At 45.8% G+C, this 288,358-nt stretch overlaps 1 protein-coding gene across 1 annotated transcript; it reads left to right on the forward strand.

The window, feature by feature from the left end:
- Window positions 1–55,290: 55,290 nt before the first annotated feature.
- Window positions 55,291–187,562, forward strand: WAPL (WAPL cohesin release factor). The gene is made up of 20 exons (XM_040438857.1): window positions 55,291–55,567; window positions 76,049–76,584; window positions 101,008–102,084; window positions 107,043–107,152; window positions 107,462–107,557; window positions 108,874–109,026; window positions 112,032–112,168; window positions 117,779–117,890; window positions 118,070–118,294; window positions 120,317–120,428; window positions 121,468–121,565; window positions 129,899–129,975; window positions 130,073–130,248; window positions 130,435–130,550; window positions 144,259–144,417; window positions 146,369–146,576; window positions 147,235–147,323; window positions 155,111–155,206; window positions 176,903–176,968; window positions 187,462–187,562. Exons 2-19 carry the CDS (start codon window positions 76,071–76,073, stop codon window positions 176,966–176,968), a joined length of 3,621 nt encoding a protein of 1,206 aa, XP_040294791.1. The 5' UTR covers window positions 55,291–55,567; window positions 76,049–76,070; the 3' UTR covers window positions 187,462–187,562.
- The last annotated feature ends 100,796 nt before the right edge of the window (window positions 187,563–288,358 follow it).

The raw sequence follows: 288,358 nt of genomic DNA on the forward strand, positions 1-288,358 counted from the left end.
CCCAAAAGATAATAAGATAATGTACAAGAGGCATTTTTGTGGAAAAAAATAATAATTCTTAGCTTTTATTTACATTTGAGCAAAAAATACAAGATGTTCCGCACTGTGGAAAATCTCAGAGGATGTGGTCGGAAGCCAAAAGTGACACCTGTGCTGGCCAGGAGGATAGTTAGAGAGGTGAAAAAGAATCCAAGGATCACCACAAAGGCAATCCTGGTGAATCTGGGCTCTGCTGGTGGCAATGTCTCAAGGCAGACAATCCAATGGACACTGCACACTGCTGGGTTCCACGGATGCAGACCAAGGAGGACGCCACTTCTCCAGATAAGGCACACAAAAGCTCGCTTGGCCTTTGCAAAAGCTCATCTGGACAAAGAAGAAGACTTCTGGTCTTCTGTGTTATGGTCAGATGAAACAAAAATTGAATTGTTTGGTCACAATGATGTTTCCTTCATTTGGCGTAAAAAAGGAGAAGCCTTCAACCCAAAGGGATCTGGATAGATTGGATGCTTGGGCAGATAAGTGGCAGATGAGGTTTAACACTGACAAATCTAAAGTTATGCACATGGGAAGGAATAATGCAAGTCACCCGTACATACTAAATGGTAAAACACTCGGTAACACTGACATGGAAAAGGATCTAGGAATTTTAATAAACAGCAAACTAAGCTGCAAAAACCAGTGTCAGGCAGCTGCTGCCAAGGCCAATAAGATAATGGGTTGCATCAGAAGGAGCATAGATGCCCGTCATAAGAACATAGTCCTACCACTTTACAAATCGCTAGTCAGACCACACATGGAGTACTGTGTACATTTGTGGGCTCCTGTAAATAAGGCAGACATAGCAGAGCTGGAGAGGGTCCAGAGGAGGGCAACTAAAGTAATAACTGGAATAGGGCAACTACAGTACCCTGAAAGATTATCAAAATTAGGGTTATTCACTTTAGAAAAAAGACAAGGTTTTTTTTTTTGCCTTCCTCTGGATCAACATGCAGGATAACAGGCCGAACTGGATGGACAAATGTTTTTTTTCGGCCTTATGTACTATGTTACTATGGACCACGGAACCTAATCACAGTAAACGGCACCATGAAAAAAGAGCAATACATAAGGATTCTCAACGACAACATCAGGCAGTCTGTAGAGAAACTTGGCCTTGGGCACCAGTGGACATTTCAGCATGACAATGACCCAAAACACACAGCAAAAGTGGTGAAGAAACGGTTAGCAGACAACAACATTAACGTTTTCGAGTGGCCCAGCCAGAGTCCAGACTTGAATCCAATTGAGAATCTGTGGATGGAGCTAAAGATCAGGGTGATGGCAAGAAGACCCTCCAACCTGAAAGATAACAGTTGAAGGCAATTGAAGGCAATTGTCTATGCTGTGAAGATACGAGATGTGCAGCACCTGAAACTACGGATACTGGAAGCCTGTGCTAGCATTTCTCCTGCGGTGTTGCTATCAGTGTGTGAAGAGTGGGAGAAGAGGGTTGCATTGACAATCCAACACAATGGGCAGCACATTGAAAACATTTTATAAGTGCTCAGAAACTTTTAAATAACTCATGAAAGAATAAAGTTACGTTAAAACCAAGCACACCATTGTTTTTCTTGTGAAATTCCCAATAAGTTTGATGTGTCACATGACCCTCTTCCTATTGAAAAAACTAAAGTTTGATTCAAAATGGCCGACTTCAAAATGGCCGCCATGGTCACCACCCATTTTGAAAAGTTTCCCTCCTCACATATACTAATGTGCCACAAACAGGAAGTTAATATCACCAACCATTCCCATTTTATTAAGGTGTATCCATATAAATGGCCCACCCTGTATAATGGCCCCCTCTGTATTATTAGTTTATATAATGCCACCCTCTTTCTATATATAATGCCCCCCTTTGTGGTATTATAATATATATTGTCTCCCCTGTATTATTAGTATATATAATATCCCCTTGTATTATTAGAATATATGATGGCCCCTCTGTATTTTTAGAATATATAATGGCCCCCTCTGTATTATTAGTTTATATAATGCCCCCCACTTTCTATATATAATGCCCCTTTTTGTATTATTATAATATATAATGCCCCCCTGTATTATTAGTATATACTGTATATATATATATATATAATGGCCCTTCTGTATTTTCAGTATATATAATGGCCCCCTTTGTATTAGTGTATGTATTTTTTCTCTATACTATTTGTAATGCTCCCCCACCTCCATAATGCCCCCAGTACTGCCTGCCTTAGAGTACATACATTAAAAAAAATACAAAAAACACTCACCTTTCTTTTGCTCTCAGACGCTGCTTGTGGCCTGACTTTGGGCGTTCTGATGCAGGCTTTCATGAACACATCAATTACATTTCCATGTAAACTGATCTACCATAGGTAACACGTATGTAGTGTCTTTTAGATGCCCTGGACATTTACTAACTAAAGGTTGTAAGAGTGAATCTAACCAGGAACATAGGTTTTTTTTTAAGGATCCAACACCTTCCACTGTCTTGCTCTTTATTATTCACTGAATGCTGGTGGTAAATACAATTTGGCAGAACAATCTGTTATTACTGGGATTTCCCATCAAAACTAATTAAGCACAGTACAAATTCTAGCCAAATGAGCTCCTAGTGTGAAGGTTTAATACTACGAGAACATGCTTTTATAACTAGTGGAAACTATTGAATAGGAAAAAAGACACATGCTATCAGGGCTAGTATGCAATGCAGATTTTCTTTGCATATTTACAGTATATGTTAAATACGGTGCAGTGAGTGACAGGAAGACACCTAGAGAGGGGCAATGGGAAGGTATTTTTTTAACTTTATTTTGTAAGACAAAGGCTACTTTCCCACTAGCGCTAAACTGTTTCTGCAGGCCGTTTCAGTAGAGTCTTAAGAATTCTATTATTTTCCGATAAGACCATGTTATAACGGAAAATAATAAAATTACCCAAACACCGAACCCCAACTTCAGTGAAAAAGTCCGGATTCGGGTCTGGGTACATGAACTCGCAAAGAGGAGGGCAAATAAAGTAATAACTGGAATGGGGCAACTACAGTACCCTGAAAGATTATCAAAATTAGGGTTATTCACTTTAGAAAAAAGACGAGGTTTTTTTTTTTGCCTTCCTCTGGATCAACATGCAGGATAACAGGCCGAACTGGATGGACAAATGTCTTTTTTCGGCCTTATGTACTATGTTACTATGGACCACGGAACCTAATCACAGTAAACGGCACCATGAAAAAAGAGCAATACATAAGGATTCTCAACGACAACATCAGGCAGTCTGTAGAGAAACTTGGCCTTGGGCACCAGTGGACATTTCAGCATGACAATGACCCAAAACACACAGCAAAAGTGGTGAAGAAATGGTTAGCAGACAACAACATTAACGTTTTCGAGTGGCCCAGCCAGAGTCCAGACTTGAATCCAATTGAGAATCTGTGGATGGAGCTAAAGATCAGGGTGATGGCAAGAAGACCCTCCAACCTGAAAGATTTGGAGCTCATTGCTAAAGATGAATGGGCAAAAATACCTGTGGAGACATGCAAAAAGCTGGTCTGCAATTATAGGAAGCGTTTGATTGCTGTAATAGCCAATAAAGGCTTTTCTATTGATTATTAACTTAGCAGTGACCTCACAGTACCCTGCTGACTAAACAATGACCTCCATATTAGTTGCCACTTTAGTAGTGGCCCCTGCCCCCTTAACAGTGACCTCCACAGTGCCCACCCCTTTAACAGTGACCTCAACAGTGGCCTTTCCCCTTGACAGTAACATCCACAGTGAATGCCCCTTTAACAGTGATCTTCACAGAAGCTGCCCCTTTTATAGTGGCCCTTGCCCCCTTAACAGTGACCTCCACAGCAGCTGCCTCTTTAATAGTGGCCACTGCTCCCTTAACAGTGACCTCCACAGTGCCCGCCTCTTTAACAGTGACCTTCACAGCTGCTGCCTCTTTAATAGTGGACACTGCTCCCTTAACAGTGACCTCAACATCGCCCACTAGCTTTCAAATTTTGGGGTGGCACACTGGGGGCCAGGACAAAAGTAGGGGGGGCAGCTATAACAACGATACATTTACACAAGTATGCTTAGAAATGCTGCAATACTTTACCCAATACCTAAAACTGCAACAGGGAAGAAAAGTCCTGCTGTCTGTGGTTTAAAAAAAATATATAAAATCACTCAGATTTCAACATGTCCTAGTTGCCTGTGGATGACACTTTTATAGGGAGGGGGATCTGTGGATAACACTGCTATGAGGGGATCTGTGGATGACACATTTATAGAGAGGGGATCTGTGGATGACATTGCTATGGGGGGGATCTGTGGATGACACATACCGTATATAGCATCTTATGCTATATGTGTCATCCACAGATCCACCCCATAGCAGTGTCATCCCCATTTCCCCCTCCATAACAGTGTCATCCACAGATCCCCCTCCCTATAACAGTGTCATCCACAGATCCCCCTCCCTATAACAGTGTCATCCACAGATCCTCCTCCCTATAACAGTGTCATCCACAGATCCCCCTCCCTATAACAGTGTAATCCACAGATCTCCCTCCCTATAACAGTGTCATCCACAGATCCCCCTCCCTATAACAGTGTCATCCACAGATCACCCTCCCTATAACAGTGTCATCCACAGACCCCCCTCCCTATAAGAGTGTTATCCACAGACCCCCCTCCCTATAACAGTGTCATCCACAGATCCCCCTCCCTATAACAGTGTCATCCACAGACCCCCCTCCCTATAACAGTGTTATCCACAGACCCCCCTCCCTATAACAGTGTCATCCACAGATCCCCCTCCCTATAACAGTGTCATCCACAGATCCCCCTCCCTATAACAGTGTCATCCACAGACCCCCCTCCCTATAACAGTTGAAGGCAATTGAAGGCAATTGTCTATGCTGTGAAGATACGAGATGTGCAGCACCTGAAACTACGGATACTGGAAGCCTGTGCTAGCATTTCTCCTGCGGTGTTGCTATCAGTGTGTGAAGAGTGGGAGAAGAGGGTTGCATTGACAATCCAACACAATGGGCAGCACATTGAAAACATTTTATAAGTGCTCAGAAACTTTTAAATAACTCATGAAAGAATAAAGTTACGTTAAAACCAAGCACACCATTGTTTTTCTTGTGAAATTCCCAATAAGTTTGATGTGTCACATGACCCTCTTCCTATTGAAAGAACTAAAGTTTGATTCAAAATGGCCGACTTCAAAATGGCCGCCATGGTCACCACCCATTTTGAAAAGTTTCCCCCCTCACATATACTAGTGTGCCACAAACAGGAAGTTAATATCACCAACCATTCCCATTTTATTAAGGTGTATCCATATAAATGGCCCACCCTGTATAATGGCCCCCTCTGTATTATTAGTTTATATAATGCCACCCTCTTTCTATATATAATGCCCCCCTTTGTGGTATTATAATATATATTGTCTCCCCTGTATTATTAGTATATATAATATCCCCTTGTATTATTAGAATATATGATGGCCCCTCTGTATTATTAGAATATATAATGGCCCCCTCTGTATTATTAGTTTATATAATGCCCCCCACTTTCTATATATAATTCCCCTTTTTGTATTATTATAATATATAATGCCCCCCTGTATTATTAGTATATACTGTATATATATATATATAATGGCCCTTCTGTATTTTCAGTATATATAATGGCCCCCTTTGTATTAGTGTATGTATTTTTTCTCTATACTATTTGTAATGCTCCCCCACCTCCATAATGCCCCCAGTACTGCCTGCCTTAGAGTACATACATAAAAAAAAATACAAAAAACACTCACCTTTCTTTTGCTCTCAGACGCAGCTTGTGGCCTGACTTTGGGCGTTCTGATGCAGGCTTTCATGAACACATCAATTACATTTCCATGTAAACTGATCTACCATAGGTAACACGTATGTGGTGTCTTTTAGATGCCCTGGACATTTACTAACTAAAGGTTGTAAGAGTGAATCTAACCAGGAACATAGGTTTTTTTTTAAGGATCCAACACCTTCCACTGTCTTGCTCTTTATTATTCACTGAATGCTGGTGGTAAATACAATTTGGCAGAACAATCTGTTATCACTGGGATTTCCCATCAAAACTAATTAAGCACAGTACAAATTCTAGCCAAATGAGCTCCTAGTGTGAAGGTTTAATACTACGAGAACATGCTTTTATAACTAGTGGAAACTATTGAATAGGAAAAAAGACACATGCTATCAGGGCTAGTATGCAATGCAGATTTTCTTTGCATATTTACAGTATATGTTAAATACGGTGCAGTGAGTGACAGGAAGACACCTAGAGAGGGGCAATGGGAAGGTATTTTTTTAACTTTATTTTGTAAGACAAAGGCTACTTTCCCACTAGCGCTAAACTGTTTCTGCAGGCCGTTTCAGTAGAGTCTTAAGAATTCTATTATTTTCCGATAAGACCATGTTATAACGGAAAATAATAAAATTACCCAAACACCGAACCCCAACTTCAGTGAAAAAGTCCGGATTCGGGTCTGGGTACATGAACTCACAAAGTTCAGTACAAACCCGAACTTTAAAGTCGGGTTCGCTAATCCCTTTCATCCCAAATTTGGACCATTATCTAGAGGAATACACAGTAGTAGAGCACATAAGGAGTCCAGATCAATATTTTTTAATTTCCTACTGCCTACTAATGTATCTCAACTTCAACTGAATAGCTAGGAGCCGTCCCACTGAAGTGAATGGGACAGCAAAGCTGTAATTACACCTGCTTACCATTGCTGTTGTGACAGCGAGCAGACAAATAGTGAAGAGAAGGCAGCACTCGTATGAGCACCTCTTTCTTTTCAAACAGCTGATTGACAGGTTGGCCCCCTGCCGATCCTGAGGATAGATCATCAATATAAAAAAAGCGGACAACACCTTTGAGGGGTTAAACCTGTTAAGAACCAGGCCTATTTTGGGAATAACAACCTGACAAAGGTTATGTTTTTTTTCATCTTGGCGTTCCAGATTATAAAGCTAAAAGTATACATTGTGTGGGGATTTGCTCTGGCAGACAGGTTAGCGGACGCAGTATAGAGGCAAGAAACCAGGTTGTAAATCAAACTTAGGTGTTTTATTCACACTCAGCAAAAACAAAACAGTCTTGGTGCTTGTTCACACACAGCAAAACAAAACAATGTTCACCTGGAATCCTAGGTGTTAGTTCACACCTGGCTGAATGCTCAGCCACAGAATAGTTCACTGGCAGGCTTTCAGGCGGCCTGCACGCCTGTTTGCAGGTTTCAGCCTAGAGGACTCCACAGCTTCACTGTCAGATGGAGGAAAATCCACATCACCTGATAGTGCTGACTGCTTTTATAAGACTGCCAAGACCCAGCCTGGAACGTGGGGAGTAGCCACCCACCCAGCACTTTGGCTACTCCCAGTAAGAGCCGTCCTGGATCAACTTTACAGCCATACTAAACAGCTGAATTGTCAGACTGCAATTTGCAATAATGACACTTCACGAAAAGAAAAATGGCTCTTACCTGGCCTCGGTGACACGTACCGACCATCAATGATGGCCCTTGTTCCTTCCTTCAGTTGTTATAGACATGGAAATAACTAAATACTGTATGTGGGGGTAAACCTCTGCGGCCTTATCCGGATTTTCCTTGGCCGGTGACAACACATTGATCGGTCACATGACCTAGGCACAGCTCAGCCCTATAGAAGTGAATGGGGTTGAACTGCGATACCAAGCACAGCCTCAATACAATGTACGGAGCTGTGCTTGGTGAGTTGTGAGAAAGCCACTGTGCTACTGCGAGCACCACCTTCTCAAACATCTGATTGGCAAGGGTCCCGAGTGACAGATCCCCACCGATCAGATACTAGAGAAGAGGTGATCAATATTAAAATCTCAGAAAACCTTTTAAAGGGGACCAGTCAGATCTACATTTTTAGTAAATATAATAAATTTAATTTATAATTTATTCCTCTTATAAATAGATTGTTTACCTACGGTACATTAATATTCATTAAGTACATACATGCATACATACCATAGAAAATACACAGATTCCTAAGAAAACAATTTCCCCCCATAAGCACAATTTCATCTCTGTCACAAGTAACTATAAAAGTAGCCCAGAGGTAATTCTATTTGATTTTCACTAACTATAAAAGTATACTCAGCACCTCTGTATATGTGCATAGTAAGAATATATATTTGGCATACAAAGTATTACAAAAAGAATAAATATTTATTTTCAGACTTTTATTGTATTCTGAATTTTCCAGATGGCTTAAACGCAGCCAAGGAATGTGTCCTACAACGGCTCCTTCTGTTCAAGAATTGTTATTCTTTACAAACACTTGTTTTTCTGGCCCAAGTCCAGTTCTTCTCATTAGTCCTTCCAAGTTCTGTGGGATTTCTCATGCTGATGTATTTAACTAGGAGCAATTTATATTTCACGCTTTCTATTTGGTATGCTGATCAGGTGGGTTTTGCATTGTTAGCGCAAGAGGTTAAAGACTGTGAGGGAATACAAAGTTATCATGTTAACCCTTGTTAGATCTAAGAATGCCTCAAAATTATACACTCCACATCCCGAAAAGCATTATTTGTGCAGGTCATCTATGAAAATATTCTATTTTCCCCCGCAGGCCTAATTCATATTTCAATAAGGGCATGCTAACTAAAAGGTCATATTATAGATTACATAAGTTTACTCTTGTCACTCAGCTTTCCTAGACCTCTGAATGTAAGCTTGCCTAAAATGGAGCTGTCACCTCGTCTATTTTTAGTGAATTTTAGTTTTTTCCATGAAACAATGTTGGAACATATTTTTACAACTCCACCGTGTGCCATTCCTCTTTTATTCCCCCTGAAAATGTAGCAATTGACAACTGGGTATTACCACTGGGTAGTTAACATTTCTAGTTGTCAATTTAATTATACAATCCCTATTCCATAAGTTCATATCAACTTTGCAGTATTTTTAAAAATATATAGTTAGCATTGGACTAAGAGCAATACATGTGGTTCAAGTTCTGCCATTTCTGTAGGTTACTTAGTTCTGACAAAATCATTGAAAAAAGAATGTTGTCAATGATGACTTTACCAGGAATGACATGGCTGTAGATATAGGAATACTAAGGAAACAAGCATTAAAAACAAATACATTTAGAATTAAGTTTTGGCATATGATTCAGAGATATTTTTTGTAGAACCCCTTTAATTCACTGGTTGGACCAAGTAAACATTCAAAATGAAACCGGTCTATCTCAGTGTATATTAGATTACATCTGATTCCAAAGATCCTCCATTATTCCAGCTAATACAGCTAACACTTAAATGCAATGTCATTCCTTAGACTCTGCTAGTTCCAGGAAAAAATGAAGCAGGATGTCCACTGGATGTCACTCCATCCTGCCAGTAATGAAGACTGTGTGAGATGCGGATCTTGGATTTAGCAAATCGAAGGTAGATCCTTCAGGGGGAGAGCATTAAAAGGGTTTTCCAACATTTATAGCTGATGACCTGTCCTCACGATTGGTCATCAGTACCTGACTGGTGACCCCCACCGATCAGCAGTTTGAAAAGGCACCGGCGCTACTGTGTGCACTGCTGTCTTCTCCATGCTTACCAAGCACAGTCTGTACATTGTACAGCCGCTGTGCTTGGTATCGCAGCTCAGCCCCATTCACTTCAATGGGGCTGAGCTGCTCCTAGGCCACGTGACTGATGAACGTGATGTCAACTGTCCTAGGAAAAGCTGTGAGAAGGCTGCACACTCACAGGAGCGCCAGTGCCTTCTCAAGCAACTGATCAGCGGGGTGTCGGACCCCTACCGATCAGATACTGAAAAAGTTTCGGAAAACCCCTTTAACTAAACATGCTCAACAAAGAACACAAGAAGAGGTCATCTGAAGCAGACTATTACTTTTACGGTTATTAGGGATAAAACACAAACTAGATATTATATTTATTGATATATTTTGGATGAAGCTAATCTCTCTGCTAATGACGTGTGAATCTATGTGAATTCTAGTATGGAAGCAAGGGCGGAATGGCCATAGACCGTACAGGGAAATTTTCCAGTGGGCTGATGCCCAGGGTGGCCGCCCAAGCTCTCCTCACAGCTGGCAGTCTGGTATATACTGTAGCTACAGTTTTTGATGCTCTCAGCATTAAATAGTGCTAGGAGCATCTGGTACTCATGCACATGGCTGGCAGACGCAGGTCCCTCCTGAATTCAATTGTATTGCCATCCTCAGGACGGTGATAGAGTTGAATGCTGTGGCGGGGATGGCAGTATTTTGTGTTGCATTGTGGTATTTTGTTTTGCAGAAGCAGTATTTTGTGCTGTACTGTGGCATACGTTTTTTTTTGAGGCAGTATTTTGTGCTGTACTGTGATATATAGTTTTGCAGAGTTAGTATTTTGTGCTGTACTGTGGTATATGGTTCTGCTGGGGCAGTATTGTGTGCTGCACTGTGTATTTGGTTCTGCAGGGGCAGTATTTTGTGCTATACTGTGTATTTGGTTCTGCTAGGGCAGTATTTAGTGCTGCACTGTGTATTTGGTTCTGCAGGGGCAGTATTTTGTGCTATACTCTGGTTTATAGGTTTGTTGAGGTAGTATTTTGTGCTGCACTGTGTTTTTGGTTCTGCTGGAGCAGTAGTTTGTGCTGCACTGTGTATTGGTTCTGCTGGGGCAGTATTGTGTGCTGCACTGTGTACTTGGTTCTGCTGGGGCAGTATTTTGTGCTGCACTGTGTTTTTGGTTCTTCTGGGGTTGCATTGTGTGCTGCACTGTGTATTTGGTTCTGCTGGGGCCGTATTTTGTGCCGCACTGTGTATTTGGTTCTGCTGGGGTAGTAGTTTGTGCTGCACTGTGTATTGGTTCTGCTGGGGCAGTATTGTGTGCTGCACTGTGTACTTGGTTCTGCTGGGGCAGTATTTTGTGCTGCACTGTGTTTTTGGTTCTTCTGGGGTTGCATTGTGTGCTGCACTGTGTATTTGGTTCTGCTGGGGCCGTATTTTGTGCCGCACTGTGTATTTGGTTCTGCTGGGGTAGTATTTTGTGCTGCACTGTGTATTTGGTTCTGCTGGGGCAGTATTTTGTGCTGCACTGTGTTTTTGGTTCTGCTGGAGCAGTAGTTTGTGCTGCACTTTGTATTTGGTTCTGCTGGGGCAGTATTTTGTGCTGCACTGTGTTTTTGGTTCTGCTGGAGCAGTAGTTTGTGCTGCACTGTGTATTGGTTCTGCTGGGGCAGTATTGTGTGCTGCACTGTGTACTTGGTTCTGCTGGGGCAGTATTTTGTGCTGCACTGTGTTTTTGGTTCTTCTGGGGTTGCATTGTGTGCTGCACTGTGTATTTGGTTCTGCTGGGGCCGTATTTTGTGCCGCACTGTGTATTTGGTTCTGCTGGGGTAGTATTTTGTGCTGCACTGTGTATTTGGTTCTGCTGGGGCAGTATTTTGTGCTGCGCTGTGTTTTTGGTTCTGCTGGAGCAGTAGTTTGTGCTGCACTTTGTATTTGGTTCTGCTGGGGCAGTATTTTGTGCTGCACTGTGTTTTTGGTTCTGCTGGAGCAGTAGTTTGTGCTGCACTTTGTATTTGGTTCTGCTGGGGCAGTATTTTGTGCTGCACTGTGTTTTTGGTTCTGCTGGGGCAGTATTTTGTGCTGCACTATGTTTTTGGTTCTGCTGGGGCAGTATTGTGTCCTGCACTGTGTTATTGGTTCTGCTGGGGCAGTATTTTGTGCTGCACTGTGTTTTTGGTTCTTCTGGGGCTGCATTGTGTGCTGCACTGTGTATTTGGTTCTGCTGGGGCCGTATTTTGTGCTGCACTGTGTTTTTGGTTCTGCTGGAGCAGTAGTTTGTGCTGCACTTTGTATTTGGTTCTGCTGGGGCAGTATTTTGTGCTGCACTGTGTTATTGGTTCTGCTGGGGCAGTATTTTGTGCTGCACTGTGTATTTGGTTCTGCTGGGGCCATATTTTGTGCTGCACTGTGTATTTGGTTCTGCTGGGGCAGTATTTTGTGCTGCACTGTGCATTTGGTTCTGCTGGGGCAGTATTTTGTGCTGCACTGTGTTTTTAGTTCTGCTGGGGCAGTATTTTGTGCTGCACTGTGTTTTTAGTTCTGCTGGGGCAGTATATTGTGCTGTACTGTGTATTGGTTCTTCTGGGGCAGCATTTATTTGCTATACTCTGGTATATAGCTTTGTTGAGGTAATATATATTTTTTTTTTATCACACCCCCATCCAATATCAGCTTTAGTTGCACTGGTGCGTGGTCGGATACACCTCTAGACCCGTATTCTATATTATATGCTAAAGAGCACATATGTAAGTTACGAAATCTATTCGTGATAGCGTGTTGTGGCTAGCTGAATGACATGAGTACTGCCTAACGTCAGGATATTTAAGACGCCACATATCTGACCAACCTACCTCTTCTAATAGTGCTGCAAGAGACGTTTTATTATAAAGCCGATTATCTACCGACCCCGCTTGGTGATGCCTATCCAGTTCCTTATCTAAAGTCATATTAAAGTCTCCTAGGCTTATTATACGGGCTGATGGGTAAGAGGCTGCAAAGCTCACAGCTTGTTGTATCACCTGCATGGAGAAAGGCGGTGGAATGTATATACCCAGTATTACGTATAACGTACAATTAATATATGCCGCTACAAACACATATCTCCCTGCCGAATCTATCTGATACTGTTCCAGTTCCCATCTAAGAGATTTATGCACCAATAGTGACACCCCTCTGGACAAAGTCGTGTGACATGAATGTTGCATCCACTGAACCCAAGGTTTTCGTAACCGCCCAGTATTCTCGGATGTCAAGTGAGTCTCCTGTAGACATAGAATATGAGGATTGAATATCCTGACAGCCGAGAATACCATGGCGCGTTTCCTTGCAGTTCCCAGTCCCCTTACATTCCAAGACATTATACGAAGTTCTGACATGATGTTTTGGTTTCAAGGACCTCATTTACCTCTCGTCTCTCTCTCTTTGGTACATTATGACTGATACAGCATGTAACATATAAAATTTGAACTGTCAGGCTTCTCCCGACATAAACTGTGAGTGCTCGCATGATGTAACTGAGAATCATACAATGCACTTTCAGCACATATACCACTTTTGTTAGGTGGCACTGCAGATAAACGGGGTGTGCATTTGGTGATTTACCAGTTGCACTAAAGATCTTATAACTGATACGAGGAAAAACTGTAACCAAAACATAAGCTCGCTCCCTAACTTCTAACGGAGAGTCGGTTCAGGGCTTGGATCATTAGATCATCAATGGATTCCACCCCTTTCCGGTTTTTTTTTCCCCTCAGCCTGCTCTGTATTCTTGATATAGCCTATAATTTAACAGGTCTATTCACTCCATCTCCTTCCTGTCACATTTTTCTGTCCCTGCTCAGATATTATCATGTATATAAATAGTAACAGAGGGGAAATTCTATGACAGGGCCTAGCAATATCTCAATTTCCATTAGGCTGACTATATATTCATATATAACTTTACCACAGATAATATACTCAAGTCCCCGACTCTCCTTGCCGTGCCGTCAGCAAGACTTGTTTGTCCACATCTTTATCTTGGAGCCCCTGCATTTCTTCCCCTTCCATCCAGCCAGTCAGTGGCTTCTTCAGGGTTGTTGTAAAAATCTGCTCACTTCTCCATCCACTACTCTTAAGAGGGCCGGATATACCATGGAGTAAGGTAGATTCTTCTCTCTCAGCCTCCTTTTCACTGTGCTAAATGTCGCCCTCCTTTTCTGTAATTCAGACGAGAAGTCCGGGAAAATCATGATGGTGCTATTTTCATATTTGAGTTCTCGCCTGGTGCGCGCCATCTGTAGCACATGATCTCTATCCATCGAGTTCAGAAGTCTTGCTAGTAGTGGTCTCGGTGGATTCCCCGGTGGAAAGGGTTTGGCGGGTACTCGGTGTGCGCGTTCTATAATAAACTGGAAAGGAACTGCGCAGCCATGTAGTGACGAACTCGCACAAATTATTGCCCTCAGCTTTTTCAGGCATTCCAATTATCCGTAAGTTATTACGGCGTGTACGGTTTTCATAATCGTCACACTTTTGTTGCCAAAAGCTGACCTTTTGCTCCAGCTCCTGTACTTTTGTGGGTATCGGCTGTAAACGATCCTCTACATCAGAGATCCTGGTCTCAGCCTCTCTCACACGTTCCCGGATAGCCTGCATATCGTGGCGAAGTAGGCCTATGTCTACCTTCACTTCCTCCAGCTTACCCACCATCGATGTGCGGCAGGTAGATATTGCGTGTAGTAGCTGTTCGGTGACTTGCTTAAGGGATGGTTCGGCGGTCACTTGCTCTACTCCCACATGCACAGGTTCTTCCGCTATCTCTGCTGTTGATGAGGCTCGTGAGCCCGCGCCATCTTGGTCTTCCACGCGGGCAAACTCCCGGAGTCGTTCTGCAGCGGACTGCGCTTTGTTTCGGGACATGTTTATACTGCGGGACTTCCCCGACCTCCTGCTGGCTCTGGAGGTAATTTTTGTGGCGAATAAGCGTCAGGATAAAGTAGAAGTTAGGGATTTAGGTTCGGAGCTTCTCTACATGCGTCCTCTCATATCAGCTTCCGGCCACGCCCCCCCCCCCCCCCCCCGTTGAGGTAATATTTTGTGCTGCATTGTGTATTGGTTCTGCTGGGGAAGCATTTTGTGCTGCACTACAGAATTGCTGGCCTTGCTTATTTTTGTTGGCCCTGCCTTCTGTTAATTTGGACCCACCTACAACACGGGGCCACCTGAAGCTAGTCTATTAGAGATGAGCAAACCTTTTCAATAACGTTTGGTCTTAGACCTATTTAAAGCTATGCAGGTTTTGGTGTAGTATAATAGTTCATGTGGTCAAATACTCAGTGATCAGCCTTTGCGACACTTCTTCTGTTGGCACACCTCATAAGAAATTACACATTTTTACACAGTTTTCTGCATATACTGCTTTAAAGCGGGGATGCCCAACCTGCAGCCCTCCAGCTGTTGTAGACTGGCTGGGCATGCTGTGAGTTGTAGTTTTGCAACAGCTGGAGGGCAGGAGATTGGGCATCCCTGGTTTAAAGGATTTATCTCATGAAAATGACCCCTGTCTGTAATAGGTCATATGGACATCATACAGAGGGATCCCAAATTTAGAGCTGTCCTTGTATGAGCCAGAACGGAGAGCCATCTGCATGAGTGGCTCCGTTCTGGTGGACTCGAGCAGTCTTTCTATCAAATGGAAACCATTTATCTAGACAGCCATCTAGTACTATATTTCCCCTGCAACCATTTCCCTGGAGAATATCAGCTGTTTGCTGAGGAGTGTGGCATAAGACGATCAGCTGATAGCCCAAGTGGCTGCATTATGAAAGGGGTGATACAACCCCTATAAAGGGGTTATCCAGAATTCTGATATTCATAGCCTGTCCTCAAGATAGGTCATCAATCCAAATCCTGGCACCCCCACCAATCAGCTGTTTGAAGAGGCCATACATCTTATAGATTGTATAGCGACTGTGCTTGGTATTGCAGCTCAAAATTATGATTGATGGCCTGCAGGTGACCCTCAAAAACATTAGGAGCAAGGGCCTGCTGGTGACCATCTAAAACATTATGGGGGCGAGGGCCTGCTGCTGATCCTACCATCTAAAATATTAGGGGTGAGGGTCTGCTGCTGAGCTGACCATCTAAAACATTAGGGGTGAGGGTCTGCTGCTTAGCTGACTCTCTAAAACATTAGGGGCGAGTGCCTGCTGCTGATCTGACCATCTAAAACATTAAGGGCGAGGGCCTTCTGCTGAGCTGAGCATCTATAACATTAGGGGCTACAAACAAAAAGGGGGGGAGGGGTCAGCACATCCCAATGCGCAGGTGCACGTCGCTAATGTGGCTGCAAATATACATCTGACAAACACATAGTGCAACAGCACTCTACAAACCAAAAGTAGAGTACAAAAGTATATTATATTGTAAATGCTATGCTAATAACTTAGAGATGCTTAGCAAATACATTTTGTACAAAATCATTTGAGCCCGTCTGCCGCACACGCCAAGGTGATCTCTATAAGACGGGTCCTAACACTAAAGCTCACCTGTTGGGTGCCATAACAGCGACCATGAAATCCAGGAAGTGCAGGTCCCACATGCATGCGGGGCCCCTTTTGATCCATATCTGTGTGGAGCCAAAATGGCCTTCATGGAATCCAGGGACAACAAATACCAGCATGCATGCTGAGCAGACTATATACTCATGCTAATTAAAAATCAGCCTGTGAGGCAGAAGAGGCTAAGGGAGTGCACGACCATAGGAGTCAACCACTACTTCTATATATAATACTACAAACACAAAAAGGGGGGAAGGGGTCAGCACATCCCAATGCGCAGGTGCACGTCGCTAGTGTGACTGCAAATATACATCTGACAAACACATAGTGCAACAGCACTCTACAAACCAAAAGTAGAGTACAAAAGTATATTACATTGTAAATGATATGCTAATAACTTAGAGATGCTTAGCAAATACATTTTGTACAAAATCATTTGAGCCCGTCTGCCGCACGCCAAAGCGATCTCTATAAGACGGGTCCTAACACTAAAGCTCACCTGTTGGGTGCCATAACAGCGACCATGAAATCCAGGAAGTACAGGTCCCACATGCAGGGGCCCTTTGGTTTATATCTGTGTTAGGACCTGTCTTATAGAGATCGCCTTGGCGTGCGGCAGACAGCATCTCTAAGTTATTAGCATAGCATTTACAATGTAATATACTTTTGTACTCTACTTTTGGTTTGTAGAGTGCTGTTGCACTATGTGTTTGTCAGATATAACATTAGGGGCGAGGGCCTGCTGCTGATCTGACCATATAAAAAATTATGGGAGAAGGCCTGCTGCTGAGCTGACCATCTAAAACATTATGGGCGAGGGCCTGCTGCCGAGCTGACCAAGTAAAACATTAGGGGTGAGGGTCTGCTGCTCAGCTGACTCTCTAAAACATTAGGGCGAGTGCCTGCTGATCTAACCATCTAAAACATTAGGGGCGAGGGCTTGCTGCTGAGCTGACCATCTATAATATTAGGGGCGAGGGCCTGCTGCTGATCTGACCATGGAAAAAATTATGGACGAGGGCCTGCTGCCGAGCTGACCAATTCTAAAACATTAGGGGCGAGGGCCTGCTGCTGAGCTAACCATCTAAAACATTATGAGCGAGGGCCTGCTGCCGAGCTGACCATCTAAAACATTAGGGGTGAGGGCCTGCTGGCAAGCTGGCCATCTAAAACATTATGGGCGAGGGCCTGCTGCTGAGCTGACCATCTAAAATATTAGGGGTGAGGGTCTGCTGTCGAGATGACTCTAAAACATTAGGGGCGAGTGCCTGCTGCTAATCTGACCATGGAAAAAATTATGGGCGAGGGCCTGCTGCTGAGCTGACCATCGAAAGAATTATGGTTGAAGGCCTGCTGCTGAGCTGACCCTCTAAAGCATTAGGCGCGATGGCAGCCTAATAAGCATGTTGATATGATGGAGGAGGAGGAGGAGAAAAGGAAGATTGAACCATATACCCTTTTTATGGTGGAAGGGGTGCATGAAAATACCGTGTATTCAATACACTATAAAAGTCCTTTTAAAGTGCCTTTATGTTCAGCCACTTTCCTCTGGTGGAGTAGAGAAGTCAGGGGCAATCCAGGGCTTGTTCATTTTGATGAGTCAACCTGTCAGCATTTTCAGTTGACAGGCAGATATGATTATCAGTTATTATGCCCTTAGCATCACTAAATACCCACTCTGACAAAACGGTGGCGGCAGGGCAGGCCAGCCCCTCTAAGGCGTAGAGCGCCAGTTCGTGCCACGTGTCCAGCTTGGACACCCAATAGTTGTAAGGCACAGAGGGATCATTGAGGACGCTGACATGGTGTGCTACGTATTCCTTCACCATCTTCCAAAACTTTACTCTCCCTGTGACACTAGGCCACGCATTAGGGTGAGGTTGCTGGTGGGGTGTCATGAAACTGTCCCAGGCTTTGGAGAATGTTGCCCTGCCTCTGTTGGAACTGCTGTGTGTTCCCCTCATCTCCCCTCCTCGGTTGCCCAAGGAACTACGTACTCTGCTGCCAGCGTTGTCAGCTGGAAATATTTGGAGCAATTTTTCCATAAGGACCTTCTGGTATTGCACCATTTTGCTAGTCCTCTCCACTACAGGAATGAGAGATAAGAAATTCTCTTTGTAGCGGGGGTCAAGAAGGGTGAACAACCAGTAATCGCTGTTGGCCAAAATGCGTATAAAGCGAGGGTCCTGGGAAAGGCAGCATAACATAAAGTCAGCCATGTGTGCCAGAGTCTCAACAGACAATACTTCACTGTCCTCATCAAGAGGATGACTCTCAATCTCCTCATCCTCTTCAGCCCATCCACGTTGAACAGATGGAATAAACCTGCTGTGGGTACTACCCTCTGTAGTGGAGGCAACTGTCTCCTGCTCCTCCTCCTCATCATCCAATTCGTGCAGAGAATACGAATGGAGAGTGGTCTGGCTATCACCTTGTGTACCGTCTTCCCCCATTTCCACCTCTTCCACATGCAAAGTGTCCACCTTCATTGTGAGCATTCCAGTAGACACAGAAGTGGGATGGTTACGCTGATAATAGCGTTATCGCCGCTCAACATCTGTGTTGATTCCTCAAAGTTGCATAAAACCTCACAGAGGTCAGACATCTATGCCCAATCATTGCTTGTGAAGAGTGGAAGCTGACTGGAAAGGCGACGACCATGTTACAGCTGGTATTCCACTACTATCCTCTGCTGCTCACAAAGCCTGGCCAACATGTGGAACATGGAGTTCCAGCGCGTGCTCACATCGCACAACAGTCGTGAGCTGGCAATTGCAAGTGCTGCTGTAGCATTGCCAGACCGGCGGCAGCTGTAGATGACTTTCGGAAATGGGCACACACGCGGCGCACCTTCACCAGTAGCTCAGGCAAATTGGAGTAGGTTTTGAGAAACCGCTGAACCACTAAGTTGAACACGTGGGCTATGCATGGTATGTGTGTGAGATTCCCGAGCTCCAAAGCCGCCACCAAGTTACGCCCATTATCAGACACAACCATGCCTGGTTGTAGGTTGAGTGGGAAGAGCCACAGCTCAGTCTGGGCCCTTATACCCTGCCACAGCTCTGCGGCGGTGTGCTGTTTGTCACCTAAGCAAATTAGTTTCAGCACGGCCTGTTGCCGCTTCCCCACTGCAGTGCTACACTGCTTCCAGCTACTGACTGATGGCTGACTGGTGCTGCAAGATGAGAATTCAGAGGTGGAAGTGGAGGAGGAGGTGGAGGAGGGGGGTTGCAGCCACTAATGTAGGTGGTAGCGGAAATCCTGATGGAAGTAGGGCCTGCAATCCATCAGGCTGTGGAAAGCCTCAGTGTCCACAAGCCTAAATGGCAACATTACCAGGGCCAGCAATTTGGAAAGGTGCGCATTTAGTGCTATGGCATGTGGGTGAGTGGCTGGGTATTTGCGCTTTCGTTCAAAGGCCTGGGGTATGGACATCTGTACACTGCGCTGGGACAAAGAAGTCGATGTGCTATTCGATGGTGCTTGTGAAGGTCCAGGTGCATGGCAGGAGGCATCCGGGTCTGCGTCTTGGACAGAGGATTGGCCAGCATGTAACACAGGGAAACAGGAGGTAGTGGTCTGACCAGCAGACACTGATTGTGGACCCAGGCGTTCGGCCCACCTATTAGGGTGCTTTGATGCCATGTGGTGGATCATGCTGGTGAGGTTGCTAGTGTTCACACCCTTGCTCATTTTGGTACGGCACAGGTTGGAAATGACAATTCTTTTATCGTCTGCACTTTCCTCAAAAAGCACCAGACTGTGGAACACCTACCCCTTGGCAAGGGAGATTGCCGCAAGGGGGTGCTCTGGGGAACAGTTGCGGGCCTGTTTGGTGTGGCCCGCCTTCTCCCTTTTGCCACTCCACTGCCTCTTCCAGCCTGTTGTGGTGCTGCGGATCCCTCCCCCTCTGTACTGCTGACCTCGCTCAGCTTGCCACCTTCCCAGGTTGGGTCAGTGATTTCATCGTCTACCACCTCCTCTTCCACTTCCTCACTCTGGTCACCCTCTGACTTGTTGACCTAACAACAACCTCACTTATGGACAACTGTGTCTCATCCTCATCATCAACCTCTTGAGACACTAATTGCCGTTGACTTATTGGCAACTGTGTCTCATCATCATCATCACCCACCTCGTGAAACACTAATTGCCGTTCCCCACTGTCATCTTCTTGTAACTGTGGATGCTCAAGAGTGCATGTCCCTCTTCAAGCGGGCTTGGCGAGAGGCTCAAATCAAGGAATGGCGATGAAAAGAGCTCCTTGGAATATCCGAGTGTGGGATCACTTGTTTGGCAAGACTCTCCATGGTGGGAGGAAGGAGGATCAGGGTGAGGATTCTGTTGACCAGACTCTCAGCTACTGAGACTGGACTTTGTGGAAGACAGGGTGGTGCTTAACCGACTGGAAGCATTATCTGCTGCAATCCAACCGACCTGGTCGCACTGATCTGACTTCGAGAGTGGTGTCCTGCGCCGCCCTGCAAACTGGGACATGAAGCTAGGTATCGTGGATGATTGTTTTTCTTGTGCTCTGGCAGCTGGCACAGTTTCACCGCGCCCAGGGCCACTGCCTCTGCGTGCCCCATCAGCAGCATGGCCACTTCCCCGTCCCTTACTGCTTGCCTTCTGCATATTAAATGGTATATATGCTTGAAAGTATGTCACACGTACAGTAGCGCAGGTTTTGTAAGTGTATGCGCAAATAAATTAAGCTGAATGTCACTTATATTTAGGATGTGCAAACGTTATACAGGAGATGTAGTGCAGGTAATGTCGCTGTCACCAGCGGCTAATAAAAAATTACAGGGAATGTCACAGCTATTTGGGATGCGTCAACATTATACAGGAGATGTAGCGCAGGTAATGTCGCTACTGTCACCAGCAGCTAACGTTATACAGGAGATGTAGCGCAGGTAATGTCGCTGCTGTCACCAGCGGCTAAAGTTATACAGAAGATGTAGCACAGGTAATGTTGCTGCTGTCACCAGTGGCTAACGTCATACCGGAGATGTAGCGCAGGTAATGTCGCTGCTGTCACCAGCGGCTAATGTTATACAGGAAATTTAATGCAGGCAATGTCGCTGCTGTCACCAGCAGCTAACATTATACAAAAGATGTAGCGCAGGTAATGTCGCTGCTGTCACCAGCGGCTAAAGTTATACAGAAGATGTAGCACAGGTAATGTTGCTGCTGTCACCAGCGGCTAACGTTATACAGGAAATGTAACGCAGGTAATGTCGCTGCTGTCACCAGCGGCTAACGTTATACAGGAGATGTAGCGCAGGTAATGTCGCTGCTGTCACCAACGGCACATTAGACAGGAGATGTAGCACAGGTAATGTCGCTGCTGTCACCAGCGGCTAACGTCATACCGGAGATGTAGCGCAGGTAATGTCGCTGCTGTCACCAGCGGCTAATGTTATACAGGAAATTTAACGCAGGCAATGTCGCTGCTGTCACCAGCAGCTAACATTATACAAAAGATGTAGCGCAGGTAATGTTGCTGCTGTCACCAGCGGCTAAGAAAAAATTACAGTCAATGTCACAGATATTTGGGATGCGGAAACGTTATATAGGAGATGTAGAGCAGGTAATGTAACTGTCTGCAGTGGACACCATCTACGGAAAAAGTACACTGGATGGCACAGATATTTTTAGTATGTGCACACGTTAAACAGGAGATGTAGCCAGATAATGGCGCTGTCCGCAGCGTCTATGGAAAAAGTACACTGGATGTCACAGATATTTTTAGGATGCACAAATGTTATACAAGATATGTAGCGCAGATAATGTCGCTGTCTGCACGGCCAAACAATTGCAAGCTATTTAGCGCAGGTTGCGCTAAATATATACAGTATATTGCTGCCAGATACAACAATAGTTCTTAAAAGGACTTTTGAGTCTCTAACAATTGCATGCAATTTAGCGCAGGTTGCACTAATAATATATATTGCTGCCAGATGCAACAATAGTCCTTAAAAGGACTTTTGGGTCTCAACAATTGCACGCAATTTAGAGCAGGTTACGCTAAAAATATATATTGCTGCCAGACACAACAATAGTCCTTAAAAGAACTTTTGCGTCTCTAACACCAACCCTGCCTAACAAAAAAATAAAATTAAATTCCCTACACTATCTGTCCCTTCTACAGCACAGCTCTCCCTGACTAAGACTGAGCCGAACCACGTGTCATCGGGTGCTTTATAGCACCGGATGACGCGTTCCAGCCAGCCAATCACTGAAATGCCAGTAACCAACATGGCTACGGCATTACAGCGAGTGGCAGTACTCACCTACACGTTTATTGGCTGCGTAGCAGCAAACAAACGTGCGGGGAGGAGACTCGAGCATCGCGCTGGTGTTCGGCCAAGCATGCTCAATCAACACTAGTCATGTGACCAAGCCTCTATTGGCTAATGCATTTTTTGGGAATATCTCAGGAACGCAGGAACGGTACGTCGTAGACAGCTGAGACCCGGTCTAAAACCTTCCCGGACACCTGATGTACCTGTGTGCCAAATCTCATGATTGTAAATGCGACGGTGTGGATTCCTTTAGCGGACATACATACATACACTCAGCTTTATATATAAGATATGTTCACCTATTCTGATTTTTAATGATCATTTCGTTCTTCCCACATATAAATTCTTGCAGGGACATTTGATATAATAAATAATTCCACTTGAATGACATGTAAGGTGATTCATAATTTTATATATTTTCTGTCCATTATTCAGTTTCATAATAGGTTTATTACATTTTACAGATTGGCAAGCGTTACACATTTTACAAGGAAAAAAAACTTTCATTTTATTTTTAATAATTAGATTTTTTTGATCATCAGCCATAATTGGATTCATTTTAATGGAAGGGGCTATTACATTCCCTAGATTTCTTGCTTTCCTAAAATTGAAACTAGGGTGTTGGGATAATTTTGCCCCTAAGACTTTGTCTTGCTTCAAAATGTCCCAATGACGTTTGACTATTTTTCTTTTTCATTATATTGAGTACGGTAATTATAGGGACTTTAAAATCAATTTCATCCTTTTCTTTTTATTTTACTTTGCTTGCCCTCTCTCTGGCCCCCTCTTGTAAAAGGGTATTCCTTTCAATTTGCTTAACTGCTTGTTTTATTTTATTTTTTCTAATTAATTAGAAAATCAAACCAAGCAGTTAAGCTAATTGAAAGGAATAACCTTTTACAAGAGGGGGCCAGAGAAAGGGCAAGCAAAGTAAAAGAAAAAGAAAAGGATGAAATTTATTTCAAAGTCCCTATAATTACCCAATATAATGAAAAAGAAAAGCTTTTTAAAAAAATAGTAAAAACGTCATTGGGACATTTTGAAGTAAGACAAAGTCATAGGGGAAAAATTATCCCAACACCCTAGTTTAATTTTTAGGAAAGCAAGAAATCTAGGGAATGTAATAGCCCCTTCTATTAAAATAAAGACAATTATGGCTGATGATCAAAATAATGAAATTAAATGAAATGAAAGGCCTTTTTCCTTGTAAAATGTGTAACGCTTGCCAATCTGTAAAATGTAATAAACCAATTATGGAACTGAATAATGGACAGAAAATATATAAAATTATGAGTCACCTTACCAGTCACTCAAGTAGAATTATTTATTATATCTAATGTCCCTGCGAGAAATTATATGTGGGAAGAACGAAATGATCATTAAAAATCAGAATAGGTGAACATACAAGGAATATAAATAAAAAATGTGATGTTCATCCACTCTCACGTCACTTTAGAGAAAAACATGGAGGGAAATTTGGGGGCTCTACTTTTGGGGGTATTGAACAAATAAAACCGGACCCAAGAGGGGGGGATTACATTAAACTTATGTCCAGAAATGAGAGTAAATGGATTTATAATTTAAACAGCCTTGCACCTGCTTTTTGCTTTTTCATAAAAATATAGAGGAGGTGACAATGTGTAAATACATAAACATATATACTATATTTTTATAACATAGGGAGGCAGAATATACAGCCCAAAGAGAGAAAAACAAAGCCCTTATGGGTCACTCATATTAGAGTATTTCCACAATGGACTGGTTACCATGGAGACAGACACCTATAAAACCTCAGGTAGCATCTATCCCTGATGAAGGAATCCGAGCATTCCAAAACGCGTTGGTGGAAGTGTGTACTAAGCAGGCATCCGTCGACATGAGCGTGTGACGTCACACTGAAGGTCCTCTCTCCTGGAAACTACAGTGCGGCTTCCCCCCGTGTGCTCGTGCTAACGGCCGGAGCCGCGCGCCTGAAGGAGGAAGCTAAAGACAGCACAATCCCTTACATCGATGCAATCTGGACGGGATCTATTTTTCCTCACTAACGGCAAGTAATTGTTCTCTATATATATTGGTTGGATTTATTTACAGTCAGCGCGGGTTCTCCCCTGTTTAAACCATTAGTCTTTTGCAACATTAAGGGTACCAGCAGTTAACCCTCACGGACCCAGCAGCGACAGAACTTTCTTTTTAAAACTTGGTGAAGCTTTTACGGCGGCAGCGCTGGTATCCAATTACTGTTTTGTAGTGTATATATATATATCTATATTGTGAGGCAGTGACAGGCCTCCTAGCTGCTAGGGGAGATTCATAGCAGGAGTTTCTGTGTCTTCCCCGTCAGTCATCAGGTCTGAGGCAGCACCAGGTGACACAATCAGTCTGGGATAAGAGCCCAGCCCAGACTGTCAGTCAAATGCCTCTTTCACACGACCGTATGGCTTTTTCAGTGTTTTGAGGTCCGTTTTTCACGGATCCGTTGTTCCGTTTCTTGTTTCTGTTTCTGTTCCGTTTTTTTGTATGGCATATACAGTATAAATTGGGCTGGGCATAAAATTTTCAATAGATGGTTCCGCAAAAACGGAACGGATACGGATGACATACGGATGTATTTTCGTATGTGTTCCGTTTTTTTTGCAGACCCATTGATTGAATGTTGCCACGGAACGTGATTTGCGGGCAATAATGGGACATGTTTTATCTTTTAACGGAAAGGAAAAACGAAAATATGGAAACGGAATGCATACGGAGTACATTCCGTTATTTTTGCAGAACCATTAAAATGAATGGTTCCGTATACGGAATCAAAAAACGACCCGTAAACAGAAAAAAAAACGCTCGTGTGAAAGAGGCCAAAGAGAGAGAGAATCTTGGTGCCACAGTGGCCTGCTGGAGGCTCTGGAAGGGTGGTCTCAGCCGGGCTGGCTGAGGGGCCACGGGGCTAGGTGTTAGCCTGAGCTTTGGGGGACTCCGCGAGGTCTGGGAATCAACGATCGCTAGGCCAGAGTCAGGTGGACTTCTGGGCCACAATCCCCCAAAGGTACTGGACTTTGTTACAGCCTGAAAAGTGCTGGAGTGCTGGCTAGGAAAGCCGCATGTTGGTACCGTGTGTGAACGGTGCTATAAGTGAGGTAGGGTTATGTTTAGGTAGAGCCCAGACGGGCAGGTTTTTATTTTGTACTGTTTTGTTGTTGCTGTGAAAATAAATCTCACGTTTGGACCTGCAATCCGGCTGTGGCGAAGCTAACTGTGGGAATCACCCCCGAAAAAGAACTGATCCCTTACATTTGGTGGAGGATGCGTGCAATAACAACAGCAAGTTGCTAGGGGCAATGACCTGACAGAAAAGAGCAGGTGCTGCTGAATGTTGCCAAGGAATTGCTGTGTTTCTGTGCAATGATTTAAAGGGCCGGAAGCCTGCTAATTCGCTGGAGCAGGTGCTGCTGGAAAACTGCTGGTGTTACTGCTGTTGTGGACTTTTTTTTTTCTGAGGTGCAAGCTGTGCAGGGATTTAAAGGGCTAGAAGCACGGTAAAAGAAACTGATTAGTCAAAATGGCAGCTTGGGGGAGCCCATGGGAGAGATCCTGCGAGATGGCGATTGGGGGACACGCTAGACTCCCGCCAACAAGTCTCTCGGGTCAGGCCCGAAGTTTTGGAATTTCTGGAGAGGGGGCCAAAAACAGATACCAAGGTGGCCCTTGTCTTTGTAACGGACTGTGGTTCTGTACAATGGGAGCTCTTGATATGTGAGACCCTGAGGGAGGAATTCATACTGGGCAAAGACTTTCCGTTATTTTGGCAGCTATGGAGCGGAGAGAATGCTTCAAGTTCTGAGGTTGGAGTTCCAGAGACAAAGATGCATGCCGTTGCCAAGGGCAACCGTCGGGAAGACAAAATGGAGAACAGTGCGGTTTTCCGGAATTTCTATATTACCTGCGACTGTGCACAAAGTCCAAAAGGGTTCGGCTGGAGTGACCGTCCAGGAAAAGGAGTGCAGTAAGGAGTCGGCCAGTGTTCAGGATACCAGGAACCAAGAGAAGGCTGGTGATCTTGCTAGAGATGTCCCGGGAATATCTTCGTCTCCCGGGACTACCGAATCCACAACGGCAGGTGGTTAGACTGTTCCTGTTAATAGTTTTGTGGCAGTCCCAGTGAGCCGGCAGCAGTGGAAACCGGCTGGGTTGGTAATTGAAAAATCACAGAGGCAAGAAACTGTCTCGGAAATGTATGACATTGGGAAAAAAGCAGTGTTTGAACAGGCGGGTAAGCCTGTTGCGGTTACTCCCTAGCAGGAACCTGCATAGGAGATGGTTTCTGGGATGCACAATAAGCCTGTGATCAAAGCCAGATTTGGGGTGGTGAAAGTCAGAGATCCCATGCTAGCCCGGGTAAGAGGTAGTGTGATTGCCGCCCGAGAGACTGATAGAATATTAAATGTTCGGGAAAATTATGTGGATAATACAGACTATCAGGTGGTTCTCACTGATGGGCAGTCTCCAGTGAGAAATGGGACTTGTGAACCTGATGTTACAAATACGCTCATACATGAGGGAATGGTGGGACGTAATTTTCCCTTATGCTTGGAGGTTTTTAGTAATGGAGACACTTCTGCAGTAAGTGAGGTCTAGATAAAGGGATTTTAACAGAAGATAAACATAATTTTATTTTAAATATTCAACCCAGAATGCCCGTTTTTTATTCCATACCTAAGGTTCATAAGAATAAGGACAATCCACCTGAACGCCCAATAGTATCTGGCATTAGTTCATTCACTACAAACTTATCTCAATATATTGATGTATTACTTCAACCTAGAGTCAAGAAAATGCTAACATATACTAAAGATACGACTCAAATTATAAAAATAGTTGAAAATTTAGAGTTTAAATCAAACTGGATAATGGGCACCTTGGATGTGTAATCATTGTACACAGTAATCAATCATGAACAAGGAAAAGAGGCAGTAAGGTCACAACTACTAAAGGACAGTACTCTCCCAATTGAACAAATTGATTATATTATTGAAGGGAACAATTTTATCCTAACTCATAATTATTTGGATTTTAATGGTCAATTTTACCTACAAACACAGGGCACTGCCATGGGCACCAGGTTCGCCCCGAATTATTGATATAAGGTTAAAATTATGGGCGAGCACACTGCATTTGGACTTATAAAATCAATAGAATTTAATTAAATCACAATAATTATATATGGACACATGTGCAATGTAATAAAACAATATACAATAAAATACAATAAAATATACACTTCTTAAAATATGAAAAAAGTCCACAGGGATAAAATATGTTAATAGGAGTAGATCCTAGTTTGTAAAATGCACATTACAGTATTTAGTTCACTGCACTGTAGTAAGGTGCTCTGCCATTGTTCTGTTTCAATTGAGAATAGGTATAGGTAAATAGGTAAGTAAGTATGTACTACAGATCTCGCTGTATACAGGATCTCCAATGGTATTGTCATTTCATCACTGTTTATGCGTTGATACAGTCTGATGGTTACTGCAATAGTTTCAGTCCCATGCCAAACATTGGGTGCTCTATTTGTAAGTTAAGTCTTCTTACCTTCCTTATTGTTGGCGTTCTTACTTCAATGAGGATCGAGCGGCGCGGGACTCTGCCGGCGTCTCGCTGCGTCCTCCTCCAGCCAACTTACCCGAGATCTCGCGGGAATTCGAGCGGGATTTCGGCTTTGCTTGGTATAAAATATCACCGTTTGATGTAATAGGAAGGTAAGGATATTTTCGATTTGTTGATTTTAGTTCAAATTATTTCGACAGTCCTTCATTCCGACTTTATAGCATGGCCATGCTTGCAGATGCGGAGGTGCTTTTGTAAAGGTGTGCGATCCAGCCCAGACACGTTTCGGGAACTCTCCTTCCCTTCATCAGTGGGAAGTGATGAAGTGACAATACCATTGGAGATCCTGTATACAGCGAGATCTGTAGTACATACTTACTTACCTATTTGCTTGTCCGTATTTCAATTGAAACAGAACAACGGCAGAGCACCTTACTACAGTGCAGTGACCTAAATACCGTAACGTGCATTTTACAAACTAGGATCTATTCCTATTAACATATTTTATCCCTGTGGACTTTTTTCATATTTTAAGAAGTGTATACTTTATTGTATTTTATTGTATATTGTTTTATTACATTGCACATGTGTCCATATATAATTATTGTGATTTAATTAAATTCTATTGATTTTATAAGTCCAAATGCAGTGTGCTCGCCCATAATTTTAACCTTATATCAATACTTACCAATTGAGGGTGGGTGTCCCTCCATTTTTGGGTTAGCAGCACCTATTCCACAATCTCGCCCAGAGTGAGCCACCGCTGTGAAGTTTATATTCGCCCCCAATTATGTCAATCCTTTTTATGGCCAATTGGGAGGAGTCAAATATTTCTCCCAAGCTGAGGTCGGACCTGGTGCTATGGCAGAGGTATATAGACGACATATTTTTGGCAAACGGGCGAAAATAACCTCAACCAGTTTTTGAGGGAGATTAATACCAACAATTTTAATTTACAATTTACTTCCACAATTAGTTGTACTAAACTTGAATTGAACTTCTAGACTTACAAATTGAAGTTGAGGAAGGTCGATTAAAATGTAGCACCTTTACTAAGCCTACAGCACACAACAGCTATATTCTGTATAGCAGTTGCCATCTTCCCAAATGGCTCCTGAATATCCCTCAGGGACAGTTTCGAAGGATTAAAAGAAACTGCGCAATAGATCAACAATTCGAATTAGAAGCAAAGAATATGAAAGAACAATTCTTAGAAAAAGAGTACCCTCCAAATATCCTTGATAAAGCATTAAAGTCTGGAACATGGACAGGAGGTCTTTCTTTGAAGAAACCACCTCAATTCAGATGAATAGTACAGATGAAAATTTAAGGATAATATTACCATATAATGAACAATATAAAAAAGTACAAAATATTATTAAAAAACATTGGTATTTGGTACAAAAAGATAAAATAATCGGTGCCACTATACCGGAAAGTCCGCAGATTACTTTTACAAGGGCACCCAATTTAGGTATAAAGGTAGCCCCATTTATTAAATCTTTTAAAGAAAAATCACAAAGTATACAAAAGTGGGCGAACATGAAAGTTTTTTTTAGGTGTGGAGATTGCAACAATTGCAAATCCACATCCTTCCCCAAAAAAACTATTGAAATTATATCAACTTCTAATGGATATAAACACACAATTACAGAATTCTTGTCTTGTAATTCAAGTGACGTTATCTACAGTCGTGGCCAAAAGTTTTGAGAATTACATAGATATTGGAAATTGGAAAAGTTGCTGCTTAAGTTTTTATAATAGCAATTTGTATATACTCCAGAATGTTATGAAGAGTGATCAGATGAATTGCATAGTCCTTCTTTGCCATGAAAATTAACTTAATCCCAAAAAAACCTTTCCACTGCATTTCATTGCTGTCATTAAAGGACCTGCTGAGATCATTTCAGTAATCGTCTTGTTAACTCAGGTGAGAATGTTGATGAGCACAAGGCTGGAGATCATTATGTCAGGCTGATTGGGTTAAAATGGCAGACTTGACATGTTAAAAGGAGGGTGATGCTTGAAATCATTGTTCTTCCATTTTTTAACCATGGTGACCTGCAAAGAAACGCGTGCAGCCATCATTGCGTTGCATAAAAATGGCTTCACAGGCAAGGATATTAAGGCTACTAAGATTGCACCTCAATCAACAATTTATAGGATCATCAAGAACTTCAAGGAAAGAGGTTCAATTCTTGTTAAGAAGGCTTCAGGACGTCCAAGAAAGTCCAGCAAGCGCCAGGATCGTCTCCTAAAGAGGATTCAGCTGCGGGATCGGAGTGCCACCAGTGCAGAGCTTGCTCAGGAATGGCAGCAGGCAGGTGTGAGCGCATCTGCACGCACAGTGAGGCGAAGACTTTTGGAAGATGGTCTGGTGTCAAGAAGGGCAGCAAAGAAGCCACTGCTCTCCAAAAAAAACATCAGGGACAGATTGATCTTCTGCAGAAAGTTTGGTGAATGGACTGCTGAGGACTGGGGCAAAGTCATATTCTCTGATGAAGCCTCTTTCCAATTTGGGGCATCTGGAAAAAGGCTTGTCCAGAGAAGAAAAGGTGAGCGCTACCATCAGTCCTGTGTCATGCCAACAGTAAAGCATCCTGAGACCATTCATGTGTAGGGTTGCTTCTCATCCAAGGGAGTGGGCTCACTCACAATTTTGCCCAAAAACACAGCCATGAATAAAGAATGGTACAAAAACACCAGCAACTTCTTTCAACAATTCAACAACAGTTTGGTGAAGAACAATGCATTTTCCAGCACGATGGAGCACCGTGCCATAAGGCAAAAGTGATAACTAAGTGTAACAGTACAGCCTGGATCGCAGCGGCTCCCTGTGACTCCGCCCACTTACCTCCGGGCCTTAAATAGAAGACAGGTGCTAAGCAGGGTGTTCCACTAATGGAGTGCGCACCCTGCTAGCTCCATTGCATCTGAGGACTCTGTCCACATATCCAGACCTGGATCCCTAACAACATTGTGAAGGACTGCCTACCTTCTTGCCACTGGCTTCCCCACTGCTGGCTTCCTAGCCAGGACCAACTAACCGCAAGTATATGCCTGTTACCTGCTCTGATTAAGGTCCTGGAACTCAGAGTGGGGTGGTTCCTGCTGGTGTGAGGCGATATTCCCAAACCAACACTGAACTCAGGACATGCTATACAAACTCTGAACCTACTGCATATTATATACTAAACTGAGGACATGCTATACTAACTCTGAACCTGCTGCATATTATATACTAAACTGAGGACATGCTATACTAACTCTGAACCTGCTGCATATTATATACTAAACTGAGGACATGCTATACTAACTCTGAACCTACTGCATATTATATACTAAAACTGAGGACATGCTATACTAACTCTGAACCTACTGCATATTATATACTAAAACTGAGGACATGCTATATACTAACCCTGAACCTATGGCATACTATAGACTAAACTGAGGGCATACTATATACTAACCCTGAACTGTGCACAAGCTTATACTAACTTGTGACTCCTGTAATACTGGGGGACCTTCCTTTCCAGCAGTAACTAATTAGATGGATAGCGGTAAATTATTTTGTTACCCCAAACTCTCCGCCCAAGACTGAGAGAGACGCCTGGGGTACATACTGAGTAACCGCGAATCCCACAGCCAAAAACAAGGGCGGTGGGATAATAGTGGATGTCCATTGCTTCCGCAGTTGAGATCCTAACTGATCAACTAGGTGCGTTACATATTAGTGGAACCCACATGGATCCAGCGGAGGTTGCAGGTCACCTCGTCACCCTTACTAAGAGGGTGGAGACCCTCAACGTGACTGTACAACATCTCCAGCTAGAAAACCAGGCACTACGGCAACTTGTCACTCAGGGGCCAGGACACCCCCGTGATGGACCAGAACTCAAGGTCAGCCCACCTGAGATATTCTCGGGTGACCGAAGGCAGTTCAGGGATTTCCTGAACGCGTGTAAACTAATGTTTGAGCTGCAGCCCCGGACTTACCCAACTGACAGAACAAAAGTACTTACCATGATCTCTTACCTCAGGGGGGAGCCCAGAGCATGGGCCAATACTTATTTAGAAAAGGAAGACCCAGTCCTGGATTCCTTCCCTCTGTTCCTTGAAAAAATGGCCCTTCTCTACGAGGACCATAATAAACAGCTGACCGCTGAGACCGCTATACGCAGCCTTAAACAAGGGAGACGACCTGTAGAGGACTTTATTGCGGAATACACTCGCTGGGCCCGGGAGACTGAATGGAATGACCTCACTCTTAGGAATCAGTTCCGCCTAGGTCTTTCCGAGGCCCTGAAGGACGAATTAGCCCGAGGAGAATTACCACTTACACTCAATGCCTTGATGCAGAAGGCCACCACCATTGACAGACGGCTGAGGGAACGCAGAGCCGAGAGAGTCTCAGGCTTCACACCCAACCCAAGACCGTCCAGCCAGGGTCCTGCTGTAGAGATGATGGAGATTGGGGCGATCCGAGGACCTCTGACCGAGAGAGAGAGAAAGCCAGGAGACGTGACCTCAACCTCTGTTTATACTGTGCGTCTGCTGACCATACCGTTGACGGATGCCGCGCGATACGTAAGAAGTGCGAAGGTAAGAGCGGCACGTTTTGTACCTTAGGCAGTACAAAAAATAGTACCGGTGGTTACATATACTCTCATATACCTTACAGTGGGACCAAAACCGGATTATCGTTGAAGCCATGGTGGACACGGGAGCTTCGGGGAATTTTATCAACATGCATCTGGTTGAGCGAAATAAAATTCCCCACATGAGAAAAAACGTTCCGATATCCGTGAGTTTCATTGACGGTACCACTTCTAGTCCTATCCACAGTCAGACTCAACCCCTCATGGTGACATGTGAAAATAACCACACAGAATTCTTATCCCTTGATATCATACACTCTCCATTGTTTCCCGTGATTCTTGGGTTGCCATGGTTGCAAATACACCAGCCAACCCTCCTATGGAAACAGGGGAGAGTTCAGTTTACGTCACCTTATTGTATGGAGACCTGCTTTCCTCTCAAATCTCTCATGCACGTGGGAGTGAACCAGGTTCCCAGCCAATACGCAGACTTTGCTGAGGTATTCAGCGCAAAGAAGGCGGAATCTCTTCCGCCCCATAGATCTTACGATTGCCCCATAGACTTGCTGCCGGGTAGTGAGATACCCACGGGTAGAATTTATCCATTGGCACAACCAGAACTTGTTCACCTCAAACAGTACCTAGAAGAGAATTTACGAAAAGGTTTTATTCAGCCTTCAACCTCCCCGGCAGCAGCAGGGATGTTCTTCGGTAGAAACAAAGACTCAAGCCTAAGGCCCATCATAGATTACAGAGCCTTGAACAAAGTAACAATCAAAAATCGGTACCCCTTGCCGCTAATATCCGAACTCATAGAAAGATTACAAACAGCAACAATCTACACCAAGCTGGATTTGAGAGGCGCATACAACTTAATTAGGATCAGAAAAGGTGATGAATGGAAGACAGCCTTCCGCACTCGGTATGGACTCTTCGAGTATACAGTGATGCCCTTTGGGTTGTGCAACGCCCCTGCCACATTCCAAAATTTTATTAACGACATCTTTAGGGATCTACTGGACGTATGTGTAATCATCTATCTTGATGATATACTAGTGTATTCCGATAACTTACACGATCACAGGAAACATGTCCGTTGGGTTCTTGCACGGTTAAGTGTTCATCGCTTATACGTCAAACAGGAAAAATGTGTGTTCGAGACTACTTCTCTTCCCTTCCTCGGATACATAATTTCACCCAAGGGTATCCAGATGGATCACTCAAAAATCACTTGCATCCAAAATTGTCCGATCCCGGATTCCAGGAAAGCTCTTCAACGGTTCCTAGGGTTCTCAAACTTCTATAGGAAATTTATTAAAGATTTCTCCGCTACCACTAAACCACTAACCCGCTTAACTAGTGTCAACACGAAGTTTGTTTGGTCCAAGGACGCCCAATCAGCGTTTGAGTTATTAAAGAACAGGTTCACTACGGCACCGATACTGACTCTCCCAAATCCAAACCATCACTACGTGCTGGAAGTAGACGCATCCCAGGCAGCCATAGGAGCCGTTCTGTTCCAGCGAAGCTCTTTTTCAACTCCGTTACATCCTATCGGGTTCTACTCCCGGACGCTAAATACCGCCGAATTCAATTACCCCATAGGCGAAAAAAGGAACTCCTCGCCATAAAATGCTCCCTGGAAAATTGGAGGCATTTACTTGAAGGATCAATACACCCCATCACAATTTATACGGATCACCATAATCTACAATACCTGAAAACCAATAAAACACTATCAGGCCGCCAAGTACGGTGGAGTTTTTTTTTCGACAGGTTTAACTTCCAAATTACATACCGACCAGGCTCAAAAAATGGGAAGGCCGACGCCTTGTCACGACTGGCTGAAATTCGCACCTCAGACACGGCCCCCACATGGATCATTCCACCGAAGAAACTCGTCCTTGCCACCATAACGTTGGAAACCCAGCTCAAGGATGCTCTAATTAATGACCATGCTAATACCCCCCCTGGTCTTTCGCAGAACCAACAGGGTCTCCTTTACAAGGACAGCTAACTGTATATACCACCCTCCCTCACCAATCAGGTGATCAAACTTTGCCATGATTTACCCCTCGCGGGACATCCCGGCATTGCTAAAACCACAACCCTGATACGCAGGAACTTCTGGTGGCCAAAGATGACCAAACAAATTGAGGAATACGTTTCCACGTGCGTGACCTGTGCCTCATGTAAAACTGACAGGAACCGACCTTATGGTCTCCTAATGAGTCTTCCCATCGCCAACAGACCCTGGGAATGGGTCTCGATGGATTTCATAGTTGAACTTCCCCTTTCCAGAGGAAACAACACCATCATGGTGGTAGTGGATTTGCTGACTAAGATGGCACACTTCGTACCCCTCAAGAAGTTACCCTCCTCCAAGGAAACGGCCGTAGTATTCCTGTCTAATATTATTAAGTTACATGGAATTCCTAGCCAGGTCATATCAGACAGGGGTTCGCAATTCGTATCCAAATTCTGGAGAGCACTTTGTTCCAGACTTCAAATCGACCACAGGATGTCTACCGCCTATCACCCCCAAACTAATGGGCAGACTGAAAGGGTGAATCAGTGTCTGGAACAGTTTCTCAGATGTCACTGCTGATTTCTCCAGGATGACTGGGAGGGCCTACTTCCTCTCGCTGAATTCGCCTATAATAATTCTACGAATTCCTCCACATTACATACTCCATTCTTTGCTAATTACGGATTTCACCCTAGGTCTCTTCTTCAAACCAGCCTTCCCACAAACGTTCTAGCCACAGACGATTATCTGACCACTTTGCAAACTACCCTTAAGACGCTAAGAGACAACCTTCAACGGGCAAAGGAAAGACAGAAGTTTTACTACGACCGTCGTAGGAGAGAAAATCCTCCCTACCAGGTCGGAGACTCGGTTTGGTTATCAACAAGAAACCTTCGGTTGGGGGTACCTTCCAAGAAATTGAGAAGACAATTTCTGGGTCCTTTTCCGATAGATAGGATTATTAACCCCAACACGGTGAGACTCAGCCTTCCTCCTCGATTACAGGTACATCCCACATTCCACGTGTCACTACTGAAGCCGTTTAGACCTAGGCCGTTCCCATCAAATGATCCTCGACCCTTGCCGCCGATAGAGGTCCAAGGAGAAGAAGAATTTGAAGTTGAGCAGCTCATTGATTCCAGAAGAAGACGGGGGAAGATCCAGTATCTCGTTAGATGGAAGGGGTATGGTCCCCAGAATGACTCTTGGGAAGATGTGCAAAACGTTCATGCTCCCAGACTCCAAAGATTGTTCCATAGAAGATTTCCCAACCGACCCTCTCCTAGTGGGGTACCCCGGAGGGGTCCCTTAAGGGGGGGGGGTACTGTAACAGTACAGCCTGGATCGCAGCGGCTCCCTGTGACTCTGCCCACTTACCTCCGGGCCTTAAATAGAAGACAGGTGCTAAGCAGGGTGTTCCACTAATGGAGTGCGCACCCTGCTAGCTCCATTGCATCTGAGGACTCTGTCCATATATCCAGACCTGGATCCCTAACAACATTGTGAAGGACTGCCTACCTTCTTGCCACTGGCTTCCCCACTGCTGGCTTCCTAGCCAGGACCAACTAACCGCAAGTATATGCCTGTTACCTGCTCTGATTAAGGTCCTGGAACTCAGAGTGGGGTGGTTCCTGCTGGTGTGAGGCGATATTCCTAAACCAACACTGAACTCAGGACATGCTATACAAACTCTGAACCTACTGCATATTATATACTAAACTGAGGACATGCTATACTAACTCTGAACCTGCTGCATATTATATACTAAACTGAGGACATGCTATACTAACTCTGAACCTGCTGCATATTATATACTAAACTGAGGACATGCTATACTAACTCTGAACCTACTGCATATTATATACTAAACTGAGGACATGCTATACTAACTCTGAACCTGCTGCACATTATATACTAAACTGAGGACATGCTATACTAACTCTGAACCTGCTGCATATTGTATACTAAACTGAGGACATGCTATACTAACTCTGAACCTGCTGCATATTATATACTAAACTGAGGACATGCTATACTAACTCTGAACCTACTGCATATTATATACTAAAACTGAGGACATGCTATACTAACTCTGAACCTACTGCATATTATATACTAAAACTGAGGACATGCTATATACTAACCCTGAACCTATGGCATACTATAGACTAAACTGAGGGCATACTATATACTAACCCTGAACTGTGCACAAGCTTATACTAACTTGTGACTCCTGTAATACTGGGGGACCTTCCTTTCCAGCAGTAACTAATTAGATGGATAGCGGTAAATTATTTTGTTACCCCAAACTCTCCGCCCAAGACTGAGAGAGACGCCTGGGGTACATACTGAGTAACCGCGAATCCCACAGCCAAAAACAAGGGCGGTGGGATAATAGTGGATGTCCATTGCTTCCGCAGTTGAGATCCTAACTGATCAACTAGGTGCGTTACACTAAGTGGCTCTGGGACCAAAAAGTTGACATTTTGGGTCCATGGCCTGGAAGCTCCCCAGATCTTAATCCCATTGAGAACTTGCAGTCAATCCTCAAGAGGCGGGTGGACAAACAAAAACCCACTAATTCTGACAAACTCCAAGAAGTGATTATGAAAGAATGGGTTGCTATCAGTCAGGAATTGGCCCAGAAGTTGATTGAGAGCATGCCCAGTCAAATTGCAGAGGTCCTGAAAAAGAAGGGCCAACACTGCAAATACTGACTCTTTGCATAAATGTAATGTAATTGTCGATAAAAGCCTTTGAAACGTATGAAGTGCATGTAATTATATTTCACTACATCACAGAAACAACTGAAACAAAGATCTAAAAGCAGTTTAGCAGCAAACTTTGTGAAAACTAATATTTGTGTCATTCTCAAAACTTTTGGCCACGACTGTACATCATTGAATGTCCCTGCAAACTGCAATATATTGGTAGAACTAAGAGGCCATTGAAAAAACAATTGCCGAACATGCTTCCAATATTAAGAAAGGATTTGAAAATCATTCTCTATCTAATAATTTTAAACTTGTACATGATCAGGACCCATCAAAACTTAAATTTCCCGCCATAGAAAAAGTACAGAAAGATTGGAGGGGAGGAGACCATGTGAGTAGCATGTCAAGAACAGAAACACAAACATTTTTCGAATTCAACACACTCTTACCTGTGGGGTTGAATGCGGAATTTGAGCTCTTTGGTTTCCAGTAGATGTTGGGTGGTTGCCATTCGCCGATGCTGGACCGTGTTATGTGTATGGATGGCTGGTCCGTCCTTTGGAATTGGCATCCACCCATTCTGCATCACACTTCTAAACCGTTATCCAACTCTGAAAAGAAGATGAACATCAAAATCTTTTACTTTTTGTCATAAAAATACCTCATATTAAAGTTTTTTAATATATAAATCAAATGAGTTATAATATACTCAGTATTTCCCACTTTTTGTCTCTTGGTGACAATTACATAATTTATATAAGGCTTTTTATTGAATTTTTATATCCCAATCACATTTTTAATAAGTTAAAAAGTATTTACACCCATTTTACAAAACTTACTTAACAATCGCAACGAAAATGCATCAATACCGCAGGGTTGGGTTTTTTGGTGGAATGTCTTGCTAACTATTTTATTATTATGTCTGATGGAAAATTTTACATGAGAATGTTTGCATATATGTTTTAATGGAAATATATTATAAGAGATTTGTGATTCATCCCACATTTTGGATGATATCGTGATCTATATATAAGGGAGTAAATATGGAGGATAGTTAACCACTAAGGAAGGGACCATCTAATGTCCCAAAACGCATTTGGTCTAGATCCTCTATTTGAAAGTAAAGAAAACCACAACTAACAAGATCTTTCCTTAAAAAAAATGTAAAGTCCGTGGTGACCTGTGATCTGAAGTTACTGGCATAAGTATCGGTGCCAATTATGAAATTATCTGCATACGGCAGACGCCGATAAGGACTATATGGATTAACAGAGAACATTTGTTCGAGACATCACATTACGAACCAACATCCTCTTACAGACACGTCTTCAGCCTATGACAAACTACATCGGCACTCACGTAAGTAAACAGGAACGGGGGGCCTGGACGCCGCGTAGCATGCACCGAATCCCACCCGTGAATGAGCCTGTTTGTGAGTATACCGTATAATCCAGAGGAATGTTCTAGTGATCTGCTGGTTGTGATCCTCGTTCCTTAACGTTTTTACAAATCTGGTACCGAGTCGATAATTTTGTGGACAAAGCTCTAATTTATGCAAACTTGGAGTACTACGGACATTTTCCAGTTACAAGTATTGTGGAAGTGTAATTGATAGACTGACTCACCACATGCGATTCATTTTATGAGTTGCGATTTTGTATTAGCTGGATGGACGAATTATACGAATCATTTCTATTTTAGATCAGTGTGATTTGTCACATGGCGGACTGGTTCGGGCATATAACTGACTGTGATAATTCCGTGCCTAGTTCCTCTTTTGGTGTACTGATAGCCCTTCTAGAGTCTGGCCAGACTACTACTCTATCATCCTCTTATCAAGGGCTTTTTTTATATGTAAATGCATGCATTTTAAAAGTATATTTCATAATCAATTTTAATTTTTATTTTATGTCAACAATAAATTACCACCTACTCCAGATAAGTGTGAGTGCCCAGCTCTCTATTAATTTGTTACAAATACGCTCATACATGAGGAAATGGTGGGCCGTAATTTTCCCTTATGCTTGGAGGTTTTGAGTAATGTAGACACTTCTGCAGTGAGTGACAAAACTCCTGCAGAACCTGTACCTGTCCCTTTAAATGATAATGTGAAGGAGCTGCACATTGAGAACAAGGGTGCAGATAAGATGCAAAGTAAAAGTGTCAAGTTACTTAAATGGCATAATGACAATGTGGATTTTTGCAAAAGATGTGAACTTGATGTTAAGGTGCTCGTACATGAGGTGAAGTGGGGCCGTGGTTTCCTTTTGGTATGGGGACTGTGGGGAAACACTCCTGCAGCTAGTGTTGAAACTCCTGCAGAAGTGGTTTCTGGCCCTTTCAATGAAGTGACCATTACAAACAATGGTGCTAATAAAATGCTAAATGAAAATATGACGGCCTTTTCTGTTGCCGGGTGTGGTCAGGGAAATAGCGCCCCCTGGAGAAAAAATTATAAAAAAGGCAGAAGGGTTGCTAAATATTGTGAGCATAGAGTGGAGCAATCCTACTCTGGTGAACGTGCAAGAAAAGGTGGCAGTCCTAGAGGGTGTACCACACGTACCAGAGGTGGATATTCAGTCTCCACAGTGTTCTTTGATCAATAAAGTAATGTCCCAGGTAGGGATTAACTTGCTAGTGACCCTAGAGGTCAGCGTTCACAATGACACAAGCGGCATAGGTGACGTATGCGCTGTGACCATTAGCAACTCCGAGATGGAAGCTACCAGGTCAAAGTCTTGCGAAGTTGAGGGGGTTACTAGTAGCGACCAGATGACAGTTGTATCTGACATGATGAGAGTTAAGTGGGGAGACTTCAGTCTAATGTCTGAGACCCATACCCAGGCCGTGGTAAATGACCTGAAATGTCGGAACAGCTGCAAGCAGGAAGATGATTCCTTCCTCTCTATACAGTCCCTAGATTTGATAAATAAAAGACAATCTGTCTTCACACAATCACCGAAGAAGGCTGTAGAGGGGTCAAGGGAGAAGACCCCCAAAAAAATGAGTGAGCTGAAGGGTCTACGGCCTGATATCCAGGTGAAGAGCAAAGGTGCCAAAGAAATACAGAAAACTGCGGTAGACACCGATAAAGTGCTTGAAGGGATTCTGGGTGGAACCTCCACTGGGTCTCCAAAAAAGAAGTGTGATACTCCTATATCTGCTGCCGCAGAACCCAGTGAGGAGCAGTTGGACCAGGAGGCCCAAGAGCGGGGCGCTTCCAACAAACTGGTGCGAAAAACTAAGAAAAAACAGAAAAAGTTTGATTGGCCCCGGCCTGAAGAGAAATACATCTTGGCCCGATATGCCGAAGAACATGACCAAGCGAAGGCAGGTGCTCGGGAAAAAGAGACCAAGGCCCTCTCCTTGGCTAGAGCTCTTGAAGAAGCGCAATAGGAGCGAGATTAGTTTGAAAGGCTGAACAAGCAACTCAGAGCAGGATTGGACTCAGAGATGGAGGATCTTATGAGCTCAAAGGATGAAGTCGGGAAGAATGTCTATGAGTTGGAGAAGTCTAAGCCAGAGCCTGTTAAGAAGGGATCTATAGATGGTGGCGCTGCGGTGCCGACCGAAGCAGAGAAAACAGAAGATCTTTCTGCCGAACCCATGGATGGGGGTGATGTAGATGCAGAGGCCAAGAGACTCATGGCAGCGGGTAGCCAGGACCCGAAAGACATCCCCTTTGCCTACAAAGCCGTCCAAGTAGCCAGCAGCCTGCTGGGGAAGAAATACGAGGAGTTGGACAACTAGTATGTGGATCCTGTCTACTAATGTGGGTTGGCTCTCCTGAATTCTTCCTGAAAGAAGAACTGTGTCCTAAGCGAGCATTTGGAGAAAATGCCAGAAGTCTACAAGTCTGGTGAAGTCCCTGTTGTCCCCGGTACCTCCTACCTCGATGAGAAAGAGAAAAAGGATTTAAGAGGGCAAGTATATAATGCCGGGTCCAAGAAAACCAAGGCTGAAGAAGTTAAGGCCGAGGTGTTGGAGGACGTGAAGTCCTCAGGTGCCGCAGTGTCCGAAGGAGAGGCTACCGAAGTGGAAAAACCCACTAAAGAAGCCGAGGTCTCTGAAACTGCTGCCAAAGTGGGAGAAACCACTGCTGGAAAGAAGGAATAAGTGAACTGGAGGCATGTAAAAGAAGCAAACGGGGATAAGCCTGCTCTGCTGAATGAGCCCCTCAAGCCAAAGGAGAAAGGGTTGGGACACGACCATGACTGGGAACAGTTCAGTCAAGAGCTGCAGCACTCCAAGAAAGGACATGAGGAGCGTGTGCAGAAGCCAGAAAATAAAAAAAAAAAGAGCCTGCCGGTCGTATAAAAACATCTTCTGAGAGAAGTTCCAGAAACCGAATGCCAAATGTGGAGAGGAACAGAAAAAAGAAAAGAGAGAGACCATGGGTGCGAAAGCGCATCATCCTATCTTGTGAAAGAGAGTACCTGCTCATGAGATGGGTAAGAAAATGCCGTAGGTCTTCTCGGCTCTGTAATAAACTCATGAGGGTGACAAACCAAGCGTTCTTGTCCTGGGTCTGGCAGAATAAGGGGAAGACTGTAGGCCAGGTCGATGCCCGTTCATGAGCATCTGGATTTGATGCTAGTGTTCACCCCTACGGGCTTGAACAAAGGGGAAGGGGGAGGGTATGTGAGGCAGTGACAGGCCTCCTAGCTGCTAGGGGAGATTCATGGCAGGAGTTTTTGTGTCTTCCCCGTCAGTCATCAGGTCTGAGGCAGCACCAGGTGACACAATCAGTCTGGGATAAGAGTACCGCCCAGACTGTCAGTCAAAGAGAGAGAATCTTGGTGCCACAGAGGCCTGCTGGAGGCTCTGGAAGGGTGGTCTCAGCCGGGCTGGCTGAGGGGCCACGGGGCTAGGTATTAGTCTGAGCTTTGGGGGACTCCGCGAGGTCTGGGAATCGACGGTCGCTAGGTCAGAGTCAGGCGGACTTCTGGGCCACAATCCCCAAAAGGTACTGGACTTTGTTACAGCCTAGAAGTGTTGGAGTACTGGCTAAGAAAGCCGTATGTTGGTACCGTGTGTGAACGGTGCTATAAGTGAGGTAGGGTTATGTTATGTTTAGGTAGAGCCCAGACGGGCAGGTTTTTATTTTGTACTGTTTTGTTGTTACTGTGAAAATAAATCTCACGCTTGGACCTGCAATCCGGCTGTGGCGAAGTTAATTGTGAGAATGACCCCTGAAGAAGAGCTGATCCCTTACATTATATTTATATATAAAATAATTCCACAGCACTCCCAAGGATGTGATTCAAAAATGGTGTTATTTAATCACCAGAGCGACATTTCAGTCCTCTTTGGCCTCATGCACACGGCCGTTGTTTTGGTCCGCATCCGAGCCACAGTTTGGTGGCTCGGATGCGGACCCATTCATAAATGGGGCCGCAAAAGATGAGGACAGCACTCCGTGTGCTGTCCGCATCCGTTGCTCCGGTCCGTGGTCCGCAAAAAAAATATAAACTGTCCTATTCTTTGCGGACAAGAATAGGCAGTTATATTAAAGGCTGTCCGTGCCATTCCGCAAATTGCGGAATGCACACGGACGCCATCCATGTTTTGCGGATCCGCGATTTGCGGGTTGTGTGCATGAGGCCTTACTGGGACTTTTCTCAAGCAGTGATATACATACAAAGGTGCTCAGTGCATATTTAAAGGCCTAATGACAGAATGGTCCCGGGTTATAAGTGTTGTACCCCAAGGTTCAGTGCTGGGCCCTTTATTATTTAATATTTTTATTTATGATATTGAGGACGGGATTAATAGCACCATATCTATTTTTGCAGATGACACTAAACTGTGTAGAACTGTACAGTCTATGGAAGATGTCCACAAACTACAAGCTGACTTGAGCACTCTGAGTGATTGGGCATCAACTTGGCAAATGAGGTTTAATGTGGACAAATGTAAAGTTATGCATCTTGGTAGTAATAATCTCTGTGCTTCATATGTCCTAGGCATGTAGCACTGGGGGAGTCACTTATAGAGAAGGATTTGGGTTGTCCTTGTGGATGGTAAATTAAATTATAGTATACAATGTCAATCAGCTGCTTCTAAGGCCACCAGGATATTGTCATGCATTAAAAGAGGCATGGACTCGCGGGGCAGTAATGTAATACTACCACTTTACAAAGCCCTGATGCGGCCTCATCTGGAATACGCAGTCCAGTTCTGGGTACCAGTACATAGAAAGGATGCACTGCAGCTGGAAAAAGTACAGAGGAGAGCAACTAAACTGATACGGGGCATGGAGGGTCTTAGTTATGAAGAAAGATGAAAAGAATTGAATGTATTTAGTCTTGAGAAGAGACGTCTAAGGGGGGACATGATTAACCTATACAAGTATATGAATGGGCCATACAAAAATACGGCGAAAAGCTGTTCCATGTAAAATGTGCTCAAAAGACAAGGAGGCACTGCCTCCGACTGAAGAAGAAAAAGTTCAGTCCCCAGGAGCGTCAAAGCTTTTTAGGGTCCATTCACACATCCTTGATTTGGGTCCGCATCTGTTCCGCAATTTGCGGAATGGGTGCGGACCCATTCACTTTCAATGGGGCTGGAACGGATGCGGATCCGCATTTCCGGGATCCGCATCCGCATTTTCGGAATCCGCAATTCCGTTCCTGAAAAAAATAGAACATGTTCTATTCTTAAAGGCATTTACTATTATAGTGTCGGCGATGTGCGGTCTGCAAATTGCGGATCGCACATTGCCAGTGTCCATGTTTTGCGGATCCGCAAAACACTTACAGACGTATGAATGGACCCTAACTGTGAGAACTGTGAATCTGTGGAATAGACTTCCTCAGGATGGTTGGTCACAGCAGGAACAGTGGAGAGTTTAAAAAAGGGTTTAGACGAATTCTTAAAAGTAAAAAACATTAATGCTTATGAAAACGTGTAGAAATCCGAGTCTCACTTCCTTCTGGGATTTGCGTCCCCACCTAGCCCTTGGTTGAACTTTATGGACGTTTGTCTTTTTTCAACCGTATTAACTATGTAACTATAATTGATCATCATATACAGTTAACCAATATAATAAAGAAAACAAAATATTATTTTTTAATCATATCAACACATCAAATTATCATCCAACATGACTGCTTAGTATTCAGTGATTTATGTTGTGTAAATAGTGTGCTTACATAAATTCATTTTGATATTTACTAATCATAATCAAAGTGACATAATCGATAATCACACGTGAATACAGATTACCTGTGTAATACCCAACATAAGGAAATCAACATAAGGAAATAATCAGCATGGACCCCCATGGCGTTCCCGGCGTTGTATAGGTCCAAATGCGCTTGCGCATGGATGTTACGTATTAGCTAAGTAACCTACGGGCTGCACACTGCGTCACCAAGGTGGAACGCACACGCGACTCCCAGCTGAGGTCACGCTACCACAACTCTCTGTTGGAGTCACCTGAGTCACTCTCAGCCAGAGTCACATGATCATCGGGGTCATGTGAGTGCATTCAACCTGATGTAAACTGCATCGTTGCCAGCCCATAGGATACGCTAAGGGATATATGTATATATCCTATTCTAAAAATGAAGTGTATGATAAATATATTTTAGAGGACCACACGTATAATTCAGAAAGTACAGAAAGAAAGTGATCAATATTTGTAAAAGATAAAATTTTGCTTTTATTGTTAATCTATTATATAAAAAATTGCCCCTTCGATTGGTATGTAAGATATACCTCAAATAATCCGCAATATATAGAACTTATATGAAAGTATATTACTAACTCCATAGAACTCCTATGGAAGTGTGTTACTGACTCATAATAAAGTTGCAGCAAACATACCACTTCAACAGGTAGGAAAAGGGGTGCACGGCGGCACTCAAAAAATGATAACCCGTTTGTCCTACCTCTTCGTTGAACGACTCCAATTGTGCCGCAGTTATCAGTTACCTCACGGATCTATGATGTATTGAATCCCTGGTAGTTGATAGTGATCTTGCTGAACACGGGGAGGGATTCCCTATAATTACCCTAAGGGTCCATTCACACGTCCGTTGTTTCTTTCCTGATCTGTTCCGTTTTTTGCGGAACAGATCTGGACCAGATCTGGACCCATTGAAAATTAATGGGTCCAGATCTGGTCCAGATCTGTTCCACAAAAAACGGAACAGATTCAGGAAAGAAACAACGGACGTGTGAATGGACCCTAAAGGGGGTCATACAATAGCCCTAAGGCCTAACCACGGTACACCCACTAGAGCAAAGGTGCCCGTCCGGAACCTAACCCTGGAATTAAAGACCCTAGTTTGCCCTTTCCTAAAAGATCCCTACACACATGTTTCACTTACAGATGAGAGTAAGACTCATCAGGGGAAACAACAGGGAGCTAAGCAATTGGACATGTCAGAGTGCATGCATTACGATATTAGCTGTGCACCCCACATTAACAGATTATTAGCCCCGAGACCTGATACGGCTCCAGTAAGCTAATAACCAATGGATGGAAAAAGGGTGGGGGTAGTAGATGATAACCCCCCCCCCCCCCAAGTCTCCTAATAAAATGGATATGGTCTTTTTAGGCCCGATATAGCCAGCACTAGGTATATCTTACAAACCAATCGAAGGGGCAATTTTTTATATAATAGATTAACAATAAAAGCTAAGTTTTATATATCCTATTCTGCAATAAAAAAATGTGTCCTAAAAAGGTGTAAATATTAGTATATTAATGTCAGGGCAATAGGTTAGTGCATAAGTAGCAGCATTAATACACAATTAGAGAGTCCTCCATGACTTACCGCATCTTCAAATGCAGATCTTTTTATGCGTTGATATGATGAATAAATCAGTTTTTTTCTTTATGATATCAATTATGTCATTGGGCCTTTAATTATGCACTGAGCACCTTTGTATGTTTATCACTGCTTGAGAAAAGTCCCAGTAATAGGACTGAAACGTCGCTCTGGTGATTAAAGAACACCATTTTATTTATCACATCCTTGGGAGTGCCGTGGAATTATTTTTTATTTTATCTTCATTGGATGCTGGATCACGTCCACAGCTGCTGGCACACCGCTTTTACATTTTTCCACCGCGGTGCCGCTTTCATTAAATATATATTAATATATTTTATTTGTATTTTTTGCATTGGCCTTCTGTCTGCTATGCTTTCCTATAAAATTCAAAAAACAGTATGCTGGGGCCAGAGGGAGGTCATACTACTATTGTTGTCTCCTACTAGTGAATGGGGGCTCTATACATATCATGGTCTCTTCTGTGACAGGGCTCAGAAGATCTAAGAGACTGGCTGCACGTGATGTGATCTAACAGCCTCATTGGTTTCACTTGTTCCTGTGTTGTTGGTGGTTATAACCACACCTCTTGTCTCAGGTGTAGCTTAAGTGGCCATTCCAACTCCTTTATTTTGTCTGGTCTCACCCATCATGCTGTGCGGTTTATAGCTCCTTTCTGGTGTTGAAGTGCTGGTGTCTAGCTCTCCTCTGAGTTCCTGCTCGTCCAAGTACTTTGGAGTTAAGTGCCTTTTCCCTATTCCTTGTTCGTTGTTTTCCCCTACCTTTTGGTATTAGGCCTGAAGGAGTCTCCTGTTCCTTCAGCTCGGAAGGAACAGGTCATCTCTTGTCCTGACACTTGTCACCGCCAGCTCTCTGAGAAGGTCTGACAGACGTTCTTCTGTACCTCTTGCATGATGTTCTTTGTTTTGGTTTCACTTTGTCATCTCCTTTCCTTCTCCCAGCTGTCACATATTTACACTAATTGCCTCCCTTTATATTCCCTCCCATACTGCCTCACTTTGCGGTTTATACTACTTCCTGGATTGAAGTGTTCACTGCTGGAGACTTCTGTTACTGCTTGTTCAGATAAGTCCTTTCATGTATTGTGTTTCCTTGCTGGCTTGATTCTAGGTGACCCTGACTCCCTCCGTATTAAGTGCAGGGAGCCGGTGTTTGTGTCCCCTCACTATTATAGGGTTTTCAGGTGTCACACAGTCTAGGTACGAGGGCATGCAATCGTCTACCTCTGAGACCCTTGTATGTGCTTAGCAGTCAGGGTGAGCTCTTATGGTTTTATAGGGGTCACCTTTATGCTCCTTAGTTTGGGATCAAGCCAGTTGGATGTTTATCCATAACTTCCAGCTATCTCCAACATCATCCGTGACATTATAAACCGCCATTACCGTCTTAAGCATGGATCCGGTTTCAGCCTTGATTGACCGCATGCAAGGTCTTTCACTGGAGGTAGCAGATCTCCGTAAAACTGTGTCTCAGTTTCAGGTGACCGGTTCTGCTTGCGTTCATGGAGTTTGTTCCGAGCCTAAGATCTCGCTTCCGGATACGTTCTCTGGGGGTAGTGAGAATTCTGTTCGCTTTAGAGAGGCTTGCAAACTCCATTTTTGCCTACTTCCCCATTCCTCTGGTGATGAGGAGCAGAGGGTGGGGATCATCATCTCGCTGCTCAGGGATAACGCTCAGTCTTGGGCCTTTTCTCTGCCGGTGGGGGCACGGCCCCTCCTATCGGTGGATGAATTTTTTGTAGCCCTGGGGCAGATATATGATGACCCGGATCATAGTACTCTGGCTGAATCTAAACTGAGTCTTTTATGCCAGGGTAAACAGTCCGCAGAGATATATTGTTCTGAATTTCGGAGATGGGTAGCTGATACTGGTTGGAATGATGCTGCACTCCGAAGTCAATTTTGTCATGGTCTTTCGGAGGGATTGAAAGATGCATTTGCTTTTCATGAGAGACCTGCCTCGTTGGAGTCTGCCATGTCTCTAGCTGTTCGTATTGACAGGCGTCTTAGAGAGAGAGGAGAGACCACTCCTTCCTGTCATATTCAGTCCAAGGACAGTGGGGTGGTCTCATTCAGTGCGCAGGGGCCTCAGTCTCTTTCAATCCCCTCTGAGCAGGAGGCCATGCAGCTGGGTTTGCTTGCCTCTGATAGTAGAGGATTCAGCTCTCAGGGGAGGGTTTGTTTCTGTTGTGGGGGTATAAATAATTTGGCTAATGTTTGCCCCTCTAGGAGATTCAGGGAGTTTTCTGAGGGTAATAAAGAAACAAAGAGAAAAAAAAACTCTAAAAACTTTCCATTTGCTACTATTGGCAAGGTTGATGCGGAAATTGGAGGTTTGCCGTTTGCTTGTAGTTCCTGTTTTTTCCTACCTGCCAGGGTGGTGCTAGATAGCAAGAACATTGTTTGTGAGATTTTTGTAGATAGTGGAGCAGCTGTCAATCTCATTGTGTCACGAGTTGGAGGTCCCAGGAGAGACCACCGCGTCGTCAAGCAATAAACGGAAATCAGGTACAGACACATAAGAGTTTATTGCACAAACAGAAACATGGAAAGCAGCACAGATAAAACATGAGCTCTATGTACCGTCAGCACAGTGGGAGAAAACCCCCACTGCGCCACTGTCTAGTAATACTCCAGAGGGGCGCAACTAAGCAACTCCTGGTTTTCACTAGAGCCCTAGATGGTAGAGTTAGACTTAGCCGCAGGAAGTTGCCAGGGTCCACTCTGGAGCGTGACCTAGACAGTGACAGCAGGAGCGAATGGACAACAGGTACCAGAAGGTACCGACGGCACATAGGCAAACATAACAGACAGGTAAATACAAAACAGGGCAAATAATAACACAAGCAGGGGTTCATGCAAGGGAGCAGGAGTGGCAATGAGCAGAGAAGGACTTGCTCCACCAGTAGTAAACTGCATGGCCTTGTCATGCCACTCTGCTGCAAAGGCTTGCAGAACACAGACATATGAATACAAAACAGGGGAACTAATAATACGAGCAGGAGTTCACGCAAGGGAGCAGGAGTGGCAATGAGCAGAGAAGGACTTGCTCCACCAGTAGTAAACTGCATGGCCTTGTCATGCCACTCTGCTGCAAAGGCTTGCTGAACACAGACATCAGAATAAACACAAAGTAACAAAAACATAACTGACAGAACAGATAACAGAAAGGAAGACATCAATGAACAAGTAGGGAAACCCACAGAGCACAGACAGACAGACACAGATCCCATGGGTCAGCAGCATGGGAGAAAGAGTACAAACCAAAAGCAGAGCAGGACAAGACAACACACACCAGGAGAGCTGACCCAGAACTGAGGAAAGCTCAGCCTTATATACAGGTTCCATGGGTGCAGCAGAGAGACCACACCCATGGAGCGGACAGAGAATTAACTCCTAATAGGAATACAGGGGAGTTAACCCATACAGAACCACAAATAACACACAGGAACAGAACTTCAGCGAGGAGCGCCGAATGAGCAAGAACGGAAGGTCACAGTCAAAGGTAACGACTGTGACACATTGATAATCAATTTGCTATAACACATGGTTTCCAGGTATGCACTTTGGAAAAGGATATACCTGTTTTTGCTATCGATTCCACTCCACTTTCTCAAAAATCGTTAAAGGGCATAGTTCACAATATCCGTTTGACTGTGGGTGATGCTCATGTTGAGGATATGTCATGTTTCGTCCTAAGCGGATTACCTACTCCTCTAGTGTTGGGGCTACACTGGCTCACTAAACATAACCCCACCATTGATTGACAAGCAAGGCAAATAAATGGTTGGAGTGACTTTTGCAGAGAGAATTGCCTCACGGCGTCTCTTTCAGAGGTTTCTACCAAGACTGTACCATCTTTTCTCTCTGAATTTTCGGATGTGTTTTCCGAGAGTGGTGTCCAGGAGCTGCCCCTTCACCGGGAGTACGATTGCCCTATTAATCTCATCCCAGGCGCCAAGCTGCCAAAATCACGTTTATACAATCTCTCCCAACCTGAAAGAGTCACTATGCGTACTTATATCTCTGAGAGCCTGAGAAAGGGACACATCCGACCCTCGAAGTCACCTGTTGCCGCTGGTTTTTTTAATGTTAAGAAAAAAGATGGTTCTTTAAGACCTTGTCTGGATTTCAGGGAGGTGAACTGTATCACAATTCGTGACCCATATCCGCTTCCTCTGATCCCAGACCTGTTTAACCAGATTGTTTAGGCTAAAGTTTTTGCTAAGTTGGATTTAAGAGGGGCATACAACCTAGTCAGGGTCAGGGAAGGGGACGAATGGAAGACGGCCTTCAATACCCCTGAAGGTCATTTCGAGAATTTGGTCATGCCCTTTGGTTTGATGAATGCTCCGGCCGTCTTCCAACATTTTGTGAACAGCATTTTTTATCATTTAATGGGGAAATTTGTACTGGTGTATCTAGATGACATTTTGATTTTTTCTCCTGATTTCAAAACTCATAGGGACCACCTACGTCAGGTCTTGCTCATTCTGCGGGAGAATAAATTGTACGCTAAACTGGAAACATGTGTGTTTGCGGTTCCGGAGATTCAATTTCTTGCTTTTCTTCTCTCCGCTTTTGGTTTTCGCGTGGACCCTGAGAAGGTCCGCGCTGTGCTTGATTGGGAGCTTCCTGAGAATCAGAAGGCGCTGATGCGGTTTTGCCAATTATTACAGAAAGTTCATTTTGAATTATTCCTCTGTTGTTAAGCCACTCACTGATATGACTAAAAAGGGGGTAGATTATTCCTCCTGGTCGGTAGATGCGCTTAAGGCCTTTTCTAGTATCAAAGAGAGTTTTGCTTCCGCTCCCATTTTGGTGCAACCTGATGTCTCTCTACCTTTTATTGTTGAGGTGGATGCTTCTGAGGTCGGTGTGGGTGCGGTCTTATCTCAGGGTCCCTCTCCTGCCAAATGCCGACCGTGTGCCTTTTTCTCAAGGAAACTCTCCTCCGCAGAGAGAAATTACGATGTGGGAGATAGGGAGTTGTTGGCCATCAAATTAGCTTTTGAGTAATGGCGCCATTGGCTAGACGGAGCCAGACACCCTATTACCGTGTTTACCGACCATAAGAATCTGGCCTACTTGGAATCAGCCAAGCGTCTGAACCCGAGACAGGCCAGATGGTTTTTATTATTTTCTAGGTTTAATTTTGTTGTCACGTTCCGCCCTGGGGTTAAAAATGTGAAGGTTGATGCCCTGTCACGTTGTTTTCCGGGAGGGGGGAGCTTTGAAGACCCGAGTCCCATTTTGGCTGAAGGGGTGGTCGTCTCTGCTCTTTATCCTGATTTGGAGGCAGAGGTTCAGGCAGCCCAGGCAGAGGCTCCTGATCTTTGTCCTCCTGGGAGGTTGTTTGTGCCTCTCGCTTTACGACACAAGGTTTTTAAGGAGCACCACAATATTGTCCTTGCTGGGCACCCGGGGAGTAGAGCCACAGTGGATCTCCTTGCTCCGAGATTCTGGTGGCCGGCTCTTCGTAAGACGGTTGAGGGTTTTGTGGCAGCCTGCGAGACCTGCGCTCGTGCCAAGGTCCCTCATTCACGGCCATCGGGTTCTCTCCTCCCGTTACCCATTCCTTCCCGTCCTTGGACGCATCTGTCCATGGACTTCATTACAGACCTGCCTCGTTCCTCGGGGAAGACTGTGATTCTGGTAGTAGTGGACCGTTTTAGCAAAATGGCGCATTTCATTGCCTTTCCTGGGTTACCCAATGCTAAGACGCTGGCGCAAGCATTTGTTGATCACATTGTCAAATTGCATGGCATTCCTTCAGACATCGTTTCTGATAGGGGCACGCAATTTGTTTGAAGATTCTGGAAGGCATTCTGTTCTCGCTTGGGGGTTCGGTTGTCGTTCTCTTCTGTTTTCCACCCGCAGTCGAATGGTCAGACCAAACGCGTCAATCAGAATCTGGAGACATATCTGCGCTGTTTTGTGGCAGAGAATCAGGAGTATTGGTGTTCTTTTTTGTCCCTTGCTGAGTCTGCTTTAAATAACCGTCGGCAGGAGTCCTCTGATAAGTCACAATTTTTTGGTGCATATGGGTTTCATCCGCAGTTTAGGACATTCTCTGGAGAGGGGTCTTCTGGTTTACCTGATGAGGAGGGATTTTCCTCATCTTTGTCATTTATTTGGCAAAAGATTCAGGGTAATCTGAAGAGGATGAGTGAGAGATATAAGCGTGTGGCGGATAAGAGACGTGTGCCTGGTCCGGACCTAAATGTGGGTGATCTGGTGTGGTTGTCTACAAAGAATATCAAACTGAAGGTTCCCTCCTGGAAGTTGGGTCCTAAGTTTATTGGGCCTTACAAGATCTTGTCCGTCATCAATCCCGTTGCCTTCCGTCTTGATCTTCCCCAGACTTGGAAGATCCATAATGTTTTTTTACAGGTCCCTATTAAAACCTTATGTCCAACCCACTGTACCCTCCTCTTTGCCTCCTCCTCCGATTGTTGTTGATGGTAATTTTGAATTTCAGGTCTCAAGGATTGTGGATTCTCGCATTATCCGCGGTTCTCTCCAGTACCTCGTTCATTGGGAGGGTTATGGTCCTGAGGAGAGGCTGTGGGTCCCAGTGGTGGACATTAAGGCCACTCGTCTCATCAGGGCTTTCCATAGGTCCCATCCTGAGAAGGTGGGCTCTGAGGGTCCGGAGTCCACCCCGTAGATGGAGGGGTACTGTCACCGCCAGCTCTCTGAGAAGGTCTGGCAGACGTTCTTCTGTACCTCTTGCATGATGTTCTTTGTTTTGGTTTCACTTTGTCATCTCCTTTCCTTCTCCCAGCTGTCACCTATTTACACTAATTGCCTCCCTTTATATTCCCTCCCATACTGCCTCACTTTGCGGTTTATACTACTTCCTGGATTGAAGTGTTCCCTGCTGGAGACTTCTGTTACTGCTTGTTCAGATAAGTCCTTTCATGTGTTGTGTTTCCTTGCTGGCTTGAATCTAGGTGACCCTGACTCCCTCCGTATTAAGTGCAGGGAGCCGGTGGTCGTGTCCCCTCACTATTATAGGGTTTTCAGGTGTCACACAGTCGAGGTACGAGGGCATGCAATCGTCTACCTCTGAGACCCTTGTATGTGCTTAGCAGTCAGGGTGAGCTGTTAGGGTTTTATAGGGGTCACCTTTATGCTCCTTAGTTTGGGATCAAGCCAGTCGGATGTTTATCCATAACTTCCAGCTATCTGCAACATCATCCGTGACAACACTATTTCCAGGGCCCTTTAGGGTATGATAGGGCTCTAAGTTGCAGCGTATAAACATTCCTACCATCGAGTTCTGTTCATACTGATAGTAGTCAGGGCTTGGTTTAGGGATTCACTAGGTGGTGACCTTTCCCCTTTCCCTAGTTTCCAGGCCTAGTAACTTTTCCCTTCCCTCTTGTGGTCGGTATGGAGTTTACTACCCACACCGCACCAGTACATATATTATACATTAAATGATAAAATTAGTGATCAGACAACTGTAATTATAATAACACTTTTTTGGGGGTATATTTCAGTTTTAATTATAATAATGAGATAAAAGTTATGTTTTACGGATAGATCACTTTAGCCTTTGGCCATTTAAAGGGAATCTGTCACTAGCAATTTACCCAATTTTTTTTTTCATGAATCCATGTTTAACAGAGTACCTTTTTTCCATCTGTCTGATTCTTTTGATTGTCAGTCTTGTCATTTCTTCAAAAAATCGATTCTTATGATATGTAAATGACGCTGTAAGGAGCCCAGAGGGGCGTTCTTCTTTCTCCACGGTGCCCAGGAACGCCCCTCTGAAGTGCCGTGCCCAGCTAAATTTGAAAACTAATAACGCCTCCAAGTTCATCTAAATCGCCTCCCAGAGGCGCGGCTAAGTGCTCAACACCCTCCCTCCTCAGTATTTAATTACTAAATACTTATAAACAATGTTACTACTGTGAGGGGGCACATAACTAGGAATAACTACTGTGGGGGGGGGCACCTATCTGGGAATAACTACTGTGAGGGGGCACATATCTGGGAATAACTACTGTGAGGGGGCACATATCTGGGAATAACTACTGTGAGGGGGCACATATCTGGGAACAACTACTGTGAGGGGGCACATATCTGGGCTAAATTACTGAGGGGGCACATATCTGTCATAATTACTGCGAGAGGGCACATATCTGGGAATAACTACTGTGAGGGGGCATATAATCTGGGCTTAACTACGAGGGGGCACAGATCTGGGAATAACTACTGTGAGGGGGCACAGATCTGGGCTAAATTACTGAGGGTGTACAGATCTGTCATAAGTACTGTGAGGGGACACATATCTGGGAATAACTACTGTGAGGGGGCACATATCTGTCATAAGTACTGTGAGGGTGCACATATCTGTCATAAGTACTGTGAGGGGGCACATATCTGTCATAAGTACTGTGAGGGTGCACATATCTGTCATAAGTACTGTGAGGGGGCACATATCGGGGAATAACTACTGTGAAGGGGGCACAATGATTACTGTGTGGGGGCATTTAGGGGACTGGGTGGGATTTGGTGAATAGTTATGTTTTGGGTGAAGTTAGAGGCGCGGCCTAGCGTGGGAAAAATCTGCCGCGACCCACTTCACATATATTGCCCCTCTTCCTTCTTTTTAAAAGTTGCGAGGTATGCTATAATACATCTGGATCCCTGTCTTATATGGGGGATGTACAGCTTCATTATTAGAAAGCATCTCAACTGCAAACGCCCTCTAAGCAAATGTTCTCCCATTTCTTGAGGTAAGGCATGGTTCAATAACTTTCTCAGATGGAGGCAGCCTGTGGATTTATAAATGGAGGCACACTTCTTCATACAGACACCAGGCTGGTGGCGCTGTAATACATACTACACACACTTTACTCCTCTTCACTAACATACAAAACAAATAAACGAACGATTACATAACTATTATACCCAACAACAGATTAAAAACTTTGCAGAAAACTACTAGTCCCAGAATGCCGTGCTTCTTCCGCACTTGTGATCAGCCTATTGGTTTCGCGGACAGTAATGCGTCACTTCATGGTCCCCGCCCTGTGAGGCGCATGCGCCGTTTTTCCTGCTGGCTAATGGCTGAGTAAGGCGCTCGCTGATTGGCCGGCTGGGCGCTGTGTGAGCGTAGTGACGGAAAGGGGGCAAATGGCGGAGGGATGTTCCCGGGCCCTGTTTGAATAATAACAGCCGGATATATCTTCTCGGTTTTCTTTTTCTTTTTGCCGTGCCGTGCTGTGCCGCGCCTGTCTGCCGGGGAGCGGAGGAGGAGCCGGGCACGCCTCTGTGGAGACCGGCCGCCGGTGGAGTGTGAGACGCCGAGCTCTTGAGTGGAGCCCAGGGGATTAGAGCGTGTGAGTTCTCCCTCGGAGGGTTAGGAATGGGAGAGACGCCTGCATGACGCCCGGGGTGGCGGCCTTCCTGCCGCTCTGTCACTCTCCCGTGGGCCGTGCGGCCTAGCGCTGCCTGTGGCCGAGTTTTGGGGAAGTTTCCTGGGAGTGTGGCCCGCGGGAGGGGTCAGGAAACTTTCCAGCGGCCTTGGGATCAACTTCAGGCTCCTGTAGACGGTGGCAGTGCGCGGGGTGGCTCCCGTCCGCAGCCTCCTGACAGCTCTGTGTGTGTGGCGGCTGTTCACAGGCCGCGGATGTGTTATTGACGCTGCAGTGACGCGGTTTTCAGGGAGTTGGGCAGTGTTTGTACACATCTGATGGCAAGCTCTTGTGTCAGTGGTCATGTGTGTCAGATCTGATGGATCCAGCAGTGACATCATGAGATACTGGTGGCCGATAGAGGCTCGTTCAGACAGTAATACGCAGTGTAGAACGGATTGAACCCTGACCCATTAGTCCACCTGTCCATGGCAAGAAAATTGCAGCGTGCGCCATACCCGCTGCGGTTTTCCCCGCAAGATTCCTTAATTCGTTCAAGCCATCAGGTCCGCCATCCATGTGCGCTTTAAAAACTTGCGCGTGTTTACGTTACTGGATGGAGGATGGCCAAGTTCAGATCATGGGAGCCCTAAAGGGAGGTGATGACGTGAAGGGGGGGATATAGAAACGGCAGAGAGAAGCTGCCATACAGCCGGGTGTATGAACGAGCCGACTGGACTGGTAAACCAGGCAGGGGATAGATTCTATATAAATTGTGGGCTTGTGCAGAGTGGCACCTGTGTGTTACTGTTCATGCCGTACATATTTTGGCCCTGTTGCACCCCTTTTTGGACTTGGTGGACGTCCATTACTTCTGCAGCCTGTTTTTCCCCTTTTCTTTTTCACTGTCCTCATCGTCGTGTTTTACATATAATAAAGTAAATCCTACCTCCTCGCCCACCCTTTCGGCTCTCTTCTGCTCCATTAAACTCTTGGATGGGGACATGTGCGCTTCTGCCGCCAGTGACTTGTTCCCAAGTGGTATGTGACTGCTGGGGCATGTGCTGCTTGGGGACACATCACTGCTAACACCAGTGATTGGTCACAGAGGCGCCCGTGGCACTCTCCAGAATTTTACAGAGCGGTGGCAAGAAGATCACTAAATGGAGCCGGAGCGGCGGGTGCAGGGGATTGACAATACGCTGCTGGGGACATCTAAAAAAGGGCAGAAGGCTGTGTGACCCCCAGAAACGGTGATGAAAGTATACAGTGGCATAATAGAGGCTGGTGTAAGTGTGTTCTTTGTAAATGATCGCCGGCTTGAATGGTGAAATGCCGATATATAGGTGACCTGTATGGACGGCTTATGTAGGCTGATGTTCTGCCTGTGGTTTGTGGCACCCGTCATCCGGTAGGTAGCTCAGTGGCTGTGCGTCTGACTTCTCATTTTGTCTTCACCCAGGAAGCATTTAAGTGGCCTCCAGATGTTGCGATGGGTTCTGTGTTGTCAAGTGTCTTGATAATCGTCAATAAAACCGGCAGCGAGACGCTAAATTCTCTCCTTGCAGCTTGGCCCCTTCTAATGCCACAAGCAAGAACATCCCGGACATCCAGCTGTGTGGTCCCAATGGTGGTCTCCTGGATGTAGAGCTCAGGCTTCTACTTGTCAGAGGACAACTAAAAGTGGTGTCAGACGTTATAGGGGCATCCCCAGTTTTTTGTCAGCTTCTCTTTTTAAAAGGAGTCTATCCACTCCAAAACACCCATCAACCTAGAGTAAGCGGTGTATAGTGTAAGTGACGCCAAGACCGGTTCTGTAATTTAACCATCACACTCACTTGCGTTCTGATGCTTGGCTGCCATTGAGTGGGGACCCCTGTGCAGACGCGCCTCCTGATGGAGGGGACCAGAGGTCGCACTCCATTTTTTCTGGAAGAGTAAAAATACTCCGTTTTTGAGGAGTATTTTTAGCCAAGGAGGAGTATGAAATTTGTGGTAATTCAAATACATAGGCCTGCACTTAGTTACTCACATCTGCGTTGGAGGCTCGGTTCGGGACCTCAGTCGCAGATTCTGTCAAAAAGATCAGACAAAAAAAGCCTTGTAGGACTTTGATAAAAAGACCAGAAACTGAACAGACTCCATTATAGTCAGTGCAGTCTGCTCGGCTCTGTTCCTGTCAGTTACGTGCCCTCCCATCAGCTTCTCTAACATGCAGTCCCATGTAAATAACCACCCGCTCCCATCAGCTTCTCCAACATGCAGTCCCATGTAAATAACCACCCGCTTCCATCAGCTTCTCCAACATGCAGTCCCATGTAAATAACCACCCGCTCCCATCAGCTTCTCCAACATGCAGTCCCATGTAAATAACCACCCGCTCCCATCAGCTTCTCCAACATGCAGTCCCATGTAAATAACCACCCGCTCCCATCAGCTTCTCCAACATGCAATCCCATGTAAATAACCACCCGCTCCCATCAGCTTCTCCAACATGCAGTCCCATGTAAATAACCACCCGCTCCCATCAGCTTCTCCAACATGCAGTCCCATGTAAATAACCACCCCCTCCCATCGGCTTCTCCAACATACAGTCCCATGTGAATAACCACCCCCTCCCATCGGCTTCTCCAACATACAGTCCCATGTGAATAACCACCCCCTCCCATCGGCTTCTCCAACATACAGTCCCATGTGAATAACCACCCCCTCCCATCGGCTTCTCCAACATACAGTCCCATGTGAATAACCACCCCCTCCCATCGGCTTCTCCAACATACAGTCCCATGTGAATAACATTGCTCCCCCACCCTCTCCAGCATAGGGTTAATAAGCCCCTGGGAGTGATCTGGAGTGAATGCGCAGCAGGTTATTATAGCCAAGTGATAAAGTACAGGGAGGATCCGCCATATTGCGCTGTACTTTATCACTTGGCTATAATAACCTGCTGTGCATTCACTCTGGACCCTAGGCCGGCCGACTTACTTTGGGTGCCCTAATACCACTCTGTACAAGCCAGCGGTTGCATGGAGTGGTTATATATATATATATATATATATATATATATATATATATATATATATATATATATATATATATATATATATATATATATATATATATTAGTACAGACCAAAAGTTTGGACACACCTTCTCATTCAAAGAGTTTTCTTTATTTTCATTACTATGAAAATTGTAGATTCACACTGAAGGCATCAAAACTATGAATTAACACATGTGGAATTATATACATAACAAACAAGTGTGAAACAGAAAATATGTCATATTCTAGGTTCTTCAAAGTAGCCACCTTTTGCTTTGATTACTGCTTTGCACACTCTTGGCATTCTCTTGATGAGCTTCAAGAGGTAGTCCCCTGATATGGTTTTCACTTCACAGGTGTGCCCTGTCAGGTTTAATAAGTGGTATTTCTTGCCTTATAAATGGGGTTGGAACCATCAGTTGCGTTGAGGAGAAGTCAGGTGGATACACAGCTGATAGTCCTACTGAATAGACTGTTAGAATTTGTATTATGGCAAGAAAAAAGCATCTAAGTAAAGAAAAACGAGTGGCCATCATTACTTTAAGAAATGAAGGTCAGTCAGTCAGCCGAAAAATTGGGAAAACTTTGAAAGTAAGGGCTATTTGACCATGAAGGAGAGTGATGGGGTGCTGCGCCAGATGACCTGGCCTCCAGTCACCGGACCTGAACCCAATCGAGATGGTTTGGGGTGAGCTGGACCGCAGAGTGAAGGCAAAAGGGCCAACAAGTGCTAAGCATCTCTGGGAACTCCTTCAAGACTGTTGGAAGACCATTTCAAGGGACTACCTCTTGAAGCTCATCAAGAGAATGCCAAGAGTGTGCAAAGCAGTAATCAAAGCAAAAGGTGGCTACTTTGAAGAACCTAGAATATGACATATTTTCTGTTTCACACTTGTTTGTTATGTATATAATTCCACATGTGTTAATTCATAGTTTTGATGCCTTCATAGTCATGAAAATAAAGAAAACTCTTTGAATGAGGTGTGTCCAAACTTTTGGTCTGTACTGTATATATATTCACACCTTCTTTTGGATTCTGTACGTTTTAGGCCTCATGCACACAGCCGTCCCGTGCATTGTGGACAGCAATTTGCGGTCGCCAATGCACAGGAAACATTCGTGCGGATTCCGCAGACGGATCCAGACCCATTCAATTTGAATGGGTCTGTGATCCGTCCGCACCCCTGCGGAGCAGAGGCACGGAGATAAACCCCATGGAAGAACTCTGCAGTGCTTCTGTGCCTCCGTTACACACCGGACCTTTTGCGAACCCATAATGCGATGAGCACACAGCTGGTGCCCGTATATTGTAGACCCCCGGTGTTTGCGGGCCGCAATATGGGTAACGGCTGTGTGCATGAGGCCTTAGACAGGAAAAAAAAAACACTGCATGCTTTTCTCCCCTGCCACACCCACCCAGGGGCTGAAAAACTGTAGGGCCACTTTCACACGGGCGGGTGGGTGCGTTGCAGGAAAATTCGCAATTTTCCCCCGCAAGTGCAAAGCGTTTTAATGCGTTTTGCACGCGCGTAAGAAAAATCTGTATGTTTCGTACCCAGACCGGAACTTCTTCACAGAAGTTCGGGCTTGGGATCGGTGTTGTGTAGATTTTTATATTTTCCCTTATAACATGGTTATAAGGGAAAATAATAGCCTTCTTAATACAAAATGCTTAGTAAATTAGGGCTGGAGGGGAAAAAATAAATAAACTCACCTCATCCACTTGTTTGCGCTGCCCGGCTTCTCTTCTTTTTTGATGACTGGGAGGAAAAGGACCTTTGGTGACGTCACTGCATTCATCACATGGTCCGTCACCATGGTGATGGGCCATGTAATGTGCGCAGTGACATCACCAAAGGTCCTTTTCCTCCCAGGTCATCAAAGAAGAAGAGTCGCCGGGCAGCGCAAACAAGTGGATGAGGTGAGTTTATTTTTTTTCCCCTCCAGCCCTAATTTACTAAGCATTTTGTATTAAGAAGGCTATTATTTTCCCTTATAACCGATCGTCTCTTAGCAACCATGCGTGAAAATCGCACCGCATCCGCACTTGCTTGCGGATGCTTGCGATTTTCCCGCAGCCCCATTCACTTTTATGGGGCCTGCGTTGCGTGAAAAAAGCATTATATAGAGCTTGCTGCGATTTTTCACGCAACGTACAAGTGATGCGTGAAAATCACCGCTCATGTGCACAGCCTCATAGAAATGAATGGGTCCGGATTCAGTGCGGGTGCAATGTGTTCACCTCATGCATTTCACCCGCGCGGAAAACTCGCCCGTGTGAAAGGGGCTTAAGGGCTCTTTCACACCAGCATGACGGATTAGGTCCGGATGCGTTCAGGGAAACTCGCACCATTTTGCAAGCAAGTTCAGTCAGTTTTGTCTGTGATTGCGTTCAGTTTTTTCCGCATGGGTGCAATGCGTTTTGATGCGTTTTTCACGTGCGTGATTGAGAACTGAAGGTTTACAAACAACATCTCTTAGCAACCATCAGTGAAAAACGCATTACATCCGCACTTGTTTGCGGATGCAGTGCGTTTTTCACTGAAGCCCCATTCACTTCTATGGGGCCAGGGCTGCATGAAAAACACAGAATATAGAACATGCTGCGATTTTCACGCAACGCAGAACTGATGTGTGAAAAAAAAGCTAATGTACACAGACCCATTGAAATGAATGGGTCAGGATTCAGTGCGGGTGCTATAAGTTCATGTCACGCATTGCACCCGTGCTGACGCACGTGATGGAGGGGGACCCCTGTGCTGACGCACGTGATGGAGGGGGACCCCTGTGCTGACGCACGTGATGGAGGGGGGGACCCCTGTGCTGACGCACGTGATGGAGGGGGGGACCCCTGTGCTGACGCACGTGATGGAGGGGGGGACCCCTGTGCTGACGCACGTGATGGAGGGGGGGACCCCTGTGCTGACGCACGTGATGGAGGGGGGGACCCCTGTGCTGACGCACGTGATGGAGGGGGGGACCCCTGTGCTGACGCACGTGATGGAGGGGGGGACCCCTGTGCTGACGCACGTGATGGAGGGGGGGACCCCTGTGCTGACGCACGTGATGGAGGGGGGGACCCCTGTGCTGACGCACGTGATGGAGGGGGGGACCCCTGTGCTGACGCACGTGATGGAGGGGGGGACCCCTGTGCTGACGCACGTGATGGAGGGGGGGACCCCTGTGCTGACGCACGTGAGGGAGGGGGGGACCCCTGTGCTGACGCACGTGATGGAGGGGGGGACCCCTGTGCTGACGCACGTGATGGAGGGGGGGACCCCTGTGCTGACGCACGTGATGGAGGGGGGGACCCCTGTGCTGACGCACGTGATGGAGGGGGGGGACCCCTGTGCTGACGCACATCCTCAGTGCGTTTTACTGCTGGTTAATCGGAGCACAGGATCAGACTATAAGCATGAAAATGAAATAACCGCAATCGCGTCACTTACTCTAGTTTGGGGGCAGTTTCAGAGCTGTAGGTTATACCCCCAAATGTCTGACCTGCACCTGTAGTTAGGACGGAGCCTGCAAAGTGCCGCATGCGCTGGCTTGGCTATTTACATACGCCCCATAGAAATGAGAGGAGCGGTGGCCACATTTATGCAGTTTGCTTCCCATTCATTACCATGGGAGCACGCCGCTCGCCTATTTTTGGCATTGTCATAGAAATGAATCCAGGGCGGCTGTGCTTGCATGGTGTGGGCACTGGTCTAAGTAGAGTGGCAGGTCCCGCACCTATTGTTTGGAGCATATACTAGCGCTATGCCTCCAATGTCCAAGATGGGAGTACCCCTTTAAGGGGCTCATGGAATCTACAGTGTTTTTCTTCAGTATGTTAGTTTTTGCACGGTTAGCCCTCTGACCTATTCACTTATATCGGCCACGGATCTCAGTGCGGGTCCTATTCTTGTCTGTGTTTTGGGAAGTTAACAGTCCTTTCTATTGATGGGGGTGAGAATAACCCTCATCAACCCCCATGTGTAATACCCATTGTTTTTGGCTGCTTCAGCTTCCATGTGTACCTGAGCCCACATCAGAGATCAGAGCAGAGAAAGGGGCAGTTACCGGTATGGAGACATCAAGAAAATACACACAAAATGACCAATAATGGTGACGATGCTTTAGGCTTCAGCAGCAATACGTTGGGGAGCATGAGAGGCAGGAATACCCCTTTAATAGGTACGGCCAAATTTCATCTAGTGGAGGCTTTCATTGGACACTCTTAGGTAGTCGTAAACTTCAGCTGGCATGATCATTTAGCGGTATCTTTTTATAGTGTCATTTTGGTAGAGGTGGGAAGTGCGCAGCTACCAAACTTCTTTGGTGCCATTCACCTGTAATCGTGATGGCTAACCTGCCCTCCAGCTGTGGTGAAACTATGGCTTCCAAGATGTACGCTTGCTTTACTGATCTCAGAACGCTATAGAAATGAATGGTGCATGCTGGGAGTCGTAGTTTCACCGCAGCTGGAGTGCCGGAGGTTAGCCATCACTGACCTATAAGGTAAGACAACCATAGAGGTATCAGACTGTACACTGGACAGAACCTTTGTTCCCAGTCAATCAGTTGACTGCTGGCAGCATCTGTTATGGGGGCTGAGAAATCATCTGTCGGTAACATCTCTCCCCTTTCTGTTAACCACAATGATACTGAAGGTGTGCCAAATGATCAGAAGTGTGATTGATGGTTCCTGCCTCATACAAGTTGCATCAGCCCAAAATCCCGACAGATGCCTTTAAACTTATGCAACTGAAAATTGTTCCAGTCTTCTTGGTACCAGAAATTTCTGCGGTCATATCTGGAGCGTGTGAAGCACCGCTCGACTTCAGTCTGGTCTTTGCTGCTTCTGGCCCAAAATGAAAGGGTGTATTACATGGGCAGATTTTCCTCCCGATGATCGCTAGCGAGTGTTTGTATGAATGCTAGTTAGCGATCATCTTGCGTTGTAATACTGCCGACCACTGCCTGATGACCAAGAAAACACTCATTCATTGGGCATACTTAAAAAGAATAGTTTGCCGCAGGCCGATCGCACTAATTAAGATCTGCTGCCAGCAAACCACTAAACATCGGGGCGAGCGATGGCATAGAGATTGCCCCTCCCCATTCTGTGGAGAAGATTGCTGCATGTAATAGCCACGATCTCCTCCATTAGTAAGCAGGTGATTGCCGGGTGTATAATACACCCTTCAGACTGGATGTTCTCATTAGAATTTTATTCCTCCAATGAATCGTGTTCTCAGTCTGCTTATCTGCATTGAGGACATAATGAATGGGCTTTTTGAAATTTAACCCCCTCCCCATCTTTCTTTCCTTCAACATCTAGCATTCGGTTAGAATCGGGAATCCCCTGTGCACTTTTTGGGGTTTGACTGACATGTATGGCCTGCTTAAAGGGGTTTTCCAAGATTTTGATGACCTATCCCATGTGATCAGGGGGGGTCCAGCACTTGCGCCCCCTGCCAAGTAGCTGTTTGACGAGGCACCTGTGAGCGGTGCAGCCTTGCCAGGCATTGTATAGCGGCTGTGCTCGTTCACTTCTATGGGACTGAGCTGTGCATAGGCCTAGGAAGTGCTGAGAAGGCTGCAGCTCAGGTGCTTTCTCAAACAGCTGATCTGCGGGATCCCGGGTGTTGGACCCCCACAGATCAGATACTGATGATAGGTCAGCAGTAGTAAAATCTCGGAAAACCCCTTTTTAAAGAGCTCAAAACGGCAGGATCAACCTATTAAATTAGGTATACTGCATGATGGGATTGATGCTGATTAAATTAATGTCTGTCTTGTGATGATTGGTTGACATTCCACAGAAAATGAGGGGCGTGGCCTAGCTTTTCAGTGCTGGAGACACCCTTAGTGCACTAAAGCCCTAATTTGCATAAACAATGAACCCCACAGCTGCTTGTCAGAAGACTGGTATTAATAAGCAGGATCGTTCCTATAAGACAGCATGCCTGGTCAAATAGTTTTGATCCTGCTGACTGGACCACTGAGGCCTGTGAATGATGGACGAGACATGCGGGGACCGGGCCTGAAGTGCCGGAGCGTGGTGGGGTGGGGGGTACAGCTTAGTTTTGCGAGCCTGTTTGCTCCCAGATAATTTTCAAAACTCCTTAACAGGAATCTGTCATGTTGAACATGAAATCTGAGCTGCAGGTTATAGATCAGGAGGAGCTCAGCAGATTGGTGTATCATTTTATGGGAAAAGGTTCAGTAAAACTTGTAATTTATACATTTATATACATGGAGTCCAGGAGGAGGTCCTATCAGCGACAGCCTTCCCTCTATGACTGTGTATACAGAGATAGCTGTCAATCACTGATAGGACCACCTCTTGGACTCCAAAGCCCAGAATGAGCAGGAATATAAATGACTGATGTACAGGTTATACTGAATCTCTTCCTATAAAATTATAAGCTCAGCTCCTCCTGCTGTATCACAGGCTTCCTGTTGATTATGTTGCATTTTCATGGTGACAGGTTCTCTTTAAGGGTACTTCCACACCGCGTTGGTGGATTCTGGCAGGTCCGTATGCAAACGTATAGCATTTGTTTCCGGATGCGGATCCGGCTGACAAATGCATTGAAACACCGGATCTGTCTCTCTAGTGTCATCTGGAAAAATGGATCCGGTATTTATTTTTTTCACATTTTTAAAGGTCTGCGCATGCACAGAACGGGAAACCAGATCCGGTTTTCCGGAACACTTGGTACCGGATCCGGCATTAATACATTTCATTGGAAATTAAAGGGAACCTGTCATCTGGATTTTGGGTATAGAGCTGAGGACATGCGATGCTAGATGGCCGCTAGCACATCCGCAATATCCAGTCCCCATAGCTCTGTGTGCTTTTATTGTGTAAAAAAAACAATTTTATAGATATGTAAATGAACCTTATATGAGTCCGGTCTCCTCCATGCTTCAGAGATTGCGAACTGGATATTGCGGATGTGTTAGCGGCGATCTAGTAGCCCATGTCCTCAGCTCTATACCCAAAAACCAGGTGACAGGTTCCCATTAATGCCGGATCCGACATTTCGGCAAGTGTTCTGGAATTTTGGCCGGAGAAAATATCACAGCATGCTGTGGTATTTTCTCTGGCCAAATACCGTAAGAGGAACTGAAGACATCCTGATGCATACTGAACGAATTGCTCTCCATTCACAATGCATTAGGATAAAACTGAAGCGTTTTTTCCCAGTATTGAGCCCCTAGGACGGAACTCGATAACGGAACACTTTTAACGCAAATGTGAAAGTAACCTTAACGGTAACTGTCATATTTTTTTATTTGCTAGTTTATTAGAGCTAGGTATGTATACCTGAGTTAGGCTACTTTCACTCGTTTTGGCTTTCCGTTTTTTTCTGAGATCCGTTCTGGGCTCTCACAAGCGGCCAAAACGGATCAGTTTTGCCCTTATGCATTCTGAATGGAAAAGGATCTGCTCAGAATGCATCAGTTTGCCTCTGTTTCGTCTCCATTCCGCTTTGGAGGCTGACACCAAAACACTGCCTTCAGTGTTTTGCTGTCCGCTTGACGAAACTGAGCCAAACTGATCTGTCCTGGCACACAATGTAAGTCAATGGGGATGCATCCGTTTTCTCTGGCACAATAGAAAACGGATCCGTCTCCCATTGACTTTCAATGGAGTTCATGATCCGTCTTGGCTATGTTACAGATAATACAAACGGATCTGTTCATGACGGATGCAGGCGGTTGTATTATTGTAACGGATCAGTTTTTGCAGATTCATGATGGATCCGCCCACAACACATAGAATGTGTCGGCAGATAAGAACCATTTGGCCCATCTAGTCTGCACAATATACTACATACTATGGATAGCCCCTGGCCCTATCTTATATGAAGGATGGCCTTATGCCTATCCCATGCATGCTTAAACTCCTTCACTGTATTTGCAGCTACCACTTCTGCAGGAAGGCTATTCCATGCATCCACTACTCTCTCAGTAAAGTAATACTTCCTGATATTACTTTTAAACCTTTGCCCCTCTAATCTAAAACTATGTCCTCTTGTAGCAGTGTGAACACGAGTGTGAAATAGGGCTGCACGATATGGGAATTTTGTGCGATTGCGATTAGGGCCCTAAAAATTGCGATAACGATGTGCGATGCGATATTTTAAGGGAATTGTGCTAGAGGTCTATTTGCTTGGATTTTCCCATAAGAGCCTGTTATGTGGGGGATCTGTGGATGACGCTGTTATGTGGGGGATCTGTGGATGACGCTGTTATGTGGGGGATCTGTGGATGACGCTGTTATGTGGGGGATCTGTGGATGACGCTGTTATGTGGGGGATCTGTGGATGACGCTGTTATGTGGGGGATCTGTGGATGACGCTGTTATGTGGGGGATCTGTGGATGACGCTGTTATGTGGGGGATCTGTGGATGACGCTGTTATGTGGGGGATCTGTGGATGACGCTGTTATGTGGGGGATCTGTGGATGACGCTGTTATGTGGGGGATCTGTGGATGACGCTGTTATGTGGGGGATCTGTGGATGACGCTGTTATGTGGGGGATCTGTGGATGACGCTGTTATGTGGGGGATCTGTGGATGACGCTGTTATGTGGGGGATCTGTGGATGACGCTGTTATGTGGGGGATCTGTGGATGACGCTGTTATGTGGGGGATCTGTGGAGGTGTAGATCTGTGGATGATGCTGTTATGGGGGATTTGTGGAGGACGCTGTTATGTGGGAGATCTGTGGAGGTGTAGATCTGTGGATGATGCTGTTATGGGGGATTTGTGGAGGACGCTGTTATGTGGGAGATCTGTGGAGGTGTAGATCTGTGGATGATGCTGTTATGGGGGACCTGCGGAGGGCCCTGTTATGGGGGACCTGCGGAGGGCCCTGTTATGGGGGACCTGCGGAGGGCCCTGTTATGGGGGACCTGCGGAGGGCCCTGTTATGGGGGACCTGCGGAGGGCCCTGTTATGGGGGACCTGCGGAGGGCCCTGTTATGGGGGACCTGCGGAGGGCCCTGTTATGGGGGACCTGCGGAGGGCCCTGTTATGGGGGACCTGCGGAGGGCCCTGTTATGGGGGACCTGCGGAGGGCCCTGTTATGGGGGACCTGCGGAGGGCCCTGTTATGGGGGACCTGCGGAGGGCCCTGTTATGGGGGACCTGCGGAGGGCCCTGTTATGGGGGACCTGCGGAGGGCCCTGTTATGGGGGACCTGCGGAGGGCCCTGTTATGGGGGACCTGCGGAGGGCCCTGTTATGGGGGACCTGCGGAGGGCCCTGTTATGGGGGACCTGCGGAGGGCCCTGTTATGGGGGACCTGCGGAGGGCCCTGTTATGGGGGACCTGCGGAGGGCCCTGTTATGGGGGACCTGCGGAGGGCCCTGTTATGGGGGACCTGCGGAGGGCCCTGTTATGGGGGACCTGCGGAGGGCCCTGTTATGGGGGACCTGCGGAGGGCCCTGTTATGGGGGACCTGCGGAGGGCCCTGTTATGGGGGACCTGCGGAGGGCCCTGTTATGGGGGACCTGCGGAGGGCCCTGTTATGGGGGACCTGCGGAGGGCCCTGTTATGGGGGACCTGCGGAGGGCCCTGTTATGGGGGACCTGCGGAGGGCCCTGTTATGGGGGACCTGCGGAGGGCCCTGTTATGGGGGACCTGCGGAGGGCCCTGTTATGGGGGACCTGCGGAGGGCCCTGTTATGGGGGACCTGCGGAGGGCCCTGTTATGGGGGACCTGCGGAGGGCCCTGTTATGGGGGACCTGCGGAGGGCCCTGTTATGGGGGACCTGCGGAGGGCCCTGTTATGGGGGACCTGCGGAGGGCCCTGTTATGGGGGACCTGCGGAGGGCCCTGTTATGGGGGACCTGCGGAGGGCCCTGTTATGGGGGACCTGCGGAGGGCCCTGTTATGGGGGACCTGCGGAGGGCCCTGTTATGGGGGACCTGCGGAGGGCCCTGTTATGGGGGACCTGCGGAGGGCCCTGTTATGGGGGACCTGCGGAGGGCCCTGTTATGGGGGACCTGCGGAGGGCCCTGTTATGGGGGACCTGCATCTTATGCTGGTCCCCCTATGGCCCCATGTGTCCCTTCATGTGTTGACTCTCCTATTCATAAAATGGCCAGCCTCTGTACTTTCACTATGAATGCACTCACACTGCAGAGAGCGGCAGAGAGCGAGCCGGCCGGCGCGTGACTGACGTCACTGGCACGCTCCTCCCACTTAATTCAGGAAGCAGGAGCGTGACTAAGTGACGTCAGTCCCGCGCCGGCTGCCTCGCTCGCTCCCGCTCGTCGCTGCAGTGCATGCATTCATTGTGAAAGTAAGTACAGAGGCTGTAATAGGACAGAGGACTTTTTTTTTATCAATAGGGGCCCCTTCATATATAATAATCGCGGCATTTTCGGCTCGGCCGAATCGCCAAACCGCATTTGCCGATTATCGCGATTCGATTACTTTTGCGATATATCGTGCAGCCCTAGTGTGAAAGTAGCCTTAGTCTGTCAATGATTGTCAAAAGATCTGTAATTACCTTATAATAATTACCTCATAATAATTACCTCTGTCCCTTTCCACTACTCCCTTATAAGACAGTTGCTATGGCTTGTCTAGTAAGACGGAGGGGCGGTCCTTCACATTGCATGCCTGAAATAGGCTTCAGAGTGAGGAGGCGTGTCTCAGTAATCCAATCTGATTGGCTGGCAGGGAGCTGCTAGCTACAGCAAGTGTGTATGGGAAGTGAGGGAAAGCAGTTTTGGCCTCAGAGAACTGGCAGAGGAGCCATCTTGAGAAGGTCCTAATATTGTAAATGTTTAAACAGCCGTAATTTAGGGGAAAAACTCAAGGAAAACAGTGGTATGTGAAGAAACTAAAGATTGCTTTATGCAAAATGCTTCTGCAGCAGTAACATATGCTAAAATAGATATTTTTATGAAAACATGACAGTTGCCCTTTATCACTGGTCCAGTCCTGAATATGACAGTGCCCCCCACCTACCTGTGGGAAGCGATGGTCTCCAAGCATGGAACATAATTCTGAAACTATCAGTGTTTCTGATTATGCTTTTTATTGCAAATACCGGTATATTTTTAACTAACCTATCCATGTAGAATAGGTAATAACTATCTGATAGAAGGGGGTCTGACCGCTGGGACCCCGAGTGTTCCTTCCCTAAATGGAGTGGGGTCACTGCGTGTTAGTCCACCGCTCTGTTAAAGGGGTTTTGTCACTTCAGCAAATAGCATTTATTATCTAGAGAAAGTTAATAAATGACGCTTATTAATGTATTGTCATTATCCATATTGCCTCCTTTGCTGGATAGATGCATTTATACATCGCAAACTGCTTGTTACCATGGTTTTGACCACTCTGCAATCCATCAGTGGTGGTCATGCTTGCATACCATAGAAAAAAATGCCGGCCTCTCTGATGGCTGGGACTGTGGAACCACACAAAGACTAGTGCCTTTTCTTATAGTGTGCAAGCACGGCCACCACTGCTGGATTGCAGGGTGGTCGTAACCATGGGAACAAGGCATGTTTAATGTGATGGAAAAATGAATTAAGCCAGCACAGGAAGCAATATGGATAATCACAATACTTTAGTAAGTGCTAGGGGTGCACCGAAATGAAAATTCTGGTCCGAAACCGAAAATTCAGGATGCCCTTGACCGAAAACCGAAACTGCCTTTTTGCCCAAATACTTTTAAAATACTTTTTTTTTAATGATTTTTTAATAATTCTTTTTCATGAATGAAATTCATCTGTGGGTGGCGCTGTTATGGAGAGGGGGATCCGTGGGTGGCGCTGTTATGGAGAGGGGGATCTGTGGGTGGCGCTGTTATGGAGAGGGGGATCTGTGGGTGGCGCTGTTATGGAGAGGGGGATCTGTGGGTGGCGCTGTTATGGAGAGGGGGATCTGTGGGTGGCGCTGTTATGGAGAGGGGGATCTGTGGGTGGCGCTGTTATGGAGAGGGGGATCTGTGGGTGGCGCTGTTATGGAGAGGGGGATCTGTGGGTGGCGCTGTTATGGAGAGGGGGATCTGTGGGTGGCGCTGTTATGGAGAGGGGGATCTGTGGGTGGCGCTGTTATGGAGAGGGGGATCTGTGGGTGGCGCTGTTATGGAGAGGGGGATCTGTGGGTGGCGCTGTTATGGAGAGGGGGATCTGTGGGTGGCGCTGTTATGGAGAGGGGGATCTGTGGGAGGCGCTGTTATGGAGAGGGGGATCTGTGGGTGGCCCTGTTATGGAGAGGGGGATCTGTGGGTGGCCCTGTTATGGAGAGGGGGATCTGTGGGTGGCCCTGTTATGGAGAGGGGGATCTGTGGGTGGCCCTGTTATGGAGAGGGGGATCTGTGGGTGGCGCTGTTATGGAGAGGGGGATCTGTGGGTGGCGCTGTTATGGAGAGGGGGATCTGTGCGTGGCGCTGTTATGGAGAGGGGGATCTGTGCGTGGCGCTGTTATGGAGAGGGGATATGTGCACTGTTATGGGCATAACAGTGCACAGATCCCTTTCCCCATAACAGTGCACAGATCCCTTTCCCCATAACAGTGCACAGATCCCTTTCCCCATAACAGTGCACAGATCCCTTTCCCCATAACAGTGCACAGATCCCTTTCCCCATAACAGTGCACAGATCCCTTTCCCCATAACAGTGCACAGATCCCTTTCCCCATAACAGTGCACAGATCCCTTTCCCCATAACAGTGCACAGATCCCTTTCCCCATAACAGTGCACAGATCCCTTTCCCCATAACAGTGCACAGATCCCTTTCCCCATAACAGTGCACAGATCCCTTTCCCCATAACAGTGCACAGATCCCTTTCCCCATAACAGTGCACAGATCCCTTTCCCCATAACAGTGCACAGATCCCTTTCCCCATAACAGTGCACAGATCCCTTTCCCCATAACAGTGCACAGATCCCTTTCCCCATAACAGTGCACAGATCCCTTTCCCCATAACAGTGCACAGATCCCTTTCCCCATAACAGTGCACAGATCCCTTTCCCCATAACAGTGCACAGATCCCTTTCCCCATAACAGTGCACAGATCCCTTTCCCCATAACAGTGCACAGATCCCTTTCCCCATAACAGTGCACAGATCCCTTTCCCCATAACAGTGCACAGATCCCTTTCCCCATAACAGTGCACAGATCCCTTTCCCCATAACAGTGCACAGATCCCTTTCCCCATAACAGTGCACAGATCCCTTTCCCCATAACAGTGCACAGATCCCCCCTCCCCATAGCAGTGCCATAGACCGATCCCCCTACCCATAACAGCCCCGGCCCTGCTGCTCACAGCATCACTCACTGCATCTTTATTTTACCTTACAATCGTGACGCTCCAGTAACAACTCTGCAGGCAGAGCGGAGGGCGGCGTAACGTCACTTACTCACGTGACGCACCTGCTCCGCCCACTTTATGAATGAAGGAGGCGGAGCAGGCGCGTCACGTGAGTAAGTGACGTTACGCCGGCCTCCGCTCTGCCTGCAGAGTTGTTAGTTACTGGAGCCTCACGATTGTAAGGTAAAATAAAGATGCAGTGACAAAGTAAACCGCCCGCCCGCAGATGGTGGGTGACAAATCCCACACCCCATATTTTCGGCCGATATGTAACAATATCGGCCGAAGTGGATTAGGTGCATTTTCGGCCGATATTTTCGGCTGCCGGAATTTCGGTGCACCCCTAGTAAGTGCCTTGTATTAACTTCCTCTACATGATAAATGCTATTTGCTGAAGTGAGACATACCCTTTATTGTCTGTGGGACCGATGGACCGCTGCTTATGTCAGTTCCATATAACTGAATGGAGCTGGTTGAGCAGTATGGCCAGAATAACAGGGTGCGTAGAGGGTTAAATAGTGCTAAACCACTACTGCACCCCCTTCATTCTCGGGATGCTCTGGAGTCCCAGATGTGCCTTTACTTTATAAGGAGGTAATAAAAATCTCATGACAACACCGAGACTATTGCGGTCTCCTCCATAACAGCACATCCTTTTAGTGGATTCTCCAGGATCAGTTAAATTGTCAGGGAGCCACTTTGATCCCTCTGGGCCTGTACAGATAACGTCATGTTTTTGATCCCATGCCTGCATGAGACCAGTGATTGGCTGCCGGAGTCACTGGAGCAATATATAAACCTGATGCAGACTCTGCGAGGATCGGGGCAATGGGCAGGCCATTTTAAAGGACAGTCACGGTCTGACAGGCAGCACTTCAGAATCCCATAGACTGCAATAGGTTTATTTGGGGGTCTGATCTGAAGTCTGAAAAATATTTTTCTTATTTTTCTCCTCTAAAACCTAGGTGCATCTTATAAAGCGAAAATTATAGTAAATTTGTTATTTAATAATTGTACTGACTGGTAGAATAAGCTTTTTGTGTTATTTTTGGCATATAGTGAACACCATTAAGACAATCTGAAATACCATGGCGGAAATGTTTTTGTTTTTCCTTTCACCCAGCAGAATTTTTTTGTTTTTTCAATACAAGATATGGTAAAATAAATGGTGCCGGTTAGGCTACTTTCACACTGGCGTTTCTGGGTCCGCTTGTGAGATCCGTTTCAGGGCTCTCACAAGCGGCCCAAAACGGATCAGTTTAGCCCCAATGCATTCTGAATGGATAAGGTTCCGTTCAGAATGCATCAGTTTGCCTCCATTCCGCTGCATGCAGCGTTTTGATGTCCACCTGACGATGCGGAGCCTAACAGATCCGTCTTGACTTACAATGTAAGTCAATGGGGACGGATCCGTTTTCACTGACACAATATGGTGCAATTGAAAACGGATCCGTCTCCCATTGACTTTCAGTGTAAGTCAAAACGGATCAGTTTGAATTATCTTGGAAAAAAAATGTTTTTGGTTCATTGTAATGCAAACGGATCCATTCTGAACGGATACAAGCGTTTGCATTATAGGTGCGGATCAGTCTGTGCAGATACCAGACGGATCCGCACCTAACGCAGGTGTGAAAGTAGCCTTATCTGCTGCGTGAATGACAGCCAAGCCCCGTTCCGGACAGCAGAGACACGGAGCAGTAACATGATTGATGATGCTCTTTGCCTCTCTGATCTTTTCACTACAAAATCACAGTGAGATAAAGTTGTCACTGTGATTTTGTAGTAAAAAGATCAGAGAGGCAAAGAGCATCATCAATCATGTTACTGCTCCGTGTCTCTGCTGTCCGGAACGGGGCTTGGCTGTCATTCACGCAGCAGATAACCCGCACAGGCACTTTCACTTGTGTGAAAGTGCCCTAAGGCTGTGTGAACAGAAAAGTAAAAAAAAGTTAGGGGGCTAGCATCGGAGTATCTCGTGCTCCGATGCGCTCCCTTGCCCTGCGCTAGATCGCGCAGGGCACAGGCTCTTTTGTTTTCAATAACACACTGCCGGGTGGCTAGGGCAGCGCTATGGAGAGCCTGGTTTGTCACCTGAACTCATGAAAATGCCTTTGCCCTGCACGATTTAGCACAGGGCAAAGGAGAACATCGGAGCATGAACTGCTCCAAAGCTCCTGTCAGGGGGGCTGCCAGGGTGAAAATGGAGGTATGTCCGTTTTTTTTTTCCAGAAGAGGGTAAAATACTGCCCTTAAAGGGGTTAATCCAAACCCTATAATGCCTGGGCTCCTCACACAGGTTGTTCTTACCTTGCTCCCTGGCACCCATGTCACTTTTGATGACTGCTGCTAAATCCCCCTGATGGGCAGATCAAAACATGCGAGGGGGCGGGGGGATTGTGGCAACCAATAGCAGGCCGTGACGGGGACGAGCCTTCCTAGCGTCCCCCGTCACAAATTTTACAGCTTTTTTTTTTTTTTCTCTCAATGCAATGGATCAGTGAATCCAATGGTAGTTATCACAGACACTCCTAACTTGAAGCTTGAGGGATGTTTTCATCTACTCCTGATTGGCCAGCATATAATAAAACGTGACGCAGACAGGGCCCGTCTTAATTACGGGTGTGTATTGGTAGTAATGTGACTGTGATCGTCATGTAGTCCGGAGGATGTTACTGTGCTGTGGATGTCTGATACCTTTGCCTCGAATGGTTAGCTGCAGTGAGCTACGGTGTATTCCGTACAGACTGGTGCACACCATGCACAGTCAGCATCCGTCATACTCACACAAGGGTTTGCCTTACCGCTAAAAAAAAAGATATCTTGTGGTTTGACTTTTCTCACTTGCTTTCAGTTTTTGTCTCAATTTACTGAATAGCACAAAGTAAAAATGTTGGTTCACATGACGGGTGTTACTCAGTGTGCAGTAATCGTTATGTACACAGTCAGCATAACTTGGGCTTTGTTCACACCTGCTAGTCTCTGTGCAGACGCTGTCAAAAATGACATAACATCTGTAATGACACAATGGGGGACATTTACTAAGCATGTTGTGCCAGAATTATGGGGTAAAATGCTCCAAAAAGAATGGCGTTTTGATTTGCACCAAATTTTATCAACTGTTTTCTCCAGAATTTTCACCATAAAGAATGCATCAGGCTAGAAATGAGTTATCAGTGGGCGGGGCTATAAAGTTTGCGCATAAATGCATTTATGGCAGAAAGATGCAACTTTTTGTCAAAAAGACTTATTTATGAAAAGAAAAACCTAACTCATTGCGGGAACAAGAGATGGGTAAGTATTAAAGGCGTTATCCAACCCCTTTAATTCCCCCCAAAATGCCCAAGCACCATATTCAGGTTATACTTGCCCCAATCCCCGGCATCTGCGTCGCTCCTGGTGCCCACACCGCCGCTGCTACATCTTCCTGACGCGCGGATCAGGTGCGACGCGGATGCCAGGGAGCAGGGTAAGTATAACCTGTATGAGGTACCCAGGCATTTTGGGGGGCCTTATAGGGATTGGCTAACACCTTTCAAACAGGATGCATTTATTTTAATTTTAATATAAATGAGCTAAACAACGGGGTCTTGTCAGTAAATTGCCAAAAACGTCCTGAGTCTGAGACGCAATGTACGACAGGAAATGTTGCAAATGTGTTTCAAAAGTCGTAAGTGCGGCCTGGCAGGGTTGGCTGAAATGGCGCATTTCAGTTTAAAAAAAACATTAAAATGTTGCAAATTTAAAGAAATAGGCAGATAGATCAGATTTATAAGTCACACTTTACCAGTTGCGTGCGCCTTATGAGGTAAAACAAATCGCCACTTTTGAGTTGTAATTTGATAAATGTCCCCCAGTGATGAAAAGCCGACTGACCCCATTAGTCCAACAAGGATGCCAATAAAACCGTTTTCTTAAGTTGCTGTTGGGTTACACTTGCTACTGGTCTTGTAAAGGTGCATGCCCCCGGGGACATCTCATGGTATAACTTCTTTCTCCTTCAGTGGCCACACCTAAACAGTTTTTTTTTGTATTGGTAACTGGGCTGTGTTCAGAGTATTAATGTCACCTTCTATGTAACTTCTTTTTCACAGAGAATATGAAACAGGCTTCAACATGACATCCAGATTTGGGAAAACGTACAGCCGCAAGGGAGGAAATGGAAGCTCTAAGTTTGATGAAGTGTTCTCCAATAAACGAACCACTCTTAGCACAAAATGGGGAGAGACCACATTTGTGGCCAAAGTAGGACAGAAGAGACCGAATCACAAACCAGAAGTTGCCGATCTCCCAAAGAGACCCAGAGTTGACGAGGACGAGGACAATGCAGAGGATCCATTTGGATTTGACAGTGATGAAGATTCCAAGCCAGTGTCATCAAAAAGCATCTCCCAGTCTAAGAGTGTCTCTCAGCAGCCCTCAGAACATCTAGGTGCAGCAGGATCGGAGAATGTCACCCCTGTGTTAGAGGCAAACAGCAGAACGGATCATCCCATCGCTTCAGAGTCCACAGTGTCATACAAGTGCATATCTTTTGACAGTGCATTACATGGATTGAAAGAAAAAAATGCAAACAAGATCACTGAGGTCAATAAAAAGCATCTAAGCTCGCCTAAGAAAACCTTCACAGGTATTACCATGTATTCTTAGATTTGTCTTCTGTGCAAAAACCTGTTGAATGCTTTAAAATGACCTTTTGCTTCAAGTAGATGTCCAGAGACCCTGAGCTGGTGGGTCAACAGAAGTGTCTAGTGCAGTGGTGGTGAACCTATGGCACGGGTGCCAGAGGCGGCACTCAGGGCCCTCTCTGTGGGCATGCGCAGCCTGGAAAAAGTCTAAGGTTCCTTCACACGTCCGCATCCATTCCGCAATTTTGCGGACCCGTTCATTTTCAATGGGGCTGCAAAAGATGCGGACAGCACACAGTGTGCTGTCTGCATTCGCGCTTCCGTTCCGAGGCCCCACAAAAAAATAGAACGTGTCCTATTCTTGTCCAGAGACACGGACAAGAAAATACATTTCTATTATAGTGCCGGCCATGTGCGGTCCGCAAAATTCAGAACGCACATGACCGGTGTCCGTGTTTTGCGGATCCGCAATTTGATGACTGCAGAACAGTTGCGGTTTTGTGAATGGACCCTAAGGTGTACCAATATGCCTTAGACTTTTCCTGCCATTCATCAGCGTAGGGCATGCTATGAACATGGGCATCGCATTGAATGCAGTAGGCTATTATAGCTAAATGATAAAGTACATGGAAGATATACTATACTAGAGTGTAGTATTTAGGTTAAATTTCCGTGTTGGCACTTTGCGATAAATAAGTGGGTTTTGGGTCACAGTTTGGGCACTTAGCCTCTAAAAGGTGTGCCATCACTGGTCTAGTGGATTCCTATTTCAGCTATTTACTTGATGCATCATCTGTTTAGTATGTAGACGCCTTATTTCTGCCAGAAGGCGACTCAAATGAAGGATTCGGTATCCATATTCTCCTGAAGTCAATGCAGTTCAGATTGATATTATCTTGATAGCGGGAAAATAAGAACTTTCTTGTGAAAGTAACAAAATCAAGAAAATTATGTCAGTATGCCAAAATGTCGTGACTAAACTAGGGTTGTTTTGTGTATCGAATTTTCGATACCTAATCGATACTTTTGTCTGGCATCGACCTCGACACCGGGATTTGCCTTTTTTCGATACTAGGCTTTGCTATTGCGCAGTCTAGTATCGGAGAACATGGAGCACGCTGCTCTCAGCACGCTTTGTGTTCTCAGCAGCACAGGGGAGAAGGAAGCAGTCTTTCCCTCCCCCTGTGCCGCTCTGCCCATAAGAAGAGAGAGGAGCGGAGGAGGGGCGTGCGCACTGCTCAACCGATGAAAGTTAACGTTAAATGCAAATCCAGGAGGCAGGTGCTGGTGGGGAGCTGCGATCAGCGGCAGTTAACCCCTCAGGTGCCGCACCCGCCTCCTGTATTAAATGTTAATTATCATTGGTGGCAGTGGCCACAGGGCACAGGGTTCCCTCCCCTCATTGGTGGCAGTGGCAGCTTCTGATAGCCCTAGCAGTGTAATCCTGGGGCTCCGATCGGTTACAGTGCTCCAGCCAAAAGAAAAAAACCAGGAGCCATTGGCTCCTAAATTAAAAAATTTAGTCGCCAAATTTAAAATGAATATAATTTTTTAAAAAAAGGACTTAACGGAGAAGATTAGACGCAGGTCACAGTAGTTAGTCAGCACTACATATAGGAGAATACAGCACCACATATCTCTCACATCCAGTGACCTCTTTTAGGGGACAAGGTGACTAAAAATGGCGAATTGCGTTTTTTTTTTGTTTTTTTTCCCCTATATCGCTTTCACCAGAGCAGCAATATTTTTTATTATTTTAATAGCTCACACTTTTTCGGATGTGGAGATATGCAATATGTTTATTTTTTTTTATTGTTTTTAAATTTTATATGTAAAATAGTATATATATTTTTTTTTTTATATAACTATTTCCCCCCATAGGGGCTAGAACCTGACCCTGTGACCACCATATAACAATGAGGGTGGGGCACCTGAGGGGTTAATTGCAGCGTATCGCATGCCTTGTTATTGAGGCCGGGTCTGTGATACCGCTGCCTATACTTGTATGAATATGTTTTTTACATTCATTGGTGGCGCATTGGCCACAGCTCCTCAGCTCCTCCCCTCCTCCTCCCTTCTATCTCCTCATTGGTGGAAGTGGCGGCCGCGTGACAGTGGGGAGGGAGGGACTCCCTCCTTCTCCATGGTGCTAGTGAAGAGAACATGGCGCGTGCCATGTTTAACTGATACTAGGCTGCGCGGCGGTCCAGTCGCAAAAAGTCTTGTCGCCATCTGCAAATTTTAAGGCGCATTGGCGACCGTTTTGTTCTCCATCTGGAGCCCTGGGTTACCATGGCAGCCAGGACACTACTGAAGCTCTGACTGCCATGGTAATCCCCCTGCTACTGTGTGTACTATGCACAGGGCAGCAGGGAGAGAGTGTGAGATCCTAGTCACCCTAATACAGCTCTATCACGGTGAATAGGGCAAGGGATGAAAAGATCCCAGGTTCTGGCCCTGAAGGGGGGGAAATGGTTTTTAAATAAGAAGTAAAAAAATAAAATAAAAATATTAAGTATAAATCACCCCCTTTCCAAATTTCACATATGTTTATTTATTGTTTATATATTTTATATCGCATATCGCCACGTCCGAAAGGTCAAAACGATTAAAATATAAAAAAAAGTCCTATGCGGTGAACGCCGTAACAGGAAAAAATATAAATAGAAACAGCGCGATTTGCCATTTTTTTTATTTTTATTTTATTTATTTTTTTAGTTACCATGTCCTCCCAAAAAAATAGGATCGGACTGTTCTATTATGGGCCTGACGTTCCATAAAATGCGGAATGCACGTGGCTTTTTTTTGGTGTTTATTTTTTTTTGCGTGGTATTGAATGGTATCGAGTATCGCAATACTTTTTTATGGTATCGAAACAACCCTACAGAAAACACAAATTTCTTCAAATATTGTCTTTTGTCTTCCTTAAACTTTAGGTTTGTCAAAATTGTACAACTATCTTATTATGTTAAGTCGTTGTAAACCACTGCCCTAAAGTAGGACCCACAGATTTATGGGCACATTTATTAAGACCGTTTTAGGCTACTTTCACACTGGCGTTTCTGGGTTCGCTTGTGAGATCCGTTTCAGGGCTCTCACAAGCTGCCAAAACGGATCGGTTCAGCCCCAATGCATTCTGAATGGATAAGGCTCCGTTCAGAATGCATCAGTTTGGCGGCGTTTGGTCTCCGTTGCGTTTTTAGACGGTCACTAAAACAAAGCTTGCAGCATTTTGGTGACCGTCTGACTATGCGGAGCCAAACGGATCCGTCTTGACTTACAATGTAAGTCAATGGGGACGGATCCGTTTTTCACTGACACAACATGGTGCAGTTGAAAACGGATCCGTCCCCCATTGACTTTCAATGTGAGTCAGGATGGATTCGTTTTGACTTAGACTTTTTTTTTAATGAATAATGCAAACGGATCTGTTCTGAACGGATACAAGCGTTTGCATTATTGGTGCTGATCAGTCTGTGCAGATACAAGACGGTTTCCCACCAAACGCGAGTGTGAAAGTAGCTTAAGACGCCGGTCTTCATAAAGGCCCATAGCTGGCGGAAGAGGTGCAGGCCCCTCCATAACATTGTCGTATCCAGCGCCAGTTTTAAATGTCAGCCAGCTTCCTAGCTGTCTTATATTTAGACCATTTTTTACATGTAAAACAGGCAATAATTTTTTTTTCGGTCTGGGTGAGACACCCCGGACCCCTGCCCATCAGCTGTTTGAGAAGTCAGCTGTGCTGTCAGTAGTGCCGTGGCCTTAGTTCAGCCTAGGTCAAGCTGCTCGGCTCCATTGAAGTGAATTGATATTGCAGTTCAGGGCCATTCTAAGCTGCGAGAAGGCCACGGCACTACTGAAAGCACAGCTGCCTTCTCAATCAGTTGATCGGTGGGGGTCCCGGTGTCAGACCCCCCCTCCGGGCTGATTCGGTTAGTGTTGACTGTCATTGTGTAGAGCTGTGGTCCCTCCTAACCAGTGACTCGGCTTCTCCTATGTATTTACCTTATGCTCTGGCATTTGACATTGTTGAAGTCCTACTCCATCCATGAAATAGTAGTAATTTGGCCGATATAATACCGTATTAAATTTAACACTAAAATATATATTGGCAAATGTTATCAATTTAGTAATTTCTTGATTTCTTGTTTATTCATATTTTAAGGGTCCATTCACACGTCCGCAAATGGGTCCGCATCCGTTCCGCAATATCCGGAATGGGTGCGGACCCATTCATTCTCAATGCGGCAGGAATGGATGCTCTCCTCATCCGCATTCCCGGAGCAGGGCCCTGAAGTTCCGGGCCGCGGCTCCGCAAAAAAAAATCGAACATGTCCTATTCTTGTCCGCAATTGGGGACAAGAATAGGCAGTTCTATGGGGGTTGCCGGCCGCGTGTATGGCTGATCCGCCATACACCACGGACGTGTGAATGAACCCTTAAAGTGCTTGTCCCATCCCCATCCCCCCTATAGGTAAAATCAAGCTAAGGCTTGGGACGCAAGTAACATAAAAATCCACTCATCTGTTCACTGGCCCTCCATTCCAGCACTGAGGAGACCCTTTGCTCTCAGGGATGTGACACTCCGTGCTGCAAGAGTGTACAAGTGAAGGACTTTCTTTAAAAATTTATTCTGGGCCTTCATTGATTGAATGTGGGGGTCGGACATCCCCTTTAAGGCCTCATGCACACGACTGGTGTTGTGGTTCGCATCCGAGCCCCATTTTTTGCGTCTCGAGGGTGGACCCATTTACTTCAATGGGGCTGCAAAAGATGCGGACAGCACTCCGTGTGCTGTCCGCATCCGTTTCTCTGTTCTGTGGCCCCGAAAAAAAAAATATAGCATGTCTTATTCTTGTCTGTTTTGCGGACAAGAATAGGCATTTCTACAATGGGCCGCCTGTTCCGTTCCGCAAATTGCGGAACGCACACGGGGGCGGCTTCCGGTCGTGTGCATGAGGCCTAAATATGGAGAAAAATCCCTAATTTGCTAATAAGTGCTGATGCATTTTAATGTTGCATCTGATTCTGATATTACGGTATATCATCCAAATTACCACTGTGTCCTGGTTGAGGTTGGAAACCCTTGTAAAAGGGAACCGGTCAGGAGCTTCTTGCTGCCTGTGACTTCAGCAGTTTTATTGTGCCTCGCTGCTGCATTTCAGAGAAAACATGTCTTATAATGAACAAGGAATGGGCAGAATAGTCATGGGGGCCTGTCAATCAAGCTGAGCTCAGTACAGACAGTCACACTCCTGGCTATCTTCTCCCTGCCTGGTACACCTAGACTGTATGGACTCTCAATTTTTAACAAGTTCTCTTTGAGGACATGGTGGTTTTCAGTTTTTACGTTCATTTTTTAATTGCTCTGTTCACGTATGAGGCCTTGTTTTTTGCAGGACAAGTTGCACTTTATTTCACAATTTAATTTTGCATACAATGTAGTGGGAAGCCGTAACAAATCCTAATTAGGGTGGAAATGGGGGAAAAAAATTGTTTTATGGGTTTTGTTCTTACAGCGTTTCCTATGTGGTAAAACCTTTTTCTTTATTCTCTGGGTCAGCAACAATACCTGCTTTTAGTTTTCCCTGTTTTTTAATACTGAAAAAAAATAACTTGCGAAGAAATATTTTTGGTTTGTATCACCATATTCTCATCCCCCATAACTTTGTTTCCATCTACTGAGCTGTGAGGACTCATTTTTCTGTTTTCATTGATACCTTTTAGAGCGCGTGGCGTTTTGATCTCTTTTTTGTTATTCATTTTTTTTTTTTTTTTCTTGAGATGAGGCAACGAAAAAAAACTGCAAGTCGGCCCCTTTAATTTTTTATTTCTCGCCCATTTTCCTTGGGGGACACAGGAAACCATGGGTATAGCTCTGCTCCCTTGGAGGCGTGACACTAAGTGAAAGCTGTAAGCCCCTCCTCCATCAGCTATACCCTCAGCCTGGAGAGAGAGACTGCCAGTTTTTGCTTAGTGTCCAAGGAGGCAAGACACTCCCTGCTTAGGCAGGGTCTCTTTCCTATAATTTTTTATTTTTTGCGTTATTTGTTGTTTTTAATTCGGTTTTTTTCTACTTGCAGGGACAACAGAGTCGCACTAGACCCCTCTGTTTCTCCCGGGGTTGAGTTGCGCCAGTGCCGTTAATTCCGCACTGCCGCCTCCCCCACAGAAGACAAGGTGGACCAGGGCAGCCTCGCTCCCCTGCGTCCCGCCAGCTCAAGGGTCGCCCGCACGCCAAGTCCCTCCCCCGGCTTCCTGCCACTGCGGTGCCAGTAGCTGAAGGGGCGACCCTGCTGGATGGATTGAGGGTGAAGACAGCGGATGGTGAGAGTGGCTGCTCCAGCCTCCCCCTTTCCCTCCCTCCCACCGCTGCTACGACTACGCTTGAAGGCTCACGGGCATTTTCCATCCATCATCCTCCCCCCCCCCCCCCCCTCCCCCCCCCCCCCCCCTCCCCCCAGGGAGGTTTTTTGGTGCCCCTTTCAGGGGCACATTTTCATTGGGGGCACCTTAATGGTGAGGGGGAACTTCAGTTAGACTGCCTCCCCGCATTCCCTACCATCCCAGCTGGGAGGTTCGGTGCCCCTTTTCAGGGACACATTTTCTCTTGGGGGCTCTTATGGGCATAACAGGGCCGGCAACTTACCGGGCATCCTTTGGGGGGACTTCGGTCTTCTCCAGCGGCAGGGCATCAGGGGGACGGCTGTGGGCAGGAGGCCGTCTGCCTCATCCAGGCGCGGCGGGGCCCGCGTACTTGGCGCTAACGGCGCCATTTTAGCTTGGCCGGCACTTCATCTTTTTTGGGGGTTAAATCATTTTGCCGCGCGCGCGCGGCTCTGCCTTCTCCTTCAGCGCGGCGGGGGGGGCGGAGCTTCCCCACATGCGCTCCGCTGCTTCCTGCTTCGTCGGGCAGCACATCTCTAGTGCTGCGTGGAATCCTCTGCTGCCGTCCGATCCTGAAGCTCTTCATCTTTCCTCAGGAGTCACCCTCCGTGCCTGCTGCCACTCCTCCACAGCCTCCTTCAGTCTGCTGCCCTTACTACTGCCGCTTGCGCTGTCCGCGGGTCTGGTAGGACTGTTAACCCCCTCCTTGCCACCAGTGCTGCTGCCTGGGTGTAATCCCTGTTCCGTTTTTTCTCTTGGGTCTCCCCCTTTAAGTGCAACATTTTTTTTCACCATGTCAGACCCTTCTGCAGCCGCCAAGCCTTGGTACCATGCCTGTACCGCTTGTAGGGAACCCTTTCCCCGGGGGCAGTCTGATCCGCACTGTCCTGCATGCCGGGCTCCACCGCAGCCTCAGTCGCCTGCTGTGTCGCTCCCTGCTTCCTCTGACCCGCCTGACTGGGCTAGATCCCTGTCCCAGGCCGTGGAAAGCCTCACCCATGTCGTGGGCCGCCTAATAGACAGGCCGCCTACCCCGCAGGATGCCACTCTTACTGTCGCACCCTCCGGGTCCACCGCTTCTGCCGCTGCGGCGGGTTCACCCTCTCTTAGTGACCCTTCCCGAGCTAGGCACTCTCAGAAGCGTTTTAGAGTAGAGCGCGCCTCCTCCTCGGATGCCTCTCTCTCTCCGCCACGCGTGCGCACTCAGACGGGCCTCTCCTCTCCAAAGGATTCGCCCTCTGAAGGTGAATTGGCGGCTTCGGATTTGGAAATGGACTCGGCCCTGCCGTCCAAGCTAGCCTCAGCAATGGGTCAACTCATCTCTGATATTCGTGACACCTTTAAAGTGCAAGATGACCCCCCTAGCTCTGACGCAGCTAGCGTCTCCTTTATCAGACCCAAGCAGGCCTCCAAAGTCTTTCCAATCCACTCTGATTTCTCTTCCGTGGTGTCTAAGGCTTGGGCTCACCCGGACGCCCGTTTTGTCAATCCCAAGAAGCTGGATATTTGCTATCCTTTTCCAGCCGATGTCGTGGCCACCTGGTCGTTCCCACCCAAGGTGGACCCCCCTGTGGCCCGTCTGTCAAAGACCACGGCCATTCCTGTTCCCGACGGTTCCTCTCTTCAGTCAGCGGAGGACCGTCGTATGGAGACCCTTTCCAAGGGCATTTTTGCTGCCTCCGGTTCTGCCCTCAGACCGTTTTTTGCCTCTGCCTGGGCGGGTAAAGCAATCTCTGCTTGGGGTATGCAGCTGGAGCAGGAGTTGGACTCGGACGTCCCCATCCAGGACCTACGTTCCTTGGCCCAGCTTATTGTTCGGGCTGGGAATTTTGTTTGTGAGGCCTCCCTTGATGCGGGAGCCCTTATAAGCACGCTCCTCCGCCCTGGCCGTTTCCGTCAGGAGGGAACTCTGGCTGAAGGTTTGGAAAGCGGACGCTGCCTCCAAACGTTCCTTGGCGGGGCTACCTTTTGCGGGTTCCCGCCTTTTCGGGGCCCGCCTAGACGAGCTTATTTCGGAAGCCACGGGTGGTAAAAGCACCCATCTTCCTCAACCCCAAGCCAGGGGCGCCCCCCGCGGACGCCCTGGTGCGTCTCGTTTTCGGTCCTCCCGCAGGACCTCTGGGGCTCACCCCGCAGCTGCCGCTTCGGCCACTCCCCAGGATAAGCGTAGGAAGCCGTTTTTTCGGGCGCAGCCCTCCTGGCGCAGGCCGCAGGCTGCCCGCACACCCGCAGCAAAGCAGTCCTCTGCCTGAAGGTGCGCCCCCACCCGGGTGGGGGGCCGGCTCCTCCTTTTCAGGGACGTCTGGATGGCTCACGTCTCCGACGCCTGGGCTCTCGAAATTGTGTCTTCCGGATACAAAATCGAATTTGCGTCCTTCCCTCCAGATCGGTTCTTTCGCTCCCGCCCTCCGCGGGACCCGAAAAGCGCGGCCGCGTTCTCCGCGGCTGTTCAAGCCTTACTGGACAGAGGGGTGATTACCCCCGTTCCTCTAGAGAGGAAAGGTTCCAAGGGTTCTATTCGAACCTCTTTGTAGTTCCCAAGAAGGGAGGTTCGGTGCGGCCCATTTTGGACCTCAAAAGGCTCAACCGTTTTCTCCTCCTTCGACGGTTTCGGATGGAGTCCCTCCGTTCCGCGGTGGCTTCCCTGAAGCGGGGAGATTTCATGTCTTCCATCGATATACAGGATGCCTACCTCCATGTTCCGGTAGCCCGGTGTCACCATCGCTTCCTCCGATTCGCCGTGGGGGACCTTCACTTCCAATTTGTCGCCCTTCCCTTTGGGCTGGCGACAGCCCCCCGGGTGTTCACCAAGGTCCTGGCCCCGGTTTTGGCCTTACTCCGCTCCAGGGGTGTTTTTCTGCTGCCGTATTTGGACGATATCCTCATCAAGGCTCCGTCCCTTTCTCAAGAGGCTGCCAGCGTGGATCTCACTCTAGAGACCCTGGCGAGGTTCGGTTGGGTCATCAACTTCCCCAAGTCCTCCCTTCCCCCCTCCAGACATCTGGTCTTCCTGGGAATGCTTTTAGACACGGGAGCGGCGGAGGTACGTCTTCCCTCGGAAAAACGTCTGACCCTCCGTCGGGCGATTCGGGGTCTCCTTCTCTACCGTCAACAGTCCTTCCGCTTCTGCATGCGGGTCTTGGGGCAGATGGTTGCCTGCTTCGAGGCGATCCCATTTGCGCAGTTTCACTCCCGCCCTCTCCAACGGGCGATCTTCTCCTCCTGGGACAAATCGCCGGAGTCTCTGGACCATCCCTTCCGTCTATCGCCTCCGGTGCGGTCATCTCTCCGCTGGTGGTTACAGGCCCCTCTTCTGGGCAAGTCCTTTCTGCCGCTCAACTGGCTGGTGGTTACAACCGATGCCAGTCTCTTAGGCTGGGGAGGCGTGTTTCCTCCCCGATCCGTCCAGGGCATTTGGTCTCCATCGGAGTCCAAACTCTCGATCAATGTCCTGGAGCTGAGAGCGGCCCTTCTGTCTCTGCGACACTGGACTCATCTGCTGCGGGGTCATCCAGTTCGTGTGCAATCGGACAACGCCACGGCCGTGGCGTACATAAACCACCAGGGGGGCACTCGCAGCGATGCGGGAGGTCACCAGCATTCTCCTTTGGGCGGAAGCCCACGTCCCGGCTCTATCTGCAATTTTTATTCCAGGGGTGGACAATTGGGCGGCGGACTTCCTCAGTCGCACCACCGTCGACCCCGGCGAGTGGTCTCTTCACCCGGAGGTGTTCGAGGCCATTTGCCTTCGTTGGGGCATGCCGGACGTGGACCTCATGGCCTCCAGGTTCAATCACAAGGTCCCCGCCTATCTGTCCAGGGCCAGGGATCCGGGAGCTTGCGGAGCCGACGCCCTCGTTCTTCCTTGGCGAGGCTTCGCGCGTCCATACATATTCCCCCCCATCCCACTCCTGCCCAAGGTCCTTCGGAAGATCGCGGCGGAAGGCGTCTCGGTGATTCTGGTCGCTCCGGACTGGCCCCGCCGGTCTTGGTACGCCGACCTCATGCTGCTCCTGGCGGACGCGCCCTGGCCGCTGCCTGCCAGGGAAGATCTTCTCTCTCAGGGACCGATCTTCCACCCGCGTTTAAGGTCCCTACGTTTGACGGCGTGGCTGTTGAGACCACCGTCCTGACGCGTAGGGGTTTTTCTGCGGACGTCGTCCGCACCATGATCCGCGCTCGTAAGCCGTCCTCTTCTAGGATCTATTATAGGACCTGGAGGACCTATTTGGGGTTCTGTGCCGATCTGGGGATTCCTCCGCTCCGCTTTTCTCTCCCCACCGTTTTGTCTTTCCTTCAGAGTGGCCTTGCCCAAGGTCTGGGTCTTAGTTCTTTGAAGGGTCAGGTGTCTGCGCTGTCCATTTTATTTCAGCGCCCACTGGCCCCCCTTGGTCCTGTCAAGACTTTCCTTCAGGGCGTGGCTCACGCGGTTCCTCCGTACCGCCCTCCGGTACCGCCCTGGGACCTGAACCTGGTTCTCTCAGCGCTCCAGGCTTCTCCTTTCGAGCCTCTGCGGACTGTTTCCTTGTGGCTTCTGTCCTGCAAGGTTATTTTCCTTGTAGCCGTCACCTCTCTTCGGAGGGTGTCCGAATTGGCTGCACTCTCCTGTCTGGAACCTTTCCTAGTGTTCCACCAGGACAAGGTGGTTCTTCGTCCGGTCCCTTCCTTCCTTCCTAAGGTGGTCTCCACCTTTCATCTGAACGAGGACATCGTTCTCCCCTCCTTGTGTCCTTCCCCTTCCCACCCCCGGGAGAGGAAGCTTCATCGCCTGGACGTTGTCAGGGCGCTGAAGGTTTATCTGGAGGTAACCAGCTCTTTCAGGCGTACTGACTCGCTCTTTGTGGTTCCGGAGGGGTCGCGCAGAGGGATGGCGGCGTCCAAAGTTGCTATCGCCCGTTTTGTCAAGATGGCTGTTACTGAGGCTTATCTCGCCAAGGGCAAGGTTCCGCCCCTTGGTGTTACCGCTCACTCCACTAGAGCGGTCGGGGCTTCCTGGGCTCAGAGGAATCGGGCTTCTACGGAGCAGATTTGCAAGGCGGCCACTTGGTCCTCCTTGCACACCTTCACCAAATTCTACAGGGTGCATACTCATGCGTCGGCTGACGCTGCTTTAGGCCGTCTGGTGTTGCAGGCGGCAGTTGATTGATGCCTCTGGGTGTTGGTCTGGTTGTTCTGGTCCCTCCCTTCTGGGACTGCTCTGGAACGTCCCATGGTTTCCTGTGTCCCCTAAGGAAAATGGGCGAGAAAAGGAGACTTTTGTATAACTTACCAGTAAAGTCTCTTTCTCGCTCTTCCTTGGGGGACACAGCACCCGCCCTTCATTTGGGTTTACAGTTGTGGTTCCGGCTTGGTTGCCCCCGTTGGGGCTTGACAGTTCTTTTTTTCCGGTTGGTGGTTATCTTTCACTACTTGGACACGCAACTGGCAGTCTCTCTCTCCAGGCTGAGGGTATAGCTGATGGAGGAGGGGCTTACAGCTTTCACTTAGTGTCACGCCTCCTAGAGAGCAGAGCTATACCCATGGTTTCCTGTGTCCCCCAAGGAAGAGCGAGAAAGAGACTTTACTGGTAAGTTATACAAAAGTCTCCTTTTTCCCTTAATGGCATTAACCGTACTGGATAAATATGTTCATACTTTAAAGGGTTTCTGTCACCAGAATTAACCCTATTAAACTAGCTGACATTAGCGATGAACCTGGGCAGAGAAAGGTCTCCCTTTGGGTCAGGGAAATGAATAGAGAAGACGAAGATTTTTTTTGTGTGGAACTCCCTGCGGGCAGTATGGGTGCTGTGGCACTTATCTTAACCGCTGGAGCTTGCAGTACTCCCCTGCTCGCCGGCGGTCTCTGTACTAATGCTGGGCAGGGGAGAGACGGTAGGGCTGGTAGATCCGGAGCCTGCTCCTGTGGTAGCGTCCTCCTCCTGGCCCCTCCTGGCTTAAGCTGGAGCGAGTGCCCGGCGCAATTGCGCTTTAGATGTTGTCACTTCCGGTGCGTCCAGGAAGCAATGTAGGAGGCGGGCGACGCGTCTGAGGTGGTCAGCATTCAAATGCCGGCTGGTAAAGCGAGGAGCCACGTGTTGGCACTGATCTGAGGTCTGATGTACAGAGATGTGAGGTCCAGAACCGCAATCTCCCAGAGAGCTTGATGCTCCTTCTCAGCCTCCTGTAAGTTCCCTGCGGGGATTGCCTTTTTATCTTCAGACACATATTGGGGGTTGGGGATGACCCTTTACTTAAAGGGAACCTGTCACCAGGATTTTGTGTATAGAGCTGAGGACATGGGTTGCTAGATGGCCGCTAGCACATCCGCAATACCCAGTCCCCATAGCTATGTGTGCTTTTATTGTGTAAAAAAAACGATTTGATACATATGCAAATTACCCTGAGATGAGTCCTGTCCCTGACTCATCTCACACACAGTACTCATCTCAGGTTAATTTGCATATGGATAAGATAGTTTTTTTTTTTTTTTGTACAATAAAAGCACACAGAGCTATGGGGACTGGATATTGCGGATGTGCTAGCGGCCATCTAGCAACCCATGTCCTCAGCTGTATACACAAAATCCCGGTGACAGGTTCTGTGTTCCTTCTCTGGCTATCTCAGAATAATCTATGGCAAACCAAAGTTTTGTTTTTAATTCATCTTGTATATCTTTACATAATCAGTTGTCATTCAGATCTAGAAATTATTTGCCGTATAGAAAAGTCCCAACGTTTTCAAGGGATCTGTGGCCGGTGCATAATAGAGGCAGTCTGGATGTGTACGCTGGTCTGGCGTGCCGCCTATTTAACAGGGAGTTAAAGTGTATCATCCCTCCCTTCTCTGGCTATGGCGCACGGTGGTGTTTTCACCTTGTTGCAGTTCATAGTTCCTCCCGTCTAATTTTGGTCTGTTCTGTCCTCACAGGTATCTAAGGAGGCTCAGAAGAAACCAAAAAAACCTGCAAAATTTTTTATGTTTCAAAACTTTACCCGGTGGTTACCCCAAAAAGATTTGCATAGAGTGCATTGCTTATATAGTACGGGAGGAACGTGCCTCACTGAGGGACAAGGTTCATTCCATCATTCAGGAGGAGGTTAAGGCTTCATTATCTCAGATGTTGGAGGCTGACCAGGGACCCTTACCCTTAAGGCAAAAGTTAATACCACCCTCCTCTTCTGATTCGGAAGGCATGAGTGATGACGCCTCTTCTTCCAGACAGTGGGAGGAGGACCCCCTTTCTGAGGGAAAAATTCCACAAGGCAGTAAAAAATTCTACTTTGCCACAGATGAGATGTCTGACCTCTTTAAAGCCGTAAGAGCCACCATGGGTGTGGAGTATGTTAAAAAAAAAAACTCACTCAATACAGGAGGAGATGTTTGGGGGACTAAGGACAAAAAGAACCAATGTTCCCGATTTAACAAAAACATTCGGGATATGATTTTGGAGGAATGGTCAGACCCTGAGAAGAGGCTAGGGGTATCTAGAGAATACAAGAATCACCTGTTCTTTGATCCGGCAGAGTCAAGACTATTTTCAGAGATCCCCAAAATAGACATACAGGTAACAAAGGTTATTAAAAAAAAAAAAATTAAAAAAAACTCTTCATCTTTTGAAGACGCATCCCAATTGAGGGACTCCATGGAGAGGAAAGCAGACAGCTTATTACGTAAATCCTGGTCGGCGTCTGTTTAATCTTAAATCTAACATTGCTGCAACCTCTGTCACAAGGTCTTTGTATCTTTGGCTAAATGAGTTAGTACCATTTGAGGGATAAGACCCCAGGGAGGAAATAATAAATTCCATCCCTCTCCTAAAATCAGCAACTGCCTTTTTAGCGGATGCGTCTGCTGAGTCTATTTATTACATTCTCGGCCAAGGATGCAGGTCTTTCTAATGTGGCACGTCGTGTCCTTTGGATGAAATCATGGTCAGGGGACAAGACTTCAAAAATGAAGTTCTGTTCTACCCCCTTTTCAGGTGAATAGGTCTTCGGTGCAGTCTTAGACAAGATCCTGAAAAAGGCATCAGATAAAAAGGGGTTTCCGGAGGATAGACCTTATAGGAGGAAAATTCCCTTTCGTTCCTTTCAGGGCCAAGAGGGATCTTACAGAGGGAAAGGGAAGTCGGGCAGCTGGGGTTACCCCAAAGGGGGTTAGAGAAAAGGGTTTCTCCTCAATCCCCAGAGTAAACCCGCTGATAAACAATGATGACAGAGTGGGGGGGAAGGATAAAGAAATTTCTATCTTCCTAGGAAAAGGTAACTTCAAATCCCTGGGCCCAGGAGGTAGTAAGAGTCAGCTTGGTGCAGCATTTGGCAAGGGATCAAAGATCTCATAGATTTAGGAGTTGTAATTCAGGTCCCAGTTTCAGAACAGGGCCAGTGATTCTATTCCAGTCTCTTTCTGGTGAAAAAGAAGGAAGGGTCATTCCGTATGATTATAAATCTGAAATTCCTCAACAATTACATTTCCTACACGAAGTTTAGGATGGAATCCCTGAGATCTTTAATTCCCCCTAATAAAAAGGAATGCAGTGATGTGTACAGTGGACTTAAAAGATGCGTATTATCACATCCCGATCCACCACAACTCTCAAAAATTCCTAAGATTTGCCTTAAAAGACCAGCAAGGCAACACTCGCCATTTTCAGTTTACAGCTCTTCCGTTTGGGATTTCCTCGGCTCCCAGAATATTCACCAAGCTGGTGATCGAGATGGTAGCAATCCTGAGACAAAGCTAAACTTGATCCCTTACCTAGAAGACTTCTTTCTAGTGGGAGATACAGTAGACCAATTACTAACAGATCTGGACACCTTTTTATCCACTCTAATAGAACTGGGCTGGATTGTCAATCCACAGAAATCCTGTCTACAGCCATTGACCAGAGTACGGTTCCTGGGAGTCATCCTGGTCTCGCAGTCACAGACCACTTTCTTGCCCACCCACAAGATTCAATCTCTAAAGGAGAAAGTCAAAACCTTCCAGAGGAAGACTATCTGCTCTATAAGAGAAGCTATGAGTTTGCTGGGAACTGACAGCCTGCATTCCCTCAGTAATGTGGAGTCCACTACATTCCAGTCCCATGCAGTCCTGGATTCTGGACATCTGGGACAAGCAACAGAGGTCGCTAGATTGCAAGGTTCCCATTCCAGCCTATGTAAAAGCCTCCTTAAGCTGGTGGAAGGTGGACCACAATCTCTCAGAGGGAGTGGCCTGGAGGAAGTCTCCGTATATTCAGATCAAGACGGATGCAAGTCAGTTGGGCTGGGGAGCAAAAATTGGGGACTCCTATTACCAAGGTTCCTGGGCCCCTTTGGTAAGCAGCCAATCCTCAAACTTCTGAGAGCTGAACGCTGTATGGGAAGCCTTAAAGACGGCAAAAGAGGCTCTTCTGGATCACCACCTCAGGATCCTGTCAGACAACACAATGACAGTGGCTTACCTCTCACATCAGGGAGGAACAAAATCAAAGAAGCTTCTAGACCTTTCAAACAAAATATCTTACTGGGCCAAAAGGAACGTGAGGTCTATCTCGGCAACTTATCTCAAAGGGACCCTCAATCAGGAGGCAGACTATCTAAGCCGACACACAATAAACCAAACAGAATGGTCTCTAAATCCGGATGTCTTCGGAATGATAGGCGACAGATGGGGGGACACCAGACATAGATTTGTTTGCGTCAAAAGACAGAAAAGTGAACAGATTTTGTTCCCTGGATCCCAGGCGCAATCTTTGGATGAGTCTGGAATCTGTTATGCGTTTCCTCCTATACCGATTATTCCAATAGTAATTCAGAAAATTTTACAAGGGAATTCAACTGTTATTCTGATAACCCCCCTATTGGCCAAGGAGGAGTTGGTTCTCCTCCTTCAAAAAACTTTCAATCTCCAGCTCATGGACTCTTCCGCTCAGGAAAGACCTTCTACATGAGGGGCCAATCTTTCATCCCCACCCAGAGTTTTTAAGACTGACAGCTTGGATCCTGAGGTCGAAATACTGAAGCGTCAAGGACTTTCATACAGGGTCATAGCTACTCTCAGGTCCAGTAGGAAGAAGGTGACATCTGTCATATACCTAACAATTTGGTGGAGATTCTGCTCTTGGTCAGGGGAATCTTCTCCAAAAGTTAGACCAAAGATTCAATAAATCTTAGATTTCCTTCAACAGGGTCTAGAACTCGGTCTTAGGCCATCTACTCTAAAAGTACAGGTATCGGCACTCAGCTGTTACTTAGATGCGGACTTAGCAAGTCACCGATGGATCAGAAGATTCATGAGAGCAGCATCAAGATTGAGGCCCACTTTGAAATCAGAGTCCCTTCCTGGAACCTTAACACTTTTAAATGGCTTAGGGCTCTTTCACACCTGCGTTCTTGTCTTCCGGCATAGAGTTCCGTCGTCGGGGCTCTATGCCGGAAGAATCCTGATCAGGACTATCCTAATGCATTCTGAATGGAGAGAAATCCGTTCAGGATGCATCCGGACGTCTTCAGTTCCGGAACGGAACGTTTTTTGGCCGGAGAAAATACCGCAGCATGCTGCACTTTTTGCTCCGGCCAAAAATCCGGAACACTTGCCGCAAGGCCAGATCCGGAGTTAATGCCCATTGAAAGGCATTGATTCGGATCCGGCCTTAAGCTAAACGTCGTTTCGGCGCATTGCCGGAGCCGACATTTAGCTTTTTCTGAATGGTTACCATTGCTGCCGGGACGCTAAAGTCCTGGCAGCCATAGTAAAGTGTAGTGGGGAGCAGCATACTTACCGTCCGTGCGGCTCCCGGGGCGCTCCAGAGTGACGTCAGGGCGCCCCAAGCGCATGGATCATGTGATCGCATTGGACACGTCATCCATGCGCATGGGGCGCTCTGACGTCATTCTGGAGCGCCCCGGGAGCCGCACGGACGGTAAGTATACCGCTCCCCGCTCCTACTATGGCAACCAGGACTTTAATAGCGTCCTGGGTGCCATAGTAACACTGAAAGCATTTTGAAGACTGTTCCGTCTTCAAATGCTTTCAGTACACTTGCATTTTTCCGGATCCGGAGTGTAATTCCGGCAAGTGAAGTGCACGCCGGATCCGGACAACGCAAGTGTGAAAGAGGCCTTAGTCCATTTGAACCTCTGGAAGACTGTCCGCTGAAATTCCTTTCTTTGAAATTCCTTTCTTTCAAGACAGCATTTCTGATTGCGATCACGTATGCAAGAAGGCTGGGTGAAATACAGGCTGAAATACAATTAGGGAACCCTTTCTTAGAATCCTGGAAGATAGGATAGTACCCAGACTAGGGTTCCTGCCTAAGGTGGTATCTGACTTCCACAGGGATCAAGAGATCATCCTCCCGTCTTTTTGTAATAACACATAAAATAGCAGGGAAAGTTCCTTTCACACTTTAGACGTACGGTTCTGAAATACTTGGAGGTCACTAAGGAATTCAGGAAGTCCTATAGTCGTCTTGTTCAATTCTCAGGGAAAAACAGGGGGAAGAGTTTGTCTAGGTCTTTCTTTTCTAGGTGGATTAAGTGCACAATTTCCCATAGTTATGCCACTCAGGGGTTCTCTTGTCCAGCCAACTTAAAAGTGCATTCAACTAGAGCTATGTCCTCTTCTCATGCTGAAAAAGCAGGTGCCTCCATGGAAGACATTTGTAAGGCGGCGACCTGGTCCAGTGTACATACCTTTTTTTATTAAGCATTACTGTTTAGATTTCTCCCATTTTTCCAAACTGTCCTTTGGACGTAAAGTCCTTCAGGCAGTAGCCCCTCCTTGATGTTATAATTTTGGATATCTCCTTGTGGCCGTCATGGTGATGATATGGAAAATCTGAATTGGACTTACCGGTAATTCGGTTTCCATAAGATCACCATGATGGCCTGTTATTCCCTCCCCAATTATTATCATTATTTGCTTAATTTCATTGAGGGTATGAATTAGGGGTGGGCGATATGGCCTAAAATCTATATTGCGATATAATTTTAAGCATGTGCGATATATATCTCGATATATTGCTTTCTATATTGGGGGGGGGGGGGGTTACTTTTTATTTAATAACTATTAGCCTCCTTAAGGGCTAGAACCCTTGTTGAATAGGACTTTACACTCTCCCTGCTGCCCTGTGCTTTGTGCACACAACAGCAGGGAGCTGACCATGGCAGCTAGCCTATCATGTGCCCCCCCCCCCCCCCCCCAGCACAGACAGAAGGAGCGACCGGCGGCCACGGCGCACGTGAGTATAATGCTGCTCACTAACATACCATCGCAGCCAGGACTTCAGTAGTGTGACTCCTGGCTGCCATGGTAACCGATCGGAGCCCCAGCATTACACTGCTGGGACTCCGATCGGAACTGCCCACTGCCACCAATGCAGACAAACATTCCCGGCACCCGACCACTGACAGGACGCTGTGATCCGCGAGATTAACCCCTCAACTGAGGGGTTAATCGCGCGGATCACAGCGTGCAGTCATAGGGGCCGGGATATGGCAGGCACATTGGTATTCAGGCATTGATTGGTGGCGCAGTGGCCACAGTCCCTCCCCTCCTCTCCTCCTCCTACTCTGTTCTTAGTGGCCATCGGCAGCCGCGCACAGTGGGGAGGGACTCCCTCCTTCTCCACTGTGCCGGCTCAGGAAACCATGGTGCACGCCGAGAGCGCAATTATATCGCCTATATCGCCCACCCCTAGTATGAATTAATACCTTCTAATTATATAATAGTTGCTTAGATTTATCTCCACCTCTCACTCTTATAATTTTGGGAAGCACTGGTGGAGGGGTGTTTTAATCTTTAGGCCTCTTCCACACGGGCGTCATGTTTTTGGGCCGGATAAGATGCGGGTGTGTTGCGGGAAAATGCTGCATTTTTCCACGCAAGTGCAAAATATTGTAATGCGTTTTGCACGCGCGTGTGAAAAATCAGCATGTCTGTTTGGTCCCCAGACCCGAACTTCTTCACAGAAGTTCAGGTTTGGGTTAGGTGTTGTGTAAATTGTATTTTCCCTGCGTTGTGTGAAAAACGCACAAAACAGAGCATGCTGCAATGTTTTACTTAACGCAAAAGTGATGCGTGAAAATCACCGCTCATGTGCACAGTCCCATAAAAATAAATGGGTCCGGATTCAGTGCAGGTGCAATGCGTTCACCTCGCGCATTGCACCCGCGCGGAAATCTCGCCTGTGTGAAAAGGGCCTTAGTCTTGTAAGACTCACCACAGTGGTTGTCCTCATATGGGGGAGGGGCATAGCCGGGTAACCCCTTTAAAAAAAATAATAATCCTATCTTTCCTGTAAATCTGTTTCCATACCATCTCAAAGTTGTGTGGCTCTGGAGACAGAATTTGTGCATGTGCCAGGGGGACGACCAGTTACCAGAGCAGTCAGTCCACACAGCCTTGAGATGGTAAGTATTTCGGAAACTTTCAGAATTGTGTGCCCAAAAATGTTTTCTGTAGCCTAAAACCAGATAGTAACACATCTCCTTTAATTTCGAATCAGTTTTTTTTATGAATGAAGATTTATTTATTCTGTTTTCTGAACATTATTAAGGGGTGGCCATCTTGCCTGAGCTGCTCTTAATAGGATTTACACAACATTAAGAAAATTGCTTTACAGCAGCCCCTCGATGGTCAGGAGGAGACCTCATTGACTTCTATGGGAGAGTTGCCCTGTGCAGAGGTCATTGTACAGGGAAGGAATAGATAAGATGTGAATGGTGAATCCTGTGTTCACTGTTATTCTAATCCTGCCTATAATGATATCTCCTCTGTGTAAAGATAAGCAGGTAACTGCAGTAAAGTGATCTGTACAAACCAAGGAGTGGTGCCTATTAGATATAGTGGTCAGTATGAAAACTACAGGATTTAATGGTTTTTCAATATAGATAATGACATGGAAAATTAAAATGATTAGAAATGCTTTAAAAATGTTAAACATAAAAACCTGATTTATACAATAGCTCATTTTCTGATGACATATTTCCTTTGTCAGTTGCTGGGTCCTCGAACACCACTTTAACCACTAGTGTAAACTTTTATGCAACTTTTAGAAATAATTACATTGTGCCTATGTGTATAAAGTGCTGAATGGCATTTTAATGTCCTTGTGCCAGGTGCCTGCTTTCAGAAAATATTAGTTTTAGGGGCTAGTTTGAGCATGTAGATATTGTCCTGGCTATCACGTTTCAAACTAGCCAAAAACCACTGGAATTGAAAGGTTTTCCAAGTGTGACATCCGAGACCCCCGCAGATCGGCTGTTTTAAGTAGGCAGCGATGCTCGGGTCTCCTTACAACTTACCAAGCACAGTGCCGTCGACTGGATAGTGGCTGTGCTTGGTATTGCAGTTCATCCCTATTCATTTAAATGGGACCGAGTTGCGTCTAAGCCACATGACAGATGAACCTGACACCATTAACTTAGGATGAGCCCACTGTGCTCTGGTCCAAACAGCTGATCGGGGAGGGGGGGGGGGGGGGTTGGACTCCCACCTATCTGATATCGATGACCTATCCTGAGGATATGCCTTCAATATCACATTCTTAGAAAACTCGCTGAATGGACAGGTGAATGTGCATGTTAAGATTTTATATTCTATAGCAGTGATGCCCAATCTACGGCCCGCGGGCCAAAAGTGATGCTGCCTGTGCCTGCAATCTCCCTGCTCAGCGCCGCCTCCTAGCTAATTTATTCACTGCACTTGCCTCTGTGAAATTGAAGAGAAGCGCCGTAATCTCGCACAGGCGCACTGGCAGAGGCATCGAAGGATCTGTAGAGGACACTGAAGGGGGGGGGGGGGGTCTGTGTAGGACACTGGGGGGGGGGGGGATCTGTGTAGGACACTGAAGGGGGGGGAGGGATCTGTGTAGGACACTGAAGGGGGGGGGGGAATCTGTGTAGGACACTGAAGGGGGGGGGGAATCTGTGTAGGACACTGAAGGGGGGGGGGGGGATCTGTGTAGGACACTGAAGGGGGGGGGGGGATCTGTGTAGGACACTGAAGGGGGGGGGGATCTGTGTAGGACACTGAAGGGGGGGGGATCTGTGGAGGACACTGAAGGGGGGGGGGGATCTGTGGAGGACACTGAAGGGGGGGGGGGGGGGGATCTGTGGAGGACACTGAAGGGGGGGGGGGGGGGATCTGTGGAGGACACTGAAGGGGGGGGGGGGGGATCTGTGGAGGACACTGAAGGGGCCGGGATCTGAGGAGGACACTGAAGGGGGATGTTTGGGTCGGAGCTCTGGAAGGGGTGGGAGGTCCAATAGGTATGTGGGGGTGGGAGATCCAGGAGGGGGGGGGGCATATTTTTTTTTGCTATGGGGCCCAGTCATTCCTAGCTACGCCCCTGATTAAGATTGGGCAGGCACTGGAGCGATAGAGCGCCCTGCTGTAGGAGAAGCCGGCGGGAGATGAAAGGAGGAGGGGCCAGCTCCTGGTGGTGTCGGGCACACGGCACAAGCATGGCGGTGGAGGATCTGACTGAAGCCTAAAGACCAGACATCAAGGTAGACCTGCAGAAGAAGCTGACAGTGCAGTATGTGATGTATACATGTTTGTAATGTATGTAGTGCAGTGTGTGATCATCACATACTGCACTACATACATTACACCCATGTATACATCACATGCCCCCTCACAGTAGTTATGCCCAGATATGTGCCCCCTCACAGTAGTTATGCCCAGATATGTGCCCCTCACAGTAGTTATGCCCAGATATATGCCCCCTCACAGTAATAATGCCAAGATATGTGCCCTCTTCACAGATGTAATGCTCACACATGCCCCCTCACAGTAGTTATGCCCAGATATGTGCCCCCTCACAGTAGTTATGCCCAGATATGTGCCCCCTTCACAGTTGTTATGCCCAGATATGTGCCCCCTTCACAGTTGTTATGCCCAGATATGTGCCCCCTTCACAGTAGTTATGCCCAGATATGTGCCCCCTTCACAGTAGTTATGCCCAGATATGTGCCCCCTTCACAGTAGTTATGCCCAGATATGTGCCCCCTTCACAGTAGTTATGCCCAGATATGTGCCCCCTTCACAGTAGTTATGCCCAGATATGTGCCCCCTCATAGCGTTTGCATTTCTTCTGGCAAAGCTACCTGGTTCCGGCCCGCAAAATTTATACCAAGTCTAGTGCGGCCCTCAGACGAAGAATGGTTAGGCACCACTGTTCTATAGCAGTTGCAGAAAACAAGTTAGACTAATGCTTCATTTAGTTTTCTAACGTTGGTAAAATACCTACTCTTTTTACTTTACAGTATGACATAAGGCCTCCTTCACATTTCCACGTCCATTTGACGTCTGTGAAAAAAATCTGTGTGTTTCATCCCTGAAGATGCCCGTGTGTTCGTTTTTTGCCCTCTGTCTCATCCCTATTCCATGGACAATGCTCAGCTGAAAGTTGATTTAAAGGGAACTTGTCACCTGGTTTTTGGGTATAGAGCTGAGGACATGTGCTGCTAGATCGCCGCTAGCACAACCGCAATATCCAGTCCCCATAGCTCTCTGTGCTTTTATGTAAAAAAAAACAACGATTCTATACATATGTAAATTAGGCTACTAACGTTTCCAGAGCCCTGCACTGCCCCGCATACTCCGAATCTCCTCCTTGCTCCCAGACGTCACAAAGGTAGAGCGCCGTAATCTTGCGATCTGCGAGCTAGCGCATGCGCAGTGTCGGCATAGTGTTTCTTCCCTGTGCTGGCATCAGCCGGAGGGAACGAACTGCGCATGCGCTAGCTTGAGCATTGCGGGATTACGGCGCACTAGCTTTGTGACGTCAGGGAGCAAGGAGGAGATTTGGAGGATGCGGGGGCGGTGCTGGGCTCCTTTACAGTGGGCATGGCTTGGGTCAGAGTCAGAACGCTGGACTCATCTCTCAAGCATGCAGGAGACAGGACTCATCTAAGGTTCATTTATGTATCTATAAAATCTTTTTTTGACACAATAAAAAGCACACAGAGCTATGGGGACTGGGTATTGCGGATGTGCTAGCGGCCATCTAGCAGCTTATGTCCTCAGCTCTATACCCAAAATCCAGGTGGCAGGTTCCCTTTAAAAAGGCCCAAACATGGACGCAACGCGTATGCCATCCGTGTTGAGCCTGTTGTTTTTTTTTTTCACGCACCCAGACACTATAATAAGCGTGTTTGGTCCACATCACGGACCAAAGTAGTGCATGTCTTCCCACTGAGTCAGTCAGTAAAATAACATACTGATGTGTGAACAGACACATGAGTCAATGGGTACGTGTGCTGTCAGTGGAAAATGCAGACATCTCACGTCGGTGAATAACGGAAATGTAAACGAGGCCTAACATTAACCACCTGTTTTGCCCGAGTCCAGCTTGGGTAGTGAGAAAAATAGCTAACTGGAGGGTGGAGGGCTGCTTTAGATGCTGCTATCTCCTGAGTGGTAGCAGCTAGAAACATGGTCTTGTTTGAAAGCTGACATTCCAGGCGTTCATAAAAGACCAGAATGGCAGCTAAAGTCCAAGCAACAGAGGAGAAATCACTGCTGGAGCTCCACTGTCACAGCTGATCAGCAGGCCCACCCTTATATCGAGGAGAGACCATCGTTATAAAATTCCGGGAAAACCCTTTCAAGACGTGGATGGGACAACGTTTTTGTATTAGAAACCCCCGAGCACAGACCTGTACATATATATTGCTAACCTTGCATAGGGTAATATTATTATAATAACAGTGGGATTAGTTGAAGAGCACATGGATATTATAGGACATAGCTGCCGCATTTGTGACAGTAACCATGTATTCTCTGCAGGAGTATAAGCTTATTATTGGGATGTTTCCTGCATCATTTACTATAAACTAATTATCCTCCTCAAGTTTAGGAACATGACGAAGAAGCATAGCCGGTCACAGAATTGCCTATAACTCGCATGACTCATTATGCCTCAGTCAACATTTGTTGGCAGCTTAGTTACAATTCGTCTGCTGTTTTAGAAGGCGTTTCAATAATTTCCTTGTAATTAAATGGTGCGAGAATGAGGTTAACCCTTATACATGGTTTTCATAAATTCTTCATTTGTCTCTTCAGGTAATGCACAGAGTTTCACGGAAGATAAAAATAGTTTCACTATTAAAAAGAGTGACTATGATTACCAGAAAACTTTTGATACGTTACATTTTGGGGTTTCCACAAAATCTTGCAATAGCCGAAAACCTGTGGAATCGATCCTCTCTAGTTTCACCGATGACACGGATGACTGGGATTTTGCACCTGTACAGAAATCAGATTCTCCGGTTCAGAACGAACAAACTAGAGACCCACTGAATCTTGAACTGTTTGAGTTTGATGATCTGACTGAGGAGAACTCAGAAACGCCTGACCTTGAATTGAGTTTGTGTGCGAGTAGTCCTATAGTTGAAAGTCCTAAGGCTGAAGATGACTGCATCCAAATGACAGAACAACCCTTTAACCCTGATGAGCAGATGAGTGAAGATGTTCTCCAAGGTGGTGTGAAACTTGGTAACTGTAGGACATACTGTAGGTCTAGCAAAGCAAGATCTGCATGTGGTTCCTCAAACTTTGATAAACTGTTAGATGGTGCGATTTATAACACAGGCAGATCTCACAATGCGACAGACAAGACAAATGCTGTGAATAAAAGCAGTGGTCCCAGACCCACTGGTCGGACTAGAGATTTCACAGTTCTCCACCCATCATGTTTATCTGTATGTAATGTCACCATACAGGACAGCATGGATCGGAGTATAGATGAGTTTACCACAAGCCCTTCTACAGATTTAGGGGAGGCAGGACGTCTTAGAAAGAAAGCTGATCTTGCAACAGCAAAAACCACCACAAGGTTTCGCCCTGGTAATACCAAATCTAAAAAGGATGCCAAATTGGAGTTTTTTGGATTTGATGACCAGGATGAAGGAGCTGGTGGTGATGATGGGTCTAACCCTTTTGGGCAATCAAGCTACAGAATTAAATACTTTGGATTTGATGACTTGAGTGAAAGTGATGATGAGGACGAAGATGAATGGTATCAAAAAGAAAGGAAATTGAAAAAGAAGACCAAGAATACATTGATGTCGTCAGAGTCCAGTGCATCTAGCTTAGGAGGCAGTACAAATATGCAGAGTGTACAGTCTGTAAATAATTATGGTAAGTGGAATCGGAAAAATGACTTTAAATGTTTGACGTAAAATTGTACAAGACTTTATTGTGTAGATTTAATAAGCAAAAAATACACGTTTTGCACCACGTTTTACAGAGAAGCCACTCACCACTCAAACCAGCAGCAGTAGTAGTCGACTTCCTAGAAAAGACACAGGTAAGTGACCCACAAGTAGCTGCACACATCCGTAAATAGGTGGTGGGCTCCAGCTATTCGTGTACCAAAGTTTCCTTTTTTCCTTCTCTAGTCTCTAAAGTGGAGTGGGTCACTTGTGGTTTCTTGGAAATAAGATTATATACTTTACAGATTGCTCTCTATATATCTATATCTATCTATCTATCTATCAGGGCTCGACAAATCCCAGGCCGCCATGGCGACCAGGAATTTAGTCCTGGCGCTTGGGTATTTGTCAGCCCGTTTTCAAAGGTGCCCGGGCGATGGGTGCGGAGCTGCCGTTCTTTCCGGAGGCAGCACCGTGTGAAACAGCTCCTCAGTCTGAGTCGGCTCCGTCACAGCACACAGAGTGAGACGCTGGCAGCAGGTAGGGGGAGGGACTCGGGAGGAGTGTAATCTGATCCTAGAGTGGAAGCTGCTTCTGCCATCCCCTCCCCTCCCTGCCCACCAACCAATCAGAGCTGAGGCAAGGCAAGCACTAGCAGCTCTGAGTCCGAGTCACTGACACAAGTACAGGGAGTCTAGAAAGAATCTAATGAGTCTCAGGTTAAAAGAATCTAAAGATTTGATTAGTTAGAGACTCATTCGATTCTTTGAGTTAAAAGAACAGTCAGTCAGAGTCACTAGAACAGGTTACACTGAGGCTGTGCTGATGCTTTTGCAGCAGTGATGTGACAGTGATAGGACACAGTTTAGATTACAGTTTGAATTAACCCTTTAGGATCAAATTGGCTTCTCAAGGAGATCTATATGTTAAAGGCATCCCTTCTTCTGTCTCATTCAGTAGCTATAGAACTAAGGCTACTTTCACACTTGCGGCAGGACGGATCCGGCTGTTCACCCTGTCGGATCCGTCCTTCCGCTGTTTCGCCGGACCGCATCTCTGTCCCCATGGACTATAATGGGGGCAGAGCTCTGGCGCAGCACGGCAGTGCATGGTAAAAGTACTGCATGTCCAACTTTTTAGTCCGGCGGCCTCTCACCGCGAACTGCCATGCTGCGCCGGAGCTCCACCCCCGTCCCCATTATAGTCAATAGGGTCCGGGGACGGAGCGGCGGTATATGTAACATGGTATACAGCATTATTGGGGGGGCTCTATGGAGAAGTGGGGGGGGGGGAGACCTACTGGGGGCTTTATGACGCGGCTCCACCTGGCTCCTAACTTTTTTAGCTGGCTCCTAGATTCCAAGGAAATTTGTCAAGCCCTGATATATATATATACATACATACAGAAACAGTCTGATACTTTTCAATCAGACCACTTCTAAGGACTCATCCCTTTGACAAGGGAATAGTAACACCCGGTTGTCTAGTTAAAAGAAAAGATACCCCAGTAGTACGGGGAGGAAAAATAATTACTAAAACAGACACATCAGGCAATTCTATGTTTAAAGGGGTATTCCCATCTTAATGATCACTGTTAAATCTGTTTCTAAATACATTTTATTACCCAATTCCCACCCTTTTTGAGAAAATAAGTCCCCTTTTACCTGATGTTGTCTTTCGTCTCCCCTGGTTACCGCCACGTCTCCTGTCAATCCCGCCGGGCTGCTCTTGCGCAGAAGACTGAAGATCCTCTCCCGGCCGGGCCGCACAATGTCCTGAACGCCGCCGCGCATGCGCCATGATGACTTCTTCCTGGCCAGTATAGTACACAGCCACGCCGGCTCTGTACTATACAGGCCAGGAATAAGTCACCATGGAGCGTGTGCGTGCGCGTTCAGGACATTGCCCGGCCGGGAGAAAAACTTCAGTCTTGTGCGCAAGCGCGGCCTGGCCGGGAGAAGATGTCACTCAAGCCCAGCCGAATCCAGGAAGTGGACGTCGCGCTAGACAAAGGTAAGTATTAAAACTGAAGATGGGAATACCCCTTTAATGCCTCTGGCCGTCCTCTCGCCCTAAGAGACAAAGACCCAAACCACTTTTTGTACCCATTGGCTCCACATGTCCTCATTATATTGCACAGGTGTTGCTAATTTCTTATCACAAATATATATATATTAGGGGTGGGCGATATGCAATATAAATTTGTGCCACGATATGGATTTTGTGCATATCGCCGCACCGCGATATGATCGCGCTCTCGGCGCGCACCATGTTCTCCTGAGCCGGCACAGTGAAGGAGGGAGTCCCTCCCTCTCCACTGCGCCACCAATTGAGGGGTTAATCGCGCGGATCACAGCATCCTGTCGGAGGTCGGGTGCCGGGAATGTTCTTCAGTCTCTGCATTGGTGGCAGTGGGCAGTTCCAATCGGAGTCCCAGCAGTGTAATGCTGGGTCTCCGATCGGTTACCATGGCAGCCAGGAGTCACGCTACTGAAGTCCTGGCTGCCATGGTATGTTAGTGAGCATCATTATACTCACGTGTGCTGTGGCCGCCGGTCGCTCCTTCTTCTGTCTGTGCGGCGCATTGCTAATGCTTATAGCATTAGCAATGCGCCGCACAGAACTATGAGAAGGAGCGCCCGGCGGCCACGGCAGACGTGAGTTTAATGCTGCTCACTAACATACCATGGCAGCCAGGACTTCAGTAGCGCAAAATCCCGATGGTCGCGCTTGCCCAGAAGACTTCTTCTTTTCTCCCGGCCGGGCCACTCGCTGTCCTGAACGCGCACGCTGCCGCGCATGCGCGACGGTGACTTCTTCCCGGCCAGAATAGTACAGAGCTGCGAACGCGCACGCCGGCTCTGTACTATACTGGCCAAAAATAAGTCACATTGCGCATGCGCGGCAGCGTGCGCGTTCAGTCCAGCGCGCGGCCCGGCCGGGAGAAGACTTCAATCAAGATGAAGCCCGCCCCCAGCCAGAATCCAGGAAGTGAACGCGCGGTGGCAGCAGGTAAGTATGAAACTGCTAAGTGGGATAACCCCTTTAATTATTTGAAGGTTGACTTTTTTTGTATTAAAAACACTTTTCTTTTATTGGTCGGATGAAATATGCTATTTTTTGGAGATAGGTATTTTTATGAGCTGTATGCCAAAATCATCAATATTAAAACAAGAAAAGGCTTGAACTACTTCAGTTGTGTGTAATGAATCTAAAATATATGAAAGTCTAATGTATATCAGTACATTACAGAAAATAATGAACTTTAACACAATATGCAATTTTTTTTAGAAGGACCTGTATATCTATAGGAAATGCGGAAATAAAAAAGAAATGCTGAGCATTAAAGGGTTTGTCTGGTTTCTGATATTGATGACCTATCCTCAGGAAAGGTCAACGATATCAGATTGGCAGGAGCCACCTCCCGGCAGCCCCGCTGTTTGAAGAGACTGCTGTGCTTCTCTTCACTGCTCACCTGTTTGCCATTGAGATTGTAGCCGCGGGAAGTGCAATTACAGCTTCTCCATCTCATTCACTTGAGGTACATCCCGTCCCATTTAAGTGAAGCTGTGAAAACAGTGAAGAGAACGCAGCAGTTTTATGAGCACAGCTGATTGGTGAGGGTGCCAGGAGTCGGAACCCCGCTGATCTGATATTAATGATGTATACTGAGAATAGGTCTTCAATATCAGAAGCTGGACAACCCCTTTAAAGGGGGAGTCCTTTCTTGCAGTTTCCATAGTGAGATGAGACGAAGTGCTGGGCTTAGGTTACTTTGACACCTGTGTTTTTGCCTGATTTGGCAGAGTTCAGCAAAAACGCTTCCGTTACTGATAATAAAACAGTCTGCATCCGTTATGAACGGATCCGGTTGTATTATTTTTAACATTCCCAAGACTGATCCGTCATGAACACTATTGTCTGAGAAAACTGATCCACTTCCATTGTGGGTCATGACGGATCCATCTTGCTCCGCATCCCATGACGGAAAGATAACTGCAGCATGCTGTGGTTTGCTCTCCGGTATGGGAACGGAATGCATTTTGGAGCACTCTGTTCAGTCACGTTTTGTCCTCTTTGACAATGAATGGGGACAAAACGGACGCGTTTTTCTCCGGTATTGAGATCTTCTGCCGAATCTCAATACTGGAAAATGTAAACTCTGGTGTGAAGAAGCCTTACCGAAACCGCCAAGTGGGGTGGTACCCCACTTAACAGTGTATTGAATAGAAACTATAAAACAATGCATCAGAACAAGCTATGCTCCTACCAGAGTAGCACGCGGATTCACTTACATCAGGGATGCCCGACCTGTGTTCCTCCAGCTGTTGTAAAACTACAGCTCCCACAATGCCCTGCTGTAGGCCGATAGCTGTAGGCTGTCCGGGCTTTCTAGGAGTTGTAGTTTTGCAACAGCTGGAGGGCCGCAGGTTGGCCATCCCTGACTTATGATACTAAGCGTTGGGGGGGGGGGGGGGGGGGTAAACAATGACGGAGATACAACACTCGGTCAGCTGATTAATATTAAAGTCCTGGAAAGCCTCTTTAATGCAATTGCCTAAGTATGGTTAAGAAGAAAGGATCTACTCGGTAGCAGTCAGCACATCAGACAAGATACTGGGTTATTATGTAGCAAATAGTGTAAAAACAAAAAACTATTGTCGGAGGGTTTCCAGCATGGTGAATGTGTCCAAGGAGTGAGATTGAGTGTGTTGTAAATCTGCCAGGTTGTAGTATTCCAGTTCTGACAAGGAAAAGAGAGCAAAAGTGTACTTCTCTGTGCCAAAGTGAGGAAGAACAAAGCAATGTGGAATCCATCCAAGAGTATTGCAGGAATATAATATTTCATTAATACATTCATCTCTCTCCCTTTTTATTTATTTTTTTCTTCATGTGATTTTTGATCTGTACTATATCTTCAGTATTTTTTTTTTATTCATTTAGACTCCATGGAAGATCCATACGCTGTACCTGAAGTTTTTAAAAAACCTGCTAGCAGACAAGGAGATAAAAATAAAGATGGCGCCCGAAAAATATTTAGTGCACCAAAGCGGGTATGTTTTATTTTTATTTTTTTTATTTATTTTCATAAACACTGCCCAAACAATTATTCTACAATTATAGAAGTCAATAGTGTGTGGTATTGTCACCGCTTTTCTGCCAGATGTTTGCTGCACATATAGGCGGTGTTCACATGTAACGGTAGAAATCCATCCCGTACATCTAAATGACCTTAGTGAAAAATTCCCATTCAGCTATATGGAAGGGACCTCAGCAGTTCTTTCCAAGGACAGAGTATGGATGCTGCACATTGCTATGCATTGCAGAATGAATGTATTTCATTGCTTCTTGTCCTGTTCTAGTCTCCAACAAAAGCTGTCTATAATGCACGCCACTGGAACCAACCCGAAGCGGAGGAACTTCCTTCTCTACCGGTCTTGAAAGCTCAGTCTGCACCGGTAAGTAAAAGTGGATTTGTTGGAATGTTTGCACTGCATGGGGAGCGTTTTGATTATTATTAGCCATTTCTTATTTTGTAGAAGATGAGTTTGGCAGGCCTCCACTAGTGAAAATGAAAGACACATTTTTGCCCTTGGGTTTCCTGCATTTTCCGTTTAGTTATCCGGGCTTTTGTCCAAACATCATGTAAAATTCCCGTATCGGCGTGCGTTTAGCTCTCCTTGCACTTGATCTTTCACGGCATGTTGCATCAGACGGCTTCGCTCCTTCCTGTTAAGCGGCCCTCAGTTAATGAGGTTTGCAAGTCTAAAACCACTTGGCAGCGTCTCAGTATATCAGAATTGACGCCAGGGCACAGCTTTTCTGCCTGACCCATGAAGAAGTCCTCCCCATCCACACTTGTGATAACTTACAAAGAATGAAGACGTGGGCAGACTTGTTCTGGTTTTTAGCCACTTCTGAGAAGTCCAAGTATTATTCATTTCAACAAATATGGAAAGATTTTATTAGGTGGCAGACTTAAAAGCCATTGTATCTAATTTAGAAAGCTCATTATTTTCTATCTTTCTGGGGGACCTCTGAATAGAAATGTGAGAGACTAAGTAGTGATCATAGTGGTGGGGATTTTTCTAGACCTTCTGTAGTGAATTCTGACTTGATTCCTTATTCCCTTCCCTGTGCACTGAATTGATATCCATAAGCATGATTATTTCCTTTGACTTTCTGGCTGTAGCAACATAATGGCTTCTATGTGAGTCGGCATGCGGGGAGGCAGCACACTGGCTCAGTGCAGTCTGCTGAATCATTTAAAGGCGTTGTCTCACTTCAGCAAATGGCATGTATCATGTAGAGAAAGTTAATTCAAACCACTTACTAATGTAATGTGATTGTCCGTATTGCCTCCTTTTCTGGCTTAATTAATTTTTCCATCACATTATACACTGCTCGTATCCAGGGGGTTACGACCACCCTGCAATCAATCAGCAGTGGTCGTGCCTGCACACAATTGGAAAAAGTGCCAACCTCTCTGGTGGCAGGGACTGCACATAGGCAGTCACTTTTTCCAATAGTGTGCAAGCACGACCACTGCTGCTGGATTGCAGGGTGGCCGTAACCATGGAAACCATGTATAATGCAATGAAAAAATTAAGCCAGCAAAGGAGGTAAAACGGATAATAATACATTAACTTTGCATTATAAATGTCATTTACTGAAGTGAGACGACCCTTTTTAAGTGCAGAAACTCACCAGGTTTTTGCAGTGTTGTGCCTGTGGGGGGGGTGAGTTTTTTTTAAAATATTTCTTCTCTCTGCAGACAAAGCCATCTGAAACTTCTTCAGCTCCAAAGGATGATGGTGTTTTCAAAGCACCAGCTCCTCCTCCTAAAGTTATCAAGACTGTGACGATCCCAACACAGCCGTATCAAGACATGGTAACTGCGCTGAAATGCAGGAAGGAGCACAAAGAGGTGAGCTGTCTTCTCAATGTTTGCAGTGTTGCTGCTTTCTGACCCTTTGCATTCTGTATCTAAAGTAACTATTGGGTTTTCTGATTATAAAAATGTTTCCATTGGATTTATTGATCAGTATTGGAGTATTTTGAGTGAGCAGTAAAACGTACCCTGCATATAAGGGCACTTTCACACTAGCGTTAGAAGAATCCGGCAGTAAGTTCCGTTGCTGGAACTGCCTGCTGGATCCGGAAATCCGCATGCAAGCGGAGATCATTTGTTTCCGGATGCGGATCCGTCTGCCAAATGCATTGAAATACCGGATCTGTCTCTCTGGTGTCATCTGGAAAAACGGATCCGGTATTTCCACATTTTTAAAGGTCTGCCTATGTGCAGACCGGGAAACCGGATCCTGTTTTCCGGAACACTTGGTACCGGATCTGGCATTAATACTTTTCAATGGAAATTAATGGAAATTCAAGTGTTCCGGAATTTTGCCCACAGCATGCTGCAGTATCTTCTCCGACCAAATACCGTAAAATGAACGGAAGACATCCTGATGCATACTGAACGAATTGCTTTCCATTCAGAATGCATTAGGATAAAACTGATGCGTTTTTTTTTCCCCCCCCCCGGTATTGATCCCCTAGGACGGAACTCAATACAAACTAACTCTAGTGTGAAAGTAACCTAATGTAATGTAAAAGAGGTCCAGTCAGGAACACACACACTCGTAGATCTCTTTAGGAGTAGGCAATAGATAGTTATAGAAAGATGCTGTACATTGTTTTTTTATAAAGGAAAAATCAGTTTTTCGCAATAATTTACCCTTTCATTAGGAGGTTTAGTAAAATTATTGAACTGGACCTTTACTAAAATAAACTAAAAAGTAAACAAAAACACACAATAATGAACCAGTCAAAGCACAATGCTCATTTCTTACAGCGTACTTGGAAAAAAAAGAACATTTGGGAACATTTATCAAAACTGGTGTAAAGTAGAACTGGCTTAATTGCCCATAGTAACCAGTCAGATTCCACCTTGCATTTTTCAGAGCTTTGTAAAATGAAAGGTGAAATCTAATTGGTTGCTGTGGGCAACAAAGGGTTTTGCTTTTTGGCAATTTCAGATATGCCCTAATATACTTGGGTATGCTAGAACTATTTTACCAAACTAGTAATTAGTAGGGGTGCACCGAAATTTCGGCAGCCGAAAATATCGGCCGAAAATGCACCTAATCCACTTCGGCCGATATTGTTACATATCGGCCGAAAATATGGGGTGTGGGATTTGTCACCCACCATCTGCGGGCGGGCGCCGGGCGGGCGGTTTACTTTGTCACTGCATCTTAATTTTACCTTACAATCGTGAGGCTCCAGTAACTAACAACTCTGCAGGCAGAGCGGAGGGCGGCGTAACGTCACTTACTCACGTGACGCGCCTGCTCCGCCTCCTTCATTCATAAAGTGGGCGGAGCAGGTGCGTCACGTGAGTAAGTGACGTTACGCCGCCCTCCGCTCTGCCTGCAGAGTTGTTAGTTACTGGAGCCTCACGATTGTAAGGTAAAATTAAGATGCAGTGAGTGATGCTGTGAGCAGCAGGGCCGGGGCTGTTATGGGTAGGGGGATCGGTCTATGGCACTGCTATGGGGAGGGGGGATCTGTGCACTGCTATGGGGAGGGGGGATCTGTGCACTGTTATGGGGAAAGGGATCTGTGCACTGTTATGGGGAAAGGGATCTGTGCACTGTTATGGGGAAAGGGATCTGTGCACTGTTATGGGGAAAGGGATCTGTGCACTGTTATGGGGAAAGGGATCTGTGCACTGTTATGGGGAAAGGGATCTGTGCACTGTTATGGGGAAAGGGATCTGTGCACTGTTATGGGGAAAGGGATCTGTGCACTGTTATGCCCATAACAGTGCACATATCCCCCCCTCCATAACAGAGCCACCCACAGATCCCCCTCTCCATAACAGTGCACAGATCCCCCTCTCCATAACAGCGCCACCCACAGATCCCCCTTTCCATAACAGCGCCACCCACAGATCCCCCTCTCCATAACAGCGCCACCCACAGATCCCCCTCTCCATAACAATGCCACCCACAGATCCCCCTCTCCATAACAGCGCCACCCACAGATCCCCCTCTCCATAACAGCGCCACCCACAGATTCCCTCTCCATAACAGCGCCACCCACAGATCCCCCTCTCCATAACAGCGCCACCCACAGATCCCCCTCTCCATAGCGCCACCCACAGATCCCCCTCTCCATAGCGCCACCCACAGATCCCCCTCTCCATAACAGCGCCACCCACAGATCCCCCTCTCCATAACAGCGCCACCCACAGATCCCCCTCTCCATAACAGCGCCACCCACAGATCCCCCTCTCCATAACAGCGCCACCCACAGATCCCCCTCTCCATAGCGCCACCCACAGATCCCCCTTTCCATAGCGCCACCCACAGATCCCCCTCTCCATAACAGCGCCACCCACAGATCCCCCTCTCCATAACAGCGCCACCCACAGATCCCCCTCTCCATAACAGCGCCACCCACAGATCCCCCTCTCCATAGCGCCACCCACAGATCCCCCTTTCCATAGCGCCACCCACAGATCCCCCTCTCCATAACAGCGCCACCCACAGATGAATTTCATTCATGAAAAAGAATTATTAATAAAATCATTAAAAAAAAAGTATTTTAAAAGTATTTGGGCAAAAAGGCAGTTTCGGTTTCGGTTTTCGGTCAAGGGCATCCTGAATTTTCGGTTTCGGTTTCGGACCAGAATTTTCATTTCGGTGCACCCCTAGTAATTAGTCCAATATTCAAGAACAGAGCTGGCACACATTAAAAGCTGGCACAGCTTGCGTGCCAGCCTGTCAGTAGTCAGGAGTTGTTCTCTGCCAGTTTGTTCTCCGGGAACTGATAGGAAGTGGAGTTTTGCCATGGGAATATGCAGTGAATGTCTGTTACTAACTGATATTGAATAGAAATAATGAAACTTGATATTTTTCCTTTCAGCTGTACACAGTTGTTCAGCATGTGAAGCACTTCAATGATGTGGTAGAGTTTGGCGAAAATCAGGAGTTTACAGATGACATTGAGTACCTGCTGAGCGGATTGAAGAGTAATCAGCCCATAAACACAAGATGCCTTAGGTGAGATGGAAGATTTGGCTATTGATGAATGTTACCATGAAGTCGTTTCCAGAACTTCTGCACTCCATGCTGCTAGAAGAAAAGGGGCTTGGAGATGTTTGCTGTTACTGGTTTCTCTCTTAAGTAGCTCCACTGTATGGTCAGAAGTATGAGGGCACAATTAATTGAGGTGCAAACATCAAGCACACATCCATGTCATTCACGTCATCAAGCACACATCCATGTCATTCACGTCATCAAACACTGGTTAATGACAAAAAAATGCCACCTTTGCCACAAGTGGTGTTAGGGTGTTCACATGTAGGTTTTTCCTGGCATTTTTTTGCAATTTTAGTGGTTTGTGGTAATTACAGCAGCCCCACATGTAAGCAGAAGGTCTATGGGGAATATGAAGGCAGGACAGATGTGCCTATCACATTTTTGTTAATTTGGTCCCTTTTTTTTGTCTTTCTGGGCTTTTTCAAAAATGCAGCATTCTGTGTATGCGGAACCATTCCCTTCAATGGGGCCACAAAAAAAAGAAAAACGTCCTATTATTGTCCGTGTTATGGACAAGGATAGGACTATTGTAGTAATGGCTTCCTGTTCTGGACCCCCCCAAAAAAATAAATTAAAAATAAATGCTAGAGCAGATTTATGAGTAGGGGTCCTAAGTATGAAGTAGTAGAACTTCTCAGCCACAAAGCAGTAGCCCACACAAACTCATAGTGGGATCCCCAAAAAGTGTTATCACTGGCAGCCTGATCTGCCTCTTCCTGCTCCTGTGCACAAAACACCATCCATAAAGATATGACCCGTTTGATGTGAGATAATTTTCGGGTATCCACATGCTGTGATCCATATAGTGTATTCTGAAAGCTATTTTTATGTACAGTATTTTAGGGTCCTTTTTTTTTTTTTTTTATACACAAAATATCTGATTAGTGAAGTTTGATACAAAGGCTCATCTGCTTCAATCTAATTGATTTACAGTGGGCCCTCAAATTACAATATTGGTTCCGGGACGACTATTGTATGTTGAAACTAGGGATGAGCGAATCGACTTCAGATGAAACATCTGAAGTCGATTCGCCTAAAACTTCGCTCCAATACTGTACGGTGCAGGAGCTCCGTACAGTAATGGACTGTATTGGCTCCGATGAGCCAAAGTTATTACTTTGCGAAGTCTCTCGAGACTTTGCATAATAACTTCATAAATTAATTTGTACTGTGAAAACCATTTCCCGAACTCTAATTCGGTACCAAGTGGTACCTTGCTCCTGCTCCGTACAGTATTGGAACATAGTTTTATGCAAATCGACTTCGGATGTTACATCCCTAGTTGAAACCATTATACCTTGAGTCCATAAAGGGTGTTTGACCAATTTATTTATTAATTTTTTATTAAATTTTTTTGTTTGTTTGCGCTTAATCATTTGCCAGTGGCCGATCGTGCTGTGTACTCACGATCTGCTGCCGGCAGACAACTAGACAGCATGGGGACGAGCGAAGGCATAGCAATCACTCCTCCCCATGCTGAGGATGACATCCCTGCATGTAATAGCAGTTGTTTCCTCCGTTAGTGAGCAGGCGACTGCCAGGATGGAACACTTCCTTTCTGACCATCGTCTCCAGAACAGGGCTGTCTAATACAGTCTTTACTCTATGGAAAATCTGTAATTAGTTCTAATGCCACAAAATGGTATCCTTAGATAAAATGACATTTTAAATGGGTTATTCACCCCGGGGAACTTTTCTACACAACCCCCAGTGAGGCTGGACCCGAGGTGGTAATCGTACGTACTTGATCCCAGCCGCTGGTTTCCAGCTCCATTGCTGCCTTGCTGGCTCTGCAGGTCCCAGATCTCCCTGCATCAACATCTTGTTTTTTGCTTGTCATGTGACTGCTGCTGCCAATGACTGGCTGCAGATAACATAGACAGATAAAGCAAGAACTAATCTAGGATAGGCAGGAGTAGATGCTGTAAGCTTTAAATCACTTCATATAGTGAGGATATGTGCGTCTTCAAGGTCCAATGTAGCGCACAGTCTACCAGGAACAAAATGGAGCTGCCCTCACCTGCCATCCGAAGGAGTAACTCTTCCTGGCATAGAGAGAGGACAGTACAGGTTGTAGTACCACGCTGAGAACAACCTATACAGGATTTACCAGAAAAATAGCAATGTTGATTGGATCTAAGGTTGAGAGATTGACATGGTCTTGTTTCAGCTTACAGTGGCCCAGGAAAGATATTGTATCTTGAGGGACCACTTTATACATGTGTCATTATATAGAGAGAGATTGGGAGACAGAAGCCCCTTTCATACATGCAGAAATGTTCTGGAGTTTATTTGGAGGACCTGTAAGTGTAAATGCAAACATCCACAAGATCTGTCACAGACTTTCTTTCTGGGGCCCTAGTAGAAACTCCGGGTAATGTCCGAGTCAGCACATGTGTGAACACAGCCCTGAATGGTCCACAAAATCACAATGGGCGCTGCTCAGGTGCCGCCTCATGCCTGTAACATTTCTTCAGTAGTGAGCACACGCCCGACATGGAACGTCTCTGGGCTGAAAGGGTAACTCGGGTAAGGGCTCTTTCACACTTGCGTTGTTGTGTTCCGGCATAGAGTTCCGTCGTCGGGGCTCTATGCCGGAAGAATCCTGATCAGGATTATCCCCATGCATTCTGAATGGAGAGAAATCCGTTCAGGATGTCTTCAGTTCCGGAACGGAACTTTTTTTGGCCGGAGAAAATACCACAGCATGCTGCGCTTTTTGCTCCGGTCAAAAATCCTGAACACTTGCCGCAAGGCCGGATCCGGAATTAATCCCCATTGAAAGGCATTAATCCGAATCCGGCCTTAAGCTAAACATCGTTTCGGCGCATTACCGGATCCGACGTTTAGCTTTTTCTGAATGGTTACCATGGCTGCCAGGACGCTAAAGTCCTGTTTGCCATGGTAAAGTGTAGTGGGGAGCGGGGGAGCAGTATACTTACTGTCCGTGCGGCTCCCGGGGCGCTTCAGAGTGAGGTCAGGGCACCCCACGCGCATGGATGAAGTGATCGCATGGATCACGTCATCCATGCGCATGGGGCGCTCTGACGTCATTCTGGAGCGCCTCGGGAGCCGCACGGACGGTAAGTATACTGCTCCCCCGCTCCCCACTACTACTATGGCAACCAGGACTTTAATAGCGTCCTGGCTGCCATAGTAACACTGAACGCATTGGATCCGTCTTCAAATGCTTTCAGTTCACTTGCGGTGTTACGGATCCGGCGGGCACCTCCGGCAAATGGAGTGCACGACGGATCCGGACAACGCAAGTGTGAAAGAGGCCTAAGGCTACTTTCACACTTGCGTTCGGGGTTCCGCTTGTGAGTTCCGTTTGAAGGCTCTCACAAGCAGCCCCGAACGGATCCGTACAGCCCCAATGCATTCTGAGTGGATGCGGATCCGCTCAGAATGCATTAGTATGGCACCGTTCGGCCTCCGTTCCGCTCAGCAGGCGGACACCCAAACGCAGCTTGCAGCGTTCGGGTGACCGCCTGGCCGTGCAGAGCCAAACGGATCCGTCCTGACTTATAATGCAAGTCAATGGGGACTGATCTGTTTGACGTTGACACAATATGGTGCAATTGCAAACGGATCCGTCCCCCATTGACTTTCAATGTAAAGTCAGGAGTCACTATTAATATACCATCGGATCGGAGTTTTCTCCAATCCGATGGTATATTTTAACTTGAAGCGTCTCCATCACCATGGGAACGCCTCTATTAGAATATACCAACGGATTTGAGTTAGATCGTGAAACTCAGATCCGACAGTATATTCTAACACAGAGGCGTTCCCATAGTGATGGGGACGCTTCAAGTTAGAATATACTGAGAACTGTGTAATAACTGCCCCCTGCTGACTGGCAGCACCTGATCTCTTACAGGGGGCTGTGATCCGCACAATTAACCCCTCAGGTGCCGCACCTGGCCCCCACCTGGTCTGGCCCCCCTCCCTCCCCAGTTTTATATTCATTGTTGGCCAGTGCGGCCTCCCTCCCTCCCTCCCTCCCTCCCAGTATTATATTCATTGGTGGCCAGTGCGGCCCCCCTCCCTCCCTCCCAGTATTATATTCATTGGTGGCCAGTGCGGCCCCCCTCCCTCCCTCCCTCCTAATTAAAATCTCCCCCCCCCCCCCCCTCCCCCAATCATTGGTGGCAGCGGAGAGTTCCGATCGGAGTCCCAGTTTAATCGCTGGGGCTCCGATCGGTTACCATGGCAGCCAAGACGCTACTGCAGTCCTGGCTGCCATGGTTACTTAGCAATTTTAGAAGCATTATACTTACCTGCGATGTCTGTGACCGGCCGGGCGCTCCTCCTACTGGTAAGTGAAAGGTCTGTGCGGCGCATTGCTTATAGCACAGACCTTTCACTTACCTGTAGGAGGAGCGCCCGGCCGGTCACAGACATCACAGGTAAGTATAATGCTTCTACAATTGCTAAGTAACCATGGCAGCCAGGACTGCAGTAGCGTCTTGGCTGCCATGGTAACCGATCGGAGCCACAGCGATTAAACTGGGACTCCGATCGGAACTCTCCGCTGCCACCAATGATGGGAGGGGGTGATTTTAATTAGGGGGAGGGGAGGCCGCACTGGCCACCAATGAATATAATACTGGGGAGGGAGGGGGGGGCCGCACTGGCCACCAATGAATATAATACTGGGGAGGGAGTGGGGGCCGCACTGGCCACCAATGAATATAATACTGGGGAGGGAGGGGGGACCGCACTGGCCACCAATTAATATAATACTAGAGAGGGAGGGGGGTCTGGCCCCTGCTGCCTGGCAGCACCTGATCTCTTACAAGGGGCTATGATACGCACAATTAACCCCTCAGGTGCGGCACCTGAGGGGTTAATTGTGCGGATCACAGCCCCCTGTAAGAGATCGGGTGCTGCCAGGCAGCAGGGGGCAGTCATGTACACAGTTCTCTTAGTATATTCTAACTTGAAGCGTCCCCATCACTATGGGAACGCCTCTGTGTTAGAATATACTGTCGGATCTGAGTTTTCACGAAGTGAAAAATCAGATCTGAAAAAAACTGTTATGCAGACGGATCCGTTCTGAACGGATGCAAGCGTTTGCATTATAGGAGCGAATCCGTCTGTGCAGACACCAGACGGATCCGCTCTGAACGCAAGTGTGAAAGTAGCCTTAGTCTCCAGACCTGAAATTCCCCTGCCTTGATATAATGGAGCCTCCTTCAGTCTGATGATTTTTCCAGTTTGGCTCCTTACCTCAGGCTCTGAAAACTACACATTATGTGGCATCCTTTGAAATAAATACCTTTTCTGCTGAACATTTTCCTCCATTTTTTGCAGATTATCTGTGTTCTGCTTATAATGTCCTAAGACATAGCACAAAATGTTGTCTGTAACGGACCTCCCCCTTTAATGGCGCATGATCTCAGGTTCTGGAAAATGCCATGTAATGTAACAGACCCTGTTTTTGCCTTTGTTACATTCTCACACTATACTGTCCAGGCTTTGTGTATTTTACACCAGATTAGTGGCTATGGAAGTGGTTTTATTCAAAATACCTCTTTTTTTTTTTTTTTTTTCTTCTTCCAACAGTGTTATCAGCTTGGCGACAAAGTGTGCAATGCCAAGTTTCCGAATGCACCTGCGAGCACATGGAATGGTAGCCATGGTCTTTAAAACACTGGATGACAGTCAGCATCACCCGGTATTTTTTCATTTTGTGAAAACTGCATAACTGTCTGCATCTGTAGAGAGCCTTTCAGCAATGGCCCCTAGTGTCCTCTACTCCACTACTAACATGTCTGTTCTGTCCTTTTGCACATAGTTTGAGTGAATTTGTCAGTAGTAGAATATGTGCTGATCAGCATTCTTCTCTCTTGTCAGAATCTAGCACTTTGTACTGCTGCGCTTATGTACATATTAAGCCGAGACCGCTTAAACATGGACCTCGACCGAGCTAGTTTAGACCTTATGATCCGACTTTTAGAAATGGAGCAAGATACCACCTCCAGACATATGAATGAGAAAGATATGAACAAAATAAAAGAGAAAATCAGGAAGCTGTGTGAAACCGTCCACAACAAACATCTAGACCTGGAAAATATTACGGTAAGTCTGTATGGAGCAGCAGTGGGACATGTCCACTGCCTTAACCTGTCAAGCTAGCTTTCTAACAGGATAAGGCCTCTTTCACACTATCGTATGGCTTTTTCACTGTTTTGCGGTCTGTTTTTCACGGATCCGTTCTGTTTTTTGTTTCCGTTCAGTTTTTCTGTATGGCATATACAGTATACAATAATTACAAAGAAAAAATTGGGCTGGGCATAACATTTTCAATAGATGATTCCGCAAAAAACGGAACAGATATGGAAGACATACGGATGCATTTCCGTATGTGTTCAGTTTTTTTTGCGGACCCATTGACTTGAATGGAGCCACGGAACATGATTTGCGGGCAATAATAGGACATGTTCTATCTTTCAACGGAACGGAAAAACCGAAATACAGAAACGGAATGCATACGGAGTACATTCAGTTTTTTTGGCGGAACCATTGAAATGAATGGTTCCGTATACGGAAAGCAAAAAACGGCCGGCAAATTGGAAAAAAAAAACGGTTGTGTGAAAGAGGCCTAACCCCTTTTAACTAGCATGTATGAAGCGATGAGTACACATATGTATGTTAGTACACATGAGTATGCACTTATCACATTGACCAGAAAGAGGTTCTAATCATCTCATGAAACAAAACTGGGAAGTAAAATATAATGCAGATTTAAAAAAATAATAATAATTTTTGTGTCCAGTGAAATTCCCCATGTGCTGAGCCGTTTATTAGGACTCAACTCCTGTAATGTTGGGACTTTGTGAATGGCGTTGTCCTAAAAATTAAAGGGGTATTCCGGTTGTTTCAAGTTAACCCCTATCCACAGGATAGGGAGAAAACGACCAGCTCGGTGGGTGTCCTACTGCTAGGACCCCCACTGATCACGAGAACAGGGCCCCCGTGCCTCCTGCAGCAAGTTTGAAAAGGCCAAAGCGGCTGGTCTCATATGTGCGTGGCCGCTCCATTCATATCTATGGGAGTTAGCCGAGCACTGTACCCTGCTATCTCTGGAACTCCCATAGAAATGAATGGAGCAGCTCCACGCGTGCCCGACAGGCCACTCTGGTCATTTCAGGAGGGCAGCAGGGAGTATGGGGCTCCCGTTCTTGAGATCGGTGGAGGTCCCAGTGGTAGGACCCCCAATGATCTGATGGTTATTCCTAATCCTGTGGATAAGGGATAACTTTAACCAACCAGAATACCCTTTTAAGTTAGTAGCACTAGCAGGAAACATTCTAAAATAAAAAATCACACCTTGCCCGTTCATACCTCGCCTGTTTATACCTCGCTCCGCTCTAGCACTAAAGATTATCTGGTCACCACTGATGTGATGTGTGCAGTGCTTCCAAGTGACCACGGCAGCCAATTATTGGGGTACTTTCACAGTAGCCTTTTTCTTCTCCGGCATTAGGTTCCGTCACAGGGGCTCTATACCGGAAAAGAACTGATCAGTTTTATCCTAATGCATTCTGAATGCAGAGCAATCCGTTCAGTATGCATGAGGATGTCTTCAGTTCAGTCCCTCTTACGTTTTTTGGCCGGAAAAAATACCGCAGCATGCTGCAGTTTTCTCTCCGGCCAAAAATCCTGAACACTTTCCATTAAAATGCATTAATGCCGGATCTGGCCAAAAGTGTTTCGGCAAAACGGATCAGTTCTTCCGGTCCGCTCATGCGCAGACCTTTAAATCTGTGAAAATAAATAAATACCGGATCAGTTTTTCCGCATGACACCGGAGAGAATGATCCGGTATGTCAATGGATTTGTCAGACGGATCCGCATCCGGATCCGTCTGACAAATGCCATCCGTTTGCGTCCGGATTGTCGGACGGAATTGCCTGCCAGAATTCGCCGCCGCAAGTGTGAAAGTACCCTAAGTCACAAGGGTCAGCATTCTGTCTGTCCTAAAATGAATGGACATTTTGCCCCTTTGTGTGCCTGTGCTGCTGTATTTGCTTTATTTCTGCATTTTCAGTTGTTGTACTCCTGTTTGTATGTATAATTGGACAATTTCTTGCTTTTCAGAGTGGCCATTTAGCTATGGAGACTTTGTTATCTTTGACTTCCAAGCGTGCAGGAGATTGGTTTAAAGAGGAACTTCGACTTTTAGGTGGACTGGATCATATTGTAGATAAAGGTATGTTCATTAGAATACGATTAAGTAGACAAGCGTGCCATGCTGCAGAAATTGTAATTGTATCGCTTGTGTATGCCCTATTGACTTGAATTACGTTTCCAGTACATTAATCTGGACGTTGATTTGGCTCTCTGGGAGTAGAATATTAGACATTATTTACTGGATAGGTCATCGGTATATGATTGGTGGGAGTTTGATACCAAGCACCTCAACAATCAGCTGTTTTAAGAGATTGTGGCGCTTTAATGAGCGCTGAGGCATTGTATAGCGGGTTTGCTTGGTATTGCAGCCCAGTCCCATTAACTTGAATGAGACGGAGCTTCACATAAGCCATGTGACTGATGAACATGACATCACTGACCTAGGATGAGGCTGCAGTGCTCACTATTGGTGTGCTATCCTGAGGATAGATTATGAATTTTCAACTCCTCATAGACCCTCTTTAATGCAAACTTCCAACTGATTGGCACCATGGGTTAGTACGTGGTCACGATGTCTATGCAGCTCTTTCTTATTTCCTTAGATTTTTATGTCTCAGATGGGTGTCCGAGCAGTGATGGGGGAGTCTATGTAACCAGCGAGCTTAGAGGAGTTATAAACTAGCTGGGAATTGTTAGGGGCAGTGAAAGAAGTGCATCATGGGTTTGGTTGGATACAGCAACACGCAGTGTTACACACTGGATGGAAACAAACGATTGGTTTACCTGGTGAAAAGGGTCAGCAGAGCCCAAATTGAAAAAAGATTGGGGAAGATGTGCATGAGGTAAGTAACTACACAAGCATTCTGTTAAAAACCACTGTAATCCAGAAAACGTCTTCTAAGGATGTATGCACATTTGACAGACTTGTTGCAGAAACTGCTCCGTTCATCTGAAATCTGTGTGCTTCCTTGTGAAAACGTGTGACTATATCCGTAAAAGCATGGCACTTTGGAGGCTGCCGCTACTTATATCTGATTACTTTGCTATGGCAGATAATCAGATTTGTAACAGCATATTGCAGAAACATGATTAGAACAGAACAATCATTTTTCTTTCAGTTAAAGAGTGTGCAAATCATCTTGACAATGAAGAAAATGAAGAAAAACTAGTCGCGTATTTGTGGGGAGCTGAAAGATGCTTACGCGTTTTGGAGAGTGTGAGTATCTTGATCTTTATTTCCTTTTCATCATAGATACATAATTCTAGTTTAAATGGTGACTGTTTGCTGACTTTAATATTAGATCCTTTTCTCATCTGTGTGACTGGGGTACACAAGGTAGCCCAGCCCATGGGTGTAGTTGCTGCCACTAGGAAGCGCACGCCAAGCATCGTGTTCGCTCCTCCCATCAGCTTTACCCTTCCCACAGAACTAAGCTAAATCCATTTTAAATCAGGTGCATGGAATGTCACCACGGCAATCGGTGACGTACTGATGTGGCTGTTGTGACATCCCATATGCTGCTGTAGCCAATCACTGACCTCAGCGGTGTATGGTCTGTGACCTCTGAGGCCAGTGCTTAGATGTATGAGATGTCACTGCAGCAGCCCAGGTAAGAGGAAGGAGCAGCGGGTCTAGATAGGAGGAGCTGATGAAGGCAAGTTATTTTACTGGCCCACAGCAGATTAGGCAAGTTTCGCTCTACCGTTATGCACCTCTAGCAGCATGTTGGAGATATCTGGATCCGGCACTGCCAGATGCTAGCTGACACCTGTTGGCACCCTTTACCGATGGAGATTCGGGCATAACCTGGCAAACATGACGAGAATCAGCCAGATCAGTTTGGGTTGTTACAAATGCGGCGATGCCGAATATGTGGAGGGGATTAAAAAATTTTTTTCATTGAAAAGCATTTTTACAATGGAAAAAAGGAGACTTTTGTATTACTTACCAGTAAAGTCTCTTTCTCGCTCTTCCTTGGGGGACACAGGAAACCATGGGTATAGCTCTGCTCTCTAGGAGGCGTGACACTAAGTGAAAGCTGTAAGCCCCTCCTCCATCAGCTATACCCTTCAGCCTGGAGAAGAGACTGCCAGTTGCGTGTCCAAGTAGTGAAAGATACCCACCAACCGGAAAAAGAACTGTCGAGCCCCAACGGGGGCAACCAAGCCGGAACCACAACTGTAACCCAAATGAAGGGCGGGTGCTGTGTCACCCAAGGAAGAGCGAGAAAGAGACTTTACTGGTAAGTAATACAAAAGTCTCCTTTTCTCGCCCATATTCCTTGGGGGACACAGGAAACCATGGGACGTTCCAGAGCAGTCCCAGAAGGGAGGGACCAGAACAAACTCAACCAACACCAGAGGCATCAATCAACTGCCGCCTGCAACACCAGACGGCCTAAAGCAGCGTCAGCCGACGCATGAGTATGCACCCTGTAGAACTTGGTGAAGGTGTGCAAGGAGGACCAAGTGGCCGCCTTGCAAATCTGCTCCGTAGAAGCCCGATTCCTCTGAGCCCAGGAAGCCCCGACCGCTCTAGTGGAGTGAGCGGTAACACCAAGAGGCGGAACCTTGCCCTTGGCGAGATAAGCCTCAGTAACAGCCATCTTGACAAAACGGGCGATAGCAACTTTGGATGCCGCCATCCCTCTGCGCGACCCCTCCGGGACCACAAAGAGCGAGTCAGTATGCCTGAAAGAGCTGGTTACTTCCAGGTAAATCTTGAGCGCCCTGACAACGTCCAGGCGATGAAGCTTCCTCTCCCGCGGGTGGGAAGGGGAAGGACACAAAGAGGGGAGAACGATGTCCTCGTTCAGATGAAAGGCGGAGACCACCTTAGGAAGGAAGGAAGGGACCGGACGCAGAACCACCTTGTCCTGGTGGAACACTAGGAAAGGTTCCAGACAGGAGAGTGCAGCCAATTCGGACACCCTCCGAAGAGAGGTGACGGCTACAAGGAAAATAACCTTGCAGGACAGAAGTCGCAAGGAAACCGTCCGCAGAGGCTCGAAAGGGGAAGCCTGGAGCGCTGAGAGAACCAGGTTCAGGTCCCAGGGCGGTACCGGAGGACGGTACGGGGGAACCGCGTGAGCCACGCCCTGAAGGAAGGTCTTGACAGGACCAAGGGGGGCCAGTGGGCGCTGAAACAAAATGGACAGCGCAGACACCTGACCCTTCAAAGAACTAAGGCCCAGCCCTTGGGCCAGTCCGCTCTGCAGGAAGGACAAAACGGTGGGGAGAGAAAAGCGGAGCGGAGGAATCCCCAGATCGGCACAGAACCCCAAAAAGGTCCTCCAGGTCCTATAATAAATCCTAGAAGAGGACGGCTTACGGGCACGGATCATGGTGCGGACGACGTCTGCAGAAAAACCCCTACGCGTCAGGACGGTGGTCTCAACAACCACGCCGTCAAACGTAGGGACCCTAAACGCGGGTGGAAGATCGGTCCCTGAGAGAGAAGATCTTCCCTGGCGGGCAGCGGCCAGGGCGCGTCTGCCAGGAGCAGCATGAGGTCGGCATACCAAGACCGGCGGGGCCAGTCCGGAGCGACCAGAATCACCGAGACGCCTTCCGCCGCTATCTTCCGAAGGACCTTGGGCAGGAGAGGGATGGGAGGGAATATGTATGGGCGCGCGAAGCCTCGCCAAGGAAGAACGAGGGCGTCGGCTCCGCAAGCTCCCGGATCCCTGGCCCTGGACAGATAGGCGGGGACCTTGTGATTGAATTTTGAGGCCATGAGGTCCACGTCCGGTATGCCCCAACGAAGGCAAATGGCCTCGAATACCTCCGGGTGAAGAGACCACTCGCCGGGGTCGACGGTGGTGCGACTGAGGAAGTCCGCCGCCCAATTGTCCACCCCTGGAATAAAAATTGCAGATAGGGCCGGGACGTGGGCTTCCGCCCCAACGGAGAATGCTGGTGACCTCCCGCATTGCTGCAGCGCTGCGAGTGCCCCCCTGGTGGTTTATGTACGCCACAGCCGTGGCGTTGTCCGATTGTACACGAACAGGATGACCCTTCAGCAGATGAGTCCAGTGTCGTAGAGACAGAAGGGCCGCTCTCAGCTCCAGGACATTGATCGAGAGTTTGGACTCCGATGGAGACCAAATGCCCTGGACGGATCGGGGAGGAAACACGCCTCCCCAGCCCAAGAGACTGGCATCGGTTGTAACCACCAACCAGTTGAGTGGCAGAAAGGACCTGCCCAGAAGAGGGGACTGTAACCACCAGCGGAGAGATGACCGCACCGGAGGCGATAGACGGAAGGGATGATCCAGAGACTCCGGCGATTTGTCCCAGGAGGAGATGATCGCCCGTTGGAGAGGGCGGGAGTGAAACTGCGCAAATGGGATCGCCTCGAAGCAGGCAACCATCTGCCCCAAGACCCGCATGCAGAAGCGGAAGGACGGTCGACGGTGGAGAAGGAGACCCCGAATCGCCCCACGGAGGGTCAGACGTTTTTCCGAGGGAAGACTTACCTCCGCCGCTCCTGTGTCTAAAAGCATTCCCATGAAGACTAGCTGTCTGGAGGGGGGAAGGGAGGACTTGGGGAAGTTGATGACCCAACCGAACCTCGCCAGAGTCTCTAGAGTGAGATCCACGCTGGCAACCGCTTGAGAAAGGGACGGAGCCTTGATGAGGATATCGTCCAAGTACGGTAGCAGAAAAACACCCCTGGAACGGAGTAAGGCCAAAACCGGGGCCAGGACCTTGGTGAACACCCGGGGGCAGTTGCCAGCCCAAAGGGAAGGGCGACAAACTGGAAGTGGAGGTCCCCCACGGCGAATCGGAGGAAGCGATGGTGACACCGGGCTACCGGAACATGGAGGTAGGCATCCTGTATATCGATGGAAGACATGAAATCTCCCTGCTCCAGGGAAGCCACCGCGGAACGGAGGGACTCCATCCGAAAGCGTCGAAGGAGGAGAAAACGGTTGAGCTTTTTGAGGTCCAAAATGGGCCGCACCGAACCTCCCTTCTTGGGAACTACAAAGAGGTTCGAGTAGAACCCTTGGAACCTTTCCTCTAGAGGAACGGGGGTAATCACCCCCCTGTCCAGTAAGGCTTGAACGGCCGCGGAGAACGCAGCCGCGCTTTTCGGGTCCCGCGGCGGGCGGGAGCGAAAGAACCGATCTGGAGGGAAGGATGCAAATTCGATTTTGTATCCGGAGGACACAATTTCGAGGGCCCAGGCGTCGGAGACGTGAGCCATCCAGACGTCCCTGAAAAGGAGGAGCCGGCCCCCCACCCGGGTGGGTGGGGGCGCGCCTTCAGGCAGAGGACTGCTTTGCTGCGGGTGTGCGGGCAGCCTGCGGCTTGCGCCAGGAGGGCTGGGCCCGAAAAAACGGCTTCCTACGCTTGTCCTGGGGAGGAGCCGAAGCGGCAGCTGTGGTGGGAGCCCCAGAGGCCCTGCGGGAGGACCGAAAACGAGACGCACCAGGGCGTCCGCGGGGGGCGCCCCTTGCTTGGGGTTGAGGAAGATGGGTGCTTTTACCACCCGTGGCCTCCGAAATAAGTTCGTCTAGGCGGACCCCGAAAAGGCGGGAACCCGCAAACGGTAGCCCCGCCAAGGAACGTTTGGAGGCAGCGTCCGCTTTCCAAACCTTCAGCCAGAGCTCCCTCCTGACGGAAACTGCCAGGGCGGAGGAGCGTGCAATAAGGGCTCCCGCATCAAGGGAGGCCTCACAAACAAAATTCCCGGCCCGAATAATAAGCTGGGCCAAGGAACGTAGGTCCTGGATGGGGACGTCCGAGTCCAACTCCCGTTCCAGCTGCGCACCCCAAGCAGAGATTGCTTTCCCTGCCCAAGCAGAGGCAAAAACCGGTCTGAGAGCAGAACCGGAGGCAGCAAAAATGCCCTTGGAAAGGGTCTCCATGCGACGGTCCTCCGCTGACTGAAGAGAGGACCCGTCGGGAACAGGGATGGCCGTGTTCTTTGACAGCCGGGCCACAGGGGGGTCCACCTTGGGTGGGGAAGACCATGTGGCCACGACATCGGCTGGAAAGGGATAGCAAATGTCCAGCTTCTTGGGGCTGACAAAACGGGCGTCCGGGCGAGCCCAAGCCTTAGACACCACAGAGGAGAAATCAGAGTGGATTGGAAAGACTTTTGAGGCCTGCCTGGGTCTGATAAAGGAGACGCTAGCTGCGTCAGAGCTAGGGGGATCATCCTGCACCTTAAAGGTGTCACGAATATCAGAGATGAGTTGACCCATCGCTGAGGCTAGCTTGGACGGCAGGGCCGAGTCCATTTCCAAATCTGAAACCGCCAATTCACCTTCAGAGAGCGAATCCTTTGGAGAGGAGAGGCCCGTCTGGGTGCGCACGCGTGGCGGGGAGAGTGAGGCCTCAGAGGAGGAGGCTCGCTCTACTCTAATACGCTTCTGAGAGTGCCTAGCTCGGGAGGGGTCACTAAGAGAGAGTGAACCCGCTGCAGCGGCAGAAGCAGTGGACCCGGAGGGCGCGACAGTCAGAGAGGCGTCCTGCGGGGTAGGTGGCCTGTCTATTAGGCGGCCCACGACATGAGTGAGGCTTTCCACGGCCTGGGACAGGGATCTAGCCCAGTCAGGCGGGTCAGAGGAAGCAGGGAGCGACACAGCGGGCGACTGAGGCTGCGGTGGAGCTCGGCATGCAGTACAGTGCGGATCAGACTGCCCCCGGGGAAAGGGTTCCCTACAAGCAGTACAGGCATGGTACCAAGGCTTGGCGGCTGCAGAAGGGTCTGACATGGTGGAAAAAAAGATGTTGCACTTAAAGTGGGAGACCCCAAGAAAAGTGGTGGCACGGAGGGGGTTAACAGTCCTACCAGACCCGGATGATGCAAGTGGCAGCGGTAAGGGGAACAGACTGAGGAGGCTGTGGAGGAGAGGCAGCAGCACGGAGATGAATGGCTTCAGGATCGCACGGCAGAGAGGATTCCACGCAGCACTGAGAAGTGGAGCCCGATGAAACCGGAAGTAGCGGAGCGCATGTAGGAAGCTCCGCCCCCCCTCTGCCACGCTGAAGAAGAAGCAGAGCCGCGCGCGCGCGGCAAAATGATTTTAACCCCCAAGGATGATGAAGTGCCGGCCTGAAATGGCGCCGTTCACGCCAAGTAAGCGGCCCCCGCCTGGATGTGGCAGACGGCTTGCTTTTTTCCTGCAGCCGTCCCCTGAAGGCCAAGTAAGCGGCCCCAGCGCCTGGATGTGGCAGACGGCTTGCTTTTTTCCTGCAGCCGTCCCCTGAAGGCAGCGTCCCTGCCAAGGACTTGCCCAGATAAACTCCCCTGCCCGGTAACGGTCCCGATATGCCCGGGGGGGGGGGGGGGGGGTGGCGCACGATGTAGCAGTGGCCAAGGGGGATGTAGCAGTGGCCATGGGAGCCCAGGAGGCCTGTAGCAGCGGTGGGAGGGAGGGAGGAAGGGGAGGCTGGAGCAGCCACTCTCACCATACGCTGTCTTCGCCCTCAGTCCATCCAGCGGGGGTCGCCCCTTCAGCTCCTGGCACCGCAGTGGCAGGAAGCCGGGGGAGGGACTTGGCGTGCGGACGACCCTGAGCTGGCGGGACGCAGGGGAGCGAGGCTGCCCTGGTCCACCTTGTCTTCTGTGGGGGAGGCGGCAGTGCGTTTACCGGCACTGGCGCAACTCAACCCCGGGAGAAACAGAGGGGTCTAATGCGCCTCTGTTGTCCCTGTAGGTAGAAAAAAATCGAATTAAAAAAAAAATAAAAAAAAATCATAGGAAAACAACCCTGCATAAGCAGGGGGTGTCTTGCCTCCTTGGACACTAAGCAAAAACTGGCAGTCTCTTCTCCAGGCTGAAGGGTATAGCTGATGGAGGAGGGGCTTACAGCTTTCACTTAGTGTCACGCCTCCTAGAGAGCAGAGCTATACCCATGGTTTCCTGTGTCCCCCAAGGAATATGGGCGAGAAAGGTGTGTTTTGTTTATTTTTATTTTTTTTAAACGGAGCCTGTCATGTTGAACATTGTGTTTAAGCTACAGCATGTTAGAGGGGGAGGAGCTGAGCAGATTGATATAGTTTAGTTGGAAAAGCTTCCACATAAGTTAAATTTCCTTTATTTATTTTCCTGCTCATTTTGGACTTTGAAGTCAAGGAGGCGTCCTATCAGTGATTGACAGCTATCTCAGTATACATAGTCATAGAGGGAAGGCTGTCACTCACTGATCGGACCGTCTCATTGACTTCAAAGCCCAGAATGAGCTGGAATTTAACTGAATAAATTACAAGTTACTGAATCGTTTCCCACAAAATATATCAATCTGCTCAGCTCCTCCTGCTCTAAAACATTCTGCTTGTAGCTTACATTGCATTTTCATTGTGAGAAACCTTCTCCCTGGCTGTGATGCTCTCCTCTGTGATTGGATCGCGGCATGGCAAGGGAGAAGGAGACGCCCATTAAGAAGCCCTGGCATCTCCTCCTCCCTGTACCAATGCTCCGTAATAAAATACTGAGCGGGAATAATACTGGGGGGGCAAAGCAGGGCGTAGGAGCCATATTTAAAAAAAACAAGCAGGGTGGCAGCATCAGTGGGGGGTACCCCGCAAGTAAAGGTATTTATCTAGAATAAACAAAAAAACATGAAAGGTCCTCTAAGTTTATAAGCACAAGCTTCCAGATGTCCGCTGTTTGAAATAGAAACTCTGTAGCTATAGCGCCCGCTCAGCTCGTGAGCAGGTGCCATCTTTAGAGACCTGACCTCTGCCGTACATTATGGTGGTGATCGGGAAGGGGTTAAGTCTGAATATAATGTTTTTGTCTCCATTTGATACTTTAAAGTCGTAACGTATGTTTTTTTTTGTTTTTGTTTTTTTTTACATTTTGTAATTTTTTTAAGTCTGGACTGTGCTTGGTCTAGGAAACTTCTTCTTTTAACGGCGTTTCCCGGACTGTATACTGCTCCTGTGACTTGAACTGCTGTGGTGGACTGATGTATTGGTATGAGAACAGTAGACGTGGTCACTCAGGAGGTCAGAGGAGCAGTGTTTGGTCCTGGAAATGGGCTATCGAACAGAGCTAACATGCTTGTGTGAAATTAGCCTAAGGCCTCTTGCACACGAACGTGCCATGTTTTGCGGTCTGCAAATTGCGGATCCCGCCCGTGTGCTTTACGCAATTTTTGGAATGGAACAGACTGCCCATTATAGAAATGCCTATTCTTGTCCGCAAAACTGACAAGAATAGGACATGATCTGATTTTGCAGGGCCTCGGAACGGAGCAACGGATGCAGACAGCACACTGAGTGCTATCTGATCTTTTGCGGCCCTATTGAAGCGAATGGGTCCGCGCCTGAGCCGCAAAAATGCGGCACGGATGTGGAACCGAACCACGATTGTGTGCAAGAGGCCTAACTCTTACTCGTCTCCCTGGTCCGTCCTCCCATTTCCCTTTAGGTAGCCATTTTTATCTTGAGTGCGCTTACGAATAACAAATTGTGTATGCATAATTTTCATCAAACATCCTGTAGTCCTTTTGTTATCCTGTGGTAGATGTTCTAGTGACCCTTGAAGTATACTCAGAAGATAACTGTTATTTATTCCTCTATTTTCAGGTCACAGTGCACAATCCGGAAAACCAGAGCTACTTAATAGCATACAAAGATTCCCAGCTCATTGCATCTTCAGCAAAGTAAGTTCACCTTGATGACTTGACATATTCTGTGGAAACGTTAGCTTATGTTGTTGAACTTCTGTTTTTACATTAAGGTTTTTTTTTTTCCTTACAGAGCTCTTAGACACTGTGAGGAGTTCATTCAGCGATACAACAGAGCTGAAGAGAGCATCTGCATTCCTTACAATAAGCCACTTGTATACCACAGTGCGGGAGGCCACGTTGGCAAGGCTGTGGAAGACTGTATGAGAGCCATCATTGGCGTGCTGCTCAATTTAACAAATGACAATGGTAGGAACCTCATTTTATTTAGCTGGACAAATGTCTGTGGAGAGAATGTTTCTCTGTTTCAGGTCGTGACTGGGGGTGTTACGGTGGATATGTTCATAGTGGTAGTGCCGACACATATTGGTCTGAAATGTAGAAAAGCACCCTTTCCAGCAGTAGTAAAATTGATATTGCATTTATCTTCCACAGAATGGGGCAGTACAAAGACTGGTGAGCAGGACAATCTGATAAGCACTGCAATGAACTGTGTTCTTCAAGTTCCAAAGTACCTACCTCAAGAACAGAGATTTGACATTAGAGTTTTGGTAAGTAGGTACCCGGTCTGTTATCTGCACAAAAAACTGGTCTTAATAAATCCTCACAAAAAGGATCGTTGAGTTTACTCAGGCTCTGTTCATATTTCTGTTTGGGTTGTCATGATACCAAAATTTTGATTTGATTTTGATACCATAAAAATGTATTGCGATACTAGATACCATTCTGTGCCACTTGAAAAAGCAGAGTGCATTCTGCATTTTTATGTAACGTCCGGCCCGTAATAAAACAGTCCTATCCTGTTTTTGGGGGGGGGAAAGGTGACAAAAAAATGGTAATTTATTTTTTTTCCTTTTACGGTGTTCACCGCATTGGAGATAATTTAAAATGTTTTAATAGCTTGGACTTTTGGGTGTGGCCATACCTATTATGTTTATTTTTTTTTTATTGCTTATATATTTTATATGTTAAATTGTGAAAGGGGGTGATTAAAACTTTTTTTAATTTTTTTTTTTTACTTTTAATAACCATTAGCCCCCTTAAGGGCTAGAACCCTTGTCCTATTCACCCTAATAGAGCTCTATTAGGGTGAATAGGATTTTAAACTGTCCCTGCTGCACTGGCTTTGTGCACACAGCAACAGGGAGCTTACCATGGCAGCCAGGGCTTCTGTAGCGTCCTGGATGCCCTGGTAACCTATCAGAGCCCCGTGATTTCACTGCTGTGGCTCCTATCGGAAGCAACCGCTGCGCCACCAATGAAGATACTGAGGAGGAGTGGAGGGGACGTTGTGGCCACTGCCACCAAATAAATATAATGCTGGGAAGGGGAGTTCGCTGCACCACCAATGTAGGCTACGGGTGCCAGTCATATCACATACCCGGCCTCTATGACGGGGTGCTTCGATCCCCGTCAATTAACCCCTTAGGTGCCACACCTGGGTTAATTGCCGCGGATCGCCCTGCTCTGTCATTAAGGCCGGGTCCCGGGTGTGTGATACAACTGGCACCCGTAGCCTACATTTGTAATAATGGTTTAATTATATTCATAGTTGGCGCAGTGGCCGCAGCCCCTCCCCTCCTCCTCAGTGCTATCTCTTCATTGGTGGCAGCCGCAGCTGTCTCACATTGGGGAAGGGAGGGACTGTCTCCTTCTCCACTGTGTTGCTGAGGAGAACATGGTGTGCGCTGAGAGCGGCGCTTGCCATGCTTTCTAACTGATACTAGATTGCGCAGTACTGCAGCCTAGTATTAGAGAATAGCAAATCCCAGTATCGATTCGATCGAGGTCTAAAAGTATCGATTGGGTATCGATAGTTCAATACCCCGTGCAACCCCAGACCCCAGCAGACACCATTGACTTTATCATTTTAATGGGTACAGGGTCCCTGATGTGCTTTGCAGAGGTTTTTGCTGAGAGGAGCCCCCTTCATTAAATACTGGCATAGCACATTGGTATGTGGTACAGATGTGCTTGGATTTAGCTGAGCAGGCACAGGCAGGAACAGCAGTGTGTGCTTCTGCCTGTATACGGGTACTTTCACACTAGCGGCAGCACGGATCCGACAGGCTGTTAACAGGCACCCCCCTGTAAAGCTCCATTCAGATGTCCGCATGATTTTTACGGATCCACTGATAGATGGATCGGATCCGCAAAACACATACGGACGTCTGAATGGAGCCTTACAGGGGCGTGATCAATGACTGTGGTGATCACCCCATATAGACTCCCTGATCACCCCCCTGTCATTGATTACCCCCCTGTCATTGATTACCCCCCTGTCATTGATTACCCCCCTGTCATTGATTACCCCCCTGTCATTGATTACCCCCCTGTCATTGATTACCCCCCTGTCATTGATTACCCCCCTGTCATTGATTACCCCCCTGTCATTGATTACCCCCCTGTCATTGATTACCCCCCTGTCATTGATTACCCCCTGTCATTGATTACCCCCCCCTGTCATTGATTACCCCCCCCCTGTCATTGATTACCCCCCCCCCTGTCATTGATTACCCCCCCCCCTGTCATTGATTACCCCCCCCCCCCTGTCATTGATTACCCCCCCCCTGTCATTGATTACCCCCCCCCTGTCATTTATTACCCCCCCCCTGTCATTGATTACCCCCCCCCCTGTCATTGATTACCCCCCGTCATTGATTACCCCCCCTGTCATTGATTACCCCCCCTGTCATTGATTACCCCCCCTGTCATTGATTACCCCCCCGTTCATTGATTACCCCCCCGTTCATTGATTACCCCCCTGTCATTGATTACCCCCCTGTAAAGCTCCATTCAGATGTCCGCATGATTTTTACGGATCCACTGATAGATGGATTGGATCCGCAAAACGCATACGGACGGCTGAATGGAGCCTTACAGGGGCATGATCAATGACTGTGGTGATCACCCCATATAGACTCCCTGATCACCCCCCTGTCATTGATTACCCCCCTGTCATTGATCACCCCCCTGTAAAGCTCCATTCAGACGTCCGCATGATTTTTACGGATCCACTGATAGATGGATCGGATCCGCAAAACACATACGGACGTCTGAATGGAGCCTTACAGGGCGGGTGATCAATGACAGGGGGGTGATCACATTTTTTTTGGCCCAAGTTAGCGGAAATTTTTATTTTTTTTTCTTACAAAGTCTCATATTCCACTAACTTGTGTCAAAAAATAAAATCTCACATGAACTCACCATACCCTTCACAGAATCCAAATGCGTAAAAATTTTTAGACATTTATATTCCAGACTTCTTCTCACGCTTTAGGGCCCCTAGAATGCCAGGGCAGTATAAATACCGCACAAGTGACCCCATTTCGGAAAGAAGACACCCCCAGGTATTCCGTGAGGGGCATATTGAGTCCATGAAAGATTGAAATTTTTGTCCCAAGTTAGCGGAAAGGGAGACTTTGTGAGAAAAAAATAAATAAAATCAATTTCCGCTAACTTGTGCCAAAAAAAAAAAAATTTCTATGAACTCTCCATGCCCCTTATTGAATACCTTGGGGTGTCTTCTTTCCAAAATGGGGTCACATGTGGGGTATTTATACTGCCCTGGCATTTTAGGGGCCCTAAAGCGTGAGAAGAAGTCTGGGATCCAAATGTCTAAAAATGCCCTCATAAAAGGAATGTGGGCCCCTTTACGCATCTAGGCTGCAAAAAAGTGTCACACATCTGCTATCGCCGTACTCTGGAGAAGTTGGGCAATGTGTTTTGGGGTGTCATTTTACATATACCCATGCTGGGTGAGAGAAATATCTTGGCAAAAGACAACTTTTCCCATTTTTTTTATACAAAGTTGGCATTTGACCAGGATATTTATCTCACCCAGCATGGGTATATGTAAAATGATACCCCAAAACACATTCCCCAACTTCTCCTGAATACGGAGATACCACATGTGTGACACTTTTTTGAAGCCTAGGTGGGCAAAGGGGCCCACATTCCAAAGAGCACCTTTCGGATTTCACCGGGCATTTTTTACAGAATTTGATTTCAAACTCCGTACCACACATTTGGGCCCCTAGAATGCCAGGGCAGTATAACTACCCCACAAGTGACCCCATTTTGGAAAGAAGACACCCCAAGGTATTCGCTGATGGGCATAGTGAGTTTATAGAACTTTTTATTTTTTGTCACAAGTTAGTGGAATATGAGACTTTGTAAGAAAAAAAATAAATCATAATTTTCCGCTAACTTGTGACAAAAAATAAAAAGTTCTATGAACTCACTATGCCCATCAGCGAATACCTTAGGGTGTCTACTTTCCGAAATAGGGTCATTTGTGGGGTGTTTGTACTGTCTGGGCATTGTAGAACCTCAGGAAACATGACAGGTGCTCAGAAAGTCAGAGCTGCTTCAAAAAGCGGAAATTCACATTTTTGTACCATAGTTTGTAAACGCTATAACTTTTACCCAAACCATTTTTTTTTTACCCAAACATTTTTTTTTTTTATCAAAGACATGTAGAACAATAAATTTAGAGCAAAATTTATATATGGATCTCGTTTTTTTTGCAAAATTTTACAACTGAAAGTGAAAAATGTCATTTTTTTGCAAAAAAATCGTTAAATTTCGATTAATAACAAAAAAGTAAAAATGTCAGCAGCAATGAAATACCACCAAATGAAAGCTCTATTAGTGAGAAGAAAAGGAGGTAAAATTCATTTGGGTGGTAAGTTGCATGACCGAGCAATAAACGGTGAAAGTAGTGTAGGTCAGAAGTGTAAAAAGTGGCCTGGTCTTTAAGGGTGTTTAAGCTATAGGGGCTGAGGTGGTTAAATAAACATAATAAAAGATTATATGCTCTATTAAAAGCTATGTAAAGTTGGTATCATTGTAAGCTATTAAAAAGTACAACTTGCCCCACAAAAAATAAGCCTGCATATATGTGAATGGAAAATGAAGTTATGGATCTTGGAATGTATGGAGGAAAAACAAATGCTGCACGAGCCTAGTCCTTACGGGGTTAAGGAATGTAGGAAATACAGGGACAGATGCTCACTATGAGTATTCTGGTGCCTGGAGCTTAAGTGAGGTTTTATTTTTTTAGTGACCACAATACGGCTTTTTATGGAGGTCACTAAAGGGTCTTAGGCTGGGATGCATAAGAGCCGTTTTCCTGTTCCAATGCTCATGTCATGGGGGCTGCTGGGGTGAAAATGGAGGGATGTCCGGGTTCAGCTCTGAACCCGGACAACCCCTTTAAGTGTTTTCTTAACCTTTTGTATTTTATTTGTTATTTTGTGTGTTGCCTTTCCCTGTCATTTGTATTAAAGGGGTTCTCCGGGATTAATCTTTTTTTGCATAAAAAAAATCAAATCTGTGGAGGAAAGATTAGTTACCAGATACTTGCCTTCCAAAGTGCAGCCATTCCTGAGATCTGCCTCCCGGTCACGTGGTCCCTCCAGATGTCTTTTCTTTGCTTCCGGAATAGTCCGTCGTCTTGTCTTCCACTCCTCTCTTCCTGGCTTGAGCAGGAGACGGATCGTCACAAATGACGTCACCACCTCCTGCAAGTGGAAGAGTCGACCTCTGTCTTCTTCCCCAGCTTGCTGGGGAGAGCCGTGTAAGCCACGCCCTTGGGGCATGGCTATGGAGATTGCTGCAGAAGCTCTGGCAGTAGTGCTGCAGTGAGGGCTGATGCCTACAGTCCTGTGTGAGTATAAGCAGAAAGTGTCTATATAGAAGCTTCCCCCCTCCCCCCCCCAATCCAGATTGGGCATAGGGGAGTGCAAGGATGTAATTTGCCATAATAGCCCTTCTCTGCTGTCCCAGAAGCGTGACAGACAGAGCTGTGTGGGGGGCGTGGCCAGCCTGTGACTCATCACTCTGCAGTGCAGCCAGGCTTGTGTATCAAAAAAATTGGCATTGGGGGCACACAGCACCATGGGTATATTCCCAGCTGCCACTAGGAGGCTGACACTAGAAACAAAAAAAAGTGTTGGCTCCACCCAGGTGGGCTATACCCCTCTTGGAGCCGAGAGAGATCAGTCGGTACAAAAGCAGTAGGAACATCACACCTGAACCGAAAAAGAAAAACTGAAAGCCAACAAGTCTTCAACTGGGGAAACCCGACAACCAACTTGGGCAAACGCCAGGACCTCAAACAAGAAGAAACTCAAGAAGGGTGGGGTCTGTGTCCCCCAATGCCTACTACGAGAAAAGGATTTTACGGTGAGTACAAAAAATCCAATTTTCTCGTGCATGGCATTGGGGGACACAGCACCATGGGACGTCCAAAAGCAGTCCCCTAGGGAGGGAAGAAAAAAGCGCCATGCCGCAAATCTAAAGCACAGCTGCTTGCAGAACCTTGCTCCCCAGACTGGTGTCAGCAAAAGCCAAGGAATGAATATGGTAGAACTTAGAAAAAGTGTGAACTAACGCCCAGGTGGCGGCCCGGCAGACCTGGGAAGCTGATGCCTGATGACGCACCGCCCAGGAAGCCCCAACCGCCCTAGTCGAATGTGCGGTCAACCGGGAAGGGGGAGCCCGGCTCTTCGCGACATAGGCCTCCTTCACGGCCGACCGGACCCAGCGAGAAATGTTGGCCTTGGAGGCAGGCAGACCCTTACGAGGGCCCGCCGGGACTACAAAAAGAGAGTCAGAACGACGGAAGGGTTCCGTGAGGCGAAGATACAGGCGAAGAGCCTGGACCACATCCAGGCAATGGAGGGATTTTTCCCTAGAGTGAGAAGGATTAGGGCAGAAGGAAGGAAGGACGATTTCCTCATTAATATGAAACGAGGAGACCACCTTCGGGAGAAAGGAGGGAACAGGGCGCAACACCACCTTGTCCTGATGGAACACCAGGAAAGGCGAACGGCAAGAAAGTGCCGCAAGTTCGGAAACCCAGCGGATGGAGGTGACTGCCACGAGGAAGGCCACCTTAAACGAGACAAACAGCGAGATCTCTGCCAAGGGCTCGAAGGGCGATGACTGAAGGGCGTCGAGGAAGAGATTCAGGTCCCATGGCTCCACCGGAAAGCGAAAGGGGGGGGGGGGGCTCGGCAAGCAACACCCTGGAGAAAAGTCCTAACCTGGGCCCGCGAGGCCATAGGCCGCTGGAAGAGGACAGAGAGGGCCGAAATGTGCCCCCTGAGAGAAGCCAGGCGAAGACCCTACTCAAAACCGGCCTGAAGGAAGGCCAGAATGTTAGGGACGGAGAGGGCGAAAACGCCCGCATTCACACCAGGCAAAATACGCTCTCCAGGTCCGATAGTAAATGCGGGCCGACTGGGGCTTGCGAGCGTGAAGCATCGTCTGGATGACCAAGTCCGAGAGACCGCGGGACTTCAGGACCGCGGTCTCAGCAGCCACGCCGTCAAACGAAGCTGAGGTAAATTCGGGTGGAATAGAGGGCCCTGGGAAAGGAGATCGTGGCGCAGAGAAAGTCACCATGGAACGTCGGCGAGCAGAAACACCAGATCTGCGTACCGCGCCCTGCGAGGCCAATCCGGAGCCACCAGGATCGCCGGAACACGGGCTGCCTTGAGACGCTTGAGCACTCAGGGAAGGAGAGAAATGGGGGGAAAAAGATACAGAAGGTCGAACTGAGACCAAGGCAGAACTAGAGCGTCGACCGTGAGAGCTTGAGGGTCCCTGGACCGCGCAACATAGCACGGGAGCCTGCGGTTGAGGCGCGACGCGATCCACGTCCGGAGTTCCCCAACGGTGACAAAGTTGGAGGAACACTTCTGGGTGGAGGGACCATTCGCCCGGGTCGACGAGCTGACTACTGAGGAAGTCCGCCGCCCAATTGTCGACCCCGGGAATGTGTACGGCGGAGAGGACCGGAACGTGCTTCTCCGCCCACTGCAGGATACGGCAGGCTTCCTGTAGGGCCATCACACTCCTGGTACCCCCTTGGTGGTTCAGATAGGCCACAGCGGTGGAATTGTCCGCCTGAACCCGGATCGGGAGACTGCGGAGACGGGGAGTCCAGTGAGACAGTGCCAGGAAAATTGACCTGAGTTCGAGAACGTTGATCTGCAGGGAGGACTCCTGAACAGACCAAAGACCCTGGACAGTGAGGGACTCGAAGACCGCCCCCCAACCCGAGAGGCTGGCATCCGTGGTGATCACCCGCCAACTGGGGGGGAAGGAAGGACCGACCCAGGGACACCGTCCGAGGATTCAGCCACCAGGAGAGATTCTGGTAAAGCTCGGGAGGGAGACGGGTCCGGCGATCGAGGCCTGCCGGGGGCTTGTCCCACCTGGATAGGATGAACTGAAGGTCCCGGGAGTGGAATTGGTAATAGGGAATGGCCTCGAAGGAGGCCACCATCCTGCCCAGGACGCGCATACACATCCTGATGGTCAGAGGGGACGGGTCGCGGAGACGAGTCACCCCCGCCTGAAGAGAGGCAATTTTCTCTGGGGGAAGGAACACCCGCCCGAAGCGAGTGTCGAAGATCATGCCCAGAAAAGGCATCCTTCGGCATAGGACGAGAGAGGACTTGGGAGTGGTTGATGAGCCACCCGAATTGAGCAAGAGCCGAGAGGGTGATGCGTAGGCTGGACAGGTTGTCCTCCAATGACGGAGCCTGGATCAGAAGGTCGTCCAGGTAAGGCGCCAGTGCGACCCCCTTCCCGCTGGCACGGAGAAGGGCCACGAGAGGCGCTAGCACCTTTGTGAAAACCCTCGGGGCCGAAGGGCAGGGCGACAAACTGAAAATGAAGAGAACCTTCCGCGAAGGGAAGTAACTTTTGATGGGAGAGGCCAATGGGGACGTGTAGATAAGCGTCCTGAATGTCTACGGATTACAGGAACTCGTCCGCCTCCAAGGAGGCGATCACCGACCGGAGGGATTCCATGTGAAAATTCCGGACACGGATGAAGTGATTGAGCGCCTTCAGGTCCAGGATTGGGCGGAGCGAACCGTCCTTCTTGGGATCCGTAAACGGGTTCGAGTAGAAACACTGAAAGCGTTCTGATTCCGGAACGATGACCCCTAGAGAGCAAGGGAACGAATGGCCCGAAAAAAGTCGTTCTCCCTGGCGGGGGACTTGGGGGGTGACGTCAGGAAGAACAGTCCCGACGGAAGACCGGAAAATTTGATCTTGTATCCGGAGGAAACCACCTCCAGAACCCAAGCGTCTTCCACACTTGCTTGCCAGATATTCTGAAAGGCGAGCAGGCGCCCCCCCCCCACCTTGACCGGAGCCGAGTCATGCGGAAGTTGGCTTAGTGGACTGGGGACGAGCAGGTTTTGGCTTGGCATGCCAGGAGGGCTTGGCCTTAAAGGAAGGCCTGGTGGACTTCTTGTCGATTCGGGCGGGAGGGGCCCGAAAGGACTGCGCCCGAGAGGAAGACCCAGGAAAACGACGGCGGCGAGGCTGGTTCTGGGGAAGAAGAGAACTCTTACCGCCAGTGGCCACAGAGATGAGTTCCTTCAAACGCTTCCCAAAAAGCTTCCCACCGAGGAAGGGAAGGAAAATTATAGCCTTCTTGGAGGCAGAATCTGCCGCCCAATAACGAAGCCAGATGGTGTGGCGTATGACCACACAGTTAGCGGCTGCCCGGCCGGAGCGGCGAGCCGATTCCATAGAGCAGTGTTCCCCAACTCCAGCCCTCTGGGCCCACCTTCCGGTCATGTTTTTAGGATTTCCTTAGTATTCAGCAGGTGATACAATTAGTGTTGATGCATCAGGACTTGCCTCAGGCATTCATTCTGTGGGATATTCTCAAATCATGACCGGTAGGTGGGCCCTGAGGACTGGAGTTGGGGGAACACTGCCATAGAGGCATCGCAAAGAAACTTGGATGCCTGGTAGATCTGAGAGGCAAGCACTGCCAGTTCCCCCTGGACCGAGTCTGGAGGTAAGGCTTGAATGAGCTGTTTTGCCCAGATAGCGCCGGCCTTGGCCACCCATGAAGCGGCACCCGTGGCCACGAACACTGACTTGGCCAAGGAGTCGACCCGTTTGTCAGCGGGATCTGATAAGGAAGCCGCGTCAGCCAGGGGAAGGGTTGTGGCCTTCGCCAGGCGAGCCACCTGAGGAGGAACCGTCCAGAGGTTGACTGATTCCTCAGAAAAAGGATAAGGGACATCCGAGGCCTTGGTAAGGTGAAGGCGCCGATCAGGGTGACGCCACTCCTTAGCCAGAAGTGTGTCAAGATCCTCGTGATTCGGGAAAACCACAGTGGAACGTCTAGAACGGCGGAAGGACACAGACTCCTGGGAGGAGGAAGAAGGATCGTCCTGCACATGGAGCTCGTCCCGGACGGCTTTAATGAGATCCTGTATGGCCGCAGACATTGCCGAGCACTGCTTTGATTCAGAATCCGAAGAGTCCCCAGGAGCGGCGGAAGTGGCTGAAGAAGAAATCTCGCCCGTCTCAGACTTATCCGGGGAATGGTCCGAGGAAGCTGAGGAAGAGTGGGACCCGGCCGAGCGAGAATGGACGTCCCCAGCGGGGCAGTCCCTGCTAGAGGCGGCTGCAATCTGGGCAGGCAGACTGTCCAGAGACTGCGCCAGGGATTGGGAGAGGCTGGCAAGGTTCCCTATGGCTTGGGACAGGGTAGCAGCCCATTCCGGGAGCCCTGGGCGGGCCTAGGGTTGAGGCACTGCGCGCAGAGAGTTAGACTGGCCACATGGGAACTTCCTTTTACACAGGGAACAGGCATAATGAGTAGAAATCGCAGCAGGGGGAGTGGGGTCCCGACCAGAAGAAGACATGAGGGCTTAGGATGGAGCCTGCAAGGGAAAAAACCAGCCGAAAAGGCTGCCTACCAGACCCAAGGGTGCTGTGTCCCAGAAGGAGAAAACCGATCGCAGGAGAGAGCAGCAAGATGGCGAACGGGTGCAGGCACTGCAGGAGAGGAAGGAGCCGGCAGAGAGAAAGGAACGCCCCCTGAGACCGGCCGAAGCCCGCGCAGAGACAAGGTTGGAGGAAAGACCGAGCGCCTCCCAGGAGAGAAAGCTCCGCCCCCCACGTGACCTGCGGCCTAGTCGGCCGAAAAGCCGGGGCCTAAATTAGAACGTGCGGCCGGAAACGGGCGATCGCGGTGGCGTCCGGAAGTAGCCGCGGGGCGGGAGGGACACAGCGCTGAAGGGAATTGTCAAATTGACCCCCATAAATGAGGAAACGCATCGATTTCCAGGGATCGGTCTTAAAGTGCCGGCCCCAGAAAAGAAGTTGGGCCTCCTTGCAGGTACCCTGGCCCCAAAATGACCCCCTGGATGGGGGAGATAGTAAAAGTGCCTCAGGCACTAAGAGGCCATGGGAGAGGAGGGAGGGGGACTACAGGGTCCCCGCAATGGATCCGGATCCCTACTTACCTTCCGATGTCTTCAGGCGCAATAATGACCACCCCCTCGGCGGACTCAACACGGGAGCCGTGGGTCTACCGGAATTTCAAGTGGGGACTGGGTGGCTGCCATGTACCGGAGTACGCGCCCGCAGGGGGGCAACTAAAGTGGAACACGATGGAGCCACCCCTGCAGCAGGCCAAAACCTGCAGAGAAAGAGAGAAAAATAAAATAATAAATTAGCTCAATGACCTGCGAAAAAAGATAGCAGCAGGTTATGTCTGCCTCCTACGGACACTAGAACTAGACTGATCTCTCTCGGCTCTGGCAGAGGGGTATAGCCCACCTGGGTGGAGTCAACACTTTTTTTTGTTTCTAGTGTCAGCCTCCTAGTGGCAGCTGAGCATATACCCATGGTGCTGTGTCCCCCAATGCCATGCACGAGAAAGTTTTGTATTCAGCAAAACAAGGAGAGAAAGTAAACAGATCTGCCAGGATAATGTGATGTCTTTCATGGAGGAAGGAAAGCTCAGACATGAAAAACAGGTATTGGGGGCATAATTATGGATGGTGTTAGGAGCACATAAAAATAATTTTGATTTTGGGACCGGACAACCTCTTTAAGGCCTAACGGAAGACTCCTGTTTGTCCGTCCTGACATTAGTACCAGGGGTCCTATAGGGTGCGTTAGGACATTAGGTATTCCTGTGTATGAACTCGCCTACCTCTGGGGTCTGTTCATACTGGTACTTAGTCAGAACTTTGATTAGGGTTTTACTAGGAGGTGTCCATCTCCTGTCCCTAGTTCCCAGGCCTTATTCCCTCACCCTTTTCCCTCCTATGTTCGGTGTGGTGTTTCCCTCCCACACCTGAATGTGACATTATAAACCGCCGAAACCGTTATTTTTTTGCTTGTTTCAGTACAGCCATGGATCCTATTGCTGCACTAGCCGGACAGCTGCAGGGGCTATCTTTGGAGGTAGCTGACCTCCGCACAAACGTCTCGCAGATCCAGAGACCACAGGCTGCTGGTCCTAGTGGTGGTTACCAGGCCTGTCTCGAACCTAAAGTTGCCCTCCCAGACAGATTTTCTGGGGGAAGTGATAATTTTATTTTGTTTAGGGAGGCGTGCAAATAGTATTTTAGGCTACGTCCACACTCATCTGTGGATGAGATTCAGAGTTGGTTTGGTTATTTTGTTGCTTAAAGGAGGACACTGTCATGGGCTTTTTCTCTGCCGACCGGATGGCAGCCTCTCCGGTCAGTGGATGAATTTTTCAAAGCTCTGGTTCTCATCTATGATAACTCGGATCGGACCTCCCTGGCCGAGACCAAGCTACGTGGCCTTCGTCAGGGAGAGCATTCTGCTGAGATCTATTGCTCTGAGTTTAGGAGGTGGGCTACGGATACTGAATGGAACGATCCGGCTCTCCGTGGTCTGTTTTGTCAGGGATTATTAGAGAGGCTGAAGGACGCTTTGGCCTTTCATGAGAATCCTGAGTCTCTGGAAGCCGCTATGTCTCTTGCAGTACGTATTTATAGACACCTGAGAGAGAGATCTAGGGACCCCCACTCTCAGGACGTACTGTCACATAATGTATCGTCTTTCTATGACACTTTGGGTGACGATACTCCTGGGTTTATGGCTGAGAACGAACCCATGCAATTAGGGGGAGCTATTTCTGGATCCGCTTTTAAGCATATTAGTCGTAGGAAGGAGTGTTTTTTCTGCGGACAAAAGGGACTTTTTTTTCGATGTATGTCCATGCATTCAGCGTCAAAAAGAAAACACTTCAAGTGGCTATGGCAGCACCAGGAACTCCACAACTCAAACTGAAGCTATAAACTGCATAGCATAGTGGGATAAACAACAATAACAACATCAAATAGAGAAGGTTAAATGACCCAAATAGCCACACCTGGGGAAAGAAGGTGTGGCAAGCACCAGAAACGGACGTCATTTGATCCAAACGGAAAACGTGGCAGATCAAACCACATGCTCCAGTCTCACCGATCTCCTGCGACGGGAACGTCCGTGACACTTTCTCTACAATGATACATGCCATTTGCTGACGTGAGACAACCCCTTGAACCTTTATTAAGAAAAAAAATTCCTAGTAAAAAAATTATTGGGAATAAATTGGGTCATCACCTTTCACTTTGGTTTGGAATGCTGCCTTATTTTTTGGAAATATTGTACAGTGGAATGGTTGCCTACCTTCCCTGAGGATTTGCACCAGATTTTTGCTTTTTTTTTCTAACCGTGCTGCTGTTGTATTTTTGTTTTTTAGTAAAAAAATAAGATACTTATTTTTCCATTGAAAAAGCTTTTCATGGGAAAAATAGCAAAAATAAAATCTCCACGTATTCGGTGTTGCTGCGTCTGTAATGACCCGCACTACATAATTATCGTGTAATTTATCCCATACAGTGAACACCATTAAAAAAAATGCAATTTTTGATGCGGTTTGCTTATTTGCCAGCAAAAAAAAAAAAGAATAAGAAGCGATGAAAAAGTGTTATGTACTCCAAGATTATACCAATGAAAACTACATGTCGTCCCTCAGAACGAAGGTCTTGGTATGCGGCGATGCAAAAACTTCCTGACATAACTTTCGTTTTTAATTGTGCAAAAGTATTAAAACGTGACTGTATTTTGTAGCACTGTAATCGTACTGACCCAGAAAATAGTTTGTGTTTTTATGCTGAAAAATGAACACTGCAAAATTTATAATGTACAAACTCAGTGGCATTTTTGCAGTTTTTTTTTTTTTCCATCTGCCTCCCAGAAAGAGTTAATCAATAAGTTGTGTGCTCCAAAATCGCACTATTAAAGACTACAACTTGTGCCTCAAAAAACATAGCCTCATACGGTATATAAACGGAAAAATAGTTATAGCTCTTGGAAGACGAGACTGAACAAAAAAATAATTTGGTCATTAAGGCCCAAAAAAGGCTGCTTAATTTTACACGGTTTACTTTTACCTTGCAGGGATTAGGTTTGTTAATCAATTTGGTGGAATACAGCGCTAGAAATCGGCACTGCCTTGTAAACATGCAAACAATACAATCCTACGATTCATTTAGTGGGGATGAAGAGGAGTTCTCTGTGGAAATTAGGTACATTGGTGCAGTGCACGCGTTGGTTCAGGTAAGAGATTTTCCTTTTACTTCTGACCATGTTAACTTTGCAAACTGCCAGTAATTCAGTTATAACTTTTGCAAGGTATAATAAACGAATAGCACACCAGAGTCATAAGAGTAGATGTTTCCCAGTTATTATATGGGAAGTTCAAGTAGTTGCTAAAACAGGATAGGTTACAGGTTGAGATGAGCGAATTTCATATTTTGAAATTAATTCACGCTTCGTTTGCTAAAGCAGAATTGCGTTTTGCATTCCGTTACCATGGACCATAACGCAATTCTATGACAGAATGCCTTTAGAGGCATTCCGTCATAATAGAAGTCTATGGGCTGCCAAACGGATCCATCCTGTTTCCATTATGCAGGGGAGTCTTCTGCATAATGGAAATGGGACGGATCCGTTATGCAGGCCATAGACTTCTATTATGACCGAATGAATAACTGAATGCCTCTAAAGGCATTCCGTTATGCTTTTGGTCATACAATTGCATTATGGTCCCTGGCAGCGGAATCCATAACGCAGTTCTGCTTTTACCACCAAACAAAGCGTGAACAAATTTCAAAATATGAAATTTGCTCATCTCTAGTTACAGGTACTCTTTAAAAAGTAATTTGCCTACAGCCACCACTAGGGGTAGCTTGAAGGGAATGTGTCATCAGAAAATGACCTATTGGTTAAATCGCGTTTTTATGTTTTAACATTTTTAAATTATTTTTAAATTCCTGCCGTTTTCCTGCAGTTTTCCCATGAGCCACTAAGCCTAACGATCAACACCACTTCTTGTTCTGTACAGATCACTACCTGCTTATCTGTCATTATAATCCTGCTTGTAATGATATCTGTGTATAGATAAGATGGGATCCTCCTTTCAGAATATGTGGTTATCAAAGCTTATCTATACTTTCCTTGTACAAGCATGGGTCACAGAGCATGCCTAGAAAACTCTACCATAGAAGTCAATGAGATCCCCTTCAGTCCATTGTCTATGGACCATGCGGCTGCCTTTGAGCAATTTTTTTAAAGGGGTTGTCAGTTCAGAGCTGAACTTGGACATAAGCTCCCCTTCAAACATTTAGCCTGTATCAGTGGAGCATCTGAGCATTTCTTGCTCTGATGCTCTCTTGCCCTGCGCTGCATAGCGTTAGGGCAAGGGCTGTTTGTTTACTGCCGGTGATGTACCTGAATTTATATATATATATTTTTTTCACTATGCTAGGCAGAGACTTCTGCCTAGCAGTGATCCCGGTGACGTCACTGGCAACAGTGAGAACACCCATGAGAACACCAGTACATCACCGTTAGTAGATAAAAAGCCCTTGTCCTGTGTGGCGCTGGGCACGAGGGGGGAAGGGGGGCGGCATTGGAGCAAGAAATACTGTGATGCTCCACTGATACAGGCTAAATGTGTGAAGGGAAGCTTATGTCCGGCTTCAGCTCTGAACTCGGACAACCCCTTTAATGGAGAAATCTCCAGCAAGATGGCAGCCCCCATAATCACGTTCAGGAAATAGATTGCAAAAATATGTAGTCCGAAAATAAACACAGTTTAGAAAAAAGTAGATGTACTATTCGATTTTAACTGGCAGATAACATTTTTGGTGACATCCATTAATGTGTGCTGTTTTTATACATTGAACTCATTGACAAACGGTGTATAGTAAGTTCCTAACCTGTCAGTTGATCATGCAATTTCTATGCAGGTAGTTGGTATATCCCATCTGCTAAAAAATTATAAAATGCCAGAATTTTGGACCTAAAATATGGTTCTAAGAGTGAAAACAAAAACAATTAGCCCCAGTACTACATATGAGGGGTATACTATTGAAATAAAGCGTGTGAACGGTCATTAGCTTTGTGTTTTTGGGATGGAGAGGTGTCAGTTGAATGTTTCTGCATTTATTTCTGACATAACTATGAAAATCTTCAGTAAAATAAATCCAAAACTTCCTTGCTTAAGCTTTTCCTGGAGCGGGAGAAAGCTGCCCTGTTAGCGGAAAGTCAAACAGATGAGCTGATCAAAGAAGTCCCCACAGCGCAGCAGGACAAGAGTGGTGAATGGAAGGAAACCAGCGGAGAGATCCAGTGGGTCTCAGCGGAAAAGAGCCCAAACTCAGAGGAACCTCCAAAGAAGGAAGAGGAGGAGGAAGAACTTGACCTTAATAAAGGTAATTTTTCCAGTGATATGAAGGTGCAGTGGTGTACTAAGAAATTTGTAGAAAAGGGGCTTATAAACCCACATGTTGTGGAAAGTGGAGACTTACTGACGTTGGCTAAAGTTTTACTTCCTTAAGGCTCCATTCACACGTCCGCAATGTGTTTTGCGAATACACAGTCACGGATCCGCAAAACACGGAAAGCGGCAATGTGCGGTCCGCATTTTGCGGACCGCACATTGCCAACATAATAGAATATGCCGAAGTGCGGAAGCACGGATGCGGAAGTGCGGATCCGCAAATGTGGATGCGGACAGCACATTCCGTCCCCATAGAGAATGAATGGGTCCGCACCCTTTCCGCAAAATTGCGGAAAGGATGCGGACACATTTTGCGGACGTGTGAATGGAGCCTTATGCTGTGGAAACACCATCATTTCATCAACACTGAGAATGTTTTCATGAGTTTCATGATTTTTATATATATATATATATATATATATAATATATATATTTTTTTTTAAGCAACCTACCGACTCCATTATATTTGACATTTGTTGTATTGTCCAAATGCTTTCAGTGGGGACAAGATTGCAATGGAAATCAAGCAGTGTTGTTAACTTGCATTGTCATTACTAATATTTACTTTAATATTGATGTTTTCTTTGCAGCCCTCCAGCATGCCGGCAAGCACATGGAAGACTGCATTGTTGCCTCTTACACAGCTTTGCTTTTGGGCTGCCTCTGTCAGGAAAGTCCGGTGAGTTTATATTGACATGTCACTTTAGCAGAGAATAACTTTGTAAAGGTTTTGCACATCAAAGTAATTCTGACAGTTTTTTCATCACATATTGTACTTTACTGAGGTGGTAAAATTTAACCGATAAAATATGCGGATCTTTATTAAAAAACGTAATGAATATTTGTAAAAATTTGCATATTTTCCTATTTTCAACGGCAATATTTCACATACATACCGTATTTTCCTGCGAATAAGATGACTTTCGAACACTAGAAATTATTTTCAAAAGTCGGGGGTTGTCTTGTACGCCGGGTATACTCAGATCCGATGGTATATTCTAACCCCCAGGCGTTCCCATGGTGATGGGGACGCTTGCCTGGGGGTTAGAATATACCATCGGATCTGAGTTTTCACGATCTCAGTGAGATCGTGAAAACTAAAATCCGATGGTATATTCTAACCCCCAGGCAAGCGTCCCCATCACCATGGGAACGCCTGGGGGTTAGAATATACAGGGCCACGCCGCTCACAGGAGTACATTTATAAACTGTAATCCGTAACTTTAATCATCGCTCATCTCTTTACTAGGATACCTTACTCTCAGCTTCTGTAACAGCAGGCAGTGCGGGCGGCGCTCACTCACTGATGTCACGTGCCTGCTCCTCCCACTAGGCGGCGAGTGGGGGGGGGGGGAGATCTGGATGGCACTGTTGGGGGGGGGGGGGGAAGAGATCTGTGGATGGCACTGTTTGGGGGGGGGGGGAAGAGAACTGTGGATGGCACTGTTTGGGGGGGGGGGAGAACTGTGGATGGCACTGTTTGGGGGGGGGGGGAGAACTGTGGATGACACTGTTTGGGGGGGGGGGGGGAACTGTGGCTGACACTGTTTGGGGGGGGGAGAACTGTGGATGTCACTGTTTGGGGGGGGTTGATCTGTGGATGACACTGTTTGTTGGGGGGGGTTGATCTGTGGATGGCACTGTTTGGGGGGGGGGGGGAACTGTGGATGGCACTGTTTGGGGGGGGGGGGAGAACTGTGGATGGCACTGTTTGGGGGGGGGGAGAACTGTGGATGGCACTGTTTGGGGGGGGGGGGGGAGAACTGTGGATGGCACTGTTTGGGGGGGGGGGGGAGCTGTGGATGGCACTGTTTGGGGGGGGGAGATCTGTGGATGGCACTGTTTGGGGGGGGGAGAACTGTGGATGGCACTGTTTGGGGGGGGGGGAGAACTGTGGATGGCACTGTTTGGGGGGGGGGGAGAACTGTGGATGGCACTGTTTGGGGGGGGGGGGAGAACTGTGGATGGCACTGTTTGGGGGGGGGGAGAACTGTGGATGGCACTGTTTGGGGGGGGGGGGGAGAGAACTGTGGATGGCACTGTTTGGGGGGGGGGGAGAACTGTGGATGACACTGTTTGGGGGGGGGGGGAGAACTGTGGATGACACTGTTGGGGTTGGGGGGGGGGGTTGATCTGTGGATGACACTGTTTGTTGGGGGGAATCTGTGGATGACACTGGGGGGGGGAATCTGTGGATGACACTGGGGGGGGGGAATCTGTGGATGACACTGGGGGGGGGGGGGGGGAGAACTGTGGATGACACTGGGGGGGGGGGGAGAACTGTGGATGGCACTGTTTGGGGGGGGGGGAGAACTGTGGATGGCACTGTTTGGGGGGGGGGGGAGACCTGTGGATGGCACTGTTTGGGGGGGGGGGGAGAACTGTGGATGGCACTGTTTGGGGGGGGGGGAGAACTGTGGATGGCACTGTTTGGGGGGGGGGGGGGAACTGTGGATGGCACTGTTTGGGGGGGGGGGGGAGAACTGTGGATGGCACTGTTTGGGGGGGGGGAGAACTGTGGATGGCACTGTTTGGGGGGGGGGGGGAGAACTGTGGATGGCACTGTTTGGGGGGGGGGAGAACTGTGGATGACACTGTTGGGGTTGGGGGGGGGGGTTGATCTGTGGATGACACTGTTTGTTGGGGGGAATCTGTGGATGACACTGGGGGGGGGGAATCTGTGGATGACACTGGGGGGGGGGGGAGAACTGTGGATGACACTGGGGGGGGGGGGAGAACTGTGGATGGCACTGTTTGGGGGGGGGGGGGAGAACTGTGGATGACACTGTTGGGGTTGGGGGGGGGGGGTTGATCTGTGGATGACACTGTTTGTTGGGGGGAATCTGTGGATGACACTGGGGGGGGGGGAATCTGTGGATGACACTGGGGGGGGGGGAGAACTGTGGATGACACTGGGGGGGGGGGGGGGGAGAACTGTGGATGACACTGTTTAGGGGGGATCTGTGGATGACGCATATAGCATAAGATGCTATATAGTGTCATCCATAGATTTCCCCCCCTATAGCAGTGTCATTCACAGATCCCAGTCAGTTACCTGGACTGGAGAAGATCGTCTTGAAGACAGGGGGGCTGGGCATTCAGGGGTAGTCTTATACGACGAGTATAGCCCAAAACCTTTATTTTAAATGGAAAAGTTGGGGGTCGTCTTATACGCCGGAAAATACGGTACATAAATACTATTCAATATTTTTATCAGAAATATATTTCCACATCTTTACTTTATTTTGGCTGCACTTCAGTTTTTTTTTTTTTTTTTTTTAAATTTAGGAGAATTTACATTAATTTTAAAATTTTTGAAGCGCATATATTTTCCTGCAACAAGTTTGCGGAGACTTGTGTCATAATATAATCCCCTCCCCCCTCAAAAGTGGCCCAATTTTGAAAACTAGACCCCTTAACGTAATCATCTATGGGTGTAATGAGTTTTTTGACCCCCTAGTTTAAGAAATTAATGCTCGGAAGGTGTCAATTTTAAAGTTTTTTTTTTTTCTACAAAGCATATGAAAATGAAGTAAACCCCATTTCTCCTGTCTTCAGAAATACCCCATTGTGGCCCTAATCTTGTGTCTTGACAAATGACAAGGCCCAAACAGAGTGGTTTTCAGAACACAAAATTTACTTGAAAATGTTTTAGGCCCCATTGCACACTTGTAATGCCGTTGAGCTGCAAAATGATAGAAAACCCTTTTACTCCATTTTAAAAACTAGATCCCTTAAAGCATGCAACTAGTGGTGTAGTGAGAGTGCAACATTATTATAGGATGAAATAATGAGTATATATGGTTTTATTCAAATTATTAATAAAAATTTCACAGTAAATTGGAGAAAAATATTTTTAGATGGGTAACCCTGTTACTGCCACATTCTAATCTTTGTGGAGTGTACAGACGAGAAGTGAAGCTGTGCACTTATAAGGGAGGCAGATTTCTAAACCGGCATTTGCCTGTACATATGATTATGTCTCGCCAACAAAGCAGTTGTCCTGCATTTCTGTCATTCTGATGCTGTTGTGAGCAGCTTTCTGGTCTGACATATAATTACTTATCGCAGAAAAAAACCTGAACTCTAGTGAAAGGCAACATGTCCAAGAAAACGGAGCAAAATGTCTCCAACTATGTTGCAAATTCCAGTTTGTTCACAAGATACAAGAACACTGATAAGGCTGTAATGACAAGCTGGCACTCAAGGACAGCGACTGGTCGTACAACGTCTCTTTAGCCCCATCAATCCCTATATGAGAGACGAACGTGCTAAGTGACGCGGTGCACCATAACAGGCCCCTGCCCGGCAAGGTAAAAACTGCTATGCACAGAATCAAACAGTCACCTACACAATATATAAAAGGACAGTGTCCAGAACCATCTGTAGTAATGGATCACTAATTCCCAAAATTATGTCAGGATTTCTAGACGTGTTGTGGGGTGTAAAAGATGTAAGAGGTGTAAGGGATCCATAAAAAAGAAATTCTTAAAGCCCTTAGTGCACTGGTGAGGAACAACTTAATCATTAGAGATCCTACAAATAAAAAATATATATAAATATCATGATACAGTAATGTGAATGGAATTAACAGCTTTGTGTGGCAGGACATAGTCATAAAAAAATAAAATAATGAAAATTAAGAAAAATCTGAAAAGATAAAATGTGTTCCAATGTCTGGAAAAAATAAATAGCTCCAAAACCCATCCCAAATGGATCCCTCCCTCTCTGGAAAGCCCCCAAACTCAACATAAAATGAGAATAAAAAGACCCCCACCCACACTTCTTGGTATTAAATAAAATTAATAATTCGCAACCGTACAGTATCTCAAACAGGGGTAATTGCTGAGGCTGGTTGTGATGGGCAACTGGGGCAGTAAAATCGGGTGTCTCTCCTCCTTCCATGTTTGCTACACACCCGGCATTGTTTCAGAGGATATGTCTTGCTGGCAGTGGCAGGGATGGGGTGAGGGAAGTGGCGTTCTGAAAGCCTTCGAACATCCTCAGATTAAAAAGGCTTGCCCAGGTGCAGGGGACTCAAACAGGAGACTCTAAACCACCTTCTCCTGAAACTCGAGGAAGTTGAGGGTTCCTTGGGCCTTTTTAATTAAAACAAAACTATTATAGGTAGCAATCTGAATGTGGTAGATTGCTACCTTTTTATACCAGGCCCTGTTTTTTCGCTTCACCAGGTAGGGTTGAAGCGCCTGGTCCGAGAGGTCTACACCTCCCATAAATTTATAATAATCTGTCACGCAGACCGGTTTGTCAGCAGTAGCCCCCTCTCCCTAACTGCAACTGTGGTGTCTGCATGCATGGTGGTGAGCATGTAGACATCCTTCCTGTCCTACTTCACTGCAAGCAGCTGGTCACTTGCAAGGGCGAAGGATGTTCCCCTTTCCAAACGCTTGGACACCAGCAGTTGTGGGTATCCCACTCTATTTTTACGGACTGTCCCACAAGCCCCTGTGTTTGCAGCATGGAGGGTATGCTGGTATAAAAATTATCAGTGTACATGTGGTACCCTTTGTGTAGGAATGGCGCCAATAGATCCCACACAATTTTTCCCGATGTAACAATATTTTTGGGGCAGCCTGGGGGGTTAAGTTGAGTCTTTGCCCTCATATACAGACAGACCGCAGGTGTAGCCGGTTGTGCTCTCGCACACCTTATATAATTTTACCCCATATCTGGCACGCTTGGAGGGAATAAACCAACGGAAGGAAAGGTGGCCTTTAAAACTAAAAATTGATTCATCAACGGACAGATTTTTATCATGGGTATATAATTTTAAGAATAAATCCTTAAGGAGGGAAATAAGGGGTCACAATTTATTTAGGTGGTTGTAGTCTCGGTCAGTTTTGGGGGGACTTAAGAATTATCTGAAAAATACATAAACTGCATTAGGGCTTCATAGCGGTTTTGGGACATAACTGCTGCAAACATAGGGGTTGAGTGGACAGTACTCGTAGCCCAATAGGATCGGACAGATGGCTTTTTTTTTACAATGCCCATGTCCAGGATAAGCCCCCCCAAATTTTTAATTTCAGGGACACTTGTGAGGGTCCACCGTCTTGTATAAATAGTCGTGAGCTTTTGTACAGCAAACTGTGTGACGTACAGATTAGTCTGATGCACAATTAATTCCAGGACTTTATCGTCCACAAATAAATGAAAAAAATCATAAGGGGCAAAATTGGTGACGTCCACATTAATTTGGGGAGTAGATAAAAATTGGGGTACTTTGGGGGGAAATGATGAAGCAGGAACCCACCTAGTAGAAGGGATGAGACCGTTGGGTGGAGAATGAGAAGGTAGCGACTTCTACCACCATAGGGCTATAGGGTCTGGGGATGGAAGTGGAGCTAGAGTCCCCACTATCAGAAAATATTTCCGTCTTTGAAGCTGTGTCGTTTTCAGAGCATAGGAAGTCATATGCCTGCTCTGCACTGAATAATCTGAGCCATTTTTCTTTTACTAATAAGCTTAGAAAGTAAAAAAAAAAATGTATATATCTCCCACCCTAAAAATTAAAAGCAAATGTTCACTAGCGTCAGTAGCGGTGCTTCCACTGACCGACAATTATGGACGGACCCTAACAGATGCCCTCTGAGTGACTAACAGATGGACAGGGACAGGTGGCCTCTGACCGCCAGGGACAGGTGGCCTCTGACCGCCCCTAATAGTCCTGGCTGTGTTAGTAAATATTAGTAAATATAATGGATGTGATCTCCAGGATAGGTTTATCATGGAGACCACATGATTAGGGACCGCCATCTTTGTTAAGGTACTGGGGGTGTGGTGAGGATCGGGACCCAGCTTTCCCTTATGGGGAAGCTGGGGAACCCAATCCTCGCCTCCAGAGACTTTCTCCCTCCTCTCTTACATGAGAGGAGGGAGAAAGTTTACTGCCGGCGGCTCTGCTGCATTTTCTGTGATCACCGTGATACTGTATCACGGTGATCAGAGACTGCTTGTCACGGTCTCTGATCACTGCCCCCAGACCTCAGCTACCTCCTGTAGCTGCAAGCAGGGAGCTACTGTGCTTTTTTTTTTTATAGTTCTAGCTTGGGTTGAAGTGCTGCCGTAAAAAGGCGGCGCTGAAGCCCAAGGTCTTAGTGACCGCCGTAAAAACACCTATGGGTGGTCACTTAGGGGTTAAAGCAATTTGGTTGTGTTTTAGTGGCTTCACTAATCCATTTGCTCCTTTGAGTGTTCAGCTCTTTGAAGAATGTCTGCCAGCATCCCATACATTTACTTTCACAGACATGAATTGAAGTGCATCACAAATACAGTGAGCGACATTTAGAAAGCTCTTTACGCCACTATTGTGGTTTAAAAGACGTTACATGTGGCATGGCGTATGTACACCACAGTTTGTCTTTTTAAGCTTCACTACTTTTCTAAAGTGGCAGGGCTTCACATGAGGGAGCAGGACTTAGCTTGGCCTGCTGGATTTACTATAACTTGTGGCAGAAACTGGCGTGAGTTATAGCTGTAGCCTGCGCCAGCCCTAGTGCAATTGGTTGCTTTTTTAACGCATCCTGGTTTAGAAATATCCACTGTGCCTAGCCCACCAAGGTGCATGGCCTAAGATGTGACATTTGGCACCATACCTTATAGTGATTCTATCCCTTAGATTTTGCACACATTGCCGTATATAGGGTCTGCCAGATCTCCTATAGCTTGTCCCCAATATACCTTTGCCATAGATATGAATGCTTTAGTTGATTCAGAAAAGTTCTGAGGCTGATGCCAGTACAGGGATGGAAGACCTGGGGGGCCTCTACGCCAGGAGTACAGGCGCTCACGCCAGGTGTACAGGCGCTCACCTCGGGTCCTCTGATGTCAGGGGAGCTAGGAGGGGACTTTCGGATGCTGGGCCCCTTCGGAATGGGTGCTGCTGGGCTCCTTCGGAGATGTTAGGAACAGCTAACTTGGGCTCTTCTCGAAAGGTAATTTGCATAGTGATATTATCGATTTTCTGAATAAATTAAAGCATTCATACCTATGGCATAGGTATATTGCGACATGCTATAGGAACTCTGGCAGACCCTATAAATGGCTGTGTATGCTAAATCTAGGTGACAGAATCTTGTCTCAAAGTAAGGCTTCTTTCACACTAGCGTTAGGCTTGTCCACCAGGGGAAAAGCCTGCCGGATCAGTACGAACCATGGCTGCATTTCCAGCCCATCCCCATTATCGTGAATGGGGCCTGCCTGGACTGGCAGCACACGTGTGCGAGTGTTAATGCGCTGCCGGACAAGCCTAACCCTAGTGTGAAAGAAGCCTAAGCTGGCCAATGGTTGGTATAAAGTTTAAGCAAGTGTCTATTCCTGCACCAAATTTATCATCCAGCCTGAGTCGCATGTCTAAACAGTTCAGCTAAGTTTACATCGACTACAGTATTAATAATTCTGTTTAATTGTCAGCGAAGTACAAGTAACCTATTTGGTGCCTTTCAGATCAATGTGACTACTGTGCGGAGCCATTTACCCAATGGAGACTTCTCAATAATGACTGAAATGCTGAAGAAGTTTCTCAGTTTCATGAATCTTACAGTAAGTAACAATTTTCCAATTGAACAGATGAGCCAGGTGATGAATTATTCATTCAAAACAGATTACAGATATTGTGAATTGAATCTTGTGGTCTCCATAAATTTCAGCCACCCCTAGTTTACCCGGGTGGGAAATATTTTTGGTCCTACTTGAAACCTAGTTTACTTTTACAGTTGGCATGCATTTTTGTGCTTCTTAATTGTCTTTAAACCCCTTAAAGATTAAGCAAAAAAAGTTTTTTTTCCCCCTCCTGGCATTCAAAAATGTCATAACTTAAAGATTTTTTTTTTCTTTTTTTCTGTCATTTATGTGAGGGCTTGTATTTTTTTATGCATAATGGCATTATTTAACAGGTTGCCTACCTAGGACGCGAATGGACGCCCTAACTGGCTGGTACTTTACGCCTTAGGACAAGCATTCTCGTCCTTGGGTTAACCGGCTGCCCAATACATGCTGCCGCGATTAGCAACAAGGGCCCAGCTAAAACTGAGGGCCGGGCCCAAGCTGTATCCACCAGCATCTGTGAAAATACAGATATCGGCCGATTACCCCCTGTATGCCGCAGTCACGCTGACCGCGGCATAAAGGGGCTTTGCAGAAGCTTGTACATCACCATTGGGTCCCTGTGCTGCGGTGACGGGGACCCGATGGTTGCTATGGCAGCCTCGATGCCTTGCACAGGCATCAGGACTGCCAGCTGCGGAAGCCCAGGAGATCCAGCCCCAGGGCTGTCTCCCCTAGGCAACTGTCAGCATTTTACAGTGTAAGGCCTCTTTCACACTACCGTTTTTTTTTTGTTTTTTTTTCTGTATACGGAACCATTCATTTCAATGGGTTCACAAAAAAATAATGTACTCCGTATGCATTCCGTTTCCGTATCTCCGTTCTGTGTAAAGATAGAACATGTCCTATATTTGGCCGCAAATCGCGTTCCGTGGCTCACCTAAAGTCAATGGGTCCGCAAAAAAAACTGAATGCATACGGAAATGCATCCGTATGTCTTTCGTATCCGTTCCGTTTTTTGCGGAGCCATCTATTGAAAATGTTATGCCCAGCCCAATTTGTTCTATGTAATTACTGTATATGCCATATGGAAAAACGAAACGGAAATTGAACAACGGATCCGTGAAAAACGGACCGCCAAACACTGAAATAGCCATACGGTAGTGTGAAAGAGGCCTAAGGCATTGACAGTTCAATACAGCACAATATAGATGTATTGAAACGGGGATCAGACCCTGAAATGTTGAAGTCCCATAGTGGGACAAAAATAAATAATAAAAAATGAAATAAGTATTTTTAACCATAAAAAATTTGTTTCAATAAAAAAAAAGCCCTTTCCCCATAAGAAGAGACATATAAAATTGTAAAAAATAATAATAAAACACACATTCGGAATTGCTGTATCTGTAACAACCTGCTCTCTAAAAATATCCCATGATCCACCCCATCCGGTCAACACCGTAAAAAAATACAAACTGTGCTAAAAAAAAAAGCTATTTTTGTCACCTTTTATCACAAAAGGTGTAATACCAAGCGATCAAAAATTCATATTTACACAAAAATAATACCAATCAAACCGTCATTTCATCCCGCAAAAAATGAGTCCCTACATAAGACATTCGGCAAAAAAATAAAAAAGATATGCTTTTCAGAAATTGGAGACATAACAACATTTTTTTTTTTTAGTTTAAAGGGAGTCTTTCACGCCGATTCACCCTATTAACCTAATAACAGACTTATGTCCACGGCATCCCCCCTATTAAAACTGTGCTTACCATATGTTGCTTGCTATCATCGTTCCTCCGAAAAACACTTTTATTCCGTATGCAAATTAGGTTGTGAAGTCTGCCTAACTTACGTACTTGCCTTGATCACAGCATCACGGCAAGAACGTAAGTTAGGCCCGGGCCGGCGCATGCGCACGGTAAACTGTGATGCCCCGGCCAGACTGTGGTCATTCAATGCGCACGCGCCAATATCGTGGTCATCGGCGCATGCGCGGGATTACAGACAGTAGGAGGAAGGATAGAGAAAAGACCGAGGGCGGGCAGACGCGGCTGAAGGGCCGGCAGAAGCGGCGGTGGGGGAGTGGATTGGTATGAAAATGACCCAGGGGCCTGAGCACCTTCACAGCCTAATTTGCATACGGAATTAAAGTGGTTTTCGGAGGAACGATGATAGCAAGCAACATATGGTAAGCACAGTTTTAATAGGGGGGATGCCGTGGACATAAGTCTGTTATTAGGTTAATAGGGTGATTCGGCATGAAAGACTCCCTTTAAAAAAAAAAAAATCTTTTATTGTTTAAAACCAAAATATAAAAAAAAAGACATATTGGGTACCACCGTGTCCGTAACGACCTGTTCTATAAAAATGACATGATTTAAAACCGTGCCAAAAAAGAATTTTTTTTTGTCACCATGCATCTTAAAAAGTGTAATACCAAATGATCAAAAAGTACTATGTATCCCAAAATAGTACCTCATGCCGCAAAAACTGGAGCCCCTACATAAGATAATTGCCCGAAAAATAAAAATCTGGCTTTCAGAAAACGGGAACGCACACAAAAACATGTTTATTTTATTTATTTTTTTCAAAAAATGCTTTATTTATATATTGTAAACTGAAACAAAAGAAAAATAAGACATTAGATATCGTCCCCTCCATAACAACTAGCTCTATAAAAATAGCACATGATCCAACCTGTTAGGTGAACACCGTAAAAAAACAAAAAAAATAAAACCTGTGCCAGAATAGCCATTTTTTGCTTCTTTTGCCTCTCAAAAAGCGTAATATAGAGCAACTAAAAGTAATTTTACTATTTTGTGGTATATAAGTGTCGCCTTATCCTATAATTTCCAAAATGGGGTCCGTTTTTTACAGTTTCTACTGTAGGGCATCAGGCGGTCTTTAAATGTCATATGGCAACTTAAAATTATCTCTGTGATATCTGCCCTCCAAAAACCATACGGTGTTCCTTTCCTTCAGCGTCCCTGCTGTGTTCCCTTACAGCAGTTTATGACCACATATGGGGTGTTTCTGTAAACTGCAGAATCAGGGTAATAAATATTGAGTTTTATTTGGCTGTTAACCCTTGATGTGTTACAGGAAAAAAGTAATTAAAATGGAAAATACGCCAAAAAAGTGAAATTTAAAAATGTAATCTCCTTTTCTCGCCAATATTCTTTGGGTGACACAGGAACCGTGGGTATAGCTATGTCCTCTAGGAGGCGTTGACACTAGATAATGCTGTTACCTCCTCCCCTGGCAGCTATACCCCCTCCAGCCTGGAGAGAGAGCTTTTGTTTTTTCTAGTGTCAATAGGAGGCAAGACCTCCCTGCTCTGCAGGGCAGCTCCTAAAAGATTTTTTTTATTTTAGTTTATTTTTTTTCTCTTTTAGGTGGGAAACAGTGGTCGCCCAGCCTCCCTGTTCTCCCGGGGGAGCATGCCAGTGCCGGTCCGCCACACTGCCTCCTCCCCCACAAGGTGGACCAGGGCAGCCCAGCTCCCCTGCATCCCGCCAGCCAAGGGGTCACCTAGGTCTGACAAAGAGAAGACCCTCCCGCCATACCAGACTCCTGCCACTCCGGTGCCAGCTGCTGAGGAGGTGACCCTGCTGGAGAAGGTGACCTAATGGGCCCACTTAGGGAGGGTAAAGAGGAGGAAGATAAGGTGAGTACACGGGACTAGGTGAGTATGTTTAACCCCTCTCCCTCCCTTCCTATTTGGCCAAGCATCGGGCTCCCTCTTCCCTCTCCCTCCTTGGCCAGACACGGGCTTCATTTATCCTAGCCCAGCTTCCTCTGTTGGCATTCCCTTCCCTCTCCCTCTGTGCCGACGGTACATGGGCACATAGGGGGTTAATGGCCATGTCTTAGTGCAGTAGGCACTATTAGACACAGCTGGCGGCCGTGCGCACCGCTTTGGTCCGGATGCAGGGAGGGGAGCGGAGGAGGCTTTCCGCTCCCCAGCGCCATAATCCTGCCAGCACTGGGTCCAGGCACCGATAAATTTAGGCCCCGCCTTCACTCCCACACGATGGTCTCCCCCGGCCGGTGTGCGCAAGCGGGCACATTTCTCTGCCACTACAGTAATGCGGTAGTGTCGGGTGAGCGCTCTGCCCTCTTCGCCGGCCGCGGTCATGCAGAGTTGTGTCCCCGCAGCCCTCTGTGCTCCGGCAGTACATTCTAGTTGGCCGTGTCCCATAACTTTAAGCCCTGGCTTTGCGGCCTACTAGCCCGCAACTTACATCCCTGGGGAGGGGGACGGTCTGGCGCAAATTCTTCCCGCCTTGCTTTCCCCTCCCCCAGTAGCTCACAGAGCCCCGCCCTCGGGCAGTTAACCCTTCCTGTTCAGCCATCTCTTGAGGCTGGCACAGGATTATATGGTTTTCTATCTGCAGGGCTTTAATGTTGAGGAACTTAACTCCTTTGCCTCTTGTCCAATTGAGGCTGGGCATCCCAGTTCTTTATTTTTTAAAAAGTCCATTCGGGTCCTCCCCCCTCAGTCCTCATCACCGCAGGACCGCCCTGTCTTTGTCAGACTGGGCCCCTGTCCTATCACGGACAGAGGAGGACCCTTCAGTTTCCCAATCCACCCTCCTGGGTCGTTTGGTCGAAATCCAATGGTGGACATCTGGACCTTCCCAATAGCCCTCTGGGGTCGGTAAAGCGCTGCCTGCGCAATACAATGGGGGACATCCAGACCTTCCCAATCCACCCTCCGTGGTCATTTGGTTGATAAAGCACTGCGTGTGCAACCCAATGCTGGACCTCTGAAAGTTCCCATTTCACCCCCAAGTAGTTTGGTTGATAAATCCCACCGGCGCAGTCTTCAACTGCCATGGGCGAGTTCTTTAGAGGTAGAATTGCACAGAGCGGTCCCCACCCGCTCCCTAGGGTCACGCTCAGACGCACCTCCCCTCCCGGGAGAGGTTCGGTCTGAGTGGGGGGGGGGAATCAGTGGTTCGGTTTCGGTCCGGTGTGATCCTCCAAGGTTGCGTCCAAGGTAGACAGCAGTACTTGTCGTATGTATTATCCCCTTCCTTAGGTGGAGTATTTGCACTACTACTGGATGCAGTACTTCCCTTAGACATTACCTCCCTCCATTGGTAGGATAATTACACTACCGTTGGACTCGGTTCTGACTGTCGAGGTACCTCTTCCTTTAGCTGAGTATTGCCCTACCACTGGGTGCTTTTTCATCAGTCGCATGGCCATCACTATGCTTCCGGTACATTGCCCCCTTCCACTAGTGATCCGCTAAAGTGGGGAATGAGTACACATCTTGGATGCTGCGCTTCAACTACGCCACGCCTCTAGATGCCTTACCTTCTACGAGTGGGGCGTAGCGAGTATCCATACATGCTGGTGCCCTGTACTCTTCATCTAGTGGTATATAGGGGCCGCCAGTGGATACTGTGGCTGTTTCCACGTTGTATCTTTTTCTTCGGTGCTGGTTTGAGACATTAATATGACAACCTCTCTCCTCTCAGGGGGGTTACCCAGCAACACTTAGGTGTCCTAATGTCCCCCATCTCTGTGGTCATCTGTTGTTCCAGTATGTGTCCTCAACAATATGTAGTGCGTACACCATAGCACATAATATTGTGATTACGTTCCAGGAGTCGAGTGTTGCACTGACTCTATATTCTCTGTCCACTACAGCCATTACATACTCTGGACATCAACCACCAAGGGGGAACGCTCAGCTCTGCGGTGATGCAGGAATCTGCCCAGATCTTACAGTGGGCACAGACCCATGTACTCGCAATTTCAGCAATCTATATCCCGTGTGTGGAGAACTGGACTGCGGACTTCCTCAGCAGGACGAAGATCGTTCCGGGCGAGTGGTTTACCTGCACCCGGAGGTGTTCGAGGCGATCTGGCTGCATTGGGGTCGCCCCGACGTGGACTTGATGGCCTCAAGGCTCAATCGCAAACTTCCCACCTTCCTCTCCCGAGCAGGGATCCGGAAGCTTGCGGCGTGGACGCCCTGATCTCCCCTTGGCAGTGGTTCTCCCTCCTTTACGTCTTTTCCCCCTCCTACCCAGGGTTCCTCGGAAAATCAGGATGGAGGGCATTCCAACCATCCTCGTTGCCCCGGATTGGCCCCGTCGTGCGTTGTACGCCAACCTCTGTCTCCTAGGACACGTCCCTTGGTCACTACCTCTGAGACGACCATCTTTCGCAGGGACTGGTCTTCCATCAGCATTTAAGGTCTCTTTGTTTGACGGCGTGACCTTTGAAACCGCCATTCTGACGCGAAGAGGTTTTTCGGCGGATGTCGTACGCACCATGATTCAGGCCAGGAAGCCTGCATCGTCCAGGATCTATTACAGGACCTGAAGGTCCTTCCAGGGTTTTTGTGAAAGCCGGAACATCGCCCTACTTCATTTTTCTCTCCCTACCGTCCTGTCCTTTCTTCAATCAGGGTTGGACCTTGGTCTAGCCCTTAGTTCTTTGAAGGGTCAGGTGTCGGCGCTTTCTATCCTTTTCCATCGCCCTCTGGCTTCCCTGGGGCCTGTAAGGACGTTTCTTCAGGGAGTGGCAAATACGATTCCTTCGTACCGTCTTTCTTTACCACCTTGGGATCTGAATTTAGTCCTCTCAGCGCTCCAGGCTTCCCCCTTGAGCCCTTGCGGGAGATTTCTCTCAGACTCCTGTCCTGGAAGGTAGTTTTTCTGGTCGCTATCGCTTCCATCAGACGGGTGTCCGAGTTGGCGGCGCTCTCTTGCAGAGAACCCTTCCTGGTTATTCATAGGGACAAAGTGGGGCTCCGGCCCCTTCATATTGAAAGTTCTGAATTATCGGGACCGTGATACTATCCTGGCGGCGGCTCGTCAGATACAGGATATTAGATTTGAAAACTCCAGGATCTCGTTCTATCTGGACTTTTCTTCGGAGGTCCAAAAAATGCGACGCCAGTTCTCTGCGATGAGGGCTCGCCTGAGGGAAAAGGGGCCTCCATTATGCTATGCTGTTTCCAGCTCGCTTAAGGATCCAAGATGGGGACTCTGTTAAATACTTTACTACTCCAGAGGAGGCCTCGGACTGGCTTGACGGGAGAGGCTGAGCTTCTAGGGCCCCCCTAGGCCTTAATGCTATGGTGCACTGTACGGATGTACAAATTATCTGCGGGAGCTGAGATAGTTGTGGCGAAACCAACCTCGCCACTGGGTTTTGGAGGGGCCTGGCTACCAGCCTCTTGCCCCAGGATTATGGGCCCTCTCATCAGCCAGGCTTCCTTTGTTCACAAAGGACTTGTACTAACTTGAACCCCTGGTCTAATTCGGGCCATTTTGGGATGTTAAATGACTGTGTATTGAAAAGGGTGGGACATTGTATACCCTCGGGAAGCACTAGGAGCATCTATCAACGGAGGTACCCGGTCGGGGTGCTAGGAGATCCATTACATTGGTGGCAAGCAGTGGGATGGCGTCCAAGTGAGAGGAGAAGCAGCTCGGAGATGCCGTTCTTGGATTTACAAAATTGAGGGCAACTCTAGTCTCCGTACAGCGCCCCTGGCTACAGCAGGATGGAATCGGCTAGTCTTCAAACAGCGTTCCACTACGAGGAGAAGGATGACCCGAACTGGAGGGATGCAGTCCGGAAAGGCGTCTGGCACGAGGCCCTGGAAGATGTACAGCGTCGGCGGGGCGAGTGTCTCCCCAGTGAGGAGCAGCAGTTGTGGATGCGAGTGGCCCTGGGTGAGAAGCCCCTGGGTGAGTGGGTGAACTGGAGAGCCTGGTATGGAAGGAGCTTTTGGCTAGACAACGGTGGTATGTGATTCGGCACTCCCCCTGGATGGCTGAGCACGACAGACCCAAGGGTGGGGATTATGATGGCCCTGGCCTGTTTGAGGCCTTTGCAGAACCTGGTCCTGGGGGGAAACCCATATGGCAGGTGGAGATGGGACCGAGATCTCTCCACCGGCCCTACAGGAATGCTGGGCAGTCGGCCCAGATCCCCAACGGCAGCCGGAGTCTCAGGGAGTAGGGACAGTTGGTCCTGATCCCCAGCGGCAGTGTACTTTGAAGGGAGAGGAGACAATCGGTCCCTCTCCCCAACCACAGGGGGACAGCACCCCTAATTCCAATGATGCAGATGGGACCGCAGTCTCTGCACCAGGCCTACCGGGATGCTGGACGGCCGGTACAGAGTCCCCACCAACCCCGCAGGAATGCCAGGAGGAGGAGGTAAGTGATCCCTCCTCTCCCCGGCTGATCCGCAATAAGGTCCTGGGGTGGGGGTAGGATTCCCTGACCCCCATCCCAGCGGAAGAGCTGGCATCTGAGCAGAGCGCAGTTGGCCTCTGCCCTCCTCTATCCTCTTCTCCAGAGGCTGACTCCACACCGGCTTCCCCAGCGGAAGAGCTGGCATCTGGGCAGAACACAGTTGGCCTCTGCCCTCCTCTATCCTCTTCTCCAGAGGCTGACTCCACACCGGCTTCCCCAGCGGAAGAGCTGGCATCTGGGCAGAGCGCAGTCGGCCTCTGCCCACCAAGTACCTACAGCTCCAAGCTAGAGAACAACAAGGAAGCAAGGAGTAGCAGATGCCCCCTCAACAGCTGGGGACATACAGAACAGAGCCAGGCCCCAAAATTCAACAGGTCCAGTATTGGGTTGTGGGTTGACTGCCAGACTAACTCGGATACCGACCGGCGTGAGGTCAGGTATCTGGTTAGTCTTCCCTGGGAGGGGGAGATGTGTGGCGAAACCAACCTCACCACTGGGTTTTGGAGGGGCCTGGCTACCAGCCTCTTGCCCCAGGATTATGGGCCCTCTCATCAGCCAGGCTTCCTTTGTTCACAAAGGACTTGTACTAACTTGAACCCCTGGTCTAATTCGGGCCATTTTGGGATGTTAAATAACTGTGTATTGAAAAGGGTGGGACATTGTATACCCTGAGTAGTGAGGTCTGTTCCATTGTCTCTCTGTGTGTATTGGCGATGTCCTTTGTCCTGAGAGATAATTGAATTACGTCTCGGTTGTCTCCAGGACAGAAGACATTGTGTATTCTCCTGCTTGTGATGATTGCATCAACCCAGAGTGAGGTAATTGGATCACGGGCAGAGGGGAGGATTTTGTGTGGGAGTGTCTGAGTGTATTGTACGTGGTTATTGGCTGTTTTTTACAAAACCCTGTGGGTGGTAACCTTTTTGAAAATGTGTATAAATCAATGCTTGTGTGTTCAAATAAAGGTTCCTGTTTTACCCTTCATGTTGAGGCTGGTGGTTGGGTAACTGATCGACACTGGGGATTGCTATACGCTGAAGATTTGCTATACTCCCCTGGCATAACTACTAGCTCTTGTAAGAGCTGTTCCTGCTCTCGGGATTTGGGAGAGATTCCCCCACTGGAGCCTTGTCGTAGGTCCAGGGTAGGTAGGAGACGGTGAGACCTCAACCAAGCTTCGGCGGTTCGTGGGGTCTGCAGCGCTTACGATGTCAAGTGGAGTGCTTGGGGACCTCAGGAAGCACTAGGAGCATCTATCAACGGAGGTACCCGGTCGGGGTGCTAGGAGATCCGTTACAATAGTCTAAACGTCTTCACTTACTGTAGAATAGATTTATATGTTCTCAGGTCTAAAATTGGGGACTGTTTAGTATGTTTCTTGGGTCTCTTTGAATTAGCAGGGATTGCTAGCCTTAAGTTTGGGATTATAGGCTCAGATAGGTTGGGGTGGTCTGGGCAGGGTGGGGGGAATATGCTTAACATTGCTACTGTTAAGGGTTACTAAATGTTATGTATGTTTGTCTTTTGGTGTGCGTGGATGTGTGAATGGCCTGGATGTCCTGGGATTCTTGCGATGTATGAGGTCGGCCCTATTACATGATGGCGTGCTGTAACTTTATCTCCTGGAACGTCAGGGGACTTAATGATAAAGTGAAAAGGTCTCTTGTTTTCAATTATTTGAAGAAATTTTCCCCAGATATGGTATTGCTGCAGGAGACTCACTTAACCCCTTAAGGACCGGGCTCATTTTCACCTTAAGGACTTGGCCATTTTTTGCAAATCTGACCAGTGTCACTTTAAGTGCTCATAACTTTAAAACGCTTTGACTTACCCAGGCCGTTCTGAGATTGTTTTTTCGTCACATATTGTACTTCATGACACTGCTAAAATTGGGTCAAAAAAGTTAATTTTTTTGCATAAAAAAATACAATTTTTACCGTAAATTTTGAAAAATTAGCAAATTTCAAATTTTCAGTTTCTCTACCTCTGTAATACATAGTAATACCCCCAAAAATTGTGATGACTTTACATTCCCCATATGTCTACTTCATGTTTGTAGCATTTTGGGAATGATATTTTATTTTTTGGGGATGTTACAAGGCTTAGAAGTTTAGAAGCAAATTTTGAAATTTTCAGAAATCTTCAAAATCCCACTTTTTATGGACCAGTTCAGGTTTGAAGTCATATTGTGAGGCTTAGATAATAGAAACCTCCCCCCATTCTAGAAACTACACCCCTCAAGGTATTCAAAACTGTTTTTTCAAACTTTATTAACCCTTTAGGTCTTCCACAAGAGTTAATGGCAGATGGAGAAACAATTTTGAAATTTATATTTTTTGGAAAATTTTCCAATATAATCCATTTTTTCCAGGAGCAAAACAAAGGTTAACTGCCAAACAACACTCAAAATGGGTTGCCCTGATTCTGTAGTTTGCAAAAACACCCCATATGTGGTCGTAAACTACTATTTGGCTAAACGGCAGGACATAGAAGAAGGGGAACGTCATATGGTTTTTGGAAGGCAGATTTTGCTGGACTGGTTTATTGACACCATGTACCCTTTCAAGCCCCCTGATGCACCCCTAGAGTAGAAACTCCATAAAAGTGACCCCATCTAGGAAACTACGGGATAAGGTGGTTGTTGTTTTGGGACTATTTTTGGGGTAAATTTGATTTTTGGTTGCTCTATATTACTCTTGTTTGAGGCAATGTAACAAAAAAAAATTATTCTAAAATTGTTTCTACATTCACTATTTGGTTTTGTGGAACACCTAAAGGGTTAACATAGTTTGTAAAGTAACTTTTGAATACCTTGAGGGGTGTAGTTTCTTAGATGGGGTCACTTTTTTGGAGTTTCTAGTCTAGGCTACATCAGGGGGGGCTTCTAATGGGACATGGTGTCAAAAAAAAAACTGTCCATCAAAATCTGCCTTCCAGAAACCATATGGAGTTCCCTTCGTTCTATGCCCTGCCGTGCGGCTATATAACCATTTACGACCACATATGGGGTGTTTCTGCAAACTACAGAATCGGGGCAATAAATATTTAGTTTTGTTTGGCTGTTAACCCTTGCTTTATTACCGGCAAAATGGATTCAAATTGAAATTTTGCCCAAAAATGGGTGTTTTGGCACAGTTTTTATTTTATATTTTTAGTTATTTTTATAGCGACGACTTTTATGCACGCGACGATGCCCAATATGTATGGCTCTCAGTCTTTGGAGACACTAAGCAGGCATCCTAAAACTGCGGCCCTCCAGATATTGTAAAACTACAATTCCCACCATGCCCTGCTGATGGCTGTAGGTTGTCTGGGCATGCTGGGAGTTATAGTTTTACAACATCTGGAGGGCCGCAGAGGATGCCTGCTCTAAAACTAATATTTTTTGGGGAAAGAAAAATTGTTTCTGTGTCTCCAAAGTCTGAGAGCCATAGTGTTTTATGTTCTCTAGTGGACTGTTGAGGATTATAAAAATTTAGTACTCCATGGAAGTGTGATACTCCCTGAAGCAATTGATAATGCAGAGGCCCGGATGATCGGGGCAAGTGTCACATTGAGTAGTGGTGTCCTTCCGTATCCCCCTCTTGTGACACACTCTGCACTTTTTTTGGGTTCGTCCCTTCTTTCCAGTATGGGGGACCACACCTGGAAAGTGTTGGCCAGGGACGATCCGGGCGCCTCCAATTCCCGAGGTACTCCGGCCTGCTCTTTCCCGGTCCGAAAAGATCAGGTCCTTGAGGACTGCCTCATAGAACTGGAGGAATGTCCCTGTGCTGCCAGCGCTTCGGGATAGTACAAAAGAGTTGTACAGTGGCAGGGGGGGTCTGGGTTAGGGTTAGATGGAAGTTTGGAATAAAAGTACTTTTTTTTATTTTTTTTTCTAACTTACTTTTCCCTTCTTTCCCTGCCTAACGGTGCCTCTCCCTCACTGACCCTAACCTACCTGGGTGGCGATGGGTGCAGGAGGGTGATGGATTCCGATTAGGGGGACACAGGAGCTGGTGCTGGACGATGCTGCACAGTCAGAGTGCTGGACAGGAAGAGGAGGGGAGAGAGGAGTGCAGGAAGTTTAAATCTCGCGCCTCTCTCCCCTGCACCAATCAGCACCCTGGACAGCGGCATTCAGCACCAGGGCCAGCACCGCCTCTCCAAATCCTCGGACTTCGATAGGTGGTGTATAATTACGCCACCGATCGCAGTCTTTTTCCGGTTCATCGGGTCACAGGACACCCGAATGGACCGGAAACGCCGAAAACCGCAGGTCTGAATTGACCTGCGGTTTTCTGCGATCGCCGATACGGGGGGGTCAAATGACCCCCCCCTGCATTGTTACGGGATGCCGGCTGAATGATTTCAGCCGAAATCCCGTTCCGATTAACCCCTGCGGCGCCGGAGTTCCGATTTTAAGTCAGGACGTACCGGTACGTCCTCGGTCCTTAAGGACTCGGGAAATAGGGCGTACCGGTACGTCCTAGGTCCTTAAGGGGTTAAGAGGCCAAAAACTGTTGGTGTTAAAGCGTCCATGGGTGGGTTCATCATTCCACACGGTATATAGTAATTACGCTAGGGGAGTCTCTGTCCTAGTATCTAAATCAATCCCTTTTAAACTACATTCGGTGCAGACTGACTTGTCTGGGCGGTATGTTATTGTACATGCGGCTATGCGGGGAAGAGACTACATAGTGGTGGGCCTATATATCCCCCCTCTTCCTTTTCAGAGATGGATACACTGGATGATATTATGGGAAGGGTATCGACTTTGCCGACTGATCCTCTAATTATGCTGGGTGATTACAATGTGGTTTTAGACCCGATTGCAGATAGACTCCGTCCCCAGGCCTCCCACAATAGGTCGCTTGTCAATTGGGCCGATGCCCATGCTCTGACGGAAGGATGGAGATTTCTTCACCCGAATGACCATCAATATTCCTGTCACTCTGCTTCTTTTGATACCCTGTCCCATATAGATCTGGTGTTTGTTAGCAGGGAGCTTTTGCCATGGCTCTCTAGGGTGGACTACCTCCCACGGAGTATCCCTGACCATGCCCCGTTACTTGTGATTTTGGCTATGCCGCTTGCACCCCCAGATAAGCTGTGGTGTCTAAATGCTAAATGATTGGAGGTGTTACCGGTGGCCTGTGCAGCTCTTGAGGGAGCAACTGATTATTGGGCTTCCAATGAAAGGTCAGCTAATCCTACTGTTGAATGGGAGGCCTTTGAAGCGGTGCAGCGCGGCACACTTATACATGCCATTGCCTCGCATAGGAAAGAATTAGTAAGTACTAGGACCAAATTAGAGGAAGAAATGGCTAACAAAGAAAAAGATTATACTCAGAATCCTTGCCTTGAGACCAGAGGAGATTGGGAAGAGGCCCAGAGGAGATATCATCTTCATCTACTAGATTATACTCAGAAGAAGCTATTGTATCAGAAACAAGTAGTGTTCTCGGAAGGGGATAAAAATTGGACAGCTTTGGCTTATTTAGCGAAAACAGAAAATCCTCAGACAGTGGTTGCCCTTATTACTAATGCGGAGGGATTTCAGTTTTCCCAACCAGGTGATATTTGTACTACATTTGCCTGTTATTATTCTGACCTATATACCTCTAAAATGCCTTACACAGCTAGTGATATTCAGGAGTTTCTGAAGAAAGTCCAGCTTACACCTCTTTCCCGCACAGACAGATCTTTTCTGGGCGCTCCCATTGAGGTAGGGGAAGTCAGGACGGCAATAGAAAGCATGATGGTGGGGAAGTCTCCTGGTCCGGATGGTTTCCCGGTAGAATGATACAAGGCAGATATAGACAAACAAAGTGTGTGGTTGTTGAAACTTCTTAACTATGCCTTTGAGTCCAGCAGATTGCCCCCATCATTCATGGAGGCGACTATTGTGGTAATCCACAAACCTGGGAAGCCTCCGGACCAATGTAGCTCCTAAAGACCAATCTCCCTTTTGAATGTAGATGCGAAAATCCTAGCTAAACTTCTCGCTAGACGTCTCAGAGATGTAATTTTGTCAGTGATTGATCCGGATCAATCTGGTTTTATGCCGGGTAAGACCACTGATATTAATCTTAGAAGATTGTTTACCAATTTACAGGTCTCACATGACAATGCGAGGTCCCGATCGTTTGCTTCTCTCGATAATGAGAAGGCATTCGACTCGGTTGAGTGGAATTTTATGTGGGAGATATTGTGCTGTCTAGGCTTCCCCCAATCGTTCATAAGGTGGGTACAATTACTATACCAGGCCCCTATGGCAAGGGTTAGATTTAATGGGTATCTGTCATGCCCCTTTGGCCTTCATAGAGGTACTAGACAGGGGTGTCCCTTATCACTTATGTTATTTGCCCTAGTTATGGAACCACTTACCCAATTAGTTAATGGTTTGGGTCTGATTGAGGGATGGTCTATAGCGGGAATACAGAAAAAGATCTCTCTTTACGCCGACGACCTACTAGTATATCTAGCTGATACTGGTCCTTCCTTGGAAGCACTATTGGATACCATAGATGGCTTTGGGAAATACTCGGGCCTTAGAGTTAACTGGAGTAAATCTAGTCTCTGCTTAATAGACGAAATGGACCCCCAGGATATAATGCCCTTGTCATGTTTGAGAGTAGTTAAATGCTTTGTCTATTTGGGGATCAGGATTCACAGAGATCACAGGCAGTTTTATCGGCTTAATATAGTGCCCACCATGGAGTATATTACGCGTAAACTGGAAGCTTGGGAAAATCTGCCACAGACATTAATAGGTAGAGCAAATATGATAAAAATGGCACTGTTACCGAAACTTCTATATCTTTACAGAGCAGCTCCCACAAAGATCCCACATATCCACTTTGATTCCCTAGATAAGATTATTTCCCCCCCCCCCCCCGTTTCTGTGGAAACACCAGTCCCCTCGCATTGCTAGGAAATCTTTGAAAGCCTTATATAATCAAGGGGGTTTGAGATTACCAGACATGTACTTGTACTACATGGCTACCCAATTAGTGTATGCCTCTTGGTGGATTAGGGCGGGTGCCAATAATCCTTTAGTGGTATTAGAGGCGGCATTGGCCAACATGGTTTATCGGGCGGGAGTGGCCTCAGTCTTGCATTACACTGAATCGTGATGGCTTGGAAGCAGTTCGTGGTGATGCACAATGAGGGTGAGGGGAGTGCTACTTAGTCCCTGTATATACCATTGTGGCGCAACAGGCAGTTGCAAGAACTGTTTCACTTATCGGACTATGAGTTTTGGCCCCAAAAGGGTGTGTGAAGTACCTTACTCAATTGTATGTGGATGGGGTCTTCTGTTCATTCGAGAGCCTTCGCAGGGAATACAATCTGCCCCATACATGTTTCTATCGGTACCTCGAGCTGAGGCACGCCTGTGAGGCCTAATTCTAATCCTTATCCCTGTGTTTGAAATGTGGCCCCATTGAATCTGTGGCTCGGTTGAAACAACCTTATAAACCTATCTCATCATTCTATGTTGAAATTATGAAAATGCAAGACTCACCGATCCGTCGCTCTTTCGAGCGTTGGAAGGTTGATATCCCAGAGCTGGAGGAGTCTCACCTGGAGTAACTGAGCTCTGTCTGGAAGAACACGGTAAAAAGTGCTCGTGACCAGCTCATTCAACTTAAGTGGGTGCATAGGGTTTATCTCACTCCGGTGCGCCTGCATCATATGCGTAAGCTCCCAGACCCTTCTTGTTCCAGGTGTGGTGAGCCGAGAGGATCTTTATATCACATGGTATGGACTTGTCCTGTTGTGCGGGGGTACTGGAGTGAGATTTGTGATTTTTATCTCCTTGAAGTTGGGGCTTCCGGGGATACTTTCTCCTATAGTCTGTCTGTTTGGTTTGGTGGCAGAAATAGTTCCTAATAAATATGGAAGGAAGTTGCTCCGTTTACTCATGTTCTATGGGAGGAAAATAATCCTTTTGAATTGGAAACCACCAAAGAACCCTACCCTTGGTTCCTGGATCCAACTGATAAATGCTGACCTGCAGATGTACAAACTCACTTATGTAGCGAGGGGAACTCCTGATAGATTCGATCAGATTTGGGGCTTATGGTTAAGTGCGCAGGGCACTATCTGAATCTATGTGCAGGGATCTGGGACTCCAGGATGTATGAATGTGTGGGTGAATGGTTGTCTGGTACTAGTAAACATGCCATTGTGTATCACGGGACTGCCTTCTTGTTTGTTACATATTGCCACTGTGTTATTCTGATGTGTTTCCCGTACAGGGATCCTTGTAGAAGTACTGGAGTACGGACTTGTCGTCCGGTTGTCTGTTTACTGTATCCCCTTGGGATTTGGAGAAGTTTGCAATTTAAAATGCTTCCTATAAATAAACACTATTAAAAAAAATTCATAGGGACAAAGTGGTTCTCCGGCCTGTCCCTTTTCTTCCGAAGGTGGTCTCTGACTTGCATATTTAACGAGGAAATTGTCCTTCCCTCACTGTGTCCATCTCCTTCACACCCTAAGGAAAAGGAGTTACACCATTTGGACCTTGTCAGAGCTCTGAAGATCTATTTTGCAGCCTCCTGTCCCTTCCGCCGTACGGGCTCCCTTTTTGTCATTTCAGAGGGTCCTCGCAAGGGATTGGCAGCCTCCAAGGTGGCAATCGCACATTTGATTGTCTGCAATTGCTGAAGCATACCGTGCCCGGGGCAGGGTTCTGCCCTTAGTTGTCACGGCTCACTCCACCAGAGTGGTGGGCACATCTTTGGCTTGGAGGAATCGCTCTTCGGCTGCACAGTTGTGTAAGGCGGCTACTTGGTCCTCCTTACACACATTCACAAAATTTTACAAGGTGTATACTTATACATCGGCGGACGCTGCCTTGGGCCGCATGGTCTTGCAGGCGGCAGTTTCTTAGATGCCTGCAGGGATGCTTGCTTCCATTGGTCTGTGGTTTTTCCCTCCCGTGGACTGCTTATGGACGTCCCACAGTTCCTGTGTCCCCCAATGAATATGGGCGAGAAAAGTAGATTTTTGTATAACTTACCAGTAAAATCTCTTTCTTGTAAAATTGAGTAAGATGTCGCACTAAGAACACTCAAACGACACCAGGTGCTCCTGTAAATTGAGGCCACTCACTCAATTTAGAAAAGCATATACGTATATACAGTCTTGTGAAAAAATTAGGACACCCTTTGAAAGCATGTGGTTTTTTGTAACATTTTTAATAAATGGTTATTTCATCTCCGTTTCAACAATACAGAGAGATTAAAGTAATCCGACTAAACAAAGAAAACTGAAGAAAAGTCTTTTCAAGATCTTCTGTAAATGTCATTCTACAAAAATGCCTATTCTAACTGAGGAAAAAGATAGGACACCCTTGCCCCTAATAGCGAGTGTTACCTCCTTTGGCTGAAATAACTGCAGTGAGATGGTTCTTGTAGCCATCTACCAGTCTTCGACATCGGTCTGAGGAAATTTTACCCCACTCCTCAATGCAGAACTTTTTCAGCTGTGAGATGTTTGAGGGGTTTCTTGCACGTACAGCCCTTTTCAAGTCACCCCACAGCCTCTCAATGGGATTTAAATCTGGACTTTGACTTGGCCATTCCAGGACTCTCCATTTCTTCTTTTTCAGCCAATCTTTGGTTGATTTACTAGTATGTTTTGGGTCATTGTCATGTTGCATGGTCCAGTTCCGCTTCAGCTTTAATTTTCTAACTGATGGTCTCACATGTTCTTCAAGCACCTTCTGATACACAGTAGAATTCATCGTGGATTCTATGATGGTGAGCTGACCAGGTCCTGCTGCAGCAAAGCAGCCCCAAACCATGACACTTCCACCTCCATGCTTCACAGTTGGTATGAGGTTCTTTTCTTGGAATGCTGTGTTTGGTTTACGCCAAACATGTCCTCTGCTGTTGTGTCCAAATAATTCAATTTTGGACTCATCTGTCCAAAGAACATTATTCCAGAAGTCCTGGTCTTTGTCAACTTTATCGCTGGCAAATGTCAGTCTGGCCTCGATGTTTCTCTTGGAAAGCAAAGGTTTCCTCCTTGCACACCTCCCATGCAAGTTAAACTTGTACAGTCTCTTTCTGATTGTAGAGGCATGTACTTCTACATCAACAGTAGCCAGAGCCTGCTGTAGTTCTCGAGATGACACTTTAGGGTTTTTGGATACCTCTTTTAGCATCTTGCGGTCTGCTCTTGGGGTGAACTTGCTGGGGCGACCAGTCCTGGGCATGTTGGCAGTTGTTTTGAAAGCCCTCCACTTGTAGACTATCTTCCGGACAGTGGAATGGCTGATTTCAAAATCTTTTGAGATCTTTTTAAATCCCTTCCCAGACTCATAGGCTGCTACAATCTTTTTTCTGAAGTCCTCTGACAGCTCTTTTGCTCTCACCATGGTGCTCACTCTCACTTCAACAGTCAGGAGCACACCAAACTAAATGTCTGAGGTTTAAATAGGGCAAGCCTCATTCAACATGCAGAGTAACGATCTACTAATTATGTGCACCTGGTGTGATATACCTGTGTGAGATCTGAGCCAATTTAAGAGGGAATACATGTGAGGGTGTCCTATCTTTTTCCTCAGTTAGAATAGGCATTTTTGTAGAATGACATTTACAGAAGATCTTGAAAAGACTTTTCTTCAGTTTTCTTTGTTTAGTTGGATTACTTTAATCTCTCTGTATTGTTGAAACGGAGATGAAATAACCATTTATTAAAAATGTTACAAAAAACCACATGCTTTCAAAGGGTGTCCTAATTTTTTCACATGACTGTAGGTGAACAGGGCACTCAAGGATAGCTGCGACCGTGTATTTTAAGCAAAGATGAGCTTTATTGATAATATAAATATATTTGATGCATAAAACAATCAAGAATGCAGTAGAATAAATAGGTTATTAACAAATAAATATAATGAATATTCGACAGAGCAAAGGCTATTATTCGATTAATCAGCAAATATTCAATAGTCCAATATTGTAAATCTTGGATCCAATGATTGTGAACATCCAAAGACTTGTTTGCAATAAGTCTATTCGTTTTTTACTTTCATATTGAGACAACAGTCATATGCTTTGCAGTTATTCAAATAGTCGCGGCGGCGTCCCGCCAAAGCGACGTGAATGGCAGCAACTCACTGCTGAAAAGCTTGCAAGCGAATTAAGTCCATTACCTTTGTATCGACCAAGTGTTCGTCCGAAATAATCACAAGAGCCTTCAAGTGTACTTACTCCCAGGATCTGCCTTTAGAAATTTCTAGCAGTATTCAATCAGGAGATTAAAGCCGGCTCTCTGTTCGGTTATGGTCGATTTAATGGTAAGGTAGGTTTTTCAGTACAAAGATGGGGTGTAACCCCATCTTTGTACTGAAAAACCTACCTTACCATTAAATCGACCATAACCGAACAGAGAGCCGGCTTTAATCTCCTGATTGAATACTGCTAGAAATTTCTAAAGGCAGATCCTGGGAGTAAGTACACTTGAAGGCTCTTGTGATTATTTCGGACGAACACTTGGTCGATACAAAGGTAATGGACTTAATTCGCTTGCAAGCTTTTCAGCAGTGAGTTGCTGTCATTCACGTCGCTTTGGCGGGACGCCGCCGCGACTATTTGAATAACTGCAAAGCATATGACTGTTGTCTCAATATGAAAGTAAAAAACGAATAGACTTATTGCAAACAAGTCTTTGGATGTTCACAATCATTGGATCCAAGATTTACAATATTGGACTATTGAATATTTGCTGATTAATCGAATAATAGCCTTTGCTCTGTCGAATATTCATTATATTTATTTGTTAATAACCTATTTATTCTACTGCATTCTTGATTGTTTTATGCATCAAATATATTTATATTATCAATAAAGCTCATCTTTGCTTAAAATACACGGTCGCAGCTATCCTTGAGTGCCCTGTTCACCTATATACGAAAATCTCTTTCTTGCTCTTCATTGGGGGACACAGCACCCACCCAGTATTGTTGTTGACCACAGTTGTGGCAGTTGCTGGTTTGAACCCCGTTGGGTCTTTTGGCAAGGTTGGTGTTCCTTGTTTTTTCTTTGGTTGGTTTGCTTCTCTTACTGCTTCTCACAAACTGAAGCTCTCTCTCTCCAGGCTGGAGGGGGTATAGCTGCCAGGGGAGGAGCTAACAGCTTTATCTAGTGTCAATGCCTCCTAGAGGACATAGCTATACCCACGGTTCCTGTGTCCCCCAATGAAGAGCGAGAAAGGGCTTTTATAAGATCCTAAAAAATAAAATTACATTTACAACATGATACAAACATGAAAGTGACACATGGTAATAATGTAAGGTAATAACTCTCTTATGATGTATTACTATCTGCCTTAAAAGCAGATAAATTCAAATTTAGAAAATTGCAAATTTTTCTAAATTTTCTGTAATTTTTTTTTATTTTTTTTCATAAATAAAGGTGAAATATATTGACTCAAATATATGACTATCATGGAGTACAATGTGTCACGAGAAAACATTCTCAGAATGGCTTGGATAAGTAAAAGTGTTCCAAAGTTATTACCACAAAGTGACACATGTCAGATTTGCAAAAAATGGCCCGGGGTAGACTGGGTTAAGCAATGAAATAAAATTAAAAGAAATGCTTTGTGTAACCGTTTTTGCACACCCATAACTTTATTTTTCTACCAGCTGAGATGCGTAAAGCTTCTTTCACACGTTATTTTGAATGTTTCAATTGGATCAGTTTTGTCTGAGATTGCATTAAAGGTTTTTTTGTTTGTTTGTTTTTTGTCCATCCGGATTGCATCAATGTTTTATGTATACTGAGGAATAAACCAACAGCGGATAATGGGCTGCATACAGATTGACGTCTCTGTGCATTATTTTTTTTTGTTCACTAACATGTTGACCTTAATGCACCAGTCCTAACATAGTAACATAATTTATAAAGCTAAAAAAAGACATCTGTCCATCCAGGTCGGCCTGTTATCCTGCAAGTTGATCCAGAGGAAGGCAAAAAAAAACTGAGGTAGAAGACAATTTTCCTCAATTTAGAGGGGGAAAAAATCTGAATAACTCCCTGGATCAACGACCCCTCTCTAGTAGCTATATCCTGTAATATTATTACACTCCAGAAATACATCCAGGCTCCTCTTGAATTCCTTTATTGTACTCACCATCACCACCTCCTCAGGCAGAGAGTTCCATAGTCTCACTGCTCTTACTATAAAGAATCCTTTGTTTTAGTCCTGCTTGACTAACGAATGAAAAATGTTCCAATTTTTCCTGAATAAATACATGGTCGATGAAAAAAAAAAAAAATCTATGCTGTAGTGCATGTTTCCATTAAAATGAATGGGTCAGTGTTCAGTCCAGCTGCAAAATCAAGACTGGATAGCTAAAAAAATAACAATTGGTATTAGGGGTTTTTCTTACGGTGTTCTCTATTAAATATGATATTTCAATTGTTTTTGTTTTTTTTCCCTTTGTGTCTTTTAGTGTGCAGTGGGAACAACAGGGCAGAAGTCAATCTCCAGAGTCATTGAGTATTTGGAACACTGCTAGGTATCTACATTGACAGACTTATTACTGCTGGATAAACTCCTTCTGTGGAAGGAAAGTCATGTATAAGAGTCCATGAAGATGCACTGAGCGCAATTTTCTGTGCGACTTACATTGAAAAGGCAAACAGGACTCCCTTTTAGCCATCTTGTTGAGCTGCAGTTTGCCACTTCAACCAGATTACAGCCGAACACACGTGGGATAAGAAATATAAGGACCAGAGGTTCTGTAGATGAATCAGGCCTGGCTGTTTTAATCACTGCAGTATTGGAGATCAGTATAGAATGGAATTGGGGGTTTTCTATTTATTTCCTCTCGATAGGTTTGGTAACGGCCAGTTAAAAGAAATGTAAACTTGCAAATAATTATTTGCTGCTGATCGTGCAACTGCTGTTCTACTGTTGAAGTTCTGCATAACTTGGCAGCCAGGTACAACAATATCTCAGCTGGTGTGAGTCCAAACAACGCTTGAGCCGTTTCTTTCTGGACGGAAGGCTGCTTTTCCTTTTTTTTTCTTTTTTTTCCCCCCTCTTGTTTTCATGTTTCTTTTTTTGCTTTGTAATAGGCGTTCAATGCTTCCAAAATGTTAAGAGTTATGTAAAACTTTTTAGGATACTGTAAACAGATTTTCTTTCTTGGCTATTTTGCTTACTCTTTTGTACTAGATGCTTCCAATCATAACACTTTGTTCCAAAAATGTATTTTTTTGTATATATCCACCTAGACTCCCCACCCCATTTATTCTTTAATTTAAGATTTATGAATACCTTCAAAGCAGTTCTGTTGTCAAATTTGTAAAGCTGTGCAGCACCAAATTTCAAAGTAGTTGGAACGGAAGGGGCAAGGGTTGGCTCGGCCTGACCGCTAGTTAAGATATACGTATGTCAATAGCTCAGTTGTACAGAATGAACTTGGTGGGGATCTATTTTTATATTTTCAGGTGGTCCATCTCAGGTGTCATCTTGGACTAATATAAACGAGAAGGCTTGTGCCCTTACTTTACTTTCAGGGAGTATTTTTTTCCTTGTTACTATGTGTTAGCCACAATAACCTGCAAAGCTTTGTGTGGCAAGGAAAAAAATGCCTTCAGCTGCGTTTAAGGGTCCTGGATGCATTTTGTGACTCTTACATTTGGCTGAAACACACAGGTTTTTCACACATTTTAGATAGATTCATATTGCAAATTTATTGTCAACCTGCATAAACACTGGACGCTCTTCACAATAAATTCAAGCCTTGGTGTTGGACCTATTCATGCCACTCCTTAATAAAGTCCAGTAAAGCTCAAAGCAAGGGAGCTCTTTGATAGCCTCCTTAAGATGCATGAGGATCATTTATGTTAGGTTGAACGTTTGAGGCGAACTTAGAGCTTTCATCTGTATACATAATCCCAGACTCCATTTCCTCTACCAGGGTACCCCTGATCATACAAGAATGACTGTAACAAGGAGATCTTTCTTAAGCCATATAGTTAACAGCCAAACTGCATCTCTGCCTTTTGTCCAAGGAAGAGAGACAATGTAGGTAGTTTAAGGTTTTGTGTAAAAAATAAAAAATAAAAAAAAATCATTAGTTGGAGTTTCTTAGCAATATTTATGTGAAAATGTTAATAAGATATATTAATTTTCAGACTGTATAGAATCGGCTAATATTGCACTCTTGCCCACGATGATACTCTTCACAAAACAAGAGTAAGGGAAGGTTGTATATGATTTTCATTTGTAGGGGATGTCACAAGGCAATTCTAACTTTCCAAAGAGTGGCTTTATATAGGTGTTGGAATTATTTCACTCACATTTTATTTGCAGGCTATAGCTTGGTTCATTTGTACATAAACAGGCCCAGATGTTGAGTAGTTCATCAGTCAAAAGTCTGGGCGATCAATGAAGTAATATTATTCTGAGGACCCTAATTTAAGACTCTTAACTTCAAGAATTTACTTGTATGGTTAGAACATTGTAAAGAATGGTGAAGCTTAATTCTTTGAGGAATTTTTATGTTAACCACAAGCAACATTGGCAGCATTATTATAGTACATAAGAAAATGTTGGAACATTTTGCTGCAGAACAATCTAATTAGCATGTCTCCACCAGTGACGTAAGGCTAGTTTCACACTTGCGCCAAACCGTTCCGGCAGGCTGTTCCTGTAGAACAGAGTCCATTGTATCCATTGCATTAGTGCCGGGATTCTACCGGGCAAAAATTGTTGCTTGCAGCGGTATTTGTCTGGCTAAATCTCTGCTCGAATACCGGAAAAATTATACACAATGGGGCCAGGTGCTGCTCTGGCAGTTTTTGGCTATGTCGGCTGTGATGAACTCCAGCAGGCTGTTCCTCTACTTGAACAGCCTGACGGCATGTTTTCGCTCTAGTGTGACACTAGCCTGAACAGAAATTATCTGCATGGCCCTTAAGCTTGCCATAGACATTAGAAGTGACATCAAGGGTAGCCCCGTATCTCCAAGAGGTTAACATCCAATTTGGGAGCTGGCATACAAGATTGTCTTTGACTAGTTGTCGAGATTGCTTAGTATTATCCTTGCTAAGATACCGTTGCAAATAAAATTGTTAGCTCCGTCTTTTAGAAGTCCCATTTCAGATACCCACAATACAGCAGGGTGCATGCTATGACACGATGAGCAGAACCATTTGGCTTTCAGGTGTTACAGCTGTCAGGAATAGGTCATATAGTGCATTCTAGACTGATGGCTTGTCCTTGGTGTAGCCCTTCAGCCGCGGTGATCTGCAAAACAAAGCAGCACCTTCATTGCTCATCAAGGGGTCTGGACAGGATCCAGCAGTTCAGCCATGTCCACTTGAAGCAAAGGAAAATCCTGGAAAACCATGTAAAGGGAACCTGTCACCACAGTGCAATCTGCAGGACACCTCCTGCATTTTTTTTGTAATGTGTAGGGGCAGTGATGCTGACCATTTTTGTAATGTACTTTCATTATTGGAATGGTTCGTTTCTATTAAAAATGGGCTCAAAAGTTGCCCATTTTGTGCCTTAGCAATGCTCCCGGTCTTGTTCAGTTAACTGTGGAGATGCGCTCCACTGTCTCTCCTGTATATACACATATATGTATGTGTATATATGTTTGAGGAGACAGACAGGGAGCGTTGGTAAGGCACAAAGTGGACCACTTTACAGCTATTTCTCTAATAGAAATGTACAATTTCAGTAATTAAAGTATACTACAAAAGTGGTCAGTATCACTGCCCCTACAGATTACAAAATAATGAGGTTACACTTTGTACCCAGGGGAGGTGTTATCAGCGATATACAGAGATCTGTCAGTGGCTGATAGTTGTACTTAGAGTGGTTCAGAAAAAGTAGAGGTTTAAATAAATTACAAGTTTTACTGAATCTTTTTTTTTTAACAAAACTGTGCTGATCTGCTCACTCTCCTGCTCTAGAACATTCTGCCTCCAGATTGCTCTGAATTCTATGTTGAGACGCTCACTTTAGAGTACCTAAACCTTTACTCAACGCACAGAAGGTAAAATGGTCCTTTTCTGGGCGCTCTGCAGCTCCAGCTTGCATCCGCTCTGCTATTTTGAAAGTATATGGGATCCGTACTGCACTCTGCTGTCAGAAGAGAGCCATCTCAAGTCAAAGGTGCAACATTCGTGCTTTCAATAAAGGTTTAGGAGAAGAGCTGCTGCACCATCCATGTTTTCAATAAAGGCTTAGGTAGCCTTTAAATGGACTTAACTTGTGTTTTCCATTGTAACAATTGTCTCATCTACCATTGTAGAGCTTTTGGTATTTTAAAATCTCATGGGCTGAAAATACTGGCTTCATTGATCAAAGCTGTCGGAGTAAAACTGGCCTTGTTTGCCTATAGCATTCAATCACAGCGCAGCTTTTATTTTTCTGGAATGTTGACGAAAAAATAGCAGACCTGGGGTTAGTTGCTATGGGCAACAAGACCAGGTCTCCTCTTAGGGGCTGTTCACACTGGGTATTTGTTCCCAGTAGAATTTTGGTGTGGACACCTTGCTGAAATTCTTTCGGGCGCCACAGCAGTTTAAAGCTGCAACCATGCTGGGGAGGGACATTTTCCTTCTCAGCAAGGCTGATCCATACAGCTCTGCTGCCCTTTGAAAAGAATGGGAGGCAGAAACTAGGCGGCCATCAGCTTAATTTTAAGTGTCTGTGATAATTCCACTGGGAGAAAAAGCAATGTGAACGTTTGGACAGCACTGATAAATGTGTGCCACTGTGTTTGAAACTGAGGACCATGTCTCCCACCCACCCCACCCTCAAAAGCATATGGTTTAGCCTACAATAAGATCCTTTTAGGAACAGTTTTACACGAGCAGATTCTGTGCGGGTAATCCGCTACATGAAAGAGAGCCAAGCCCCGTTCCGGACAGCAGAGACACGGAGCATTAACATGATTTGATAATGCTCTGATTTTTATTTTATTTACTACAAAATCACGGTGATAAAGTTGTCACCATGATTTTGCAGTAAAGAGATCACAGGCACAGAGCATTATCAATCATGTTAATGCTCCGTGTCTCTGCTGTCCAGAGCGGGGCTTGGCTCTCTTTAATGTAGCGGATTACCCGCACGGGATCCGCTCCTGTGAAAGAGCCCTGGCACTGGAGTGTTAGTTCATGCAGGATTTTGTAGCAGATTTTGTGAGCCAAAGCAAAAGTGGGTTGGAAGGGAATTTTAAACTATAAAGGAAAAAGTTCTCCTTACTGCTGGACCCACTTCTGGCTTGAACCCACCCTAATACACCTACTTTTCCAAGCTCTGTTATTTTGGTGTCTGATGCACCAGTCATGGTTGTGTGGATGTCAGACACCTGAAATGTCTGCATTATAGTTTTTTTTTTTTTTTTTTTTAAGTAAGAAGTTGTTTTGACTGTCATTCCATGCTTTCCATTATTTGACCTGCCTTCTGATTCCCGAGTAAACAATTGTATGGTCATATAAATTGCGACTCATTTGTCCAAATAGTGTAACAGAAACTGGATTTGTTGGCCATAGCAACCAGTCACAGTGCAGCTTTAATATTTCCAAAGTAGTTTACAAATAAAGCTGAGATCTGATTGGTTGCTCTGAGCAACAAGGCCAGCTTTTATGTTACTGTTGTGACCAGTGAAAGACTGGTGTATTTGTGCCTAAAATTGGATTGGATCAAATTCTGAAGATGGAAAAACCTTTTATATGTGGGTCTGTGAGTCCTAATAATTCCATGCGAGTTGAGCTTTACTCTTAAAATGGAGGGTGTCTTATCTCATGTAGGCTATTTGTTTCCAACCTGTGGCTTTCCAACTCTTGTACTATAACTCACTGTCAGGCACTTGCTTCCTGTTATGGTATTAAAATAGTTGGGCAGCCCAGATTGGAGGGCACTGTTGTGGGTTATAACCTTTTTATAGCTAGTGCAAGGCATGAAGGGGCAGTAATGTCATTTGTGCACAGTCACTGAAGGACACTGGACATAACACCAAGGCTACTTTCACACTAGCGTTTAAGTTTTCCAGTATTGAGATCCATCATAGGGGCCTAATACCGGGGAAAAAAAGCTTCAGTTTTTTTCCCCATTCATTATCAATGGGGACAAAACTGAACAGAATGGAATGCTCCAAAATGCATTCCGTTCTGTTTAGTTGCGTTCCCAGACCGGAGAGCAAACCGTAACATGTTGTATTTTGCTTTCCGTCCTGGGATGCGGATGCAAGACGGATCCGACTTAACCCCAATGCAAGACAATGGGGACAGATCCGTTTTCTCTGACACAATCTGCCACAATAGAAAACTGATCCGTCCACCATTGACTTTCAGTGGAGTTAATGACGGATCCGTCTTGGCAATGTTAAAGATATGCAAAAACGCTAGTGTGAAAGTAGCCTTACTCTTGTTGGCTTTGCTACAGACAAATGCTATGTGGATTTTTTTTCAAACAATTTGCAGCAGAAATCTAAGGCTGAAATTTTGTCACAAATGTTCCATCAGATCACAATGGGCTAAACTCTGCAGTTGTTCCGTTTTTAATCCATGACAGTAATGAATATGCTGTTGTTTTTATAATCTGCAGTATCCATTATTCCAGTTTTATTCCGTTGCATATGGAACGTATTCAGGGTGTCATGTTTTTTGGCGTTGATTCCATAACTAAATTCTGATAGTCTAGAACAGTGATGGTGAACCTTTTCGAGACTAAGTGCCCAAACTGTAACCCAAAACCCACTTATTTATCGCCAAGTGCCAACACGGCAATTTACCCTGAATACTACAGTCCAATATAGTATATCTTCCATGTACTTTATCATTTAGATATAATAGCCTGCCTGCATACAGTGCACTGCCTGTGCTGTTCATAGTGCGCCCTGCGCTGATGAATGGCAGGAAATGTCTGAGGCATATTGGTACACTGTAGACTTTTTCCAGGGTGTGGGTGCCCACAGAGAGGGCTCTGAGTGCCGCCTCTGGCACCCGTGCCATAGGTTCGCCACCACTGGTCTAGAAGATTCAATCACATTTTTCGAGAGCTTTGTTTTTGTCGGTAGGTTCTGGTCACTTATTATTGCTGTTGGGTAAAATCTTGTTTTGTAGCTTTTTACCTGGTAGTAAAGAATGGATAGTTGCCCTCTGGCATAATATTATGTGGGAAGAGGAAGACCTACATATGTCCAGGTACCGCTGTATACACACAGAATAGAAAAGTTTAATAAATGATTCGTCCAGCATGAATAAAAGCTTCTCCTTTATTAGATCGTAATAACTCCAACTTTGGACTTAACACCACTTCCAGTTAACAAACCGCCAATGGGTTTCAGACATACACTGCGTCCTTAGTCATGGCGCCATGACTAAGGACGCAGTGTGCGTCAAACATGTCAGCAGTTAAGTGGAAACTGGTGGTGTCTGATGGAGTTTTAATATGGTTTAATAAAGGGGAAGCTTTTATTCATGCTGGATGAATCATTTATTGGATATACAGGCACACTAAAGCATTGTCCGTGCATAGACTGACTACCGCACCTGAAGTCTATAATTATAGAGCTGAGTTTTGCTTTTGTATCTGAAGCTTAAAGAGGTTGTCTGGATGATAAAATTATTCTTAAAAGGGCCAAAAAATGCTATTAAAAAGTCTCCCCTTCTGATCCCTTGTGCTCCTTTTCACACTTCCTGGTTCCCACTGCTCTCTACTTCCTAGTTCCTCTTCACAGAGGAAATTACCACCCTGCCAATCATTGGCAGTAGTAATTGACTGACCAGTCATTTTCCAGGAAATGAATACCATTGAGGACCTAGGGAGCATCGTTTTTTTTTTTTTTTTTTTTAAGGTGAGCGTTAACTTTTCTTAAAAAGAAATAAATAAAAAACATCCTATATTATTCATATGTAGGTACAGTTAAACTTTCATCTGGAGCACTTGAAAGGGCTCAGATGCATTACCAGACAAGGCTCATGGCTAGAGATGAGCGAATTTCATATTTTGAAATTTGTTCGCACTTCGTTTCGTGGTAAAAGTTGAATTGTGTTATTCATTCAGTCATAATCGAAGTCTATGAGCTGCAAAACGCATCCGTCCAGTTTGTGTTATGCAGGGGAGTCCTCTCCTGCATAACTGAGACAAGACGGAATCGTTTTGCAGGCCATAGACTTCTTTTATGACGGAATGAATAACAGAATGCCTCTAAAGGCATTCCGTCATAGAATTGCGTTATGGTCCGTGGTGACGGAATTCATAACGCAATTCACCTTTTATCACCAAACGAGGCGTGAACGAATTTCAGAAGCGGAAATTCGCTTATCTCTACTCATGGCCAATAACGCTGCTTCTGGAAAAAAATGAATCTTCATTGCTGCTTGAGAAGGTTGTTTCTATTCATACTTTGAAGAAACGGGTACTACATTTAAAGTGACTAACGTTAAATATGCAGTCTGATCTGAGGTCATTTGTTACAGAGAAGGAGCTGAGCAGAAGGATAATCTTTTCTACAAAATCTATATAAGATACCTTTCTACAGTGGGGATTAGGCAAGTTTTTTCCACACTGATTTTTTTTGCATTTTCTCGTAGCATAGTACAGTACCAGCAAAGTTAATTAGATTTTACAAATCTCATGTACGTGGTGCGTATTCTATGACCTAGGTTGCAACTTTTAAAATCTGCAGCATGTCAATTATTTGTGTGGCATTGTGGTTAGTTTATTATGGTTTTCCCCATAGACTTCAATGGGGTTTTTAAAGAACACTGAAAATCCACTTGAAAAACTGCAAAAAATAGATTTGTGCGTTTTCAAATCTTCACTGCTTTCAGTTACCCTTAATATAATTTGTATTAACGTTCCTGTCCGCACTGGCGTTAGGAGTCCTGTGGGAGGGTTCTACTCATGATTTACAGCAACCTCTATGCACACTGATCCCAGTCATGGATGACCCACCCACTGGACTCCTAAGCATCGAATGAACAAGCATTTAAATGAATAAAATACAGGTTTTGCTGAATCCTTTCCAACATCATTCTGCTCCTTTTGCTGCCCTCAGACTGAGCAACGTTATAGGTTCCCTTTAATTGTAGAAATGTATATAATTACGGTAGTGTTTTGAGTATTCAGCTACAGGACAGGAGCCATTTTAATCATGCAACACTGAATACTATTCGCCACCAAATTTTATCCGAGTTTTTGTTAGGTTCTTCATCAAATTTCTGTAGTTGCAGCACAGATGTCTGACCCTTAACATAAAAGATTCTTCAACTGTTTAGGTTCACATCACAGTCTAGTTTTCGGTTCTTCTGATCTGTGAGACGAACAAAAAAGGTCCTTTTTTTTTTTTTTTAAACATCCGTTGTGCTCATTTCACATCCATTTTAGTCAGTTGCATCTGAGATCTGTTCTTTTTGTCAGGGAAGAAAGTCCTTTGTGGAGGATTTTCTCTCATGTCAAAATAACAGATCTCAGACAGAATTGACTTAAATGAATGTTTTTTTTTTTTCTCCTGATTGATCAGGAGAACTGAAAACTGAAACTGTGAACCTACTCTTACTTTTTTTTTTTTTTTCTTCTGGTCACTTTTTTCATATTCCACAAATTACACTTAGTCTTCACTATTTTCATCTCAAGTTATATGTATATTATTGAATATCTCATCAGAGGTGCATTGTCTTAACACCTTGGTTGTTACAAGACTTATATTTGTAGGTTATATAACTTAACAGGTTCTGATTTAGACCAAATTCCATGTTTTTACTATAGTATTCACTTGTCGTAATTTAAAGGCATTTTGCAGCCAATACATATTGATGACCTATCCTCAGGGGTGGGGGTCCGAGACGCGGCACTTCTGCCTATTGGCTCTTTAAAGAGAAGGCGGCACTCGTAAAAGTGCTGCTTCCGCTTTAAGATTACACTGCACATTGGCTCAGATGTCTATGCGGTGCAGTGTAATTACAAGTGCTTGTTCCATTCACATGACTCAAACAAGCATTTGTAATTACACGCCAAGCGAGATGCACATTGTAATCTTGAAGAGGAAGTAGCACTTGTACGAGAGCAGTCTCCTCTTTAAACAGCTTATCGGTGAGGGTGTCGAACCCCCGCCGGTCAGATATTGGTGACCTATCCTGTACTGGCTACTCGACCCCTTTAACAGGCAGAGAGCCCCTTGTATTAACCATGCATATAAAAAAAAGTTGAGCTCGTCTTTTTCTAAGGCCTTATCTACATGACTATTTTTATCTGTGCTATCTGCATTTTCTTTTTTTTTGTGTGGATAGCACAGTGACAATTTCTATGTTGCCATGTACACATCCGTATTTTTTGGCAGATCCATATGGCCATTCTACAAATTATAGAACGTGTCCTATTCTTGTCAGTATTGAAGACAAGAATAGCCTTTCAATTGATGGAAGTGAGAAAAGTACTGAATGCGCAGGAAAGGTATTTATATTTTGTGGATCAATTCTTCGCAGATGAAAATATGGATATGGGCATGTCCAATGAAGTCTAAAGGTGAGGCCACACAGGTAGCCTTGACATGGCTGTGATGTGTCTTAAAACAACTGTGCGTACACTGCGGTTTTTAAGTTCATAAATGGCTAAATTATCAAAGCTGTTTCACCCGTAAAACTGCATGGTTTTCGGATGCATTAGCAGTGCGTTAACACTGCACATGTCGACTAAAACTTAAGGCTTGCCAGCTGGGTTTCTGCTCACTTAATGCTTGCTTAGTTCTCTTTAATTCTATTCTGGTTCTTAGGATGTGCTCTGGCATGTTAGTGACTTATGCTAGTTGCAGTCTCTTACTAGTAGGTTTCAGCCAGGAGCCACTTTAATTACAGTACCTTGGTTTGCTGAAAATCCCCATCAAAGATTTTGCTTTAAGGGTACTTGAATCCTAATTGCAAATTTAAATTTTTAAAGTAACTTTTTTCCACTATGTATATATTTCTGTAAATATAAGCCATTGGAGACTAGAATGGTAAAGTACTTTTCTGAATCCAATCCTATTTTTATTTTATACAGTATTTCTCAGCTGTGATCTTTGGAGCAAAAGCCTACGGCAGGAAAATAAAATCAAGTTTGTACCAGTTTCATGAAGTATGTCTTTGGGTTTTTTGTAAATAATTTTAACTCAAAAATAAAAATTGCTACTTTTAGTACTTTATTTGTTGTGTTTTTTATTTTTAATCAGTTTTCCTCCTAATTTTCCTCATAAAAATATAGTTTGTCATTAATAGATCTGTTTGTATAATATGTAATGGTAATATGCAATGGTCTAGTCGCCAACTATCTTTTTCCACTCCCTTAAGCCATGCAGTGGGCCATCCATTGTCACACCTTTTTTCTCGCCCATATTCATTGGTGGACACAGAAACCGTGGGTATAGCTATGTCCTCTAGGAGGCGTTGACACTAGTAAAAGCTGTTAGCTCCTCTCCTGGCAGCTCTACCCCCTCCAGCCTGGAGAGAGAGATTCAGTTTTTTCTAGTGTCAATAGGAGGCAAGACCTCCCTGCTCTGCAGGGAAGCTCCTGAAGATTTTTCCTGTCCTAGAAGCGGCCTGCGTGTCTTCCTCTTGGCCCGCGTTAGTTGAGTTTTTTTCGCTGGCGTACTGCTCCGGTCCCTCTGCCGGACTCCGGTCGGCCGTGCGCAACATGCGGATCCAGCCACCCCCGCTGCGGGGGATGCATGCATCGGCAGAAAAACAGGAACGGGAGCGGCGAGGCTCCCCCCTAGGTAGATCGCAGGTGTCAGGGCACTAGGGTGTTAGTAACAGGCGCAAATTATTCTCGCCACTCACCCCCCCTGAAGCGCTTGGCCCCGCCCCCCTTCCTCAGAGCAGCTAAACCCCTTCTGGTGAGCCACCTCCTGCAGCCTGATATTATGAGGATTCTGTCTTCAGTACAAGGTGCCTGTAAGTTAAAACGGTTAACCACTTCCTGTCTCTCTGCCCACTTGTCGTTTGGGCATCCTAGTTTTCTTTAAAAAAAAAAAAAGGTAGATGCGCGTTCATAAGGGCCCCCCCTACAGGGACGGTATTGCATTCCCATGCCTCGTCACTGCAGGCCCCCCATCCCCCCCCTGTCTGTGTGGTACCAAGCTGTGCCCGTGTCCTATATGGACAAGGAGGACCTCTCCTAGTTCCCTATCCGCCCTCCAGGGTCATTGGTTGATAATCCTCCACCTGCGCAGATCCTGGGAGGACAGCCGGAGTATTCCCATTCCACCCTCCGGGGTAGTCTGGTTGATTTTGATCAAATCCACCCAGCGCAGAACCTCTGGAAGCTCCCATTCCACCCTCCGGGGTCGTCTGGTTGATCAAATCCACCTGGGCCATCCAGTGCAGAACCTCTGGAAGTTCCCATTCCATCCTCCTGGGGTTGTCTGGTTGATAATCCTCCACGATCCAGTGGAGAACCTCTGGAAGTTCCCATCCATTCTCCGGGGTTGTTTGGTTGATACAGGCTCTGCCGAGGCACTCCAGTGGACGGACCTCTAGTTCCCACTTCACCCTCTGGGTAGTTTGGTTGATGTATTCCCACCTGCGTGGCCTACAGAACAGTCTCCTCGGCCACCTCCGCACCCCTTCCTTACCTCCCTACGGTCTCGCTCAGACACACCACTCCATTCCTGGAGAGGTTCGGTCCAGGGGGATGGGGGGGGGGGATATTGTGATTCGGGTTCTCTCTCGAATCCGAGTCCACGGTAGCCAGCAGTCCTTGTCGTCTGCATTACCCGCTCCTTCAGGTGGAGTATTGCACCACTGCTGCATACAATACTACCGTAGGCATTATAGGTGAACTAAATGCTAGAGCGCTGTTCAGTGGGCGTTTCCCCCTTCTTAGGGGACAGTATTGCATTTCAGTGGGCGTTCCCCCCTTCTTAGGGGACAGTATTGCATTCCACTGGGTACAGTATGTACCGTATGCATTGGCCTGCTCTATACATGGCGTTCTGACATTATCACCGGTTACAGTGTTTACTGTAGGCATTACCCCTTCCTTGGTGGGGTAATTGCACTGTCACAGGGTACTGGATTCGCCATATGCATTGCCCTTCCATAAACTGCGTAATCTCCCTACCGTTGCATTGTGTTCCTGCCATAAGCATGACCAATTCCGCTGGCTGCACTTGTTGTAGGCATCACCCCTTCCATAGGCTGAGTAATTGCACTACTACGGATACAGTGCTTGCCTTATGTTCTGCCCCCTGTGGTAGGTGCACTAAGTACAGTTACACTGGGTTTAGTGCTGGACGTATGCACCCCCCCTTCTGTAGGTGGCGGCATTGCATCTCCTCTGGGTTCTGTCCCTGCCATATGCATTATTCTTTCTCCCATCACTGTGCTTCCTGTTGCATTCCCCTTCCAAAAGTGATCCACTTACAGGGGAATACCTGAGCAGCTTAGATTGCTACAGTTCATCTACGCTGCGGCAGTAGATGCCTTAGCTTCTTCGGGGAGGCGTAGCAACAGTCGATAGCTGCGGATGCCGGTGCTCTGCATCTGCGGTGTATGGGTGCCGCCAGTGGATACGGTCGCTGTTTCCACTTGGTATCCTTATCTTTTAGAGCGGGCTTGTGACATCCTCTGTCTCTCAGAGGGGTTGCCTAGCAACACTTGTGTCCTAGAGACCACCCTTCTCCATGGGCCTCTTCGGTTCCAGTCGTTCAGGACATTGTCCTTATCAATACGTAATGCATCTGCCATTGCGCATATTCTGGGGAGTACGTTTCAGCAAGTTGAGTGTTCACTGACTCTGTAGTTCCCCCTCAGCTGGGGGTTCTACCCTGACGCTAGCTTGCTGTTGCTCCTGTTCAGAGCCCTTCCAGGTAAAGTGTAAAAGCTAGATCATCCGTTAAAGCATGGCTTCCACGGATGGCCTCACGGCTTCCCTTTAGTTTTGCGCCGGCGGGGCAGGCGCTGGCTGCTTCTGGCAGAGTGGTATTTACGTTACCACTACATATTATGGTTCTTACTGCACAGCTCCTTCGTAAGGTGGCGGATTCTTCTAAATCTGAATTGGTGGCCTCTGCGGTGTGGCCCCCTCCTCTGCTGGAATATGGGCTAGCGATACAGTTGTGGCTCCCCTTACTTGACTTCCTCCTCTGGCAGAGTTTTGGCACAGCCACTCAATCCCTGGCTACATCGGCATTTGCACGGGGTATTCTTTAGTGGCCTTCTATTCCAGAGTTTTGGACCCGGCTGGTGAGATGTGGCACACTCCACATCTCTCCTTTCGCAGGTGAATCCTTCCATTGGTCCTGGGTGCGTTACCTGTATATATTTTATATTACCTCTCTTAAGACATCACTAATGTCTAGGTCACATCAGCCCTCTGGTGATTATACTTCCCACCGCCCTTTCCGGGGGTAGACTGTGAGACTCTCCACACCAGGCGGAGCGGGGTTGCTGTCACGTCTTGCCGTATTGATAGACGTTCCATTCCTGGTACGGAACACCTGTCTATTTCTTCTTCCCCTCGAACAAACTGCTGCCGGCCTCTCCCTTCTGTATTCCTGGACTGCGGAAGGTGTTCGAACCCAGACTTGTGGACTTGGCTTCGAGACTGTCTCGGAAGCTTCCCACCTTTCTCTCCCGAGCAGAGATCCGGCAGCTTGCGGCGTGGACGCCCTTATTCCCTTGTTAAGGGTTCTCCCTCCTTGCGTTTTCCCCCCCTTCCTACCCAGAGTGCTACGGAAGATCAGGATGGAGGGTATATTTTGTCCCTCACGGTCCTGTCCTACAATCAGGGGTGGACCTTGGTCTGGCCCTTAGTTCTTGCAGAATCATGCGTCGTCGCCTTCTATCCTTTCCAACGCTCTCAGGTTCCCTGGAGCCCTTGTGGGAGGGTTTTTTCTTTTCTGACTCCTGTCCTGGAAGGTAGATTTTCTGGTCGCCATCACTTCCATCAAACGGGTGTCTGAGTTGGCGGCGCTCTCTGCAGAGAATTCTTCCTGGTTCTTCATAGGGTCCAGGTGGTTCGCTGGCCTGTCTCTCTTCTGTTCTTCCGAACGGGGTCTCTGACTTCCATATTAACGGGGAAATTGTCCTCCCCTCACTGTGCCCATCTCCTTCACCCTAAGGAAATGGAGTTACACTATTGGTCGTTGTCAGAGCTCTGAAGATCTGTTTAACACCCTCCGGTCCCTTCCGCCGTACGGATCCCCTTTTTGTCATTCCGGAGCGTCCTCGGAGGGGTTTGGCTGCTTCCATGGTGGCAATCGCATGCCGAATTCGGTCTACATTTGCTGAAGCATACCGCGCCCGAGGCAGGGTTCTGACCTTAGGTGTCACGAATACTCCATCTTTGGCTCGTAGGAATCGCACATCGGCTGCACAGTTGTGTAAGGTGGCTCCCGGTCCTCCTTACACATGTTCACAAGAAATAACCAGGTGCATACTTATGCATCGACGGTCGCTGCGTGGTCTTGCAGGCGACCGTTCTTAGTTGCCTGCAGGAGCGCTTGCTCCGTGGGTCTGTGGTTTTCCCTCCCTGTGGACTGCTCTCGGACGTCCCACGGTTTCTGTGTCCCCCCAATAAATATGGGCGAGAAAACAAGATTTTTGTAAAACTTACCAGTAAAATCTCTTGCTTGCTCTTCATTGGGGGACACAGCACCCACCCAGTATTGTTTTTTCAGCCACAGTTATGGCTGTTGCTGGTTAGAACCTAGTTCGGTTCTTAGCATTGTTTCTGTTACACGTTTTTTCGTTGGTTTACTTGCTTCTCACAAACTGAAGCTCTCTCTCCAGGCTGGAGGGGGTATAGCTGCCAGGGGAGGAGCTAACAGCTTTTACTAGTGTCAACGCCTCCTAGAGGACATAGCTATACCCACGGTTTCTGTGTCCCCCATTGAAGAGCAAGAAAGAGATTTTACTGGTAAGTTTTACAAAAATCTTGTTATTCCACCTGAAACCAACCTCTTGACTAAGCATCTGTCCACCATCTTTACATGTAATAACGAACGACTTAAAAGCGAATGAGGGACGATCGCAGGTACAAATGATTTATCTTTGTGTATAATAAAGCGAAAGTTTTGTTGCTGAAGAACCACTATATCATCGATCATTTATTGTAATCTGTAGTACATCTGCTAGTGTAATAGTACCTTAAGGCTACATGCACACGACCGTGGTGTGTTTTGTGGTCCGCAAATCGCGGATGGCGTCCGTGCGCGGTCCGCAAATTTGTGGAATGGCACAGACAGCCTTTAATATAACTGCCTATTCTTGACTTGCTTTTCTGTCATGTATATGCATGGAAAAATCGCTTTATAAAGTACTCTTCTCCAGCTCCACAAGTCACGGTAGAAGTCAAGGGGGTAGCCCTTCCCTCACTCCAGGCTGTAACTCCCCTGCCCTAACCCCGCCTCTAAGCAGTGTAATTGACACCCGGCTCAGTCGCCGGGACCGTGCTTGTACAGGCGGCGCATGCGCCGTCGGACTCAAGCGCGATCCTGTAACTGAATCGCGCATGCGCTGTCCCTGATGCCTGTCTGTCTTCTCTTCCTCACGCGCGATTCAGTTACAGGATCGCGCTTGAGTCCGACGGCACATGCGCCGCCTATACAAGCGCGGTCCCGGCGACTGAGCCGGGTGTCAATTACACTGCATAGAGGCGGGGTTAGGGCAGTGGAGTTACAGCCTGGAGTGAGGGAAGGGCTACCCCCTTGACTTCTACCGTGACTTGTGGAGCTGGAGAAGAGTACTTTATAAAGCGATTTTTCCATGCATATACATGACAGAAAAGCGGGACAAGACCGTGTGCTAACACAATGGGGATGATCTATAAGGAGGGCAACAACCCAGCAGCAGGACCACTACCTCCTCCTTTGTGCAAGGAGGAGCAGTGCCAGGGCCCTGCTCCTCCTTTGTGCAAGGAGGAGCAGTGCCAGGGCCCTGCAAAATGACCTCCAGCAGGCCACTAATATCCATGTAACTGGTCAAACTGCCAGAAACAGACTCCATGAGGGCCCAACATCCACAAGTCAGTGTTGTGCATACAGCCCAACACCGTTCAGGACATTTGCCAGAAAACACAGATTGGCAGATTTGACATTGAGCAGGTTCGCACTGAGCACATGTGGAGAATGTTCTGCTGCCTGCATCATCCTCCAGCATGACCGGTTTGGCAGTGGGTCAGTAATGGTGTAGGGAGGCGTTTCTTTGGAGAGCTGCACATTCCTCACTGTGCTAGCCAGAGGTACCCTGACTGCCATTAGGATGAGATCCTCAAACCCATTGAGAGAATATATGTGCGCAGTGGGCCCTGGGTTACTTCTGATGCATGACAGTGCTAGGCCTCATGTGGCTGAAGTCTGTCAGCAGATACTGCATGATGAAGGCATTGATGCTATGGACATTTCTGCCCGTTCTCCAGACCTGAATCCAATAAAGCACATCTGGGACATCAGGTCTCCCGTTCCATCCACCAACGCCATGTTGCACCACAGACTGTCTAGGAGTTGACTGCTTTAATCCTGGTCTTGGAGGAGATCCCTCAGGAGAACATCTGCCACCTAATCAGGAGCATGCACAAGCGTTGTAAGCACATGGAGGCCACACACACTTACTGAGACTCATTTCCTTGTCTTGAGGCATTTCAATTGAAGCCTGAGTAGTATAGAGCTACTGTTCTCATCAAACTAAAAGTGACAGGTTGACATGCCCCTTTCCCCGCCCACAACCCTTCCCAAACCAAGCCTAAACACCGCCCATTCAACGCCCCTTTAATTCTGTTAGAGCTGATCTTATGTTGGTAATTTAATTAAGTTTTAGTATCTTTAAAGATAAAATATTACGCTTGAATTAACCTCTTACTAAGGCATTATAAAAGCCATTATAAATATTGACAATAGCTATTTGATCCGTCTAGGATCCTAAAACTAAAAGACCTTTGATGACATCACTGCAGGTCCCTTTTTAGTGGACCTGCGATCTTTGAAATTTGTTTTTAATTATATACGATCGTGTTTAATAAAAATCGAAGGTGTACATGATTTTAAGCAAAAATATGAAGTTATCTAGCTAATCTATCTATCCAGCATCTATCTGTCTATTAGCTAAAGGACCTTTGATGAGTCCTTGTCCCTGCCAATAAACCCACACAGCCCCGCCCAAAGCTGATGTCACCACAAGTCCTTAAAAGTTAACTGTTGCATTCCCTTTGTTAGTGGACCTGCGATGTATGAAATTTGCTTTAATTATATACGATCGTGTTTAATAAAAATTGTGATTTAAGCAAAATATTTGATCACCGCGTCTAACACAGATATGTATCATTTATAAATATTAACAATAGGTAATTGCGGCACCCAACTTTCCCGGTTGCCAATAACACGTCGAAGACATTTTTGGGCATGTCCTAAGACGTACCGTCAGTATTTCAGATGTCCTCTAAGACAGTGTTTCCCAACCAGTGTGCCTCCAGCTGTTGCAAAACTACAACTCCTAGCATGCCCGCACAGCCAAAGGCTGTCCGGGCATGCTGGGAGTTGTAGTTTTGCAACAGCTGAAGGCACACTGGTTGGGAAACACTGCTCTAAGACGCTATTTAAGAGCGTCAACCGCGGCACCCAACTTTTCCGGGTGCAGATTCTGTCTTCACATTTTGTCATATTTCATAGTCGCATCTATCACAGATATTCTATATAGCTATTTAATGCAGATATGGGGCATTTATAAATACTAAAAATAGCTAATTGCGGCACCCAACTTTCTCAGGTGTCGATAAAACGTATCTATCTTCTAATACACCGGCCGTCCTGCAATTTGTACAAACACCTACCAAATTTAGACGCCAACAATGTTTATACATGTCAGTGCTCCAGACAAAAAAAATATCAATGAGCCATTGGCTCCTAACCTGAAAAATTTAGGAGCCAAATAAAATTTTTAGTCGCCAATTTTAAAATACATATAATATAGCTGGGATGCTTAGGAGCGGATGTCAATGTATCTGTATGAAAATTATGTATTTTAAAGGCTTCACAAAGTTTTCTCATAGGTTTGTTTATAAACTCTCGACCCCGATCTGTCTGAAGTTTCCTGGGGGACCGCCCGCTTAATGTAAATATCTGGGATGCTTAGGAGCGGATGTCAATGTATCTGTATGAGTTTTGTTCTCTAATATAATGCCACACTCTTGTTTTCAGCATTCTATTAAAACACTCCACCAACGACGTCTGCTGGATGAAAGCCTATTTTTTATTTTTTTTTACAGAGGCAGAGCAAAGGGTCTAGGCGCAAATGGCGACAAGACAACAAAGTCTTGTCGCTATTTTGCAATTCTAAGTCGCATTGGTGACCATTTTAGTCGCCATCTGGAGCACTGGCATCCGCAAAACAAAACGGATGGCATCCTTTTTTTGCGGATCCATTGTAACAATGTCTATCTTTGTCCGCAAAACGAACAATTTCTATCTTTTTTTTTTTTTTTGCAGGGCTACATAACGGAAATACGGACATGGAAACAAAATTTGTTTGTGTGAATGTAGCCTAAAGGTGTATTCACACGCAGCAAATTTGTTTTAGAAATTTCTGTGACCAAAACGCACTTCCAATCAGTTGAATGGGGTTGTTCCTTCAGCAGGTGCATAGTTTACAGCCTTCAGTTGAATGGGACAGTCACAGAAATGTCTCCAATAAATCTGCCACGTGTGAACATACCCTTAGACACCAGAATTACTGTAAAGAATTTACTAAGAACTAAGGGAGTTCATCAAACAGATGTAAAGTAGAACTGGCTGAGTTGCCCATAGCAACCAGATTCTACCTTTCATTTTCCAAAGGAGCTGTGAAAATTGAAAGGTGGAATCTGATTGGTTGCTATGGGCAACTCAGCCAGTTCTACTTTACACCAATTTGATAAATGACCCCCTAAAGGTTTTTCTAGAATCCTAAAACCTTCATAAGGCTGCATGTAGGTTTCAGTGTACAGTGGTGGCCAAAAGTTTTGAGAATTACATAAATATTGGAAATTGGAAAAGTTGCTGCTTAAGTTTTTATAATAGCAATTTGCATATACTCCAGAATGTTATGAAGAGTGATCAGATGAATTGCATAGTCCTTCTTTGCCATGAAAATTAACTTAATCCCCAAAAAAACTTTCCACTGCATTTCATTGCTGTCATTAAAGGACCTGCTGAGATCATTTCAGTAATCGTCTTGTTAACTCAGGTGAGAATGTTGACGAGCACAAGGCTGGAGATCATCATGTCAGGCTGATTGGGTTAAAATGGCAGACTTGACTTGTTAAAAGGAGGGTGATGCTTGAAATCATTGTTCTTCCATTGTTAACCATGGTGACCTGCAAAGAAACACGTGCAGCCATCATTGCGTTGCATAAAAATGGCTTTACAGGCAAGGATATTGTGGCTACTAAGATTGCACCTCAATCAACAATTTATAGGATCATCAAGAACTTCAAGGAAAGAGGTTCAATTCTTGTTAAGAAGGCTTCAGGGCGTCCAAGAAAGTCCAACAAGCGCCAGGATCGTCTCCTAAAGAGGATTCAGCTGCGGGATCGGAGTGCCACCAATGCAGAGCTTGCTCAGGAATGGCAGCAGGCAGGTGTTAGCACATCTGCACGCACAGTGAGGCGAAGTCTTTTGGAAGATGGCCTGGTGTCAAGAAGGCCAGCAAAGAAGCAACTTCTCTCCAAAAAAAACATCAGGGACAGATTGATCTTCTGCAGAAAGTATGGTGAATGAAGTCATATTCTCTGATGAAGCCTCTTTCCGATTGTTTGGGGCATCTGGAAAAAGGCTTGTCTGGAGAAGAAAAGGTGAGCGCTACCATCAGTCCTGTGTCATGCCAACATTAAAGCATCCTGAGACCATTCATGTGTGGGGTTGCTTCTCATCCAAGGGAGTGGGCTCACTCACAATTTTGCCCAAAAACACAGCCATGAATAAAGAATGGTACCAAAACACCCTCCAACAGCAACTTCTTCCAACAAATCAACAACAGTTTGGTGAAGAACAATGCATTTTCCAGCACGATGGAGCACCGTGCAATAAGGCAAAAGTGATAACTAAGTAGCTCGGGGACCAAAACGTTGACATTTTGGGTCCATGGCCTGGAAACTGCCCAGATCTTAATCCCATTGAGAACTTGTGGTCAATCCTCAAGATGCAGGTGGACAAACAAAAACCCACTAATTCTGACAAATTTCAAGAAGTGATTATGAAAGAATGGGTTGCTATCAGTCATGAATTGGCCCAGAAATTGATTAAGAGCATGCCCAGTCGAATTTCAGAGGTCCTGAAAAAGAAGGGACAACACTGCAAATACAGACTCTTTGCATAAATGTCATGTAATTGTCGATAAAAGCCTTTGAAACTTATGAAGTGCGTGTAATTATATTTCACTACATCACAGAAACAACTGAAACAAAGATCTAAACGCAGTTTAGCAGCAAACTTTGCCAAAACTAATATTTTTGTCATTCTCAAAACTTTTGGCCACGACTATATTATGCACCAGTGCACAAATCACCGCTGAGGTGCACCAAAGACTGCAGCTGTCCAGCCTAAACAGTCACCCCCAATTATTCCACCAGGCCAGAACATTTTGGGGCGTCATATCTTCTGTGCGGCAGTTGCCCATAGCAACCAGTCAGCCTGCAGCTCAGAGAACATGAACGGGTCTGATTGGTTGCCAAAGGCAACTGCTAACCATCCTCTCCTACCTGCCGCAGTGATCACCTCACACACCGCCATCTGGAGCTGTCGACAGCTCTCCTCGTGTCCCGGTGTGAGCGCGTCGGCCCGGACTTCAGCGGTCACCAGGAAGACGGAGCGGAGTAGGGAGAGGAGAGTGGACACTGCAGACCCGGCACACACCGGGCCATTCACCTTACTGCCAGGCAGCATAACCACCCCGACCACAGCACCCCCTGCAGGCAGGTGCTTACAGATATTGCTCAGTATTTCCCTCCGCTGGCGCTGTGATGCCGGGAGTACCAGTGATTCAGGGCGGCACAGGAAAAGAATATCAGTCCGAAGCGAATAGTCCGCTTGTGGGCAGGCTGCGGCCGGTCTGGGCTCTGTTTCTCCCCCTTGCATTGGTTTTCATGTTTCAGGGTTCCATGCTGCGAGGCCTCCTGTTTAACCACTTCCCATCTGGGCCCTTTGCCCCCTTCCTGACCAGGCCAAATTTTGCAAAACTGACATATCTCACTTTATGTGGTAATAATTTTGGAACGCCTTTATTTATCCAAGTCATTCAGAGAATGTTTTCTCGTGACATATTGTACTTCATGATAGTCATAAATTTGAGTCAAAATATTTCACCTTTTTATTTATGAAAAAATCCCAAATTTACCCAAAAATTTGAAAAATTCGCAATTTTCTAAATTTCAATTTCTCTGCTTTTAAAACAGAAAGTGATACCTCATAAAATATTTATTATTTAACATTCCCCATATGTCTACTTTATGTTGGCATCATTTTGGAAATGTCATTTTATTTTTTTAGGACGTTAGAAAGCTTAGAAGTTTAGAAGGAATTCTTCAAATTTTTAAGAAAATTGCCAAAATCCACTTTATAAGGACCAGTTCAGGTCTGAAGTCACTTTGTGGGGCCTACATAGTGGATACCCCCATAAATGACCCCATTGTAGAAACTACACCCCTCAAGGTATTCAAAACCGATTTTACAAACTTTGTTAACTCTTTAGGCGTTCCACAAGAATTAAAGGAAAATGGAGATCAAATTTTTAAATTTCACTTTTTTGGCAGATTTTCCATTTGAATCAATTTTTTTCTTTAACACATCGATGGTTAACAGCCAAACAAAACTCAATATTTATTACCCAGATTCTGCGGTTTACAGAAACACCCCACATGTGGTCATAAACTGCTGTATGGGCACACGGCAGGGCGCAGAAGAATAGGAACTCCACATGGTTTTTAGATGCTATGTCCCATTTGAAGCCCCCTGATGCACCCTTACAGTAGAAACTCCCAAGAAGTGACCCCATTTTGGAAACTAGGGGATAAGGTGCCAGTTTTATTAGTACTATTTTTGGGTACATATGATTTTTTGATCATTTATTATAACACTTTATGGGGCAGGGTGACCAAAAAATTGGTTGTTTTAGCACAGTTTCTATTTATTTATTTTTACAGCGTTCACCTGAGGGGTTCAGTCAAGTGACATTTTTATAGAGCAGATTGTTACGGACGTGGCGATACCTAATATGTATACTTTTTCTCATTTATTAAAGTTTTACACAATAATAGCATTTTTGAAACAAAAAAATTATGTTTTAATGTGTCCATGTTCTGAGAGCTATAGTTTTTTTATTTTTTGAGAGATTTTCTTATGTAGGGGCTCATTTTTTGCGGGATGAGGTGACGGTTTTATTGGTACTATTTTGTGGGACATACGCGTTTTTGATCACTTGGTGTTGCACCTTTTGTGATGCAAGGTGACAAAAATTGCTTGTTTTGACAGTTTTTTTTTTTTTTTTTTTTTACGGTGTTCACCCGAGGGGTTAGGTCATGTGATATTTTTATAGAGCTGGTTTATACGGACGCGGCGATACCTAATATGTATACTTTTTTTATTTTTTCTATTTTTTACTTTTTTTTTTCATTCCTTACTTGGGGACTTTTTTTTTTTTTTACATGTGAAACTTTTTTTTATTTTCAACCTTTTATTTATATTTTTTTTATTTTACACTTTTCGTCCCCCATAAGGTCATACAAGACCTCTGGGGGACATTTACTTCACTTTTTCTTTTTTTTTTTCACTGTTGATTTCTCCTGTAACTGGGGCTGACATAGTAGCCCCAGTTACAGGACAAATACACCCCTAGAGAGGCTGTACAGCAGCAATCCAGCGCTGTACAGCCTCAGAGCAGGGCTGATCGAGGTCTCTGAGAGACCTCACACAGCCCCTGCACACTCCGGTCACATGACCGCCGGGCCGGAACAGGAAGCGCACAGCGCTTCCTGCTCTGCAGACACAGCGCTCGGTGAGCGCTGTGTCTGCAGCGATCGTGAAGGCAGGGACACCTGGGAACTGTCCCTGCCTTGTCTTAGGGTTGCCCTGCTGTCACTGACAGCGGGCAACCCGATCAGCAGCTGCACGATTAGCGTGCAGCTGCTATTTCTGACAGGACGTTTTAAAACGTGCTATCAGAAATAGACGTCCACCCATAGAACGTTTATAGTCTATGGGCGGACGTGAGGCGGTTAAGGAGGCAGAGCAGCAGAGGGTCTAGGCGCAAATGGCAACAAGACAACAAAGTCTTAAAACTTTTTCACCAAATAAGTGCACCACGGAAATTTGAGCATCCTGTATCTCGTTCAAAATGTTTTTTGTCGGGGTAAGAAAAGCAGGACCATAAATTTAAACACTAAATACATAGTCTTTTTTGCCACCTCTATGGCAATAAAAAAATCTTCTCTTGCTTTAGCCAGTCATACGGGTCTATGTCCCGTATTGACTTGGCCTTTGCAAGTCGGGATCTGTGCGGCCGCGCCCTGAGGATGAAGTATGAACCTCACGGAATATCTGATCACTCCCCAGTTCTGATTGTGTTTACGGAGGCTTCATCCTCCGTAAAGACTTTTAAATTGAACCCACATTGGTTTGAGGTGATAGGGGAGCAATCCCAAGTGGATCAGGATATTCAGGAATTTTGGGGCTTCAACATTGGCTCGACACACATACATTATGTGTGGGACGCGTTGAAGGCCCACATTAGGGGTCTGTACTTTAATAAAATTCATAGATTCAGAAAGGAAGCACGACGAAGGGAGAAAGAACTGACAGATTCAATAAGGAGTTTGCGTGCCGCATTGATTGGTTTTCACAGGGAACAACTTATCACACAAATAAAGGAGGCTAATTCTCAGCTTAAGACACTTTTATATAAAAAAAGCACAACACAAGCTTTTATTTCAGGGCCAAAATCGTTTTTGCGAGTCGGGAAAAACAGGCGGGTTTTTGGCTCGTTTGGTGGCCAACCAGAGAGAGGATATCAGTATAAAAGAAATTAGGAATCCACAGGGAATTGGAGTGAGATCAGCAGAGGAGATTAGAGAGGAATTCGTGAATTATTATTCTATTCAGGGGCGTAACTAGAAGTGACTGGGCCCCACAGCAAATATTTGTAAGGGCCCCCCCCAGCGCGCTTCGCACCTCCCTCCTCCTGTGTAAACCCCACTCCTTTGGCACAGTGTAGCGGCATACTGTATATTGTGGGGCACAGTGGATGCTATATGTGTATAACAAACATATTTCACATGAAAACTTAGTTACTTGGCCCTTGGGGATCTCGGACGCCACTTCAACACTTGGCCGGGGGCTCGGCGGAGCTGATGTTGTGCTTTATCCTAATGAGAAAGATTTCATAATAAGGATTTGGAGAAGGGGCAGTGGGGTCGCAGAGCAGGGAGAGGCTGGTGCTGCTACTAGGGGGTCATACCATGGGGGAGTAATAAAGCCCACCATAATGCCCCCCCCCCCCCAGTAGTAATAATTCTCCTTATAATGTGACAGTGCAAAAATACCCCCTTGTAATGCCCCCAGTTGAGCTAATGTCCCCATAATGTCCCAGTATAAAATACCCCTATATTGTGCCCCCAGTAAATGCCTCCATAGTGCTCCTCTCCCCCCTTCCTGCTAGTGCCCCCCATAATGTACCAGTATAAAATGCCCCATATATAGTGCCCCAGTAGATGCCCCTCAGTGTCCGGCCTCTGATAGGCTGCCGGCCTAGTGTCCCCCATAATGCCCCCCCATCATGTGCCAGTATCAAGTGCCTCTCTCCCCCCCCCCCCCCCCACATGTCCCAGTATCATAGTGCCATCTCCCCCCCCCCACAAAAAAAGTGCCAGTATCAAGTGCCTCTCTCCCCCCCCCTCATGTGCCAGTATCAGGTGCCAAACCCACGACCTTCTGTATCAGAGGCAAAGCACCTAACCTCTAGACCATAAGAGATATCTTGCTGCTGATTGAAAAAAAAATGAGACTTCAACTGTTATAGCTGGCTAAGTGTACATCTATACACATGACAGCTGCTCATTTATAGAGATATAGCAGAGCTGAGTGTGCTGGGACAGCTGTCATATAGAGATATAGCAGTGCTGGGTGTGTTGGGGCAGCTGTAATGTGTATAGATGTACACTTAGCCAGCTAATAACAGTAGAAGTCTCATTTTTTTTCAATCAGTTGTAATGCAGCCTTTATGGTTGTGAGGGTAAATGCTTTGCCTCTGATACACTCAGACTTTGGAGGTTGTGGGTTTGAATCCCAGACACATCAGAAGACTTTAGGAGACAGTAAGATGAGATCACATTAGCGAGGGGGCCTGGTCAGCTGCTGTGAAGGGGCCCTGAACAGTAAGACATCGATATTTAATGAACTTGAAAATAAACAGTTACACACGCTGCCGGGACGCCGGGCCCCCTTGGCAGCCCGGGCCCCCTTGGCAGCCCGGGCCCCGAAGCAGCTGCTTCCCCCGCTTCCCTGGTAGTTACGCCACTGATTCTATGCTATACAAATCTGAGTCTATTGTTAGTCGTTCTGACATGGATCACTATCTTCAACAACTGGCGCTCCCCCAGTTATCTATTGAAGCCAGAAAAATGCTGGCTTCCCCCATTCTTTTGGAGGAACTTCAGGCGACTCTCCCGTCCCTAAAGTATAGTTCATCTCCCGGCTTAGATGGCTTGCCGTTTGAAATCTATAGGTACCATGCCAAATCACTTCTGCCAATCCTTCTTCAGGTTTTTAATGAATCCTGCTCATTCGGTTCTTTACCACCATCTTTTAGAGAGGCAGTGATTGTTTTGGTCTTGAAGAAGGATAAGGACCCATGCGATGTGGGGTCATATAGACCTATATCGCTCCTAAATACCGACTAAGTTTTTCGCAAAAATTTTGGCTGGTCGCTTGAAGCGGGTTATAGCCGGTCTGGTACATCCTGACCAGACGGGCTTTATCCCGGGTCGTCAAATACATACGAGTATATATAGGGTCTATCTGAACCTGTCTGTAGGGGGCAGTGTGGACCACTCCGTCCTGTCATTAGACGCCGCAAAGGCGTTTGACAGGATGGAGTGGTCTTTTTTGTGGGCTACAAGGTCTTATTTTGGTTTTTGGGAAACTTTTTTTGGAAATGACTCAAATGCTATATCAACAGCCGGTCGCATATATTAATATCAATAGTATTGGTACTTCTCCTGTTACGATGCGGAGAGGGATGAGACAGGGTTGTCCCCTGTCTCCTCTCCTCTTCGCTCTTTTTATAGAACCGCTGGCTTGTCGGATCCGTCTTGATAAGCCATAGAGGGCTTTGGGGTCGCAGGAGTGAGCGACAAAATAAGCCTATATGCAGATGACGTGATTCTGTTTCTGGACCAGGGTTGTAAAATTCTCCCGTATGTTATAGAGGTAATAGAACATTATGGTAAATTATCAGGCTATATGATTAACTGGATGAAGTCATCGCTCCTCCTGCTGAACAGGAAAGCTGTAGATGTAGGGACCCGAGTCCGTGTTTTGGCCCCCGATGATACCTTAGACTATTTGGGGGTTAAGATTGGGATCCCAATAAGTAGGTTTTATAAGCTCAATCTGGCCCCAGTGCTGGATAAAGTCAGGATCAAAGTTGGTACTTGGCGCAAATTGATGCTGGCACAGACAGATCGAATCGCATTGATCAGGATGATTATTTTGCCTATGGTTCTGTTCCCAATGTGTGCTTCCCCTATTTGGATTGAGGATATCTTTTTTCATAGATTGGAGACCTTGATTTATGATCTAATTTAGGGCAGGAAGAGGGTGCGTATAAAGCAGAGATATCTATGGTTGTCGGAGGAAGATGGTGGGCTGTCATTACCTTTTTTTCAGGGGTATTATTTTTGTGCACAGATTCAGCGCTGCTGTAATTGGAAAGAGAGTTTACTCGCACGTTATTTAAATATTGTTATTAATAAGCCAATAGATAATATTTTTGCATGTTTGGAAACAGGGATTATGGGAATGAGGAAGTTGTTGTTGATCCTCTTCTCAATACAGAGGGTGTGGAATAGGTTGAAGGAGATCCTTAAAGTCCCCGGCCCGTTTGTCTTCACCCCGCTGTGGGGGAATGGGGGGCTAGAGGAATTTTGCAAAATTACAGATTTCGGTTATTGGTCACGTAAAGGCATCAATAGGGTGTCTCACCTATTTTACTTAGGTCGCTTTAAATCACTTTTGGAATTTGGTTTAACTGATATTTCACCATTAGATTTATTCATGTATGCACGTTTGAAACATATATTTGAAGCCTCTAGGAATAGGGGCCGTATTTTTCCACAAGAGAATATATTTTTTGATTATTGTGACGCTCAGAAGGACGAGAGGGTGAAGTTATCTAGTTTATATGCTAAACTTCGTAGGGCACTGGCTACTGTAACACCTTTTAAAAGTCCAAGTAAATGGGAGCAAGAGCTGAATTGCCCCCCTTTACAGTGGCCTACTATCTATAAGAACGTGAGAAAGGCGACAGTTTCCAGTGCTCATAGATTAATTCAATTTAAGATCCTCCATAGACTCTATTATACGCCCAAAACCCAGGGAAAGTTCCCCCAAAATAGGGATCGGGACTGTTGTTGCCCAAAATGTGGATATGTGAACGCGAATTATGGCCATTTGCTTTGGAGCTGTAGCAAAGTAAGAAAATTTTGGGATGAGGTCTTTTTTGCTTTACAAAAGGAATCCACAATGAATTACAATCCGGGGATCTTGATAGTGATCTTTGGAGATTATGGTTCAGAAACAGAAGTTACCCCTCACGTTAGACGGATTTGGGGTTGGGGCTCTGCCTCCCAGCCTTCGTCAAGGGAGTGGGCTCTATACTATCAGCAAATTAAAATATATGAAGAGATTGAAAGGAATCGGAGAGTTGCACGCAGAGCCACGTAGAAATAAGTAGAAATAAGTAATTGTGTTTTATGCTTTTCTTGATGGAACTGAGGGGAACGACAGCCAATGACGGGGGGGGGGAGGGTTTATAGGGATATTTATGATTTCTATATTATATACATGATCGTGATTTGTTATGTGATATATTATATACTAATATGATTAATATTGGTTATGTATTAATTTTGTCATTTTCTTAAAATAAAAATAAAGATAAATTTAAAAAAATAAATAAAATACATAGTCTTTTTTAAGAACCCGCATGATAAATTACGTTATTATGTTGGCTCAGCAAATGTGCCTCTGTAAAACACGTTTCGTTTTAGCTTTTGAAGATGCTACACTCGTGCCTTACGGCCTTTTACTCGTAGATTTAAGATCTGATACGCCCGAGGAACAATGGCTAAGAACCGGTTTATTCCCGCCAGATCTTCAGGCGGCTTGTGTGTGCAAAAAGAAGCTCTAAAATGTGATATTTCGCATCTCGACGGTCATTCTTGGTAGCGTCGCCGCTCCTGTAAATATGTCGAACAGGATCCAACGTAATTGGGATCTTTTAAAAGCATTGGTCAAAACAAAACCGATGGCCTGAAAATCAATATTCCGCAGCACCAGTAATGATTTGATATCCGCTATTGGCGAGATCGCTCTCAACATCCTTAAAGGGAGGATACCTCTTATAGAGCGAAAAAAATATATACTGAAAAGGTGGCACAAGGCTATAAAGACATGAAGCGATACGTCACCCCATTAAAGACAATAAGCGCATTGTGAACCAGAGCGGCAGTTTTATAGGTTCGCTGCTCGGCTTTGCAATACCTTTTAATCACTAGCTTGATAGCTAATAGAGTCGGCGCTCATAATGGAGTATGCAGAGAAAATGTTCCTGGTTTACAAACAAGAGCTGGACCGCCTAAAAAAACCATCTATAGAAACACCAGACATTCGCCAAACCGCTACGCGGCGTTTAGACGTTGACATTAGTGAGATACTACACAGAAATAACCTTTCAGATGATAAAAAATTTAAGAGATACACTAATGTGTTACAGAGATACTTGATGCTCAACAAACAGACCGGTAAGGAAATGTCAACCCTAACTTTGATTACGTAGCCGCAACCCGATCAACAACGATAGACAAATGACGCTTCTAGCGGAGACGATGTAAAAGAGATACTTGACAATGTTAATATAAGGTATAGGAAAAATGCAGAACTTTTGTTGAACAAACTGCAACAATCAGGTAACAAGCTGTACTGGAACGCTAGGGGTGAATTCATTTACAAAGATCAAGTTATACCAGGATCCAACATCATCGATCTGATTCGCGTCACGACACAGAGTCAGTTTGCTTAAGGCTAAAATGCCTCGCGGGGGGGACTTCTTCATAGAGACCATCGCCGACCTGAACATGCCATCAACTGTGATCGGTAATACAAGAACGAGAAAACTTTACGATAATTTTATAAAGGGGTCGACCGATGAATCTTTTGAAGCGGTTTGTACCCCTTTTAGGTAGCAGTCGTTCGTAACAACAACTCCTGTCTTAACGAGCGGCTCTTTATTACCTAAAAAGAAAACGCCGCCTTTGTTACAGACGTCTTGGTTAACGTAACTTTTACTTTGAATGTATTTGCATGTAGTGCCTGATAATGTTTTACAGAAAATTACTTTTGAAATAAAAATTGTCCGTTTTCTTTTTTACAATAATTATACTATCTTGATTAGTTAAAATTGCATAAATCGCAAGGGAGCACCAGTGATAGCAAGTACTTAAAACATTGCTAAAATGACCGCAAACGCAGAAATATTGAGAAAACAGTACTAGACGCCAAAGCTGTCGGTTCTTACGGCGGCATTGGACCCTTATTCAGAGAAGTACGGAATAAGTATGGAATAAGAAAAGACGCTGTAAAAAATGTATTGAACAACGAGGATACTTGCACATTGTACCTACTGGTTAAAAAATCATTTAAAAGAAACAAAGTCTTGGTGTCTGATATAGATGACCAATGACAAGCCGATCTTGTGTCGATGATCGATTTTTCTAAAGAAAATAACGGTGTAAAATACTTGCTAACGGTCGCTGATATTCTTTCGAAATACGCTTGGGTGTCTGGACTTTCCAATAAATCCGGAGCGACAGTGGCAGCCGCTTTTGAACAGATATTTACTTCAGACAGATCGGGGTCGAGAGTTTATAAACAAACCTATGAGAAAACTTTGTGAAGCCTTTAAAATACTTAATTTTTTAACTTTTAATACGGTCAAAGTGTCGTTGGTGGAGCGTTTTAATAGAACGCTGAAAACAAGAGTGTGGCATTATATTAGAGAACATAACTCATAGGCCCCTTTCACGCGGGCGAGTATTCCGCGCGGATGCGATGCGTGAGGTGAACGCATTGCACCCGCACTGAATACCGACCCATTCATTTCTATGGGGCTGTTCACATGAGCGGTGATTTTCACGCATCACTTGTGCGTTGCGTGAAAATCACAGCATGCTCTATATTCTGCGTTTTTCACGCAACGCAGGCCCCATAAAAGTGAATGGGACTGCGTGAAAATCGCAAGCATCCGCAAGCAAGTGCGGATGCGGTGCGATTTTCACGGACGGTTGCTAGGAGACGATCGGGATGGAGACCCGATCATTATTATTTTCCCTTATAACATGGAATACAGAATGCATAGTACAATAGCGCTGGAGGGGTTAAAATAAATAAATAATTTAACTCACCTTAGTCCACTTGATCGCGTAGCCCGGCATCTCCTTCTGTCTCCTTTTGTTGAATAGGACCTGTGGTGAGCATTAATTACAGGACCTTTGATGACGTCACTCCGGTCATCACATGGTACGTCACATGATCTTTTACCATGGTGATGTACCATGTGATGACCGGAGTGACGTCATCAAAGGTCCTGTAATTAATGCTCACCACAGGTCCTATTCAACAAAGGAGACAGAAGGAGATGTCGGGCCGCGATCAAGTGGACTAAGGTGAGTTAAATAGTTTTTATTTATTTTTTAACCCCTTAATCTACAGAACACCGATCCCAAGCCCGAACTTCTGTGAAGAAGTTCGGGTTTGGGTACCAAACATGCGCGATTTTTCTCACGCGAGTGCAAAACGCATTACAATGTTTTGCACACCCGCAGAAAAATCGCGGGTGTTCCCGCAACGCACCTGCACATTTTCCCGCGACGCCCGTGTGAAAGAGGCCATACAGATACATTGACAAGTTACAAGACCTGGTGTATAGTTATAATCGCACGTACCACAGAACCATGAGTTGTCGACCTGTTGATGTAACAAAAGAAAACTCTTTACCCATTTGGAAAAATATCTACGGTGATTATGTCGCTATTAGAAAAGTTAAACCGTTATTAAAAATAGTCGACCACGTCAGGATTGTAAGCTATAAGGTCGAGATATTTACCATTTACACCGAAAACACTGGGGACTCAGACCCCTTTATAAGTTGAAAGACCTAGCCGATGAGATCAGTGAAGGATCGTTTTACGCGGATGAAGTCCAAAAAGTACCCCTTGATTAGCAACGCGTTTACCGGATAGAAATAATCGTAAAAGTATAACAGGCCGGACTTTACACCTTGCGCTGTGGCGACGCATTAAAATTTTGTCCCAGAGAGTATAAGGTGACCCGGATGCGTATACACATTATTACATAGTGCAAGCCGGTCATGGTTTGTACGGCTTTCACAGCGGAGAATTCATGCACGATAGATAGATAGATAGATAGATAGATAGATAGATAGATAGATAGATACCAAAATAATTCCAAGTTTGTGAGCAGCACAGCAAATAGAGTAGGTTGGGTGCCAGCGGTTGTAGGAGCAATACAATATCCAAGTAACATAAAAATGAATAGTCCACGGCACTTCCACAAGTAAAATAAAGATGTGACTTTATTCACCAATGCAACGTTTCGGTCCGCATACTGAGAAATGCTGAAAAAGGTTCCAGTTTGCGGACCGAAACATTGCATTGGTGAATAAAGTCACATCTTTATTTTACTCGTGGAAGTGCCATGGACTATTCCTTTTTAGATAGAATAGATAGGTAGGTAGATAAATTGTTAGATAGATAAATAGATTGATAGATAGTTAGATAAATAGATAAATACATTGTTAGATAAATAGATTGATAGATAAATAGATAAAAATGTGACTAGAGGAGGACCTGTGGTGACAAAGGTCTTTTAGTTTTAGGATCCTAGATGGATCAAATAGCTATTGTCAATATTTATAATAGCTTAATAGCATTTTATTTTTGAGAAAGTTGGGTGCCGCAATTAGCTATTGTTATTATTTATAAAAGATACATATTTGCGTTAGACACGGTGATCAAATATTTTGCTTAAATCCCGTACGCCTTCGATTTTTATTAAACACGATCGTATATAATTAAAGCAAATTTCATACATCACAGGTCCACTAACAAAGGGAATGCAACAGTTAACTTTTAAGGACCTGCGTTGACATAAGCTTTGGGCGGGGCTGTATTGGGTTTGCGGGAGGCTTGGGCAGTTTATGGGCGGGAAAAGGACTCATCAAAAGGTCCTTTAGCTAATAGACAGATAGATGCTGAATAGATAGATTAGCTAGATAACTTCATATTCTGTTGATATATTTTTGCTTAAATCACGTACACCTTCGATTTTTATTGAACACGATCTTATATAATTAAAAGCAAATTTCAAAGATCGCAGGTCCACTAACAAAGGGAATGCAACAGTTAAGTTTTAAGGACCTGCGGTGACATCAAAGGTCTTTTAGTTTTAGGATCCTAGACAGATCAAATAGCTATTGTCAATATTTATAATGGCTTTTAGAATGCCTTAGTAAGAGGTGAATATCATTTTATTTTTAAAGATATTAAAACTTAATTAGATTACTGATGTAATATCAGATCTAACAGAATAAAAGGGGCATTGAATGGGCAGTGATTAGGCGTGGTTTGGGGCAGTATTAAGGCTTGGTTTGGGAAGGGTTGTGGGCGGGGAAAGGGTCGTGTCAACGTGTCACTTTTAGTTTGACGAGAACAGTAGCCCTATACCACTAGCCTGACATTTAATTTTCCAAGTTGATTTTGAGTATCATTCCAAATCCAGACCTCCATGGCATATTAGCTTTGATTTACATTGATCACTAGGGATGAGTGAATCGACTTCGGATGAAACATCTGAAGTCGATTTGCATAATACTTTGTTTGAATACTGTACGGAGAGAGTACTACGTATAGTATTAGAATGCATTGGCTCCTATGAGGCACTAAGGTACTACTTGGAACCGAATGCGAGTTCGGGAAATGTTTTTTTACAGTAGAAATTAATTTATGATGTTATTATGCAAAGTCTCAGATTTGCAACTGGAATATTTTTTATTCATTGAGATCTAGGATGTGGTATTTTAGTGTTCCCTTAATTTTTTTGAGCAGTGTACAATGCATTTGGAAAGTCTTCAGACCCTTTCAGCATTTTTATTATAGACTAAAATAAAACAAAAATGTTTTTACCCATCATTCTCCACTCAATACCCCACAATGGCAAAGTGAATATTTGTTGAAAAGGTAAAACTAACATATTGCATTGACGTAAGTATTCAGACTCTTTACTCAGTACTTAAAGGGGTTGTCTGGGTTCAGAGCTGAACCCGGACATACCCTTATTTTCACCCAGGCAGCCCCCCTGAGGTTAGCATCGGAGCATCTCCTGCTCCGATGTGTTCCCTTGCCCTGAGCTAGATCGCGCAGAGCATGGGCACTTTTGTTTTTAATAACACACTGCCGGGTGGAAACTTTGAAAACTCTTTTGTCGGAACCCCAGCAATCGGCTAGTTATCCATTATACCCTGGATAGTGCATAACTTAACTTGGCACAGGTTATATGCCCCCATTTCTGCCCCACAGAGGTTGTTACCCAACTTTCCCAGACTGCAGAATGCAAGATCAGCCTGTTCATAAATTGATAAATTCCCAGTATTGTAGAATACCTAGCTGGGTTTACTAGCAAGGAGCCTGGAAAAGCTGATTTAAGAATCCCAGTGACAAATCCTCTGTACTGTAGTATAGCTATATACATTTTTATTTTGGGGTCCTGAGAAAGCTGGGTAACAAATTCATGATGATGATGCATGCAAAGCCCTGTGGAATATATTAGCACTGTATATGTGAGTAATATAAATTATAGGGACCTATTGTAGGGACTACTAAACAATAAGTATCTAAATCATTCTCCTTATTCCCAAATAGTGCCATAGCTAGGCAGATTTGTCTTTCTGGGTCCTGAAAAAGCTGGGTTATTTGCACTTTGTAAGGGTGACATTACATGGACAGTATGTACAAGTCCTGTAATCCAGATCTCCAACACTGATTAATGTCATATTTCCCTTGACAGATATTAAGAAATCACTTCTAGCTATATAGGCAAACCTGACATTCAGCTGTGTAGCACTTTCTGAGTATCAGTGGTCTGGTACTGTATAGTATAGTTACACGCATACAGGGGAGGTTTTGTAAGAAGCTGCTGAAGTTTTGTAGGTTCCAGCTCTTTCACCCTGCTTTGTATGTTTATTAGGGTGCCTGCACACAGTGCAGATTTGTGTGCAGAAAATCTACAAGGAATAGGCACCATAGCCGCATAAAATTTATTCCAGTTTTAGCACATTTTTTGTGTGAACCTAAGGCCTCTTGCACACGCGGGCAGCAATGCACGAACACCCACCGTGGGGCAGCCAAACCATTCATTTTTTGCGGAACGGAAGTACAGGACGAAAGCCCACGGAAGCACTCCATAGTGCCTCCATAGGGTTCCATGCTTCTGTTCCACACCATTCCGCATCTCCGGATTTGCGGACCCATTCAAGTGGATGGGTCCGCATTCGTGATGCGGAATGCGCACGGAACGGCGCCAGTGTATTGCGGATCCGTAAATGCGGTCCGCAACACGACCACAGAGCACACACATTCGTGTGAAAGAGGCCTAATGCGTTTTTTTTGCAGATCTCGCCCTTTCATTAAATAACAGTGATTAAAAAAATCGTACATACCACAAAAATGGTTCCAATACAAACTACAGTTCGTTCCGCAAATAAGCCCTCATACAGCTCTCTAGACCAAAATATTTAAAAGTTATTAGAAAATAGTGATGAATTAACTGATGCCTTTAAAAAATACAACTTATTCCACAAAAAATAAGCCTTTATATGGCTATATGGATGGAAAATTAAAAAAGTTATTGGAGAGGAAAAAATTTTAAATGCGAAGCCAAAAATGTGCCAGGTACTTAAGTGGTTAAAGTGAATGCAGTGTTAAGCCCACCTCTTCCTGAATTTCCTGTTTGAGCTCATTAGTTACCCTTTAAGCTAGATATATAAACTGATACTTTGTAAAAAGTCACATAAAATGTTGCAATTTTATTCCAGCAGAAGGGTGGAGTCAACATCTGAGTCCAAATTTGTTGCAACTTTGTCTGTCAAATATGGTGTGGTGTGACATTTGATAATTTGGTGCAAATTACAGCAACATTCCCCCCCCCCTCCCCCTATATATATATATATATATACAGTGGGGGAAATAATTATTTGACCCCTCACTGATTTTGTAAGTTTGTCCAATGACAAAGAAATGAAAAGTCTCAGAACAGTATCATTTCAATGGTAGGTTTATTGTAACAGTGGCAGATAGCACATCAAAAGGAAAATCGAAAAAAAAACTTTAAATAAAAGATAGCAACTGATTTGCATTTCATTGAGTGAAATAAGTATTTGAACCCCTACCAACCATTAAGAGTTCTGGCTCCCACAGAGTGGTTAGACACTTCTACTCAATTAGTCACCCTCATTAAGGACACCTGTCTTAACTAGTCACCTGTATAAAAGACACCTGTCCACAGAATCAATCAATCAAGCAGACTCCAAACTCTCCAACATGGGAAAGACCAAAGAGCTGTCCAAGGATGTCAGAGACAAAATTGTAGACCTGCACAAGGCTGGAATGGGCTACAAAACCATTAGCAAGAATCTGGGAGAGAAGGTGACAACTGTTGGTGCGATTGTTCGAAAATGGAAGGAGCACAAAATGACCATCAATCGACCTCGCTCTGGGGCTCCACGCAAGATCTCACCTCGTGGGGTGTCAATGGTTCTGAGAAAGGTGAAAAAGCATCCTAGAACTACACGGGAGGAGTTAGTTAATGACCTCAAATTAGCAGGGACCACAGTCACCAAGAAAACCATTGGAAACACATTACACCGCAATGGATTAAAATCCTGCAGGGCTCGCAAGGTCCCCCTGCTCAGGAAGGCACATGTGCAGGCCCGTCTGAAGTTTGCCAATGAACACCTGAATGATTCAGAGAGTGACTGGGAGAAGGTGCTGTGGTCTGATGAGACCAAAATAGAGCTCTTTGGCATTAACTCAACTCGCTGTGTTTGGAGGAAGAAAAATGCTGCCTATGACCCCCAAAACACCGTCCCCACCGTCAAGCATGGGGGTGGAAACATTTTGCTTTGGGGGTGTTTTTCTGCTAAGGGCACAGGACAACTTATTCGCATAAACGGGAAAATGGACGGAGCCATGTATCGTGAAATCCTGAGCGACAACCTCCTTCCCTCTGCCAGGAAACTGAAAATGGGTCGTGGATGGGTGTTCCAGCACGACAATGACCCAAAACATACAGCAAAGGCAACAAAGGAGTGGCTCAAGAAGAAGCACATTAAGGTCATGGAGTGGCCTAGTCAGTCTCCGGACCTTAATCCAATCGAAAACCTATGGAGGGAGCTCAAGCTCAGAGTTGCACAGAGACAGCCTCGAAACCTTAGGGATTTAGAGATGATCTGCAAAGAGGAGTGGACCAACATTCCTCCTAAAATGTGCGCAAACTTGGTCATCAATTACAAGAAACGTTTGACCTCTGTGCTTGCAAACAAGGGTTTTTCCACCAAGTATTAAGTCTTTTTTTGTTAGAGGGTTCAAATACTTATTTCACTCAATGAAATGCAAATCAGTTGCTATCTTTTATTTAAAGTTATTTTTTCGATTTTCCTTTTGATGTGCTATCTGCCACTGTTACAATAAACCTACCATTGAAATGATACTGTTCTGAGACTTTTCATTTCTTTGTCATTGGACAAACTTACAAAATCAGTGAGGGGTCAAATAATTATTTCCCCCACTGTGTATATGTGTATATATATATATATATATATATATATAGATATATATATATATATATATAGAAAACAAAAAATCGGACTGCACTCCAAGCATTTCTTCAAAAAAGTTAGTTTTTATTCACCCATAAGGTGGCAAAGCGACGTTTCGGCTCAAGCATGAGCCTTTCTCAAGCATTGGTGAACAGTGAATAGCCAGTATATAAAGGTGTGCCAATACATATAATCAAGCAACATAATTGGTACTTTAAAAATAATACATATATACAATGTACAAATATGTGCAAAAACCGTATAATGGTCATGATTGTTAAAGTGACTAGTGCATTCCATACAATAAATCTCCAAAATACAATAGATTACGTATAAAAACACCATAGGACATATAATTGGTTACATCTGTAACTCATCAATACGTCATTCATGCAACAACTGTAATAGTGCACATGTGCAAATAAGGAAGACTAATGAATCGCTACCTGGAGGGATGATGGCGCCCACATATACAATAGCGCTGCTCAGCGCGTCCTCAGGAGACCAGCGCGCATGTCCTAATCGTTTGACGTCATCTAGGGAGACCGACCGGTGCATAACAGTGCCGCCTACTGATGACATCAGCGGCGCACCCGATAACATGTCACCGCCTTCTCCCATCAATGCCTCCACATAGCGGCGCATGCGCAATAGTTCCAGCAAGCTGTTTTCCGCCATATTGGGTAAGGGAATCAGAGCAAATAAATGACCATACAATCTGTCGCTTATCGTCCTATTCGTTCTGCACATACAGTTGTTGTGGTTGAATGCCACCATGATGCAGGGTGGATAAGTGACCATCTTTTCCAAAATGGTACACTTAAATCCACTCATCACCTCAATACCAGCGGCACGTCAGTGTCGTCAGCATTGTAGGGTCATATCCTGCTTAAATATACAACTGTGAGGGTACTCCTCATTAAAATAGAACGATTAAAGACAAGCGACAGTGTACACTAGAGAAAAGATATAAGTTACTCAATATAAATTACAGCAAGGGAAAATATAAATCGCTCATTCCCAATTTTTTACAAACTCGTCCTAACGGGGACATACGCATGGAATCCAGAGAAAAAATATATATATATGTCTCAACACAATTATTTTTTCGTGGGCTCATCATCCACCAATCAGGTTCATCAGTTTTCTGAGGTGCCATCTGTGCAGATGTATCTGGAAAGATAATACAAAAGTGTCAGTGTCATAAATTAGTGAGATTACCCATTACATTTATATTAAAATCAATTTATTACTCAAAATTATATGTTTACATTTTCTGTTTTTTCTTTTTCTTTTTTTTAAAAACCAATGAATCTGTCAACCACAGGAGGTATTGTGGAGCCCATACCAATGCAACATAGGGGCAAAACAACCTCATCACAGACCTCCACCATATCTATAATCTATATTTAAACCTTTGGGGTGCAGACTTTGTAGTGTCTGGATCCAATGCATTTCTCTTTTTTTGAGTAGAGATACTCGATCTCCACCCCTCCGTGGCATTGGAACCTGATCCAAGATCCAACATCTGAGATCTTTTTCTTTATGACCCAGTAACCCAAAGTGTCTGGGCACTGGCAAATCTTTGCGTCCCTTTCTGATTGTGTAACGGTGATTATTCAGCCTAGTCTTAAAATCTGTGGAAGTTTCGCCTACATACAGAAGGTGGCATGGACAGGATAAGACATAGACCACAAATGAGGAATCACACGTAAGGTGAAACTTAATGGGGTAAATTTGTCCCGTGTCAGGATGTGTGAATGTCCTAGATCTACAAATCAGGCTGCAGTTGACACAATGCAGGCATGGGAAACAGCCCGTGCCAGATGGTGCCAACGTTGTCTGTCTGACAATGGACCCAGGTCCCACATCCGCTCTCACCAGTTGATCTCTTATATTTTTACACCTACGGTAGGCACATAGGGGAGATGTTCTAAATTCTGGTACCGTTTTTAAGCAGCTACCAAGTATTGGCCAGTGTCTTTTTAGGATCTTATTGATCGCACCGCTGTGTTCTGAATAGGTGGATACAAACGTAATTTTTTTTTGCGTCTTCCTATTATCCTTACCCTGCAATAGGGAATCCCTGTCCACAGCCAGCGCTTTTTGTTTCTGCTCCATGAGCAGTTTCTCCGGATATCCCCGTTGTTTAAATTTAACAACCATGCTGTCAACCATTTTTTCTAGGGCTTCATTATCAGCTACAATTCGCCTGGCTCTTAAAAATTGGGAATATGGCAGATGCTTTACCATGCTGCGTGGATGGCAGCTCTCAAACCTCAGCATCACATTCCTGTCAGTGGGTTTAGTATATAGTGATGTAGATAGCAACAAACAACTGAAAATATGTCATATTCTAGGTTCTTCAAAGTAGCCACCTTTTGCTTTGATTACTGCTTTGCACACTCTTGGCATTCTCTTGATGAGCTTCAAGAGGTAGTCCCCTGAAATGGTTTTCACTTCACAGGTGTGCCCTGTCAGGTTTAATAAGTGGGATTTCTTGCCTTATAAATGGGGTTGGGACCATCAGTTGCGTTGAGGAGAAGTCAGGTGGATACACAGCTGATAGTCCTACTGAATAGACTGTTAGAATTTGTATTATGGCAAGAAAAAAAGCAGCTAAGTAAAGAAAAACGAGTGGCCATCCTTACTTTAAGAAATGAAGGTCAGTCAGCTGAAAAATTGGGAAAACTTTGAAAGTAAGGGCTATTTGACCATGGAGAGTGATGGGGTGCTGCGCCAGATGACCTGGCCTCCACAGTCACCGGACCTGAACCCAATCGAGATTGTTTGGGGTGAGCTGGACCGCAGAGTGAAGGCAAAAGGGCCAACAAGTGCTAAGCATCTCTGGGAACTCCTTCAAGACTGTTGGAAGACCATTTCAGGGGACTAACTCTTGAAGCTCATCAAGAGAATGCCAAGAGTGTGCAAAGCAGTAATCAAAGCAAAAGGTGGCTACTTTGAAGAACCTAGAATATGACATATTTTCAGTTGTTTCACACTTGTTTGTTATGTATATAATTCCACGTGTTAATTCATAGTTTTGATGCCTTCATAGTCATGAAAATAAAGAAAACTCTTTGAATGAGAAGGTGTCCAAACTTTTGGTCTGTACTGTATATATACACTGCTCAAAAAAAATGAAGGGAACACTTAAACAACACAATGTAACTCCAAGTCAATCACACTTCTGTGAAATCAAACTGTCCACTTAGGAAGCAACACTGAGTGACAATCAATTTCACATGCTGTTGTGCAAATGGGATAGACAACAGGAGGAAATTATAGGCAATTAGCAAGACACCCCCAATAAAGGAGTGGTTCTGCAGGTGGTGACCACAGACCACTTCTATGTTCCTATGCTTCCTGGCTGATGTTTTGGTCACTTTTTAATGCTGGCGGTGCTTTCACTCTAGTGGTAGCATGAGACGGAGTCTACAACCCACACAAGTGGCTCAGGTAGTGCAGCTTATCCAGGATGGCACATCAATGCGAGCTGTGGCAAGAAGGTTTGCTGTGTCTGTCAGCGTAGTGTCCAGAGCATGGAGGCGCTACCAGGAGACAGGCCAGTACATCAGGTGATGTAGAGGAGGCCGTAGGAGGGCAACAACCCAGCAGCAGGACCGCTACCTCCGCCTTTGTGCAAGCAGGAACAGGAGGAGCACTGCCAGAGCCCTGCAAAATAACCTCCAGCAGGCTACAAATGTGCATGTGTCTGCTCAAACGGTCAGAAACAGACTCCATGAGGGTGATATGAGGGCCAGACGTCCACAGGTGGGGGTTGTGCTTACAGCCCAACACCGTGCAGGACGTTTGGCATTTGCCAGAGAACACCAAGATTGGCAAATTTGCCACTGGCGCCCTGTGCTCTTCACAGATGAAAGCAGGTTCACACTGAGCACATGTGACAGACGTGACAGAGTCTGGAGACGCTGTGGAGAACGGTCTGCTGCCTGCAACATCCTCCAGCATGACCGGTTTGGCATTGGGTCAGTAATGGTGTGGGGTGGCATTTCTTTGGAGGGCCGCACAGCCCTCCATGTGCTCGCCAGAGGTAGCCTGACTGCCATTAGGTACCGAGATGAGATCCTCAGACCCCTTGTGAGACCATATGCTGGTGCGGTTGGCCCTGGGTTCCTCCTAATGCAAGACAATGCTAGACCTCATGTGGCTGGAGTGTGTCAGCAGTTCCTGCAAGACGAAGACATTGATGCTATGGACTGGCCCGTCCGTTCCCCAGACCTGAATACATTTGAGCACATCTGGGACATCATGTCTCGCTCTATCCACCAACGTCACGTTGCACCACAGACTGTCCAGGAGTTGGCAGATGCTTTAGTCCAGGTCTGGGAGGAAATCCCTCAGGAGACTGTCCGCCACCTCATCAGGAGCATGCACAGGCGTTGTAGGGAGGTCATACAGGCACGTGGAGGCCACACACACTACTGAACCTCATTTTGACTTGTTTTAAGGACATTACATCAAAGTTGGATCAGCCTGTAGTGGGTTTTTCCACTTTAATTTTAAGTGTGACTCCAAATCCAGACCTCCATGGGTTGAAAAAATTTGATTTCCATTTTTTTATTTTTGTGTGATTTTGTGGTCAGCACATTCAATTATGTAAAGAACAAAGTATTTCAGAAGAATATTTAATTAACTCAGATCTAGGATGTGTTATTTTTGTGTTCCCTTTATTTTTTTGAGCAGTGTATATACAGTATATATATAAAGGACCCAAAAGTTAGAACATGTCGTATGCCGTCTTACTCTAGTAGTAGATTAAGCGAAATGTGTGAACCCACCAGGCCTGGGGAACCATAAACAGGAATACATGGCTATTTTGATTAACGAGCTAATGTTGCCTGTAATAAGGACAGAACATACACACCATACCTGCAGTTGTGACAGGAAATAAGCTTAAGGTCGTGATGAACTATGTATGCTGCGTCTGTAGTCGTGATAGGATTTGTCGTGTCTGTAGACTTGACAGACTTCGTAAATTGCGCCTTATTACTGTACCTCCTACTGGAAGACAGACCGATACCCAGGACTTAGGCCGGACACCAACACCCTCAGCCCGAGTTTGTAGATGAAGTAAGCATGCCTGGGAGAAGGTGATGTCCTCAAAGGCAGGCTTGGGATGACTGCTTATAAAGAAAACAATGAAGACCCAACAACCTAGAAAATAAAAGTCAGAGAAAACAATAATGTGAGTGACGCTCTAATGGCACAAGTCACGCGTGCGAGCCACCACAAGAAAATTTTTATTGAGAGCCACGGATGACCGAGCCATGCGAGCGGGTCTGAAGGCAGAAAAAGACATGGAACTTACTTGTGGTGGCACCACGCAGCCGGCCTCGAATGGCAGAGTTATGTGTGTAAAATTTACAGAGAAGCCATGAGCGGGAGACTCATGGCTGAGCCATGCGTGAGGGACTCTAATGGCGGAGTCATATGTGTAAAACTAAAACGGAGAAGCCATGCGTGAGAGACTCTAATGGCGGAGTCATATGTGTAAAACTAAAACGGAGAAGCCATGCGTGAGAGACTCTAATGGCGGAGTCATATGTGTAAAACTAAAACGGAGAAGCCATGCGTGAGACTCTAATGGCGGAGCCATGCATGAGAGACTAATGGCAGAGTCCTGTGTGTAAAACTTAAACGGAGAAGCCATGCGTGAGCGACTAATGTCGGAGCCATGCGTGCGAGACTCTAATGGCGGATTTTTTTTATTTTTATATAAACCACTTATGCAGCACCAGTATGACTTGGGGACTCGCATAACCATGACCCTCTCCGACAATGAACCTAGGACGCTAACCAGCCTACAACCATATTGTACTCCTAACAAACTACATGAAGAACGGTCATCGGGCCCCCGAAGCCATGAGGCCCCCCGAAGCCAAGAGACTGAACTGGATGACCTTACAGTGACGATAAGTAATTAAAACGTGAGCCAGACCTAATGGAAAATGCATAGACATTAGTGACTCGAACCACGTGTGTAAACGAAACATTAAACCAACCGTGAAATTGAAACAGATGGGAGAAAAACAAGAGCCAGAGGCATTGCAGTTCGCTAAGAGAAGACCCTTGTCGTGACAAACAAATGAACAACTGTGAAAACATAGTAGGAACTTACTTCTATTGGCCCACTGACCGCTAGGGAGCTATTTGGTTAACTGGGGCAGGAGACCAATCTGAGTGAATGCGAACCAGAAGAAAAGGAGACCAGTCTGAGTGAATGAAAACCAGGACTAAAGAACACCACAAAAAAATATATATACACTGCTCAAAAAAATAAAGGGAACACTTAAACAACACAATGTAACTCCAAGTCAATCACACTTCTGTGAAATCAAACTGTCCACTTAGGAAGCAACACTAAGTGACAATCAATTTCACATGCTGTTGTGCAAATGGGATAGAGAACAGGTGGAAATTATAGGCAATTAGCAAGACACCCCCAATAAAGGAGTGGTTCTGCAGGTGGTGACCACAGACCACTTCTCAGTTCCTATGCTTCCTGGCTGATGTTTTGGTCACTTTTGAATGCTGGCGGTGCTTTCACTCTAGTGGTAGCATGAGATGGAGTCTACAACCCACACAAGTGGCTCAGGTAGTGCAGCTTATCCAGGATGGCACATCAATGCGAGCTGTGGCAAGAAGGTTTGCTGTGTCTGTCAGCGTAGTGTCCGGAGCATGGAGGCGCTACCAGGAGACAGGCCAGTACATCAGGAGACGTGGAGGAGGCCGTAGGAGGGCAACAACCCAGCAGCAGGACCGCTACCTCCGCCTTTGTACAAGGAGGAACAGGAGGAGCACTGCCAGAGCCCTGCAAAATGACCTCCAGCAGGCCACAAATGTGCATGTGTCTGCTCAAATGGTCAGAAACAGACTCCATGAGGGTGATATGAGGGCCAGACGTCCACAGGTGGGGGTTGTGCTTACAGCCCAACACCGTGCAGGACGTTTGGCATTTGCCAGAGAACACCAAGATTGGCAAATTCGCTACTGGCGCCCTGTGCTCTTCACAGATGAAAGCAGGTTCACACTGAGCACATGTGACAGACGTGACAGAGTCTGGAGACGCCGTGGAGAATGTTCTGCTGCCTGCAACATCCTCCAGCATGACCAGTTTGGCATTGGGTCAGTAATGGTGTGGGGTGGCATTTCTTTGGAGGGCCACACAGCCCTCCATGTGCTCGCCAGAGGTAGCCTGACTGCCATTAGGTACCGAGATGAGATCCTCAGACCCCTTGTGAGACCATATGCTGGTGCGGTTGGCCCTGGGTTCCTCCTAATGCAAGACAATTTTAGACCTCATGTGGCTGGAGTGTGTCAGCAGTTCCTGCAAGACGAAGGCATTGATGCTATGGACTGGCCCGCCCGTTCCCCAGACCTGAATCCAATTGAGCACATCTGGGACATCATGTCTCGCTCTATCCACCAACGTCACGTTGCAACGTTGCACCACAGACTGTCCAGGAGTTGGCAGATGCTTTAGTCCAGGTCTGGGAGGAGATCCCTCAGGAGACCGTCTGCCACCTCATCAGGAGCATGCACAGGCGTTGTAGGGAGGTCATACAGGCACGTGGAGGCCACACACACTACTGAGCCTCATTTTGACTTGTTTTAAGGACATTACATCAAAGTTGGATCAGCCTGTAGTGTGTTTTTCCACTTTAATTTTGAGTGTGACTCCAAATCCAGACCTCCATGGGTTGAAAGATTTGATTTCCATTTTTTAATTTGTGTGATTTTGTTGTCAGCACATTCAACTATGTAAAGAACAAAGTATTTCAGAAGAATATTTAATTAACTCAGATCTAGGATGTGTTATTTTTGTGTTCCCTTTATTTTTTTGAGCAGTGTATATTTTATTTTCTTTCTCCTCTTTTCAAAGTGAACAGAAAAGGTAGGCCTATGGAATGTAACAAACCACCTGAGGAAAGAAACGTAAGCCTGAAAAGAAAGCAGCTATGTTTATCAGAAGAGCAGTATCAGAGCGGTGTGCTGATTGCCCTAGTAAGAATACTGAGTAACCATAATGTAGCAATGAAAAGAAATGCAGCTTTAAGTATCAGTATAACACATGATGTAAGAACAAGTGGGTGAATGCAGCTCTGGATGTGAGTAGTGCCTAAAAACATGGTATGGGCACAGCTCTGAGTATGAGCATGAAGAAGATGGTATAAAGCAGTCGTATGAATGCAATCTGAAAGTGAGCAGAGTATTAATGTAATGCAACAGCGGACGCATAAACGCAGCTCTAGTAGTGAATGGCGTATAGGACAAAATGTAAATGCAGACACATGGACGTAGCTTTGAAGGTAACAATCCTAACCACAACCATTAGCGCCCAACCCCCTTCGCCCCAGAGCGCTACAAGACACGGACCGTGTAACCAAGTCCGAGTCTACCGTGAATGCCAGCACTCGCCTGGCACCTTCTGCCTTTGCCCAGGCGCGAACGAACCTCCACATGATGCTGCATGATTATTATGATGATTATGATTATTATGATTATTATTTATATATATATATATATATATATATATATTTTTTTTTTTATATCGATGGTCCCCACAACATCACCTCGTGTTGGCCTAAGAAAAACATAAACGTGGTTGAAACATAAACCCTGATGCAACGCCAATTAATTGACATATAGTGTACCTATAAACATAGCACGGAACCGCTGACACCTGCTTGCCCATAAAATAATGTTTATAGAAACGGCCGGGCAACAATCCTAACCACCATCATCCGACTATTAGCGCCCAACCCCCTTCGTCCCAGAACACTGCAAATCGCGGACCGCAGTGTGAGTCCTTTGCAGCAAGTTCGATCCTACCGTGAGCGCCAGAATTCGCCTGGCACCTTTTGCTGTTTACCCAGACGTGAATGAGCTGAATGAGCTTTTTTTTTTTACGACCATTGATACATGACTTTTCCAAAAACGAAATGAATAAAATACCATCACTTAAACACAGCGTGCATAGCTTGGAGACATGCATCCCGTATGTAACAGGTATCAGAAAACATGCGACCATACCTATTCTAGGCGCATGCTTACACCAATAACAATATGGAATAGCCCCCAACAAGCCCCTAAACAGCCAGACAAAATATACTAACAGTCATTTGACCATTAGCGTCAAACTCTGCTTCGTCCCAGCGTATGCGCAGACCGCAATGTGGGTCTCGTGCAAACAAGTCTGATTCTACCGTGAAAACACTAGCACTCGCCTGGCACTTTCTGCCGCTGCCCAGGCGTGAACGAGCCTCCGCACGATGCTGCTGCATTTTATTTTTTTTAAATCGACCATTGATCCACATTTACCATCACTTAAACACAGCATGCATAGCTTGAGCCAACTGCAGACACGCGCCCCGCATGTAAACCAGGTATCAGAAAACATACAACCATGCCTACTCTAAGCACATGCTACCCCAATGACTGAATGCAATGGCCCCACCAGGCCTCTGAATAGCCGGACAAACAATACTAACAACCATCGTTCGACCATTAGCGCCCAAACTCTGCTTCATCCCGGAGTGCTACATGTCGCGGACCGCAGCGTGGGTCCCGTGCAAACAACTCCGATCCTACCATGAATACCAGCGCCCTCCTGAGACATTCTGCCGTCGTCCAGCCGTAAGGAGCCTCCACACCATGCTGCTGTATCCTAGAGCTGAGCCAGAGGTAGTGAAATCAGCTGAATCGGCGTCAGCCTGGACCCACAGGTGCCTATAAATAGCCTAGTAATCAGCCAGCCTGGGCCCACAGGTGCATTTAATTAGCCTAGTAATCAGCCAGCCTGGGCCCACAGGTGCCTATAAATAGCCTTGTATTCAGCCTCCCCTCCCACAAATGCAGCAATATATTTGCTTAATACATGTCATATTTTTTTGCGGTACAGACAGACCACGGACCCATTCAAGTTGAATGGGTCTGGCCCGCTGCATGGATGTTGCCCGTGCATTGGGGACCGCAATTGCAGTCCCCAATGCACGGAACGGCCACCCAACAGTCGTGTGCATGAGGCCTAATTGTGAAAAATGCCCTGTGGAACCAGATGATGAATGCCACACAACTCCAGGCACATTTAAGAGGCACCTAAGTATCACGCCCACACCATTTAAAACCATTTACATCACCGTGGTATGCTTGCTAGACAACCTGCAAGGATACCTGACCACACTGCCAAGGATATGCATCATTATCTTGCATGCGGAAAATGCAAATGTGATCGCACACTACATCCAGCACTCTGCCCTCCATGCTGGATGAGACATTGGTTTATATTTTGGCCAAAGCATAGTAAGCCACTCACCGCGTCAAGGCCGTCTCAATTGAGTGGTCCCTAACTCTTGTTCCTACCTGTTTATGGGCCATGACAGGCCCATAAACAGGTAGGAACAAGAGTTAGGGACCACTCAATTGAGACGGCCTTGACGCGGTGAGTGGCTTACTATTCTTTGGCCAAAATATAAACCAATGTCTCATCCAGCATGGAGGGCAGAGTGCTGGATGTAGTGTGCGATCACATTTGCACTTTCCGTTTGTATATGTACAGTGGGGGAAATAATTATTTGACCCCTCACTGATTTTGTAAGTTTGTCCAATGACAAAGAAATGAAATGTCTCAGAACAGTATCATTTCAATGGTAGGTTTATTGTAACAGTGGCAGATAGCACATCAAAAGGAAAATCGAAAAAATAACTTTAAATAAAAGATAGCAACTGATTTGCATTTCATTGAGTGAAATAAGTATTTGAACCCTCTAACAAAAAAAGACTTAATACTTGGTGGAAAAACCCTTGTTTGCAAGCACAGAGGTCAAACGTTTCTTGTAATTGATGACCAAGTTTGCGCACATTTTAGGAGGAATGTTGGTCCACTCCTCTTTGCAGATCATCTCTAAATCCCTAAGGTTTCGAGGCTGTCTCTGTGCAACTCTGAGCTTGAGCTCCCTCCATAGGTTTTCGATTGGATTAAGGTCCGGAGACTGACTAGGCCACTCCATGACCTTAATGTGCTTCTTCTTGAGCCACTCCTTTGTTGCCTTTGCTGTATGTTTTGGGTCATTGTCGTGCTGGAACACCCATCCACGACCCATTTTCAGTTTCCTGGCAGAGGGAAGGAGGTTGTCGCTCAGGATTTCACGATACATGGCTCCGTCCATTTTCCCGTTTATGCGAATAAGTTGTCCTGTGCCCTTAGCAGAAAAACACCCCCAAAGCAAAATGTTTCCACCCCCATGCTTGACGGTGGGGACGGTGTTTTGGGGGTCATAGGCAGCATTTTTCTTCCTCCAAACACAGCGAGTTGAGTTAATGCCAAAGAGCTCTATTTTGGTCTCATCAGACCACAGCACCTTCTCCCAGTCACTCTCTGAATCATTCAGGTGTTCATTGGCAAACTTCAGACGGGCCTGCACATGTGCCTTCCTGAGCAGGGGGACCTTGCGAGCCCTGCAGGATTTTAATCCATTGCGGTGTAATGTGTTTCCAATGGTTTTCTTGGTGACTGTGGTCCCTGCTAATTTGAGGTCATTAACTAACTCCTCCCGTGTAGTTCTAGGATGCTTTTTCACCTTTCTCAGAACCATTGACACCCCACGAGGTGAGATCTTGCGTGGAGCCCCAGAGCGAGGTCGATTGATGGTCATTTTGTGCTCCTGCCATTTTCGAACAATCGCACCAACAGTTGTCACCTTCTCTCCCAGCTTCTTGCTAATGGTTTTGTAGCCCATTCCAGCCTTGTGCAGGTCTACAATTTTGTCTCTGACATCCTTGGACAGCTCTTTGGTCTTTTCCATGTTGGAGAGTTTGGAGTCTGCTTGATTGATTGATTCTGTGGACAGGTGTCTTTTATACAGGTGACTAGTTAAGACAGGTGTCCTTAATGAGGGTGACTAATTGAGTAGAAGTGTCTAACCACTCTGTGGGAGCCAGAACTCTTAATGGTTGGTAGGGGTTCAAATACTTATTTCGCTCAATGAAATGCAAATCAGTTGCTATCTTTTATTTAAAGTTATTTTTTCGATTTTCCTTTTGATGTGCTATCTGCCACTGTTACAATAAACCTACCATTGAAATGATACTGTTCTGAGACTTTTCATTTCTTTGTCATTGGACAAACTTACAAAATCAGTGAGGGGTCAAATAATTATTTCCCCCACTGTATTTCGCCATAGTGATCTGCACCTACAGGCAGGTTGTGTTGACTCAACCCCATATTTATTATCTTGCATGCCCCAGATAGCATGTATGCTGGACGAGGGACCAGTGGGCCTCAGTGCTGTTCACTGATGAAAGTCGATTGAGGCCCCTTTCACACGGGCGAGTATTCTGCGCGGATGCAATGCGTGAGTTGAACTCATTGCACCCGCACTGAATCCTGACCCATTCATTTCTATGGGGCTGTGCACACGAGCGGTTATTTTCACGCATCACTTGTGCGTTGCGTGAAAATCGCAGCATGTTCTATATTCTGCGTTTTTCACGCAACGCAGGCCCCATAGAAGTGAATGGGGCTGCGTGAAAATCGCTAGCATCCGCAAGCAAGTGCGGATGCGGTGCGATTTTCACGCACGGTTGCTAGGAGACGATCGGGATGGAGACCCGATCATTATTATTTTCCCTTATAACATGGTTATAAGGGAAAATAATAGCATTCTGAATACAGAATGCATAGTAAAATAGGGCTGGAGGGGTTAAAAAAAATAAAATAATTACTTACCTCACCTTAATCCACTTGCTCGCGCAGCCCGGCATCTCTTCTGTCTTCATCTTAGCTGTGTGCAGGAAAAGGACCTATGGTGACGTCACTCCGGTCATCACATGATCCATCACCATGGTAAAAGACCATGTGACGGACCATGTGATGACCGGAGTGACGTCACCACAGGTCCTTTTCCTGCACACAGCTAAGATGAAGACAGAAGAGATGCCAGCTGCACGATCAAGTGGATTAAGGTGAGTTAAATTAAAAAATATATATTTGAACCCCTCCAGCCCTATTTAACTATGCATTCTGTATTCAGAATGCTATTATTTTCCCTTATAACCATGTTATAAGGGAAAATAATACAATTTACAGAACACCGATCCCAAGCCCGAACTTCTGTGAAGAAGTTCGGGTTTGGGTACCAAACATGCGCGATTTTTCTCACGCGAGTGCAAAACGCATTACAATGTTTTGCACTTGCGCCGAAAAATCGCGCATGTTCCCGCAACGCACCCGCACCTTTTCCCGCAAAGTCCGTGTGAAACCAGCCTTATACTGAGCAGAATAAATGGCAGTGAATGATGTTGAAGACATCAAGGAGAGCGCTATGTCACGCTATGTCACCAGACGAGACTTTGGTGGTGGTGGAGTTACAGTGTGGGCAAGTGTGTCTAGTCAATACAGAACTGCCCTACACCTTGTGAATGGTATAGCGACAAGCCCATACTACTTGAATAACATCATTATTCCAGTCATTGTGCCTCTGCATGAATAACACAGGCCTAATTTCATCTTCATGGATGACAATGCGCCAGCTCATCAAGATCGCATCATTAGGGAACGGCTGCTGGAGACTGGAGTACCTCAAATGGAGTGACCTGCACTTTCTCCAGACCTGAATCTCATTGAAGACATATGGGATCAGCTGAGTTGCCGTGTAGAGGCTCGTAACTCTGTACCCCAGAACCTCAATGAACTGAGGGCTGCCCTTCAAGAAGAGTGGGATGCCATTCCTCAGCAAACAATAAGTCGATTTGTGAACAGCATGAGAAGTTGTTGTCAAGCTGTAATAGATGCTCAAGGCCACATGACAAGTTATTAAGATATTTACATTTTTGTAGGGTTATACCCACCACTGTTGCTGGCTTTTGTTTCAATAAATTGTTTGAGATGAGGAAATCCCTCTTGCATGCTTCTACCTAAATGCCCTACTTTAATGATATAATATAACCGTAGGTAAAAGTCTGGGACCAGCATTACCGCGGGTCTCTGCTGTATGAAACAGCAGGCACTCAGCAGGCGCCCAACACGCTCGTGAGCGGGCTCCATCTTTAGAATCCCGGCCAGTGCTGTACATGTACGGTGCTGGTCTGGAAGGGGTTAAAGAGCTTAAAAGTGTTTATTTTGGGGGGGGGGCAAAACTTTGAAAAAAAATCTAAAAAGGGAGAAAGACAAGAAAAAAATGTTAGTCCTAGGAGAACTCAGAGTGTCATATACCAATTTTCAGGCCAATTGGAGCACATTCGATTCAGGTAGATGTAATTCAGACCCGAATCAAAATTTTTAAAAGGTTCTGTAAATTGGAAAATAAACAAATTTCAAGAAGTTCGCACATCTCTGATGTACACTAAAGGAGTCAACAAAAGTCATGTCTTTTAAAATTGTCTTTAATTATTACATACAGTATTGTATTGTCCATAGTTTTTTACATGTGTGCAACCCACATCTATTCATTTACTGTAACATATAAACTGCTAGTAGCAACCTTATTACTCAGTATTCACACAGTATGCTGCACTGGTCTTCTGCTATATCCTATCAGCCAGACTATTTGGACATAGTAGAGATGACAGATTGAAGGCACAGTACAGTCTGGCACCAATTGCTATATCACCAACGGGTCTAGTGTGTATTTATACGATTCAGATATATTGGGGTACGGCCACACATTCAGGATTCTGGATGCGTTTCGGAAGCCAAAATCAGGGGTGCATGGTAAAAGGAGAGAAAATATAAAGGACAGCTTCTCCTCTTTTTTGAATTCACTCCAGATTTTGGCTTCCATAATTGCATCAGGAAACCTGAATGACCCTACACTTAGGGTAAATGCACATGTTGTGGATTATGAGCAGTTCTTCTGAAAAACCACAGCATAAGGGCTCATGCACACAGTCATAGCTTTTTTTGTGGTTTGTAATTGTATGCACGTCACTAACACCATTTATAAATATGGTGAATCTTAAGCTAATGGATTGGTATAGTACATCTCTGTTCACTGGCATTCTGTTGTGTGGAATATACCCGAACCACTACAATATGTAAAGGGTATTCTAGTTCCAACAAATAAATCTTCATCCATTTTTCTGATATACATGCATCAATTCTTGACATTTTTAAAGATCTACACTTGCTGTCATTCAAATTGGGCCCTTGTAAGTTATTGGTAATGGATAAAATGGTTAATGTCAATTGTTATCATCACACAGCCCTGACAGATGCAGTGATCAGCCGAGTGATCATCATGCAGAAAAATACAACATGAGCTCATTAATATGGATCAAAAAGTAGACAATCGAAAGCAATGACTGGAGGGGAAAGTCAGCAGTCCAAAATCATAATCAAAATACACTGTGATGCAAAAATCTGATTAGTAACAAAGCACTTAGTTTATCACACCAGAAGAAACGTCAATGAAAAGTATACAATAGTAAAGGTGAACCAAGACTTCTCGATATCCCTAACTGTAGTTTTGGTCAGTGCCCTCTCATGATTTATAGTGCTTATATCAAATGATTGTAATAGGATGTTTTAGAAAGAAAAAAAATCTTAGATATTTTTATAAGTGATTAGAAACTATCTAACCACTATAATTTAGATAAGGAGTCTACCTCTATGTCATCTTCTTGACTACTATTAGCTCTTCTCTGAAGCAAGGTGCTGAGCATGGAGATGTAAATCTTTGCCATCTGAAGTGTTTCAGATTTAGACAGCTTCTTTTCAGTCTTGCTCATTGGAATGACACTCCTGAGTCTATCAAATGCCACATTCAGTGCCAGCATCCTCCTCCTTTCCCGTGCATTAGCTGCCAGCCGACGTGTCATCTTGAGCTTTGCTGCAATTAGATTCTGTTGACACCTAGTTTGCAAATTTGATATATCAAAAGTCCTCACTGTATATCCAGTGTAATAGTTTGGAGGCAACTGAGATATACAATTTCTCTTGATATGCGTGGCATACTTGAATTCTTCAGCCTTCACAAAGGAACTGTTCTTAGAGTCTTGACTGAAGACATTAAAATGAGCTTCTGATTTCTTCTTATCTTCTGTTCTATTAATGATTCCAGGTAACTCTGTTTCCCTAACATTCAAAGCAACCCAATTGTCTTTTCTTATTTGAGGCAACTGGAAAAAGTTTGAGCTGGTAGGTGTTGAAAGATGATTTGCCATTGCTCCTGCATATGGTTTTAGAATGAGCCATGCCTTTTATATACTGAGTTAATTATGTAAAAAAAAAAAAAGTTGGAACGTGCAAAAAGAATAACTGAAAAAAAAAAACATGCAAACGATTCTTTTGTGTATCTTTTGGCAGCATGCATGAAATGCATCCAAGTGTCAAACTGGTGATAAAGGAACACGTGTGACAGGGATCTGTGAAAGGGGTTAAAAATGAAGAGGCATGGAAGATCAAGGGAAGAAGCGTGGATAATGTGTGTCATTGACAAAGAAAGGAAGGGTTATTAAATAAGTTCATTCAGTGAGAACCTGACGCTCCCCGGTGCTTTCATGATGAGCTACAAAAGGAATCAGACAGATATTAATCCGATAATCTAAAGTCTAATTAGATCAGTTACCTGAAGAGCTAAAAGACGGCTGGTGACACGATAATTGGAGTTCCATAAAATTGTACTTCATAAGCAGTTGGAAGTTGGTGGCAGGTTCTACTGACTACTTTATGTCTTTATGCAATGGCATAGCTCTAGGGGTTGCAGCGGTTGCCTGCTTTATAAGACGCAGCGTGTCTTATAAAGCAAATACCAGTAAGTGCTTCCAATCCATTATGGAAGAGCTCACTAGTATGCAGGAGGCCTGGGGAGCAGTGAGTAAAGTGCTGTACTCGCCTATCCTCCCTTGACTTCTCCGGGCCCAAGCTGCATTGTCCTGACTGTGTTCAGCTATGTAGTGTGCGCACTATGACCTGTTGTACACAGTCAGATCATAGTGCACAGCGGACCTGGAGAAGACCTGGGAGCAGTTAATGCAGGAGAGACTGTCAGATCTGCAGAGTGGCGGCACATAAGGAAAGGTAAGTTAATTTATTTATTTAGAGTCTGATCTGAGGATCTGATATGGGGGTCTGATTTGAGGTCTAATATGGGGGTTTGATTTGAGGTCTGATAGGTTCTGATTTGAGGTCTGATAAAGGGTTATGATTTGAGGTCTGATATGAGGGTCTGATCTGAAGATCTTATATGGGATACTAATTTGAGGTCTAATATGGGGGTCTGATCTGAGGTGTGATATGGGGGTGTGATTTAAGGGTCTGATATGGGGTTCTGATTTAACATGTGATATGAAAGTCTGATCTGATATGGGGGTCTGATCTGAAGATCTGATATGGAGGTCTGATGTGAGGTCTGATATGGGGGTCTGATTTGAGGTCTGATATGGGGGACTGATTTGAGGCCTGATATGGGGGGGGGGGGTCTGATTTGAGGTCTGATATGGGGGTCTGGCACGTATAAGGGGATCTTTTTTGTACTGGTGCACATAATAAGGGGATATTTTTTGTACTGGAACACATTATAAAGGAGTATTTTTTTGTACTGGCACACATTATAAGGGGATATTGTTGTACTTGCACGCATTATAAGGAGAATTATTACTACTGGGGGCACTAGGGGGAAACATGATTACTAATATGGGCACAATGGAGGCATTATTACTGTTGGGGACACCGTTAACACTTAGTGCACTCTAGCAGATAATTATCTATATTAGTGGGACTTTGGGAATTACTATTACTGTGGGGGGCGCCCTGGCGCAGTATTAGTTTAGCACAATTATTTTTGGGGGACATTATGTTTACACTATTAATGTCAGTGACACTATTTGCTGGGTGAAGTTGTTTTTTAGGGCACTGTGTGCCAATAATTATTGAAGGGGACACTATCTGAGTGGTACTAGTATTTTCAGGGGGACTGTTTCTGCAAGGGTGGGAGAATAATGGAAAATTAGGAAACTAAGATGTCTGTCAAACTCTGCAGAGACAAAAATGGCTAAAAGAATTCATAATGGCAGTCTGGTCTGAATGGAGAACATGAGGAAAGAGAATGTCTACATCAGAGAAGACGTGGCTGAATGTAAGAGATATGTGGTGCTGTATTGCCCTGTATGTTCTGTAGCACTGTACTCTTGCACCAGGGACCATAAGCCTTTAGCTACGCCACTGTCTTTATGGCTTTTAACATTTACATCCAGGACTAAAGACAGAAGAAAAACCAAAGGTGGATTTATTTTGTTTCCTTGACTATATTGTATATGATTTAAAGGGCATTTAATGCGGTTGCCATATTTTATTTTAGTGTTCCAAGATGAGGACAGATTGGCTAAAGTGGATATTTAATGTATAGGCTTTATATTCATTATGACTATTGACCAATAATGAGCACTTGCATCTGTAATTTACTGAAAGGCCATCAAGGGCATGAAAAATCATTTGTTTTAGGTTACTCATGTCGTTTATGGAATGTGTTGCACATGCTCTCCCCCTACTTTTTATAGTTCCTGCTCTAGGTGATTGCACCTCCACATAGCCTTGCAATCCGAGTTTTACACTAGTGCTGGCAGGAAGCAGCTTGCTGAATCTTTCTGTATTCCAGAATTGCCAGAAGCTTAAATGTCTTCATCCAGCACCATTAACTATAATTAGGAAATGGTGGAGATCCAGCCACAACCCAGCAAATATGCCAATAATTGGCTGGAAGAAAACCACTGCAGCACCCCTGTTAAAGGGGTTTTCCGTAATTTTAATACTGATTACCTATCCTCTGGATAGGCCATCAGTATCTGATTGGTGGGGGTTCGACACCCAAGACCCCCTCTGATCAGCTGTTTTAGAAGGCAAGCACAGCTGCTATACAATGTACAGCACTGTGCTTGGTAAGCTGCGAGAAGGCTGAGGTACTCCTGTGAGCGCAGCTGCCTTCTCAAACAGCTGATCAGCGGGGGTCCTGGATGTTGGACCCTCACCGAACAGATACTGATGACCTATTTAACCACCTCAGCCCCCAGTGCTTAAACACCCTGAAAGACCAGGCCACTTTTTACACTTCTGACCTACACTACTTTCACCGTTTATTGCTCGGTCATGCAACTTACCACCCAAATTAATTTTACCTCCTTTTCTTCTTACTAATAGAGCTTTCATTTGGTGGTATTTCATTGCTGCTGACATTTTTACTTTTTTTGTTATTAATCGAAATTTAACAATTTTTTTGCAGAAAAATGACATTTTTCACTTTCAGTTGTAAAATTTTGCAAAAAAAACGACATCCATATATAAATTTTGCTCTAAATTTATTGTTCTACATGTCTTTGATAAAAAAAAAAATGTTTGGGTAAAAAAAAATGGTTTGGGTAAAAGTTATAGCGTTTACAAACTATGGTACAAAAATGTGAATTTCCGCTTTTTGAAGCAGCTCTGACTTTCTGAGCACCTGTCATGTTTCCTGAGGTTCTACAATGCCCAGACAGTACAAACACCCCACAAATGACCCCATTTCTGAAAGTAGACACCCTAAGGTATTCGCTGATGGGCATAGTGAGTTCATAGAACTTTTTATTTTTTGTCACAAGTTAGCGGAAAATGATGATTTTTTATTTTTTTTTCTTACAAAGTCTCATATTCCACTAACTTGTGACAAAAAATAAAAACTTCCATGAACTCACTATGCCCATCAGCGAATACCTTGGGGTGTCTTCTTTCCAAAATGGGGTCACTTGTGGGGTAGTTATACTGCCCTGGCATTCTAGGGGCCCAAATGTGTGGTAAGGAGTTTGAAATCAAATTCTGTAAAAAATGGCCAGTGAAATCCGAAAGGTGCTCTTTGGAATGTGGGCCCCTTTGCCCACCTAGGCTGCAAAAAAGTGCCACACATGTGGTATCTCCGTATTCAGGAGAAGTTGGGGAATGTGTTTTGGGGTGTCATTTTACATATACCCATGCTGGGTGAGAGAAATATCTTGGCAAAAGACAACTTTTACCATTTTTTTATACAAAGTTGGCATTTGACCAAGATATTTATCTCACCCAGCATGGGTATATGTAAAATGACACCCCAAAACACATTCCTCAACTTCTCCTGAATACGGAGATACCACATGTGTGACACTTTTTTGCAGCCTAGGTGGGCAAAGGGGCCCATATTCCAAAGAGCACCTTTCGGATTTCACTGGTCATTTTTTACGGAATTTGATTTCAAACTCCTTACCACACATTTGGGCCCCTAGAATGCCAGGGCAGTATAACTACCCCACAAGTGACCCCATTTTGGAAAGAAGACACCCCAAGGTATTCGCTGATGGGCATAGTGAGTTCATGGAAGTTTTTATTTCTTGTCACACGTTAGTGGAATATGAGACTTTGTAAGAAAAAAAAAAAAATCATCATTTTCCACTAACTTGTGACAAAAAATAAAAAATTCTATGAACTCGCTATGCCCAACAGCGAATACCTTGGGGTGTCTTCTTTCCAAAATGGGGTCACTTGTGGGGTAGTTATACTGCCCTGGCATTCTAGGGGCCCAAATGTGTGGTAAGTAGGTAAATGACCTGTGAAATCCGAAAGGTGCTCACAAAGTCTCCCTTTCCGCTAACTTGGGACAAAAATTTCAATCTTTCATGGACTCAATATGCCCCTCAGCGAATACCTTGGGGTGTCTTCTTTCCAAAATGGTGTTATTTGGGGGGTGTTTGTACTGCCCTGGCATTTGAGGGTCTCCGCAATCATTACATGTATGCCCAGCATTAGGAGTTTCTGAAATTCTCCTTATATTGAGCATACAGGTAATGAGATTTTTTTTTTCCGTTCAGCCTCTGGGCTGAAAGAAAAAAATGAACGGCACAGATTTCTTCATTCGCATTGATCAATGTGGATGAAAAAATCTCTGCCAAAAAAAGAAAAAGGAGGGGAAAGGCGTCTGCCAGGACATAGGAGCTCCGCCCAACATCCATACCCACTTAGCTCGTATGCCCTGGCAAACCAGATTTCTCCATTCACATCAATCGATGTGGATGAATAAATCATTGCCGGGATTTTTTTTTTTATATATACAAAGTGTTTGCCAAAGTATATGAACACCGCCACCTCCCCAGCTCATATGCCTCGGCAAACGTATCTTTTACTGCAGAGGAGAAATCTCGTCTTGCAGCACCGCATACACCGACTTGCGTGTAATCTGACAGCAGCGCAATGCTTCTGTCCGAATGCACATCAGTGCTGCAGCTAGTCGATCGGTTGGTCCACCTGGAAGGTAAAAAAAAAAAAAAAAAAAAAAAAAAACCAGGCCGCAACGCAATTAATTTATTAACTTTTGAACAGAACATATAAACTTTTTTTAACTGAACGTTAACTTTTTTACTTACCGGTATTTTTTTTTTTGTTTAGTTTTTTTTACCTTTATAGAACAAACCTCTCCTTCCCCATGGGACAATGTGCAAAGCGCAAATCGCCCAAAGATGTGGCGAAGTACGTTATGCACTTTATCCCAGGTGAAAGGAGAGGTTTGCAGCAGCTGTGAGTAAAAGGGCCCTAATAGCCCTGTGTGCCTGTCCTGTGAGATGCAATCCCTATGCTAAGTGTACCTGTGTGTGGTACTTCCGGAAACACTCTCCATAGCATAGGGCAGGGTGGTCAGGACAGTCAGGACAGAAATAGCGGGTGTCACGCCTTATTCCACTCCTGCTACAGACACGACATCTTTTTTGGGGTGACGGTTGGGTTGAGGTACCAGGAACGACACTGGGGAAATGTCGCTCGTGTAGACGGCTAACTACACTGGTGGATGGGGCCACGGAACCTCCTGGATAAAGGAGGTTCTCGATGATCTCTTCCTGGAATTTGAGGAAGGATCGTGTTCTCCCAGCCTTACTGTAGAGAACAAAACTATTATACAGCGCCAATTGAATTAAATATACAGACACCTTCTTATACCAGCGTCTGGTTCTGCGGGAAACTAAATACGGAGACAACATCTGGTCATTGAAGTCCACCCCTCCCATGAGCGCATTATAGTCGTGGACACAGAGGGGCTTTTCAATGACACGGGTTCCACGCTCAATTTGTATAGTCGTGTCTGCGTGAATGGAGGAGAGCATGTAAACGTCACGCTTGTCTCTCCATTTCACCGCGAGCAGTTCTTCGTTACACAAGGCAGCCCTCTCCCCCCTTGCAAGACGGGTGGTTACAAGCCGTTGGGGGAAGCCCACGCGACTAGTTCGCGCGGTGCCACAGGCGCAAATCCGTTCTAGAAACAAATGCCTAAAGAGGGCCACACTTGTGTAGAAATTGTCCACATAAAGATGGTACCCCTTGCCGAATAAGGGTGACACCAAGTCCCAGACTGTCTTCCCACTGCTCCCCAGGAAGTCAGGGCAACCGACTGGCTCCAGGGTCTGATCTTTTCCCTCATAGATCCGAAATTTGTGGGTATAGCCTGTGGCCCTTTCACAGAGCTTATACAATTTGACCCCATACCGGGCACGCTTGCTTGGGATGTATTGTTTGAAGCCAAGGCGCCCGGTAAAATGTATTAGGGACTCGTCTACGCAGATGTTTTGCTCTGGGGTATACAAATCTGCAAATTTCTGGTTGAAGTGGTCTATGAGGGGCCGAATTTTGTGGAGCCGGTCAAAAGCTGGGTGGCCTCTGGGACGGGAGGTGGTGTTGTCGCTAAAATGCAGGAAACGGAGGATGGCCTCAAATCGTGCCCTGGACATAGCAGCAGAGAACATGGGCATGTGATGAATCGGGTTCGTGGACCAATATGACCGCAATTCATGCTTTTTAGTTAGACCCATGTTGAGGAGAAGGCCCAAAAAAAATTTAATTTCGGAAACTTGGACTGGTTTCCACCGGAAAGGCTGGGCATAAAAGCTTCCCGGGTTGGCGGATATAAATTGTGTGGCATACCGGTTTGTCTCTGCCACGACTAAGTCCAAGAGCTCCGCAGTCAAGAACAGCTCAAAAAATCCCAGGGCCGAACCGTTTTGAGCCGTCTCAACCCGAACTCCAGACTGGGCGGTGAAAGGGGGAACTAATGGTGCGGCTGAAGTTGGTGACTGCCAATCAGGGTTTGCCAGCACCTCAGGGATTCTAGGGGCTCTACGGGCCTGTCTGTGCGGTGGCTGCGACGGGGTAACTACTGCACGTGCCACCGTACCAGCTTCAACTGCCCTTCTGGTGCTCGCCACGTAACCATGTTGTACGGCAGTGCTGGTACTAGGTCCAGGGAGGGCTTCGCTGCTGGTGTATGCCTCACCACGTGATCCGGCAGCGACAGCCCCACTCTGATGCTCTTGAAGCGGATCCTGCATAACCTCCACCTCCTCGTCCGAACTTTGGGTCAGAGAGCAACTGCTTTCCACAGGTTCATATTCTGACCCGCTAGATTCGTCAGATGAGGGTTCCCACTCCTCATCCGACTGGGTCAGAATCCTGTAGGCCTCTTCAGAAGAATACCCCCTGTTTGACATTTTGGACTACTAAATTTAGGGGTATTCCCTGAGACTACCCAAGAAAAAAAGCAAGCTTGTCTTACAAAGGGGAGGCTAGCGAAGTACCGGAGGCCGCTGCGGTTGATAAAAAATATCAAAACTGATTTTTTTATCGCCGCAGTGCGTGTAAAATGAATGTGCAGTGATCAAAAAAATATATATTTTTTGTCACTGCGGTGGGGCGGGCGTGGGTGAACGCACGTGTGGGCGACCGATCAGGCCTGATCGGGCAAACACTGCGTTTTGGGTGGAGGGCGAGCTAAGGTGACACTAATACAATTATAGATCTGACCGTGATCAGTTTTGATCACTTACAGATACTATAAAAGTACAAATGCTGATTAGCGATACGCTAAACAGCGAATAAGTGACTGTGGTGCGGTGGGCTGGGCGCTAACTCACGCTAAACTACCTAACCAAGGGGCCTAAACTATCCCTAAAACCTAACAGTCAATACCAGTGGAAAAAAAAAAGTGACAGTTTACACTGATCACTTTTTTTCCTTTCACTAGTGATTGACAGGGGCGATCAAAGGGGTGATCAAAGGGTTAATTGGGGTGCAGGGGGGTGATCTGGGGCTACAGTGAAGTGTTTGGTGCTACTCACAGTTCAGTCTGCTCCTCTGCTGGATCCAACCGACGAAAAGGACCAGCAGAGGAGCAGACAAGCCATATAACAGATCATATTTACTAATATGATCTGTTATATGGCTTGTGATTGGATTTTTTGAAAATCGCCAGCCTGCCAGCCAATGATCGTTGCTGGCAGGCTGGTGACTAAATTGTTCTTTAAATTTTGCCGGCCCGCGATGCGCATGCGCGGGCCGGCTTTGAGCGAAATCTTGCGTCTCGCGAGATGACGCGTATATGCGTGACTGTGTGCAGCGCTGCCACCTCCGGAACGTGAATCTGCGTTAGGCGGTCCGGAGGTGGTTAAAGGATAGGTCATCAGTATTAAAATCTGGGAAAACCCTTTTAAGGCCTCATACACACGACCGTTGTGTGCATCCGCGGCCGCTGTTCCATTTTCCGTTTTTTTTTCGCGGACCCATTGACTTTCAATGGGTCCGTGGAAAAATCGGAAAATGCACCGTTTTGCAGCCGCATCCGTGATCCGTGTTTCCTGTCCGTCCAAAAAATATGACCTGTCCTATTTTTTTGACGGACAACGGTTCACGGACCCATTCAAGTCAATGGGTCCGTGAAAAAACACGGATGCACACAAGATTGGCATCCGCGTCCGTGGTCCGTGGCCGTAGGCTACTTTAATTGTTCCAATAGCCTACTTTGAACGGTGTACATGACTGCCCCCTGCTGCCTGGCAGCACCCGATCTCTTACAGGGGGCTGTGATCCGCACAATTAACCCCTCAGGTGCTGCACCTGAGGGGTTAATTGTGCGTATCATAGCCCCCTGTAAGAGATCATGTGCTGCCAGGCAGGAGGGGGCACCCCCCCCTCCCTCCCCAGTTTTAAATTCATTGGTGGCCAGTGGGCCCCCCCTCCCTCCCTTGTATTTAACACATTGGTGGCCAGTGCGGCCGGCCCCCCTCCCTCCCCTGTAGTTAACACATGTCCTGGTTGCCATGGTTACTTAGCAATTTTTAGAAGCATTATACTTACCTGCGAGCTGCGATGTCTGTGACCGGCCGGGTGCTCCTCCTACTGGTAAGTGACAGGTCTGTGCTATAAGCAATGCGCCGCACAGACCTTTCACTTACCAGTAGGAGGAGCGCCCTGCCGGTCACAGACATCGCAGCTCGCAGGTAAGTATAATGCTTCTAAAAATTGCTACTGCAGTAGCGTCCTGGTTGCCATGGTTACCGATCAGAGCCCCAGCGATTAAACTGGGACTCCGATCGGTACTCTCCGCTGCCACCAATGATAGGGGGGGGAGATTTTAATTAGGAGTGGGAGGGAAGGGGGGGCCCTCTGGCCACCAATAAATCTACAGTACTACAGGGGAGGGAGGGGGGGCCGGCCGCACTGGCCACCAATGTGTTAACTACAGGGGAGGGACGGGGGGCCGGCCGCACTGGCCACCGATGAGTTAAATACAGGGGGGGGGAGGGGGGTCTGCCCCCTGCTGCCTGGCAGCACCTGCCAGGCAGCAGGGGGCAGTCATGTACACAGTTCTTTTAGTATAGTCTAACCTGAAGCGTCCCCATCACCATGGGAACGCCTCTGTGTTAGAATATACTGTCGGATCTGAGTTTCACGATCTAACTCAAATCCGATGGTATATTCTAACATAGAGGCGTTCCCATGGTGATGGGGACGCTTCAAGTTAAAATATACCATCGGATTGGAGAAAACTCCGATCCGATGGTATAAAAGGGACTCCTGACTTTACATTGAAAGTCAATGGGGGACGGATCCGTTTGCAATTGCACCATATTGTGTCAACGTCAAACGGATCCGTCCCCATTGACTTGCATTGTAATTCAGGACGGATTCGTTTGGCTCCGCACGGCCAGGCGGACACCAAAACGACTTTTTTTTCATGTCCGTGGATCCTCCAAAAATCAAGGAAGACCCACGGACGAAAAAACGGTCACGGATCACGGACCTACGGACCCCGTTTTTGCGGACCTTAAAAAAAAAACGGTCGTGTGCCTGAGGCCTAAGTGTCCCACATCCTGCACCCAGCCATATGAAGGGACGACCATTCAGAAATAACCCAAACCAGTATGGCCGAGCATATTGTATACACCCTGCCATAAGAAAAGACAACATTTCCTTAATTGAGCCAATATAGATTCAACAGATGAACTATCTATTATGCATACTAGATGGTCAAGTGCAAGAAAAAATATATATCATTGCTAAGAGTAACGTCATGTCATAAAAAAAGAGTAGGGAAAAATTTGAAAAAAGATAAGGTAAAAAAAACAAGCAGCAAAGAAACTTAGTGCTAGGAGCTCATATACACTGCGTGCAGAATTATTAGGCAAATGAGTATTTTGACCACATCATCCTCTTTATGCATGTTGTCTTACTCCAAGCTGTATAGGCTCGAAAGCCTACTACCAATTAAGCATATTAGGTGATGTGCATCTCTGTAATGAGAAGGGGTGTGGTCTAATGACATCAACACCCTATATCAGGTGTGCATAATTATTAGGCAACTTCCTTTCCTTTGGCAAAATGGGTCAAAAGAAGGACTTGACAGGCTCAGAAAAGTCAAAAATAGTGAGATATCTTGCAGAGGGATGCAGCACTCTTAAAATTGCAAAGCTTCTGAAGCGTGATCATCGAACAATCAAGCGTTTCATTCAAAATAGTCAACAGGGTCGCAAGAAGCGTGTGGAAAAACCAAGGCGCAAAATAACTGCCCATGAACTGAGAAAAGTCAAGCGTGCAGCTGCCAAGATGCCACTTGCCACCAGTTTGGCCATATTTCAGAGCTGCAACATCACTGGAGTGCCCAAAAGCACAAGGTGTGCAATACTCAGAGACATGGCCAAGGTAAGAAAGGCTGAAAGACGACCACCACTGAACAAGACACACAAGCTGAAACGTCAAGACTGGGCCAAGAAATATCTCAAGACTGATTTTTCTAAGGTTTTATGGACTGATGAAATGAGAGTGAGTCTTGATGGGCCAGATGGATGGGCCCGTGGCTGGATTGGTAAAGGGCAGAGAGCTCCAGTCCGACTCAGACGCCAGCAAGAGGTGGAGGTGGAGTACTGGTTTGGGCTGGTATCATCAAAGATGAGCTTGTGGGGCTTTTTCGGGTTGAGGATGGAGTCAAGCTCAACTCCCAGTCCTACTGCCAGTTTCTGGAGGACACCTTCTTCAAGCAGTGGTACAGGAAGAAGTCTGCATCCTTCAAGAAAAACATGATTTTAATGCAGGACAATGCTCCATCACACGCGTCCAAGTACTCCACAGCGTGGCTGGCAAGAAAGGGTATAAAAGAAGAAAATCTAATGACATGGCCTCCTTGTTCACCTGATCTGAACCCCATTGAGAACCTGTGGTCCATCATCAAATGTGAGATTTACAAGGAGGGAAAACAGTACACCTCTCTGAACAGTGTCTGGGAGGCTGTGGTTGCTGCTGCACGCAATGTTGATGGTGAACAGATCAAAACACTGACAGAATCCATGGATGGCAGGCTTTTGAGTGTCCTTGCAAAGAAAGGTGGCTATATTGGTCACTGATTTGTTTTTGTTTTGTTTTTGAATGTCAGAAATGTATATTTGTGAATGTTGAGATGTTATATTGGTTTCACTAGTAAAAATAAATAATTGAAATGGGTATATATTTGTTTTTTGTTAAGTTGCCTAATAATTATGCACAGTAATAGTCACCTGCACACACAGATATCCCCCTAAAATAGCTAATACTAAAAACAAACTAAAAACTACTTCCAAAAATATTCAGCTTTGATATTAATGAGTTTTTTGGGTTCATTGAGAACATGGTTGTTGTTCAATAATAAAATTAATCCTCAAAAATACAACTTGCCTAATAATTCTGCACTCCCTGTATAGGACAGTCCTTGTTGATAGTCGTGGCTATTTCAGGTTTTCTCTGTGAAAAAGCAAAAATAAATCAAGTAAGTAAATATATAGAAAGCAAAAGCACACGTCTCACTCAACTACACACAGAGACGGTTGAAAATCGGCTAATTTGGCTCTATTAAGGAGATGTTTTTTCTTATGGCAAGGTATACATGATATACTTGACTATACTGGTTTGGGTTATTTCCGACTGGTGGTCCCCTGATTTGGCTGGGTGGAGGATGTGGGACACTTAGCGTTGCCCCATATTCCCCTGCTCACCTACAATGAATGCTGCAGACCATGACACGGTTGGCTTCCATTGTCCATGGTGGGACTGTGATGATCGGTGATCCCTGACAGTGGCTAGATGTTTGTGTACACGACCTTCCTTTTTCTAGTGTCATATTTGTAGCCGGGCTGTAGCCTTTTACCATTTCTCCTCAGAGTCTTTGATTTATGTTCAATTTCCATTTCAGAATTTATATTATGCGGTTCCATGGGATACTATGGACTTGTAGTTGCTATTATGTTGTTTGTTTGAAGAAGCCAGAACAGAAAGACAGCATCGGCAAAATTTTCTTTTGCCATATTGATTAGCTAAAAGTTGCCACAAGCCAATGCCAGCCAAGCGGGGGAATCTAACAGAGCTCTCTATGCTGTAAAAACAATAGAAAATGGCGATAGAGTGATCACATGGGTGTTTACAGCTGGTTGGGGCCTATATAGTGACATGTTCCTCTTTTTTTGTGCTCTGCAAAAAAAGGATGACCAATGGAAACAACACAGCCTTAATTTGCAGACTTGCGGAACAGATGTGGCAGTACCACAGAAGCACAATGGAAAAAATGCAAGACCACAAAATGGCAACGGTTGCGTGCATGTAGCCTAATAGTATAATATAATGCTCATTTATGAAATAAACTAGATCGCTGTAACAGCAAGAGGCTATCTTTCACTCCCTTCTAAATTCATTTGCTGTGATGTGGGAAGCACTGTTTTAAAGCTCTGCTGGTGGGAAATCTATTTTGGATGCAAGAGAAAGTGGTTTTGACAGTTTGGCATCATTTGCTTAATATCATTAACAAGCATAACGCCAAAGATGAGCAAGTGCAGAGATCAAACAGACCCCAACAAGTGGTGCCAAATGGTCCCTGTTGGGATGAGAACTTGAAACAAACAGAACTGTATACACAAGTAATTTACATTGCTGATTAAATGTATTGGTCTTCAGGGGTAACATTAGTATGTGCAGAAGTGTCGGTTATTACTACTGCCTCTTGTTATGACTGCTTGGAATAGACTATGGGCACAGGCTGCTGAGCTGCAGGTGTTGTGGCTAAACAAAAAATAAATGTAATGAGCAGAAACTTAATACTGAAGATACTGAATATATTATTGTTACTATTGGCAGAACCATTATACAAGCAAATGTAAGTTTCATTAATTAGTGTAAAATATTTTATTTTTTTCATTCTGAAAATTTATTTCTAGAGATGAGCAAATTGAACTTAATGAAGTGGAATTCAATCCGAGTTTCAGGAAATTTTTTATCTGTCCTCAAGTCGAATTTCCTTACGCTTCATGGTAACGAATTGCATTTTTTCCTAAAAAGGCTGCTGCACATGTTAGGACATGGAGCTAAGAACTCTGGGAACAAGGGATCACTCATAATGCTATGCATGCAGCCAATCAGCCAGCCAGCCCCTGTGATGTCATAGCCCTATAAATAGCCTCAGCCATCTTGGATTCTGCCATTTTCCAGTATACTTAGTGCAGGGAGAGACATGACAGGCGCTAGGGACAGTGCTAGGAAAGACTTTATTCAACAAAAAATGGGAAAGATCATTCAAAGTGTAGGGAAAGGATAGGGAGGCATTATCCACACTATAGTAAACAGGGTCCAATAGGGGAGTGTAAAGCCTGGGTAAGGCTACTTTCACACTAGAGTTTTTGCTGGATCCGGCAGGGTTCAGCAAAAAGGCTTCCGTTACTGATAATACAACTATCTGCATCCACTATGAACAGATCTGAGTGTATTATCTTTAACATAGCCAAGACGGATCCTTCATGAACAAAACAGAAGCGTTTTTTCCGGTATTGAGACCATATGACGGAGCTCAATACTAGAAAATAGAAAAGCTAGCGTGAAAGTAGCCTAATGAGAGCAATTATATTACACCTTGCTGCACTAATTGGGGTTACAAATTGCTGTTATACTGCTGCTTTTAGGTTTACACTATATGATAGCTCAATAATTCCAGCGAACCTTGCTTGTTATTGGGGTGCAAGTGCAGTGTGATACAACCAGTTTTGGTACTTGTTATTAGACGTTCTGCGGTGAACTTACATTGTCATACAGTCATTTTTGGGGTGTGTTAATAGGAAAAATAAGTACGTGTTATTAGCCGTTCAGCGGTGCACTTACATTGTTATACAGCCATTGTTGGGGTTTATTAATAGGAAAAATAAATACGTCTTATTAGCCATTCTGCGGTGAACTGACATTGTTATACAGCCATTGTTGAGGTGTATTAATAAGAAAAATAAATACGTCTTATTAGCCGTTCTGCGGTGAACTGACTGTTATACAGTCATTTTTCGGGTGTATCAATTTACTTTTAATTTAATTTAATTCTTTTATTTTACAGTTTGTCAGAAAGACAAGTGACAGGCCCTTCAAAGGGAACGGGCAGTGACCAAAATGTTTCTAAAGCAGGTATAAGTAGCAGCAGAAGAAGGAGGGGTGGCAGCAGAAGTCGCAGCGAGAGGCCTAAGCTCCCAGTTTCATCTAGCGGTTGTGTCTTGATCAGTAACCCAGCAGTGCTTGAATGGTTGACTCGGTCTTCTACTTTGTCGCAAGTGACATCAGACACGACATTTAGTTGGCATGGCCAGGAGCAGGCCCTGTACCCTCACCTATCTTCAACCTGCCTCTGTTATTTTTTGTTCCCTCAGCGCGAGAAGTATTATATGCCGTAGGCTCGGATCGACTTTTCAGCAAGAACGAGTTACTAGAGGACAGTTATCAGCTACTGCCCAGCTAAGATCTGGAGGAGACATCTGCCGCTTCCTCCGGTAGGTGGGCAAGTAGTGATGATAAGAGTTGCGTGGAAGCCAGTGTTGTGAGTGGTCAGGCTCCTGGCCCTGAGACCATTGAGGGGGACATCAGTGACGTGCAGACAGTAGTGGATGATGATGTAGCCGATTGCACTTGGGAGCCAGGTGAAGAAGGGGCTTCATCATCATCAGGAGAAGAGGGTGGAAGCTTGTGCATGAGGCAGTTGTTGAGCCAGCAAGGTGGTAGCGTGGCCGTGAGTAAGCCGGGTGTCAGCAGTTGGAGGTCAGGAGCCAAAAGTGCCTTGGGTAGACCGCCCGCTTTGCAGGAGCCTTCCTGCCCTTAAAGTAGCGGTGCAGGAGTTTACGGAGGCAGCGATAGCAGGCAGTCAGTGTGGAGTGTTGGGGGGAAAATGACATACTCGCGGTCTGGCAGTTTTTTGTCAAGCCGCCGGAGGAGGTAAACATGGCCATTTGCCGAATCTGAAGCGTGAAGAAGGTGACACCACATCTACTGGTCCTGACTCTCCTGATCCTCATCCTCCTACTCCTCATCATCACTCATTTCGTCAGCAATCGATCACCGAAGCAATTGCCAAGAGACAACAGTATGAGTGCACTCATCCAACGTCGCAGAAGCTGAACTTGCTCTTGGCCAAGTTGCTGGTGCTGTAGTCCCTCCCTTTCCAAGTGGTGGGCTCTGCACCTTTCAGAGAACTGATGGCTTGTGCCGAGCCGAGGTGGAGAGTCCCAAGCCATCATTTCTTTGCCAAAAAGGCAGTACTAGCCCTGCACACCTATGTTGAACAGAAAGTGGGCCAGTCCTTGAGCCTGTCAGTGTCCGCCAAAGTGCACAACAGCACCGACATATGGATCTATAACTTTGGTCAAGGACAATATATGTCATTTACGGCCCACTGGTTTCTGCCCAGCCACACCAGCAACTTGGCCAGGTAACGCCGCTGCCGCTTCCAGTTTCTCATGCAGTTGGTCCTGCGACAATGTCTGCCTCTGCCTCCTCATCCTCCACTGTGTCCTTAGCCTCCTCTGCAGGGACAATTCACAGTGCCCCTCCAGCATTCCACATGTGCAGGACACGGTAGTGCCACGCTGTTCTGCACCTAGTTTGCCTGGGCGAACTGAGTCACACAGGGGAGGAACTTCTCCCTGTTCTTTATCAAGAAATTGAATCCTGGCTTTCTCCTCGGCAACTCAAAATCAGAACCATGGTCACCAACAACGGGAAGAACATGGTGTCGGTGCTGTGTCAAGGAGGTCTGAGTGTTTCATCTGATTGTAAAGAGGTTTCTAAAGTCCTCCACCCATCTGCAAGACATCCTAAAAAATGGCCAGGAAACTGTGCATACACTGCAGCCACTCTTACACTGCAAAGTACACCTTCCTTGAGCTGCAAAGGCAGAATGGCATTCCCCAACATCGGCTGATATGCGATGTTTCTAACCGTTGGAACTCCACCCTCCATATGTTGGACCGACTATTTGAACATAGAAAGTCCATAAACGATTTCTTGATGATACAGGCGGACAGATGTACTCCCCTGTATAACTTCGATGTTAGCCAGTGGCAGCTCATGCGTGACACCTGACATTTGCTCGGGCCCTTTGAGGAGGCCACTTTATTTGTCAGTCGCCAGGACTACGGGATGAACAACGTCATTCCACTATTTTATGTCCTGGAACAGATGCTGCTAAATCTGGCTGGCCAGGGGTCAGGAGACGTAGTGCCTACATCTCACAGCCACATGAGCCCTGTTGGGGCTGAACTGGAGGAGGAGGAGGACATTCGCACACAAGCAATGTGTAGAGAAATTGGTGTTTTTTCTGCACAGGTGACAGGAGAGGAGTAGCAGGAGCATTCGCAGGAGCTACAGGGCAATAAGGAAGACCAGGCAGATGACCCAGACATACCGTGGCAGTATGCAGTCGAGATAGAGGCAGGGAGTCCCTTCAAGTCACTTTTGCAAATGGCACGATGCATGCTAAGATGCTTGCGTAGTGACAGCCGAATTGTCACCATTCGGCAGAGGGATGACTACTGGCTCTCCACCATGTTAGACCCTTGCTACCAGTCCAAAATGGGGGCCTTTTTTCCACCCACTGAGAGGGAGGACAAAACTAAACTACTATCGAGACATCCTATGTAGTTGTCACAAACCAGTAGGTGTGAACCCATCGTGCCACGTGTCCTACCTCCTCTAAGGGCATTGTCTAAGTGAACCCCTCGTTCTTTACAGTACCCCTGATGGCTGGGATAGGCTTTTCCGAGAGAAACACCATGTCGGTACCTCTTGAGGAGAATTGGCACACGAGGCAGCTGGTCTAGGCAGACCAGGGGGTACCAGTGCAAGCTACCAGAGGTAAAGACATAGTCAGTAGGCCAAGTTATAACCAGTAGCAACAGTGCAGGACCTAAGGATGAGGCAGAGGCAAAGTCAAACAAGCAATAGATCAGGTCAGGTGGCACAGGTCCAGGTCAGGCAGTCTGGGTCGGCAATAGGAGAATCAAGGCAAGCAGGCAGGGATAAAACAGGTAGCGGGGTCCAGGAAAACAAGCACCGGTCAGGTTGACAAAAACACAAGCAGAGAACTCAGCAACCTTTTTTAGGACACAAGGACCTTGACACTCAGGCATCTGGGAAGGGGGCTGAGCCACTTATATACATTCAGGAGGGCTAGGATTGGTCAGAGATGACACATGATCTAACACATAAAGCACAGGAAGTGACACGCACCTGCCCTTTAGGAAGTGCTACAGGGAAGAAGCAGCAAGCATGCTTTAGCCAGGGCTGAAAGGAAACTGTGGAGCGGGTTCCAGAACAAACAGTACCTGCAAGGACAGAGCTCAGGACTGCAGCAGTGAATGGGAAAACACAGGCAGTAGATCACTGCGGAACATGGCGCCCAGGACCGCAGCGGTAAGGAGAACAGCGGCGCACAGCATCCGCTGTTACAGTAGTCACCTGGCCGCTGCCTATGTGTGCCATCGCCCATCCTCATGAAGATCTGACCGGGGGGGGCCCTCTGCACTCATGTTCCACTGCCATGGCTGCTGGGGCGTGGGGGGCCGGGAGCAGCACCAGCTCCATCATCAGCAACTTAAAGGGAACCTGTCATGTGGATATTTGATTATAATCTAACTAATTATATACAATCATTAACTACTAAAAAGTACCTTAGATGTATTCACTTACTGGTGTGACAGATGGTTACCTCATAATATACACACAAAGATGCCGCATGCCGCATGCTAATGAGCTGATTTGAGTCCAGCGTGATGTCATTGAGTCCAGCGTATATTTAATTCAGAGCTATAGCCACACCCCTGCCCACCTGCTGCTAATTGATATGGAAAAAAAAACTGTCATTCAGCAGCAGGTGGGTGGGGAGAGTCAGGAGCTCATGAATATTCAGGACTCATCATTATCAGCTGGAGCTTTTCAATACAAGATGTTGGCAGATTGACTGGGTCAATTAAAGAAAGTGACCCAGAATTTTGCTAAGAGAATCCGTCACTTATTTATGTTGCCCTTATTTAGGACACCATAAGACTGGTGACAGGTTCCCTTTAAGTCTAGAGTCTCTGATGAGCAGTTTTCTTCACCCACCTAGTGAAGAGACTACTCACCAGCAGCAGCTAGACATGGAGCAGAACCTCAACCAGCAGGTAATGGCATACTTGGACTGCACCCTGCCACCCCACATCAAAAATCCCCTGGACTACTGGGCAGCCAAACTTGATTTGTGACTGTAACTGGCCGAGTTTGCCATGGACAAGCTTTCCTTCCCGGCCACTAGTGTAGCATCAGAGCGGGTGTTTAGTGTGGTGGGGGCCATAGTTACCCCAAGGAGAACTCGCCTTTCTACCCAAAATGTGGAGAGACTGACCTTTGTGAAGATGAATCAGGCGTGGATCAGCCAGGATTTCCACACACCAGTGCCTGATGCATCAGACTAGACTATCCATGTTTCCACACCCAAACTTTGTTAAAAGAGACCTGTTTCTTCTGGCTACTTGCTTCAACTACTATTCTTATGCTGCCACACATCTGATGCCACACACCTGCTGCCAGGTGCTCCTACTGCCACCCACCATCTTGTGCTGGTACTGGCTAGGCTTTTGCCACCCACATTTCCACTCTTCCACTGGGCCACTCTGTGGTCTCCTCATGCTGCTGCCACCTCACCACTCTGTGGCCTCCTCATGCTGCTGCCACCTCCCCACTCTGTCACTGGGTCACTCTGTTGTCTCCTCATGCTGCTGCCACCTCCCCACTCTGTCACTGGGCCACTCTGTGGTCTCCTAATGCTGCTGCCACCTCAACACTCTGTCACTGGGTCACTCTGTTGTCTCCTCATGCTGCTGCCACCTCCCCACTCTCACTACTCTGTCACTGGGCCACTCTGTGGTCTCCTCATGCTGCTGCCACCTCAACATTCTTTCACTGGACCACTCTGTGGTCTCATCATGCTGCTGCCACCTCACCACTGTGTCACTGGGCCACTCTGTGGACTTCTCTTGCTGTTTCAACCCTACCCACTCCATGACGGGGCCACTATTTTGACTTTCTGGCCTGATATCACCATTCATTTGACCCTTCTTTTGATCTGTCAGAAGGAAGTAAAAATGAGATACACAACCGATCCTATTTAGCAGCTGTAAGGCCTGTATGACATGGTCCCTATTTTGCATCAGAATTGGCTTATGATTTGGTAGCCAAAAGCAGGAGTGGGTTCAAAACACAGAAGACATGCAAATATTCCATTCATGTGTCATCTCTGTTTTGGATTCACTCCTTTTTTTTTGGCCTTAGCAATATTGATGGATTACTGACCAAATGCTTACCGAGTAAAGGCGGGTGCTCAACAGACAGGATCTGTTTTTTGTGGGTTATTGTTCTGACAGATCAGAGGAAGGGCAAAATAATCAGTGATGTCAACACAAATTTACTGCTGACACTCTCTTCACTGCCAGGGGTGGGGTGGGGGGGGGTCTATCAGTGTTTAATAGAACAGGTTCTGTAGAAGTCTATGTGGAATCAGCTGACGACAGTGTAAAAGGAGTGCGCTCTTTCACGCTATAGTAGGATCTTGGGCCTCTGCATGGTTCTTTATACCTGGCGCTAACATTGACCTGTAAGGCTGGGTTCACACTTGAGTTATTTGGTCAGTTTTGGCCCCATAACTACCCAAGTGAAGTGTGCAGTGATTCTAAGAGCGACGCCTGTCATCTGCGTGTTATACTGACCCACAGTATTGTTTCACTACCACAGCAGACTCACTATGCATGTTTCTGGAAGGCACAGAGTTCTACACCACTATACAGGCTCTCTGCAACCAGGAAATAGTTGTTTTTTTACACGATTCGTCACAAATAAATTCGGATCTAATCAAATCTTTTTGGAAAATTCGGCGAACTGACCGAATCAAATTTTTTACACATTCACTCATCTCTAATTGTAACACGTGTAGCCGCCATTTTAGGAAAAAAACGATTCGTTACCACGAAGCACGAAGAACTTCGGAACGAATTCCACTTTGGATGCTTCGATTCGCTCAACACTACTGATAAACTATCTGGAGGACATCTGCATAAGCAACATCTGTAGCTCAGGACAACCGTTTCAACAGTGAGTTTCTCTGTGACAGACTCTCTATATGGAGTCTGCATTCACTGTGTACTGAAGTGTACCAGCTCAAGGGGAATAATTATAAAATTGTTGTAAAACACTTGTTTTGCAATACTGTATACAATAAACATGCATGGTAACAGTATGTCCACCGGCCCTATAATTGTAGGTTTTACCTACAGAAATATCTGAGGAGTAACCTTTAGCTCTTGGACCTAAATGTAACATGTGCATCAAGGCCAGCACATGCTGTGTCCCATTTATAATGCTCATATCCTTAAAAAAAAAGGGTCTGGGTTCAACTGCAGCCTCTGCACACCATAAAATTACATCCCTGACTAAAATGTGCACTTAGATTCAAAGGGGGGCATTTATCAACACCGACCAGCTTTCAATCCTGCCTTAAAGGAAAACTAAATCTTGAAAAAACATAAATGTAATTCATGCTGCACACTTAGCTACATATGTCTAGTAGAGGATTCTGGGATTCATGTCCCCACCTATCCCCTGGTTGAACTTGAAGGACTTATGTCTTTTTTTTTAACAGTATCAACTATATAATAATATAACTATGTAAGGTGATCCCCCAAATTGATGCCATAAGCAGTTTAGTAGATATGTTGCAGACAGCACTTTCTCTTTCACCTACTCTTCTCCATCTTCAGCTACATAATGACTACACAACAGGAAGTTCTGGGAGGGGGGTAGGGCTTAAGTCTCAGGCTGTCAGGCAGCCAGAGAGACAGACGCAGTCTCGCTGGAAGCATGTCACCACGCAAAGACGTGTCTCTCATATTACCAGTGGGTCTCTGGCCCTCCGGCGGGACATCCCTCACCCCTCACTGGCCACGAGGGACGGGGCTAGTAAAGATTTGCGCTTTATAAGCTTATTTTTCAGTTACTCCCTGGCTCTGGATCTGAAGCTATCTGGTGAGTGGTTTCTCTGTTTATTGACTGTGTTTTTGGTTGTCTCCTGGTTGTTGTGCCCTGGCTTACGTATACTGACCATTCTTGTGTTTCTCTATTGACCTTTGCATAGTGTCACAGTATTGCCCAGCCATCAGCCGCCCTGCTATTTGACACCTGGAAAGTCCCCCTTCCTGCTGGAGGGGGGCAAAGAGTACCCCGGCCCTCAAGGGTGTTCAGAGTGTGACGGCTTGCGCAAAGTGAGTCTGGTACTCTGCGTTTGCTGGCCATCAGTTTGGCTTTTTCATTTCATTAGCATTAGCATTACTCTGACTCCATATATAGTTTAGGAGTCCCTGCTGTGCAGTTGACTCTATATATGGATCAGTCTTAGGCTTTTATTCTGTCTCTACTTTTAAATTATCACTGCTAGGTCTTAAACTTAGGACCTTCTGTTTTGCATGCAGATGCTCTAACCAGTAGGCTACCTAGCCCACTGTTATTAATAGGATGATTTTCTATTTCTAAATACTTGAATATTATTTTCCCATATATTCCAGCGTATTGTTATCTACAATTATATCTCTCTACAATATATATAATCAGTGAGGAACAGAAGTATTTGAACACCCTGCGATTTTGCAAGTTCTCCTACTTAGAAATCATGGAGGGGTCTGAAATTCACATTGTAGGTGCATTCCCGAGAGTCAGAATAAATAAAAAAAATTCACAAAATCACATTGTATGTAAGGAATTTATTTGTCTTGCACTGCTGAACGTAAGTATTTGAACACCTGACAAAATCAGTTAATATTTGGTACAGAAGCCTTTGTTTGCAATTACAGAGGTCAAACGTTTCCTGTAGTTCTTGACCAGGTTTGCACACACTGCAACAGGGATTTTGGCCCACTCCTCCACACATCTCCTCTAGATCTGTCAGGTTTCGGGGCTGTCGCTGAGCAACACAGAGTTTCAGCTTCCTCCAAAGATCTTCTATTGGATTTAGGTCTGGAGACTGGCTAGGCCACTCCATAACCTTGATATGCTTCTTACGGAGCCACTCCTTGGTTATCCTGGCTGTGTGCTTTGGGTCATTGTCATATTGGAAGACCCAGCCACGACCCATCTTCAATGCTCTGAGGAAGGAGGTTGTTGCTCAAAATCTCACAATAAATGGCCCTATTCATCCTCTCCTTAATACAGTGCAGTTGTCCTGTCCCCTTCACAGAAAAGCACCGCCAAAGCATGATGTTACCACCGCCATGCTTCACAGTAGGGATGGTGTTCTTGGGATGCAATTCATTCTTCTTTTTCCTCCAAACATGACGAGTGAAATTTAGACCAAAAAGTTCTACTTTGGTCTCATCTGACCACATGACTTTCTCCCATGCCTCCTCTGGATCATCTAGATGGTCATTGGCAAACTTCAGATGGGCCTGGACATGTGATGACTTGAGCAGGGGAACCTTCCGTGCAATGCATGATTTAAAACCATGACGGCGTAGTGTTCTACCGACAGTGACCTTTGAAACTGTGGTCCCAGCTCTCTTCATGTCATTGACAGTTCCTCCCTTGTAGTTCTGGGTTGATTCTTTACCTTTCTTATCATCAGTGATACCCCACGAGGTGAGATCTTACATGGGGCCCCAGTCCAAGGGAGACTGACAGTCGTCTTTAGCCTCTTCCATTTTCTAACAATTGCTCCAACGATTGATCAATTTTCACCAAGCTACTTGGCAATTGCCCCGTAGCCCTTTCCAGCCTTGTGGAGGTCCACAATTTTGTCTCTGGTGTCTTTTGACAGCTCTTTGGTCTTGCCCATGGTAGTAGTTGGCATCTGACTGACTGTGGCATGGACAGGTGTCTTTAAAGAGCTCAGACAGGTGCTACTAAGTAAGATTAATGAGTGGAGTAGAGGTGGACTTTTTAAAGGCACAGTAACAGGTCTTTGAGAGCCAGAATTCTTGCTGTTTCTAAGGTGTTCAAATACTTATATTCAGCAGTGCAAGACAAATACATTCTTTAAAAATCATACAATGTGATTTCCGGATTTATTAATTTTTTATTCTGATTCTCTGACTGACTAAAATGTGAATTTCAGACCCCTCCATGATTTCTAAGTGGGAGAAATTGAAAAATCACAGGGTGTTCAAATACTTCTGTTCCTCACTGTATATATATATATATATATATATATATATATATATATATACAGTGCCTTGCAAAAGTATTCACACCCCTTGACTTTTTTTGTATTTTGTTACATTACAGCCTAAAGTTCAATGTTTTGTTAAAGCCTCATGCACAAGACCGTTGTTGTGTTCCGTTCCGCAAAATGGGGTTCCGTTGTTCCGTGATCAGTTTCCATTTTTGTTTCCGTGTGTCTTCCTTTATTTTTGGAGGACCACCAGACATAAAGGAAGGTAAAAAAAGTCTAAGAGTGTAACGGATCTCCTAAAGTCCGTCACAGACAGGTTTGCCATGGAAATGATAGGAATAAAACGGATGCGGACGAGCGGACGCGGATAACAATATTGTGTGCCTCCATGTTTTTTAGCGGTCCCATTGACTTGAATGGGTCCGCGAACCTTTTCCACGGACAAGAATAGTACAGGTTAGACCCATGACATAGCAAAAGCTTTCAGTGCTTTTTATGCTGATCTTTATAACCTCCCCACTCCAGACCGTCCTGGTTCCGCCTCTATTGAGCAGGCCACAGATGAGTTCCTATCAACTCTACAGCTCCCCTCCATTAGCCCCCTCCAAGCCTCCCAGCTAGTCGCCCCTGTATCAAGAGAAGAGATTGACAAGGTCCTATCCTCCATACCATCAGGTAAAAGATGGACTTCCCATATCGTATTATAAGGCCTTCAGGGACATTTTGACCCCTCATTTTCAGACACTATGTAACTTTCTCCTGTCTGGAGGGTCTCTGCCCCCTCAGACATTAGAGGCTCACATAACTATAATCCACAAAGAAAACAAAGATCCTCTCCAATGTGGCAGTTATCACCCTATCTCACTGCTAAATGCGGATGTCAAGTGGTGGGCCAAAATATTAGCGCAGCGTATTCAGCTGATCCTGCCGGATCTTATTGATAGTGAGCAAGTAGGATTTGTGTGTGGCAGACAGGGCTGTGAGAACACGATACGCCTGCTCCATCTTATGGACTGGGCTAGAAGCTCATCCACGCCTTTAGCCTTGTTGAGCACGGACGCAGAGAAGGCCTTCGACAGGGTTGGATGGCATTATATGTCGCGGGCCCTGTCGAGGTTTGGTTTCCCAGACTCGTTCATATCTGCGATCTTCACTCTGTACTCGGCCCCGTCTGCCAAACTCAAAATAAATGGTACGCTTTCCCCCTCCTTTTCCATATCTAATGGGACGAGGCAGGGATGCCCTCTTTCACCGTCCTTATTCGTCATAGTGATGGAGACTTTGCTGTGTAAGATCCGGCAGGACCCTGCTGTTAGGGGCCTTACTATTAATTCTCAGACCCACTTGACCGCTGCATTTGCTGATGACCTACTTATAATGACATCTAATCCCGAAACATCCTTCCCTAGGCTTTTATCTCTTTTCAAGGAGTTTGGCTATGTTTCAAACTTTAAAATCAATTATAGTAAGTCAATGGCCCTTAATATCACCTGTCTGGACTCAGTGAAAGAGACCCTTCAGAGAACTACCCCCTTTCACTGGGCTACAAAAGACATAGTATTTTTAGTAGTACACGTTCCGGCCCAAGCAAAGGACTTGTTTGCTCTTAATTATGCCCCCTTACTATCATCAGTTAGGAAACATTTGCATTCTATTAAACTTCCGTTCATCTCTTGGTGTGGAAAGAGGAACTACCTCAAGACTTTTATAGCCCCTAAATTTCTGTACCTACTTCAGGTTTTGCACTCATTTTTTGTCGACATTCGCCAAGTTTTTTCTCTCTTTTTGTGGGGTAATAAACCATCAAGAATTGCATATTCGGTGTTGACCAGAGAGAAGAGGTTTGGCGGTTTTGGTCTGCCTGACATGCGCTCCTACTATGCGGCCTTTCAATTATTCTGAGGTCTATCCCTCCTCAATAACGCCTATAGTGCTCCATATGTACGTCTAGAGCGCTCTCTGCTTTGCACCAAAATGAAACGGATCCTTTGGGGGCTTTCCCCCTGTTCTCCAGGTAGTTCCTCCTTATCACCCCTTTGGAAGAGCCTATTGGTTGAATGGGCCAAGCAATTTAAAGCCAAGGTGCTTACATTCCCAATACCAGGCACTCCACTCTCCTCCCTGCAGTTCTACATTCACCCGGAAGCTAAGAGGCCTTCAGGCATTTGGCCTCTTTTAGCTGAGATTCCTTTAAGTGAGATCCGGACCCCAGATGGGAACCTGGATTGGACCCTAGTCTTGAATGACCCCAAAATCAAAAACGCCCCTTTCCTCCAGGGATTTTCCATGCAGAAGGATATTAAATTGATCAAACTACCACCCCCAACTACCTCTAGCACTCCCTCTTGGTTGGATAAAAGGCTATCAGACACCCGTAAGTTCTCTAAACCGCTGTCTACCATATATAAAGAATCACTTTCATCCTCCCCTCCTGAGCTTCACTTTCTCAATTCGTGGGAAAGGGAATTGTCTATCCGCCTTTCAGAACCGGAAAGGCTTTTGTCCTTTCACACTCCCACGGCTTTAGCCGTTGTATTAGGATACAAGAGAACTCATATAAGCTGCTTACAAGATGGTACAAATCCCCAGAGTTTCTGCATAGGCTTAATGCAGACATTCCAAGTGAGTGTTGGAGGTGTAAAAAGGATACAGGCTCCCTGTCACACATTTGGTGGCATTGTGAGAGGATCAAAGCTTTCTGGTCAAACATAGAAGCATTGATCAATGAGATATGTGTTACGCAGGTTAAGCTGGATCCCAAACTGATCTTACTTTGGTGCCCCAATGATTCGCTGTCTCCCTGTAGATCTGATCTCCCCACTATGCTTATTACGGCGGCGAGACTGCTGATTCCGTTGCTTTGGAAATATACTGAACCTCCTACTGTTTCGATGTGGAGAGACAAGGTGGATCAGATCTATAGATTTGAAGAACTGGCCCATTGGGAATCCTACACACGTTCCCGCTTTCTTAAAATCTGGTCACCTTGGAAGAATTATAGAAGGTTTACTTGATGGAGTTGGAAAAACTCTTAACATCCCCCCCTGTCCCCGCCCTACCTCTCCTTTCCTCTCCTTTATTTTATACTTTTATTGTCTGTTACATTTTTGGCTTCATCTTTGACACCATATGATGCACTGATTTGCAATAATTGTCACTTCCATAGAAGGTTTGTAATAATACCTTTTCATCAATACTACGATGGTATGTGATTGTAAGATGTACTTTATTCTTTGAATAAAAAGAAATTTGGTTAAGAATAGTACAGGTTATATTTTTTCGACGGACCGCAACCACGGATCACGGACGCGGATGGCAAATAGTACACTATCCGCATTTTCAACGGGTCCATAGAAATGAATGGGTCCGCATCTGAAACGCTAAAATCGGCGGAACGGACGCGGAGACAAACAACGGTCGTGTGCATGAGGCCTAATCTGAATTTTATGTGATGGATCAGAACACAATTGTCTAAGTTGGTGAAGTGAAATGAGAAAAATATATAAATAAAACTATTGTTTAGAAATAGAAAACAGAAAATTGGCATGTACGTATGTAGGAAGCCAATAAGAAGTCACATAATTAGTGAAATGATGTCCACCTATGTGCAATCTAAGTGTCACATGATCTGTCATTACATATATATACCTTTTTTGAAAGGCTCCAGAGGCTGCAACACCTAAGCAAGAGGCATCACTAACTAAACATTGCCATAAGGACCAAGGAACTCTCCAAACAAGTAAGGGACACTGTTGTTGAACAAGTCAGGGTTAGGTAATAAAAAAAATATCCAAATCTTTGATGATCCCCAGGAGCACCATCAAATCTATTATAACCAAATGGAAAGAACATGGCACAACAGCAAACCTGCCAAGAGACGGCTGCCCACCAAAACTCACGTGTAAAGAGAGATCGGCCGGCACACGCTGAGATGCACCCCACACCATTACTGACCCAATGCCAAACCGGTCATGCTGGAGGATGTTGCAGGCAGCAGAACGTTCTCCACGGCATCTCCAGACTCTGTCACGTCTGTCACATGTGCTCAGTGTGAACCTGCTTTTATCTGTGAAGAGCACAGGGCGCCAGTGGCGAATTTACCATTCTTGGTGTTCTCTGGCAAATGCCAAACGTCCTGCATGGTGTTGGGCTGTAAGCACAACCCCCACCTGTGGACGTCGGGCCCTCAAATCACCCTCATGGAGTCTGTTTCTGACCGTTTGAGCAGACACATGCACATTTGTGGCCTGCTGGAGGTCATTTTGCAGGGCTCTGGCAGTGCCCCTCCTGTTCCTCCTTGCACAAAGGCGGAGGTAGCGGTCCTGCTGCTGGGTTGTTGCCCTCCTACGGCCTCCTCCACGTCTCCTGATGTACTGGCCTGTCTCCTGGTAGCGCCTCCATGCTCTGGACACTACGCTGACAGACACAGCAAACCTTCTTGCAACAGCACGCATTGATGTGCCATCCTGGATAAGCTGCACTACCTGAGCCACTTGTGTGGGTTGTAGACTCCGTCTCATGCTACCACTAGAGTGAAAGCACCGCCAGCATTCAAAAGTGACCAAAACATCAGCCAGGAAGCATAGGAACTGAGAAGTGGTCTGTGGTCACCACCTGCAGAACTACGCCTTTATTGGGGGTGTTTTGCTAATTGCCTATAATTTCCACCTGTTGTCTATCCCATTTGCACAACAGCATGTGAAATTGATTGTCACTCAGTGTTGCTTCCTAAGTGGACAGTTTGATTTCACAGAAGTGTGATTGACTTGGAGTTACATTGTGTTGTTTAAGTGTTCCCTTTATTTTTTTGAGCAGTGTATATACATATATATATATATATATACACTCACCTAAAGAATTATTAGGAACACCTGTTTTATTTCTCATTAATGCAATTATCTAGTCAACCAATCACATGGCAGTTGCTTCAATGCATTTAGGGGTGTGGTCCTGGTCAAGACAATCTCCTGAACTCCAAACTGAATGTCAGAATGGGAAAGAAAGGTGATTTAAGCAATTTTGAGCTTGGCATGGTTGTTGGTGCCAGGCGGGCCGGTCTGAGTATTTCACAATCTGCTCAGTTACTGGGATTTTCACGCACAACTATTTCTAGGGTTTACAAAGAATTGTGTGAAAAGGGAAAAACATCCAGTATGCGGCAGTCCTGTGAGCAAAAATACCTTGTGGATGCTAGAGGTCAGAGGAGAATGGGCCGACTGATTCAAGCTGATAGAAGAGCAACGTTGACTGAAATAACCACTCGTTACAACCGAGGTATGCAGCAAAGCATTTGTGAAGCCACAACACGCACAACCTTGAGGCGGATGGGCTACAACAGCAGAAGACCCCACCGGGTACCACTCATCTCCACTACAAATAGGAAAAAGAGGCTACAATTAGCACGAGCTCACCAAAATTGGACTGTTGAAGACTGGAAAAATGTTGCCTGGTCTGATGAGTCTCGATTTCTGTTGAGACATTCAAATGGTAGAGTCCGAATTTGGCGTAAACAGAATGAGAACATGTATCCATCCTCTGATGGCTACTTCCAGCAGGATAATGCACCATGTCACAAAGCTCGAATCATTTCAAATTGGTTTCTTGAACATGACAATGAGTTCACTGTACTAAAATGGCCCCCACAGTCACCAGATCTCAACCCAATAGAGCATCTTTGGGATGTGATGGAATGGGAGCTTCGTGCCCTGGATGTGCATCCCTCAAATCTCCATCAACTGCAAGATGCTATCCTATCAATATGGGCCAACATTTCTAAAGAATGCTATCAGCACCTTGTTGAATCAATGCCACGTAGAATTAAGGCAGTTCTGAAGGCAAAAGGGGGTCCAACACCGTATTAGTATGGTGTTCCTAATAATTCTTTAGGTGAGTGTATATATATATGTATATATATATATGTATATATATATATATATATATATATATATATATATATACACGCATTGTGTAGCCGTTTTTAAGACCATAGAGGCAGAGGTATAATTTTTTTGTAATTGCAAAAAAAATTTATGGCAAAAACATATATAATAATCACAAAAATAATATAAAAGGAGAAAAATTTAAATAATGGAAGAGCCATTTCCATCAAACGACAGTAATGAACGTCACCTGGCGGACTGCAGTGACTACCAGTGTCTGGGTTATATTTGTATATACTTGAATGGGGAGGGGGCTTATCTTAGTAGATTTAGTATTCTGCAGTCTATTACAGTTCCACATGGTTGTAACCCAGCTTTGCTAGGATCCCTAAATGCAAATCTGCCTAGCTATGGCATTATTTATGAGTGAAGAGAGAGGTTCAATTTGGTATATTTAGTTTTTTGTAGTCTGTTACAGCTCCTCTTGGTGGTAACCCATCTCAGTCTCTGGGGTGGTAATGGGGACATAATGGTTATATAAAATACACAAAATGTTGCCCTAATATATTGTGTAACTCTATCATATGGTACCAGGGCAACATAACCTGTTGTCACCAATGCAGCTCTACACTCTTGTCACCCAACTTTTCCAGTACCGTGAACAGTAAGTTGGTCTAGCTATATGAAGGGATTTATAACAACATAACTAAGGAAATTTTGAATTCAGGAGTTTGAGAAAGCTGGGTAACAACCTGTGCAGAGATTTAACGAAGACCACACATTACTTTAGGTGTCCCTCGAGATTTTAAGGAAAATGGGAATGAAATTAAAAAATTTAACTTTTTTGAGATTTTACATTTTTATCCATTTTTCCTGCAACACTTCAAGGGTTAACAGCCAAACAAAACTAAAAATCTATTACCCTGATTCTAGAGTTTACAGAAACACCCCATACACTGCGTGCAGAATTATTAGGCAAATGAGTATTTTGACCACATCATCCTCTTTATGCATGTTGTCTTACTCCAAGCTGTATAGGCTTGAAAGCCTACTACCAATTAAGCATATTAGGTGATGTGCATCTCTGTAATGAGAAGGGGTGTGGTCTAATGACATCAACACCGTATATTAGGTGTGCATAATTATTAGGCAACTTCCTTTCCTTTGGCAAAATGGGTCAAAAGAAGGACTTGACAGGCTCAGAAAAGTCAAAAATAGTGAGATATCTTGCAGAGGGATGCAGCACTCTTAAAATTGCAAAGCTTCTGAAGCGTGATCATCGAACAATCAAGCGTTTCATTCAAAATAGTCAACAGGGTCGCAAGAAGCGTGTGGAAAAACCAAGGCGCAAAATAACTGCCCATGAACTGAGAAAAGTCAAGCGTGCAGCTGCCAAGATGCCACTTGCCACCAGTTTGGCCATATTTCAGAGCTGCAACATCACTGGAGTGCCCAAAAGCACAAGGTGTGCAATACATGGCCAAGGTAAGAAAGGCTGAAAGACGACCACCACTGAACAAGACACACAAGCTGAAACGTCAAGACTGGGCCAAGAAATATCTCAAGACTGATTTTTCTAAGGTTTTATGGACTGATGAAATGAGAGTGAGTCTTGATGGGCCAGATGGATGGGCCCGTGGCTGGATTGGTAAAGGGCAGAGAGCTCCAGTCCGACTCAGACGCCAGCAAGGTGGAGGTGGAGTACTGGTTTGGGCTGGTATCATCAAAGATGAGCTTGTGGGGCCTTTTCGGGTTGAGGATGGAGTCAAGCTCAACTCCCAGTCCTACTGCCAGTTTCTGGAAGACACCTTCTTCAAGCAGTGGTACAGGAAGAAGTCTGCATCCTTCAAGAAAAACATGATTTTCATGCAGGACAATGCTCCATCACACGCGTCCAAGTACTCCACAGCGTAGCTGGCAAGAAAGGGTATAAAAGAAGAAAATCTAATGACATGGCCTCCTTGTTCACCTGATCTGAACCCCATTGAATACCTGTGGTCCATCATCAAATGTGAGATTTACAAGGAGGGAAAACAGTACACCTCTCTGAACAGTGTCTGGGAGGCTGTGGTTGCTGCTGCACGCAATGTTGATGGTGATCAAAACACTGACAGAATCCATGGATGGCAGGCTTTTGAGTGTCCTTGCAAAGAAAGGTGGCTATATTGGTCACTGATTTGTTTTTGTTTTGTTTTTGAATGTCAGAAATGTATATTTGTGAATGTTGAGATGTTATATTGGTTTCACTGGTAAAAATAAATAATTGAAATGGGTATATATTTGTTTTTTGTTAAGTTGCCTAATAATTATGCACAGTAATAGTCACCTGCACACACAGATATCCCCCTAAAATAGCTAAAACTAAAAACAAACTAAAAACTACTTCCAAAAATATTCAGCTTTGATATTAATGAGTTTTTTGGGTTCATTGAGAACATGGTTGTTCAATAATAAAATTAATCCTCAAAAATACAACTTGCCTAATAATTCTGCACTCCCTGTATGTGCTCAAAAACTGATGTATAGACGCACAGCAGGCTTCAGAGTGGAAGGAGCACCATATGGCTTTAGGAGAGTGGATTTAGCTGGAATGGTAATTGGGAGCTATGTTGCATATAAAGACACCCTGAGAAACCCCCAAAAAGTGACCCTATTTTGGAAACTACAACCCTCAAGGAATATTTCAAGCTGTGTAGTGAGTACTTTGACCTCAAAGGTGTTTCCTAGAATTAGGAAACACTTGGTAGTGAAAATGAAAAATTGAATTTTTTTCTAGAAAAAGTTGCTTTACACCCACATTTTTCACTTTTACCAAAGGGTAACAGGACAAAATGCACCCCACATTTTGTTTCCCATTTCCCCCAGAGTACGGCAATACCCCATATGTGCTCAAAAAAATATGTATGGGCGCACAGTAGGGCTCTAGAGTCAATAAGCAAAATATGGATTTTGCGCACCTGAATTGGCAGACATGGATTTTAGGTGTCATGTCGCATTTAGAAAATTCCTGAGGTCCCCAAGAAGTGACCCCATTTTGGAAAGTGCACCCCCGTATGAACATTTTAAGTGATGGAAAGGGTACTTTTCAGCAAACAGGTGTCTCACAGAAGGAAGAAATAATTGTTAAAGGATTTCAAAGCACACATTTGTGAAAATGAAAAATTACTAGCAGACCACAATTTTTTACTTTCACAAGGAGTTAAAAGAGAAAATGCACTCCTTTATGTGTTCCCCATTTTCTCACCATTCAGGAAACACCCTATATGTGCTTGTAACCTGCTGTATGGGCGCACAAGAGGCAAACAGCAAAATATGGATTTTGCTGGCAGGCCTGAATTGGCAGAAATGGATTTTAGGTGCCATGTCGCATTTAAAAAATTCCTGAGGTCCCCAGAAATTGAAAAGCCCAAGAAGTGACCCCATTTTGCACCCCTGTATGAACATTTTAAGTATTGAAAAGGGTACTTTTCAGCAAACAGGGGTCTCACAGAAGGCAGAAACAGTTGTTAAAGGATTTCAAAGCACACATTTGTGAAAATGTAAAATTACTAGCAGACCACAAATTTTTACTTTCACAAGGAGTTAAAAGAGAAAATGCACTCCTTTATGTGTTCCCCATTTTCTCCCCATTCAGGAAACACCCCATATGTGCTTGTAGCCTGCTGTATGGGCGCACAGGAGGCAAACAGCAAAATATGGATTTTGCTGGTAGGCCTGAATTGGCAGACATGGATTTTAGGTGCCATATCACTTTTAAAAATTTTCTGAGGTCCCCAGAAATTAAAAACTTCAAGAAGTGACCCCATTTTGGAAAGTGCACCCCAGTACGAACATTTTAAGGGGTGGAATTGTAAGCTATGCGGACTAAATCAGAGATATAAGATGGTACATAAAGGGTACATAAAAGATAACATTAAATTAATACTCCATGGATGAGTGGTAGATTTTAAAACAATCCTGCATGTACAGGCCAGGTTTTTCAGGGCAGGTTTCGCAGTGGTAAATGGTGTCTTTTCTTATCCCCCTTTTGGAACACACCCTGCATCTTTTTTGGGTCCTTCCCTTCCTTGTTGTCTGGGGGACTTGACCTGGAAAATGTTGCCATGGTGTAAGCCGTGTACCGGGGTGGGCTCCCCAGGATAAAGCGAAGTCACGAACAAGGAAAGCAACCCCAACACCAGCTTTTGCCAAAACAGAATTTTACTAAAATGTGGCAATACACACAACCACAATTGCTGGGAACATACAATAAATTTACATACAACCCATCCCAAAGACTGAGACCATCGTATTGCACAGCATGGTGCCCTCCGATGGATGAAGGAGGAAAGATCAGTAATTTACCTACTGGTGGGCACAACTAAACTGCCACAACCTGTTATTACCCAAAAAGAACAAGAATCACTGTATGGGTGTGTGGTACGGGCTAGCCTGCGGTGCAGCACAACAGCTTACAATCTTACACAGATCTACAGTATTCCTCTCCCATAACTGGTCCTGTAGCATGTGCCAGCCTGGCTTGAGTTTGAGGGAATTTTATCAGCTCTCCAATGTGAAATGTCACTTTAAGTTATGGAGTCCTTGCAATGAACAGTAGTAACAGTTGTGGCCTGACACAAACAGAGACACTAATTGCCTAACTACAGGCCTGGTCTCAGTCTCTAGGCGCCAACACTGTGATGAGGTGCGTGCACAATCTTACAGACCCGGGTCTGCTTTGCACCCGCTGGTGACTCTGAACAGAACAAACATCTCTCCAACAAGCATGTGGTACCGCAGTGTATGTTGCTTTGTTCCTCTACTCTCATCATTGTTCCTGGCAGTAATCTTCCTTCCTCTGGACAGGATCAGGGTCTTGGACAGGATCAGCATCACTTAGCTGCAGCTCTGGTCAATGAGGGATGCTCTCACACCTGGATGCTGTTGGACTCTCTGCTCACACAGTTCCTCAGTGTCTCTCACAGCCTCACTCTAAGATGGCTGCTGCCTTCCTTCTCTGTGTGAACCCCACCTCTCTCATGAATATGGAGATATATGTGCAGTCTGTAGCTGTGTTTAGGAAACAGTGTCATCTTGTGGCCAAACAGCAGCATGTCAGTCCATAACATTTAATTTAATCACACAAACAGTGTTCAAACAAGGAGAGCTGTTTCCCCATCTCACACTGGTACAACACGGGCACAATGACTTCCTGAAGTACTGGGATCCTCCCCGCTCTGGCTGAAATAGCCAGATTGAAATAGCACATATGCATTGTACATTGCCGTCTGTACAATGTGTATGGCCAGCTTTTTGTACCACACTTTCGTTTTTCGTGTGGCACTGTCAACCTCTCCCATGTGCCTACTGTAGTCCAGGATGCAAACTGGTTTGGGGACAGTGGTAGTGGTACCACGTACAGAGGCAGGGGAGCTGGTGTTAGTGTGAATGGTGGTCAGTAAAAGGACATCCCTCTTGTTCTTGTACTTAACCGCCAGCATGTTCTCATAGAGGAGAGCCCTGCTTTCACCATTTCTTAGTGGTTGCCCTACCAGGGATCTAGGGAGGACTCTGATTTTTGTGCACTGTGCAGCAAGCCACAGTACCTCTGGCAGTTAGGGACATGAATAGGGTTATGCTGGTATAATAGTTATTTACATAGAGGTGGTAACCCTTATCCAGCAATGGGTCGCACACTATCTTCCTACTAACTCCTAGGATGGGGGTGCATTCTTGGGGTTCTATCCGGGAATCTTTCCCTTCATAAATGCAGAGCTTGTGGGTGTACACAAAGTTTGTAAATCTTAATGCCATACCTTGCCTGTTTGCTAGGCAGGTACTGGCGGAATCTAACCCTCCCTTTGAAAAGTAATAGGGACTCATCTACACAGACATTTTTATCAGGGGGGTACACCTCAGCAAACCTAGTGTTAAAGTGGTCAAGGACATGACAAACCTTGAACAGACGGTCAAATGTCCGGTCGTTATGGGGTGGGCACTGTGCATTTTCATTGTAGTGTAGGAATTTCCGAATTGACTCAAATCGCTTCCGAGTCATGATGTTACTGTAAATTGGAGTCCGGAATCTATCTGTATTCCGGAGCTGCCCACAAAATCGGGAATTTGGGGCTGATAATCATCAGGGAGTAAGGGCCATAAGGGTTCACTCTGGGGGCTACCTCAGCTGTTGTTCTGGGGTGCCTTCTAGAAGGTCCCTCATTAGCAGATGATGATGATGATGAGGGGGTAGAGGAGTAAAAGGAAAGTGGCATCCACTTCTTCCTCACTAGCAGATTCAGTATCAGAGGCAAGGATGGCGTATGCCTTCTCAGTTGAGTATAGTCGTTGGGATGGACGGGCCATAAAATGTGACGTGTGAAATGTGTAAACCTTTATTTAGTGTGAGGGGTGTGTATGTTGTATTTTCACACGTGAATGGGCTTGTAATAAATTTGAAATATAGAGAAAAGGAGTAGAAAAAAAAATTGCAGGATGCACACACGCACAAAGATGTTGCGTGTGTGCAAAAATCTACACTAACACTACCTAACTAAAACTGATTTCTATATATACCGTATGTATATGGATATATATATATATATATATAAAAAAGGGAAAGTATTTTTCTTACTTGCACTATTGTGTACACCTGTCTCTTATCACCAATTACCTCGTTGTAGGTCATAATATGTACACCATATATTATATTTCTGATGTATTATTATATCATCTTTTACTTTTGGGTATTACACAATTGTATTCACATATGGAGATTGTATATGCACTTTTGCACTTTAAATTGTATATTTTATTGTTGATTGATTGTATCATGATGTAATGGGGGTTGGACTATATATACCCCAGCATACACTGTGTTCATTGCTTGAAAAAGGCTCTTGTTTGGAGCTGAAACGTTGCCATCTGCATGGGTGATTAAAGACCAGTATATTTTTACTTGGAGTGCTGTCCTTTCTTCGTTCCTATATATATATATATATATATATATACATATAGAACTAACTACACACACAAAAAAAAAATCTGCACAGTAAATTGAGCAGACCGGACGTTTCTGATCAGCGCTCAGCAGGTGCAGGAGGCACGCATGCACACAGATATTATGTGCAAGCAAAAATCTACACTAACACTACATAAAATTGATTTCTATGTAACACTAAATATATTTTTTGGACAAAAAAAAAGAATTTAGAGTGCAAAAGCGACTAGTAAAAAAATTGTACTTATTGGTGCTCAGGGCTGCAGAACGCACGCAAGCTGACGTTTGGTGCGTCCATGCAGACACTACAGTATAAAAATTTACTGCAGATACAAAAAAAGAACACTAGCTAAAAATTAACATATATATATATATATACATATACATATACATATATATACATATATATACATATACACTGCTCAAAAAAATAAAGGGAACACAAAAATAACACATCCTAGATCTGAGTTAATTAAATATTCTTCTGAAATACTTTGTTCTTTACATAGTTGAATGTGCTGACAACAAAATCACACAAAAATAAAAGAATGGAAATCTAATTTTTCAACCCATGGAGGTCTGGATTTGGAGTCACACTCATAATTAAAGTGGAAAAACACACTACAGGCTGATCTAACTTTGATGTAATGTCCTTAAAACAAGTCAAAATGAGGCTCAGTAGTGTGTGTGGCCTCCACGTGCCTGTATGACCTCCCTACAACGCCTGTGCATGCTCCTGATGAGGTGGCGGACGGTCTTCTGAGGGATCTTCTTCCAGACCTGGACTAAAGCATCTGCCAACTCCTGGACAGTCTGTGGTGCAACGTGACGTTGGTGGATAGAGCGAGACATGATGTCCCAGATGTGCTTAATTGGATTCAGGTCTGGGGAATGGGCGGGCCAGTCCATAGCATCAATGCCTTCGTCTTGCAGGAACTGCTGACACACTCCAGCCACATGAGGTCTAGCATTGTCTTGCATTAGGAGGAACCCAGGGCCAACCGCACCAGCATATGGTCTCACAAGGGGTCTGAGGATCTCATCTCGGTACCTAATGGCAGTCAGGCTACCTCTGGCGAGCACATGGAGGGCTGTGCAGCCCTCCAAAGAAATGCCACCCCACACCATTACTGACCCAATGCCAAACCGGTCATGCTGGAGGATGTTGCAGGCAGCAGAACGTTCTCCACGGCGTCTCCAGACTCTGTCACGTCTGTCACATGTGCTCAGTGTGAACCTGATTTCACCTGTGAAGAGCACAGGGCGCCACTGGCGAATTTGCCAATCTTGGTGTTCTCTGGAAAATGCCAAACGTCCTGCACGGTGTTGGGCTGTAAGCACAACCCCCACCTGTGGACGTCGGGCCCTCATATCACCCTCATGGAGTCTGTTTATGACCGTTTGAGCAGACACATGCACATTTGTGGCCTGCTGGAGGTCATTTTGCAGGGCTCTGGCAGTGCTCCTCCTGTTCCTCCTTGCACAAAGGCGGAGGTAGCGGTCCTGCTGCTGGGTTGTTGCCCTCCTACGGCCTGCTCCACGTCTCCTGATGTATTGGCCTGTCTCCTGGTAGCGCCCCAATGCTCTGGACACTACGCTGACAGACACAGCAAACCTTCTTGCCACAGCTCGCATTGATGTGCCATCCTGGATAAGCTGCACTACCTGAGCCACTTGTGTGGGTTGTAGACTCCGTCTCATGCTACCACTAGAGTGAAAGCACCGCCAGCATTCAAAAGTGACCAAAACATCAGCCAGGAAGCATAGGAACTGAGAAGTAGTCTGTGGTCACCACCTGCAGAACCACTCTTTTATTGGGGGTGTCTTGCTAATTGCCTATAATTTCCACCTGTTGTCTATCCCATTTGCACAACAGCATGTGAAATTGATTGTCACTTAGTGTTGCTTCCTAAGTGGACAGTTTGATTTCACAGAAGTGTGATTGACTTGGAGTTACATTGTGTTGTTTAAGTGTTCCCTTTATTTTTTTGAGCAGTATATATATATATATATATATATATATACACATACACACACACACACACTTCTAACTATTACTTCTTAAGAAAAAAAAAAGGCACAGATAAAAAAAAAAAATATCTGCACCAAAAAAATTTGCCCAGGTGCTGAACAGTGAATTACGGACTGATAAGCGTTTGGCGTTCACAGCTCGCACACAGAAAAAGTGGTACAGAGCAGTGAAAAAAAAGCCAGATAAAAGTGATAAAAAAAGTCACTAAAAATTTGTTTGCCATAGGCAAAATTGGATGGGGGGGGGGAGGGGAGGATAGGGAGACAGGGATTAAGGCTTGGGAAGGGGGGGTGGATTAGGGAGATGGGTCTGTAGTTTGGGCATTGGGTATGATCTTTACCCTCCTTTGGAATGAGGATTATGTGGGCTTTTGTCATGTCTGCCGAAAGTAGAGTTGCGTTATAGATAGGGATTAAGTGTGGGATCAGGGTGCTATGGAATGTTGAATAATAAGAGGTTGGAAGGCCGTCTGGGCCTTGGCTTTTCCCTTTGGGGGAGTGGCCAATTACCTCAGAAATTTCCTCCTCTGTGAAGGGAGCTTGAAGTAGTGTTCTGTCATCATCTGACAGGTTTGGAAGTGATAGACCTTCTAAGAAGGAACTAATTGGTGAGCTGGTTTGTTTGTCGTTGATAACATGTCGTGGGGAGTCAATATTATAAAGAGCCTGGGAGCCTGACTTGTCTCTGAGTTTATGCACGTAGTTGTCCAATTTCTTTTTCTTGACCTTTTGAGTCATAAATTTCGATGCTTTGTTACCGTGCGCAAAGATCTTTTGTTGGGAATGCAGGTAGAACTTCGCCAAAGCCGTATTTAGGATGTTTTTAAGGGTAGTTCTAAGTTCCTTGAGTTCCGTTAAATGTGTATGTTGTAATGAGCGTTTATGTAAACCCTCTAGGTGTCTGATCTTGTTGTAAAGGAGATCCAATTGTATATCTCTTTCCTTTTTAATATAAGAGCTTATACTGATGCAGTGGCCTCTAATGAAAGCTTTGTGAGCATCCCAAAGTGTCTGAGGAGAAATGTTGGGCGTGTTATTTAGGGAGAAGTACTCGTCTAGTAGTTGCTGAAGTCGTTTCTTAGTTTCGGAGTTCCCTAACAAGGATTCGCTCAAGCGCCAGGGATTATTATATGATCTCGCTTAAGGTGCTGTTAAGATCGGGGCGTGGTACGATAAGAGGAAAGATCCCACGTCTGCCTCTGCACACCGCTGGATGTGATTTTTTGTAATGTGCAGATAGTCCAGGCGTTGATATGAATTATGGGCTAAGGAATAGAAAGTATAATCAATAACGTCCGGATGAAGGGTTCGCCATGCATCTATTAGATGGGAACTCCAGAGTCTGGAGATGAGGGAGCTAAGCGCTCTCTGGGAAAGGGCAGATTTATGTGAGGAGTCAAGTAGTGGGTTCACTGCCAGATTAAAGTCACCACCAAATAAAGTTATGCCTTCCTGGAAAGATCCAGCAATAACCAGGACTCTTTTGAGCCAGGGGATTTGCTTAATGTTAGGGGCGTAAACATTAATAAATATGTATGTATGGGATCCTATTGTGCCCTTGATCATTAGGTACCTTCCCTCTGTATCGATGATTTGATAAACTAAAAGGAAGGGGATATTTCTCTGGAAGCCTATGCTTACTCCTTTCGAATTGGAAGAGGGGGAACCACAGTGGTACCACTGAGAATAATGAGAGTATGAGAGGTTTGGGAAGTGATTGATCTTCAATAGAGTTGAGCGAACCCGAACTGTAAAGTTCAGGTTCGTACAAAACTTTAGCTTTTTTTGGACCCGAACATTTACTCAAAAATTCGTGTTCGGTGTTCGGCGATTTTTATGGCGCTTTTTGAAAGGCTGCAAACCAGACAATCAACAAGCGTTTAACTGTGTGCCCTTAGAAGCCATCACAGCCATGCCTACTATTGGCATGGCTGTGATTGGCCAACTGCAGCATGTGACCTAGCCTCTATATAAGGCTGAGTCACGTAGCGCTGCACGTCACTCGGCTTTTCTTAGTGTAGGGAGAGGATGCTGCTGCTGTCAGGGACAGATCAGGGATAAATACTAAGAAGAACTGCCTTATAACTCAGCGATCTCAATCCAATGTGTTTTGTGGGTGCACAGTTTTTTTAAGCCTGCACTGAGCCAACTTCTGTTGAAAACGCGTTTTTTTTTTTCCACTTCAGTTTATCACTATGAATACCTAATCGGCAGCCATTTTATGCAGACATGCTGATGCAGCACTATCTATCTGCATGTCTGCTAGTCCAGAAATACAGCTTTTTTGATGACTGTGCTTAAAACATTTTTTTTCTCATATACTGGTCATCTTTGATTACACGTGCATAAGTGACTGTCACATTTAGGCCACAAATACGGGCATTAGGTTATTGCGCTTAAAAAAAAAATCATTTTTTCATATACTGGTCATCTTTGATTACACATGCATAGGTGACAGTCACATTTAGGCCACAAATACGGCCATTCGTTTACTGCGGTTGAAATAAATTGTGTGTTCATATACTGGTCATCTTTGATTACACGTGCATAGGTGACAGTCACATTTAGGCCACAAATACGGCCATTCGTTTACTGCGGTTGAAATAAACCGTGTGTTCATATACTGCTCATTTTGAATTTAAGTACATAGAATACAGTCACATTCAGGCCACAAATACGGCCATTCGTTTACTGCGGTTGAAATAAACCGTGTGTTCATATACTGCTCATTTTGAATTTAACGTACATAGAATACAGTCACATTTAGGCCACAAATACGGCCATTCGTTTACTGCGGTTGAAATAAACCGTGTGTTCATATACTGGTCATCTTTGATTACACGTGCATAGGTGACAGTCACATTTAGGCCACAAATACGGCCATTCTTTTACTGCGGTTGAAATAAACCGTGTGTTCATATACTGCTCATTTTGAATTTAACGTACATAGAATACAGTCACATTTAGGCCACAAATACGGCCATTCGTTTACTGCGGTTGAAATAAACCGTGTGTTCATATACTGCTCATTTTGGATTTAACGTACATAGAATACAGTCACATTTAGGCCACAATACGGCCATTCGTTTACTGCGGTTGAAATAAACCGTGTGTTCATATACTGCTCATTTTAAATTTAACGTACATAGAATACAGTCACATTTTGGCCACAAATACGGCCATTCGTTTACTGCGATTGAAATAAACTGTGTGTTCATATACTGCTCATTTTGAATTTAACGTACATAGAATACAGTCACATTTAGGCCACAAATACGGCCATTCGTTTACTGCAGTTGAAATAAACCGTGTGTTCATATACTGGTCATCTTTGATTACACCTGCATAGGTGACAGTCACATTTAGGCCACAAATACGGCCATTCTTTTACTGCGGTTGAAATAAACCGTGTGTTCATATACTGCTCATTTTGAATTTAACGTACATAGAATACAGTCACATTTAGGCCACAAATACGGCCATTCGTTTACTGCGGTTGAAATAAACCGTGTGTTCATATACTGGTCATCTTTGATTACACGTGCATAGGTGACAGTCACATTTAGGCCACAAATACGGCCATTCGTTTACTGCGGTTGAAATAAACCGTGTGTTCATATACTGCTCATTTTGAATTTAACGTACATAGAATACAGTCACATTTAGGCCACAAATACGGCCATTCGTTTACTGCGGTTGAAATAAACTGTGTGTTCATATACTGGTCATCTTTGATTACACATGCATAGGTGACAGTCACATTTAGGCCACAAATACGGCCATTCGTTTACTGCGGTTGAAATAAACCGTGTGTTCATATACTGGTCATCTATGATTACACGTGCATAGGTGACAGTCACATTTAGGCCACAAATACGGCCATTCGTTTACTGCGGTTGAAATAAACCGTGTGTTCATATACTGGTCATTTTGAATTTAGCGTACATAGAATACAGTCACATTTAGGCCACAAATACGGCCATTCATTTACTGCGGTTGAAATAAACCGTGTGTTCATATACTGCTCATTTTGAATTTAACGTACATAGAATACAGTCACATTTAGGCCACAAAACGGCCATTCGTTTACTGCGGTTGAAATAAATCGTGTGTTCATATACTGCTCATTTTGGATTTAACGTACATAGAATACAGTCACATTTTGGCCACAAATACGGCCATTCGTTTACTGCGATTGAAATAAACCGTGTGTTCATATACTGCTCATTTTAAATTTAACGTACAAAGAATACAGTCACATTCTGGCTACAAATACGGCCATTCGTTTACTGCGGTTGAAATAAACCATGTGCTCATGTACTGATCATTTTGGATTTAACGTACATCGAATACAGTCACATTTAGGCCACAAATACCGCTGTCATATAGAGTTTAAAAAAAATAAAAATTTCTGCAATACCCTACATGTGGGTTTATATTGGCGGTTAATTATTTTTAACATACTTAACCAATTTTTACTTTGCTTTGTGAACGCTAACTATGAGACAAACATCTAATAAGGGACATGGTCATGGTCGCGGTGGTGGTGTTGGTGCAGCCTCTGGTGCAGGGAGAGGATGTGGCCGTTCTGCCACAGCTACACGTCCTACTGAACCTGCTACCTCAGGTCCCAGTAGCCGCCAGAATCTACAGCGATATTTGGTCGGGCCTAATGCCGTTCTAAGGATGGTAAGGCCTGAGCAAGTACAGGCGCTAGTCAATTGGGTGGCCGACAGTGGATCCAGCACGTTCACATTATCCCCCACCGAGTCTTCTGCAGAAAGTGCACAGGTGGCGCCTGAAACCCATCAGTCTGTCACATCACCCCCGTGCATATCGGGGAACCTGTCTGAGCCTCAAGTCATGCAGCAGTCTCTTATGCTGTTTGAAGACTCTGCTGGCAGGGTTTCCCAAGGGCATCCACCTAGCCCTTCCCCAGGGGTGGAAGACATAGAATGCACTGATGCACAACCACTTATGTTTCCTGATGAGGACATGGGAATACCACCTCAGCAGGTCTCTGATGATGACGAAACACAGGTGCCAACTGCGTCGTCTTTCTGAAGTGTGCAGACCGAAAAGGAGGTCAGGGAGGAAGACTGGGTGGAAGACGATGCAGGGGACTATGAGGTCCTAGACCCCACATGGAATGAAGGTCGTGCCACTGGTTTTCAGAGTTCGGAGGAAGAGGCAGTGGTGAGACCGAGCCAACAGCGTAGCAAAAGCGGGAGCAGGGTGCAAAAGCAGAGCAGCCGTCGCCGAAACAGTTCGCCTGCTACTGGCCACCGCCACCAGGGACAGAGCACACCAAAGGCAGCATCAAGGAGTTTCCTGGCATGGCACTTCTTCACACAATGTGCTGATGACAAGACCCGAGTGGTTTGCACGCTGTGCCATCAGAGCCTGAAGCGAGGCATTAACGTTCTGAACCTTAGCACAACCTGCATGACCAGGCATCTACATGCGAGACACGGGCTGCAGTGGAGTAAGCACCTTCAAAACCAAGAAAGGGCTCAGGCCCCTCCTGCTCCCTCTTCTGCTGCTGCCTCGGCCTCTTCCTCCGCCTCTGGAGGAACGTTGGCACCTGCCGCCCAGCAAACAGAGGATGTGCCACCAACAACACCACCTCCGTCACCAAGCATCTCCACCATGTCACACGGAAGCGTTCAGCTCTCCATCTCACAAACCTTTGAGAGAAAGCGTAAATTCCCACCTAGCCACCCTCGATCCCTGGCCCTGAATGCCAGCATTTCTAAACTACTGGCCTTTGAAATGCTGTCATTCAGGCTGGTGGAGACGGACAGCTTCAAACAGCTCATGTCGCTTGCTGTCCCACAGTATGTCGTTCCCAGCCGCCACTACTTCTCCAGGAGAGCAGTGCACTCCCTGCACAACCAAATATCGGATAAAATCAAGTGTGCACAGATACGTGGACCAGTAAGCACGGCCAGGGACGCTATATCTCCCTAACTGCACACTGGGTAAATGTAGTGGCGGCTGGGCCCCAGGCAGAGAGCTGTTTGGCGCACGTCCTTCCACCGCCAAGGATCGCAGGGCATCATTCTTTGCCTCCTGTTGCCTCCTCTTCCTACTCCGCTTCCTCCTCCTCTTCTACCACCTCCTCATTCGGTCAGCGACAGACCTTCACCACCAACTTCAGCACAGCCAGGGGTAACATCAGCAGGCCGTTCTAAAACTGATGTGTTTGGGGGACAGGCCCCGCACCGCGCAGGAGTTGTGGCGGGGTATAGAACAACAGACCGACGAGTGGTTGCTGCAAGTGAGCCTCAAGCCTGGCCTGGAAGTGTGCGATAATGGGCGAAATCTCGTTGCAGCTCTGGGACTAGCCGGTTGAATTTGGTGGTGCAGAAATTCATTAACAACTACCCCGACATGTCAGAGCTGCTGCGTAAAGTGCGGGCCATCTGTGCTCGCTTCCGGCGTTCTCATCCTGCCGCTGCTCGCCTGTCTGCGCTACAGCGTAACTTCGGCCTTCCCGCTCACCGCCTCATATGCGACGTGCCCACCAGGTGTAACTCCACCTTGCACATGCTGGAGAGACTGTGCGAGCAGCAGCAGGCCATAGTGGAGTTTCAGCTGCAGCACGCACGGGTCAGTCGCACTGCGGAACAGCACCACTTCACCACCAATGACTGGGCCTCCATGCGAGACCTGTGTGCCCTGTTGCGCTGTTTCGAGTACTTTACCAACATGGCCAGTGGCGATGACGCCGTTATCAGCGTTACAATACCACTTCTATGTCTCCTTGAGAAAAAACTTAGGGCGTTGATGGAAGAGGATGTGGACCAGGACGAGGAGGAGGAAGAGGGGTTATCTCTAATACTTTCAGGCCAGTCTTTTAGAAGTGGCTCAAAGAGAGGATTTTTGCAACAGCAGAGGGCAGGTACAAGCCAGGGCCCACTACTGGAGGACGAGGAGGATGATGAGGAGGAGGATGATGAGGAGGATGAGGATGGGGATGAAGCATCTTCACAGCGGGGTGGCATCCAACGCAGCTCGGGCCCATCACTTGTGCATGGCTGGTTGGATACGGAGGATGCAGACGATACGCCTCCCACAGAGGACAGCTTGTCCTTACCTCTGGGCAGCCTGGCACACATGAGCGACTACATGCTGCAGTGCCTGTGCAACGACAGCAGAGTTGCCCACATTTTAACGTGTGCTGACTACTGGGTGGCCACCCTGCTGGATCCCGTTACAAAGACAATGTGCCGTCCTTAATTCCCTCACTGGAGCTTGATCGCGACTACAGACCGCCTGCTGTCCCAGGGCAGACCCACGCTGGTAGACGAGCTCCTGAGAGCATTCCCGACTGACGCCGGGAGACAAGTGGAAGCACAAGGCGAAGGCAGGGGAGGAGGAAGAGGTCGCCAACGCAGCTGTGTCAGCGCCAGCACCTCAAATGTGGACATGTGGAAAAGCTTTGTTACCTCGTTGCAACAACCGGCCCCAACTGCTGATATGGAGCGTTTTAGCAGGAGGCAGCATTTGAACAACATGGTGGAACAGTACCTGTGCACGCGCCTACACGTACTGACTGATGGGTCTGCCCCATTCAACTTCTGGGTCTCCAAATTGTCCACATAGCCAGAGCTTGCCCTGTATGCCTTGGAGGTGCTGGCCTACCCTGCAGCCAGTGTACTCTCTGAACATGTATTTAGCAGGGCTGGAGGCGTCATTACAGACAGACGCAGCCGCCTGTACACAGCCAACATGGACAAGCTCACGTTCATTAAAATGAACCAGGCTTGGATCCCACAAGACTTGTCTGTTCCTTGTGCAGAATAGACATTTATACCACCATCAAACATACATTCTTGTACTCAAGTCAAGTGCAATGATTCTTTGTTTTCTTTTTTTTTATTTGTCCCAATATTTTGGGGGCTACCTACCGCAATAATAATTTAAAAAAAAACATTGTTGGTTGCCTCCTCCTCCTCTATTGCTGCCTCCACCTACAACACCACATTCACCGCCTCCTCAACCTCCGACTCCATATCCACCTCCTTCTCTGAGTTGCAGGTTAATAATTTTGTAATTTTTTGTTATTTTATTTTAAGTTATTTCCCTATCCACATTTGTTTGCAGAGAAGTTGCCATGCTCTTAAGCACATTTTACTGCCTTTTACATCCCTCTAGCCTTTTCAAGGACTATTTTAGAGCCATTTTAATGCAAAAAAGTGCCAATTTTAGTACCTTAAATTGAAAAAATTCTTATTTTCAATTGTCGGGTGACATTTTACCATTTTTGGCGTATACAAACCCCTGCTGTGCCTGGGTGACAGGGGCCTAAATCTCTCAAAATCCTCTGTTCTATTGCTGGGTGACATGAACCCCCTTTTGCCGTGAATGAACCTCTGCTGTGCCTGGTTGACATGGGCCTAAATCTCTCAAAATAGTCTGTTCTATTGCTGGGTGACATGAACCCCCTTTTGCTGTGAATAAACCCCTGATGTGCCTGGTTGACATGGGCCTAAATCTATCAAAATCGTCTGTTCTATTGCTGGGTGACATAAACCCCCTTTTGCCGTGAATGAACCCCTGCTGTGCCTGGTTGACATGGGCCTAAATCTCTCAAATTCGTCTGTTCTATTGCTGGGTGACATGAACCCCTTTTTCCCGTGAATGAACCCCTTCTGTGCCTGGTTGACAGGGGCCAAAATCTATCATCAAAATCGTCTGTTCTATTGCTGGGTGACATGAACCCCCTTTTGCCGTGAATGAACCCCTGCTGTGCCTGGGTGACAGGGGCCTAAATCTCTCAAAATCCTCTGCTCTATTGCTGGGTGACATGAACCCCCTTTTGCCGTGAATGAACCCCTGCTGTACCTGGTTGACATGGGCCTAAATCTATCAAAATCGTCTGTTCTATTGCTGGGTGACATGAACCCCCTTTTGCCGTGAATGAACCCCTGATGTGCCTGGTTGACAGGGGCCTAAATCTCTCAAAATCGTCTGTTCTATTGCTGGGTGACATAAACCCCCTTTTGCCGTGAATGAACCCCTGCTGTGCCTGGTTGACATGGGCCTAAATCTCTCAAATTCGTCTGTTCTATTGCTGGGTGACATGAACCCCTTTTTCCCGTGAATGAACCCCTTCTGTGCCTGGTTGACAGGGGCCAAAATCTATCATCAAAATCGTCTGTTCTATTGCTGGGTGACATGAACCCCCTTTTGCCGTGAATGAACCCCTGCTGTGCCTGGGTGACAGGGGCCTAAATCTCTCAAAATCCTCTGCTCTATTGCTGGGTGACATGAACCCCCTTTTGCCGTGAATGAACCCCTGCTGTACCTGGTTGACATGGGCCTAAATCTATCAAAATCGTCTGTTCTATTGCTGGGTGACATGAACCCCCTTTTGCCGTGAATGAACCCCTGATGTGCCTGGTTGACAGGGGCCTAAATCTCTCAAAATCGTCTGTTCTATTGCTGGGTGACATGAACCCCCTTTTGCCGTGAATGAACCCCTGCTGTGCCTGGGTGACAGGGGCCTAAATCTCTCAAAATCCTCTGTTCTATTGCTGGGTGACATTAACCCCCTTTTGCCGTGAATGAACCCCTGCTGTGCCTGGGTGACTGGGGCCTAAATCTCTCAAAATCCTCTGTTGTATTGCTGGGTGACAAGAACCCCCTTTGCTGTGAATGAACCCCTGCTGTGTCTGGGTGACAGGGGCCTAAATCTCTCAAAATCCTCTGTTCTATTGCTGGGTGACATGAACCCCATTTTGCCGTGAATGAACCCCTGCTCTGCATTCTTGACAGGGAACTAAATTTAGTGAAAACATCTGTTACTGATCGGAAGATGCGCGACTACAAGCGCACGCTGATGATATCATTCCCACCTGACAGTGGGGCACAGTGGAAGCACAAGGCGAAGGCAGAGGAGGAGGAAGAGGTCGCCAACGCAGCTGGGGTACCACCAGCACCTGAGAAGGCAGGGTTAGCATGGCCCAAATGTGGAAAAGCTTTGTCAGCCTTGGAGGTGCTGACCTGCCCTGCAGCCAGTGTATAGTGTGAACGTGTGTTTAGCACGGTAGAGAGCTTTATCACAGGCCGCAGCCAATGTGGACAAGCTTACATTTATAAAAATGAACCGGACATGGATCCTACAGGACTTGTCTGTACCTTGTGCAGAATAGACATTTATACCAGCCTCAACCATCAGCAGACTGGGTGTCTGCTGAAATCAATCAGCAGATGCCCTGGGACAGCAGGCGTCCTGTGACCCCCCCCCCGTATCGGCGATTGCGGCAAACCGCAGGTCAATTCAGACCTGCGGTTTGCTGCGCTTCCGGGTTATTCGGGTCTCTGGTGACCCGATAACCCGGAACAGGATGGTGATCGGTGGTGTCATAATACAATCCTGAGAGGTGATGGTGACACTGCCCGATCCCCTGAAGACGCCAGGTAACTGGCGAAACATGTCAGGGGGCAGTGCAGGGCCGGATTAAGAGCATCATGGGCCTGGTGCTGAGGATTTTGCTGGGCCTTTTTATGGAACTGCACTCAGTGTTTTAATTACATATATATTTTATCGATACCATTAAAGTATTTTGTTCCTGCAACTACCCCTTCATTTGGCGTCTACCTTGGCAACATGGAGGGGGACCACGGGAGGGGGACCCTGAGGGTGGGGGCACCCTCAGGGCACTATAGTGTCAGGAAAAACCGCTTTGTTTTCCTGACACTATAGTGATCATTTAACATGACTATGAAGATTACTGTTTTCTAGCTGCTGTGGACTGTGGACAACAGCAGCTAGAAACAGTAATTTTCATAGAGATGTGTTATGATTTATGGACACAGCACTCAGCATGCTTAGCCAGTCAGATAGAAGGCTGGCTAAGCATGCTGAGAGCTGTGTCTGAATAACATAACACATTAAAGGGATTCTGTCACCAGGTTTCACCCCTGTCAGCTAAAAATATGCTGATGTTCAGGGCGTCTTCACAATTCCTAATGTGGGCTTATAAATGTCATCTGTGGGCTTATTTAGCTAAAAAACAGCTTTTACTAACCTGTCAAACAAATAAGGTGCCAAAGGGGATGTTAATAGATGCAAGGTGCCGGCCGCACCCGCCGCCGTTCGTGCCCAGCGCCACCTTTCCAGACTTCTGCGCCGCCTCCTTATCCTCTGTGGCCTCTCGCTCTCCCTCCCTCTCCCCTCCTCCTGCTGTAAGATCTCGCGCATACAGGGGTTTAGCGAAGTGCCGGCGCATGCGCACTTCGCTGTAAGAAGCCAAATGGAGAAGTCCGCACGGGCGCATCAGGCAGAGCCCTGTGAGCAAGCGCCAGATCTTACAGTAGAAGGAGGGGGAGGGAGAGCGAGAGGCGGTACAGAGGATTAGGAGGCGGTGCAGAAGTCCGGAAAGGCGGCGCTGGGCACGAACGGCAGTGGGTGCGGCCGGCACCTTGCATCCATTAACATCCCCTTGGGCACCTTATTTGTTTGACTGACAGGTTAGTAATAGCTGTTTTTTTTAGATAAATAAGCCCACAGATGACATTTATAAGCCCACATTAGGAATCGTGAAGACGCCCTGAACATCAGGATATTTTTAGCTGACAGGGGTAAAACCTGGTGACAGAATCCCTTTAAAGAAATTACTGTTTCTAGCTGCTGTGGACTAGCAGCTAGAAACAGTAATTTCTTTATGTGTTATGTTATTTAGACTGAGCTCTCAGCATGCTTAGCCAGTCAGTAATTTTCATAGTGCTGTTATGATTTATGGACACAGCTCTCAGCATGCTTAGCCAGCCTTCTATCTGGCTTTGCTTCTTGAGAGTCACAGTCCACAGGCTCAGAAACAGCCTGTGGACTGTGACTCTCAAGATGCAAAGCCAGATAGAAGGCTGGCTAAGCATGCTGAGAGCTGTGTCATAAATCATAACAGCACTATGATTGCCCTCCCTTCCAACTGGATGAGTTTATCTGATACCTGCCCTGCTCCAGAAGCTCCTGCTGTCTCGCGGGCTGGTGTGGCTGAGCGCTGTGGGCCGTGTGCTGGTCGAAACTGCTGAGCAGGTTGTACACAGCGCAGCGTGCAGGAGGGATAACCGCGGGCGCACTGAGGTCATATCCGGCGGGCCGGCATTACAGGAATCGCACCAGCTGCTCTGACGTCCTGCCGCCGGATATCCTGTGACGTATATCTGGCAGCAGGACGTCAGAGCAGCTGGTGCTGTTCCTGTAATGCCGCGGCCCGCCGGATATGACCTCAGTAGTGATGGGAAGTTCGGATCTTTCAAATGAACCGATTCATGAATCGGATCTTCGGTTCACTTGCTGAGTCACTGACTGCTGAGCTGACTCGCAAGTGAACCGAAGACTCTAGGTGCCGGTGCGCATGCGCAGATGCTATCCATTCGATTCACTTGCTGCTGCTGACTCAGTCGGCTCTTCAGCTCTCTAATGAGTGAGTCAGGATCAGGAAGAGTGATTGATTATAGTGATAGTGAAGGGAAGCTGAGGCTGACGCCGGACATGAGGACTCAGGAGCTGTCACTGTGGTGTGCATTGTTGTCTGTTGTGCATTGTTACCCACAGTGACAACCGTCTGACACTGACAGTAGTACAACGAACCAAGTGAAGTGAAATGTGAATGCACGCACAGGGAAAACTATGTGCTGAATTGATAACAGTATTACAGTAACACAGTCACTGGCTGATAATAAAATAGTCCCCACTTAACGGAATCCATAAAGGAGATGTGAACCCACCCTTAGTTATATAGCTACTGAACGAGATGCCTTCAACATATATATCTCCTGAGAAGCCAATTTGATCCTAAAGGGTTAATTCAACCTGTAATCTAAACTCTGTCATCTGTCACTTCTCTTATCTCTCTGCTCCTGTCCCTTAATCTTATCACTGCTGACAGCCTCAGTGTAACCTGTTCTAGAGTCTGACTCACAGCTCTTTTAACTCAAAGAATTCGAATGAGTCTCTAACTAATTAGTCGGATCTTTAGATTCTTTTAACTTGTGACTCATTCGATTCATTTCTATTCTTAGACTCCCTGCACTACTCAGACGACTCAGAGCTGCTAGTGCTTGCCTTGCCTCAGCTCTGATTGGTTGGTGGGCGGGGAGGGGAGGGGCTGGCAGAAGCAGCTTCCACTCTAGGATCATATTACGCTCCTCCCGAGTCCCTCCCTCAGGCTCCTCCCTGCTGCCAGCGTGAGGTGAGCGTCTCTGCATTGTCTGTGTGCTGTGTGACAGCTGACAACAGAGGACTTTTAGCGCGGGCCGCTCCCGACGGCCTTTTGGCTGGCGGATGGGCCTATTTTATGGTAGGGGCCTGGAGCTGCAGCTCCATCAGCCCCTACGTTAATCCGGCCCTGGGGCAGTGTATGAGGTGATTTTAATTATAAGGTGTACCTACCAATTGCAATACATAAAAGGAATTAATAATCGCTAGGGATAATCTGGAGCTAGCGCGCAGCTACCAGACCATGAAATGATACATGTAACACAGCACTAGAATAGGGGAACACCTGCTAGATTTTTAAAAAATTGTGGTCAGATAGGAATAATAAACTAAATCAATTATTAAAAGTTAAGTTTTGTTAATAAGAAAAACACATGGCAAGATGAGGCAATTAGTAGTCAATGACTAAATGTAAACAAACATGGTGACATCACTTCCCAGGATCGTTTCTGATTGGCTGCAGGGCAAGCGGGAGGTTTAACTTGCTGCAGCTCTCCTCTCCTCCTCCTTTCTGTGTCCGAGAACGAGGAGAAAGGAGCCTGCATCGGATCTGTGCCCAGCACCCCCCTTCTGACCCTCCACAGTGCCATCTGGCACTAAAATGTACTTAGGGAAAGGTTAGGGAAAGATTAGGTTAGGCAGGGATATTCAGGGAAAGTTTAGGAGAAAAAAAAAGTTTGATTGTTGCATCACCCTAATCGGGTGTTTGGGGTCCCTAGACCCCCAGGGGTGCTGCAGCTTGCAAGCAGTTTATTTTTATTTTTTTCTGTGTACGCTGACTGTGGCCAGCACTCTTAGCGTCTGGCCACTGTTAGCACATCGAACAACCCACCGCTGATCAGCTTCGGACGGCTGATCAGTGAGTTTGAATCTTTTTTTATTTTATTTTTTAAAAATTTTTGGGCTTTTTTTTTTCTGTTAGTTTTAGGGATAAGTACGCGAACACCCGTGCCCCCACACACACGCGCACTAAATAAAGATTTCCACATACGCACACACAAACTCCCCTATGGCCCGCCCAGCTTGCCTCCAACTCCGGGAGCCCCAGTGAGGATGAGGATGACCCCACTTTCCTTTTGTCATCCGCGTCCTCCTCATCATCTAGCGATGATGATGAGCCCCCAAAGTGACAGAGACGCCGCCAGGCGGAGCAAGGGGACCGCCATGCCAGGGACTCTGTGGCCCACACTAGTACGAGCAGCTCTGGGGCTCGTACTAGTTTTCTGGCCCACCAGTTAAGTTCACCGGAGCACCCTACCGGTGAACTTGCATGGTGAACCCCAGAGCATTTTGAGCCTGTGATTCCTGATTTTGTTGGCCAACCAGGAATTCAGATTCCCACAGTGGGCTTTACTGAATATGACTTTTTTTTTTTTTTTCAGTGACCACTTTGTGAATCTGATGGTGGAGCAAACGAACGTGTTCGCCCAACAGTTCATTGCTCAACCCCCTGGCTCCTTTTTGGCTAGGCTCGGTGGCTGGACTCCGGTCAGTGCAGCTGAGATGAGGAAGTTTTTGGGCCTCGTGCTGCACATGGGCCTAGTCAAAAAACCCAGTGTCAGCCATTACTGGAGAACTGGGGACGACCTCTACCAGACCCCACTTTACAGTACGGCCATGACACATACCCGGTTTCAGGCCATCCGGAAATGCCTGCATTATGCAGATAATGCAGCATGTCCCCCCCAAGGTGATCCTGCATATGACCACCTGTACAAAATCAGGCCGGTCATCGATCACTTTGGGGCCAAATTTTTGGAGGCCTATGTACCTGGAAGGGAGGTTCGCGGTTGATGAGTCTCTCATTGCTTTCAAGGGGAGACTCATTTTCCGCCAGTATGTTCCCTCTAAGCGGGTGAGGTATGGCGTGAAGCTGTACAAACTTTGTGAGAGTACCTCAGGGTACACTTACAAGTTTCATGTGTACGAGGGGCGATATTCCCGTATTCAACCCCCAGAATGTCCCCCCACTCTGGGTGTTAGCGGGAAAGTTGTGTGGGACCTTATGCACCCACTGCTAGATAAGGGTTACCACCTGTACGTGGATAACTTTTATACTAGTATCCCCTTGTTCAAGTCTCTCGCCGGCAAATCCACTTCCGCTTGTGGGACTGTGCGGAAAAATCAACGCGGCCTCCCTACCCACCCCCTCCAGGTACCTATCCCCAGGGGTGAGACCCGTGCCCTTACCAGTGGAAACCTGTTGCTGGTCAGATATAAGGACAAGAGGGATATCCTTGTACTGTCCACAATTCACGGTAACGGCATCACCCCTGTCCCTGTGCGAGGTATCGCGGCAACAGTCCTCAAGCCCGATTGTATCGTCGACTACAATCGGTACATGGGAGGAGTTGATCTCTCTGATCAAGTCCTCAAGCCATATAATGCCATGTGCAAAACCCGGGCATGGTACAAAAAAGTTGCGGTCTACTTGGTACAGGTTGCCTTGTACAACTCTTTTGTGCTGTCCCGGAGTGCTGGCAACACAGGGAAATTCCTCCAGTTCTATGAGGCAGTCCTCAAGGCCCTGATCTTTTGTGACCGGGAAAGAGCAGGCCGGAGTATCTTGGGAACTGGAGGCGCCCAGATCATCCCTGGCCAACACTTTCCAGGTGTGGTCCCCCATACTGGAAAGAAGGGACGGACCCCAAAAAAGTGCATAGTGTGTGACAGGAGGGGGATACGAAAGGACACCACCACTCAGTGTGACACGTGCCCCAATCATCCGGGCTTCTGCATTATTGGTTGCTTCAGGGAGTACCACACTTCCATGGAGTACTAAATTTATAATCCCCTTCCCCAATTTTAATTCCATTTAGCCACTGACGATAAAAAAAAAAACGATGGTTCTCAGACTTGAGACACTAAAACAAAAAGTTTTGTTTTTTTTAAATATTATTTTGTAAAAGTAAAATAAATAAAAAAGTAGACATATTAGGTATCGCCACGTCCGTAATAATCTGCTCTATAAAAATACCCCATGACCTAACCCCTCAGATGAACACGATCAAAAAAATTAAATAAAAACAGTGCAAAAAAAGGTATTTTTTTAAAACCTTACATCACAAAAAGTGTAATAACAAGTGATCAAAAAGTCATATGCCCCCCAAAATAGTGCCAAAAAAATGTCCTCGCATCTTGCAAAAAATGAGCCCCTACCTAAGATAATCGGCTAAAAACTAAAAAAAAAACAAACTGACTCTTAGACTATAGAGATACTAAAATGTTTTTTTTTTGTTTATAAAAGGATAATATAGTGTAAAACCTAAGTAAATAAAAAAAAGGACATATTAGGTATCGCCGAGTCTGTACGAATCTGCGCTATAAAAATACCCCATGACCTAACCCCTCAAAAAAAAAAAAAAAGGGCCAAAACAGCAATTTTTGGGCAAATATTCCATTTTAATCACTTTTTCCAGTAACAAAGCAAGGGTTCACAGCCAAACAAAACGTAATATTTATTACCCTGATTCTGCAGTTTACAGAAACATCCCATATGTGGCCGTAAACTGCTGTATGACCAAACGGCAGGGCGCAGAAGGAAAGGAACGTCGTATGGTTTCTGGAAGATAGATTTTGATGGCCTTTTTTGGGGGGCACCATGTCCCATTTGAAGAATCCCTGATGCACCCCTAGAGTAGAAACTCCATAAAAGTGACCCCATCTAAGAAACTAGTCCCCTCAAGGTTTCAAAACTGATTTTACAAACTTTTTTTTTTTTTTTTGTAAATTCTTTATTTTCAGAGTTTTTCAAAACAAACAATGACCATTTGGCCATATATAGTAGTATACAAAGTTGATATCACAGGTCATATACATTACATATATTAACTATTTGACATATCTTTATAGATCCATAAGTAATATCATGCGGTATAGCAATGATCTTAGTCCCCTATATGACTCCTAGAGGTGTTAAGTAAAGACCTAATAATTGCATAGCAAAGTATATCAAAGTATCAAGGGGGACCATGGTTGTCTGGACCATATGCCATTTATACATAAAAAAGATAAGATAGAAAAAGATATTGAAAAAGAAAGAAAGGGGGAGAGAGGAGATAGAAGGAGAAGAAAGATGAAGAAGAGGAGGGGGGGTGGAGGGGGGGATAGATAGTAAGCGAGGTTTAAGCTATTTCAGTGCTCAGTAGAACTGTGTATGAGTTGAGGAACTAAGGATTTTACAAACTTTATTAACCCTTTAGGTGTTCCTCAACAGTTTATGGCAAATGGAGATGACATTTCAGAATTTCTATTTTTGGTAACCTTGCCTCACAAAAATGTAATATAGAGCAACCAAAAATCATATGTACCCTAAAAATAGTCCAAAAAAAACTGCCACCTTATCCTGTAGTTTCCAAAATGGGGTAACTTTTATGGAGTTTCTACTCTAGGGGTTCATCAGGGGGGCTTCAAATGGGACATGGTGTAAATAAACCAGTCCAACAAAATCTGCCTCCCAAAAACACGTCACTCCTTTCCCTCTACGCCCTACCGTGTGCCCGTACAGTAGTTTACGACAACATATGGGATGTTTCTGCAAACTACCGAATCAGGTCAATAAATATTGAGTTTTGTTTGGCTGTTAACCCTTGCTTTGTTACTGGAAAAAATGGATTAAAATGGAAAATTTGCCCAAAAATGTTAATTCTTAAATTTCATCTACATTTGCCAATAACTCTTCTGGAACACCTAAAGGGTTAACAAAGTTTGTAAAATCAGTTTTGAAGACCTTGAGGGGTGTCGTTTCTTAGATGGGGTCACTTTTATGGAGTTTCTACTTTAAGGGTGCATCAGGGGGGCTTCAAATGTGACATGGTGTAAATAAACCAGTTTACGGCAAATATGTTGTGTTTCTGCAAACTACAGAATCAGGGCAATAAATATTGAGTTTTGTTTGGCTTTTAACACTTGCTTTGTTGCTGGAAAAAAATTATTAAAATGGAAAATTTGCCCAAAAATTGAAATTCTGAAATGTTATCTTTATTTGCCATTAACTCTTGTGGAACACCTAAAGGGTTAACGACATTTGTAAAATCAATTTTTGAATACCTTGAGGGGTGTAGTTTCTAGAATGAGGTCATTTTTGGGTGGTTTCTATTATGTAAGCCTCACAAAGTGCCTTCAGACCTGAACTGGTCCTTAACCACCTGCCATCTGGGCCATTTGCCCCCTTCCTGACCAGGCCAAATTTTGCAAAACTGACATATCTCACTTTATGTGGTAATAACTTTGGAACGCCTTTATTTATCCAAGTCATTCAGAGATTCTTCTCTCGTGACACATTGTACTTCATGATAGTCATAAATTTGAGTCAAAATATTTCACCTTTATTTATGAAAAAATCCCAAATTTACCCAAAAATTTGAAAAATTCGCAATTTTCTAAATTTCAATTTCTCTGCTTTTAAAACAGAAAGTGATACCTCATAAAATATTTATTACTTAACATTCACCATATGTCTACTTTATGTTGGCATCATTTTGGAAATGTCATTTTATTTTTTTAGGACGTTAGAAGGCTTAGAAGTTTAGAAGCAATTCTTCAAATTTTTAAGAAAATTGCCAAAACCCACTTTTTAAGGACCAGTTCAGGTCTGAAGTCACTTTGTGGGGCCTACATAGTGGATACCCCCATAAATGACCCCATTGTAGAAACTACACCCCTCAAGGTATTCAAAACCGATTTTAAAAACTTGTTAACCCTTTAGGCGTTCCACAAGAATTAAAGGAAAATGGAGATCAAATTTTTAAATTTCACTTTTTTGGCAGATTTTCCATTTTAATAAATTTTTTCTTTAACACATCGATGGTTAACAGCCAAACAAAACTCAATATTTATTACCCAGATTCTGCGGTTTACAGAAACAC

Source organism: Bufo bufo, chromosome 6, assembly GCF_905171765.1.
Source record: "Bufo bufo chromosome 6, aBufBuf1.1, whole genome shotgun sequence".
Lineage (NCBI taxonomy): Eukaryota > Metazoa > Chordata > Amphibia > Anura > Bufonidae > Bufo > Bufo bufo.

Bases quoted from the DNA above. Each gene is read 5' to 3' on its own strand.
- WAPL (XM_040438857.1), top strand. From the start codon at position 76,071: ATGACATCCAGATTTGGGAAAACGTACAGCCGCAAGGGAGGAAATGGA. The intron at 130,249-130,434 runs GTAGGAACCTCA...TATCTTCCACAG, and splicing joins CAATTTAACAAATGACAATG to AATGGGGCAGTACAAAGACT. The intron at 155,207-176,902 runs GTAAGTAACAAT...TGTGTCTTTTAG, and splicing joins TCAGTTTCATGAATCTTACA to TGTGCAGTGGGAACAACAGG.